The 288358-nt window shown below is 30.0% G+C and overlaps 21 protein-coding genes, 4 long non-coding RNA genes and 12 pseudogenes across 32 annotated transcripts; 19 read left to right on the top strand and 18 right to left on the bottom strand.

Annotated features, from left to right (window-relative positions):
* Positions 1-2240: 2240 nt before the first annotated feature.
* Positions 2241-4092, bottom strand: LOC149890371 (uncharacterized). Its single transcript, XR_016451464.1, has 3 exons — positions 3854-4092; positions 3135-3366; positions 2241-2399 (listed from the first exon to the last, which is right to left on the bottom strand). It is a non-coding gene; the product is annotated as an uncharacterized LOC149890371 (long non-coding RNA).
* Positions 4093-10890: 6798 nt separating this feature from the next.
* Positions 10891-13387, top strand: LOC149890370 (uncharacterized). 3 transcript variants are annotated; one of them, XM_090083901.1, is made up of 4 exons: positions 10891-11026; positions 11323-11442; positions 11859-11963; positions 12096-13387. In XM_090083901.1, the coding sequence occupies exons 2-4, from the start codon at positions 11408-11410 to the stop codon at positions 12328-12330; spliced, it is 375 nt and encodes a 124-aa protein (XP_089940027.1). In that variant the 5' UTR covers positions 10891-11026; positions 11323-11407; the 3' UTR covers positions 12331-13387. The 3 variants fall into 3 exon arrangements, 1 of the variants encoding a protein (XP_089940027.1); XR_016451463.1 differs by lacking the exons at positions 11323-11442; positions 11859-11963; positions 12096-13387 and adding exons at positions 11208-11220; positions 11443-11777 and having other exon boundaries at positions 10897-11026; XR_016451462.1 differs by lacking the exons at positions 11323-11442; positions 11859-11963; positions 12096-13387 and adding an exon at positions 11443-11777 and having other exon boundaries at positions 10897-11026.
* A 1411-nt stretch (positions 13388-14798) lies between these two features.
* On the bottom strand, positions 14799-22146 carry LOC149890369 (deubiquitinase DESI2-like). Of its 2 annotated transcripts, none has more exons than XM_090085082.1 (7): positions 22032-22146; positions 18694-18761; positions 18315-18387; positions 16775-16868; positions 16385-16492; positions 16263-16296; positions 14799-15014 (listed from the first exon to the last, which is right to left on the bottom strand). In XM_090085082.1, exons 2-7 carry the CDS (start codon positions 18730-18732, stop codon positions 14814-14816), a joined length of 549 nt encoding a protein of 182 aa, XP_089941208.1. In that variant the 5' UTR covers positions 18733-18761; positions 22032-22146; the 3' UTR covers positions 14799-14813. The 2 variants fall into 2 exon arrangements, with proteins under 2 accessions (XP_089941208.1, XP_089941209.1); XM_090085083.1 differs by having other exon boundaries at positions 21970-22093.
* Positions 22147-23042: 896 nt separating this feature from the next.
* LOC149890367 (small ribosomal subunit protein uS5m-like) lies at positions 23043-38630 on the bottom strand. 2 transcript variants are annotated; one of them, XM_090083894.1, is made up of 11 exons: positions 38367-38630; positions 30931-31002; positions 30602-30706; positions 27827-28018; positions 27555-27589; positions 27182-27269; positions 26189-26235; positions 25997-26054; positions 25530-25592; positions 25138-25274; positions 23043-23323 (listed from the first exon to the last, which is right to left on the bottom strand). In XM_090083894.1, the coding sequence occupies exons 4-11, from the start codon at positions 28005-28007 to the stop codon at positions 23102-23104; spliced, it is 831 nt and encodes a 276-aa protein (XP_089940020.1). In that variant the 5' UTR covers positions 28008-28018; positions 30602-30706; positions 30931-31002; positions 38367-38630; the 3' UTR covers positions 23043-23101. The 2 variants fall into 2 exon arrangements, with proteins under 2 accessions (XP_089940020.1, XP_089940019.1); XM_090083893.1 differs by lacking the exon at positions 38367-38630 and adding an exon at positions 31738-31880.
* On the bottom strand, positions 34992-37500 carry LOC149890368 (uncharacterized). The gene is made up of 2 exons (XM_090086371.1): positions 37120-37500; positions 34992-37017 (listed from the first exon to the last, which is right to left on the bottom strand). The coding sequence occupies exons 1-2, from the start codon at positions 37361-37363 to the stop codon at positions 35075-35077; spliced, it is 2187 nt and encodes a 728-aa protein (XP_089942497.1). The 5' UTR covers positions 37364-37500; the 3' UTR covers positions 34992-35074.
* A 25-nt stretch (positions 38631-38655) lies between the features above and the next one.
* On the top strand, positions 38656-46123 carry LOC149890366 (uncharacterized). The gene is made up of 2 exons (XM_090083895.1): positions 38656-40416; positions 45581-46123. The coding sequence occupies exon 1, from the start codon at positions 38918-38920 to the stop codon at positions 39740-39742; it is 825 nt and encodes a 274-aa protein (XP_089940021.1). The 5' UTR covers positions 38656-38917; the 3' UTR covers positions 39743-40416; positions 45581-46123.
* Positions 46124-49707: 3584 nt separating this feature from the next.
* LOC149890365 (uncharacterized) lies at positions 49708-50612 on the bottom strand (annotated as a pseudogene).
* Positions 50613-60859: 10247 nt separating this feature from the next.
* On the top strand, positions 60860-271839 carry LOC149890339 (uncharacterized). The gene is made up of 3 exons (XR_016451465.1): positions 60860-61304; positions 61492-61577; positions 271734-271839. It is a non-coding gene; the product is annotated as an uncharacterized LOC149890339 (long non-coding RNA).
* On the bottom strand, positions 65335-76492 carry LOC149890364 (uncharacterized). 2 transcript variants are annotated; one of them, XM_090083897.1, is made up of 3 exons: positions 76355-76492; positions 69601-69738; positions 65335-65558 (listed from the first exon to the last, which is right to left on the bottom strand). In XM_090083897.1, exons 2-3 carry the CDS (start codon positions 69692-69694, stop codon positions 65365-65367), a joined length of 288 nt encoding a protein of 95 aa, XP_089940023.1. In that variant the 5' UTR covers positions 69695-69738; positions 76355-76492; the 3' UTR covers positions 65335-65364. The 2 variants fall into 2 exon arrangements, with proteins under 2 accessions (XP_089940023.1, XP_089940022.1); XM_090083896.1 differs by lacking the exon at positions 76355-76492 and adding an exon at positions 71174-73121.
* On the top strand, positions 73835-74864 carry LOC145197132 (uncharacterized; annotated as a pseudogene).
* On the bottom strand, positions 83783-86071 carry LOC149890363 (uncharacterized). Its single transcript, XM_090084016.1, has 2 exons — positions 84895-86071; positions 83783-84024 (listed from the first exon to the last, which is right to left on the bottom strand). Exons 1-2 carry the CDS (start codon positions 86069-86071, stop codon positions 83783-83785), a joined length of 1419 nt encoding a protein of 472 aa, XP_089940142.1.
* On the bottom strand, positions 87284-88416 carry LOC149890362 (uncharacterized; annotated as a pseudogene). The gene is made up of 3 exons (XR_016451720.1): positions 88293-88416; positions 88073-88096; positions 87284-87786 (listed from the first exon to the last, which is right to left on the bottom strand). The product of XR_016451720.1 is annotated as an uncharacterized LOC149890362 (transcript).
* On the bottom strand, positions 88499-89598 carry LOC149890361 (uncharacterized). Its single transcript, XR_016451721.1, has 5 exons — positions 89499-89598; positions 89196-89219; positions 88956-88979; positions 88857-88880; positions 88499-88654 (listed from the first exon to the last, which is right to left on the bottom strand). It is a non-coding gene; the product is annotated as an uncharacterized LOC149890361 (long non-coding RNA).
* LOC149890360 (uncharacterized) lies at positions 100572-102838 on the top strand (annotated as a pseudogene).
* On the top strand, positions 104918-107302 carry LOC149890359 (uncharacterized; annotated as a pseudogene).
* LOC149890357 (uncharacterized) lies at positions 113351-117764 on the top strand (annotated as a pseudogene).
* Positions 115113-116399, top strand: LOC149890358 (uncharacterized). The gene has a single exon (XM_090083899.1). It carries the CDS (start codon positions 115344-115346, stop codon positions 116397-116399), a length of 1056 nt encoding a protein of 351 aa, XP_089940025.1. The 5' UTR covers positions 115113-115343.
* LOC149890356 (uncharacterized) lies at positions 142077-144632 on the bottom strand. The gene is made up of 2 exons (XM_090083900.1): positions 143894-144632; positions 142077-143718 (listed from the first exon to the last, which is right to left on the bottom strand). Exons 1-2 carry the CDS (start codon positions 144054-144056, stop codon positions 143261-143263), a joined length of 621 nt encoding a protein of 206 aa, XP_089940026.1. The 5' UTR covers positions 144057-144632; the 3' UTR covers positions 142077-143260.
* Positions 144713-147782, top strand: LOC149890355 (uncharacterized). The gene has a single exon (XM_090083898.1). The coding sequence runs from the start codon at positions 146980-146982 to the stop codon at positions 147709-147711; it is 732 nt and encodes a 243-aa protein (XP_089940024.1). The 5' UTR covers positions 144713-146979; the 3' UTR covers positions 147712-147782.
* On the top strand, positions 151134-161857 carry LOC149890353 (uncharacterized). Its single transcript, XM_090083891.1, has 3 exons — positions 151134-151710; positions 160666-161414; positions 161530-161857. The coding sequence occupies exons 1-3, from the start codon at positions 151230-151232 to the stop codon at positions 161701-161703; spliced, it is 1404 nt and encodes a 467-aa protein (XP_089940017.1). The 5' UTR covers positions 151134-151229; the 3' UTR covers positions 161704-161857.
* Positions 153944-157508, bottom strand: LOC149890354 (uncharacterized; annotated as a pseudogene). Its single transcript, XR_016451495.1, has 7 exons — positions 157277-157508; positions 156939-157118; positions 156598-156662; positions 156341-156435; positions 156138-156248; positions 155432-155478; positions 153944-154128 (listed from the first exon to the last, which is right to left on the bottom strand). The product of XR_016451495.1 is annotated as an uncharacterized LOC149890354 (transcript).
* On the bottom strand, positions 163323-165487 carry LOC149890352 (uncharacterized). Its single transcript, XM_090083892.1, has one exon. The coding sequence runs from the start codon at positions 164620-164622 to the stop codon at positions 163450-163452; it is 1173 nt and encodes a 390-aa protein (XP_089940018.1). The 5' UTR covers positions 164623-165487; the 3' UTR covers positions 163323-163449.
* Positions 176080-178525, top strand: LOC149890351 (uncharacterized). The gene is made up of 3 exons (XM_090084014.1): positions 176080-176947; positions 177141-177425; positions 177535-178525. The coding sequence occupies exons 1-3, from the start codon at positions 176376-176378 to the stop codon at positions 178523-178525; spliced, it is 1848 nt and encodes a 615-aa protein (XP_089940140.1). The 5' UTR covers positions 176080-176375.
* Positions 180113-180926, bottom strand: LOC149890350 (uncharacterized; annotated as a pseudogene).
* LOC149890349 (uncharacterized) lies at positions 185023-186419 on the bottom strand (annotated as a pseudogene).
* LOC149890348 (uncharacterized) lies at positions 192503-193561 on the bottom strand. Its single transcript, XM_090086339.1, has one exon. The coding sequence runs from the start codon at positions 193538-193540 to the stop codon at positions 192605-192607; it is 936 nt and encodes a 311-aa protein (XP_089942465.1). The 5' UTR covers positions 193541-193561; the 3' UTR covers positions 192503-192604.
* On the top strand, positions 196266-197952 carry LOC149890347 (uncharacterized). The gene is made up of 2 exons (XM_090083690.1): positions 196266-196399; positions 196499-197952. The coding sequence occupies exon 2, from the start codon at positions 197194-197196 to the stop codon at positions 197920-197922; it is 729 nt and encodes a 242-aa protein (XP_089939816.1). The 5' UTR covers positions 196266-196399; positions 196499-197193; the 3' UTR covers positions 197923-197952.
* LOC149890346 (uncharacterized) lies at positions 200892-204311 on the top strand. Its single transcript, XM_090084012.1, has 4 exons — positions 200892-201550; positions 201790-201979; positions 202462-202580; positions 204273-204311. Exons 1-4 carry the CDS (start codon positions 201359-201361, stop codon positions 204309-204311), a joined length of 540 nt encoding a protein of 179 aa, XP_089940138.1. The 5' UTR covers positions 200892-201358.
* On the bottom strand, positions 208028-208726 carry LOC149890345 (uncharacterized). Its single transcript, XR_016452213.1, has 2 exons — positions 208567-208726; positions 208028-208174 (listed from the first exon to the last, which is right to left on the bottom strand). It is a non-coding gene; the product is annotated as an uncharacterized LOC149890345 (long non-coding RNA).
* On the top strand, positions 210833-216256 carry LOC149890344 (uncharacterized; annotated as a pseudogene).
* On the top strand, positions 216280-219088 carry LOC149890343 (uncharacterized; annotated as a pseudogene).
* On the bottom strand, positions 228966-230020 carry LOC149890342 (male abnormal protein mab-31-like). Its single transcript, XM_090085825.1, has one exon. It carries the CDS (start codon positions 230018-230020, stop codon positions 229016-229018), a length of 1005 nt encoding a protein of 334 aa, XP_089941951.1. The 3' UTR covers positions 228966-229015.
* LOC149890341 (ATP-dependent DNA helicase PIF1-like) lies at positions 232061-233777 on the top strand. The gene is made up of 2 exons (XM_090085471.1): positions 232061-232886; positions 233087-233777. Exon 1 carries the CDS (start codon positions 232476-232478, stop codon positions 232866-232868), a length of 393 nt encoding a protein of 130 aa, XP_089941597.1. The 5' UTR covers positions 232061-232475; the 3' UTR covers positions 232869-232886; positions 233087-233777.
* On the top strand, positions 239366-242297 carry LOC149890340 (uncharacterized). Its single transcript, XM_090084005.1, has 3 exons — positions 239366-239926; positions 240182-240544; positions 242277-242297. The coding sequence occupies exons 1-3, from the start codon at positions 239366-239368 to the stop codon at positions 242295-242297; spliced, it is 945 nt and encodes a 314-aa protein (XP_089940131.1).
* LOC145186788 (uncharacterized) lies at positions 263923-265889 on the top strand. Its single transcript, XM_090083997.1, has 3 exons — positions 263923-264579; positions 264743-265153; positions 265350-265889. Exons 1-3 carry the CDS (start codon positions 263923-263925, stop codon positions 265887-265889), a joined length of 1608 nt encoding a protein of 535 aa, XP_089940123.1.
* A 6404-nt stretch (positions 271840-278243) lies between the features above and the next one.
* Positions 278244-279698, top strand: LOC149890338 (uncharacterized). Its single transcript, XM_090085254.1, has 2 exons — positions 278244-278813; positions 278973-279698. Exons 1-2 carry the CDS (start codon positions 278244-278246, stop codon positions 279696-279698), a joined length of 1296 nt encoding a protein of 431 aa, XP_089941380.1.
* Positions 279699-286003: 6305 nt separating this feature from the next.
* LOC149890337 (uncharacterized) lies at positions 286004-287203 on the bottom strand (annotated as a pseudogene).
* Positions 287204-288358: the final 1155 nt, after the last annotated feature.

The following is a 288358-nucleotide window of genomic DNA, read 5'->3' as shown; positions in this document are numbered from 1 at the left end:
ATTCAAATTTAATTTGAAATTAAAATGCTGCTGGATTAAGAAAACGTTTTACAGTTTTACAAGGCTTATTCGAAACATTATTTGGTGTTTTTCAAGTTTGTCTATTTTCAACAGAAAAAAAAAGTAGTGTTACTGTGTTATCTATATTATATAGGTATACTATATAGCATATAGCAGTCAGTCATGTTTTGGTTAAATGTGAAAATAACAAGTTGGTTTGTTTAGCTTACAAAATTAATTAATTCAAGTGTATTATTGCTATCGTCAAATAAAATATGTTAGATTTTAAAAATATGTTAGGACTACAAAATTATAGATGTTTTTAGATAAGTTGTGTTTGTATGTTAAACTATAATTTTTAAAGTTAAAAGTTACCTAAATGTGACTATAATTTAAATTCAAGTAATTAATATTGTCTATTACAAATGTGATAATTTATTATATTGGGTATACTGTAAAAGTAATAAAAGCCTGATATTCAGATCAATGTGCAAGTTAAGGATATGTTTATTTAAAACAGCAGTTTTTTGTTATTTTGTAATTATTCTTTTATAGAAAAAATACAGCTATTTTTGATTGTATCATAGTTATTACTATCATAGTAAGAAAATTACAACCCTTTTTTATATATCATTACATCCCAAAGTCTTGGATATGTAAAAATTATCAAATATAATTGGACCAAAATTGTTTGATCATCACTGCAGTTGAGGTGACATCTGATTAAACCAATGTTTAATGGTTTAGAGCTCAAATCCAACTGAACCTTAGGTTCAGTTTGATTTTGATCCTAATTATTGATAAACCAAGTTTAAGAAAAGTTGGAAACCATAATGTTTAATACTCATGCATGAGTTTTTAACTAGTTTGTGTTCAGTTAAGTGGCATCTCCAAAAAAGAATGGTTTTAAGTAGACAACAAAGAAAACTCCACATAGTTTGATTGCTTAATGAACAAAAATAGGTTAATAACAATAATTTTGTTAGTTACGATCTAGGTTACAATATATATATATATATATATATATATATATATATATATATATATATATATATATATATATATATATATATATATATATATATATTTATAAATGCGTGTGTGTATATATATATAAATTAGCAAAAATACTTATCTAATTTTTTCTTTGACAGCTTGTTTTACCATCAGTAGGTTCATCAGGAAGTCTGATGAACCTAGTGATGGTGAAAGATAAGTTTATAAATATATAAGGTTAATATATAACATGTTAACTAATGATTAATTTGTTAACCTTCCTGATTACTTATTGATGGTGAAACAAGTTGTGGAAGAAAAAATTAGATAAGTGTTTTTACTAATTTATTACTGCTCTGCTCTTTAAGACCATTGAGCACTCTATTTATAGAATACACTAACATAGCTTTATATATATATATATATATATATATATATATATATATATATATATATATATATATATATATATATATATATATATATATATATATATATATAAATTTTTGTTTCGCCGATATATTTTTGTTTACACTCGCATTCTATTAGGTATACTCCGGGATGGCTATTTGATGGTAGTTTTGTTTTGTTGCGCGAAGTTAGCAAAGATTTAAGATTTGCACTGGATTTAAAGACTGCCCTGTAACCTGCTTTCCTAAAGATTTTTCGAAGTTTTGGTGATAATATTGGGATCCACGGTAGTGATATAGTTGGCATAGTTGTTTCGTTACTATGCCAACTAAAAATTGCGCATTACGTATTTTGTCGCAATTTTTAACCGGCACCGGTTAAAAATTGCGACAAAATACGTAATGCGCAATTTTTCCGCATTTTGTCTCCAGTAATAAGTTCCGCATTTCATTTTTCACTGTCTGCATTTTGTCTCCAATAATAAGTTCCGCATTTGCACTGTTCCGCATTTTGTCTCCAATAATAAGTTCCGCATTTCATTTTTCACTGTCTACCTCGACAACAGGTAATCAACAGTGGGTAAGAAATTAAAAATATGAATTTGGGCACGAATAAATTTCTTACTTTTTTCAGACCAAACTCTATTTTCATATGAATTTCTCCACAAATATCAAATACCAAGTTAATCATTAAATATTATTTGCAAAAATAGAAACTATTAAGGTTAGTGTCACTAATAATGAAAGAAACTGCTTTGCCAATTACAAATACTTTTATCTAGATTTCTTAATATTTCAGTAGAACACACTGAATTTGAATATAAAAACTCAGAATTTAATTCTAGAATAGTTGTACTATATTCTATAGAACTATTTGAGTCTAATGTCAAAAACAATCTCATCCAGTGGTATTAGCTTTTGACTCCCCATACTACTTTTGTTAGAATCTGTCACCTTCTTTGTAGTCACTTGTTTGATGTTGTCCCAGAAGTCCTACATAGTTAAATAATACATTTTAAGTTTGTAACATTTTACAACATTGATTACATCCTATACTATGATATTGCATTGTTGCAGTATTTTGCACCGTCTAGGAACCATATACACCTTGGGCAATAGGTCACTTTTACTATATTAAAATATTGTCAGGTAACTAAAACTGATGCCTGGCATTTTTTATTTTAGTAAAAATGACACAAATTTTCCAACTTACAAAATGTGTAAATGGCATCTAGGGGTCAACATAGACAGGTGATACTAAACCAATACTTTTTATAAAGTAAGATTATCAAGGATATGATAACCACTGACTTTCTCTCTCCTACAAAACTTACACTAAATGATTAAAAAGAGAACTAAACTTTTCATGAGACAACAAATAAATTTGTTCGATTGGTCAGAGCAAGCTTGATTATCACTTTAATTTCTCCAAAAAAAATTTAAATAAATGGAATCGCATTGTTCAATTTTAGTTTGCTAGAACAACTTTTAGGATGTTTTTTGATGCTTTTTAAAGGTATTTATTGTTATTTATAGAGTAATAGAAGTGGCGAAGGCTTCCTTTTAAGGGTTTATAATAGGTTGCATTCAGGACCAATACATTTTGTCTGGTCAAAATGGATCCTGCTTCTAACAAACCAAACTAACATCTAATGTGAATAAAACTTGGTAATCTAATTTTAAACTAGGTTTAGAATACTTTGGGAAATGTAAGAAATTATTACATGCCTTAGGTAGTAGATGTTTGGAATGGGGAGTCCATTTGCAACTGCTTTAGAATAGATAGCCTCAGATGCCCATGTTTTTTTCAAGATTGGTAACCTTTGGTGTTTTTGAGCCATCTGTGACATTTCACCAAATCTTCTCATTAAAACATCTTTGAATTGTTTAATCCAGTCTGCCAAATTTTTGTGACAAACTCAATGACACTCGAGCTATGTAGGCGTCTTTTTTCTGTCCCCTTGGATAAAAAACATTAAAGCACATTAAATATAATGAACTATGTGTGAGAATAGTATTATGTATAGGGTCAACATAAACAGGCAACAATAACAATAAAGAACAACTTTGGTGTAATGTGATGAAAATTTTTTTAACATGACATAATAATTTCACTACTTTAAAATTACTGTTTAATTGTGGCTGTGTGCCTGTCTTTGTTATGCCTTAGAAAAAATTTTTTTTTTATTGGAAGTTCTATGACATAGAATTATTGCCTTTGTGGTATGTCTATAACATAGGAAAATTACAGTGAAAAAATTACTTACAACTATTTAATGGTTTTAATCGTTTAATAAAACATTGATTAGCTGGCCTTGTAAATTGATAAAGAACGTCTTAAAACTCCTAAAACATATGAACGTAGGACTGTGGTAGTTGCACAGAAAGATTTATAATTGGAGATAAGTATAATGTATATTTAAGATAAGGATATTGGGTTTACTTACATTTCTTTTTTGAAACTTGTTTTTCTTGTGGCATTTAGTTGAAAGTTTGCACAACTATCTATAATATAAACAGAACAAAATGGAAAAAAACAATGGATTAACTAGATAATATCTTTTTGGTTTTCATGAATCCGCTAATATTTTCGTCGGAAAGTTTTTACGATACGAAAAAAAATGTTTATAGTAGAGGCAATTAGGGATTATCGGGTTTACGCCAATTTTGTCGAATCCGATGAAATTCATCGGGTTTACGATTTTTTAAGTTCCGATCGGAATGAGTTTTATAGTAGTGACCCCAGGACTTAAACCAAACAAGTGCCGATCACAAGAGCTTACAATCCTAATCAATTTGTGAAACTTGGAGTTAATGGACGAAGGAGAATTATCCTTTTCAAAATGAGACAGGCAGTTCCCAAGATTATTGATGAGAGTGAAGAGATAAGAAATCCTCAACAGCTTAAGCGTCAACTCATTGTAGCTACTTATTTAAACCTATAAGAATGTCAGACAATTAACTATTTTCATTCAAGTGAGTGGTGTGCCCTTTAGCATCTCATATGGTCTAAAAATGACAACTCTCAGTAGCCACACAACTTATTTCAACGTTGATAAATGGTAGATTTTAGCTAAAATCTACCATTTGTCGACGTTGAAATGAGTTGTTGAAATAAACCCTATAGGGTTTCGACATTGTTTTAACGTTATTTCAACTTCGCATGCCTGCTGGGGCATTATTTGTAGAACTCAGTTTCATTTAAACAAACCTCCTTGCTACTGGTGCAAAATTGATTCTGACAATCTCTTTGCATTTGGAACTTCCAGAGTTTTGGCACAATCAAGGAAACGTTTGAAGCATTTGTTGCTGCTGGATCTTAATATACAAGTCGGCAAAAAAAGTCTGCAGTCCATAATATTTAAGTCTGCAAAAGAATTTTACAATGTCATTTATGCACTTTTGATCAACATGGATAACCCAATTATCATTTTCAAACTCATTTCACCAATGGAACTCCATCTTCTTAAGAAATGATAAATAAAGAAATAAACATAATTGCTAAAAACTGTTGTCAACAATGGTGTTTATTTATTAACTTTTTCTTTTCTCCCTCAGCTAAAATTCCAAAGATTTGCTCGACCCCCCAAAAATATAAAAACGGTTTTTGTAACTTATGAAGAACTTCTTTAACGGTTTTTAAACTTTAAAATTATTTTTCAAATATACACCAGACTTATAGATTGGAATGTAAAGATAAATATTCAATAAGTTAAAAAATGATTAATAATTAATTACTTATCAATTAGAAACTCTCAACTCGTTTAGTTGCAGAAAAAAACCGCAAAAGGTTTTTTTTTTTAAAAAATTAAAAGAAAAAGCTCTTCATGAAGCATTAAACAATTTACTATCGGCGGATTTTTAAAACATTTTAAAATCATGTTGATGGTATTTACGTTTACAGCAATCATTGGCAAGAATTTATAAAACAGTTTTATATTAAAATTTTCTTTTAAAAATGTTTATTTTTAGTGCTATAGATTTCTTGTTGCAATTTCTTAAAAGCAGAGTTTCTTTTTAGTGTCATCTTCTGGAGAATTATTGGCAAATCAAACTGAAGATTTTTTACAAATAAAAACTTGTGAAAAAAATACTAGTAAGATACAAAATGTATCTGCTCAAAATGCATCAATAATTGCGGTCATCTTTATTCCTGCTGTCATAATTGTCTTTGTCTTGTGTACATTTGTTCCCAGACTCCGAGAGAAATCAAAAAGCAAAAGAGAATTGTTAAACCCTTTAGTGAAAATATAAACGCAAGTATTGATGGTGGAAGTTTTAACCTCTAAAAAAAGAGACTCAAGAAGAATAATGAGGCTTTGCTGTTCATGGAGTACATTTCTCTAACTTAAAGCGAATTCAATGAACTGTTATGAACTTGTAAATGAGCTGTTAATGAATAAACAGAAAATTTTGAAAAAATTCATGTTTTTAATTTTTGGTGAATTGCAATTACGAATATCATACGTTTACCTTAAGAAAGGTTTTTGCAAAAATCTTTTAGTGGAACAATTTTTAAGGTTTTACTTTTTTTGAAAAAAAAAGTTTTAAGAAACTTTCGTCTTTGATTTTACTTAATGTTTTTCAAGGCTCAGTGGTCCACAACCAAGCAAACAATGTAAAAAATTAAATTTGATCTTAAAAATGTCCAAAAATAAAGTATGTGCTGTATATGAAATACGAATCAAAATTTGTTTGATGGTTAGATAAAAGTACCTTATAAATCAAGTAATTTACGTAGTAAAAAAAATCCATCTGAACATTTAAATATGCAGCTGACTCTATAAAAGCTCTATCAGCATTTGAAGACAACTCACATAAAAATATTTTGCTCAACTAAAAGTAAAAAAAGCAGGTAAAAAGAAAAACTTAAAACCATTAACACTCAGTACTGTAGTCCAGTTCCTATACAATATATTAAAGTAACAAAGAAAGTTGTTCAATCAATCAATATCAACATATTTCGTGTTAAGGATGTTACAAAAAACACAGGTCCTTGCAAATAGTAATTCACTAATAAAACGCAATGACCTAAATAACATAAGAAATAAACTAGTCACATAGTAAAAGCAGAACTTTACAAAAATTTATAAGTAAATAGTTATTATATATATACATATATATATATATATATATATATATATATATATATATATATATATATATATATATATATATATATATATATATATATATAGCATTGTAGAAATTATGTTAGTATTTCCAGTAAGAGTGCTCAATACAAAATCAGGGTCGCCTGATTTTTTGCTTTACATATCATTTCCTGCGAAAAGTAAAGTTTTCCTAGTATGGTAGATGATATTGATTGATTCATCAGGAATTATGGTGAACTTCTTAGCGTGTGTTAAAGAGTCATGAAGTAATTGTTTTGAAATAGAAGGGTAGAACTCGTTATTGTCGTATTGAATAAAAGTACATAATTTTTTCATGTATGGACTCGAACCACTCTATTACTTCTTTTGTATTATGCCATTGGTGTTCTCACGTTTTCTCACCTTTCTGACCTTTCTGACGTTACTATGGGAAGTTTTGACGGAGCCGAACTGTGCGAGTTAGTAGGCCTTTACATATTATATACTATTGCCAGTGAATACGGGCTCAACACCACAGGACTATATAGAGATGATGGTCTCTGCTGCTTCTATAATATCAGCGGCCCTCAGTCAGAAAAAATAAAGAAAAATTTTGTCAACATTTATAAAGATAAATTCAACCTTACTATTACTATTAAATCTAATTTAAAAATTGTAAACTTCCTCGACACCACACTTAATCTCCTTGATAGTACTTTTCAACCTTACTGAAAACAAGGAGATAACCCTACGTATATCAACGTCAACTCCAATCACCCACCTAATATCATCAAATCGATACTGAAAATGATTTCTAACTGCATCAGTAATATATCTTCAAATAAAGAGGTTTTTGATAGAGCCGCACCGTTTTATAACAACGCTCTCAATTCTTGTGGATTTAAAGGAAAAAATTTTTTCAATCAAAACACGCCAAAACGTGATGCAGGATCTCGAAAACGAAACGTTATTTGGTTTAACCCTCCGTTTTCACTGAACGTTAGAACAAACGTAGCAAAGATATTTTTGGGTTTAATTGATAAATGCTTTCCTAAAGACCATAAATTTCACAAACTTTTTAACCAGAACAACTTAAAAGTTAGTTACAGCTGCCTCCCAAATAATAAGAAAATTATTACTGCTCATAACAAAAGAATTCTATCTAGTTCTACTGACAATAATAGCCAATCATGCAATTGCCGACAAACCGCTGCATAACCACTAAATGGAAAATGCCTTAAGAAAAACCTTATTTATATTTGCAATGTAAAAACTCAGCAGCAAGAAAAGGGGCATTATTATATTGGGCTCACTGAAAAAACCTTTAAAGACAGATGGTATACTGAGAAAAAACCTTTAATGGTATCACTGAAAAAACCTTTAAAGACAGATGGTATAAGCATAGGAATTCTTTTCGTTATGAAAGTAAAGCAAACTCCACTGAACTTTCTAAATTTGTATGGGAGTGCAAAAGTAAAGGTTTAGAACCCATCCTTACGTGGAATATTCTCGATCAGGCAGAACCATTTAAACCTGGTGGTAATTACTGTAATTTGTGCTTGACCGAAAAGTACCACATTATTACTTCGTAACTAGACTTGCTCAATAACTTCAAAGTGCAGCCATGAAAATAAATTTGTAATAAAAAACTTTAATGCCATCATAGCAGACACTCCATAGCACTTTTTTGTATTTTTTTGTCGTTACGTTTTTTTACGGTTTATCACATCTGATGATCACTATTGCGTGAAACTTTAAGTAATGTAATGTAAACCAAGCTAATTATTTAGTTTATATAATAACAAAAATAATATATTCGCTCTACTTATTCTACGCTGTATTGAGCACTCTTACTGGAAATACTAACATAATTTCTACAATGCTATATATATAAATATAAATATAAATAAATATATATATATATATATATATATATATATATATATATATATATATATATATATATATATATATATATATATATATATATGCACACACGCATATACATATAAACAAATAAGAAATTATTTAAACATAAAGAAAACATTTATAGAGGTAAAAAATAAAATTAAGCGTAACTTTTTAGGTAGAGATGGAGTGATTTTAAGAACAGATTATTGGACCTAAGGATAAAATCTGTTTTTAGGATGTACGGAAAGGTGTTTCAAGAAAGGATACTTCACTTCCTTGTTCCTTCGTCCAAGTTTATAACATCTTCTTATGAAAAGTAATTTACGATCATTCATCATAGGTACAATTGTTATTATCATAAATTTGAATACACTATGCTTGGAGTTAAAGTGTCAACATTTATCCGAGTTTACAATATTTACGAACTAAATGCCAAGAATATGGGCGAGGTATCTTTTAGCAAACAGGCTTATCAGTTCTGAGTAGATCTGAGGATACAAGTTCTGCAATTTAGGTCGCAAAGCCTCGAGTACTTGTGTACAAGAGAAGTTTGGAATCAGATGATTTAAGGCTCTTTCATGCAAATAAAGATAAGAAGGATTTTACTTACAACTGGATTACTATCTAAGGAAGCACTGGAAAGAAGGAATAAGGAAGTGAAGAACTATCGTGATCTATTGTAATCATCTATCTTGATCATATACCGTAATTGTCGTCAAAAAGTTTTGTTATTGAAGATGTAATGAGGATTTGCTTCGTAGATCTCACCCATAAATAGCTTCCGAGATAATATGTTACGGTTTTATGGATGAATATATATATATATGTATATATATATTCATCTTTATCAATGAAAGTGATAGAAAAGTTTCAGGTAAGGCTGATTAAAGGAACTAGACAATAAAGATTTAAATATTATGGAGATAGGAATATCGCTTTCTAATAAACTTTTATTCTTCTAAAATTTCTTCTAATCTTTTTTTCTCGCTCTAATAAATCCATTTTTTTTTAACTCGCAAAGTGTGAAAAATATAAATTATTTCAAACAAAAGCATGAAGAAATAACAAATGGAAGAAAAAGGAAAAATCAAGAAATAATGTACTAGGGTCAATCAAAAAGTTCATGTAATCAATTTTTTTTATAACAAAGAATAAGCGCAGAACAATTAAATTAAGAGTGGATCATAAGTAGGCACCATGCTTCAAAATAATCTCGTTTAAATCTGTTTTCAGTTTTTCCAGTTGCCGTTGCATATGATCATGTGAATATGACCTTAAGTTTGTCTCCATGGCTTCTTGAACCTCTTCCTTTGTCTGAAAATCCAAATCCTTGCGATAAAATTCAAATGAAGAGAAAGCATATCTGTCCAACAAGTTAAAGTCGGGGCTATATGGAGGTTGAATGACACGGGTGACTTTTTTCTCAGCAAGAAAGTCTCTGACTGCAGCAGACACATGTGGCCTGGCATTATCGTGCTGAAGGAGCATTGTGCTCCATGTTACTCTTTTCATGCCTTTGTTGACAAAATTATAATGCATATTTGATAGGAAAAGCATGTAACACTTCTGAATTGACCGATTGTCCATTTGGAAGTACCTCAACATAGGCCTTGCCATCAAATGAGATAGCGCAAATTGCCATACTTTTTGCATCAAATTGTGATCTCCTGATACGTTTCGGAGCTTCTTCACGCTTTGAAATCCGCAATTACTGCGTTTGCATCCGATCGATCTGTGGTAAATCCACTTCTCATCCACAACAATTAGACGTCGTTCAACATTCAATTCAACTCGTAGGATGGTCAGAAATTTATGCGCAAATTCAACCGATTTTATTGATTTGCTTGGGTGAGGCCATATGGAATCCAATTAATCTTTTCATCAATTTTTCAGTGATTATTGAATAAACTGAACCAAAAGAAATGCTTACGACATCACAAATTTGCTCTATTGTTAAAAATTTGTCTTCATCAAGCAGTTGTTGAATGATCTCAATGTTGTCTATAGTTGTTGAGGTACTGGGTCTACCTGACCTCAATTCTTCTGAAAACTGACTATAATCACTTATGTTTGATGTAGAATACTTTTGATAGTACTTGTATACTGTTTGAATGGAAGTTACATCCTCACCCTAGGCAGTAGTTATAAACTTGTGAGCATCAGATGGAGACTTCTGATTACGACGGCAACTCTCAATTAACAATCTAATACCAACTTTGTGAATTTGCATTATAGCTTTAATTATTTAAATGATCTAAATTTAAAAATATCTATTTTATTAAGCATATATGTACATAAGTTAATGTTAAGAATATCTATAAAAAATTTTATTGGCAAGAATATTAAAACACGAATTATACGAACTTTTTGATTATCTATAATATAATTAGTACAGAAACGTTTAACGTTTAACGTTTAACGTCGTTTCGTCATTAGTTACTAGGCTTTGAATTAGTTACTAGGCTTTGAAAGAGCGCGTTCTTTAAATGCACGCGGCCATTGGAGAAAGATCTTCTGAGCGAGTTAAAACTTTTTTCCTTTTGGAATTTAATTATTAGTTTAGATATATTACATAAAGAATCATCTTAATCAATTATATATCATATTATAATTGAAGTAAGTATATGAAATAGTTATATATACATTTTTATCAGATAAAGTAGAAAGGATTAAAATTTTTATTAGATAAAGTAGAAAGGATTTAAAGTAGAAAGGATTTTAATTTTTTAAATCGTTTAGATTTTGTTTGTTTTAGTTTTTCTTTTAGCAGTTTTATTTTTATTATTTTATTTTTTAGAAAGAAAATAGGGGTATGGATGTTATTTAAAGTTGTACTAATGCTATTTCCATAAAAGGATTATTAATACTTTGAAATTTCTGTGATGCTATTAACTATTTTTGTTCTTTTTTAGAAAGTTTAGAAAAATAAATTAAACTTTTGTGCCAACACTGACATGGCATGTCACATGTTATTGTATGTAAAGGTTAAATTTTGTTATGAAGATTACAGTTCTTATGAGAAAAAAAAGAAGGTAAAGAGAATTGTTTGTAAATATATATTTTGTATCTTTTTAAATTTTCTTGCGACATTTTTAGAATTTTTGTTTGCACACGTTTATTGTTTGCTTATATGCTTTTTTGATATGTATGTGTGTGTGGTAATAAGTGCTTTATAGTTGTTTTATCAATGTGTTTTTATAATAATGTAAAGTGTTTTTTTTACTGTTTGTGTATGTGTTAATATGTGTTACATAATTGTTTTAAAAATGTGTTTAAATATGTATATAAGGTATTTATTTATTTTAGTATATATTTAACCTTACATACATATTTAAACACATTTATTGTGCTTATAGTTTGTACATATGTTTATGTTATGCTCTTTCTGTGTTTTTAAAGTGCTGTAACTTGGTAAACATCTACCTGAAAATCAATTATTGTATTTTAGAGAAGGAGTAGAACATATGGCTTTAGATCGTGCAGCTCAGCGTGATATGCACCTAATGGCATGGTTTAAGTTAAATACTGAAAATGAAAGAGCACATTGCTATTCGTATGTAGACATTCCTTATCACTTTATATTTGATGATAAACATTGTAAATGGAAGGTTAGATAAAGGGGTGGTAATAAGGTGATAGTAAGAATGTATAAAGTTAATCAAACTGGAGAATTGTTTTTTCTTAGACTGTTACTTTTACAAGCAAAAGGATCAACATCTCGGGAGGATGTGCATACTGTTGATGGTATTGTCCTTGAAACGTTTCGTGAAGCATGTGTTTTGAAAAGTCCGTTGCAAGATGACACTGAATGGCAGAATACTCTTTTTGAGGCGGTTTTAACACATATACCAAAGAAAATTAGACAGTTGTTTTCAATTATTTTGACCTTTTGTGAACCTGACAATCCTTTAGATCTCTAGAATACATACAAATTTTTTTTATGATGGAAGATTTCATTCACCACTCAGTCCCACTTATAATAGCTGAACAAGCTGCTCTTCATCAAATTGAAAAGATTATTAATCAAATGTGTTATATAAAACCATATTTGTTTATAGTTGTATATATGTTTAAATTATGTTGTTTCCATGCTTTCAAAGTGGTGTGATTTGGCATTATGTTGAGCAAGATTGATAACCTTGCCAGCCAAGCGATGTACTTATAGCAGAGTTGTGACTTGGCAGCATTTAGTGCCAGGCGGAGTTACTGCTTTGGAGCTAGGTTGTGTTGTCTAGCCTTTTTTAATTATTCTCAAAACACATAATAATGTCTGTTAATGTTTAGCGTAATATGTATGAGTGTATGCAACCTTGATCTTTAAATCTAGGGTGTTTTCATGTCCTAAATTTGAAGTAATTGAATAACTAATATTGAACATAAAAACAAATATACTTTTATGTAGTTAAATATTTAGTAAAAAGATAAATATATAGTTAACTTTAAATTGGTTTTCTAGGTTTGCCTTTCATATTTTAATTTGGTTTGTTATTTTCGCTGGATATTAGGATCAAGGGTGTAAATATTCTATTGCTATGTGTTATTGTTGTGATGTTTTGTGTTGATAGACTGCTTGGCTTACCTTCACGTTGGTGTCTATTGTTAAAAATGAATAATAGGTAGTTTCTTTATTGGAACTTACTGCTTTTATTTATTTACTAAAAGCCAACATTATGCTAAAAATGCAGTTTATATCTTAATTTGATTTTTTTTTTTTTTTTTTAATTTATTTTAGTATTGTCAATCCTTTGCACTTCGAAACAGATTTTATGTTTACATTTTCGATATATGTTTATATTAACTGCCATGTCAAAATAGGTTACTATAAATAGGTAAATCCATTTTCAGTTTTTATGTGGTTCTTTTTTTTTCTTTAAGATTTACGATTGACGCATTTATACAATTTATAAAAAGAAAACCTGATTACCTTTTATTGTAAATTTTTGTCAGTTAAAATGATATAAATATATGCAATTAGTTCAATTTTTTTTAAATTTTCTCTATTTTATGCCTAATATTTGTTGTACGTAACTTAGGGGATCTTTTTAAACGGGGGGGGGGTGAATATTGTAGTTTTGCGCATTTGTCAAATATCGAGTTACTTAAATTTTATAAGGTGTTTAACTAATTAATTAGCTTAATTTTGAGGAAAGATAAATTCTTATATATGTTAAATTCATAAATCATTGTTTCACATTTTATTATTCTGGTAAAAGGTCTTCATCAAAAACTTGATTACTCTTAATAAAAATAACTCTATTCTCCTGACCACCATTAAGGCCAAAACGGGGAAGGGAGGTCCTTTATTAGTGTCAAAACATTTAAGAGAAATAAATTTCGAGTAACAAAAGGAATTTTTAGTAAATTGTAGCAAATTACCGTTTATTAAAAACTGTTGAAACAAAGAGGCCATATATAAAAATGGTCAGATTTGTGTCATAATTAGTAATGGTCAAATGTTCAGTTATTTTTAATAAATTTATTTAGTTGTGTGCATTAAACGTTTTAAAGACAATTTCCTTTTTTAAAGAAACATGTATCAAGGGGATACCAAAAAATTAATAAGTCATTTATAATTAACGTTCGCTTTATACTATTATTAATTAAAGTTCATGTTATAAAAAATATAACAAAAATTTAGCTTTTTTCGTCAATTTAAAGCATGATGAAGTGTTATTATTTTCTGTCAGTAACTAAAAACGTATTGTTTTGAACTTAGTAAAGTCGAGGAAAATGGTTCTGCCTTACACTGATATGACATGTCAGTTTTAAATTTCTCAAATAATGTTAAATAATTGGTAAATTATTTTACCTCCGCATACTTTTTATTTTAATTTTACTGATGGTTTAATTTTTTAAATTTGAAGGCGTTTTTCTAAAAGGGTATTAGTAATGGTTTCGCAACTTTAAATTGTGGAAAACAGCCACCATAAATTAACAGACCGACCATAACCCGTATTACGGGTTGCTTATTGCTAGTACTAATAATTGCTATTCTTAGAAAAATATTGCAAATTTTAGAAGTCGTTCATTTGTCAGTTAAAGCTTCTTTTTTTTATATCTAAACATATTTACAACAAAACTCGAATGTATAAAATATATTCTAAAATTCATGGAATCCTTCTTTAATAGGTCCTTTAGAGGTGACAGCAAATTTCCATATAAAATGAAGTTAGAGACAAGAGTTTATATTCACAAAATCGTACCGTTAAATTGCCCTAGTCAAACTTTTCGCCACTTTTCGGTTGAAAAAATATAAAGTTTTAATAAAAATCTCTAAAATTTTTCATCACAAGAGTTATAAATATTTGAGTATTTGAAATAAAACTAAAGCTTAAAGCAAAAAATACAAAACATAAAGATTATTGAATTTTTTTTACGTTGCCAATATCTGTAGTAAATCGACTTAATCGGACCTCGGTCTGATATCGGTACTTCTTTGAGGGTAATCAATCTGCTCCCATTCTGTAAGATCAACGTTGCTATTAGAAAGAGCCCCATCCGGGGTAAGCCACTCTTTAGGAATACAGGAAACAAGGATAGGAAATCGGTGGCCAATAGAAGCCAACCTGTTAACCCAACTCGGAATTTCTTTTCCGCATAAATACTGTAAAGGCAAAAATTTTCACACGCAATTGCATTCAGCAAATGAAGTTTGTTAAACATAAATGATAAATATGAAATTCATTACATATATATTTGCTTATGGCAAACTTATGTATTAAAATAATCTATTTTGCATTCTTAACAACTGAGAATTTGTTTTATGGAACATAAATTTTGATTACTGATCAGTAAAGTTAACTATTTCAAGGCAACAAAAACATATAAAAGAACTTTTATCAAGTAGAATTTTATTAATTTATTTAATTTGTTTACATCTACAACAGTGGAATCAAAAAACTACAAATATTTCACTCCACTTGTGATCTCAAGGTACTCTACATACCTGGAGAATGTTTTTTTTAATTGGCATAGGCCTTTAGATTAGCCTTTGAATCTACTGCCAAATTTATTACTTTTCATTGTTGCTGAAAAGAAACTCAAACTCAAAAAAAACACATAAATTCGAAGAACAATCACTAGTGCTGAAAGATGCAAAACTCTTTGGCTAATCCTTTTGAAAGTTGTGTTGAATGAATGTTTTAACATCATCAATGCTTTTATCAATTACTGTTCTTCTTGTAGTAGTTGAGCTCTGACTAATGTATTCTGAACTGCCTGAATATGAGTATCAGGTGTTCTGTTGATGATCTGAGACATGGTAAAAGTGTTAAAGGAATATTTTTAGATTAAATTTTTTAAAAGTTTATGTGCCAAAACTGTGGGACAAATTGTTTTTGGACATATTGAGGGACCTATAAATATAGTTTGAGCTCAAATTTTTGTACCCTGAGGTCACTGAAACTTTTAAAGGGGTGAGAGTAGACCTTTTCAAAAAAAATTTATTTTATCCAGTTATGCTCCCTACTACAGACATCACATCATCATCATTTCACTTCAGATTTTTTACTGCTACAATTATCTTGTTGGAAATATTTATTTACAACATTTTAAAAACATTTAAGAAAAATGCTAAAAGATTAAATTGTTTCTTTAAAAAGAATTTATGACCTAAGCTTCATGGCAAGTAAACTACGAATTACTTTGAAAATAAAATTAAAAAAATACAAAATACATTTATTGGCATTTAAATGACACCATTTATAAAGCAAGTTTTAACAGAATATTTGCTTTAAGCATTTCGAAAATGAAGAACATTTAAAATGTAAAATATCACAACAAAAAATTACTGTTTGAAAATTTACAAATAAAACAATATTAAAAAGTATACATATTATTGTTTATTACAAACCTTTGTAAATTCATTTGTAAAATGGTTGCAATTTCTAAAAAATAATATTTTCTGCATTATTCCAAAAGGATTTTAAAGCAGAGAGAAAACAAAATAAAATTTAACATAATTAAAGTAGTTACTTTTTTACAAGATGATAAGAATTTCCAAAATAAGATTTCCCTAATGTCTCTATTATATCATTGACATCCCTTTCTGTGAAATCTGTTGTACCAATTGCAATTGTTTCCCTAAAGAATCAATAAACACCTTCAGAAAAGATTAAATTTCCATATTTACAAAGACTTAAAAACATTTTCTACATACTTAATTTTTTTACAAGAAAAAAAATATTTCTACAGCATTTTAACTTTAACTTAATACTTGTTATTTTCATTCATTAAATTATTTGGCATAATTATTTGGCATTAAATATTTGGCATAATTATAAGACAAATGCATTTGATTTTAAGCAACAAGCTTTTAAATTTCTTTTCAATAAACATTTTGACCAATTTCTTTGTGAAACGTACTTGAATGTAAATCCTTCTCCCAATTCAAATTCATCTTTTGGCTCCATTTCAAAAATTCCAGTAAACTCAAAAGGATGTCCTGCATAAGCATATTCTAAAAGGAATATTAATCTAATCAATAATTGTGCCAAATTGTTAATGATCAGTTTATTAAACCATTTTATAAATACAACTAAACTCCAATATGAAGATACCACTGTCAACAGTTTGATTAGAGCTATTTTCTAGTGAATAGGCAGCACTGTTAATGGTATAAGAAATTAAATGCAGAACAATGATATGAGGAAAAAAAAAAAAAGAGATGGAAGTAGTATTAGCGATGAGACAAAAGATTATTTTAAATATATCCTATAATAAAATTTCATCCTAATTTTCATATGCATTTAAAATCTGAACACTTGATTACAATAAAATATTGATAACGATTTCATGATAGCTTCAAGTTATCAAATTAACTAGGTTCTTTATCTCTTTCACTAGTACATATGTTTTATTTTTACTTATTATTTATTAAAAAGAGTTTATTCCGAAATGACTTGAAAATTAAAAGCATTTTTATTTCATTTTTTAAAACCATAAAACCAACTGGAAAAGTGCAACACAGCCTTGTTTTTGTTAAAAATTAAAATAACACTATTTGTATTGATAAAATGAGCTGCTTTCAAAAAATAAGTTAACCTTGTTGAAAAAATCTATGAAAAAAAAAAAATAAATAAAAAAAAAAAAAAAATCTAACATTAAATAAAATTCATTAAATATTTATTATAAGCAAAACCATTTAATAATAGATAAAAATTTCCAGTCTTGTTTTATTGGTAACTTAAATTAAAAAAAATATCTCTAATTTTACTTTTAAGAAATCTTTTTTTCTTCCTTTAAATTTAAATTTAAAGGAAGTAAAAAAGATTTCTTAAAAGTAGAATTAAAGATATCATTTAACAATATAACTTTCAGTTATACATAAGATTTAAATAACAAAAATACTAAACAGTTACCTCTAAATGTATATATTAATACCATTCACTGAATGGATAAACAAATATTCAGTGGATATATATTTTGATGTAGTTTTCACTAAGTCTATTTGACAGTTTTTGAAAACTTTAGAATTTATTTCAAAAAAATTTCAATTAACACATATTTTTGTAAAATCTAGTTTTGTTCAACTCATCAAAGTTTATACAGAGCATATCATTTTCACACACATCAGTTTATACATATTTTTTTGAATGTTTTGTTCAGTAAGAATCTGTTAAAAGTGGAAAGTATTTCCTGAAGATTCTACTGTACTTGCTTTTGTGAGATTTTTTTTTACTATTTGATCTAAAAAACTAATTTAAAAAACATGTTAGAATTGTAAATTAATGAGTTAAAAATAAATATTTAAAAAATGCAATATTTATATATAACAATCAATTCAAAACTACATAATTATTAGAACTTGTTTCAAATGTTACAAATAAAGCTCTAATTATAACTGTTTCTCAGCTGATGTCTATATATCGTTTGACCCTTTTATGAAATAAAACATTTAAGCTACCTTTGCCAAAAATTTCCACACCAGAATGATAAACTCCAAGGCCAAGAGAAGAAGTATACTCATTCAACCAATACTAAGATAAATTTTTGAAGTTGGATGATCAAAAGAATAATTTTAAAAAATTTGCACAAATGTAAATAAAAACTTAACTTTTTATCATGTCAAAGTCTTGAAAATTTCTTTAAAAAAATTATAAACAGTGTCAAATAGCATGGTCAAGAAGAGAGACTTATTACCTTATTTTACATTACTTACATAAACCAAAGTAAAATGTTAAACAAGTCAAGCTACATAAATAAATAAAAGGTAATCACACAAAAAAAAATTACAATATAAATGATTAAACTCTTTTAAATATTATCATATTAGAAAAACTTACCATATTATAAACATTTATAACAACAGGAGTTTGTGGCATTGCTAGGTTTTGCAAACATAACAAATTTCCTAAAAACGGACAGAATATAATGAATGTTATTCCAAAATCTAATTTAAATTTATTTAAAAAGAACCATATGAATAAAGAAAAGATCTTTTTTACTTAAAGCTTCAAAATAAAGGAAGAATGCAAAAAATATAAGTCTGCAATACTTCAACTTTTCATGAGGCACTATTCATGAAATATTCTCTATTTATCTTCACTATAAAAATAAAATTAATAAATTTAGCATAATTTCAGTTAAAAAGCAGAAAGTGACAGGTAGCTTACCTTTATACAACTTGTTTTTTAAAGAATACCTTCTACCTAAGCTGACTGAACAACTTGTTGTATTAAGATTGGCTGATTATAATATTTTTCACAATGGAAAAACTGAGTATCATGATAAAAAAAAAACATAAAAAAAAAAGTTTTTTAAAGGAACAATTTTTGTATTCTTTGATAATACTCATAATATAAACTTTCAATATGATAAACTCATAATATAAAACCTTTTTACTGGATTGATGTAATTCTGACAGAATGAGATAAAATTTCTGTAAATTTTACCATTCAAATATATTTTCCTATTTGTTTTACAATTTTAATCACTATAGATCCAAGACAATTTTCTGTTTCAAATTAAAAACAAATTCTGTTTTCTAAAAGATTTTTTTCTCTCAAGTTATACAATCTATGGAAATGACTAGATTTTAAATGATAATTGATTTCTTCTGACCATCCATGAGAAATGTTTACTATTGTAGTCAACAACACAATTTTGAAACTGTTTATTGTAGCTTGGATGCATTTGATTCTGTTTATATCTTCCCCAGTGATGTTGAAAGTTTGAAGAAAAATCTCAGTTGATTGATCATTGCAGAGTCCCAGCAAAGTTTTTATAATTCTGATGAATGCTTGACATGATAAAACACAGCACATTCTTTTGTAGTGAATGAAATGTTTAGAGAAAAACATGCATTCTTGAAATCGCAAATTTGTTGCTGTAAGATTTAACAAGGATATTTCCAAAGCAATTTGACACAACTTATCTGAATTTCCTGAATGTTACAATAAAACAACAAAACTTAGAAAACACCAGAATTCTCAGCCATTTGTTGAAGGAGAACCACAATTTGTAAAAGTTTATGACAGTTATTTCCTGCAAAGTAACCACCATAATATGGCTGCTCTTGAATGCAGAGCCTTTTGGATGCCTCTTTATGGCCAGATTGATTGAAGTTGCTGGAATTGACTTTTCCTAGTAGATAAAGCTCAATAGGAGGTATTTCATTATGTTCAATATTGATCTCAGGGTTTCCAACAAGTTTGAGTGAACAAGTTTTTCAAACTTTTTTACTTTTGACCCACAGAAGCAAGGTGATTGTGGTATTGATACAAAAAGGCTTGAAAGGCCCTTGATAAACCACTGTTCTGAAAAGAATCACAGCTGATATCACACCAGCAGCATGGATGCTTGCTTGAATGGGCTTGAATGCCACAACGAAGGTTTGCAACTTTGAAATCACATAAAATGGCAAAATAGACATTGCTAAAATCAATAAAACTAAGGATTTATTTTATGTTATTCTAAGAACCTGGAATATCTTCTCCAATGACAATCAGTAATGTCTTATTAAAATAATTAGGTGAGTAATCTTTAACTTCTCTGAATTGAGTTTAACTGTGCTTTGATGATAGGTCAATTATACCAGGACTCATTTTTAAAAAGTCTTCTTCACTGCCAAATCCCAACTTAATGAGATTTATTGAAAAGTATTTTCTGACCTTAAGAACTTCTTGAACAAGGCTTAAAGTAAGAAACTCTAAACTTTTATACAAAAATATATTTGATCAAACATAAATGTTTATGGTAAAAACATGTTTTTGTGAACTAAAAAATTAGAAATATTTGCAAAAACTTTCTTCACTCTTTACTTCAATTCTAAACCTTTTAATATTTGTCTTTGAAAAATTTGTAACTTAAGTTTGACTGTAATTTTTATAAATTTTTTACTTCAAAAGACTCCAAAAATAGTCAATTGGCCATATTTTTTGGAAGATAAACCAGATAATTGGGTAAAAATTGACATTTGATGTTTGAAGATTAAAGAGAATTTTGTCATAATGAACCAGGTCTAGTCAGAATATCTAGTGACTTTGTCTATGATATTGACATCTAAATGCAACCAAGATATTTTTTAAAAATTGCTCAAAGTAAGTTTTTTTTGATAAAACTAAAATCGAAAAATAAAACTTCTCTGATTCCTTGATATGAAATTGCTAATCAGAACAGTAATTTTGTCCTATAATTTTATTTACAAAACATTATCAACAGACTTCTACTGTTTGACCTTACTCTTTTTTCTCTACAGCTATCATCAAAGAATTTTTGGTTCTTTCGAAACACCTAACTATTGTGTACTTTTTAGTATATTGGATAAATATAGCTGGCTTATATTAAACTTTCTAGCTAACTTTATTTACAATCAACCATTTGATAACTGAATATTCTTTTGATACAGTTGATTTATTCAAAAGGTTTATGTGTTAAGGTCCAAAGTATTGCTTAAAGTTAAATCTAGATCACTTTATCAGCACTTTTAAAGATTAATACCTTACAGCAAATTTCTCATTTAATTGGATATTCTTCAAAGTCAAATTTATTATTAAATATATTACAGAAAAAACATTTAAATTCATACTAAATTACTTTTTATTTTATACTTAATAAAAAAAAAAGTTCAATAAAAAGTCAAGTATGCTTGATTATATAGTTAATATTAACTAAAGTTGCCAAAAAAGAGTTTTAAGAAAAACTTGGTCAGGAATATTTTTCTATACAAATATGCAAATAAAACTTTTTATCTGAATTGTAAAATTCGGGAAATATGGTCTCACTGTGCTCTTTAAACTATTTCACAGCTATCAAAACTCTAATTTAAAAACTCTATTTTTTTCTTTATGAAAATTAACATAACTTAATATAATAAAAAAACCTTTTTAATAAATATACGTGAATGTATATATATATATATATACATATATATATATATATATATATATATATATATATATATATATATATATATATATATATATATATATATATATACTGTTAAAAAAATAATAACAATGATAATTATGTATTCAAAAAACATGCCATAATATCATCATCATTTTAATTTAGGTAAAAAAAAAAAAAGCTAAGTTACATTTAGAATTTAAGTGTTATACCTATGGTAAAAGAAATATCCGTTTTATGAAACTCAAAAGCTTAAGAAAAGATTTTCTAATACCTTTATATTAGGTACGTAAGGTAACAACTGTTATCTTTCTCATGTTTGTTTACAAATAACGCGAAACAAGGGCTTTTATACACGGATAATTTTTACTCGTCAAAATACGGACCCACTTGTAAAATCGTGTTATGAGAAACGTTACCTTCGTTCACAGGGTTTCAGGTTGTTTAAGAGTTATTTGGTTGTCAATATATTTTATTCTATTTTTATATTGATTGACGGGTATTTATTCTATATTCATAATGATTGGCGGGTCACTAGCTATATCAGAATAGAGAGACATGGTCGACAAAAAGAAACGTTTTACAAAATACTGCCTAATTAGTGTTTTCATAGAATTTTTACATCAAAAATTAAATGTTTAATAAAGTTGTTGAGTTATAATTGCATAAACCATAGAAATAAACATTTTAAGACACTATTTTACTTCTGTTTTCATAGAAGTTTTTCATTAAAATATATATTTAAAATTTATTACACAGCTTTAGCGATGTAATAAACACTAAAGTAAATAAACTGGCTGTTACGATGCAGATGCATCCCCGTTGTCCAACTTGAAAGGCAAAAAAAATTTTTTTTTTAATTTGAGAGAAAAAAAATCTATTAAAAATATTTCACCAAGTTAATTGTAGCACTGTACCTTTCCAGTTAAGTACTGAATCGATATCATAAACCAAAAGACCGACCGAAAATAAAGAAGTCGGAATAACAAACCGAACCTAAGCTTAGAAATAATTTTAAAAACCTGGAATAACTTGATTATTAAGATTGAAGTAAATTTAACAAGATTAAATTGTTTTATTCTGAGAGAAATCGTGGCTGAAAACAAATCGGAAAAAATTTCTGTGTGAAGAAAAAATTGTCCACTACGTTATTAAGAACATTTATGCAAACTTTATTCATGATGACGGGTAGAAATTGGGTAGGCGATTGCTAGGAGAAGTTAGGTAGGCGATCTAATACTGATTTTTCTTAAAATTGTACATTTTTTTAAAAAAAAAACAACTGTAAAAACAAGATCGTTATTAAATTCAATTTTACTACTGGATTAAAAAATATAAAAATCCTCATGAACGACGAATTTGGTCAATTGTTTTGGGTCTATGACTATTCAAAAAAGGATCAAAGTATTTAGTAATGTCATTATCGCCTCCTTTCCGTTCCTCCTCTATACGCCGGAGAACAGATTTTTCAGAAGGTGTTGCAACAATGATGGGAATATTGCCTCTCTCAGGACGAAGTTCTACAACGCATTTCCCAGTTCTTTCAGCCAGTTCTTGGTGGGTTTCCTTAAAAATAAGTTGCAATTTCAGTAAAACTTTTACAGTTCTGGTTTTTTTTCTTCAAAATTGCTTGTAAATATTATTACTATTGCTTAAAAATGTTATTAACATTATACAGTGGTTTAAATAAAGGCGCATGAGGGTTTTTTAAATTTCTTCAAAGTAATAAAATACCATAGATAAAAAAGTAGAAAATTACAAGAGAAACTGATAAACTGATTTTGATTAATTTAACAACTTACATATACATAAAGTTTTAGCGAATGCATATTTAAAAAAACATTTGAAAAAATGTGAGAAAACTGGTCAACAGTGTTTTTAATTTATTTACACTTTTCAAAACAACTGCTCATTCATAAATACAGGGTGCGGCAGCGATTCGCGAACTCATTTTTGGCAAGGTTTTGTGATGTAAATAAAATACTTCCGCAATTTGTTTTTGTTGATTAATGTTCAATAACCGTCTTAGATTTTAACAAAATTGTGAATAAAAAACATTTTAGTTAAAAGTTTTACAATGGAAGCCAAAACAACCGAAGCTTTAAATTTGATTCACGCGGGTTTACCTGCACGTGAAGTGATTCGTGTTTCTGGAGTGTCTTAAACTACATTTTACAAAGTGAAAAAACGTGACAGAGCTGAGAAAGCCAAAATGCCATCTCCAGTGAACAAAAAAAAATTTATAAAAAGTTTACAGAAAAGCTTAAAAAGCATGTCGAAAAGAATCCTACTGTATCCATTAGAAAGACAGCAAAGTTGATCAATATTGATGAGAGGACAGTCAGAAGAACTCTTAAAACACTTGGAAAAGTCAGTGTGGCCCGACCTTCATGTCAACTTTTGACAGAAAGACTAAAAACTTAAAGATTGAAGCGATCAAAGAAACTTCTAAGTCAGCTGAAAAGCCATGCTTCGTCAACAGTTAATGTTTTCTCAGATAAAAAACATTTTAGCATTGACTGTGTGATAGATAGGTGTAATGGCAGATTCATTGTGCAGAAGAGTGACAAAGCACCACCTGTGTATCACACCAAGCACCCTCAGTCCATCATGATGCTAGGAATCATCGCTTCCAATGGAGAGAAATGTCCAGCAATCTATATCAAAGAGAAAGAAAAAGTTACCTCTAATGTGTATATTAGCTTATTAAAACGCTTTGTGATGCCATGGCCGAAGAAGACATTCCCAGAAAGCAATTACACTTTTCAACAGGACAATACACCTTGTCATAGGTCCAGAAAAAACTCAACAGTATCTTCAGGACAATATGACTAATTTCTGGCCCAAACACTTTTGGCCACCATCCAGCCCTGACCTGAATCCCCATGACTATAGTATATGGAGCGTAGTTGAGAGTAAGGCTTGCAAAAAGACCCACTCAAGTGTCAAGTCATTAAAGTCATCAATTACCCGTGCTATGAAATCAATTTGAAGGGAATATATAATAAGCACCTGCCAGTCCTTCCGCCCTAGGCTTGAGGCAGTGATCAAAAAAAAAGAAAACCTAATTGAATGTTAAGGTAGGAAAAGTATTTATCTTCAACTTTTCTCCTGTTAATATTCCGTGAATTTAGTTTTTTAGTGCTTTAAAAATTGATTTTGAAAAATGTTCTAAAAAGTTCGCGAATCGCTGCCGCACCCTGTATTTGTTAAATGCTAATTTGTTTATTTTCTATCAAAATTTGTATAAAAATTTAACAAGAATCTATTCATGCGTGCGGGGAGCGGATGTATTTATGAATGCATGTATGGTGATTTCTATATCTCATTGAAATTTTGCTGTCGGGAAAAGCAGTATCAGTAAAAAGAACTGAACTTACCTGCATAGCGAGCCCTTGAAAAGTTGCTTTAACGACGGTCAGAGGCGTCGTTCGTCCAACAATTTTGCAGCGAATGTTCTCAATTCCTGCTAACTCACATATCGCTCGAACTATTCTTTGACAACGTCGACCGTATCCTGAAATGCATTACATTTTGCATCTAATTGCCGCCGTAGAACGATGGCAACAAGTTTTTGTTTTATTTTTTGCATTAATGAACTGCAATTATGCAATCCAAGAATATTTTCCCCAGAAAAACTCTTATAGTAACTATCAATTCTTCTTTAGTCACATCCTCTTTAAGTTCCCAAAATAATTACATACATAATTTCTATATTTTGTGAACTTAACATATAAATTTCTTCAACAAGCAGCCGAATGTATGTATATACCTGGGACCTTCCTTTCAAACTTTATAGTGGTACTGTTCACCTTTGTTTCTAAGTTGTTATAGACTAAAAAGAAAGTCACAACATTGATAACCTAAAAAAATTTAAATAACATCGCTGCTTTTAACCTGACATAAAAACAGATCAATATCATCTTAATCATCATTAACTTAATAATAAAGATGGTTTGGTGTGGAATGTGTTTGTCCATTTAGATTTTAGATCGAAGGTTATTACTATTTGTAAGAAAAAAAAAAGAAAATAACTTGAAGATAATAAATAAAAATAGAGATTTGATAAAAGTTGGAAAATGACAATTAAGCAAGAGATCGGCAGTGATTTAAATATTCCAATTAAATAACTGTGATGGAGAAGCCTTTTGATTCAGTTTTCAGACTGATCTCTAAAGTATTTCACATAGTTAAACTCTTAACTATATAAAAAATGAGCAAATGTAGTGAATAACGTACTTGTTTTATCATCGTGGACGGGAACGTAATGAAGATAGTTTACAGCTTTGTTTTTTGCCTGAAAATCAACAAAATTAACAAAGTTGAAATTAAAAATTGTTTCAAAAAAAAGAAAACAAAGAAAACTCGTATTACCCACATCAAGGACATTTGTTGGTAAATATGAGGTTTTATGTAAACAAATTTGTAAACCTTTCGGATTGCTGATGCAGCAAACGATCCTTTCCCAATTGCCCAACCTAAATTAGCAATAAAGTAAATCGTTGAGGAAAAGTTTAAATCTTTGGCTACTGAGAAAGTCATATACAGAGAATACTACATAGAAATACTTCAGAGAAAGTGATACACTTTGAATTAGAATAGTTATTTAAAATGGCGTGCAGTTATATCAAATGTTATTTCTTGTGGAACAAAATGTAAACTATTTAAAATAAATATATTTATTGGTAAAGTAGTAATAAATTTTTTTAATAATTTAAATATTTTGAATGTTAATGTAAATTTACCTATTTTTCCAATTGAGAAAATAAATTAATATTTTTGATTTTGATTAAAACGAATGTTAAAAAACACAAGTTAAAGAGTAACTTATTTTTTAACTAAGTAAGAAGAAATCAATGGAATTCTAAAGTACTTTTCTGCAATTTGACACCTTAGAAAACACTTTTGGTGATTAAATAAAACTTATTTATTAGCAAGGGGAAACTCAATTTTCTAGCAAAATCTAGAAAATAAACACATACAAATAGTAGGAAATAAACACTTGCAAAAAAGAAACTTATTGTAATTATGGACCTTAAAATAACAACATTTGCAACCATTGAACAAGTTTTTGTTTAATGGGTTAAGTTTACAAATCATTTTAAAAGATTTGAGAAAAATATTATTTTTATGCATACTGCCTTTTAAATTTTAGCTACTTAGAACTTAAAAATTACTAAAAAGAAAACATTTTGTTTTACAACTCACTAAAAAATTTCAAACAAATTAATATTATGGCTATTATAAATACTTTTAGCAGTTAATCTTAATTAACTTATTAACAAAGTAAAAAAATACTAACTCCATCAAGTAATTGATGAGCTAATTTATTTATTTTTAGTGTAAAATATTTTTTATATTTTTAAAATAATATTTTTTTTGTTGTCTGACCATTTTGAACAATTTAAAGAACAATAAACCTACCAATTGCTCCTTTTCCATTGCCGACCACAACTATTGCACTTGTTCTCCTTCGTTTACCGTTTCCTCTGGTAACCGACACTTTTTTAACCTATAGAAAATTGCAGAAAAGATTTAACAATCATTATAGTAAAATAAATCATAAGATTAAAACTTAACTTATGAAGATTACAACATCAAGTAAATTGACATAAATCCATCTGAAAGACCATTAAATTTTAAAATTCTTGTAAGACTTGACAAAAAATACAGTTCTGAAGTATTCAAAACGCTGTTATCAATGCATACATTAAAACTCATAATTTTTTAAGTATTAATGACACAGAACTTTGCAAAGTACATCTGGTATGATTTTATAAGTTACTATTTTTCTTACCTCAATCACAATTGATTTGAAATCTTCTATAACCTCTATAATAAATCCAGAAATGATTTGTAAACCTCAAAGTGCAATCTCATTCTCAGTGAGTAATCAATAAATAAATTATAAGTTATTATATATTTGATTTATCATAGTGCTAAACCAAAACAGATTTTTTGAGAACCTAAATAAAGATTTTCTAAACGTGTTAGAGCAATTTAGTCCAAAAACCTTTAAAAAAAAGCCTGATTAAAAAAAAAAAAAATGCCTTAAAGGATGGAAATTACCTTTATTTGGAGACTCTGGTGAACCAGCATATCTTCCAGGCCATGATGTACCACTCCATCCTCGCAAGGCAGGATCTAACTTTGGTTGTCTATTTTTATCAGACTTTGCAAGAGGATTAGTTTTGGGTGATCTTTCTGCCTCTTTGATAGACAAAGGTGCATTAAAACCTGGAAACTGCATGTTAGCTTTGCCTGTGTTTACAAAAAAAGACAGAAAGTATTTATCATATATTTTTCAAATATTCATTAGATTCTCTGACAAAGTTACCTTAATAATAGTTATGTATCAACAGTACAAAATGAATGTGCTAAGATTAAAAGAAGGCTCTTATTCACTACTAGTTTTTTTCAAATGAATCATGATAAACAAAGTAAAAAGAGAATAAATTCAGGATTACTTTGATAAGAAATATTGTATAAGATTAAGAGCAATTTTATGATAAAGAAATTATAATACAGAAATGTTTTATACACAGAGATTCAATAATCTGACATCAAATTTATTTTGAAAATTAATTTTTTTTGACCATCACCTCTTTGGGTGCAGGATAAAAGTTAGAAAGATTAAACTGAGTTGTCTAATATTCATAAAGAATAATTCCAGTGTGACCAAATCAATTAGGTTTGGTGGATTGTCATAGAAATACATACATGTTCAATATTTCTTTAGTAATTCTTTATTTTTAAGAACAGTAGTGACATAAAAAGGTATGTTACTACTTTAAGATATTTTTGTTATCAATACTTGTCTTGACAGACTTTTCAAGTCCATCTAAGCCCGAGACTTTTCAGCATAATTTCAGCAATTCAATCAAAATAACAGTAACTTAGATATTCTGCTTCATCTATTAAATTAGGTCCTCTGCATAACAAATTTGATATATAAATAATTAATAAGGCATGCGATGAAATCAATGATGGTTTGAAAAAAAAAATCCTCCAAGGACAACATTCACCATGTGACTAATGAGACATTAATTGAATAATCAGCAGTTATTTAAACTTTTTTTTTTTTTTTTTAATTAGAAAAAAAACCAACAACAATCATGAAAACTTTCAAATTGCAAAAGAAAAGTGTTAATCTTTTGAAAATCACCATATTCTGATTGAAATCTTTAATTGCAATAATCAATTTTTCCTCTTCAGTTTAATTAAATTTTTCCTATTTACTTTAAAAGCAAACTTAGTAAAGTTTGCAGTTTAAAGACATTTAGGTAGCTGTAACTTATCTCTGTCCATTTACAGTCACTTATTGCTCAAGGTTCATTCCACTCCTCAAAGAAAGTAAAGAAAGTAATGAAAGTATGAAAATGGTGCTTGAGAGTTACAATTACACACCTGGCTAATGATAGGGTATTTTAAAATGGTTAGCTTTCTGATGGAAATGAAAGAGGGTTATGCATAACATCCTTGCTGTTTGTTTATGGGACAGTAAAGCATACACAGTGTATTAACAAAAACATTCATGGCCTAATAAGCAATTTTAAAAAAGTAAACCAGATATATAAAAGATTTACTGAAATGAGGATTTTTACATTTTTTAATCCAGTAGAAAAATTAAATTTAATCACCATCTTGTTTTTATAGTTGTTTTTTTTAAAAAATGTACAATTTAAGTAGAGTGAGTTAAAGATAAGAAATCAGGGATTTATAAACACTTTGTCTGTTATTTAAGGAATTTGGAGCGATTGCTAATTGTAAGTACAAGTATTTGGATATGTAGGATTCAACACTAACAAATAAAAACAACTTATGGATCATGCATCTTGTTGTTAAAACTAGAAACTTTTAAACAATTCCACACAGCTGGTTATCAATATGCCCTTTAAAGTACGAACTGGAGTGGAAGGAAGAAATCAAAATACCAAAGTTGAATAATAAAATAATAATTTGGTTTGATATGGTAGAAAGTATTGTTTAATGATGAATTGAAAATTGAAAGTTGTAGCCAGAATACTGAACCTAACTGCAAAAAACACCTGCTAAAAAATATAAAACTGATTGCATTGAAATGTTTCCTAACCAAAGAAGTAGACCATTGGCAAATCTACAAATGATTTACTTGAAAATAGTAATTTTTTGAGAAAATAAAATATTGGACATAAAGGTGAACAGTTTAGTGAAAAGTTATGAAGTTCAAAAAATGGCTACAACCATGCTTCATTGTAGTGATGACAGCCAAAAAAAGACACATTTCAAATCAGAAAAAGAATTTTCTGAAAATTAGTGAATGCCAGTTTTTTAATTGATAACTGTTATTTATAAAATTCAATTCACATAAGTTTGGGAGACCTCCTTTTTACCAATAGTACAACTTGACTTTTTAAAAAGCTATCTTAAAGACTTGTTTAAAATTGCAGGAAAAAAAAAGCATAGATTAAAAAAGCTTTAAAATGGATAAATAGAACTTAATTTTGAAACTTGAAAGTTGAATTTGTTTTAGAGTTGTACAAATTAAAAAAAAAACTGCTTTTAAGTTAAAGTTGAATAAAATTTAAAAAATTAACATTATGCAGATAGACTAAAAAAAGACAACATGCTAATATTTTAGATTTTTATACTTACAAATTTTAGCCATATAAAACCAACTAATTCAAGTATATTTAAAAGCATTGAGTAATTAATTAAACTGTCCATATAAAATCTTCTCAATATCCAATCTTCTCAATGCAAAAACCCTTTCAGCAACATGATGCAAATTAACACCACAAAAAGGTTAAAAATTTTTTTTTTTACCATTCTGCTGATCAAAAAAAAAAAGGTAAATTTTCATACCAAATTTTAAAAATTCTCCTTCAACTTGTTTTGCAGCAGTTCTTTTCTTACCACCTCGTTTACCTTTACCACTACTGACCGCTTGCCATAACTTATCATATTCTCCTAAACAAACAAAAAACATTACTTAAAAAAAAAATTAAACATAAAATGAAAATTGAAACAACAATAAAAACCTAAATGCAGCTTTTATTTGATTACTTGATAATTACTGGAAACCTTAAAAAACTATTTTGTTTTTATGGTTAATAGCATACTGCACTGACAAAACTGAAAAGCTGGTGTTCAAATTGAAATAAAAGTGATTAAAACCAAAAAAATATAGTTACCGATAACATAGCATCTTTTACTTAACCAAGTCAATGAGGATCTGCCTACATGATTGTTAAAATCTCCATATACTAAAGAGATAGATCAGCACATATAAGCTTTTAGTAACAAAACAAATATCTACTAGAAATCTAGGCCTCTGAAATTATTTGGTTAGTAAAAAACTGCTTAAAACATTATCATTGTTAACAGTGTTGATAATATATTAAGCAATCAAGAAGTTAATTAGTTCAAGGAAAAAGTGAAAGTTAAAAAGGATGTACAAACAAAACTTTTAAAAAGTTTTTTTACTATTTTTAAACCTGCCAGTCTTTGAGCAAGGAAGTTGACAAAGTTCTATGGGTAACTAGCAATGATCTTAAGTAGTATAGCTGATTTTTATATTCATTAACTTATAGGCAGCTTGTTATTTAATTTGTATTCTTAAAATCTATTAATAATAATATTCTTATATAATAATGTTCTTTTTTTTCCCCTCATACTAAAAGCTGCTGAAATCTCTTTTGAACTAAGCTAGCATATCTTATTAAAATATTAAAATACTTGATGTAAATATGATGCATCACATTTTAAATGATTTTGTTCTGATTGTTATAACATATAGGAACTCTTAATAAACCTTCGAGGCTAGAGTGAAAAGTATGACAAAAAAATATTTTCTTTTAATATTGTTAGACTGAAATCTAGAAAATGAGGTCTAGGAAGTCCTCAATTGAGGTACACTTTTTATTTTAAAAAATGTGAAATCTAAAGGGCTTTCCAATTGAGCAACTAATTATTAACAATTAAACTATGTATTTAATTACCTAAAAAATGATTTGAACAACACTTAGAATGCAGAGCAAGTCTTTGGATTAACAACTTTGAAATACCAGGGCAAATTCTAAAGCTCATCTTTACATACTACAATCTTGCTTATGTTAATTCTGCTAGAAAGTAATAGGTATATTGAAAGCATCAATATATGTAAACATAGGCGCCGAGTTCACAGGGGCAACAGGGACAGTGGACCCCCCAGATATTTATACAAGTAATATATTATCACGGATTATCATGAGGGCGAGAGTATCTATTCGCCCCTGTAATAATCCGTGATAATATATTATTAGTATAAATTTCTGGGGGGTCCACTACCCCTGTTGCCCCTGTGAACTCGGCGCCTATGTATGTAAATTATAGTAACATAAAATTTAATCATAAAATGTAATAACTTAAGAATAATTTGATATACACTCATATACATTCTGTGAGCACTAATAATTTGATACATCTATATTCATGCAGTGAACACTATGTTATAATGTGTACATTTCTAACTCCAGCACTATGTTCTCAAAAAAATATGTTTTCGCTAGCTTTTTGTTTAAAAACCAATTTTCCCATCTGATTATGAAAAACTATAACAAATCCAGCTAAACCTTGCCATCAGGAAACTATTTTACAACTTAAATTATGCTTACTTTAAGCAAAAAATCCTTATCTACCCAGCATAGCTAAATAGTAGTATGTCTTAATAGTGACAAAAATGGAATGATACAAAATTTATCTTCTGACTTTTCCAAAATTGTTTTATCTTCTGACTTTTCCTACTTTTCTAGCCTTTTTGGACACCATGCATAAAATGTCTAAACTAATCACATCCATACAACACTCACCCCCTAGAAATTTATAAACAAATTCATAAACAAAATACTCCTCTCATTGAAATGACAAGTGATTGCTTTGATAAGGTTAAAATAAGGATTGGGCTTCTTAAAAATGACAAAATTTAATGCACTTGAAAATATGATTAAACCAGCAAAATAACGAATAATAATAAAAAAAATGTATAGCAAGTTTAGAATTACCAGAAAAATATTTTATTCTCATGCTAATTGGCGGAATTTTTTTCTGGTCAACAAAATATTTTTTGATAAAAAATGTTTAGTTGATCAGAAAACACAGCTAATATTAAGCAATTATATTTTTTAAACAGAAATATTTTATTAGTGTAATTTGTACAATTATATTCTTATTTTCAAGTCCTATGTTTTAATCTTTTTCAAAGGCAAAAAATATCATAAAGATATGATAAAGATTCTTGTAGATTATTAAATCTTTAAATATTTTAATAAGATACTTTCAACATTTAAAAAAAAGAATAAGAAAAATTGGATTGGCTTTCATATAAACAAATATGTAATAAATTTTTTTAAAAAATTGCTTTACATATAAATATAAAATATATATATTTAAATCTATATACAAAAATACTATATATTTCTCTTTGATTCATATCAAAAATGTCATGTCATGCAAATATTATTAGACTTTATAACTTAACAGCATTTCATTTCAAGTACTGATAAGCCTTGAAATATTTTAGAAAACTGTTGTTTAAGGTGAAATGCAAATTTATCATTAATAGTGAAACTTTTGAGGGGTTTGCAGAAACAAAAACATTTTCTTGAATTTTGGCAAATAAAAAAAGAAAACGTTTTCAAAACTCGGTTTTAAGTATATAATTTAATCTTTGTCCATTTATTTATTTACTTTTGCGTAACTTTATTTCTAAACTAGAAGCTGATTAGCATCAAAATCAGAAACAGTTAAAAAAAAAAATAAAAAAATTTTAACATTTTAATAAATATTTTAAAAACAGAAATCCAGTGATATTGAGACCAATTTGTCATTTGAAGGCGGGCGTTACTTTAATTTGTAATTTGAAATATTAATCATTTAAAAAAAGAAATTGCGCTCACCACCTCAACTGAAGTTTATTCGTCATGTGAACGTGAGCCGAGTTTTCGACCATGTGCTAAACAATGATATATTATATAGGCCGTGGATAGAGTGCCGAAAGTCGGCACTCTATCCACGGCCTTTAAAATATATGAAATCGAAATTTGTTTTGACACGTGACTTTTTCAACCAATAAACGGGCTTCCGGCACTATAAGCAAATTTCGTTTAAGTGCCGACTTTCGGCACTCTATCCACGGCCTATTATATATTATAACCCACATCTATCAATCGATTTGCCGTCTACCATGCTAATTTTAATGCCAATGTAAATCTCCCAAACTTTAAGCTTTAAGTTGGATCAAACTTAAAGCATTGTTGGATCTTATTCTAAAATTTGCTTAAAGGGTCATGGTCATTCCATGCCAAGTGGTGCAAAGGTCCCTTATGGACCATCTCAGATTTTATTGAAATTTTTTGATTTTGTACATATATATGCTAAAAGCATGTTTTGAAAATTTTAGATCAATATCTAATATGGTTCTTGAGAAAACGCTATTTAAGTAGTGGGCTATTTTGCATAAAATTTCACTCTACAAGAAAAAAGGGTTTTTTCATCATTTTTAACAGCCAATAACTTTTGAACAAGTTAGTTTTATACTTCAATTATTATAAGATAGCAAGTGTGCTGTGGATACTTTGAAAAAAGAAAAAAATATTATTTCTGGCATCTTAACTTTTTCCATAATGGCGGGCTAAAGTTGATTTTTTTGTTTTAAGAATAAGTTTTTTTGTGATTTTAAAGACCTTAATCTTAAAAACTAGTTACAAAGTTAATACAAATCAAATTGCCTGCTGATCTACATGTGGTGGATAAACATTTTTAAAAAAATCAGTTGATTAAAGAGCTGCATTCAAAAGTTATAGGTCTCCAAAATGAGTCAGATCGAAATTTTCGTAAAATTGATCTGTGATGCAAAGCATCTGTTACCTAAGATGGCACTTTTTTTTTTTTATAAAATTTTTTATACGCATCAATTAAAGACTGTTAATAAAAACCAAAAAAATTAATGGGCGCTTATTTATAACCCCCAAAAGGTAGTCTCTAAAAGTCAGGTAAATTTTCCATAAAATTCTGAAATTGACATAATAAATAAATGCATTGAATTATATAATGTTATTTATTATGAAATATCAATTAAAAAATATCAATGCTTAAAGCCTTTTAATCCCTTTAGATAAAGAACTTTTAAATCCCAATAGATAAAGTCCCCTCCCCTCTGTCCCCTCCCCTCCCCTCTTTATAATACAATAATTTTTTTAATGAAAAACAAACAAAATGTTTTTAAGAAAATAAACAAAAATAATAAAATTTACAAAAAGTTAAATTTCTCAAATAATAAAATAATCTCATTGATTTCTTTTAAGTCAATACTATAAAATCTTCTGAATTCGAAATTCTGCAAGTAGAAAAATCCACATTAGTGCAAATAATATCAAATGAGACTCTTCTTATTTTTATTGAGGTAAGTGACATTGGGATAAAACTGTGGTGGTTTCGTGTCCCAGGTATTGTCGAACAAGAACGATATCTCTCTTCCAAATTGAAGTTTGTTGTATGTGTTTCTATTGAAACTTTGTCAACAAAAAAAAAAGATATTCCTTTGACGTGTTGAACACACCAGCTGTACATTTTGCTTGGTGTGTCAATAGGATCGTTTAGTGATTGTAGACTGGTTCGTGCAACAAGACGTTTCACTGTTCCACCAACACCATCACAAGGGCTTTTACCATGCGATGTTGCAAAAAAGTGCCACTCTGCAGTCATGTCAAAATCGTGTTTATGGTAGCATAAGTTGATAAGATTTTTGTAATTTTTATATTGTGATGCAGCTCCATCACTAAAATAGATAATGTGTTCAAATGTTTGTAATTGTTTAAGTTTATCAATAACATTACCGATAAAGCAATGAACAGCATCTGTTCTATGTTTCAGATGATCTGATATAACACAATAACTTTGACTATCAAGTTTTCCGTCTTTTATAAAATACGCAACAAAGGGGTGCACAGTTGCTTGGCTGTTATTCCAGTGAAAACCTTGCACTGCATCCTGTATTAGAAAACTATAGTTTTCTGCAAAGTCAAGAAGAACCAAAGCTTGATTTTCTTTTAAATTAGTTTTCAAATGTTGATGCACTCGTAAACTATCTAATTGTTCATAAACCTTTTCAATAAATTCATCTAAAGGTAGAGTTGCTGGTACTAAAGTACATTGGTAATTTGATTTTTGCCATTGATAAAAGTTAACTTCACTAATTTCTTTTTCTGTAAACAAAGTGTCAATGTAGTCTAACAAAACCTTTTTAGCAGGACATTTATCGCAGCTATACAGCATACAATCTCTATTTTCAATGCTACAAACCATTAATTTTAATAAGATTTTGTAATCAGAAATTCCAGGAATTTTCTGTACAAGGAGCTTTACATTTTGATGGTACTGGCAAACACAAACTGCATGCAGACCAGAAGCACCACCCACAGGAATGCACCACTTGGGCCTTAGCTCACAAAATTTTGAAAATCCAACTTTAAGATAATTATATTTCTTTTTAAACTCAATATGTAGCTCTTTCATATTGACTAGTAGAAGGCGCCTTTGGATATGTTGCTTTTTACTATCTACTTTAACTGAAACAAACTCTTTTTTTCCTGGACAAACCCTTGAATATTCATCGCATTCGTAGAAATGAACAACCTCTGTAATTACATCTTCGCTTAGTTTTCTACCCGATTTTGGAGAAGGTTTTGATAGTATTCCACTTTTTTTACTTAATTTTCTGGCTTGTACTACAGATCTTTTTGAAGTAAAAAAAAACTTCTGAGTTTTCTTTATTGACCAACTGTCTGGAGTGAGTGTAAGAAGTGTGATTTTTTCAGAATTTGACAATGTTTTTTCAAATTTTGACTTAATTTTAGTCATAATATTGTCTAAATCTGTGTTTGTTTTTTTCAAACATTTTTTTGAGGGTGATTCAATTTCACAAAGTGCAGCTATTTCTATACCTAGCACATTGGCAACAGCCTTTTGTGTATGAGCTCTTATGCTATCAATTTTACGCTTTCCATATGCAACTCTATCTTTTTTTGAAACAAGTTTTAGAGGTAAGCATCCAAAACTTGCAATACTTGAATTAAGATCTTCTTTTAATGTATGGTTGTCAACATAAATTTCTTTTTCTTGGAGTTCATTTTCTTTTGTATTATGTTTGCAATTCAGAACTTTTCTGCAACTAGTGCAAATTTTTTGACCAGGTATTAAACCAAAATCTTTGGCATATGAAAGACTGATAACTCTAAGAGAATCTAAAAAATAACGGAAATAATTATTAAATATTTTTTTTATTTATTTATTTAGTGTTATTAAGGTATTTTTATTAAATTAAGATATTAAATATTTAAACTTACTTTTCACATTTTTTGCGTGCTTGTTCAACGGATTACAACAATACCTGCGATGTTCATTCTCATACCTCGACAAGTAAACTTTCTCGTGATAGCTACAAATAAAATCTATGGGATTTATTTTGCTTCTCAAAGAAATAAGCTCTTGGTTTAGTTTAGACAGTTCTTGGTAGCGTTTACTTTTATTAGATAGATAGCACTGTTCATTTAATGCTTTACCAATACAGCAAGTAGAAAGCTCAGGCATATTACTTATTATTAATTAGTTCTAAAATACAACAATTTATTTGGTTTTATTAGTACTTTTTAGATTGACATACTAGTAATATAGAATTAAATGAAACAATAACTAAACTTTTAAAAAGTAATAATTTTTTATGGAAAATTTACCTGACTTTTAGAGACTACCTTTTGGGGGTAATAAATAAGCGCCCATTAATTTTTTTGGTTTTTATTAATTAACAGTCTTTAATTGATGCGTATAAAAAATTTTATAAAAAAAAAAAAGTGCCATCTTAGGTAACAGATGCTTTGCATCACAGATCAATTTTACGAAAATTTCGATCTGACTCATTTTGGAGACCTATAACTTTTGAATGCAGCTCTTTAATCAACTGATTTTTTTAAAAATGTTTATCCACCACATGTAGATCAGCAGGCAATTTGATTTGTATTAACTTTGTAACTAGTTTTTAAGATTAAGGTCTTTAAAATCACAAAAAAACTTATTCTTAAAACAAAAAAATCAACTTTAGCCCGCCATTATGGAAAAAGTTAAGATGCCAGAAATAATATTTTTTTCTTTTTTCAAAGTATCCACAGCACACTTGCTATCTTATAATAATTGAAGTATAAAACTAACTTGTTCAAAAGTTATTGGCTGTTAAAAATGATGAAAAAACCCTTTTTTCTTGTAGAGTGAAATTTTATGCAAAATAGCCCACTACTTAAATAGCGTTTTCTCAAGAACCATATTAGATATTGATCTAAAATTTTCAAAACATGCTTTTAGCATATATATGTACAAAATCAAAAAATTTCAATAAAATCTGAGATGGTCCATGAGGGACCTCATTAAAATTTGCACCACTTGGCATGGAATGACCCTTAAAGCTACTTTGAATAGTTTTAAGAATTTTTTTAACGTTAATTAGAGTATCTGGTCTTGCATTAAAAAAAAAAAACGTTACAAGCTGTATTCAGTCTTTGTTTTGTCAAAGAAACCAAAATGAACTAATATAATTGCTTACTTTTAGATTATCAGGATCAACAGATCTGCCAGCTAATTGATGTTTATAATTATGTTTCCCAGAACCATCTAGGATAAATTTATTCCTGATCAGCTTTTCTATATTACAAGAAAAGCTGATTTTTTCTATATTTCTATATTACTCTATCCACGGCCTATTATATATACTAGATGTCTAACTTGCGGGATATTATTAGAAGAAAAGTGAAGACGATTATTTTGTTTACAAATTGAATCCGCCATTTGTAATAAGGGCAAAAGCTATATCCGACGTGCGAAATAAAAGTAAAAAATGCATGTTTTTGCCCGAATTAGTAATGGCTTCCACGGCTTCACTTTTCGAATCGAAGTTAGAAATCTAGTATATATAATATATTATTGGTGCAGAATGGCACTTATAAGTGCCATTATAAGTGCAAACCAAGGACTACTATACGGCAGGACGCGCAAAGTCGATTTCCTGACTCCGCTAGCAAAGACCATTGTTTTTATCAAAGTTGCAGTGTTCTTTTACGTTCCAGTAATAATTTTTGAAAATCTTTTACTTTTATTATGGTGAAAAAATGTGGGGTTGTAAATTGTAAAGGGAATTATAATAAATTTAATAAGTGTCGTGTTTTTAAATTACCTAAAGATGAAGTTGAGAAACAGAAATGGATTAACGTGCTTCCTTCACGTAAAAATTTTATTATGGAGCCATCTGAATTCTTTATATGTGAAAAACATTGGCCTGAAAATACAGAAATGATAAAAGTGCCTGGTGGCTATACTCGACCAGCATGTGCACCAAGTATTTTTAATGTTCCTTTTTCTTGTTTACCAACACCAAAGCCTGTGCTTCGCCAATCTAAGCCTGAGGATCAGCAATTGAAGTATTTCATCAAAAAAGATAGAATAAATTCGTTTTCTGATTTTTATCCTGACACCGAATTGCACAAAAAGTATGAAAATATAGTAATATCTCAACAAGAGGATAAATTCTTATGCATTTTTATGTCAAAAGATTTCAAAGAGAGTTTTATGACATTTATTGTTTATGATAAGTGTACCTTGTGTTCACTGCTAACTTTTTCTGCTTTTAAACATGGAATTAATGTTTCATTAGGTAATATACTGAATCCAAACAATGGCTTAATCTTCTACTCACAATTTTTCGAAGCAATTAATTTAGTTCATAATTATAAACTCCATGTTAATGATGTTATTGAAAAGGTGTCAAATACTCTTTCAGAAAATGAACTTGAATTAGATTATGATATTAAGCAAAAGAAATTGAATTTCATTACAAGACAACTTAGACTCTTGCGTAACAAAAGTTTCTCTATAGCTGATTATTGCTTTGCAATCGAGTCTTTTTATAACTGCAAATACCATTAACTTCGTGATTTTTTAGTCCTTCCAAGTAAAAGAAAGCTGCAGTCTATAATTTCTTCCACTAACATTGATCAGGTTTTACAAAAAACATTTGAAAAAGTAAAGAATAATTACCAGAAAAATGTTATTTTGATAGTTGACAAGGTAAAGAATCCAAAGCAACCTCTATGCTATGTGTTATGATGAAATACTTACATGGCGGACCTAGTTTAATGATTTCTGTTACTCCTGTTCACAAACTAACATCATTGTATCAGTTCATTGGTGTGAAAGAAGCTGCTATTATAATTGATAAACACGGTGGAATAGTTTTAGGATCTGTAACTGATAATCATAAAATCAATCAGCAATACTGCAAAATATTTAACAGAGTTACTGACTATCAGGCCATTCATCCATTAGACGATCATCGCGTTTGGTTTCTTTTGTTTGACACAGTTCATCTACTTAAATGCTTACGAAATAACTGGATTTCTGAAAAGTGTCAAATGATATCTTTAGATAATAAAACCATAGCTTCATTTTCAGATGTGAAAGGTCTATATCAATATGAGAAAGAGAACATTTTAAAATCAGTTCCTTTATCCTATGCCGCTGTTTATCTTTCGAGACTTCAACTACAGAATGTGCAACATGTTTTTGACTCATTACCGTTTACTCAGAAATTTCATTAAAAGGTAGGTGATACAAATTAAGAGGTTTCACAAAAGTTTAAACGATTTTATTTAGGATCAATAATTTGCTAATTAATTGATAAATCCGCTGCGAAATTTTTTTTCGCAGCGAATTTATCAATTAATTAGCAAATAATTGAGTAGTTTTTCAATCAAAAAATTCATCACAACATCATCAGGCAGCTTTTAATTCATTAAAAATCAACTTAAAATATTGTGAATTTCAAATTAATTTCAATTGCGTGCAAATGGGTCGAAAATCAGTTTCTAGTGACATCAAATGGCAAGTTATTGGCATGGCGCGGACAAAAAATCACACAAACGTTCAAATAGGCAAAATACTTAACATTTCTGAATATTGCGTTAGAAAAACCATCAAAACCTGGGAACTTACCAAGGACGTCTCCGACATGCCGCGTACTGGGAGACCATCCAAACTCAGCAACCGTGACAAAAATGGTATATTCAGAATGAGCAGAGAAAACCCCAGACTCAGCTACAAAAAGCTAGCACAAATCTTCAATGAGTCAAAAAATCCAAAAGTTAGCAGAGAGCTCGTGAGACGAACATTGTCGGTCAAAGGTATTGGAGCGTACATAGCTGCTAAAAAACCTATTCTTTCAATCACGGATAAACGTAAACGACGAGTGTGGTCCAAAGAAAGGCTGGACTGTTCTGTAGAACAGTGGGCAAAAGTTATTTGGAGTGATGAAGCTAACTTTCAAGTTGTAAACCGCAAGGGAAGAATCTATGTCAAAAGATTTGCAACTGAGAAATATTCAGACAGGTTTTTGCAACATCGTCGACAAGGCGGTGGAGGTTCGGTTGGCATCTGGGGATGTTTTTCTCACAAAGGTATAGGCTTCTATGAGCTGTATGAAGGCCGAATTAATCAATACACCTACAAGAACACATTGGAAACGTGTTTAGTTCCATCAATCAGACACTTGTATGGGAGAAGCAAGCAATTCATCTTTCAACAAGACGGGGCTTCAGCTCATACAGCACACTCAACCAAAGAATATTTTTTGAAAAAAAAGTTCAATGTGATGCCCTGGTGCCCTAGATCACCAGATCTCAACCTAATCGAAAATATTTGGTCTCGGATCGACAATCAACTGACATACCATGAAATTCAATCAACTCAGCATTTAAAGCAACTTTTGAATGAGTACTGGCTGAAGGTACCTCGCGTGATGTGCATGAAATTAGTTGAATCAATGCATAAACGAGTTTACCTTTGCTATAAAAACAAAGGAGGACACTTCAAATATTAATTAGGCTTTTTTTTTTCATTTTTTGTTCGAATGTTGCAATTCGTTTAAACTTTTGTGCTTCTTATTTTTCCAATAAGATTTTTTGTAATAGCTTTTTTCTAACTAAATATTAAAATTTTTATAAAATGTTCATATTCATTTTAAAGCTAATTACTTTTTCTTTAATAAATAAAAAAATAAGTCGATATCATTTTACAGTTTTTCTTTATTAAACAAAAACCAAACATACTTGATAAAGATTCTGCAATCGTTTAAACTTTCGCGAATAGCTGTATTGAATGGCCTTCGCTAGCGGAGTCAGGAAATCGACTTTGCGCGTCCTGCTGCATATTAGTCCTTGGTGCAAACATTACAAATAATGTTTGCTGGTTATCTATGCAGAATTGAGTATAATGAAATTTTTTTTTTTACTTACCGTAAGTTGCCTTAGAGAATGAAAAATTGCCCTTTCTAATTAGATTAGATTTTGAAGAGATTTTGATAAGAATGCTGTGGCGGGCTACATCACAATCAAAGTATATATTCGAATAAAAGGATCCTTAATAGAAAGCTTCATAAGATTGCTCGGGTGATTTAAAGCCAGTCCACTGGTCTCAAAATATAACTTGATAGCGTATACGGGAAATTTTTTGAAGCCAGTTTTGGCCTCCCAAGATGGCGACGGAATTAACGAATGGTTATAATTAACGGAATTAACGAATGGTTTTAAGATAAAATATTTTTTAGGCATTAGTTTATCAGATAGGCACTACAAAATTATAAATGCTGCATGAACTATTAGCTGAGCGCTGCGATTACACACAACTCAGAGGTTCCTTCTAAAGTTATTGTATATATACATACATGTATATATATATATATATATATATATATATATATATATATATATATATATATATATATGTATATATATATATATACAGTACTGTGAATAAGTTTTAGCCCACCATAAGTTTATAATTATTTTTGATTTTATCGTAAAAATATAAAGGACTTATGAAGTAAAAAAAAAATCAACTAATTGCTTCGAGAACTGCCTCCTCACATATGTCCTGTAAATATTTTTTGGCCACTCGGGAACAATGTTTGGGATCATTGTCTTGCTGTAGAATGAAATTATTACCAATTAGTCTCATTCCAGATGGTATTGCATGATTTCTTAAAATTTTTTTATACTGTTCTCCTGTCAGTTTGCCATCAATTCTGATTATATTACCTACTCCAGATGATGAAAGACAACCCCAAACTAAAACAGAACCTCCCCCATGGTTGATTGTTGGATGTAGACAATCAGAGCAATAAGCCTCTCCTACCCTTCTTCTTACATACTGTCGTCTTCTGCTACCGAACAATTCGAAATTTGATTCACCTGTGTATAGTACACGGTTAAACATTCCTTGCTTCCAATTATTATGCTGTTTTGCATATTTAAGTCTTTTTTCTTTATTGCCTCGAAATAAAAGTAAAGGAAAGAATTTCGAACTGTAACACACCCAGCTTTTAGCAAATCTCATCAAATGCAAGATGAGGAAACATTTGTCCCAGTCGCAGTCTAAGTGTCTTGGGCTAGTTCACTGGAGGTTTTTTTCCAATTTTGAAGAGACACATTTTTAAAATACTTTATATATATATACATACATACACATATATATATATATATATATATATATATATATATATATATATATATATATATATATATATATATATATATATATATATATATATATATATATATATATATATATATATATATATATATATATATATATATATATATATATATATATATATATATATATATATATATATGAAGACTCCACGGGAAGAAACGGCAGGGTCACATTTTGAAAGTTTCGACTTTTTACACTTTCTAGCTTTACTAATCATAATAGCATATTTTATATTTGAATTCAAATCAAATAAACGATTTGATGCATATTTAAAGTTTTTCTAAATTTTCCTAAAACTTCGAAACTTATAAAGGTTTAAAAGTTTAATAATGATTTATCTCAAAATGAAAAAAAATGACCCTGCCGTTTCTTCCCGTGGAGTCTTCATATATATATATATATATATATATATATATATATATATATATATATATATATATATATATATATATATATATATATATATATATATATATATATACATAAATGTTTTTGATTAGCTTTTGAATATGATAAGTTTTGATAAATCCTAAGCTTTTTTCCAATTATTTTGGCAGTTTGTTCTTTACCCAGGTGATAAAACATATTTTTGCATAGTTTTCTGAAATAAGTTTAATCAGTGCAAACAAATGGTTTTCAGTTATAGCTGAGTCAAACATTTGAGAAGTTTTTTCATTAAATATTTTTGAGTAATCAACTGATCTCAAGACAGCACCTGAAATAGCATTTGAATTCCTATTTTATTTGGAAGGTAAGCAACTTTAAGCAAAATTAAGGCAAGCAACCTTTGGAAATATCTTTCAGTTTCTTCCTAAATAATAACAACACTTTTGGTTGGTTTAATTAAACCTCCTCTGTCTTTGACTTTTAAAAAACTGCTTTGTTCGAAATGATAAGAAAGTACTAATGCATTCCAACATTTAATGCAGATGGTTTATTGTAAATTTACGTATCAAACAAATTTTGATAAGATACATAATGTTGATGTTTGATATAATACAAAATATATATTATCAAAAAATTCCCTCAATTAGTCGTCTTAACAAGTCAAAAATAATTGACTCAATAATTGAGAGCTGGAATATTACAAAGAATAATATATAGGTAAAATAATATCTATTAAAAAATAATATTTTGCATTTAATATTTTTATTAAATATTATATCCATTAACTATAATTATGTATTAAATAATCCTAGAAGGAACTCCTGAGCTGTGTGTACTCACAGCACTCAGTTTATAGTTCATGCAGTATGAACATATCTGGTATCTTGCTACAAAAATTGAAAATGTAAAATTTGTCAAAATTGTAAGTAGACACCACTGCCGCTTACCATACAGTTATGTCATCTATCTTCTAGCACACTGCATTTGATAATTAAGAACTAAAAGGCACATAGATTATGCATAAATATTATATAATCGTAAATTACACTTAAAAAGTAAATCGAATATCTTGTAGCTTAGTATCTAAATAATTAATTTGTCTGATTTTTTTAGAAATCAATTCATTTCTTTAAAATTTTTTAAACTTTATTTGATAGTCTAGTTTTTCTTTCAAAACTCTATTTTCTTTCATATCTCTGTAAAAAGCCTTATAAAATGTACATCGATCACCAATTGCCGCCATCTTGGGAGGCCAATTTTGGCTTCAAATTTGTTTGAAAAAGACAATTGAATACGCTATCCAGCTATATTTTGAGATCAGTGGGCCAGTCCACTATGGTTTCTGAGACCCGAATTTTTGGCAAAAACCCATTTTTTTTAAGTTCTAAAAAAGATTTTTCTTATGTGGTACCTTAATGTAAACCCATCAAAGTGATAATAAACGTGTTCTATTTTTAAATTAATTGCCTAGTTTGTTTTTAATATGCACTCAAGTTGAGGGTATATTTAATCTCAGCTTAGTTTGCAGTGAGTTAGCGTAAAGTGAGCCGTTAATTTAATAATACATAACTTTTGAAATAATTAATATTTTTGATTGCTGTAAAGAAAATTATTTTTATACAGGTATGCACTTTTTAAAATTATTTAATTACAAGCGCGTGTATAGAATTTTTTCTTCCTTGACATTTTTTAAAACTTTGATTTGACTTCTCCGTATTTCTCTAAAAATATTTTTACACGATTGAATTTTGGTAATGTTCAGGAATATATTCCAATTTTTAAAACTTGCCCCTAATTGCCCTAATTAAAAATATATCTGTTTTTTTGCAGTGATGCTCCGTTTCAAATACGAGGACTTGTTTAATATATGGCTGGAAAAGAAAGATGTAAATGAGAAAAAGTCAAATGCTTTTGAGCACATCATTTAAATAGTTGGAAATGATGAAACAGTAGTTATTAGCAATAATATTCAAAAGAAAAAATGTCATTTGTGCAATTCTTTTGAACGAAAATGGTCAGATTGTCAAAGAACAATATGCCGATATAAAAGTAAAAATTCGGATTGGTTGAAAAGAGAAATTATATTTACTGATGATGCTTTTCCATCAACATCTTCAAGTCAATCAATTGCATCAACATCTTTTGGACGACCAAGGTTATCATATACCGAAAAATTGGATCGGGCCAGGAGATTGGAAGCATCAGAGGTATGCCGGGATAATTTGCACGAAACATCTTTTATATTACAAGCATCAGGTATGGTTGTACGTCAGCAAAAGAAACGTGATTTAGCATTGGTTCTAAAAGAATTGAACACAAGTCCATCTCGGCCAACTATAATTAAAAAAAGTATATTTTCACCAAAAAAAGAAACAGTAAGTAATACAGCCGAAGAAACATTAGAATTAGTTTTGGATTCTAATTTAAGTAAACAACAATATCAAAACATTAGACAAGGAGCTGTTATCAAAAATTGTAAAATGTATCCAGGTTACAAAGAGATTTGGAAATGTAAATCAGCATGTAGACCAAATGGTTTATCAATTTCCAATATCATTGCACAAGTACCATTAAAGAATTTGTTAGAGCATACAGTGAAACGTACTGTACAATTACAAAAAGAAGTGATTTTTCAGCACATTGAATCCATTAATACTAACGAAATTATAGCCGAGATGATATTTAGTAAAGGTTTTGATGGCAGTTCCGGTCATTCTGCCTAAAAACAAAAATTTAGATTTAACTATATTGGATGATGAAATATAGTTAAAATTTAACTGATTTTTTAAATATCATTTCATTTAATATCATTTTTTACAATAGATATAAATAAAATATATCTATATATTAAATATATATTTAATACATATATGTTAAATATATATATATATATTTAATACATATGTATAAAATATATATATTTAATATATAGATATATTTTATTTATATCTATTGAAATATATATATATATATATATATATATATATATATATATATATATATATATATATATATATATATATATATATATATATATATATATATATATATATTAATCATATAAAATTTAGTTATGAAATATTTAAAACATATTGCCAATCGTGAGAAATAAAAATTATTCACTAATTTGTCTTTAAATTGAAGTTATAATTTATGCCAAAAAATTGCGTCTCAGAAACCATAGTGCAGTCTGAGAAAATTTCTTATTTTTTTTGTGTTATTTTTGCTTAAACGCGTGTGAGGTTTTTTCACCTCGCGGGATTGGACGTCCAACATGGTGGTTTAAGCTTGGTTTCCAATAGTTATAGGAATGTTGTACAACAGTTGCACAACAACTTTGTTTTATAATGGAAACATTTTCTAGTGTAAGTTGCACAACTTAACGTCGCACAGGGGGACGAAATCCCGATTTCGTGGCCAAAATTCCCAAATTACCTACACGAGGGTTTTCGAGTTCGCTGATTACGAATCTGAGGTCAGATTTAAAAAATTCAAAATTGAGGCTCCAATATGGCGGCCAAAACTGTTCATACGTTGAAAATATGAAATCTAATGTAGTTTGGTTTTCGAGGTCATTGCTTATGATTCAGGAGTTAAAATAGAGCAAAAACATTGTAAAATTATTTCCAAAATTACGCTATTGATAAAAAAACAGAAATTTGTAATTTTAGTTTTATTTTTTATTTTTTAATTAATAAAAGATGAAGTCATATATATGTAAAAAAATTGTTTATTTAATCCTAGTTACAAAAACACGTATGTCATATTCATTAATGTTTGAATCATTCGATTCGGAATCTGATGTTGAACCACTTGTATTTAAATCGGAATCGTTCCTTGTCTCTTGTCTGGTGACTTCAGGTTGTTTTAACAATTGTAAAGTTTCTTGATGTAGAGATTTTGCCGGTCTCTGGGGCAACTTCCTGATGCTCGAGAGGGGTTGTTAAGGTGACATCTTTAACAACTTGAGCAAAATGTACTTGACAAGAAATCCTTTAACTCATTTGAGCAGCATATGCCAATTTTTCTGTAGAAAAAGTAGAACGTAGTTCTTGAGTCTTTCGCCTCTTTGATCTATCACTAGATGAAGCAAAGGATTGCGAAGGTCGCCCACATGTTCCTTTTTTTTTATCATTCATCACAATCTTCTAATTTGTTGTGCATCCAGTATTGGATAATTTTGAAAATTGTACGGTGCCCTTCAATCATTCTCCATTTTTTTTCAAAAAAAAAATCTTCCCATCTTCCTGCTGCTCTCCATCTCGATCAAAAATTTGCAAATAACCGTGATAATGACATTTCATCCTCGCCTACTTGTATCACATGTTCCGTTTTTTTGAAAATTGCATCTGTCAAAACATCAATGATGAATTAATATTCATTTTTTAAACTGTCTTTCACCTTAAAGAATATATCTTTTCTTGACAATTCCATATTTGAAGATTTGGAAGATTTGGAAGACTCATAAAACGGAACGAGAAGTAACTTGTAAAGCATTTATTTAAGATAATAAATTATTGTATTAAAATGCAATTAATGCCATTAAATAATGTTAATTCACTAATTTCCATGACCATTTTCAGACATTAATCTATGTTAATAGAATAATGTCGCACCACGCATTCCTCCATAAAAACTAGTCTCACTATTAAAATGGCACTCAATGGCAGCCAGTTTTTTTATATGTTATATTTAACACTATACACCATCAATTCCTTGTCGAAAGAAGGTGGATACCCGCGGTTAAATTTTTAAAACGACATTAGAAAATCGATTTCAGATAAAAAATTTACAGTTTTTTATGTTTACTTGTCGCGCGATTTAAATATTAAAAAAATTACAATTAGCAATAACTGTGCATAACGAAATATTCTACATGCCTCCAGAAAGTGATTCCATTTTGCCGAATTCCAATTGAAATAGTTTCTTCAGTTTAACAGCACTTTAAAACAGGCAAGAATTTTTCGACGTGTCCACTAGTTTAGTGCGTACCGAACGGAGGCTAAATGTCAACTGATGTCCAGGCCAGCCTAGAGCAGGTATTTACCTGCCCTGTTCGGAATTTTGTTCTAGGTTTATCTGTAAACAAGATCTGAACGTAAAAAGACGAAAATATAAAACTCAAAAATTTGACTTTCGGCCACGAAATCGGGATTTCGTCCCACTGGGCGTCGGTTGCACAACAAATTTTATGTTGTACAACTGCGGTTATGAATTTTGAAAAAAATCTATAGCTTGGTTTCCAATAGTTGTAGAAATGTCGTACAAAAATCGTGCAACGTTCGTTTGATTTGTTGTGCGGTAAATTGTTGTGCAACGCAATATTTCCATTAGATTGAATTAGCGCAAAAATCTTTAAAAAAAACAGTATAAACTAACAAAAAATGGCCGTCATAAAAAAAAGTCTCACTCTAAATTATCGACTTTTTCTTAAACTTTTAATTTTAAGACGCCGAAAAAGCGTAAAGAAAAAAAAGCACATGTTTTGGGTCAGAGAACTATCTGAACATCGCGTTTAGTTATTTGGTGCAAGAAATGATGCTATTTGATAGGGAACTTAATCATCGATAATTAAGAATGTCTCCTGACAGACTTGAACACCTTTTCTCATTAATCGGATCTTCATTAACGAAAAAATATTGTCCCAGTGTCTCTATGTCCATCGCAAAGATTAATTATTACAATTCGATACCTGGCTACAAGAGAATCACAACAAACTCAGTCCTTTTATTTTCGAGTTGGGAGAGCTACAGTTTGTAATATAATCGAAGAAACTTGTTGTGCTATATATATGGGAAGTTCTCAAAAAAACATTTCCAAGAGCCCCAAATGACATAAAAGAATGGCAAAACATCATTAAAGAGTTTAATCAGAATTGGAACTTTCCACAATGCATAGGAGCTATTGATAGAAAACATGTACGCATTTAGGCCTCCTGCAAAATCAGGTTCTTCTTTTTACAACTACAAAGGATTTTACAGAATGTGTAGTTTTTCACATCAGTTGGTTTAACAAAATAATAATCTAGAATGTAATATTTACATTTTTTATTCACATTAATAGGTTAAACAGAGAGACTTGATTGTTTCATTTTTATCTGAAAGCTCTAATTTGAGAAGAAGTGCTTGTATTTGAACTTTAGCCGAGGCTTTGGAATAGTTGTTTATTCGCTTTAGCTGTGGAATTAATGGTTTCATAAATAATCTTCATCCTGCTCTTCTTCAGTCGGATTTTCAATATTGGAGCAAATCATTTCTAATGTTTTCACTAAATTTTTGTCGTATAAATCATCAGAATCTAATACTTTTCTTTTTTTTTTAGTTATGTTATCGGCATGAATTGTCAAATCACTTGACTCTTCTTGCACACAAGAATTAACATAATCGTTTTTTTCAGCCACATCTTAGGATAAATGATTATTTAGCTCCTTGTTCAATGGATGATGAATATTTTCAACTTGCTCACAAACCACCTCAATGTTTTCCTCAAAATTCGTTGTTTCTAATTTAGAATCATAAGGTGAACAAATAATCGATGCTGTTTTACGATGTTCTATAAAAGTATTTAGCCAATCGAGCTGAAGAAACTGAGGTGGAACTGAATTCCTTCCAGAACCTGATGGGATATTTCATTTTGTTTTTAGACACTTTTCATAACTACTTCGAATGCTTTTATACTTTTCTTCCGCTTGATTAGCAGAGAAGTTTGACAGACAACCAATTTCTTCCCATGCATTTTTCTTTTTCCATTTGTCTTTAAATTCCTTATCAAACTTATCAAACAAAACTGGAAACTTTTGAACTTTGTTCATAAAATCTGCATTAGAGATTTTTTCTAACACACAAGATGGAGCCGTCGCCATGCTTTGTAAATTATGGTGTTGTGAATAACGTCTTCAAAATGCAATTTGCGTGTGTGTAGGTGTTAATGTATGTAGGTGCTAATGTGTGTAGGTATTGATGCATGTATGGTCTTAATGTATTCAATGTGTTAAAATAAGGCGGTTGTACTACTGTGTAAAAGGAGAGTGGAGGTCATAAAGAAAGTAATAACTCATTAGTGTCTAACGGGAGGTTAAAATAACTCCTCACAATGGCGATATTTTGTAAACTTTATTGTTGTATGACAGTTATTGTGTGGTTTCCATTAAAGAAATAATCTGCGCGTTTTGTACAAAAAGCAAAATACTGTTGCAGAAATAAGCTTGGTTTTCAATAGTTGTAGGAATGTCCTACAAGTTGCAGTTGTCCTACAACTTTGTTTTATAATGGAAACATTTTCTAGTGTAAGTTGCACAACTTAACGTTGGTGGTACAACAAATTTTATGTTGTACAACTGCGGTTGTGAGTTTTGAAAAAAATCTATTCAAAACAATACTTTAGGTATGGTATGTGCCATCAAAGCTATCATTTAAATAATTTTAAAAAGAGAGTAGAAGTGGGACTAAAATGAAACTTAGCTGTTTTTCAGGCGAAGTTTAACCTGTGCTTACATTATAGTCTATATTCTAAAGTTTTAAATTTTTTAGTGACTATCTTGATTTTTTTTTTTGAAAATATAAAAGTTTGTGAATCATTTAAAGCAAAAATCAAAAACCGGTTACTTTTTTTTGTGATAATATAATGCTTTTAAAGATGGTAAGCTTTCTTTTTATTTGAAACGTTAAAAATACTGACAGAAATATTACATAGGCTTTAATACTGCCATTTATTTTCTTTATATCATTATTCAGTATTTTATCGGATTATTTTTAGTATCTACAATTTTTCATTTTCTCGGCTGAGCTTTTTTTTGGTATTTTTTTACAGTTGGGTAGTTTTTTATAAAATGCTCATTCATTATGCTTTTTAATATACATAGCCCTTTCATATGACAGAAGGTACTCTTCATGCGGTTGATTTCAACATGAATACTTTCTCCACCTTGCTCTCCATAAGTACTTAGTCCTACTCCCCATTTTCTAAGGAAAGGTAATGCATGGTACTCCAGCATAAGAAGCTTGGATGTGGTTGAAGCGTCTGGCCAGTTGCACCAGTTTTTCCATAAATTACACACAAGAATTCATAATCACTGAATACAAATACGATATTTGTATTTGGTTCTGAATTTTACTTGACAACATCATCACACATTCCTATTGTTATCACTTAGGATTGTATCTTTTTCTTTTGCGTAAAGAGTGGGTTACAAATATAAGAAATAAGAGTTTCTAAATAAACACGAGAAATCAGAGGAAGCACCTGACTCCACCTTCATTAAAAGTCCCCATACTTTATATACTCGCCAACAGTTTAACACCAACGATATAACGTTTGAAAAATAGTTTAATTTATCAATACTGAGTATTCGTTTTAGTTATTACTTTTCATTACCGACAGCATAATTGAGTCTTGACTCTCATAAGTATAAGAAATAAGAGTTTTTAAATAAGCACGAGAAATAAGAGTTTCTAGATGAGCACGAGATTGAAACTAGATTGAAAGGTGTGGTGAATATCAAGCTTAATCATATGAAAATCACACTGTCATTAAATATTCTTGTTTTTTCAAAATTTTAAGACTACACTTCCAAAAGATTTTCTATCCCTTCCATTGAGTTTTAAATCTAAACCTTCAATCTTAACCAGGTCTCCCATAAATTTTATTAAACAGATTGATCTATCAAATTTGTCACAACCGAAAAATTGATTGCTTTGCGATAAAGTCCAAATCCATAAATTGCCAATTTTTCATTGCTTTGCAGTTAAAACACCGAAATGCTGTCTTTGTAAGTATTTCTTTTTTTTTTTTTTTTTTTATAGCAATAGCAATCTTTATGGACTCCAATGAATCTAGACATTTCTTTAAGTCTTTATTTCTTTTATTTCATAACGTTTTCATAACGTTTTCAAAAGTTCATTAATTTTCAATTTTTTTTTACTTTAATTCGCGTGTATGTAATAAGCCCACTGTTGTATTTATTTAAACAGTCAAATGTCATATAAAATAGGCTATTTATTTGAAAATATTAAATAGCGTTCGGATTTTTGAGCAAGAAAATAGGATGGCACAGTACTAGGGCATACGGATCTGGCAAAATAATTAGAATCCGGATCCGGATCCTACCCGGATTTTTAAGATTTGGACCCGGATCCGAATCTGGATCCAATTTTAACTTAAAAACAAACAAAAAAACTACTTTACACAAGAAATTTTTATATTTAAAATATATATAACCACAGCTAACTTTGTGAAATAAATTCTTTGTAGCATTTCATATCAACAAACTTATTCTAGTTTTAATTTTCATCACATTTATTATTTTTATAGTAACTTTTTAAAAAGTATAAGGTATCAATAGTATTATCATTTAAGCTACACCTAAGTTTGGTTACAAACAATCCGCATCTACTAAAAGCTCGTTCACTCTCAACAGATGTTGGTTGGAAAATTCTTTATAGAGAGATTTTATACTGATGAAGGTCTCATTATTTAATTCTTGTTTTAGCTCAGCACTTTGTACAGCTTTTTCTAGCTGTGTTTTCATATCAAAATTTTCTTTTACTTTGATTTCAAAATCATAGTCAGTATTTTCTTCACAATCTTCTTTGATTGCGTAAGGTAAAAGCCTTAGTATAGAAAACTAGGGTTGTTTAAACATTCCATGAGGTGAATCAAATTAGGGTTTCTAATGCTTAAAACTCTTTTTTTAAAAGCATCCTATAAGTTTTTGCTTATGTCAGATTCATATGATTGTAGTTGACTTAAAAAAAAACAAAAAACTTTTTCAGCTGTAAGCAAATTTGAGTCTCGACGGCAAAGTGCTTCGGCTCCTAATTTTATAGGCTTTAAAGCCTTAACTAAATCTTGATTAAAAATTGATTTGAATCTTGAATTAAAATTGATTTGAATCTTGATTAAAAATTGATTTGAAATATTATTATGCTTCAAAGTGCAACAGTTTCAAACTACGTGTAGGCTATAATGGTATCCAACATCAACATAATAAAAAGTATTCGATGCTTCTTCGTAGAGCGCAATGCGCTCTACGTAGCCATAAGCTGCTCAGAGCGCAATATTGTACACGGGATAGGGATAGTGATAGGGATAGGGATAGCGATAGGGATAGGGATAGGGATAGCAAGGTTGTTCAAACTCTGTAAATAAGCGACAGGTTATTGTGCGCAAGCGCAGTTGGATTATGAAAATTTTAGAACTTTCAAAATGGCTACGGACCTTCGTTACAGAATGAATTTTTACTTAGCGACCAATTTTTCATTACTTATCACGTTTTTTAAAATCGTCTACGTTGATAACCAGCTTTTAGACTGTTAGTAATGTCTCGGTAGCTTAATTTTATTAAGAAGTAAATAAAATGAAAGGGGAATATTATTTTATGATTGAAGAGGATCTACCTAAAAAAACTTTTTCTTTGATTTGTTTACAATCTTGGAAGTCTTTTTACATTTTTTTTGAGCGATAAAACTTAAAAGTTTTTCTACTTTTACTTATATGAATCTTTTAACTTTTTATTTCTTATAAAAAATCTTAGCACTCAAATTTTTTTCTTGTTCAAAATTTACATCTAACCATTGTCCTAAATTGATAACATTTTATTTATATCGTTTGTGAAATAAAAATTGTCCTTATGTAAAAAACTTGACTAAATGTTTTAAATAATTTTAAATAAAATCTTTTACTTTATATGAAGTTTTTTATTGATTTATTAGCTTAATTTACTTCATGAATATAAACACTACATAATACATGTGGTTAAGTTTGATGGTTATTCACAAGAACTATCAAAACGTTATGATACCATAAATGATATGATCAAAAGAATGAAATCAACAACACTTCTTTTAAATATCAACTGGAAAACTCATTGTGATGAATGCTATTGTTATCAGCAGTTAGAAAAACTCAGTAAAAGTTTAAATGTTACTAAATCACTAAAACAAAAATAAAACGCTGATTGGTCGCCCTGGTATTGGTAAAAAAGTGCGGTCCTCTTCCATGATTGCTACCAGTAAAAAAAGCATTGTGACAGCACATAACTTGGAAATAGATATTGAAGAACTCAAAAAAGAAATCAATCCTCATTTACAGCTTTACCAGCGTAATTTTTGTGATAAAATACCAAAATAACCAGCAACTCTAAAAAAATGTGAACACTTATTTTGTTTTTTCTGTCTTGTGGAAAGTATAAAGGCTAACCAACTCAATGAAAAATTATGTCCAAAATATAAACAGTTTATTTTACTTGAAGATTTAATTTTCAGTATTAAAACAAATTCTCTTTTAATTATGTTGACTATTGCATGTATATGTAAAAAAAAGTTTAATTCAATCAAAGAATATGATTTAGACATCAATAATAAGTGCATCTATCTTGATAAATCGTTAGTATTACCACAATCAGCCCCATTGTTATCATCATCAATATTCTAATTTGCATCTAATTTGGTTTCATCTTCATCATCATCATCATCATCATCATCATCATCATCATCATCATCATCATCATCATCATCATCATCATCATCATCATCATCATCATCATCATCATCATCATCATCATCATCATCATCATCATCATCGTCATCATCATCATCATCATCATTTATTCATCAACAACGTTTCTAATTTTAACTAAGGCTTTTAATAAGCATTTATTATCAATAAAACAGCTGTATTATCTAATTAGATGTAGTTATATTCTCAATAACTGTCTCTACATTACCAAACTAGAAAACAAGATTGCTGTGGCAAAGGTGTAACTATGACGAGGGAAACACACCCACATAGCCTTGTCAAAACCAATGCATGAAAAAAAAAGTTTTTTGTTGCAGTTTGATATTATTTATCTTCTCATTGCCATTAATGTTAGTATATATTTTGATGAATCGGTAATTTGTTTGCTTAAGCAGAGGCTTAAACAAACCAATAGCAGGAAACTCCCTACTCTTCCAGGTTTTTTTGCAATCTGCCCTTCCTTTTGCTTCATATTATTGAACAACTTCTATGTATTGATGCAATGTTTCATCAGCTGTTTGGCAACTTTTCACCGGTCCACTATATATATATATATATATATATATATATATATATATATATATATATATATATATATATATATATATATATATATATATATATATATATATATATATATATATATATATATATATATATATATATATCTGTGGGTGTTTGTATGTTTATTTACAAGAAGAAAAAATTGAGTGCTAAGATCTGATAAAAGTGTTAAATACTATAAAAACTCATCTGAATTAAAAAAAAAAAGTTATTTAATTTCTACGCTCAGAAAATTAGTTAATATGTTTTTAAAAGTGTAAACAAATCAGCATATTCAAGAATGTTAATTTACTTAGAAAAGCGCAACTTTAAACTTTTTGATATAAACTTTATGTTATTTGAATCATTTTCTTATGCAACTGAGATATACTTATTATGATTTTAGTTTTAGAAAGAGTTTAAAATGTTGATTTAAATGGAAACATTTATAAATAATCAGTCAACTAAATAAAAAAATTCGTTGCTACGGACCGTAGCCATTATTAAAATTTGACTTTTTTAAAGTTACTACTGCGCTTGCGTATAATAACTTGTCACCTCTGAACGACCATGATAGGGATAGGGATAGGGATAAAATCAACAAGAATTTAAAAAAAAAAAAAAAACTTAGCGCATGCGTACGAAGTATGTAAGTCCGAGTAGCATATGGCTGCATAGAGCGCATTGCGCTTCAAGTAGCAACGGCCAAAAGTTTTATGTAAAAAAACAAACGGAAACCGATTTTCCGAGCCAAATAGATCCGGATCCCGATCTCAAATTATTGGTACGGGTACCCGGGTATTCGGTTCTGGATCTTGGATCCGACTAAGCCCTACACAGTACACTGTCTATAGAATTTTGAGTTCTTCCACATATTTTACTTCATATAAAAGTTATTCTGAGATATTTATAATTTTCCTTTCGATTCTGCAAAATATACTGTGGTGAGTAATGGACTTTTATATTGATTGTTTAGAGCTCAAAAGTCATCACCAATGTCTAATAAAAATTGCACGGTTTATGGTTATGTTAAAGTAACACAAAAGTTATTTTGCGTTACTTTAACAAAAAAAATTAGTAATGACTTTGTAGTTCTGAACAACTAACCAAAGAAAACATGTTCACACGCGATCGGTAGCTCTGCCTTTTTTGTGATTACTATCTTAATAGAAGGCTAAATCTAAGCAGTGTCGAATTTACCTAAAAGTCAACGTTTCTCGGCGTTACCTCCAGTTTGTACATTTTGGACTTTTGACTTTATAAGTTAACACGTTCGCTGCTGAGCTATTTTAAACTATGCGTTATTTCTTTGCCGAGCCATAATGTCTACAATTATTAATTTTTGCTGAGGTTGTTTTACGTGGTTTCATTCTCATTGCCAAGGCTAGATATCAACATTTCAATAAAAAAAATATTTTTAATCTGAAATAATTCTATAGTATTTTTTATAGTATTTTTTATCACTGACAAAAAAAAAGCACTATGAGTATACTCGTAGTTTGGCAATGGTGAAGAAATTTTTTTCTCCAGTGCCGAAGTACTCTTAACACCGTAATGAGTATAACATCTTTCGTTTCTTAATTACATCTTCCATGTTCTAAATTACATATTGCGACTTTTAAACTGCATTTTGTATTTCTCAATTACATCTTACGATTCTTAATTACAACTTTCAAGTTCTCACTTACATCTTGAAAAGGTGTAGTAATGTAGCTTATTTTATGCATTATTATTATAAATAGTGTTTCAATTTTTTTGCACATGCACATTGACAGTTATCATGAGTAAAAAAAGTAATTTATATTTTGTTTTCTTAATTCTAAATTTTTGTGTTTTTTAGACTAGAAGCTAAAATATATTTGATAACTACATCATACTGTATGTTATCAAAAATGTGAAAAAAAATTTGAAGTACACAATAAGATGTTTTTTAATACATTAAAAAACATTTTAGTGTGCACTTTGAATTTTTTACACAGTATACTAATAATGTGTTTTATAGATGAGTGATTTCTTTTTTACAAATAGATAATTTATAAATTTATCTCCAATTAGCTCAACACAGATATTCCACAATTGGATCAGCACATATGATTATGGAAGATTGTGAGGATAGTGAAGATAATGATATTGAAGATTCGGATTCATTTTTCGCTTATACTATTAAGTCTTTGAGCTTGACTGCATTAGAGTCAGGTTCTGAAGATAATGACGCTGAAGAAATTATTAACAATCAGAACACAGACTATCATCTAGCAGCCACTGCAGAAGATTTTTTAATGCCGCCGAAAAGAGCTAGAACAATGGGTGGTCCATCTGGAAATTCAAACCAATGGAAAGATGAGCCGAATATTGTAAAACAAATTCAATTTACTGCGGATCCTGGTTTGAAGATAAACATGGAGAGCAAGAAGCCATTAGATTTCTTTAGACTATTTGTTACAGAAGAGCTTATAAACACTATGGTAGTTGAAACTAATCGCTACGTAACGCAAGAAATAAATTCTCAGAAGAAGCTCACGTCTTAAAGATTGGAAACCAATAAATTCAGAAGACATGCGGCAGTTCCTTGGAGTTCTTCTTCATATGGGGTGTGTCAAAATGCCATCTTTAGAACAGTATTGGTCTAAGATCAGTCTCTATAGATGTCCCTTATTTTCTAGAATAATGTCATGAAATAAATTCCAACTAATATTACGGTTTTGGCATTTTATTAACAATGAAGATTCGGGTAGTGGACTCTTGTGTAAAGCTATTGGACTTCTCAATCACTTAAGTAATGCAATAGATAACATCTACTGTTCTAATAAAAATTTATTAATCGATGAGTCAATGAATCTTTGGAAGGGACGTCTTGTATTCAGGCAGTATGTGAAAAATAAAAGACATAAAAATGGTATCAAGTTCTGAGCTTTGCGAATCAGAAGTAAAAATCTATATTATTTAAAGCATAAGTTATAAATTCTTTAAAAATTAAAACATAAATTATTTAAAGCATAAGTTATAAATTCTTTAAAAATTAAAGCTAAAATTTTAAATAATTTTTACTTTTAGAAAAATCAAAAACTTTCTCCCAACTTTTAAATTTGGAGATAGAACAAAATAATTCTAACCTCGCGAAATACACAACAAAATAATACACAAATACACAACAAAATAAAATGCTGTGTAAAGAACTTAAAATGTTACTAGCAACTAAGATCAGAGAAAACAAAGATTTTTTTCTTAGGAAGCTTAGTACGTTTTAATCAGCAAACTATTTAAATAAAATATGCATAATTACATTATATTTTATATATATATGTGAGTGTATATATATATATATATATATATATATATATATATATATATATATATATATATATATATATATATATACAAAATATATAATGTATTGTTATAGTATAATAATACAAATACTCTTGTTCGTTTGAGAGTGCTCGATACTATTGAATAATATTATACTATATATAATAATATATATATATATATATATATATATATATATATATATATATATATATATATATATATATATATTTATTTATACTAATAAATAAATAAATAAATATATATATATATATATATATATATATATATATATATATATATATATATATACATATATAGATATATATATATATATACATACATATATATATATATATATATATATATATATATATATATATATATATATATATATATATATATATATATATATATATATATATATATATATATATATATATATATATATATATTACATACACTCTAAAAACAATCCGTTAGAAAAAGTGACGAATTGCGTGTCTCCGTTAAACTAACGAAGTAATTCGTTTCCAAAAACAACAAAATTCACGGAATAAAGTTAACTAATTTTGTTGTCTTCGAAATTCCATTAATTCAACGGTAAAATAATAAAATCCGTTGAAAAAATTTTATTGTTTAAATGGTTTCCGAAAGAAATTATGAAGTGCTTCCTCTATAGATTATATTTTTCATCATTACATATCTCATTTTCGAAATTTACATGGATTGACTTCGAGAGGTTCAGAAGTCAAATGCACTTTTGATAAATGCAATAGAATTTTCATTAGTTTCATAAAGTTAAGAAGACATTATGAAACCCAGCATTCAACAATTATTCCCGATGAGATTAAGCTGCAAGTTCAACTACCACTAGTTAGTCTCATTTTTTTTTGTTCAAGTGTATGTATGTATGTATGTATGTATGTATGTATGTATGTATGTATGTATGTATGTATGTATGTATGTATGTATGTATGTATGTATGTATGTATGTATGTATGTATGTATGTATGTATGTATGTATGTATGTATGTATGTATGTATGTATGTATGTATGTATGTATGTATGTATGTATGTATGTATGTATGTATGTATGTATGTATGTATGTATGTATGTATGTATGTATGTATGTATGTATGTATGTATGTATGTATGTATGTATGTATGTATGTATGTATGTATGTATGTATGTATGTATGTATGTATGTATGTATGTATGTATGTATGTATGTATGTATGTATGTATGTATGTATGTATGTATGTATGTATGTATGTATGTATGTATGTATGTATGTATGTATGTATGTATGTATGTATGTATGTATGTATGTATGTATGTATGTATGTATGTATGTATGTATGTATGTATGTATGTATGTATGTATGTATGTATGTATGTATGTATGTATGTATGTATGTATGTATGTATGTATGTATGTATGTATGTATGTATGTATGTATGTATGTATGTATGTATGTATGTATGTATGTATGTATGTATGTATGTATGTATGTATGTATGTATGTATGTATGTATGTATGTATGTATGTATGTATGTATGTATGTATGTATGTATGTATGTATGTATGTATATGTATGTATGTGTGTCTATATATATATATATATATATATATATATATATATATATATATATATATATATATATATATATATATATATATATACTCATGTTCAAGTATTACAGTTATCTGTTCCTTGTTATTGTTTTTTTTTTAAAATAAATTTGTCAGTTACATCAGAAAAATTATGTAAAAAATGAGTTGTTAACAATATTTTTTGTTTACAGGATCTTTAAATCACATTTACATCGTAGATAAAAGGTTTGTTGCAATAAGTTTAATTTGCCAGCTTTTTTGTAGTTACACAGTTTTAGTATAAACTAAATGGTTAGTTACACTATTATCTTTATAAGGCTTGTTTATATCCTTATAATTTGACATTTTAGACACATGGTATGCAATATCATGCTGTAAGTTTAAATTAGTTGTAAAATTAAAAATAAGAATTTGATTTGCATTTCTTTTGATGGGGATATTTATTTAGGTTATGTACAACTAAGTTTATGTGTGCCTTGTTTATATTCGTTTAGAATTTACTACTTAGACACGAGGAATGTGGTATCAAATTGAAATTCTGATATTGTTATTTGCATCTCTTTTGGTGAGCTTATTTATTCTTTTTTTAATTTATTGTTATTTAAGTTGGAGACCTTTTTTTTAATTTGTTCCTGACAGGTTTTGAAGTATGTGGAAATTATAGAACCTTTCAGTTATCAGATAAGATTATCTTTTGTTACACATTTTTATTAAAGATATTATTTAGTTGTTGCATTGAACTTTATCTTTAGAAAATGGTATCGGAAATAAATAAAATAAAAAAATTTCTATTATCAATTTATAAATCAGGAATTAGCAATAGCAATATTTCTTAAAGGTAATTTGTAAAATTTTATTTTCATATCATACTATTTATATAATTTAGGTTCCATATTTTCTGTTTTGTATTTTGTTATATTTACCTTTAGGAATTGATAACACGTTGCTGGAATTGAAGCATAAAACATGTACTAAGAACAGCAGCATTAAAACCTAAAACCTAGTTTGTTAACAATTAGTTTAGTTTAAACATCTATTGTGTATATGGGTGTGTGTGTTTTATACAGATGTTTTATAACCTCAAATATAATGACTATTAAAAATATATTTAAAAACTATTTTGATTGTAATTAAAAGTTTTTGCACTGAATTACATTATTACGAATATTTGATTAGTTTTCAATGTCCAGTTAAAGAGTTTTTGAAGCTTGCTAACAAATTGAGCACTATATTTCTCCCAACCATGGTAGTTTGTATAATTAGTACTGCTTGTATCAGATGGGTGGTAATTACTACATTTATAATGGTAAGAACTAATGTGTATTAAGAATATCATAATAAAATAATCCATATATTAAAAAATGTAAGGATTATTTTATTATCAAATTACAATACTATGTGGCCTAATTCATCTTTAATTATAATGGAGTGATTTTAACTGATTATTCCCTACAATAACGTTATTTTAACTGAATAAAAACAGCGGATAATTTGATGCATTGACGTAATAACTCCTTTATTTAAAAGGATTGTTTTATCGGTAAAATATCAACGGACTTCAATCCGTTAAAACTTTAATCCGTTAGCTTAACGGAAAAGCCGTTGGTGCAATAGCGACGGATTGATCCGTTACCTAATTCGTTGTATACAACGGATTTTTTTTTAGAGTGTATATATATAAAATTGATATACAGTATTGGACAAAACATTTGCAACCAACATCGAACAATGCTAAAAAGTGTTCCTAATTTTACATGTCTTAAAAACGAAACGAACTATACTACCACAGCAAACAGTTCAGGAGTCTGGAGTCATAGCATGCCATGACATGAGCAATCAGTTGATAGGTGAGAGCACACAGGCAGAATTTCGTTGACAAGTGCCATTTTGCGGCGGACAAAACAAGTGCAACTTTTTTGGTTTGTTTCATTTTCTTAAGTCTGGTCCGTGTCAACGTCAAGGTAGTTTTTTAATAATTAAAGGAAGTATCCAGAAGTTTGCAGAAGCATGCAGAAGCTTCCAGAAGTTTCCAGAAGAAGTATCTGGAAGCATCCAGTAGCATCCAGAAATATTCAGAAACATTCAGAAGCATCCAGACGCATCAAGAAGCTTCCAGAAGCATCGAAAAGAAGCAGCTAGAATCTTCCAGAACAGGTTCACACAGGTTCCTTTTACTATATAAGAGACATGTAAATCGACATGTAATTCAGTCAGTATATGGAAGTCAATCAGTCAGTATTATCAAGACAGTTTATCGAAGTGAGTTTTATCAAAGTGTTTTATCGAAGAACATCAATACAAGAAGTGAAATACAACAAGTGTTTCATTACATCAATACAGTCCACATCCAACCAAGACGTTGTGTTCCACAGAGCATTATTGTATCATCACAAGGTAAATGTAACACGGTAAGCTTAAGAAGCGTGATTATTTATTTTTATTATTTTTATGACTTCAAGTGCAAAAATGGCTCCCGACAGTCTTGGAATGGAACTAAGAAAGAAAATTATTGGCGATTACGTAAGTAGAATGTCACAAAAATGTATTTGTGATAAATATCGCGTGAAAAAATGGGCCGTATCAAGACAATGTTCCAAATATCAATCTACGAGGAAGTTGGCAGCAGATAACAAAGGTGGAAGACCGCGTTCCACCACTTCTAGAGAGGATTCTATGATCGTCAGATCCGTCAAAAAGGATCCCTGGATATCATCAGTCGAGATACAAAAGCAATTAGAGTTGCCTGTATCGGACCGAACAATCAGACGACGTGCTGTTGAAGCCGGATTGTTTTCTCGACGCCCTGCAAAGAAACCGCTGATTTCACTAAAAAACCAGAAGAAAAGACTCCTGTTTGCTACATCTCATATTGAATGGAATGTGCAGAAATGGCGAACTGTCCTTTTCAGTGATGAATCGAAGTTCGACATCATTGGGAGCGATGGCATTTGCCGTGTACGTCGACCGGCCGGAAAACGCCTCGATTTACGTTACTGCCATAAGACCGTGAAGCATGGTGGAGGCAGTGTAATGGTCTGGGGGTGTTTTTCTGCTAACGGTCTAGGTCCAATACATCGAAACGATGGAATAATGGACCGTTTCATGTATAAAAATATCCTGAAAGATGTTATGTTACCTCATGCTGAATGGAATATGCCAATAAAATGGGTTTTTCAGCAAGACAACGATCCGAAACACACAGCAAAAGTAGTCAAGCAGTGGTTTCAAGACAACCACCTATCAGAGATGGATTTGCCGCCTCAATCTCCGTATCTCAACCCTATCGAGAACCTGTGGGAGATCGTCAACCGCAGAATTAATCGTGAAGGTGTTCGTAATAAGGATCAACTGTTTGAACAAATCCAAAAGGCCTGGGCAGTGATTCCACAAAGTTTCATTGATCACCTGATTGGATCTATGCCTCGAAGATGCAAGGCTGTGACAACAAAGGATTCGCCACGAAACATTGATCGACAACAAAGGATTCGCCACGAAACATTGATAGCGAAATACAGCTTGGTCAACATTTTGTAGAGTTGCACTTGTTTTGTCCAGAAGGAAATCAACTTTTGATTAATTTACTAATACTTTTGATTAATTTATTAATTTTCGTGTACAAATAATGAACTTTGTGATGAATAAAACTTGAAGAACTTTATCTCTAAACAGTTACATAGTTATTTCTGTAAATTAAAAAAATGCAGCACTTTTATATAAAGAAACTAAATTAGCATTATTTGGTTGCAAATGTTTTGTCCAATACTGTATATATATATATATATATATATATATATATATATATATATATATATATATATATATATATATATATATATATATATATATATATATACACATATATATATATTTATATATTTAAAGGTGCTGCAGGAAGACAACTCACAGAATTAGATAATATTGTTTTAGACATTGTTGACAGGAAGTCAATGAATGTATCTGGAATCAATGTTCCTGATTATAAAAATGTAAATCTTTTTGTACAACAGATGTTTGTACTTCGAAATTTAAGTCTTCATCCAAAAAAATTAATTATTCTTGTTATTAATTACGTATTACGGATAAAAAAAGTGCGTGAATTTTAGTGACGTACACGTTTTATGCTTTATAGCAATGGCCTAAAAAAATGCAAACAGCGATAAATTCTTTGAGTTTACGGATTTTTTTACGTAAAAATAATTTACTTAAAAATTGCGTTTTTACGAAAGATTTTTTTTCGCGAAAAAAAACTTCGAATTGTTTATAGCATTGGCCCCTGACGACGTGATGCTAGAATTTCAAAATTTCTGATGATGCGTTTCATAGTGACTCAAAACAACAAAAAAAAATGGCAATAAACCCCTCACAACTTTTTTGTATTTTATATATAGCGCCCTACTTTTAATGATATTAAATTACAATGATTGTATATTAAAAAAAAAAAAGAAAGCTTTTTCATAAAACTTATTTTTTATATTCTATAGTTAAAAGAAACTAAAAAGTTTTTAAAAAGTTAAAAATTTTGATATTATTTTCAAAGAAATCTGAAAAATGAGAGATTTTTATTTCGTTAAAATGGAGACTTTTTAATTTACTTATTTTCTTTCATGATACAAACGAAAATTGTACTAAACCTTACCTATTAGAATTCCTGCTAATTGTGCCGTTGTACCATCGCCAATAATTGTATGTCCTTTTAAGATTATAGTATTTTCATCATTTAAAAGATGATGCATACTCTTGTTTAAATGTCGATGGAAATTCCCATTGGATTGAGAATCAATCATTAAAAATACAATATCCAATCCTAAACCTTTAACATCTAAAAAAAGTAAAAAGTTTTAATGTTCATTAAGTTAATAATTTTGGCTTCGTTTCGAGAACATTTTGAAACGTCGCTTACTAATTATGCTAAACTATCAACGTACGTTGATTGAATAAATTAAAAGTTTCATATTCAAAACAAAAGTCCAATATTGGAAATTTCACTTCCATGCCATTGAAATGAAAAAATGATTTCCGAGAAAATTTAAAAATAGTTAAAATATATTAGTTTGTGATGAGGTTGAAGTTTAAAATTTTGAACAAATCTCATCCATGCACAGTGGTCAATTTTGGTCAAAAATGTAGAAAAACTCAAAGACGGTTTAAAAACACAATAACGTTGTAAATAACAATAAAAACACTTTTTATTTGCAGAAAAAGAAAATAAAACTTGAAATTCAAATTTTATTTTAGGCTTTTGTTTTAATATTTGATACTTTAATGTCCAACTCATCACTTTCTGTTTCAATCTCTAATGGAGAAGTTGTCGGAGAGAATCTCTAGTAGAGAAATTGTTGGTATTTTCAAGATGGAAATTTCCTTTAGACAGAGAATTTCACGATTATTCCTTTTTTGATGTTGTTTTTTTTTTGGTATAAATCTTCAAAGATGACTGGGGTCACTGAAGGTCATAAGTCTATGAAAGGGATCAAACATGCTATTTAACTACGAAGATATTTGTGAGTGAAACATTCGTCTCAAAACTTTGTTGTTTCCTTTTTCATCCTCATGATCAGTAAAGACAAATTTGAAATGGTCTCACTCACATGCTCTAAGATTTCTCGTAGAGTAGGAGTTGATATCATTATTACAATTTTCCACCATAATTTTTGAAAAAATAGTTTATTTTTTCACAAAATTATCGTTTTTTTTTTTCTTTGATGAAAGCGCCAAATAGCGATCGCCGATTACAGTATACAGTATACTAAATATACGGTATACTAAATTTCTCATTTTTTAGGAATTTATTGCAAATTTATTGCAATTTTTTAGGAATTTATTGCAAATATTGCGATAAACAACTTACAGCACGCTTCACATTGAGATGGGTGCAGCATTTAAGGGGATAAAGTTATGTTGGGCTTCAAAAATAAAAAAGAGAATTTCAGAGTGTTCTAGTTGAAACAAATAGAAATGATAACATGACCTCATATGATAAATCATATGCAAGAATATTTTATCATACAGGAGCGTCTTTTGCATTAGCTGATTCCTTTGCTTGGAAGTAACAAAATTTTAGATTTATATATAAATTTCCATCTAGTAAATGCATTAGTGGGCGTTTTTACAATGATGCATTAAATGATGAAAAACGTAAAATAAAAGAATATATTGATAGTTTTTACCAAGTGTCTTCGTAGAGCGCAATGTGCTCTACATAGCCATAAGCTACTCAGAGAGCAATATTGTACACGCATGCGCATTTACTTTATTATAACAGTACGATTTATATTTCACAATAAAGCTGGTTAGATAGGGATTTAGGGTTAGGGTAAGGGTAAGGGTTTGGGTTAGGGATAGGGATAGGGATAGGGATAGGGATAGGGATAGGGATAGGGATAGGGATAGGGATAGGGATAGGGATAGGGATAGGGATAGGGATAGGGATAGGGATAGGGATAGGGATAGGGATAGGGATAGGGATAGGGATAGGGATAGGGATAGGGATAGGGATAGGGATAGGGATAGGGATAGGGTTAACATCAACAAGATTTTTTTTTTAAAAAAAAAAAGTTTAGCGCATGCGTACAAAGTATTGCGCTCCAAGTAGCATATGGCTGCATAGAGCGCATTGTGCTTCAAGTAGCAACGGTCTAGTTTTTAATATGTAAGTATAGTGACTGATGGATTTTCAAACTTTAATATGAATCATTAATTATTCAATTTATGTTGAAAATAGGACCATGAAACCAATCGCTTACAAAAGTGAGCCTACTGGTCAAGAGCATAGAGTTTATACATTTTTGTACATTCAAAGTGGAGAAACAAACTTGTAAAAGATAATACAAATGGCTTAGTTCTCATGTAATTTTAAAAAATCTTATTAAGTTGCATCATAAAGTAAATTTTACTAACATTTGATTGAGTTTTTTGATTCTATTACATAACACAAATAAATGAAATAATACACAAATTTTTTCAATTAAAATCAAAGGGTGTAAATGAAATAAATGTGAAATAATTAAATTATGTCTTTTTTTTGTGTTTAATGAATTTTTAAAAGTGTTTGTATTTTGTTTACAACATGTTTAACACGTGGTGGTTGCAAAAAAAAACCATTTAGTTTTCCCATTTAAAGTTTTAAAAATGACAAAAGAAAAAATGTTTTTGGAGAAAAAGTCCTTTTAGAAGCTACAACTCAATAGAAAAAGAGTTTCAAACCTCTTCTTAAACTGTTCCTCCCTACACCGTTAGTCGTGTTATTCAACCTTCCTCTCAAACAGCATCTTTTCCGCAACAAACAAATCAATAAATCATAATTATTTTCTTTCCTAACAAAAACCTTTTTTTTGCAAATTTTGTCGTTCATTTTTACCGTATACTTTTCCTAAAATATCCTTCAAAAACCGTCATTAACAATTGCAAACACATATTTACAATTCTCTGGTTTTCGCTGGTAAAAAACTCTTCAAACTATCAAATCAGTTACGTAATTAAATATTCTAGCACTTTCTGCATCGAAATTACAATATCCATCAAACGCAAATCTTTTAGTGGGAAAAAAGAGGGTCTTCAAGATAAAAAACTGGTTAAAACACTTGTTAATAGATTCAAGATTTACCATGTTCTCTCATTTAGAGAACGCACAAATAACATACTAATATTTTCTTAGTTTTGTAGCAAAAATTCAAAATAAATGGGGTTTTTATTCTTTCAAATTGCTAAAGGTGCCAACCTGTTCTGAAACATAAGACAAAAAGTGCAAGAACCCGCTGTAGAACGTTGTAAAGACAATTTTATTTCTAAGAATTTCTTGTCTGATTGAAGACGATGAAACTTAAATCGAATATAATCACCAACAATTTCCTGGGGCTGCCGATTACATTTTTTGAGAATTTTTTGGAGAAGCAGTTAAGAAATTTGAATGCGCAAACCATAAGAAATTTGCTAAAATAGCCTTGATTTAGTAAGCTATTTACAGATCAAGCAAAAAAACAGTACCTTATATTAGTGACCTCACACTTACAAGTTAAAGAGTATTTACAAAAACGTCTAATACATCATTAAATCACATGATAATGGACTTGTGTTCTGATCTGACTTGACTTAGTGATTATAAAAAACTGGTTATGGAATGGTATGAACAAAATGATGTGAACTTTGTGCCTAAAATGCCTTTCACATTATATTTACACGCTTATATATATATATATATATATATATATATATATACACAAAAACTTAATTTTAAAATAAATGAAAATTTTAAAAATAAAAATTGTCTTTAATATTTATTCATTTTTCATTGATATTCGATTGCCCTCAAGAAACCTTTGTTTTTATTGAAATCTATGGAGGATTGTATTTATTAAGTTTTTTTTTTCCGTTTCGTTCCTATTTTTTTCGATAAAAAGTTAAATTTTAAAACTTACATTTCTCGAAATTCGTCGAACTAAACGATTTCTTTCGAAAACAACCAAAAGATTTCGAGAAAAAAATTTTTCTAATTCCACTTTTCGATAAACTAACTTCGAGAACGGGAAAAAATTTTTTCTCGTTTCCAAACTTTTCGAAATTTATCGCAAAATTGTAAACCGAATTATTTTTTTGTTTTTTAATAAATATACAATATAAAGTAAAAAGCAATTCTTTAAAGTTTTCTCTTAAAATTAACTCTAATCAATAATGATAAACAGTAGTCCTGATAAAATAAAAAAAGTTTCGAGTAATGACCATTAGTTATTTTTTTATGATTATTTTTTTGGCTTTCTGATTATAAAGGGGTTTTGATTGAACATAATCTCATACAAGAAATAAAATGTTAAAAACTTTACTCACTCATGTTGTTACTATGTATGAACAAATAAACGTTCACTCACCTTTTCTCCTTTTTGCAGTTTTCCTAAAAAATTCTTCGGAACGTTTGCTTACATGAGCATGAAACTCGACGTGATCAGATCCGTTGATGAGCATTTCGACTCGAATGTAATCTTCATTTAACTTAACCTCAAAGATGTCTGTCATAAAAAAAAAAATTCTCAACTATAAAATTAAAAAATAGATGGATGTAAAGGGACAGTAACCATGACAGAACAACTGTGAAATTTCAAATATAGTTTTTCAACCATCCTTTTCAGCAAATAAAACAAAAGTTGATAAAAGTTATTTTCTACAAATATGTTTTTTTTTTTTAACAAACTTATATTATTTAAGCCCACACATTAAGAACTAAATTCTCAGACGATTTACAGCTTCTGAGTTATCTCTTATCAGGCTCCAGCAAAAATCTGCAATTATATGTGAGTCCCATCGGCCTTGATACCGTTCTTTAATTGTTTAAATATCTTGATAAAAACGCTCCACTTGTTCCTCGTTCACATCCCCAAGTTTGTTCGGAAAACTTTCCCTTAGCTCTGTAAATACAAGCTCATTTTTAGCATTTCCACAATCTTTTTATATCTGTCTGCTTTCTTACTCTCTAGAAAGTTCTGTACCACATTACAAAATGCAGTCTAAGTTATTTTTTCTGTTTCATTCATTAATGCGATAAAGTTTTGATCTCTCATAAATGTTCTTATTTGAGGTCCATCAAATATTCCAGCCCTTTCTTTCTCTTTAATAAGACCAGGAAAAGTTAATTATATATAACTGAAGAATTATCCCCTGCGGTCAAGAGATTTTAAAAACTGCTTCATCCATCTAAGTTTTATGTGCTAGGGAGGAAAGGCAAAGTTTTTCCTATCCACTAGAGGTTCTTTGATGACATTTTTATCGCTAGATGTCGAATTCTGTTGCTTAGGCCCTTAATTTTTCACCCAACACTTTGCTATTTCTATACTGAAAACAAGAGTTATTTGAGGTCCTAATAGTGATAAGAACGGATATGTAACGGATATGCGGACACATGCGAACTGCGGAAATCAATGCTTTATCCTATCGAGGAAATAGGTTCTCTTTTAATTCCATTAAAGTTGTTATTGAGGTACGCAATTTATACTAGTCCACAAATCTTTTACTTATTCTATTGCGTAAAAAAGAGATGTGATAGAGAAAACGTAAGCTCAGATTTAAATTTAGCATCCTCAAAATCCTTTAAAACTGTTCTTAAAGTCCATGCTAGAGAAAAAAATATTTTTTTTGTATACCTGCGTTATCAAAGAACATCAAAGTGTCATTAAAAATATGTTAAAACTTTGCTTGTTAAACTCAAATCGAGTAAAGGTAAATCTAAAAGCCAAAAGATTTTTTAATGTTAAAAAGTAGGCTTCCAGTTTTATTATTTGACATTTTATGTATACAAGAAAATAAGTATTAACTAACAGGCTTTTCATTAATAGTGAATTAAACGCTTGATTAATACAATATTTGACTGCAACTTAATTCTCACTACAGATAAGTTTACTTGCAAACTTAAAAATTTAGAGGAGTTAAATTTTTTAAATTACAATATACCTGTATCATTGCGCTTTAATAAAATAGGATCTGAAAAGTTTACACCAAAATCTTTGTTAATATGCCTGTTGTTTGGATTGTGTCTGTAGATGTAATAGACTTTAACGCCAGTCACGTTATCATATTTAGATGGCTGCATAACATACCGTCCGTCTTTCGTTATTCTGCCATATTGTTTAATAGTACATTTCATAGAGCGACTCTTCATAAAATGCATAATATCAGAGCTAAATGGGTTAAGGGATGGTATAACACAGGCTATTTGTTTGTTGTTACTGTTTGAATTCTTCGTACTAAAATATTGCATTGCAAGTTCCTCAAGAGAACCAATCAAGTTGCTGTACTTTATATTATAGACAAGACTTTTATTTATAAAAATAGTTGAAGTTAAAACCACAACTGTTATTATAAAGGTCAATAATCTGATTTTTTTTATTCCTTGTGTCATTCTTGAAGGTTTTTGTATGTTGAAACTAAAAAAATAAATAGGTAAAAATCTACCATAGATATTTAGAATTTATTTTGAAGTTTACACTTTATGATAAATTTAGATTTAACAGAGAGCCTTCTATAGTGATAGACGCCTGACAACACGCACCTGAGCGTTTTAGTTGAAGGCTGAGAGTAAAAATTAAATTCAACTTTATGCATCCATATGACGTGCAAAAAGCAGTTTCTTTTCCTTAATATTATGTTAGCTGAATGTGAAAGGATTTTAATTACTTATTTTGTGTAATCATCGCACCAATACACTTGAGATTTCAAAATTTTAACATGCAATACGAAAATGAAAATATTAATAAAGCAATAAATAGATTTCTGTGATGCAGCTATAAAATTGAGGTTAAAATATAATAATGACCATTAATCAACTGGATGTTTAAAAATATTAACAAACATGTAAAACACCGTGTCCTTTCTAACTTTTATCAAAAAATAAATATAGAAGAAAACACACGAAGTCTATTAAAAGATATTATTCATAAATTGTAAATAATTTAGCAGCTAAATAGATCAACTCTTTGAAATTTTTTTTTTTTTTTGATTGGAAAATACCTATTTTTAGGGCTTTTCTTCCCTGGAAGTCGTTATCCTTGTTTTGCCATATTTAGTGAGAATTAGCAGAGTGAATTTTCTGATTTTTTTCAAAGATTAGCGCTACTGCAGTTTCTCCCCCCCCCCCTTTTTTTTTTTTATGATTATGATAGAGAATTTTATGCTGATTCAGAAAAATATAAAAATATAGACCTGAAAATCAACGGAAAGTGCTCTTATTCGGAATCAAAGTTGTAAAAAATCCCACTAAAAACCCCACTGATCTCTACAATAACTGGTAGCGCAACTCCGAGCAAAACTTCAAATTTGGCGCCGAAATTGCCATATTGGAAAGCCCCAAAAATTTAAATCCCATGAGCTTTATGTTCTGTTTTTCGACTAATCGCTTTAAATACACAGTATCAGTTTTCAGCGTTCTGGGGCTTTCCAATAAGGCAATTTTGGGGTGAATTTTTATATTATAGATGCGTTATCCAGTCATTATAGAGATCAGTGAAAACCCTTAATATTCGCCATTTCGAAAATAATAAGTGAATGATCCTTTTACTGACAAAAGCAATACATTAATAGCATGGTTTTTACGTTAAAAAAGTCGTTAAAGAATGTTTATTTTGCGCAATTTTTTGTTGCAATGAAAATAGCCGTTTTTTGATTTGTTAGAGAATAAACTATATTGCAAGTAAGGTACTTTTGTAATAAATTTTAAAAAAGAATTCAACAGTTTTGTTTCCTAAAAGAAGAATTTTTGAAACTTAGTTCATAGTTGTTTTATCACGTAAAATTTAGAAAATGTAACCTTCAAACCGTTTTTTTTTATAAAAAAAACCAGCGTACAATACAATAATAATTATTCATCAATTTTTCTACATTCTCACATTCTACGTTCAACCTTTATTTGAAATCTTCCATTAATTTCATTTTGTTATAACACTTTCGTTGTATTACTTTAAAATATTAATGGAAAGGCTGATGGAAACCAGGTCTGTTTATCGCGCAATGAAACGGTAATTAATTTTCGTTAAATATGAAAGCGTTTTGAAAAAAAAAGGCGAATATTAGGGTTTTTCATGGAATTTTTTAACAATTTTGACTTCGAATTAGAGCACTTTCCGTTGATTTTTAGGTCTATGTTTTTATATTTTTCTGAATCAGCATAAAATTCTCTATCATAATCAATCATAAAAAAAAAAAAAAAAGGAGGGGGTGGGGGTGGGAGAAACTGCTGTAGCGCCGGAACATAATTGTATTTCTATGGTTGAAAAGTTTCTGAAAGTTCTAAATTTTTTTCTTATCATATCAGGAATCAGCGTAGTATGATAAATAAGGAGGCTTGCTAACTAAGTCTAACAAAAAATAGCATTTTAGCTTGTAAAGTCCCTTTAAAACTACACAATTTCCCCCTTAAATACTACATTATATTAGGTAAAGTATGCCTCCACAAGCTTACTTAAAATAGCCAAGAATGTAGAGAATGTTTATACTGATCCGCTTTAACTAAAAAATGGTAAAATGGCTATAACTGGTACCTTTCTATTCATTTTGTGCTCATAATCTCTAATCAAGTATGTATATTCTATATTTTTAGTGTTTAAATAAAATAATAGTATGGGAAAATCACAGTTTAATTTTAAGATTTCTGCTGGTAGAAAAAGAAATAGAACAAAAAAAAAGCCAGAAACTCAAGCTGAAGCAGCAGTTTACAGAAAGGACATAAGAGCTAAAGAAAATAAAATATCAGAGGCAGTAGGTTGGCGCACAGAAAATAAAAAACAAGGACAGGCAGCATTAAAAACAGGAAAGTTTCCTTTAATCAAAGATCGTGGTACAATAGACAGAAGATTAGATGGCAAAGTTAAGAATGTAAAAAAGGAACATTTTAGAGTGTTACATCCAGATGAAGAGAAGGAAATAATTTGTTTTATCAGAAACAAAAACAGAGCCCGCCAGGGTCTCTCTAAGAAAGAAGTTTCTGAAATTATTTTGGATGTGTTAAAAATCAGAGATTATTTGAACAAAAATGGAAAAGGTGGAAAAAAGTTTTTAAAACTATCAGCAAGTTCAAAAACAGCCCTACCAAATGGAAGTTAAGTTAGTTTTTTTTTTTTTAAATTAATTTATCAACATCCCAACAGGTACAAGGGCACAATAGTTATTAAATAAATGTAAAAAACTGAATCTTATTATCCAAACTATTTAGACTTGGGAAATCTTTTTGGAGAAGATGGCATGCTGAACATGATGATATTGTCATTAAGAGGCAAGGCCGAGTTAAAATGAACAGAGCCCTAAGTTGTACTAGGGAAATGGCTACAGCTCATCTAGGTACACATTTTTTATCCCATATTGTTTTTTAGTTTAGTCTAAATATAAAAAGATCTATTTTCAATTTCATTCTCAAGTGTTCAACTTGGTTTTTATTCTTGAACAACTTTCTTATCCCAGATGCCTTAGCTGATGAAATGATTGCTTGTAGTATAATGAAGAACTATAAAAAACAAAAAATGGTGTATGGGTTGGTGATATTCCAAAGTCACCCAAACAAAAGGAAGCTATGATTCAGCTGAATATTGAAAATCAATATATGAAATGTCACAATCATTCATTGAGGAATCATATGAGAAAATCCTTAATTTAGCAGAAGTGCCTGGTTTACTTTCAGTAAACCAGGTTAAACCCAAGGAGATTAATCAAACAAATACAACAAGGGTCACTAATTAGCATGGATCTATGGAGGTTCAAGATGTGCTTTCAAAAGTGGTTTCTCTTGAACGAGAAACACAGAAAAAAAAATCATGATTCAGAAGAGAAAAAGAAACACAAGCTCCAAGAAAAAGAACTGTTTTGTCGTTGCAAACTGCAATGCTCTTGTGTAGAAGAATGTCTTGCAAAATTTTTAAAAGAGTGTTTGCAATGTCCTTCCATTTTTAAATCTGTATGTTCTAAAATGGCTTGTCAAATTGATAACAAAAAGCCAACAATGATACTTCCTGCATCAGCATCATCCTCTGATTCTTTAAAAAAAACACTATATTTTGGTTCTGATTCAAATATTTTAAATCTTAATGACTCAGAGATGTTTTTTTTAGATGAAATAATTGTTTATTGCATGTCTCTTTTTCAGAATATTTTATGGTATTCATATTTTTTTTGTCATTTTATGTTATTAAAAAAATATTTATTACTGTTATTAAAGCTGTACTTAAATCTATAATTTTTTTTTATTAAACTGTATTAAATCTATACTTTTCTTATCATTTTTCATATTTCCTATTATTCAAAATATAAATTGTTGTTGTATTAAAAGCTTGATTTCCTATTTTAAAACTATTGACCCCTTAAAAACTTCACCCATAGCACTGCGATAAAATGCAAAATAAATATCTTTAAGAGTTTGTAAATTAGTAAATATTACCTTGGTTGATTAGAACAAGTCTAACATTATCTAGAAATACGATAATTACAAACTTAAAATTAAATTATTAAACAGTAGGAGTTCATAATGCATAAATTAAACCATTTTTAACACTAAAAATTTGATTTTTATTCTCTTTTTGAGGCTTTTAAAATTGTAAAAGAGGTATATTTTTAATTAATTTGTCCGCGTTTAATTATATATTACGATGCTAAACTTAATGTTTAGATATCTAAAATTGCCACAAAAATCCACTGTAATATTTACACGACATGTAATGATAAAATCGATAAAAAACCCACTAAACAACTGAAATCTTTAATACGACCTCTATGTCCCTAGATTATTGTAATTATATTTATATGCTGCTTTTTATGTATTAATAAGTTTTTTTCTTGTTATTGCTTTTTCTTTTTTGTTTTTTTTTTATTGCATCGGTTTGCAATAAACCTGCGCTCTGCAACATTTCGCTTTACATGAAATACATGGAATTCATATCAGTGATGTGCGTGAGGAGCAAGTTTTTAAAAGTTTAGTGCAGCACTTTAATGACAAATAAAAGTTATATAGAAATCCAAAAGTAATTCAAGTACAAATAATTGCTCATATTAAATAACGACTAATTCTACCAACGGCCAAACTAATTTTAAATTTTAGCAGGGCAAAATTTAATTTACTTACCTTTTTCTAAATTTACCTTTCTATTTACTTACCTTTCAAGACTCGTCTTAAATAACACGAGTAAAACTAAGTGTCTTTAAAATTTCTACTTGTAAACAGGATACTTAAGTCAGGATTCAGTTGCATGTTTTCATTGCTAATCATTATAGGAGGCCTTAATCCAGTTATAATATATTTGAAAGGGGTGTTTAAATACAAAAGTAATGCAGAATTTAGGCATGTCACGAAATTAGAACGAGATTCGACATGCCTTAATCCTCGTGATTCTACTTTGGAAACGCAATAGCATAAAAAGTATTAAAAATAATTTTTGTGCGCTATAAGTTTATTCAAAAGTTTAACTATTAATACGTCACACAATAAGTCACTAAGTGACAAAAACTTAATTTTTTTCGATTAACAAAAAAACAAACTAATATTGTTTGAACAAAAATCAGACTTCAGAAATGTTTCGTATTCCTAAATTGATAGTCTCTCATCATTTCAATTAACTTTAATTCGAGAAAAATGTCTTTACCAAAAAATAAACATTGAATTGGTTCATCATGAAAATAACGACACTGAATAATTACGAAAAAAGTTTGATTTTGACACTTTGTTTTTTAAATAAATTTTTATAAACATTTAACCTAGAAAAAAGCAAATTAAAAACTCATTAAATATACATAAAAGCAGAAAAAAAGAAAACAAGAAGTTTCAAAAATCTTATAAGAAGTCAATAAAAGTAGCAGAAAGAATCCAAGTTATTAAAACAAAATTAGCATATTCTCCCCCAAAATTATTATTTGTATTTTTTTCAGTTAAAAGGCACCGATGATTTTTTAAGCCCCGTTTACATCTGCCTGTACTATACTACTTACAGATGGAAAGTCAGGTTTCTATGGCATCGGAACTTTTGAAAATGCATTGAAAAGTTAATAGGCCTGATTAGAAACTTTTGATCTTGTAGTTTATTACAAGTACCCTATATGTATCTGCATAAGAATTAACACAGGTATTAAAAATCTTTCTTTTTGACTTGTTCGTAATCTTCAAATGTCCACTTCTACTAAAATTATTCTTTCTTTTTGTAAATAAATTTTCGTCAGTTTCAAAAATGCTGCCTGACCTACAAACCTGTTTGAATTTCAAAAAAAAAATGTAAAAACTTGATAAAAATTCAACAAATCAACAATGTGTACTGTTAATGTTCAGTTCCAGCATGTAGCTTTCATATGATAAGCCTCGACAAGTACCAACAACTCGACACCGTATTTGGGCTCCCGTAACTATATGAATCAGATTATTGAAAATTATGCTTATAATTGAAAATAAAAAGTGCAAGAAACTTTTTTTTGAATGAAGAAAATAACTATTTTAAAGGATACAGATGGAAGACATTATTAAACATCGTGGAAGATGTGTCCATTAGGTTTAACAAGCATAACGTCTTCTGCATGCATTAAACACGGAAGTCCAAATTCTCTGACCATTTTACATCAGGCTGACAGTTAAGAGAGGGGTCGAAAACTAATATTGCGTCTATATTTTTTTATCAAATACAAAATTATACAAAAAGAAGGATTTCATTTGTCAGCTGAATTCTACCAATGCTTAACATAAAGTTATTAGAACTTTTATCGCTTTTCAACTTCAGTGGACAACTTCAAACATAGAGTTTTGATTAAATTCATTCAAAAAAAAGCAATATAAAATTTATTATTTTTTTATTTATAAAATGCAATCTACAATTCATTCTTTTTTTATTTATTATTTACTAAACTTTTACGGTGAATATTCTCAAATAGTTCTATTTAAAGCTGTAATTCTTTTGCTAAAGCAACATCTGCTAAACCTTAATAACCCTAAGCTTGAATCCCTAAGCTTGCTAAGTCATATAGCAAAGTGTTAACAACAATTTCCGGTTTCAGAAATCTTGTTGATTGTTTTGATGCTCCAATGGAAAGTTGTGTTAGTTTAATACAAATTTAAAACATGGATTAAAATAATCAAAAATTTTTTTATTGATAAGTTATTCATTTAAAAATCAAATGAACATTAAATGCGGAGACAATTTTGATTGAACTTAAAATTGAAATAAAAGATTAGCAAAAAAGGATTAGAAAAAGTTAAAATCAGAAAGTTCATTCATTTTATCTCAACTCGGACAATAATCGACATTCTTAAAGATATGATAAGGTTTAAAATTGTCTTCATAGATGCCGATGAAAATCAAAAGAATAAGTGCAAAAGTTAATTAAAAAGCGGAAACAGAACAAAAAAGAGCCGCTTGGATGCAGCTGAAAAACCCTAACTCAAAAACAAATCCTTTGACAGCAACAAAGAATCATACGGAAATAAGTCAATATTAAAACGAACATTGACGCTAGGCCAAAACGAAGAGGATCGGGCAAGAAATACACGGAGATAAGTCAATATTAAAACGAATATTGACACTAGGATAGAATCAAGAGAATCAGGGAAGAAATACATTGAGATAAGTCAATACTACTAGGAATTGCCGGTTCTGCGCCATTTTCATTTTTCACCATTATCCGACCACGAATATTTTTATTCTGATTATGGAAGCATTTTTTTTTTTTTTAAAGATTGCATTTTAAAAAATTGAGTTTTAAATATTTTTTAGTTTGTAATGTCCGTAAGAGAGAGTGTGTGAATTCCGTCGTGAAGGATGAATCTTTTATCGTCGTCGGCGTTGTATTCTTCGTCTTCTTTTCGTTTTTGGAGCAAGCTTTTATACATTTCTCTTTCTCTCCATTTCAGTTCTCTTAAAAAAATCTCAGGAGATTTTTCTAGGATTCTTAAAAAATTCGAAGGGTTTTCCGTGGATCCAAAGGATCTTAAAGAATCTAAAAGCTTACCTTCTTTACTGCGAAAGACATAAATTTCCATTCTTCCTGTTTCATTGTCAAATTTTTCAATGGAGAATATTTCTCGACAAGAGCTCATTTTTATTTTAGCAAGAAAAAAAATGTGCGTGCATTTTTACTCGTGCGCGATGAAGGCGTATTTTGTGTGCATTTTCACGCGTAAAACGAGCCTTCTGCCGGTGGAAAGGCTGGGCATGGAGTCCGCTTCTCCAAAATTTCTGTAAAAGGAGATGGTGGTGGTGGAGCCGATAGAAGCACCGGATTGGTACAGCAGTCCAGTCGACTTGTTGTTGAATGAGAATATGTTTGAACCGTTCCATGAGGACAAGTAAAAATCTTCCAATCCAGACGAGCAGAAGATGCACTTGCTGTCGTTATCGTATCCAACAAAGTGAGTGTAATTGCTTGCATTATAGGGTGTCCAAGGACTTAGTACAGAACCATTACCAGGAGGTAAATTTCCATCGTACATTCTGACTCTAGATTCCCACCAGTTTCCAGATCCACCAATGATGTGTGCTCTAATATATTTTAGAAAAACGCCATTTCCTTTTCCTGCAGAGTTTAGCAATACATATTCCGTTAGTCGTGTTAAAATATGTGAACGTCCTTGATTAAAGCTTGCAAAATGCTAAGAAGGTGGGATTGTGGTAAACGTGGATATGAAAGGTTGAATCCAGTAGGTAATTGCAGAAGCATTCTTGTTGTACAATTGTATGGCTAAACTTGATCTAAACGGCATATCGAGTGTAAGATATATTCTGATAAAAACATTTCAAGGGACGTTTGTTCCAGTTCCATTGATGGCTAACCATAATCTTCTTAGAACTCAAGGACCGTCAGAGTAAGTGAAAACTGTAACTGCATCAGGTAATCCTCCTGCCACAATTTGAGACTTTTGCCCTAAGGATGAAAAGCTTGAATTTGGAACGAGTCCAAAAAAGTTGGATTTTTGTGATGAAACATCCACGTAACTTTTTGTTGCAGCATCTCGCAAGTTTGTCGGATCAAGCAAATTGATCAACTTGTGCGAATTCAAATCCAAATCGGACGTGATGCTGCCTATTCCTTAAGATGCTTGAGTGTCCACGTAATTATTTGTGGCAGAGTCTGATGATAATGTGTGCTCGGCGAGATTTGTGAGTTGGTGTGACGTCATGTTAATTTCTGAGTAAATAATACTCGAGTACGCCACTCGAGTGTTCACGTAATTTTTTGTGGCGGCGTTGTGTAGAGTGGTTGGCTCAAAGTTGTTAAGGAACTTGTGGGAATTTAAATCCAAGTCTTCCGTGATCGTGCTTGACCCTTCTGTTTTTATGCGCATGCTTGAGCTTACGTCAATATAGTTTTTTGTGGCGGCATCGTGCAAGCCTGAAGGTTCGTTCACTTTGATCAATTTGTGAAAGTTTAAATCGAGGTCTGCCGTTCCCACTCCAGTTCCGCCTGACGAATGAGTGTCTACGTAGCTTTTAGTGGCAGCGTCATACAAGTTTGTCGGCCTGCCAAATTTATTATTTTGTGAGAGTTGAAATCCAGGACCTACGTGATCGTGCTGGATCCTTTTGTCCTTAAAAAAGTGTTGTTGGTTAGGTCTTGAGAATCATAAAAATATCTTCCCAATTCTGTTATGCCGAATTTGTCAATCATTTTTTATATATGCGCATTTTTTTAAAAATCTTTTGGATCTTAAAAAAAAATTTCCCTCATCATATTTTTTCAAGACGTAGAGGCACAAGTGACCGCAATAAGATGTGTCACCAAATTGAACTCTTTCACCAAAATGAACTTTTCTGTTAAAGACTGGACTTTTTAAGTAGTTTACGAGCTCAACGAGAGGTAGTTGGGCGTGAGAGTCAAAGCTGTATTTTTTATCACTGTCTTTGTACACACAGACCCAATAAAACCTATTTGTGCTCGAGTCTCCCGTGTTGACAATCCCGCATTCTTTTTTCCTTGTCTTTTTTGGCAATTCGTCTGTGACAAAAACCCCTCTAAAGTTGTTTATTTTTAGCTTTTTTGTCCCCTTTATCAAATGAAAGTTTGTAAGAGGCTCGTTCGGCAAGACAATTCCTTCGACATTGATCATATTTTTATTGACCATTGGTTTTATTTCTTTCTTTATTAATTTTATTTCTTTCTTCAATAATTTTATTTATTCTTCTACTTTCTTCTTTGATTTTATATACTTTTTTGCGAGCATACTCAAATACTTCATCTTTATCTTTTATAAGACCGCTTTTTTCAAGTTTAATAGAGTAACACTTTATTTCTAAATCTAAGCGACCATTTTCATAATAATGATCAATTGAGAAGCTAAAGCTAGTAGGCCAGAAATCATTTTTTTTAAAGATGTTTTATTGGTATTTGTAACTTTCGTAATTGGGTGTATTCTTATATTCTTCATCGTATTTATCAGTTTTAAGGTATTCTTCAATGAAATTTCAGTTAGAATCATCATCCTAACATGATCATTTTTATTATTTTCCATTCCCTTTTTTATATAAGAAGAAAACTTTTTTTAATTCGCTTGCGAATACCTGAAAATCCTTTTCTTTCTTTCTTCGATTTCTTTTTTCGAGCACTCTGTTTAAATGATCATATCATCATCAGATTCTATTTCTCTTAAATCTAAATCTTCGCCCATGATGCTACGAAAAGAAGGTGTATTTTTTGTGATTGTGACTTCGGGAAGTTTTACTTGTATGGATTCATTCTGCGCGCCGATAAAAACACCTTCAATTTTTAGAGAGGCGATTGTGAAGTACTTTTTTCGAATTAGAGCATGAAGGTTAACCGTTAAACGGTTAATAGGTTAACCTTAAACTTTAAAATTAACCTTAAAATTTTAAAGGTTAACCTTAACCCTTAAAATTAACCTTAAAATTTTAAAGGTTAACCTTAACCCTTAAAAACAACCTTATAATTTTAAAGGTTAACCTTAACCCTTAAAATTAACCTTGAATTTTTAAAGGTTAACCTTAACCCTTAAAATTAACCTTAAAGTTTTAGAGGTTAACCTTAACCTTTAAAATTAACCTTAGAAAATTAACCGAAGTATTCGGTTAACCATACAAAATAACTTTTTGTACGGTTAACCGAATATGAATTTTTTTTAAAGTGTATAAACTAGAAACAGTGTTGCAGTTTAAAGACGACAAAGTCTCATGCAGAGGTGGTGTTTAACCCCCCCCCCTCCCCCTTTTTTTTTAACTTGGCATCTATCTAGAAGAGAGAAGTTAAATGAATTTAATTTAATTTAATTATCTGTAAGAGAGAGTTTTTCTCTTTTCACTTTTACAATCAGTGCTTGTTTACTAATTGTGTTGAAAAGTTCTACATATATATATATTCAACTTCAACAAACTTCAAATTCAAATTGATCAAGTAAGAAATTTATTTATTTATTTAATTTTTTATTTATAATCACATTATGTTTGAGGGTATATTTAAGTGCGTCACCTTAAAACAGTAATTTCTAAAACATCTTTTTCAACTAAGCACTGAATTTCTTTCCAAATGATCGCTATGTTTTTTATCAATAAATTAAAATATTATTTGCGAGTACGAAAATCTTTCTTTTTGGCATTTTGGAAATTTTGTATTTTCATTTTTTTATGTGACCCTAGCAAAAAATTACTAATTAAGAATCATCAAATAAATATAGAAGAGAAACATTTCGATAACAATTTTTCATTAACTAATAAATATGTTTTTTTAAAACAGCAACTAAAGAACCGAAATGATTGATTTAGAAAATATACCATATATTTCAGAGATCCAAAAGTATTTTGGTTACTTATAATATTCTTGATTATTTGCAATAGCTATTTGTTAACATGTAACAGTTTTATGAATTTTTAAAAATATAGAGCTGAAATATTTTTATACAGAATATAAAATTTTTAAACTGTGTCAACAGTTTCACGAAACTACAAATAGGGAATTTACAACCTAGTCCGCCCCCCCCCCACTCCTCCCCCCTCCCGTCAAACAGATAATCTTTTTTACTTGCAAATATTATTTAATTGCTTTCTAGTTATTAATTTCTTTTATTACTTTCAGTTTCATCATCATCAATCATCATGCCAAAAAAATCAATGATTTGGGACTTTTTTACAAAAACTGATGATTCTCATGCTAAGTGTAATGAGTGTGGCGCAATCCTTGTTTCAAAGAATGGCTCAAAAAAACAATAAGTATTTTGAAATAAAAAATGTAATTAAGTTTTTTCTTTGCTTTTAGTGAATGTTTTAATTTTTCAATACCATTAATGAATAAAATTAAATCATTTTTAACAATAGACACCACGTGAAGGTAAGCCAAAGCCGTCTATCAAGAAAAATTTGCAAGCCATAAAACTTGCTGTACCATATTTGCAAGCTACAAAACTTGTGATACTCATTTTGCAAGCCATAAAACTTGCTATACCATAATTGCAAGCTACAAAACTTGCGGTACCCATTTTGCAAGCCATAAAACTTGCTGTACCATATTTGCAAGTTACAAAACTTGCGGTACCCATTTTGCATACCATAATTAATAATAAGCCATACATTTTTATGAAATGCATATAAGTTAATTTTATTTAAATCAAGAAAATGTTAATTCTCCAGTTATAACATCAGCAACAAGCTGGATTTTTTTCATCTTATAATCAACAGCTTCAATATCAGTTTCATCTTGCTTCCAGTAAGAAATAGTGTAAATTATATCCTGTTGTCTCTTGTTTACTTTTTCTACTCTTCCATCATAAATAACTGTTTTTGAATCATTAGCAACATACCATTCATGAAAAAATTTTCTTCCGACAATTCTTTCAGACATAACATCATCTAAATCATCAAGTTGTTTGACAGATAAGTGTTTATACAAATTTATAATTTCGCTTGTAGTTAATACACGCAGCTCATGCTCCAAATTCCTTTTTTGTTTTTCATCCATTTTTTGTCGTTTAGATGCTTCTCTATCAGCAATCTTTGCTCGAATTTCACAGTGTAATAGTCGAGTTCTAATTCTATTTTTACGCGCCATGCAAATAGACCACTTAACTACTTTTTCTCTAGACAACTCCTCAAGATTATCAAGGTAATCTATAGTTCTATTCTTTTTGGATCTTAATTTGCTAGATATGTAACTAATTGTTGCATTAGGGCATCGTCCTTTGAAATCTCTAAACATACCAATTAACTCTTCACTATCAACATTGTGAAGCCTTGCACTAGCTGTCTCCTTCTTAAGTTCTTCTGTAATAGTATGGGAGAAATATCTCTTATATTAACGTGTCAAAACATCCTTTACTGCATTAAGACAAGCAGAAGTCATTTCAAGAACTTGGTCATCAATGCAGTGGCGTATCTAGGGTAAAGCAGGCAGGGCACGTGCCATGGGCGCCAGCCTGAAAGGGGCGCAAAAGAGGCTTGGTTGCGATACAATAAGCGAGATTTATATAAAATAAATTAAGAAATAATATATCATATAAAATAAATATATTATATAAAATAAAGTTTGTGTCATCATTTATTAAAAAATTTTAATTAAGCACTTTATGTGGGGGAAGAGGGGCGCGAGATCGGTGTTTGCCCCAGGCGCTATTTACCCTAGGTACGCCACTGCATCAATGGGGACTAAGGTTGAAATAGGTTTCAAAACATGCGGGTCAAGCATTGTCCCAAAATAATCCATCTTTCTACAAAATAATGTACCTGGATCTGATATGCAACAAGTAATTTCCTTCAAAACATTTTCTACCACTTGGATTCCAGTGACATGATCACAACTTGCATTACCAGCTGATACATAAAACTTAGTCATCCAGGGTCCACTGAGAAGTTTACTAAACAGCGCAAGCACTCCCATTTGTTTTATAGCAGTTGTGTTACAAAATGCTTCTCGCAGAATCGGTTGTAAACTGAAACATTTTACTGTTCCAGTGGTCAGATAATGTAGAAAATCAGCATAGTGTTTCATAAAAATGAAACAAGTATGAAAAAGAATGTGCAAACGGTTTCCACGATACCGTGGAATAATACCTCGAGGTAGTTTTTTATTGTCTAAAAAATTTACAAAACCTTGTGGATCACCTTTGCCATCCTTAAACCTCATTTTGTTAATTGCTAACACAATTTTGACTGCCATACAATCATTTCCAAACAATTTGCAACGTTCAAGTTCTAGAGATTTCAAAACTTCACAATATGAAATGGCAATTGTGTCTAGAGGGTGCCAATGGCAGTTGAGCTCATTTAAATTCTTCCCCCATGTTTTAAAAACTTTGGTAATAGTAAGATGGTTAACTGAGACTCTGTCAGACATTGTGTTGGAAATATTTGATATAATTGAACTACGACATTCATTAAAGGGATGCGAGTGAAAATCTGAAAAAATAAAAGCTAAATGATCAACTGCTCCACATATATGGCTTTCATAATCAACAGCTGTTCCACAAGGTAACTGGTCCAGAGCAATAACATGACAGTTGTTTTCAGATGTGAGATAAACAGTGTTGATATGAACACCCTCTTGTGTTGTTGCATCAAATCCAAGAGTAAGATGAGAATTACTCATAGCCCATTCTGCTGCTTGCAGTTCTGCTATACTGCCAAGCTCACGAGCCATTTGCTCAATAGTTGAACGATGAGGAATATCAGTAAAGTTAATTCCCAAATATTGCCCAACTTTTGCAATTAGAAATGGAATATTACCTGTTGGAACAATTGCTAATAACATGCCATAAATTATCATTTTCATTTGTAATGGGTAACTTTTATTATCTTCTGACATATATTCTGACATATCGTTTTCTGACATATCGTTTTCTAATTGAGCGATAACCTTTTTGCTTGCCTTACTATCAGTATTATGTTTTAGTTTTATCTGCATTAAGTTTTGTGTTTCTTTTACTTGTGATGCCTTTTATTTTGCTTTAAGATTGTGAATTAACCTACTGTAATGATAAGTTTTAATTTGTTTTTTTAGTTCCCTAACTTCCATCCTCAAAGCTTTAATAATATCTTCTTTTCTTTTGATGCTTTGCCTGAATACTTTTAACTTATATGGCATGCTATTATATTTTGAATTAACTTTTGTTATTTTTCTCCTGTGTTCTCTAGTCGAGCTCGCTAACTGAGAAGATAAATATGATAACCTTTTAAGGAGTTTTCCTTTCTTAGGGGTTACTTCTTCTCTGGATGTAAGCTTTCTTGTTTCATTTAAATCTAAGGATTTTACAGACAAGGGTTAACTGTTGACTAGAGGTAAAATTGAAATATCTTCATGAAGTGACAGAGCAGAAGACCCTGAAACAGTTGTCGATGAAGTACTCTGATTAGGATGTATTTCCTGGCTCATTGGCACGCTCTGTGGATAATAAGTAATAGTTTGATTACAAAAATCATCAAACTTTGAACAATCCCTTGCATAATTGCAAGTAAATTTTTTGGCAACGTTAAGAACATTATAGAGTTGACGTTTACTAATAACTCATTAAATAACTCATTCACTTGTTTAAGAGTTTTACTAACTGACTCACCGTTATTAGTAAATGACAAGATTACATGTCCATTTTTACAGTGTGTAAATATTTCATTGTGCAAATTGAAGTTTCCAGCTAAATAGTATTTCACTGCATCTGCAAACACATATCCACTATTTTTTGGACCCATAATTCCTTTAAAAGAGTAAAATTGAAAAGTTGATATATTTTAATTTTAATTAAATTTCATAAAAAGTAATGCACTAATATATTATAAATTGTTAACAATTGATAATACAACATAAAAATAAAATTTTTTAAAAGAATTTACTTATAAAATATTATACATACCTAATACAAAGAAGTACTTGTTCAACTATGGTCCGACTAATACTTAAATTTGAATAATGCAAATCACTTTTTTAGGAACTATGAATATAAACCCAACTATTTTAAGAAAAATTTTTTTTTACAAAAGCCAAATAAACATTTTTAATCAACTAAAATAAGAAAACTAAAAAAGTACGCAAAAGACTATACACATTTAATAACACTTAACATTTGAAATGGCATTCATAAATTAAAACTTGTATCTAATATAGGCTATAAAGTTCTTATTTGCATTTGAAAATGCTAATTATTGATGAGTACCACAAATTTATTTTATCTCAAACAATATTGAAAATATGGAAAATATTTATTGCAACTACTACACTTGTTAATTGTTAAAATTCTTTTTTATAATTATTTTGGCAAAAAACTTAGGTGAAAATAAAAAAATATCAAGAATAATTTAATGTAAAAATTGGGACAATAAGAAATACAAATTAACTAATATTGTATATTATTGAAGATAAAGGAATGGTGGCACCATGTTAACTTTTTAATTCTTTATATTGAAGTTAACATAATGGCTGCCACCATTCCGCCTATGTCGACCTCTTCTGCCTCTTTCTGCATTACCTCTGCTGCTGTCCCCAGCACTCCTGTTTGGGGGGATGATAAGGCCATCTAAAAAGAGGATCATCTTTGCCCCCAAACCGGATCCAACGTAAATATGATTTGTTGCTGGTGGGTCCAGGATGCTGGGTCCTGTAAACTCTGTAGGCTTCATATGTAAGCTCTAAATGCAAATAAATAATAATTATATTAGTAACAACTGGCATTATGTAACACTTAATACAAATTTTTTACTTGTTAAAGTTTATCTAAATGTATAAAATTATTGACTAAAATCACTGAAAGGTAAACAAATTTTTAATAAGAGTAAAAATTTTAATACTGCTAGTGATTTTCCTTTTATGAGAATTCAAATGAGAGCACAATATAAATGTAATAAACAGTGTATATTAATAGGAATAATAAAAATTTGATAACCATTCAGATACATTTTTAATACATAAATTTACCAGCAGAAGGTTGAGCAGGTGGAACTAAAGCCATAAAAAGTTGTCATTTAAAGATATTGCAATTGCTGAGAAATGTGCACACATATTAAAAAGTAATAGTTTTTTGACATACCAGTTGTTGCAAATGAACATGAAACTAAGATTAAAAAGTTGCAATAAGAAAAATTGCAATTGATAAAAAATGCATGCACAATTAGAAGGTAAAATTTTTAAAACTCACCAATCGTAGAATATGTACACGGTCCTAAGGTTAAAAAGTTGTAATAAAAAATTAATACAGCAAATGATGAATAATGGATACGCATATTAACAAATAATATTATTTAGACATACCACTTGATGTAGAGGACGATGAAGCTAAGGTAAAAAAAAGTTTAAAAAAGAAAAATATAGCAATTGATAAAAAAGGCATACACAAATAGAAAGTAAAAGTTTTAAAACTTACCAATCGTACTAGATGAAGATGGTCCTAAGGTTAAAAAGTTGTAATAAAAAATTAATATAGCAAATGATGACAAATGGATACACATATTAAAAAGTAATATTATTTAGACATACCACTTGATGCAGAGGACAACGAAACTAAGGTAAAAAAGTTGTAATAAAAAACAAATATTGCAATTGATGAAAAATGATTACAGATATTAGAAAGTAAAGTATTTAAAATATACCAATAGTAGCAGATGAGGATGTTCCTGAGGTTAATAAGTTTTAATAGAAAATAAATATTGCAATTGTTGAGAAATACATACACATATTAAAAGGTAATAGTTTTTTAACTTACCACTTGTTGTAGTTAAAGTTGGAACTAAGGTTAAAAGATTGTTATAAAAAATAAATATTGTATTTGATAAGAAATGCATAACAGATTTTTAGAACTTACCAACTGTAACAGATGAAGATGGTTCTAAAGTTAAAAAAGGTGTAAGACTCCGCATAAAAAAAAAAAAGAAGAAGTTTAGCATTAAACATATTCACAGAATAAAAATTACTGGTTTTCAAAATCACTAACTATAGCAAGTAATGAAAGGAGAACTAAACAAAATATGAGTTAAACCTAGACACACATGTTTAAACGTTTGTTATTATGATTCATAACAAAAGTTATAATATACAAACTTACCAATGGTAGACCTTGTCGATTCAACTAAAGGTAACAAAAAAATTGTACAATAAAAAATAACACCTTGTAATTGTCAATAGTAAGTTCAAAAAATAACAACTAAAAAATTAAAATATAAAGATTATATGTATATAAACAATAAGCTAACATTCAGAATGGGTATATACTTATGTAAACAATAAACATATATAAATTAATGTACATCAATAAAAAGGTATAGACAATATTAATTATATCTTATATTTAAAAAAAACCCTTAGAAACATTGAGTTAATGGAAAAATGTTATGGGAACTATACCAACAAAATCTCAAGAAATCGTTAATAATAGTGCTATAATCTAAACAAGAAGCAAATATTAGACATGTTTGTATAATTATTTAATTAATATTTAAAGGATGAAGTAGTATACAACAGAAAAATGATAAAAGAAGATGAATGTAATTTTTATATCATTTTTCTACTAAACACTAAAAAATATGTTTGTTAAGAATAAATCAATATAAATTTGATTTGTAGACTTCTATAGAAATTAGAAGGAAAGAAGCAAATTATACATCTCATAAAATAATTTATTCTTAACAAAGTATTTGTTATTACACAAATAGGTTTTTAAAATTTTTTGTGTAATAACAAATACTTTGTTAAGAATAAATTATTTTATGAGAAGTATAATTTGCTTCTTTTCACAGATTAATAATTTGCTATCATTTCACAGATTCATTAAAACATCATATAAGTATAAATAAAATTTTTATACTTATATGATATTTTAATGAATCTGTGAAATGATACTTTTATCTATCAATAAAATCAAAGCAGTTTTAATCTAATATTATTAGATTTATGTATTACTAATACATTTTTAATAATCCGTATTTAATAATACAGTTTTAATCTAATAATATTAGATTAAAACTGCTTTGATTTTTAATTATTTAACTATTTTTAAAACAATAACATAAATTTAAAAACCATATTTTTTTTGTTTATCTTAGTAAGATAATCTTAAGTATAAAGACTTTATACTTAAGATTATCTTATTAAGATAAACAAAAAAAATAAGGTTTTTACATTTATGTTATTGTTTTAAAAATAGTTAGCAATAATATAATTATGAAAAAAAAAATTGCTTACTATCTGGTAAAGAATCTATATATTTTTGAATCTCTTTATTTTCCATTTTTACTGTTATCTAATAACAAAAATAATAAGAAAAAAAAAAAAGTTTTTCTAAGAACTGGCCCCCCTATCCACCCCCGTATTTTTATAGTTCGCTGTTACCGAAAAAAATTCATAAAAACAGAAATAAGGTACCAAAAGTGCTGTTCTTAGTTATATATCTGCTCCCATTTTTTTTTGGCTGAAATATGGCAGGCAAAAAGAAAATACATTTAGAAAATAGAATTAATAATAAAAAAAGCGGGCTTAACATTTCTTCAATACGAAATTAATGTGAGAACATCGACTAAATTTTCATGAAAAATTGTAAGCAAAAAAATTCATAAAAAAGTTAAGCAACCATATTTTAAAAAAATATAAGAATCAAGCTTGACCTTTCTTCTTTCAAAAAATCTTCTATGTTTATATGTGTTTCTATAAAGAAATACCTCAAAAAACGTTTGCCTAAGGCTACATAAAAAATGTGGTATTTATAGAATAACACATAGTAAATTATCTGCTCCCATTTTTTTTTTTGTTGAAAATTGGCATGTGCTTAGAAAATGCATGTAGAAAGTTAAATCAATAATAAAAAAGCGGGCTCGACATTTCTTCTACTATAAATTAATGTGAGAACATATAGTATATATAATGTGACATATAGCAATAACACATAGTATATATAATGTGAGAACATATAGTATATATAATGTGAGAAGTAATTGGGAAAGAATGTGAACTGATGTCGCTCATAAACTTTTTTACAAAATTGTCTTTTTAGTTTGCCATACCCTTAAGTTTTTTTAATGTTTAACCTTACCCCTGTTTATTCTATACTTACCCCACTTAAATTTTCATTTACCCATTTACAGTACTGGTGCGCTGGGCAAAATTTTGAATGACGATGAATTTTTCTTTTCCCTACAGTCAATGGTTAACTTCGGCTTCGTATCAACTTTATTGCTACAGCCACGTTGAGACAGAATAGGTAAAAATTTGTAAAGTTAGACAAATTAAATGTATGATAATAACAAATAACAGTAACATCGCTACTTTCTTGCTGTTTTATTAGTACCTGCTGTTGTTCGTACATACATACATACATACATACATACATACATACATACATACATACATACATACATACATACATACATACATACATACATACATACATACATACATACATACATACATACATACATACATACATACATACATACATACATACATACATACATACATACATACATACATACATACATACATACATACATACATACATACATACATACATACATACATACATACATACATACATACATACATACATACATACATACATACATACATACATACATACATACATACATACATACATACATACATACATACATACATACATACATACATACATACATTTTTTGGTTTAACATTTTTCTCTCTTAACATCTAGTAATAACAGTTATTTTAGAAAAATCCTAACAAACCTTTTGAGGTTTTTCTGCGTTTTGCTAGCTTTATTTTAAAAAGTTACTCTTACATTTCAAAAGCATTTGTTAGTTCGCATGTCCAGGTTCCATTACGAAAACGTCTTGCTTTTGCTGCGAATAGTTCTAAGTTTTTTAACGTGTTATACAAATAATCGCTTTATCACCTTGATTGAGCCCATCTTCTTAAAAATAAGTTTAAAACGTAAAAAAAATGTTGAAACAGGTAATTAGTTTATAGGAATCTGTAATCGTTTTCAAGTACATTAAAAGCGTCACAAGAAAGAACATATTTGATCAATTTAATGGCAGAAAATTTTTATTTTGATGTTTTTATATCTTTGAAAGCGTTTCACTGCTAAAACTTTTAATGTATTTATCAAAAAGGTTAATTAGGGAGTACACAGTTCTATTATCAAGTTTAAATAAACTAACAAAACTAAGCGTTTCAGAAATAAATTCACTAATAGAACTGTGTTTATATAAATTGTACTTTTTACGGAATGAAGAAATTCACGAACTTGTAGATTCAGGTCCAATAGGACTTTCACTCATGGTAGTACTTGCGGAAGGTTTTCTGCAATTTTTTGAAAATAAAGCAATCAACATTGCGCTTCATTCTAATCCACCGTTAGAAATAAAATCGTTTTTCAGGTACGTAGATGATAGCCCCGCAAGATTTACAAATAAAGATAATGCCGCAAGATTTACAAATTTTGATAAAAGACGCAAGATTTACAAATAAAGATAAAACGGATTTTCAACAAATATTAAACAGTCAACATCATGCCATCAAATACACAATTGAATTGGAAGATGAAAACAAAAAATTAAATTTTTTAGACATCCAAATAACAAATAATCAAAAAGGTAAATATGATTTTAACATACATCGAGAAAAAGCAATAACAAATATTCAGGTTAAGCCCAATTCAAACCACGATCAAAAAATCTTGGAAGGAATATTTAAAGGATTTATTCATACAGCTTTATCAATTTGCTCTGAAATGCTGTTGAATAAAGAAATCGATTTCCTAATAAATGTGTTTGCTGAAAATGGATACAAAAAGAAGAAATTACAAGACCTTGCAAATATTGCTATAAAAAAACGACACTCAAAAAATGAAATAGTTTTATCTAACAACGAAGCAACTATGCCAACTATATCACTACCGTGGATCCCAATATTATGACTAAAACTTCGAACAATCTTTAGAAAAGCAGGTTACAGGGCAGTCTTTAAATCCAGTGCAAATCTTAGATCTTTGCTAACTTCGCGCAACAAAACAAAACTAGCATCAAATAGCCATCCCGGAGTATACCTAATAGAATGCAAGTGTAAACAAAAATACATCGGCGAAACAAAAATGAAAATAGCAGCAAGAACAGAGCAACACCAAAAAAATGTTCTTGAAGAAAAATTAGAACAATCTGCAATTGGCCATCATAAAATTAAATGTTCATGTAATATAAAATGGGATCATGTAAAGACGCTAAAAGTAGAACCCAAAAAATTTGAAAGAATAGTTCGAGAGGCAATCGAAACTCAGTTCAACAAATGCGGACCTAAAAATGGAGGTATGAATTTAGATGACGGTCAATATGTAAAAACGCAATTCTGGACGCCATACTTTTTATACCTACGAAATATTAAAGAAGCCCAGCTAAAGCGAAGTTTAAAGAAGCCATTAAATGTTTGTTTGTAATTTAATTTAACAAATATATGTAATTAAAGCTGAAGATGCTAGTATCAATAATATAGCGAAAATTTCTTAGATAAAATAAAAAATTAGTATTGATAGAATTTGTATTTATTGAAGTTCATATATTAAATTTATTCAACTCTCATACAAGATGTCGTCATTTAAAATATATATATATATATATATATATATATATATATATATATATATATATATATATATATATATATATATATATATATATATATATATATATATATATATATATATATATATATATATATATATATATATATATATATATATATACTGATTGGTTATGTATTATATCAAAATAATACAAAGCTCTTGTGCGTAAAAGAGTGCTCAATATTATAATAATAGAGCAATATATATATATCTGTTATTTAAATGGAGAAAAACAACATTTTAATAGTACTTAAAGTTTCGTCAAAACGAAACTTTAAGTACTTTTAAAATGTTGTTTTTCTCCATTTAAATAACAGATATATATATATATATATATATATATATATATATATATATATATATATATATATATATATATATATATTCACGCAACAAAAAGAGAGAGGCAATATAATAAACCTTAGATTAAACTTTACTTACAAAAGGAAACTTGGGAAACATAGGAAATGAGAATATTATTATTTACTTTGATAATATAAAGTAGTGATTTATCTAAAATAAGATTTGATACAAGATATATCCAAGACTGGAAACTTTTATGAAGTTATGCATCTTTTCTTATAATACTTAGTTGTATAGTAAAACTGTGAGAAGTAACGAATGATTTCTCTAACAAGTGCATTCGAATTCAGACAGTTGCAGTTAATAATGTATTAGTTGAATTCAAAGTTAATAAATAAGAAACCAAATAATCTTTATTTCATATCATCTGAAATTGACCCTTTAGAGCTTAACTTTAAAAAAAATTATGATCAACTGTGTAATACATGTTTTGGGGTGCAAAATACAAAAACATAACTTTTTTTGAACTTTTTTTTTGAGAATGAACTTTTTATAATTGAAGCATATCTGCTACAATGGGCTTTTAAGGGAAAAAAAGGTTTTAAATGTTTTTATGTCTCTATTAGTATTGCCAGTTCTTATAAATAAAAATCCTTGAAACAGTTTCGTTCTCATTGTATACAAAGCCAAGCATTACATATTTGGCATTGAATGTATGAAAATCCTGCAGGACATTTTTTACATCGCTACCTTTTTTCAGGGTATGCTGGTAGATGGTTTACTCCGTCTTGTCTTACGTCTTGCGTTGGGTTGCTTTGAACCACAGATCTTTTAGCCTTTGGTGATATCATAACTTCAAGAGATGGTCTGCCAACCTTACATTTCTCTGTCTTTATTAGACTTGTTGCAACCTCTGCTTGAAACTTTTTCAGGGGCACATGTTTTGTTTATGGTTTTGTTAACTTTAAATCTCTACGGTATAGAAACCATGAATTTACTAGTGCAATCGCTATTGTATGCGCCCAAATGTAGATATACCAACGATGACACTTAAGATTTGCTTTGTAAAACGAGTACATCAAGCTTATCGATTTCACCAATATACTTGTTGTATGTTTTAGTTTTATGTTTTAATAATATAGGGTTGATTAACATTTATATACTTTTTATACTTTCAGTCATATCGTTTAACAGTATGAACTGGTTCAATTCCAACATATTAAGATACTTAAGTAACAGCTTTGTTATGATACCAGCGAACCTAAAACAAATTTGAATATGCGTCAGTGTTATAATCACAGCTTCCACTGGCATCTTTACGTAAATCCTTTTCACATAGTAAAGGTCAATAAGTCAAATGGTTTGTACGAATTGTGCCTACAAACGAAATTGATCGTTCTTTGACCATATCCAACAGAGTTAGCGATGTGAAAAAATTACATGCAAATACTTTAAAGTTATGACCAGATGTTAAGCTGGATGACATATTAAGGGCTATCGATGCACCGACTCCATATGTTGATGCTTTACTCGATTCGGTTTCTTTACCCTGGTAAACATCAAAATCATAAAGAATTCCACTAGATCTACTTCTACCCCAAATTTTGAATCCCCATTTGATTGGTTTGTTTGGTAGGTATTGTATTATTAGAGAGCTTCTTTTAAAAGCTATTATGATTTGATCCACACTGTAAAATTCTTTTGGTGATACCTTCAAAAAATTTGTGCGCAGTCCTGTAATCCAAAGGCGCAACTTCCGCTCAAAATGTGGTCATTATCCTTAGTTTCCTGTGTTACATTTATATTATCAACAAAATGTAAACTACGCAAAATAGACCAGAAACGATTTTGTGACAAAATTGAGCTAACGCCATCATAGCTCATGCATGCTTCCCAATATGGTCTAAACGATGGCTTCTTAACAAGCCCCATCCGTAAATAGACTCCAATAAATTTTTCAATCTCTTTTGGTGTTAAATTATTATTTGAACCAGTTGATTGAGTGCTGTATAGATTGCTTAGCTCTGTTACTGTCTTAAGAAGCTCACCCGTGACAAACATTTTGAAGAACTGATAAGTAGTCCTGTCATTTGGTATGGGTTGCGGTGATAGCTCCTGAAATTTTGTATCACCAACATGTATGTCAACCTTTTTCCAAAGTCGTTTTACTGGTTTGTTCTTATTTACCATATTAGACAAAGGCTGGTCATCATCACTTCTATCATTATTATCATGAGGGATATTTTCTTCTACACAATTTATATTCAGGTGCCGAACAGGTCCTTCATCACAAAAATCATTATTATCTACAATCTTATTGATATTCTCAGGCTCGTAATCTGAATCTGAGTCATTCAAGTCACCAAAGTCACTACCTCCATCAAGAATATAAGCAAGAGCATCTTCTATGTTATAATTTTTGTTTTTATACATCTAAAATTAATTATAAGTTAAATAGAATTAATATGAATAAAATATCCCATTGCAGCATATCTGCTGCATAAAACCTAAACATGCTATTTCATGCATTTAAAATTATAATAACTATAACAAATACTTGCAAGAACTTCTTTAAACTTCTTTATATAAGAAGAAATATTAAATTCGTATCTTAACTGTTATAAAATTATATAAAAGAAACTAATTTGGAGCCACATTATAGACAATATTGTCATTCTTTCAAAATAAGATTTGAGTGTTGGTGTTTGTCTTGAAAACACAAGCTTACAATATCCAGATAAATTACGTAACGAAACTGTTGTTGAAAACATGCCACAATGGGCTTTTTTAACATGAATAGATAAGCCTTACTCAAATGCCAGGTTAATAAATATTTATTGCAGATCTGCTGCACGGGGCTCTTAAAGGGTTAAAAACAGAAAGGATTGATCAAATTGTTGCCGATTTTATACAAACATGCAAAGCTTATTTTTATTTTTATAGAACTTAAATTTAAGTAATCATTTAAATAATATAGGACTTTTAACATATAATTCCAGCCGGCATAGTGCGTGTCAAATAACACCACTCGTTCTCAACACGTGTTTAAAACTTAAAATCACACCGGCAGTTCTCAACACGTGTTAAATACAATGTTTAACCAAATTTTACCTTTTGCAAGGAGTTGTCTTATATAAGAAAAAGAATCTGTAAAAGATCTTCTGTACGTATTTTAAACATGTTCTGCGTATTCCTCATACAAAATACGCAGTAATAAAACCCTCTTAAATTAGATGATTAAATTTTGTGTCACTTAGTTATTTTTCTTGTTTTATTTGTTTAATTATGTAACGTGTGTTCATTTGTATTGTAATTTTGTTAATATAATAAGGTTTATTTGTATGTAATTTTTTTTTTTTTATGTAATACGTATTTTGAAGCAAATGTTTATCTTATGAAATAGTAAGTATATTTATATAAAAGTATGAAGCGGTTGAAATGCTCAAAATCTAAAAAAGATTATATGAAAAGATGGAGAGCTGCCAATTCAGTTCAGTTAGCTAAAGAAGAAGGTCAATTACGTCAGCAGAAAATCAGTGTTTTCTAAATAATAGTTGCAATTCTGATGAGGAACCACCAATTACATCTGATAAACCATTTGCTTCAGTAAAAAATGATCATATGAATAATATTGAATATGATTAATCCACTTGGGAAAATGTTGAAAATCAGGAATTTTTAGAAATTAAAATATCCACCAATGCAAAAATCAAAGAGTATTGCAATCGAATTCATAAACTAATGAATTTGTTGAAGGCTTGACATATTGGGCTGTAAACTGTAATTTGCCGAGAGAACAGTTCTGTAATCTGTTAAAATTGCTCAGAAATAGTGACAGATTTTTTGGTAATATACCAAAAGATCCACGCGCTTTTCTGTCTACTCCTCGTCGGGTTGATATTGTTGAAAAATATAGTGGTCAATATATTTATTTTGGTTTGGAAAGTGGTATTTGTGAGTCATTAAATCAATTAATATCAAATATTGATGAATGAGTTTAAATAGATTTAAATGTTGATGGTTTGCCTTTGTATAAGTCGTCTAATTTACAATTCTGGGCTATACTTTGCAGAGTTGTTAAGTCTTTTCAGCAACCTTTTGTAGTTGCTATCTGCTGTGGTATATGTAAACCAAGTAGTGTTGATGAGTTTTTAGGTGATTTTGTGTTTGATGCAAAAAATTTACTTAAACATTGACTTAATGTTGACGGAAAACATGTAAATATTAAAATCCGTGCTTTTATTTGTGATGCTCCTGCAAGGGCATTTATCAAATGTATTGCAGGACATACGTCTCAGTACGGTTGTGAGTGTTGCACAAGTGTTGGAATTGTATACCACCATCGAATTGTTCTTATAAAATTGGTCACCTTCGAACAGATGCACAATTTCGAGCAGGAAGTTATCCACTGCACAAAAAATCTAATAGCCCTTTACCTCAAGTACATAATCTTGATATTATTAAGCATTTTATTTTAGACATAACGCATCTTGGCTTTTAGGTGTATGCAGAAGGTTTATGCATTACATAAAGGCAGGACCTCGAAATGTTCGTATAAGTTTTGGAAATCTTGAACTTATTTCTAGGAATTTAATAGAAATAACAAAAAGTACTCCTTCAGAGTTTGGAAGACGCACCCGAAGTTTAATACATTTAGAAAGGTGGAAGGCTACAGAACTTCGTCAATTACTGTTATATACTGGCATTGTTACATTCAGGGATACACTGTCTTCTGAACTGTGTGAATTTTTTTCTGCTTTTTCCAGAGCTTTAATGATACTACATGTAAAAATGATTTAAAAAGAATTCGTCTTTTGGACTTTGCGAATGAGCTTTTGCAAGCTTTTGTTCCAAATTGTAAATTGCTTTTGGAAAATCATTTGTTACTTATAATGTACACAATCTTCTTCATTTAGTGAATGATGTTAAATACTATGGTTGTTCGCTATCAAATCTTTCATGCTTTCCATTTGAATATTATCTTCAACAACTGAAAAGCTGTGTACAAAGTTCTAAGAATAAAGTTCTTAGCTTCTGCTATAAAAAGCATTCAAGAAAGATTCCAAGTCAGGCCGAAAATGTTGAAAAAAAAATCTTCGCATGAAATTGTCTGAGACAAAAAGAGATAGCATTTTTTTAAGCAATGCAGGTACATACTGTAAAGTTATTGGGATAGACAACAGTGCTGATGAAAAAGTTGTATTATGAAAATACATACATTCAAAACACTTGCAACCTTTTTTCTCCGTACCTCTTGATAGCAGGGAGCTTAGAATACTTGTTTGTACTGATCTTAATAGCGTATTATGGAAAATTATAACATTTTACATGTGCGATGGGAAGCAGAAACTTTATGCTATGAAACATTCAAATTGCCTAATTTTTTTTCCTGTTAATAATAAGCCTAATTAATATTTCTGTCCTCTGTTTTACAAGTTTATTCTGTGTATGGACATTAGGACTTTTTGATTAGTTTTATTGTTTGACCTCACATAACATTAAAAAATTGTCTTTTTATTTGGTATTAACTTATTTATATATAATGTTCAGTGAAATTAGATGTGAGCCTATGATCATGTACTTTGATACAATTTTTAAGTAAAAATATAAATGTTGTTTCAGAAATAACATTTATATTTTTCTATAATAATATTTACAAAGATATAAAAGATTATAAAATAAATACTAATGAAATTAAAAGTTATAATAATAAAATTCAATTTTATTTTCGAAGTGTTTTACTCAGTTTATTATTTAAAGTAAACTTTTATTAAAAATTTAGTCAAAAAAGTTGTTATTTAAAAAAATTTTGTACTTAGTTAATTAAAAAATGACAGGGCATAAATTCAATGTTGCTGTTTGGGAAGAAGGACGAAACATTGTTGAAGACATAATTCCACGTCGTTGGATCGACTTTGAAAACGACCTTATTCATTTTCGAAGAAATCCTATTAATTCAGTGCTATCAATGATCAAATTGCGCACATAGCCTACTAAATCTTGGTTTTCGTTCCCGTAATAAAAATAAAGCGTTCAAATAGTTTGTAATTTTTTATTTTCTTTAAGATTAATAAACAGTAAAATTCTTTTACTGTTTATTTGTCTATTGCTTAGTTCAAATAAGAAATTAGTAATTTTTTAATTTAGATTCATGTGACGATCTCGTTCTTGAGCTAAAAATTGGAATACTAAGTACAGATCATGATAAAAAACCATCTCAATTTTCAAGACAGAAAAAGAAAACCCAAAATGATGGTTTTGTTTGTAAGTTTTAAAATTTCAACTTGCAAGTTAGTTTTTACCATCAACTTGTTTCTCCGCGCAGCAGCCTTGTTTGTTAAGTTATCTGTTTCAGAGTTAAAGAGTTGAGAGAGGAATGTAACCATAATTAAGAAGGGAAACTGTGCAAAAATTGATAATATATATATAGAAATTTTATCAGCTTTTCAGCAGTGATATTGTCAATTTCATGTGACAATAAATTAAAGTTAGTTGATCAAATTTTTATATTTATTAAATTGTAGTGATGAAATGGAAGAGCATGTAACAACTAAGAAAAATTACAATAAAAAACAAAAAATGACAGTATTTACTATTGAGAATACCTGTGGTATCTTCGATTTTCAATTTTTTTTCTGGTTATGTGACATCATGTGTTCTTTTTTTTGTTTAGTCAGTTCATTTATCTTATTTTTTTAGTTGATGAGTTAAATACCCCAGTATCGAACGGTATCTTGGGGATAGAAAGCAATCAGAAGGTAATACTATAATGATCAATGATTGGGAGAAATTGGACTTTACTGTTGGTAAGACTTTAAAATTGACAATATTCATATGTATGATGAGTAGATTCAGTTTTTATGCTAGTAGAATAATTTTGTGGTAATAGAGGATAATAAAAATAAAATTCTACTTTATAAAGATTTATTTTTAACACACTTTTTATTACATAGACAAGAATTTATAGATACAAATGTAATTTTTTTATTGTTCATTTTTATCTAAACCGTTACTAAACCGAAGGATATTCTTTTTTGGATCTTATTTAGTTATATCAATTATAATTCTTCTAACTTTTGCTTTTTATAAACAAATGTTGGTATCCAAAAGCTTACATAAAATAGTTGCTTTTATTTTTTCAATGATTTAGAAAGTGAAGCTGTAACATCCACATTATTGCCAATATCATCAAATTTAAAAGAGAAAGATGGAACAGGTTGATTTAAATAAATTTTAATCACATGTAGTAGTACTTCTAAAATCCTAGTAATCCAAAATATTTATTGTGATCATCCAGTCAAATACAGCATAATATATCTTCATGTGTTTTAGTAAAATTTTATTAAAGATATATATATATATATATATATATATATATATATATATATATATATATATATATATATATATATATGTACAATTATTTGAACTTGTATACCTTTGTTTCAGATCAAGAGCAAGCTAAAATGCTAACATCTCTTCCTGCTACCTTTGTTCCAGATTTAAAGCATGATAAAATGCTATCATCTCTTCCTGCTTCCAGTGGAATAGACACAATCTATGAGAAAGATATTGGTTACAATGAACAATACTTTGAATCAGGTTTCTTTTATTTTTTTTTCTTTTGGGAGGCTAGAGAAATGCTTGCCCTTAACTAATTTTTATTTTGTGAATTGACCCTTGACATTGTCATATATTGTTGGATTTTTTACGATGTGTAGATTTAAGTTTGGCCTTATTTAATGTATCATACGATGAAGATACTGTTTAATAATAAACTATATATATTTTTGTGACAATAACATAAAAATGTTATAATTAAGTAAAGTTAAAACAAAAATATTCCCATGAGCATTTGCGAAATTTAAAGGTTTTTCCTGCTAAAACAGGAAAATTTTTTGCCAGCACAAAATCTGATCAATATTTTTGAGTTTGGTTAAACTCTATAATCAGTTTGCTTATACAGTTTCTATTTACAAATAATATATTTATAGCTAAATTATATTTATTATATTAAAAATTATTTCAAAAGATACTTTTGATATTGATATATTAATAAAAATGATTATATAAAATTGAAATATATTTATAAAACTCTATAAATAGTTTTTACTATATTCTTTGTTTTTTAATAGTTACAGAAAATGCAAAATCGCATTCAACTATGTATAATAGAAGAGCTCCGCGAGTAAACAGTGAAAACACCATATAACCATTGGAGGTGGCCGAGTTTCAACGAAAAGGGATGTTGTCTTTGTCACATATCAACCACCGATTAGTTTTATTGGAGAAAAAATCAGTCGGTTGGCCGAAATTTTAACAAGCAACGCGGACAACGATGACAGTAGTTTCTTTGACCGAATTTGCAACTCAAAAGACCTTGTTCCTTTTGAAGCTAAATTAAAAGCAGACGTTGAACTTCAACGAAAACTAAAATTATCGTTTGATGCTTTGGCTCTCTCAGCAGACAATTAAAAGGAGCACATTGCATCTATCTTTGACATGTTAATGACTAATGAAGTCCAGAATAAAGTCAATCTTATGTACGCCAATAATGTTCCTGGAAAAAACTATACTGATCACGTTGCATTAATCGAGTTTACTAATAATCATGTTGAAGTCTTTAACACAAAAGTGGAAATCGTGTTTAGAGACATACCTCAAAACTAAAATGAGTGAGCGCTTAAAGCAATCACGTAAAAGAGTCGTAGTTGAACAGCGGCATCGCCTATCATTTGAAGACAAACTTAATAAAACTAAGGATTAGTTTTTAACAGTATATTACCCTGTACTGACTTGTTGACTAATTCTATTACTCAATTCATACGTGTTTTTTTTGTCAGTTATATTAAAAAAGCGTGTTTTACCTAAATTCTATAAGTTTGGTGCAATACTATTACACTCTAAAAGTTTTCAATATTTTAAAAGTTTCAATACTATAAAACATTTATATAAATGAAATCTTAATAAACGCTCTGTTGCATAGATATGTAAGCCATATGGTTATAGTCATATGACCATATGGCTATATGAAATATGACTATATGACTATTCATGTCATATAGTCATATGTCAAATATAACCATATGGTTTTATTTGGCATATGTATGCCATAGTTATTTGAGTTAAAAGAACTCGTATCGAACACGTGTTGCTAATGAAATACACTACGGACTAGGAACGAAACTAATTACGTGATTTTTACGTGTAAAACGCAACGTCTTAAACACGTGAAGGCGGGTAACAGGCGACCGTACTCATCACGTTACGAACAAGAGTTCCAAACACATGTTGGGAACTATATGTGCCGGCTGTGATCGAACGTTATAATTATGTTTAAAATGTTAAAGTTTTAGTTTGTTTACTGCGAAATTAAAATAAGACTTCGGGAACTAAATTTTTTCTACAGGCTTGTTCATTTTTGAATAGATGAAACTTACATAAATAAAACTAACGATAATACTTTAAACCCTCTTTTGGAGTAAAATAACTTTAGTTTTTAGTAAAACAAAAAAAATTTTATTTTCTTACATCTTATATATTAAACATGTGCTTAAAAAAAAGACTATTCAGGTGACCATTTCATTTTTCAAGAACGACATTTTAGAAATTGTGAATATGTTTTTTTTTTTTGGGTAGTATCATTACTGGGCAACCTATTTGACACCTGTTTGTGTCGGGCCTGAACAAGACTAAAATATCTGGTTTAAAACAGCAAATTCGGTTTGAAAGAAAGAAAAAGAGATATTTTGGATATAGGAAATATTATACAGAGTACAAATGTTTTGACAAGAGAAATCAAATTTTTAAAAGTGCATAACCAATTATTTGGGTATTTCAGAGATTAACACAACAATTTAGTTAACTTAATCACAAGCATTGTGTAACATGAACTTGGTTTTATTTTTCTTAACGCTTTGTGTAACCATTTATAGAGTTTATCCATCTATTAATTATTATTATAAATAACAAGCTTAACAGGAATTTAATCAATATTTCAAAACGATACAAACTATATGTGTTATACATCATGCTAAATAAAGAAAAGAAGCTCATAACAAAATTTCACTTTAGTACTATTTGTAAATGTTCACTTTAATCAACAGCGAGCAGGTAAATATACATACAAATGATAATGATGCTTTCTTAGCATAAATAGGTGAAAGGAAGGCTACCTGATGTTGCTCGCTTGACAGACCTAATCGAGCTTGTGAATAATTATCATCTGCAAATGAGGTTTTAAAAAACACATGGTATGGTAGTCCATCAGCAAATTGCATTTGGCAATCAGAAAATGATTTTTTACGGTTTACTTCGTGAATAGCTCTTTCTAGTCCAAGTGGGCTAAATATTTCTCTAGCAGAGAGAAAGTTTTTAATATGTCCATGAATGTTTTCACATTCTTGAATGCTGGAGTGCCCTGGTTTGCAGTGTTTCTGCTAAATCATTTTCATTTTAATAACTGTTTAATTAGCTCACCCAAAGCTGCTGGCACGAAACTACTGCGGTTAGTGGTATACATGAATAAAAACAATGTATGAACTAACCTATATCAAGTTCATCCGTGATTTTCCAAAGCAAACACTTTGCAGTACTGGATATATATTTTCTCCCATGGCCAGCCATGGTTTAATGCCAAATGATGCAATAATCCTTCCTGTTATTCGAATAATGACCAGCTGAATTATTGTTATGTAAAAATTATGTTATTAGGTGACTTAACTTACTTTAGTGTTTGTAGTTTTGTAATACTTATTATTTCATCACATTCATATTGAAATATTGATCACATATTTTAAATTATGTTTGCAAATTAATATTTAATTTCTCAAGTTGAGTTTAATTTGGTTTCATTTAATTTTAGCTTGTTGCTGAAAATGAGTGAAAAGATAAGTTCTTCAAATTTTCCTTTGACACGTAATCGAACTGCAATATAGTTGATTGGTCAACCTGATAAGAACCTACCAAACAATGTCCTTCCAACGATGGTTGATGTGTTAAGGAAGTTTTTCCACTATCACAAAGCATTGAAACAAACAGTTCCAGCCAGTGCAAAAGCAACATCTAATGGTTTAGCTCACATCTGGAAAAAAGCCAGAATTCCAATGACTTACCAGCCTCATATTGTATCAAAAGTGAAAGCATGTGTTGATGAGTATAATTTAATAAAAAAGAATAAAGGAAGAGCTTGTAAGTCACAGATTGCTAGAGAGAAAGATTTTAGTATCAAATTAGATTTACTGTTTGACATTTCACACAAGGATGCAAACAAGCTAATTAAAATTGATGAAGATAAAATATTTCTGGAAGACCAAAAGAATGCTCTTATGATGAAGATGGCTGGAGAAGATGTAAAATTATCTCGACAAGAAAAGCGAACAGCAGAGCCTCAACAAGCAGAAACAAAAAGAAAGCAGAATGAGCAAGAGAGAAGACAAAAAGCAAATGCTGTCCTTACCCCTAGCTGTAGCCACTTTAGTCTTGATTGTGATAGTGATAGCAAAGCAACAGAAGTCAGTAACATTCCTGATGACAATGATGATTATGAAATAGAAATTCCGATTTATTACAAAAAACTAGTTGCCCAATCAACTGACTGTGAACAAAGTCCTTAAAATAAAAAGCCACATATTCTCAATGAAATTTTGTCTTCTCCAGATGTATCATCCACACTTGATCGAATCAATTTATCTGACCAAAAATTCACTATATTGGCAGCTGCAATTGCTAGAGCAAGTGGAGAGGACCTCCAAAGTACACCATTATCAAGATCAACAGTCCGCTGCAAACGCATCATGCACCGTTCATCAACTGAAAATCATATTCGACAGAAATTTATGTCAAGTGAAAAACAACATATGGTCGTCCACTGGGATGGTAAGATGATGAGACACAGCACCAACTATGAAAATCAAAAGTCCAATGTTGATAGAATTGCTATAGATGTGACTGGTTGTAATGTGGAGAAAATACTGGGTATTGTAAAGATATCATCTGGCACTGGATTGGCACAAGCAAAAGCAACCTTCCAGTTACTGATCGTATGGAATGTTGCAAATTATATTGTCGGTATGTGTTTTGACACAACAGCGTCAATTACGGGTTACAAAAATGGTGCATGCATCTTGCTAGAGAAGTTGATGGAGAAAAATCTTCTCTACTTTGCTTGCCGTCACCATATGCATGAAGTAATTATTGGGGAAATATACTCAGTTTTGCTTGGACCCAGCAGTGGGCCCAACATAGCTCTATTTGAACGATTTCAGAAGTGTTGGCCAAGCATAAATCAAGCCAATTATGCTCCATTAGATGACGCCCATCTTGCTGAACCACAGCTTCAGCAACTTAGATCAGAGGCTGGCTGATTTCTGCAGCCTTTCTTATCAGATGACTCTTCGTACTTACCAAGAGAAGACTACAAAGAGATGATCGAGCTGTGCCTTTTAATTTTGGGTTTTCCGTTATCAGACTATGCCACCAAGAAGTTTCGCTTTCGCATGCCGGGAGCTTATCACATGGCTAGATGGATGGCTAAAGTCATCTATTGTATGAAGATATACCTCTTAAGAAATGAATTCAAGCTGACTATGAAAGAACAGATCAACTTGTGCGAATTTTGTATCGTTGCTGCTCATATCTATGTACCAGCATGGATTGCCTGTCCAATTGCAAGTGATGCTCCAGCAAATGACCAGATGCTCTTCACAAGAATTAAACGATATTCTGAGATTAACAAGGTCATTTCAAATGCTGCTATGAAGACGCTTCAAAATCACACTTGGTACCTTGGGTCAGAAATGATTCCACTTTCATTATTTTCTGACAGGGTTTGTGACAGAAAAAAAGTTGATTGTTGAAGCTATGATTCAAAGTGGAGCTGATTGGAGTGTCAGGGGTATAAAGTGTCCAGCAGCAGAATTAAACAAGTTGGAAAAGATGCAACTTCATGAGCTTGTTACATCATCATCAACTGCTGCTTTGCAGTCACTTGGTCTCGATGTAACCATTTTATCTGGAACCAATCCAAAGACCTGGGAGGAAATTGCTGAATTTCGTTATACTAAAGCAATTGTTAAATCTGTAAAAGTTATCAATGACACTGCTGAGCGTTCTGTTGCTCTTATGAGCATATTCAATCAATCCATCACAAAAACTGAATCTGAAATGCAGAAACTAATACAAGTTGTTGAGGACAACAGAAAACGCATTCCAGATGCCGCAAAAGCATCTTGATGACATATGCCACTGTTGCTACAGACTAAACATTTGATCTTGTAAATAGTGCAACATTTGAATATTATTTGCATTATTTAAGGAATTTTTTGAAAATGATTAATTGTATATCATAGCTATAAATCAAGTTTTTTTTTTCAGCCTAAAAAACAAGCAAAGCATTTTATTGTCGAAAAGAAAGATCAAGAAGGATTTTTAAAATTAAAGATCAATATATATGATCAAAGTAATATCTTTAGATTTCTTATGATTTTTTATAATAAATGTTTCCTGTCAAAGTTTATACCATTTAGTTCCAATGTTGGCTAATTAGGTGTAACCTGAAGTGCAGAAGTTAAGAATTATAGTATTTGTGTATATTCTATAAGTGCTATAAGATGACAAATCATTTTGTCATCTCAAGGCACTTTCAAAAAATAAGTGTTTTAAGGTGACAACGATTTGTCACCTTAAGGCATTTATTTTTTAAACTTGAGCCAAGTTGTCTTAACATGGAGTAGATAAGATATAAATGATGCTGCTTCAAGAATAAAAAAAAAATATCCAACAACGTTTTCTTAATGTCTAGTTAAAATGATGTGTCCCCATTAGGGACTTTTTTCTACAGCTATTACTATGCTGTGATAATATGCATTTAGATAAGATCTAAATTAATTTTGCGTTAAGAAGAAAATTCATATTTATAATTATATACTTTCATAAATCTTCAAACTGATATTCCCACATGTTCCCTGAAATATCTTTAGTCAAAATGATAATACGTATACTCTTTACAAACAGTCATAATATGCAATAGAAAAGATATAAAATAGTATTTCCTTTAGGAAAAAATTTTTGTTCATAGTTACTTCATAAACCTGCAAATTGATGTTCCAATATGTTCCCTTTACTATTTCTAGTCAAAGTAGTGTTGCCTTAAGGAACATATTTTGCAACTTTGACTACATTTTCATAAATATGCCATAGATAAGATATGAAATGTTACCTTAAGCAACAAAATATTTTTTATTGTTAGATATCTTTGTAGACCATTGAATTAAAATTTGAGTATATTCCCCTATATATCTAAACAAAACAATGTGTTTCACCCAGTGCTGGGAGTATTTTAAATACTATTTTAAATACTTTCACTGTGTTTGTACTTGTATTTTAAATACTTTTGTTGGAACTATTTAGTATTTGTACTTAAAGTACTTTTTATTTGTATTTTGTATTTTATACTGATTGAAAATAGTTAATGGAAATATTTATAATTGAAATACTGCTGAAAGCATTTACAATGCACAATGTCCACTTTGTCGCTGCTTATTCTAAAGTGTCACTTAGCCACTATTTATTCTGAATTATTTCTTGTTTTACTTATCTACCTTGGTTTCATTATGGTAATTATTAAATTATATCGCGGGAATTATTTTAAGTTAAAGATGCATCTTTAATTTAAAGTAATTCCCATCGATGGCTGCGGTTAACAGCGAAAATAAAAAGACTTTTGAATCAGTTAATGAAAATCAAGAAAGTAATGAAATTTTACCACCCATTGTAGATGGTAAGTTTTTCAAAATTATAGTCAGATCAAAAAAAAGTAGTAAAATATCAGCAATATGCTTATTATGTGTACGTAACTTAAAGCAATTATCGGGTACTCTGGCATCAACATCAAACTTTGTTAAGCATTTGAAGGTTTTTTTCAGTTTGATATTAGTTAAATTTGTTTTATCTTTTTTGAACAGTATGCAATTGATTATTAACAAGCAATTATTTAATTTTGCTGTATAAATTAATAATAATCGAAGTTTACAATACTTACTCAGTTACAGCAAAGTAAAAACTTAACTTTTAAAGGGTTTCATGTTTACTGTATAGAATTTGCACAAGAATCGCTTTGAAGACTTAATGATATATGTAATGCATTGAGTGTGTCAAAATTTAAAAAAGCAAGAAATAGAAAGCCTGCAAGAATATCTTATGGTAATGAAACCTGTAGCTGCAGCTTGGATACTTTACAAGGAGATAATGTGTATTATGGTCATATGTTTCCACATTTGCATAGCTTACAAGTGAAATTGGAAGCGTTTCAAAATTGTTAGTTAAAGTATGCTAAATTCTTTGCTGCAATAATGTTAGCACAATAAAAACTCGTTTTGAAAAGTAGTTGAGATTTGATGTAAGTAATTCATGCAGGATTGTTGCAGCAGTTTCTCACCCACTGTTTAAGTTACGGTGGGTGCCAACTAATGAACAAGCTATCTGCAGAGAAATATTTGAAAATGCCATACTTGCTTCTAGTAAGCCGTCGACAGCGACCAATCTCAATGTGACCACTGACAGCATAACCGAAAATTTTGTTGTATATAATGATGACACTCCAAGTGCTGGTGCAACAAATGGTGCTTATCAAGAGTGCATGTTGTATTTGAATAATAAAGATACAAGTTTGAATGCTCTGAATAATTATAAGACTGTACGGTCACTGTTTGTCAAATTCAACACCACTGTACCATCGTCGGCTTCAGTTGAACGACTGTTTAGCACAGCGGAACAAATACAAACGCCTAGGCGTAACTGTCTAAGTGATAAAATGTTCGAAAAACTGCTGCTGCTAAAAACAAATGTTTATGATTGAATGAATAATATTTTGATACAAATGTAGTACAATGACTAAAAATTACTTTTGAGCAATGACAAAAACAAATTTTGAAAATTGCTATAGTTGTAAATTTTTGTAAATTATTTTGTATATAGTATTTTAAATACTTTTTTAAAAGTATTTTAACTTTAAATACTTTTGAAGTATTTGTATTTGTATTTAAAATACTTTTTTGTTCCATTATTTATATTTGTAATTTAAATACTTTTATAAAGTATTTTACCCAGCACTGGTTTCACCTTTAGGTATTTATTTTTGAACCCTGTATTTTTAATATGTATTGTTTTGGATATAAAATGTGATTAAGTGATTTGATATTTCACTTTAAGTTGAGATTTTTTCATTAAAAAAGTTTATTTGAGAAACACTTAACTACATTTTCTCATAAAAAAAGTTATCTTTAAAATCATGCATTCTTTTAAATTCTTTAGGATTTAAATAGGATAGGATTTGGAATATTTGCATCAGCTGAGTTTGAGAAAGGTGACTTTCTTTTAGAATACAGAGGTAATTAGATTTCTATTTTGCTAGTCTAGTAAATTAATGCTTAAAGGGGTTTATAAACCTCTAATTCAAAAAAAAGATTTAATTGTTTGTATCTTTGTTATGTTGTCATTCACTACCACATTACTTACAAATCTTGACTTACTTTTGTTAAAGATTTTATCAATATAAATTCCTTTTGTTGAATAGATGAAAGTATTTCTGACATTGAAGCAGAATTAAGATACCAACAGTATGAAAAATATGAATTGGGTTGTTTTAACTATGATTAGGAACAGGCAAAAAACACGGTAAAAAAGTGCGAAAAACACGGCCTACTTTTATAGAAATCGTAAAAAACACGGTAAAAACACGGAAAAAACACGGCATCAAAATGCCACATTTTTATTCAAAGTGAAATAACTTCAATAAGCAAAAACTGTGTTTTAACTAAGATTTTATGACCGTTTGTTCAACTTTGTTGCTGAAGTCTCTAAATTATTTACTTAGCTCTTAGCTTACTGAATTAAAAACATTACACGACAAATAAACACAGTGGGGGAGTATCCCTTGGAGATTTCTCAAAGTCTTCGTCATGTAACTGGCATTGTCTGTAAAAAATGCACTGACTTTATTGAAGTTAACGTTGAACTTGTTCAGGGTCTTAATAATTGCCTGACTGACTGTCGTTGCATTAACGTTTTCTAAGTAGACCAGATTAACTATTACCGCCTTCATCTGCGTTTCATCAGAACTTGTTACTGGTAGTATAAACAGTATATATAGAACGAAACAATCTTGGGAATCGCTGGCCACATCACGGGCTTTCAATTCATCATGAGTAACATCAAAAACTTTCGGTAGATAATCGCGCCGTAGGTGACTTGCATATGGTAATGCCCCAAGGTTCTTCACATTCGTCTGTAAATATTTCTTTAGCTTAGGATGATCAAGTTAGTTTAGCGGTATGTTAGCTGCAGTAAATGCCTCCACTAATTCAAACTGAGCAAGATTTCGTGCATTACGTGACTCAGATACCGCCTTAAATGCAACTTGTGCAAAAGAGACGGCCATCGTCGGCGTGCAAAGTTCCCTTGGGATACTGTTTTGCGCGCTCGGCACAAGAAACATTCACGGCGTTCTTCAACATAATTAAATGTAAGATGTTTATTGATTGACACGCAACTTGTTTACGAAAAAATGGTTATTACTAACCGGAAATGACAGGTGAATTGACGTCAAGCAATTACCACTAACAACAAGTAAGAAAGAGGATAGAGCGAGTTAATTTAAAAAAAAGCAGAAAATCACGGTAAACCTGACAAAAACACGGATTTCTCAGAAAACACGGAAAACACGGCAAATGACGAAAAACACGGAAAACACGGCTTCCGTGTTTTCGTGTTTTTCGCCTGTCCCTAACTATGATGGATAAAGAACATTAATGGTAAATCCATTTGTTAAGCATTAAATGAAAACCATTTTCTTTTTTAAAATGTTCTATAACTTCTTTATAACTGATTCAACTTAGTATTATTAAATGTATACAGGCATCTGAAATTCATTTTTGTGCACCATTTTACACTTTTAAAATCTTTTTACATAGTTTTTGTGTTTCTTATTTATGGAAATAAGAATTTTACTAGGCCTTTAAGATAGTACTTTCTTTTTTGTGTGTGCATGACTTTTAGGATTGATGCCAAACGCAAATTATCTTGGGTGTATAGTAAATGACTCACCATCTATCCATACTAATGCAAAAAATGAAAAGACAGTTTCTAAAGAGACCCACCTTTGTCTTTTTGCTACAAAGATTATTAACATAGAGACTGAGATCAGGTATATGTTTTAAATCCTTTTTGTTAAATTCAAAAGTAAGCAAAAGTTTACTTTGATAAAGACATAAATTTAAAAATTGTGTTTTCAGATATGAGTATGGTGATTCAACAAAAAAAAATACCTTGGTAAAACATATTTTGTTTTTATTTAACTTTTTACAAATTCCATAACTGTAACATTTTCCATGTTAAATCATCCTTCATTAAATTTTGTGAAAGTTTCCTAAATTATCTTTTTGTGTTTAACTTTAATGTCTAACAATTACTCAATGAAAACTAAATTATTAAGTCAGTGCAGTAAGTTAGTTCAGAAATCTGCTGAATGGCTTTATAAAATGCGTCATCTTAGAAGTAATCTAACATTTCAATTAGACTGTATGCACTTAAGTTGTAACTTTAAAATTTTGCAGAATAAGTCCACTGAGCAATCTAGTAACCAATAATCAAATTTTGTTTTTGTTTAGGAATAATACAGAAAAAAAAAGAATTAGTACAGAAGTATGATAAAAGAAATAGTACAGTAGTTTAATAAAAATGTTTAGAAATTGTGCAGAAGTTAAGAATAATACAGAAACTTTATGTGATGCTCCTGTCTTTAATGGCGAAGGCTCAGACAAAGAATATAATTATCATTCAACTGTCAATGTCATTCTCATGTCCTCTAATATTAAAGATGACAAGCTTGAAGTTGAAAATGTATATCTAAGCTTATCACCTGTTGCAAACACAAAAAATATGGCTTTCTAACGAGGCTTAATAAGATTGTTCTTTCCTACCACTGGAAGCTTGGGATCTGACTCAAAAGAAAATCCTAATTATCTATTAATTAATTTTAGACATGAATGGTGCTCATTCTTCATATATAGAAATACAGCTTCTGTGCCACAAAAACCTCAGAATGAAGAATATTCTGATGATGGTTTTAATGATGCAGCAATAGAAAATCTGATTGATGGTTCACTTAATGATTTTGGCATTATGTCAGAAAGCCATTAAGACATCATTGAAACAGATTATGAAATTTAAAGGCACATTTCTAGTTCAGTTGATTTTAGAATTGGCGGTTTAGTGTCAGATGAAAATATAGTCATCCATGAAAGTAAACAAAATATAAAAAGCCTTCACGGCTTTGCTTGTTCTTCAAAGTTCTTCAGACTCGATTGAAGCGTCACATACTTTCAAAGCATTCTACAGAAGCTTCTGTAACACCTCTGCTAAGTATGAATGTTAAAGATCAGAATAGGAAAATAGATCTGTTCAGAAAGAGGCTGTTAGTAATCATAATATGCCACTTGTAAAATCATGTAAAACATGCTTTATCAGAGAAAGAAAGTCAACCAGTCAAGATGAAGAGCTACCTCTCATGTGTTCTGGTTGGAAGGGATTCTATTCAAAAAATATAAAGCACGGCACCAAATTGTGTGTCAAGAAGCAAATCTTTTGCTGCTAATGGTTTCTATAACTTTAACCGAACATATCGAGAAGTATCCAAGTGATTTCATAAATCTTCTCTGTACATTGCAGCTAGATGATATTGGGAATTACATTATATCTGATGAAATAATTTTAATGATTGGTGCTAGATCTTATAGTGCACTTAAAAGGAAGAAAGATAAAGTATCAGAGACCAGAAGATTAGTGCGTGGACGTATGCGACTAACAGCAAGATTATACATTTCTTTTTGAAGCATCTTCAACAAACAGACAGAGGTTAAGTTAACTAATAATTTAAATAATGCAGGTGGCATGTATTGTAGAGACGTAATCACACTAGCAGGAGAAGCAATCAATTCTATATCAGAAAAACTAATCGAAGATTCCGACCATTTTTTAGAAAAGGCACAAAAAAATGGTAGATCAGCATGCTAAAGTTACTGAAATTAACAGCAAAATTTTTTATTGGTTATTTTTTGGTAGAAAATGAGAATTTGAGATCTTAAAGAGTGGTGGATTTCTTAAAAGTATTAAAGTTGTATGAAGATGGTTTGTTTAGTGATGCCTATTACAATCTGAATTATCGTAAAATTACTAACCTGCGTAAGCCAATAAATCTGCTAAATAAGAGAGATGTTCAGTTACTAATTGAGGAATCTCATAAAATCATGAACTTAATTAAGTGTAATTCCACATAAAATCACCAAATCCGTTGAATCATGTGTCTTCCTTTTGTGTTATATTTTGACACCATTGTTCCTAATTATTCCTAGTTATTGCATGCAAAATTGCAGATAAAAATTTTTAGCGGTTGACAAGTTACTGCAATTTTAATATTAACCTGGGTCCCCAAAATGACCTGGTTTTCATAACATTCTGAAAAAACATTTTTCTTAAAAAGATAAGAAATAAAAATGGCAAAAATATGAAAATAAACATGTAATGTTTTTTTGATGCTGAATTCAATAAATGTACTTTAAATGCTCAACTATAAAAGGAACATGCTTAAAAGTTAATAAAAAGACTAGATTCTATAAACCAACTTTGGGGGCCAATATCTCAACACACCCGCATCAATTTTTTTTTTTTCTGTTAACATTTTCAGCTGCTTGTAATCTTACAAGGCACAAAAAATCTAACTAAAAAAACAAGTCAAACATATGGAAATATAATTTTATAGATACATCAATTTTTCAATAAACTATTTTAAAAAACTTGCAAATAGATTTCTGTATAATATTATATTTAGTTTATAGACTCGTTAAAAAAAAAGCGATTTCGTTATATTTAAGGATATGATAACTTAGTTATTTGATCTTAACAACTGAAAAAAACATCCTGTTTTGTTTTTATATAAAAACTGAGTAAGTGTGATATTGATGTGCATTTGTTTTTAAATTTTTCACAATTACTGATAATTTAACTTTAGGTAATTGTCCTGTTAAAGAACCCTTCACCAAATACCTTTATAAGATATTTAGTGAATACGAAGATGATTTTGAGATACACTACAAGCAATCGCAAACTATTGATCGTGCAACACTATTGAGTTTAACACCAAATGTTCCAACGTTTGTTGAACTATTAGTATTTTGCTTTGAAAAGCTACAAGCTCATTCTTTTATTGCTCACTCTCAATCACAGTACCTTAACCAGCTAAAACAAAATATGGATCAATCAAACATTATCACTACTGGCAAATTTGCTGAAAATTATGCTTTTGTAGTCCAAGATGAAATACAAAGCTATCATTGGAATACCCAACACTGTTCTTTACATCCATTAGTGATATACAATAAAGATGAAAAAGGTGTACAAAAATATATTTCTAACTGTTTTATATCAGACGACATTACACATGATGTAACTTATGTGTACAAAATATTCCAACTAATCATACCGATATTAAAAATAAAATTTTCCAATCTGTCCAAATTACATTTATTCACTGATGGTTGCGCAGGACAGTACAAAATTTGTAAAAGCTTTTACAATCTATTCCAACTAGAAAACAAGTTTGGCCTTAAAGTTGAATGGAACGTTTTTGCCACATCCCACAGAAAGTCACTATGCGATGGGATTGGCGGTACTGTAAAAAGGTTAACAGCACAAGAAAGTTTAAAACGACCGTACAGAAACCAAGTTCTCACATCAGATGCTATGTATGAATTTAGTATTGAGAAAAGCAAAGTTGTTAACTTCATTTACAGAAAGCGATTGGACTTACAATTGCAACGTGAAGAGCAAAAAGAAAGTTACACTGGTGTAACAACTCTACCTGGTACTCGAAGCTTTCATCAATTTATACATCTTGGAGATAACAGGGTTTGGGTAAAGAGTTGTAGTACGGACACTAATTATACAATAATCCACAATCTGAAAAAGAAACAAAATACATTTCAACTTGATACTGTCACTTTAGTTTGTTATGTTGCTTTAGTCTGTGATGATAAGTGGTGGATCGGCATTGCAACTGAAACCAACCTAGAAGAAGTTAATGCTAAAGTTAAGTTTCTTCACCCAAATGGTCTATCAATCTGTTTTAACTGGCCTGAAATTGACGACTATTGTTGTATTCCCAAAACCAAAATATTGAAAAAACTATCTGTTCCACAAGCTTGCTCTAGTTCTGGAAGAAATTATGTGTTTGAAAATGCTGAAATAGAAAAAGTACAACTAAAATGGGAACAATATTGTAAACTAATGCAAACACAATCAAAATAACTTACATCTTTAATACCTTTAAAAATCTTGTATATTTAAGTAACTTTTTAAATTAAAATTAACTTTATTTTATTTACAAATACTTTTTTGAAATTTCTTGAAAAAGTAATTCATCTTTGAAATTAAAGTTTCATATGTTTCAGTTGTTTTTCCAGTTAGATTTTTTATTCCTAGTAAGATTATAAGCAGCTGAAAATGTTAACAGCAAAAAATTTGACGGGGGTGTATAGAAACTATTTCATTATTTTTATTTTTTAAGCATGTTCGTTTTATATTTGAGCATTTTAAGTACATTTATTGAATTCAGCATCAAAAAAACATTATATATGCTTGTTTTCATACTTTTGCCATTTTTATTTCTTATCTGTTTAAGAAAAATGTTTTTTCAGAATATTATGAAAACCGGGTCATTTTGGGAACCCAGGTTAATATTAAAATTGCAGTAACTTGTCAACCCCTCAACATTTTTAGCTGAAACTTTATGGGTTAACTTTTCTTTTTAAGATGCAACAGCGAAAGCAATTTCTAAAATCTTTGAGGACACATGGTTCAAAGTTTTCTAAAGTTTTGGTGAATTGTAGCGGAATTACCCTTGACAATTATAGACATCCATTGAATCCATGTACTAATTTCAGGTCAGCTACTGCTACATGTTTTACTATATTTAGTGCTAGGCGTAGTGGTGAACCAGTTCCACTCCTGTTATATCAATGGAATGAGGTATTAAATGGAGAAAGGGTTGATAAACAAGACCTACCAGTTAAATTCAATTCAGAACAAATGTTTATTACATATCAAACATGGGAAGATGGTGAACACCTTGCTCCTGTTCTTTTTCCACCAGAATACATCAAAATAATGCACTACCTAACAAATAGAGAGTTAAGAAGAAATGCTGGAGTTCCTGATGAAAGTCATTAGAGTTTTGTAAGTACCCAAAACAGCTTGAGTCACTTGCGTGGCTCAAGCTGTTTTATACTAATATGCTTAGATAAAAGAGGTGCCATAAATCCCACTCTGAAACGCCATCTTATCGCAACAATTTTGGCAAAATTGGAATTATCTGGAATAGAGAAAACCTTAATCTTTAACCTCTTTTGGCATTCAGAGAGTATTAATCAGAATGTTTACCAAGCTACTATAAGTTTGTTAGAAATAAAAACAACAGGCCGAATGCTAATGAATATTCATGAAGCAGGCAAAGTTGACCATAATAAATCATTAGGCTCTAGCTCATCTTCTTCAGGAGAATTAAAGAATAAATACATTGTAGAAGAACTTTTAATACCAGTGAAAGGTCAGCATTTGCCTTTGTTTGTAGTTAATATCAAAAGCATACAATATAAATTATGTGCATCTAATTAAAGCTTATTGCAGTTTCTTAGGTTGTAACACAATTCGCTCAGAAGATAAGTTGCTTGAATAATGTTGTTCAACGCATTTAAGAGACATTTAATATTTTTAACTCTTTCTTCTCAACAAACCGCTATTAATAAAAATTGTTTGCTATATATATACATATATATATATATATATATATATATATATATATATATATATATATATATATATATATATATATATATATATATATATATATATATATATATATATATATATATATATATATATATATACATATGTATATCTTCTTACAATTCAACTTGCGACTTTTTTCGATAATTAATAGTTTTTTTACAAAAAAAAACCTTCTCATAATCATCAAGAAAAAACAACGTATGGCATTTGTCAATAATTAGCAAGAATGACGCACATTAAAACCACTACATCTCCCTCAGCTCAACAAGAGCTTATACGTAATCATGTTGGATAATCTTGATAAGCGCTGTCCATACTATTATCAGCACTGTCATCTTTCGAAGAATTTGTTTGAACATTTGGAGTTCAATTGACGATGTGTTCTAAGTTCGTTTCGGGAGGTTTCAATAGTTTCAAATCGTAATCAACGTCAGCTGTTATATTTCCTTCTTTTTTGTCTACACGACGATGCTGCAGATGAGGAAAATGTCGTGGTAACGTATGTCCGTTGACTTCAACGTCAGCTGTTAATCCATTGTGCAGTGCCACTATACTTCCTTTCAAGACATTTACTGAGTTTCAAGGATGGAAAGTTGGCGATAAAGTGTAGGTAAAACCCAACCATATTACGCCATGTACACAATCGTTGTGTACATAGCGTCATATGGTTGGGTTTCACCCACACTTTATCGCCAACTTTCCATCCTTGAAACTCAGTAAATGTCTTCTGTTTTGATTCGACTTTTTCGATTCCAGGAATTCGAACGCGTTTGCAATGTTGATAAAAAATTTCAAAAGGTGTGCTGTGTTTTGATGGAACGTTATTGATGAGGAATACAGAAAGGGATATACCACATTTTACTTTTGCATTTGTTCTTCTTACAATCCGGTGAACTCTTTCAACGATTCTAGTTCCCGATGGTTTCTCAACAGCCCGATAGATAAGTCTTATTTCCCATTTCGACGCCATAGTTTGCATAGTCTGAGATCTAAATGACTTAGAATTATCTAGAAGAACTTCAATAGGAGGTTCAAGTGATGACCATATTGTTTCTAAAGATTGAACAACCATTGCTGCACTTTCGTCGCTTTACGGTGTCCATAACGTATATCTGCTTGGGCCACAGTTGATACAGATAAGATATAGCACCGAACAGGCACGCATACATAACTCTTGGAAACTCCCATGTGTGCTATTAAATGAATTTTTTGAATCTGCTGATCATCGTACTTATAAATGACATCACATTCTTGGGTTGCAACTTTGTTTTTTATCCATTTTGCTGGCACTTGTGATACATCTGCACAATTTTTTGTCATTGGTACCCATTTAACATTTACATTTGTGGGATAATCCTCGACTAGTTTTCCAAATATTTGAAGCTTTTGTCGAACTAACATTTCGCACTGCCCAGCACATTTTACAGGTTTGTCAAGAGTCAATTCAGAATTTAACCAACTGAATACACTATGAGAATCAGTTTTAATAAAAACATCACTCGGGTTCCATTTCAATGGCTATTTAAACCTTCAATACATGCATTCAATTCAGCTACGTTGATATGCATCGCATTGGACTTTGGTCGGAGCAACGTCGCATCTTCTATTTTTTTGTTACCTAGCATTATCACAACTCCTTTTGCCAGTGAACTTGCATCACACCATACAGTTAAATATGCATTTGATTTACCATTCCATACACCTTTCGCCGGATCGCATTTTACAACTTTATCTACAACTTCCTGCATCATTTTAATAACATTCTTATCCATAATAGGTTTATTCCAGTCTAAATTGTATGTATATTTCTTTATGTAACTGCATGCGAGCCTCAACCACCCAAGAACTGGTAGATTGACAACCAGATTACCACAAAATAAGAATATATCCCTCTTGGTAAGCACAGTTTTAACAATGGGAATCTCAAGTCCTCTCTTCCAAAACACTTCCTTTGTTAATGGATTTACTGCGACTTTTCGCAGTAAATCCATTAACAAAGGAAGTGGGTTTTCGCCAAAGTGTTCAGATGTTTCTTCGTAAAGACCCCATTTTTTCATATGAGCCACAAGCTTTCTTCCATTTTCATTAGTTGCTAGGGTGTCATCAATATATCCTCTAATTGATTTTGTAAGTGTAAAATCTTGTTGGAGAACATATAGCAATATTGAGCTCATCATCACTGGTGCTAGATTCAATTCAAAGTAAGTGCATATCGCTGATTTTTGTAAATGACAGTTTGGTAAGGCCAAGGTCACATGAATTTGTAGATATGCTTGTTTTAGATCCACCACCGAGTCATTGCTATTTTTACTCATCAGCCTCCAATCCCTCATTGCATCTTTGATGACATCTGCATCCGTTACATACGTGTTAAGCTCGAGATAAACAAGCACTTATCTTCTTTATATTATCTTGAATAACGCACATAGGCAAAATCTTGGACATTCTCAATCCCGGGATTTCGGGATTGAGATATTTATCCCCGGGAAATCCAGAGAAATCCCGGGATTAATTAGGAATCAGAAAAAATTATTGGCAGTGAAGCATGTAAAGAACAAATTTTTAAGTACTCATTAAAAACTAAAAAATGAATAATTTATTAATAATACAACTATTTTATCAATAAATTAATCATTTTTCATTTTTTAGTTAACTAAAATAGTTCATTTACTAATTAACTTAAATAATTTAAATTAGAAAGCAATGGATTAAAAAGATAACACAATATAAGTAAAAGTAATATGAATATACATGAGTATACATGAATTATATTTATTCATTTCGTCGTTTAACCGCGTTCGATTTTTTGAGTATAAAAATCCAACCGCTTAGAATGTTAGTTCGGACTCCACATTTGTTGGCTGTATAGATAGTATATAATCAACTGCTTTTTGAAGATGATTATCTCTTGTGGCGCCACTTTCAAAAAACGATATTTCTCTTTCAATTTTAGAAGTTATACTTTCTACCCTTATAGGTAGTGTTTGTGTTGCTGCTTATCCTTTTTCCATAACTTCATTTAATTCTTCACTAGCAGTTTTGATTTTATTTTCACACTTCTTGCTTGATAAAGTCTTGCTCATTTGAGCATTTCTATCACTATTCATGTCTGCTGATGTAATTTTATCTGCCGAGCTTGGATGCTTTATTAGGTTTATTATAATCTTTCTATTTTGGGCATTTGTATTTGGTATAAAAACATCTGGGATTTTCGATGAAGTAACCTGACCATTATGAAGATAATAAACTGTGCTACTTAATGGTGTTCTCCTTTCTTTAATTCAGTGACTCAAAGCGGCACACAATTGTTGTCCAACTTCGGATTGTTGTTGTTTTATTTTGGTCAACATAAACTCTAATTCAATATCAGCTGTAATTAAAGTTGCGTCTCGTCGACAAAGTGCTCCCACAGTTGCTTTAACGTCAAAAGTACCACTAATTCTGATATGGTTCAATATTCGTTTTTGTCTTAACTAAATTATCAAAATTGGAATCCAAATATAAATCTAGAAATCCCTTTTTAACACAATAATTTAACTTTTCAAATCTTTCAATCATAAGCAACAAACTGCTCCATCGGGTTTTGCAATCCATGATTAAATAAATTGCCTTTCCAAACTCAATTATTACGTTCTTTTGTAAATAATTTTCATTTTTTGTTGGGAATCTTTTAAACATTTTTACAATTTTCCTGACTTTGGTTATAATAGGTCCTATAACTTGATGTTTAATTGAAACCTCGAATGTTTCATTATTTAACAATTAATCGTTCGAATCTCGAGTACAATCTTCCATAAACATGTTCGGTTTTATAATCATCATCTTTGTCTTCATCATCATTGTTATCTAAATTTTCAAAAAAAGTGTTATCACCTTCTAAATTTTCATCAACTTCCATGTGACTTACATCTTTTTTGTAAAGAACTGTTATAACTGCCAGTTGTAGAGCGTGGGCAAAGCATAAAAGTTTCTTCATAAACCTTGCACCATCAGTCGTAATACTAATGATATCATCCTCAAGATTTATTTTAAAGTTGTGAAGTCTTTCTTTTAGAAGTGAAACGCACTTTTCTGCTGGCATAGACCCTAAAATGCGAATCAAACCTAAGTTCCAATAGCTTTTCAACTCATGTACATTTACATTCATATATCTGCAATTTCCAAAAGAACTCCACTCATCAACTGTTAAGGAGAATTTTAAGCCTCTTGATATTTGATTAATTATTTCCTTTATAACTTACTTTTTATTCTGCTCGTAGAAGTCTAATACCATTTTTCTGATAGTATTACGTGATTTTGGGACATTTTTATATTCTCGTGCAACTAACCCGACTCGTATATCATTGGAATTACAAATTGTACTAAATGATATACCATCTTTTGCTGCCATACGTGCTAACACTTCAGATAGATTTTCCTCTTTTTTGAATATTGTTAAAAAATACTTCGTGATTTTCGGTTTTTTTATTTTGAGGTTCTTCTTCAAAACCTTTTGAATTTGAAGCTCTCGTGGATAAAATTGGTACTTGCGATTGCAAGTTTACTTTAAGTTTATGTTTAGACAGTAAATGGGAATGTAGACCTTTTGTTAAACACCAGCAATTTTCAATAATTTTTTGCATCCACTAACTTTGCGCATGGCTGTTTCATGTGTTCCTCTTAAGAAATATCTCTATATCAGATGTGCTATTGAATTCAGTGTAGTTCGTCATGATATTTACTTAAGTTAATTTTTTTTAAAAGTTCTTAAGTTCTTAAATTATTTTAACTTACGTTTCTTTATCAGATCTATAATTCTAACTGAATTTGTTACTGTGAAAATGAATACCACTTTGAATAACTGCAAAAGATGCTTATTTACTTAAAAAACCTTTTGTATTTTGAAAACTCATTAATTTAAACCGTTGTTGAAAAATTTTTGAGAGCCGAGCATAGATTTCGTCGTATAAGAGTTGTAGGGTTCTATCTAATTTTTGTTGTTGTGAGAACGTAACTTACAATTTTTGTTTGTTAATATGTTTTTGTTCATGTCATTTTTTATAATTTCAATTATAACTCTTTTTATATTTATGTTTTATAGTTAAACCAATAATACTATTTATAAGTATTTTAAACTTTTTGCTTTTTATTATTATAAATTTTTAATTAAATGTTTTATTTATAAAATCTTATAATATGAAAAAAGCAGATAGAACTCTTTAATTCTGCGACGATTAGGAACTAAAATGAAGCCGAAAATTCGAAATTAAATTAAATCATTTCAAAGAGAATAAACAGCTATGAAACAAGTATTATATCAAAGATTATATTTACTAGACACTTTATAATGTACAAATAAGTTAACAACTTAATCCCCATTTATCTCTATTTTTCTTTTATTACATTCCCAAAATCCCGGGAAATTTTTGTGAAAAATCTCGGGATTACGGGATCAAAAATTTGTACGGAATACCGGGATTGCCATCCCGAAACGCACATTAACCGTAGAAGACCTTTAGCTTTTCCCATAACATCGTCGTCATATATAATCAGTATACCTTCTTTAATCCATTGATTTATTTCGTTGTTGAAAGCCTCACAATGTTGGTCACACACCTTACACTGACTTGTTCTGTTTTTCATTTTAGGTTCATTCTCCCACTCCCAACTAGTAATCCATTTTTTGCCATCAAAATAAGCTTTACTTGTTCCCATTTCCATTGTCGCAACACGATGTGTCAATGACAGCTTAATCACAGAATTATAAAACTTCAATTTTCAAGTGCCATTTTTTAGTCCATCACACGTCTTTATTAGATATATGCCCATAATCATGTCGTATTTGTTTACAACTTCATCCACACTTAAAACCAACGTATCCACCAAGCACCCGTTCTTTGGGTGATGTATTCTAGCGCTAAATTCTTCATATCAAATTATTCCGCCTAATGTTGCAACATCTGCTTCACGAATTACTTTATAGTCAGAGCAAGCAGTATCCACAAGTGCTATAGCTTTTCTTCCGTTTATTATCAAGTGGATAGTAGGTAGTATTGTTTCGGGACGAGTTCTTGTTGAAATACCTAATGCGAACTCGTTCCATTCAAGTTTTCCTAGTTTTGTAGACGCTTGTGGCAGTCTTTCGCAGCATGTTTATGCGAGCACCATAAAGAGGTACATTCACATACAAAGTGATCTAATGACTTACAGTTGTAAAATTGCTTTCCTTTCTTTCTTCGCGTATAACTTGTCATTTCAGTCCCAGTTGTCCGGTAAGTTGCGTTTACTTTTTAACTTACAGATAAGCATGCTGCAGCTGATCTGGTTAGCGCAACCACAGATGGAGTCTTGACACATTCGTCAAAGCTCAACGCATCTTCTCCCCGAAGAATAGCTCGTAGAATAGCACTATCATTAATTCCAATAATATTTTGGTCACGAACTCGGCTGTCTCTCTCTGAGAGCACGAACTTGCATATTGAGCTTCTCAAATCACTCGATGCGCGAACGTCTGTATAGATTCTTCTTTGCCACGATAAGTTTTACCAATTTCATACCGTGAGATAAATGATGATTTTCTTAATTCCAGCGTCTCCAATTTCGTCACCAGATCTTTGTTCGAAACGTTCTCAGGAACATCTGAAGCTGTCAATTCTTCCATTGTCTTGCAAGTCTTTAGCGGTAGAGCAACAACCAAGTACGCTACATGTTGTTCTGAGGTTATATTGTTTACTAAGAAGAAAGAGCTCATCTGTCGAATAAATCGCTTTGGCTGTCCATCTTCATATATCGGAAATAATACACATGCCCGGTTAGCTTGTTGTTCAACGCATTTAAGAGCCATTTTATGTTTTTAATTCTTTCTTCTCAACAAACTGCTTTTAATAAAAATTGTTCGATATATATATATATATATATATATATATATATATATATATATATATATATATATATATATATATATATATATATATATATATATATATTCTTACAATCCAACTTGCGACTCTTGTCAATAATTAATTATCTTTTTACAAAAAAAAAAAGTTCTCATAATCATCAAGAAAAAACAAATTGTGACATTTGTCAATAATTAGCAAGAATGACATACATTAAAACCACAATAAATAATCTTCTTTGTAATAGACATTATGAAGAGAGAAAAAAATGATTGCCATAAAACATAGAAATTATTTTTACCATAGTTAAGGAAGAATAATCTCATTAGTTCTCTTGAAAAAGTTTTAATGTTCAGAAAAGAAATTCCTGAAAACTCAGCCTGCTATTTGTTTGTATTTGCTTGCTCCCTTACTTTAACTGCTCTAAACAGGCTTTAAAAAGTACTATCTATTTTATAGCAGTTGTGACAGAGAGAAAAGTGTATCCAAAAAGAACACTTAAAGGTAAGAAAACTTGAAAAATGAGCATGTGTCTTTGCAACAAATTGTCTACCATTTTTCTGATTTCGATAAAAAGTAAACTTTTTTAGAAAAATCTTGCATGTCTAGATCACAAATTTTTCATAGAGCAATTAAACTAATTTGAGTGAAAAAAACTTTCTTTTTGAAGCTAAAGATGCATTCTGATAAGTCAATTTTCAGATGTTATGCATCATGTTTAAATTTTCCTTAAAATTTCATTCAAAGTCCATAAACTTACATTCAAAACTTCTCATTAAAAGTGTTTTTAGAACATTCTGCAAGGCAACAAGAAGTTATTGCTCATTGAGCCTAGATTAATTGAAGATCAACCTTATCTTCCCATAGTTTTATCTTTAAAATGATTATATTACTTAGTTTTAAAATTAGTTTAAAAAAAATGTTGTAATTTATTAAAAATAACATTTTTAAAATTTATTTGTAGGAAAATGTAAAACTAATAGTGAAAGTGTTCTTGTGTTTTTGCGTCTTTGAAATTATTCGACTGTCGATTAAATCGATTAATGTCTTTTTCAAAATCGAAAATATAAAATCAATTTAGTTTATTAATGTTGCTTGACAGTTTATTTGTTTGAATAAAGAAACAAAATAAAACGGATATTACTATCACCAAGAAAAGAAGAAAAAAAAAAAAACACGGATGGGCATTTTATATAACTTTTTCATACAATTAAAACAAAAAAATTAACAAAAAACTTACTTAACAAAAAGCAGTGGCGTATATAAGTGGGGGCAGATGGGGTGGCTAAAGATTTTTTGTGAAGGCAGATTTATAAAACTTTTTCGATTCCTTAACAGCGTATCATAACACATTACTTAACATTTTGTTGTAAAAAGCATCAACTAATAACTATAATAAGAAAAAGGAAACATTAATGGAGTAGTGCTACATACAGTAAGCTAAGAGTTAAATTTATGTGATACAGCAAATTAAATTCAGATATTTTGGTTGAATTTAAAATATCGCTTTGAATGATATTCTTACGCTTGGTTCAATCTTTACAAATGATTTATCTTTACAAGATAAACTTCTTATAAAGATATCTCTTTACTAATTGGTCAGCCTCACAACAATATTAAATATTTATAAAACTAAATCAAGTGAAAAAATAGAAATAAAGATGCCAGGATGATTTCCATTTCGGTTTTCTACTAAATCGACTTTTAGTCAATTAGTAGGAAACCCAAAGTCGATTAAATCGACAATTCGATATTTTAAAGTCGACTAATTTTGACTTTCCACTAGTCAACTTTTAGTCGAATTAGTCGAAGTCGATAACAACACTAAAATTTCCACAAACAACGTAAGTTATGTATTATGCTTCATTGAATTTTTTAAAATTATGTATACTTCCAGAAATATTTTTATTTTCTAATCTAAGTGTTTGAAGCCAGTTTTAAGAAAAAAACATGCTGCATTTAAAAGGGATTTTTTTCGAAATACTAATTAAAAGCAATTCAGTAATTAAAAAGTGGGATGCTAATTTTTTCTTGTAGCAAATCAATATAAAGCATGTATTGATAATGTTAATGATAAGTCATAAACCTGAAAAAAGTAAAAAAAATTTTTTTTTGTCTTTTTCCTATTATATACTAATTTTTCTGTTTATTAGTTGAAAATAATGAAATTTCTGAGAACAGTGATGAACCTGGTGAATTAGGATCACAACAACAATCATGTCAGTTACCCAAAGGTCTGCTGCCTTTGTTATTATAAGGTTTAAAATTTTTTATTTGCATTTGAAATATTAAATGTAACTAACTGAAACTAGAAAGAATTTATTAACTGTCAGTGTTTATTTGAGTCCAAGGTAATTTAGACAGTGATGCAAGTCATGTTCATCAGCCTCTTTGTTACATTTAACTGCAAGGCCATCAAAAATGAAGGCTTAAGTCTACCCAGTATGAATATGTTTTTCTAAGTTCAAAAATAAATTGACCAGCCTAACTTTCTTAGGTGGTTTTAAGATTTTTTCTTCAAACCATAATATGCTTCAGATTCGCCAAAGTCAAATAAATGTAAAAACTTACTTAACAGACATTTAAATCCATAAATGTTGCTTTATACTAAACATTTTAATATGTTTAAAAAAATACATGGTTTACCTATGGGCAATCAATTCAATCCTGGATATTTTGAGCTTATATTACTGTAGTTGATTATTGTAGGTGACTCACCCAAAAATCATTAGTATCAAGAAACTGGAGTTGATTATTGCATGGCCGCAGGCTGAATGAAACATTGAAATAAAGATAAAGGTCATCTTCCTAAGATATCAGATTTATGAAAATCTTATAAAATAGAGTTCAATGTTCAAACCAAAGTGCAAACTTCTAAGCAGGAATAGTATAGGTGAGAAAAATTGGATTTTCCAAACGTTTTATCTTAATACTTACACCATAATCTATTTACAAAAATCGGTTGAAAAGAAATGTAAATATAAATTATGGGATGAGACAAGCAAGATTGTATTTGAAAAAGAATCATGGTTACCCAGGTAATTCAGCTATTTTTACTTTTGGCTGTTTTCTCCTGCTATCCTCAGATGTGATTTTACTTTATTTGTAAAACATGGTAAACATTTAAAACAGTTCCTTGCATTTATTTCTAAAAGTTAAAACAATGAAAGCATTTTGCAAGGATATACTTTAGTGTTCTAAAAACAGTATATAGTGTATAACAAAGTATATAACGCATTTTAGATGGATCTGTTTTAAATAGTTCCTAACCTTTTTTTAAAAAGTAAAATGCTAAAATTTAACATACAATAGTTAGCTTTATCGGCTGAAAATGTGGGCCATAATATTCTCCCATTTATTTCAGGGCAAAAAGAAATAGAGAAATTTTCGGAGAAACTTCATTCGGAGCCCGTGCATGTTAGAACACTCGTTGGTTGAGACAGAAGAAAGTATTTTTAGAACTTAGAATTGACAAATGCTCATAGACAGTTTTTTTTTACTACTTTCGTACTATTTTCAAATTTATGTGCATTGATTTACATATAAATATGGATGGTTTAACACTCTTAAAATCTTCTTGAATTCAGTTTTCAATTTTGGCTGATATTGGAATATTTTGGTTGTCTTGACGTTTTTATAATTTCTTTGCTTTCTGGCAAGAGTTAACCAGATAGTGAGCATGAGTTTCTTAGTGAATTCCAAACAGAACTTAGCTGGAACAGTTATTATAAATGAAAAAACGTTTTTCTCTTTCTTTGAAGAATATTTTTTGCTAATTCCTTGCCGAAGTGCATCAGAACCCGCACAGGTTACAAATTCTAGAAAATAAGTTAAGATTGTTGGCACATATGTTCTACATAGAGTTGTATTTAATTTTACAGATTTAAGAGATCCTCGAACAACAACATGCTTTAACGAATTTGCATATGCAGGTTCACTTGTAAGATCGAACCTTCACTATGTAGAATATACATGGCCTTGTACACTTGCATGAACATATTGAAAATAAAGGTGAAGTTTTAGCCTAAATCAATTGTTTTTCACTCTAGCTGAGACAACTTCGCTAAGTGGGTGGATACGACTGGAAGGACTGCACCAAAAACATCATGAAACGTTCTGACCAATTAGGTAATGGCTAGTTTGAACATGCATAGCCTTTTTAAAGGAATAAGTAGAAAAACTAACTTTGAGGATACGAAAATCTACCGCCTTATTTAAACGCTGTACTCCACTCCAAATTTCCGAAAATAGCGGAAACTGAGTTTTACAAGCAAATTCAAAACATACTAAGAAATGCTCCAGCATGCAAGAATGTTTAACTAAAAGAATTACATATTTAAGTAAATATTTAAGTTTAATTAGTTTTTAATGGTATTGTACCTTCTAACGAGTGGTTACTAAAAATCCGGACTGACTTTTAAGTGTCACAAGCTAAACTTTTTTTTTTCATGCTTACATTCGTTTTAAAGCACATTTCATTCCCTTTTTTATTCTTAATTTTTTAAAATTTTTCACATCATTCTTTTTCTTAATTTTTTAATAATGATCTAAAAGCAAGTTTATTTACTTGTTTTTAGATCGTTATTAAAAAAATAAGAAAAAAATGATGTCCAAGCAAGAAGAGGTAACTAAACGGATTTACAAGTTCTACTTGAATAATAAATCACAAGATAAAAAGTTCACCGTAGATCACTTCAATGCTGAACAAATTCCAAGAAGCACTGTCTATAATGTAATCAAACGTTCTGAGAATAGTTCTGTACACAAGAGTGCAACAAGGTGGTCTTGTGGCCGAAATCATGACCCCCAAGGTCAGCATTTGTCTGAAAACCATGTTTGACCACAGTGACTGGGTTTCTATGTGGCAAGCCGGTTAAAAAATTAAGATGCAGTCATTCACTTATCATTAAAACTCTTGCTAAGTACACTAACGTTAAACATAATATACCTGACCGAATAGAGGGGCAGAAAAAGCGAACCAATCCCGGATTGATCGCCATTTTCGTGATTTTCAAGGAAGTCAGTCATCGATAAAAACGAGTCTCATTTTACCCTGTCGCACTCGACGATCAACGAAACGGCGCCTACTGCTCCAGTGACAGAGGCAAGACTTCACCGAGCGTTAAATATTGCAAAATGCTCAAGTACGAACCCAAGGTGATCATCTGGCTGCCCGCTTCTGAAAATGGTATTTCCGAGTCATTTTTCGTCCTCAGCGGCCTTGCAGTCAACAAAGCCATTTACAAAGAGGATTGCATCAAAAAGAGATTCGTGCCGTTCATCAACGCTCATCATACCAATGGCGTCATCAAATTACGTCAATATCGTTACCGATGGCTACGAGTCCCAAGACATAAATTTTGTCAAGAAAGTTGACAATCCGCCAGCTGCGCCTAAGTATCGGCAAATCGAAGACTTATGGGATATTATGAAAGCCAAAGTGTATGAATGTAACTGGCAAGCAAAAGACATTTTTAAGACAAACTTAATTGGAATTAATAAAGGACTAAAAACTCTATTTAATACTTTTATTTAATCTCCAGCTTAAAAACCAAGGGAGTAATTTCCCTTGAAAGTCAGTCCGCTTTTTTAATAACCACCCGTTAATATGTGTATTAGATGTTTTTAAAGTATTTACTTTTTATCTTTACAATGTCGTATATTAAAAGATTTGATCTAAAGACGTCATTTCCCTTCCTCATTCAACGAAGCAATAACAATACTTGATCAAAAGTTTCAAAAACGGTCCACGGTTATTATAGCGCTTCACAAACTTCGATTGCTTAAACAACACGAGGGCGAATCAGTCGAAAACTTTACGTGCAACCTAAAGCAGTTTGCCAGAAAGTGTCCTACACAATCTCTCACCGCTGATCAATATAGAAACCTATTAATTTGTGATACTTTTATTGCAGGAATTTACTCACCATTTATTCGACAGCGACTACTAGAATCTACAGAAGATAATCTAGATGTACTTTATAAAACAGCACTTACTATGGAACTGGCAGCCGTAGATGCTCTCCATTTAACAACTACGACGGCTTCCACCGTATTACCAAATTTTGTTGGTACGAAAAATCAAGCAATTATCAAACCTTGTTTTTGGTGCGGTGGTAAGTTACACCTAAAAGCAAAATGCCCAGCACGTAACTCTACCTGTACAAACTGTCAAAGAAAATTCAACGGGTCAACCGTCTGTATATCAAAAACAAAAAAAAGTTACGCTAAAACAGTTGCAATTAACGAAAAATGCACAGACGACGAGGATGAGAGTGCATTCCTATATTCGGCCATAGCCGCAATTAACTCACCAAGTAGATTAATCGACGTCACCATAAACAAAAATAAGACTCAAGCATTATTGGATACCGGGTCAGAAAAATCATTCATTACCTCCGAACTTCTTACGCAATAGAATCTTGTCTACGACACTTGGTGTTATTCAGAGAAGCAACTGGCAGATCACTCTACTCTAAAAGTAAAAGGAATTTTTCGAGGTTCATTACTAATGGTTTGCGAAAAACTAAAAGCACAGTTTCTTGTCGTTGACAACTTGGTGGCGCCTGTAATTATCGGAACGGACGTTTTGTCACAAAATTCTTCCGTAACTATCACCTTTAAAGGAAATAAAGAACCACCCAAATTTTCTCTTGCTAAAAACAGCATGAAATGTAACACCTATGCATTTATAACTGGAGTAGATATCAATAACACTTGGCCTATCTCAAAGAAATCACGACGGAGTTAAAATTATCCCATTTTTAACTGAAGAAATCAACCGCATGCTCAAACAAGATATTATTCAGGTAAGCCGCAACCCATGGCGTGCTCAATGCTTTCTGGTATCTTCAGGGCACAAAAATCGCTTATTAATTAATTATTCAAATATAATCAACTTACACACGCTATTAGATTCATACCCAACACCACGAATTGACGACATGTTACGTAAAATAGCACCCAATAAAGTTTTTTTAGTACAATTGACCTCAAATCCGCATTCCATCAGGTAAAAATACGACCAGAAGACTATAAACTAACTGCATTTGAAGCTAATGGTTGACTTTACGAGTTCAAAAGACTACCTTTTGATTGCACTAATGCTGTGCCAATTTTTTAACGAGTAATGAACGAATTTATCCAGACCAAAGAGCTGGAAAACACCTATGCTTACCTTGACAATTTGATTATTAGGGGAAAAGACGACCATGAGCATGACATTAACCTAAAGAGGTTCCTAAACGCAGCTAAAGATGTCAATATAGAGATAAACATGGGAAAAAAGTTATTTAAAAAAAAACTCAAATAGAATTTTTAGGCCATGTTAAACAAGAACTAAATAGAATGATTGGATTTTTTCCATATCACGCCAAATGGATTCAAAACTGCACTGAACTAACTCTGCCACTTATTGAAGCAAGGAAAGGTTTTTCATCCTGGGGCCTAACCACACATGCCAAAGTAGCCATCAAAACGCTTAAAAATAAACTAGTTAAAGCATGCCTGGCCTCCCCTGACTTTAAACTTCCGCTAGTTATAGAAACAGACACTTCCGACAAAGCCCTTGGAGGAACATTACTACAGCGAGGCAGGCCTGTGGCTTTCTTTTCCAGGATACTAACGAATGCTGAAAAGAAGCATGCGATTGTTGAGAAAGAAGCTGCAGCTATAGTGGAATGTTGGAGAAAATGGAAACATCTAATCAACTCGGTTCCACTTGTTAACATCGTCACAGGCCAAAGATCAATATCGGTTATTTTTAATAAACAGAGGTCAACGAAAATCAAAAACGATAAAGTTACTCGCTGGTGCTGAGAATTGGCTGACTTCAACTATACAATCTCATATAGACCGGGCCACGAAAATACTGCTGCTGACGCCCTCTACCGATGTTGTTCATTACAAAGTACCTCAAGAGCATTACACTATATCCACTCCCAATTATGTCACCCGGGAGTTAAATGAATGCTGCATTCTTGCAAAAGCCGAAACTTACCTTACTCGGCAACAGAAATTAAGCAACTAACTAAGAACTGTACCACGTGCAATGAAATTAGACCACTTTTCTACAAGCCTTCAACAGGTCGTCTTATTCAGTCAAATAGACCGTGGGAACGTTTACCCATGGACTTTGTTGGTCCCCTACAATCCACTGCAGCAAATAAAGACATGCTTGTGGTAGTTGATGAATAATCACGATACCTATTTGCTTTTCCGTGGTACAATACAACTGTAATACGTCATCTCCTCAGCCTATTCTCATTATTTGGTTCATCATCTTCAATACACACACACAGCTTCAAAAATTCCTTGAAAGAAATGGTGTCATTAAAGCCAGAACCACTCCCATTAAAGCCAGAACTACTCCCATTAAAGCCAGAACTACTCCCACTACTCCTTATTTTTCACTCGTCAGATTTCAAAGTGGACACAGTATCGACCGGAGATCTTGCTCCACTTCAGGAGAATGACTCATCGGCAAAATCTAGTATTTATGCAGAACCGGTCCAACAACAATCCTGTTAATGGTGTGAAGACTAAATATCTATTGATACTGATACCTACAATCAGGAAAATCAAGGGCGGCAAACATCAACCGAAGCCAGTGAAATAGTTTTAACCCCACATAATGATCTTGAAAACTCTTCAATGGATGGCACCACAAATATCAATGCACCAGAAATAGGCACACCCGACCAGTTTGTTTTTCAAACCCCTGCTACCGTAGAAACACAGAACAGAACATTTTCAAGATTCGGACGTGATATTAAAAAACCAAAATTCCTAAACGATAACATTACTCATTAATTCAAAATTCTCATAATAAAAAAAAAACAAAAAAAAAAACAATGCAATTTAATAAAGTAAAAAATAACAAAAATCAAAATTGCTGATGCATTAAATTTTACCAACTATTTTGCAAACTACATGAATATCAACCTTTTTTTAACCTCTTAAGTGGCTATGACAGATATATACGTCATCAACATATGCATTACAAAACGCCGAAGACGAATATATTTGCATAAAATTAAATTGTTTATACCACTATGTGTAAAACGAATAAGTTCGCTTTCTTATAATAAACGTATAAATATATGTTTTTAGGAGTTCGCGTATCATTCGTTGCGTTTAAATGGCACGGACTGGTCATAAATACTTACATTTAATAAATATGATTCAACAATATACAATTTTATTTTTTTATAACACAATGCCCAAGACCTATATATATATATATATATATATATATATAATTCCACGCAAGTGACGGTCGTAACATTTGATGCTTTTTTAGACATTAAAAATTTACCAAGAATGGTATTTACATGAAAATTTCCAGAAATGTTAAATACTATTATATAATTTAGTATGCAAAAGTTAAATCATTCAAGTGTTCAACTTATTTGATAAATCAACTTAATGCAGCGTGACGGTCGTAACGCTTACTTTTTGACAAATCTAAACAAATAAACTTTGTCAATCTTTATGCAGCCATCTACTCAGTGAAAGAAAAAATCCTTTGCTGTGTTCTTTAACTACACATTGAACTTACTATATGATGAGTTTCATAGATTTTGCTTGAAGTTTTCCGGGAATTTTATTAAGTTTTTTGTCGTGACGGTCGTAACTGTGACGGTCGTAACGAAAAAGCCAAAAATGAAAAACAACAAATAACGCAATGAATGACATAGTAAAAGCTAAATGATTATAAAAACCAATTAAATTATGTTAAAAAATATGATTTTTATAACATTATCAAGGTTATCCATGATGTTTCTTCAATACTGGAATCGTTTTATTTGGAGTAGGCAACAAACGCTTAATGCTATTTATGCTCCCTGTTTTTTTTGTTTTATTAACTCTATTTAATACAACTCAATGCCTAGGAGTATGTACTTTCATATGCCTCGCAAATGTTTTAAGGAGCCGGGAATCCAATATAGGAAAAAAATATCTTAAAATAGTAAATTTTTTTTACTAATATATAAGTTTTAAAATTGTTCCGCAACCCCATCACAAAATATTAGAGAATTTTGAAACCAAAAACTTTCCATTTTTTACTTGCCAGAAATGCATTTTGGTAATATTTGTAACGACTTTCACTTCTTCTATTTTATCAGGGCCCAGCTTAGATTAATATCATCTGTGTTGATAAAATCTAACATACGTTTTGCACCCATTTGATGCTAAGAGAAAGTCTTTAGCGCTTAAGACGACCACTTCACGAGATTTTACGCTGTTCCAAACAAATTGGTTTAATGACCCTCCTACTCCATCAACTACTCCTTTACCGTGAGAGGTAGCAAAAAAGTTCCATTCTATACTTTGAAAATGATATATAACAGAGCAATGTTGTATGAATTTGGCCATCTACCTATTTTTGAATTGAGTGCATGGACCATCACTCCATAATATAACTTTTTATATAATGTTTCATAATTATCGTCGGATTTGTTTCATAATTATCGTCGGATATTATTACAACTGATTTTGGCTCTAATTGGTAACAATAAATTACAACTGTAAATTAGGTAATAGTTGACTGCGACCAATAAGCAGCTTAAACAGCATCCTGATAACCGCATGTATAGTTTTGTGAATAATCAAAGTGTATCAAAATTTGGTCTGGTTCGAGATTTTCTTTTTGACTGCAATATTGCTCAGACTGGTGCTTTTTAGTGAGATGATGCTCAGTAAACTCTAGTAAATTGTCGCGGAAATGTTTAAAAATACCTTTTATGCTTTTTTTAATGTTGACTGAGTACACAGCGATGATCTTCTTTAATCCATCAACTATAGGTGATTAAGGTATCCATGTCTCCGTTTTCGGGCAAAGAAACTTTCAATAGTTTACCATCATAGTTTCATTAGTTACTTAAAGTTTCAAAAAAAACTTTAACAAGTTTAGTAATAGGATGAATAAACAAACTTCAAATTAAACAATAAACAAAACTGGTTTATATTATAACTTGGTTTAAATGATGTAAATCGTTTGAAATGAATTAAACCATTCGCGCTTAAAGTTTTTTTTTTAAAGTAAAGAAGCCGTGATGGGAAAACCAGCATACCGTGATGGTCGTAACGTACTTAGTTACATGTTGAAATGGGGATCTAAAGCACTTTAATGTTTTTTTTTTGAAACGATGATAAAGTATGTATAAGTATCTTTATTTTTATCGTGGTTGCAGTTTTAAAAAGTTTGATACGAAGCATAGAAAAAACTTTTCGACTTTTTTTTGTGACGGTCGTAACGTCTTGTTTTCATTAATATGCTCTTCTTATAGACCTAGTTAGAGTTCGTTTTTATAAAGAATATTATGCATAATGTTTAATTTTGCCTTTTAGTCAAACTTAGAAGTAATAGTTATTTAAAAAAACAACACTGAATCTTTTTTCAACGCCTCACAACATGGCTATATGTAAACGTCAAAAAAATCTCATATAACCCTTACAACTTTAAAAGTATGTTATAGTATGATAAAATGATTTTTTTAATAAATTTTTTTCTTAAAAGTATTTTTAAATAGCTGGAAAATAAATTTAATGCGGTTATTATATGTCGCCGTGAAATTTTTTTTTTTTTTTTCCTCTTTTACGTGGAATTGCCCATATATATATATATATATATATATATATATATATATATATATATATATATATATATATATATATATATATATATATATATATATATATATATATATATATATATCTTTGGGATTGCGTTATAAAAAAATAAAATTGTATATTGTTGAATCATATTTATTAATCCGCTAGCTTATATGCTAGCGGATTAATAAAAACTGTATATATAAATAGAAATAGAAACTGCATGGTAGCATAACTACATTCAACTTGTATGTAAAACAAAGCAAAATATTATGTTAAGTATTATTAAATAACGTTTCAATAATAATTTTGCAGATTATGATATTATAACCTGCAATTTAATTAGATTATGACATAACCTGCAAAATAATTTTTAGATAAGAGTCATGACACATTCTTTATACACTGCGACCATTTTCTGTAGGCGCATGTGGATTATATCTTAAAAACGTACTTACTTTATTTTTATAGTGTATTTCAATAAATTATAAATAAAGCTTAAAAAAATAATGAAAATTATACAAAAAAAATATCAAATTTGATATGAGGTCATTCATAAATGAATTAAATTCAAAAGATAGCTATTTTCTATAGACGCAGTTCACATTTTTTAACAGAACTATCAAAAAAAATTTTTTATCACATTTTTAAAACTCGATTGGACCTCCTTTGCGCTCAATTTTTTTGATTGACTCGTTTTGGCATACTTCCCACTAAGTTTTCCAGCACTTACGGCTTCATATCCTCCCAGCATTCTGATACCGCTACTTTTAGCTCTGCCACAAAGTTATATTGCTTCTGATCAGCATAGATACGTCTTACAATAAATACCCAGATATTTTTATCAGAATTCAAATCTGGACTGATCGCAGGCCACCACATCACAGTTGGCCAGAATCCCATATTTTTGGAAAAATGTCATAAGTATTGTTCCATTCATTCATAGGCCTTAAAATGTAGTATATTAGGTAATTGGATGATTATAATTTGAATGCTCATGTAGTTTAAGGCCAGTCTCCGTAAATTTTGGGTTTGCTTCGTTTATCTGAGGGTGACGTAAAATTGTGCCGTTCAGACCCCGCGGGATTTTTCTAAACGTTTATAAAAAAGCGGTGACTAAATAAGTCCGACAAGAAAGTTTTCTAATTTTTTGAGTATATGTCATGAGTTCATAACATGTTATGAATTAGTATATAATATAATGATTTATAACAAACCACATTTGTTATTCAAATTTTGAATACTTATTATTTACAATATATTTTTTAAATTGGATGTAAATTGTGTTAGTGTATTTTACAAAATCAGTGCTCAATGTTCAGAACAGAACATAGAAAATAGAAAGTGCTCAATGTTCTTAAAGAACAAGAAAATAGAAAGACTTCTTGACGATTCTGAAAAAAGAGAAACTGGCAGCGAAAATATATATATATATATATATATATATATATATATATATATATATATATATAATATCTATACAAACAAAAAATTAATAAATCAATTGACTGGATGATTATTGAAATGAACAAAAAATTATGATAAATTGAATAATGATAATCAATACAAATCAAATTCTATTTAAAAAATATTTTTTACTAGAATTTAAACTATTACTTCAACATTTTCACAAAGGATGTTTTCAAAAACAAACGCAAAGGTTTTTCCAATTCATTTTGATGTATATAAACATTCGACAATTACCATGATCTTTAAACTTATATAGCTGCTTTTAATAAATTTATGTAAATTACTTGTTAGTTCAACTAATGACCATGCATTTCTTGTAATTGAATTATAATGTATTTCGAATAATTATAATTTTACTACAAAGGAATTAAATAAATCGATTTCTATTTCTTCCAAACAAATACTTTAAATTATATATATATATATATATATATATATATATATATATATATATATATATATATATATATAATGACCACACGCTCTATTTTGTTTATTACGAATAACTTCCACCGACAGAAACCATTCTGTTTATGCGGTCATCAAAAAGCCTCTCAAAACAAAATCGCTAAGTATTACCGAGTTCTCGACACTTCATTGTACGTCGTTGAAAGAAATTATTAAATGTCGGATTTTCTACCCTCCCTTCTGAATCAAAGTATAAAATAACAATATAATTCAATATCGATGTCTTTTAGCTTGTAGAGTTCTAGAAATGTTGTGCATAACAATTTAAACCCTTATTTTTTGAAGCATTTATCTTTAAGTTTAAGGACAATATGCGTCATCCACCATATTTTTGTCAATAATATTTTTTTCAACTAAGCCCAACTTTGGCTAAGTATTATTCAGCTTCGACAACAAATTTTTAAAAACAGTTTTTTTTAAAAAGAAGTTATAGAAGGTAGGACGAACCGCCATAAAAATTTGGACTGGCCTTAAACACGGCGATCTTCTATTTGACCAAGGACGTATTAATAGATGGACGTTCAACGCATTGTTATAGATCAAAGGTGCCGCCAATTAGCCAAAAACTATGCGTGTTACCGTCAATTTTCTAAATTCATGATACAGATACTCCGACTTCTACCCGTCAAATTTCCGTCAAAAACCTCCCTCAGTAAACCCATTATAATTATGCATTTACTGAAGCTTATGGTTATAAAAGACAAAAAAATTAATCAAGAATAGTTCACAAATATGAAAAAGGTTGATTTGAGCTATGAACTTTGCTTAATAAAAATTTAGCTGTGTTTAAACTTTGACGTCTAAAACTAGGCTTTTGCAAAAAGGCTATGTTTGGTTTACTAGAATGGATAGAGCAAAGTGAAACAAATTTTCCTTATTAAATTGAAGCTGCTATGATATAGTTTAAAGGTCGAAAAAGATATTTTTAGTGTTCTTTTCACCCCACTCTCAGATTATGCTTCCCACTTTAAGGTTCAAATCAGAGAGTATTTCTTATTTTTGTCGGAAATGTCGAACTTATTTGCCTCGCTTTTTTTTTTCTCTTGAATTTGTGATTATTTTTTTTTCGTGAACGACCTAGTTAAAAAATTTCTTACTTTCGATACCTAAATTGCATTTTGTCTAAAGGTATTATAACTAAAAGCATCTTAAAGTTCATAAAATACTATTCGTTTCAGGAGTTGGAAAGATATATAAAGTATGTATTTTTAATGAGCATTTTTGTTTAAGCATTTTTAAACTGTCATGTAGAGCTACTTTAATTATAATGATCTTATTTTTTTAATTATTACTGTTGTTACTAATAGTAATAACAGAAATAATAAAAATGATAAGACCATACTTTTAGTTGCATATTCTTGAGCCTTCTACAAGTGATGCATAGCCTTATTTCTAACCTTTTCTAAATATTATATCAAAAGAAGTAATCTTATATTCATATTTATTATCTCATTACAGGATAAATAACGAGTCTTCATGAGGAATATTTAAAACATATATGTAGAAAGTCACTATCAAATAAAACCTTTTGTTATCTATAAACAAGCAATTCTTAGCTTTTACAAGCTGGATACAACCTCAGACTATCAAATAGTTCATCCTGATATTTATGCAAATCATGTTATATGGTCTTATACAGGTTAGATTTAAAATCAAAAAAAGACTTTGAAGTTGAGAGGAATGATAAATTCTTCACTTTTTCTGAACACACAAAAACCTGTTATGTATGTAACACACTCACAAGAGTTGGAAGAAATAAAAAAGTACATGCGATAAGTATTTATCAACAGTTAAAAGCATTTGCATCAAAACATGGTTTTGACTGTTACAATGAAAATTATAAAAACTATTTTGTAATAGGTAAAATCAATAGTTATCGCCAATCAAATAGCATGTGGAGACTAAATGTTTTAAATCGTGAAGTGCCATTATCCATTAATATTAACAAATCTCTTCCAGATCAACTAAATCTTCAATCTGCTAATATTATATTCTCCAACATTTCATGCATAAACATCTGTAAATGTAATAATGACTTCCAGTATCTTTTTTTGTAATCAGAAATAAATTTTCTGATTTTAAAAATTTCTGAAGCACATCAAATGAGGATGTTGGAATAATTGAAACGAGAGAAAGCAAAACAGTTGAAAACTTTAAAGTTACTAGACATAAAGGTTGTTCATTAATATGTTTAGAAGTCTGTTGTGATTTAAGTACCATCTACCATACTAACTTGGCTGTAATGGAACCCAGGTTAAAGAGAAATGTCAATCATCTATTACCTTTAACTAGCCATTTTTTAACTGTGTATATTTTCTTACACCAGTATATGTAAAGTTCAATAGTACATTACAAAATGGAAGTTATATAGTACATTACTATATGGAAGTTCAATAGTACATTACAAAAATTTACAGTTTTGAATAATTTCTAAAATCAAAATTAAGAGTTATTACAATATTTTCATAATCTGGGAGTATTTGCAAATATAAATTAGCACCCGTTTAGGCGTTAAGCTCCACAACATGTGAGTATAAGCACACCTTTAGTGGCAATGTAACATTTCTTTTCATGCTTTTTAAAATTCAATTCTCTAAGATATTTATTGTAACATTTCAGACAGGTAAATTTAGTTATTAGGCGTTCTTCTGTTTTTTTCAGCATTTTGGTTTCTTCTGCAATCAGCTTCTCTGTAGGAATTGCTGGTGGTATGAGCTCTAATTCAAAATCCTCTGATAACAATTCCGCTAACTCTTCAAGATCTATCTCAATAAAATCATCCACAACTAATTCAATTTGGTTATCAATACTTTCAAGCAAAAAAGAATAATCTTGATTAATAGCAAAGTTTTCTGTCATACTCATTTTATGTATCGATGCTCATTAAAATACTTTTAAAAATATTTTATATTGGATAGTCAAGACCATCTTTTTCCGATGTCGAAAAAGATAAAAATACTCCCCGGTTTCGCAACTATCACCTATTGTTTCGCTATTGTTATGTAAACAATACCGTAACACGCATATCTTTTTTACAAAACAATGCGTTGAACGTCCATCTATTAATACGTCCTTGATTTGACTTGTAAAGTAAATATTTCGAGATCGTCTGTGTTTTATCATTCGGTCTTATTTTTATAAGATTTTTCATTCCGTAATTTCAAGGCATTTCATAAACAGGCCGCGACAGCTCATTTTCCGTAAAATTGGCGAAGGCCGACTTTTTTACGGTTAAAATTATTTTTTATCCTTGCTTTTGCAAACAAGTTTCAGAATCAAATAAAGAGCTTTAGAAGGACAAAAAAAAGTTTTCATTAAATTTTGGTAGAAAATATTGTGGGAATTTTTTTTATGTTTATAAATAAGTTAATTACAATAAAAATTTAAAGAGTTTAGCTAAAAATGACTAAATCTCATTTTCATAAACTATATGTTTATTTTAGCTGTTTAACACTTGTGATACAAATAATAATTTTTTTGATAAAAACAAACAAATATGTTAACTTTATTTTATTAAAATTATTTTGACTTTTTTAATTCAAAGTATTTTATTTTGAAGTTGAACGTTTTGCTTGTTTTATTAAACATTCCTTCCCAAAATCTTCAGAGTGTTTTTTACAATAATTGTTTTAAAAATTGTTTGCCAAAATGCAGCAAACTTTTGTAACACTTTGAACAAGCAATTGAACTTTACTATTGCAGTTAATAAAAATGTAAATTAATCCTCTCTTGCACAGCAATGGTGAAACTTTATTCACAAGTGTCACTTCAAATATAAAAAAACAATAAATAACAATATAGACTAAATTGTCAGAAGGTTCTCTTGGTATTCCCCTGTTTGAAGAACTAATCAAGGTTCCATATTTTTGAAACAAATCAAAGGTGTCTGTTTCTTCTAAAATTGAATGTAATTCTGGAAGTTTGTAAACAATAAAACCTGCAATAAATAGAAGCCCTTGTTTGCATTCATTTGGCAACTGAACCTCACAATTTTCACATATTGACATATCAAACTCCACATCAAGTTCAAAGTTATCACAGTGGTGGTGAGCAGGAGGAAATAATGTAAAATCTGCTTGCTCATCTAGCAACTTTCCAGTTTTGTCGATTCTAAATTTTTGAATAACATTTTGCACAGTTATCAGATGTGTCACCTGACTCTTGCTGATATTTCCTAAACTGTTTTTCTAGTGCATCTGATTGCATATATCCTCGCAATACATAAGATACACCGCAATTCAAAAAATACTCGGCACAGCTTGCTAATCTTTTAGAAGTTTTTTGCAATAAGAAATATAGTTCTCTAAGAAATCTATTTGCCATTGACTGAAGTATTACTTTTATCATCATCACGCTACTTTTATCATCATCCGAACTCACGTTTTCCGTATCAAAAGTATACGCATTTTCTACTTGATTGTTTACATCATACATTTCAAGCTGTTCGTCCATCGATACATTTTCATTAGACTCGATATCGCTTTCATTGTAGTTATTGTAATAAATAAGATCCTCTTCGATATCTGATGTGCCATCTAATAAGCTCTGTGATGGTTTGGTTCACAACTTTATTCTATGATTTAAAACGAGATTTAAGTTATGACAAACGCATGAAAGCCGTAAAGCTATAGATCCCATCGCCTTTTTAATGTCTTCAGCGTTGTCTGTTGTTATTGAAATAACTTTAGTATCAATTTCAAGTTTAGTAATTTCTTTTTGCACGAATACTGTAAGTCTACTACATAATTGTCTTCCGTAAAATCTACGAAAGCAAACTATATTTGATTTGTATTTAAATTTCTTTGTTAAATAATGCGCTATTATGCAAAGCCAATAGGATCCAACCCTATTTTTCCACAAATCGGTTGCTAGAGCAATATGGGTAACTGACTAAAGTGTAGTTCTAAGATTGTACTTGTATTGAGGGTATTGCTTTCTCAATCGCTTTGCTGTTGTCTTTCGATGAGGCGGTTTGTAAAGTGGGGCAAGAATGTTTAGAAGGCGTTGCATACCAGGTTTATGAAAATCGTTAAAAGGACGGTCATCTTGAATAATGCAATTTATTACGGCTTCATCTATTTCATCTTTGTTCTGCATCCCATTTAATTTATCTTGAACGAGTAATTTTTTTTGAGAATCGTAAATGTACTCAGATTTTTTATGAACATGGAAAATATGTTTTCGCAGATTTGGTTTAGGCCCACACACAAGGTTTCCATTCTCCGGGCACATCAAACAAGCATACTTATTTGTCTTGGCAACAAATGAAAATAGGGTCTTGATAGGCAATACTTTTATTTTACGGACTGATTTTATAACTTGATCATCGCCGGTATCAGAGTTCGAACCTACAGAACAAACAACAGTTTATAAAAATATATTTCAAGTATCAACGCAAATTAAAGACTGATACAAATACATGACTGTACAGCAAGTAATTATTCTGGGTCATTTAATTTCTTTGACTTTTCTGTTTTCATTCACAAGTTCATCTTAATATTTAAATAAAATTTACAAACATACCTGAATATGTAATATCGTCACCAGATAGAGATCTTGCTTCAACAGTTGGCGTGTTTGTTTCAGATAAAGACAAACATTTCTGGCGATGTATGTTGATAAAGTCTTGCGTTCCAAATAAAGGTCTTTTAGATAATTTTCTTTTTTTGTCTTTTTTTCCAGTCATTGTTGTCGAAAAAATAAAACAAAATTAATATGGTGCTTGCATTGTTTAAAAGAAGTCTCAGATTCAAATCGTAAATAAAGACCCTGATAGTAATTTAACTTAATTAGTTTCCTCAATCATTTTTATGTCTTTGAAGTCCCATACAGAAAAGTTGGATTTATGGAACATAAGGTAAGTAAACGATCGAAAACGAGTTTGTAACATAATTAAAGAAAAAGTAGAACATGTGAAAAAATTTTGATATTTGAAGTTCGCCTTAGGAATGATTTGAGAATAGTAACTTGAATCCAGTTATGTAACGTAACTTTAATAAAAATTGCTATAACTGTCGTAATTAAAAATTGATTTACCCACAAACGATTACAATTAGGAAAACGTCATGATCACACTGAATTAAGAACAAGTTATCTCAACTTAAAGAAATCTCTTCACAAAAGTTTCGGGTCATTTTGGAAGTGGTTTGAACAGAAATTTTGGCCGAAACCGAATAAGTAAAAAGTTGTCGAAGCAGATATTTTCTGCTCACTAAATTGGTTGTCAAAAAATTATTTTTTTCTACGCGCCAACAAAACATGATATATACATACATATACATATATATATATATATTTATATATATATATATATATTAGGTACGTAGAATTACGCGTTTTACGGAACCGATATTTGTGCTAAAATTCTGTGCCACGTTTTTTGTAGTTTGCTTTTCGCTATTGAGAGAGAAACATATCTTGAGGTTTTTTATTTAGAGTTATATATTAGTATAGATATTTTTCAAAAACTAGAGTAATTAAACTTTATAAATCTGTACCTTTTGATTACAATAAAAACTTTTTTAAGTAGATTTTTAAATGACAAAAACTTAGTTATACTTTGTGCATTCAGTAAATGTTGAAGATATGTTGTTTTTTTTTGCAATGCTATTCTCGATGTTAAGTTTACACAATTTCTTTGCACCTGCCAAATTTTATTGATTTATTTCATGCAGCACATACTCTGTGCAGCACTTTTGGTACTTAAATTTTGATTTTCCGCTTTTATTTTTAGACATGGGGAGGGGGAGGGGCGGATGAAAAGGAACTTCAATCTGCTTTTAAATTTATAATAATTGGTTCAGATTTAACTAAAAAGAAAAATGAATAAAAATGAAAAAATAAAAATTTTTGTGGTAATCAAAAGTTCTCCTCAATAATCCTCTTATGGCAATTAAAAGTTCTCCTAAATCAATTATTAAAATCATTTTAATAAATGATACTACCACTACTTTTTGTTGAATGGTAGTTTATTTGAATCATATTAAGTATGATTCAAATAAATGATTTAGCTAGTTTCAATTTTTATAAGTTTTTATGCTAAGTATTGAGACAGTTCAATTATAGAACTCTGATATTTTTAATTACAGTTCAACTGTAGATAAAGTTGTTAAAGTTTTTATCTTCAATTAAATTAACAAAGAAGTATAATTAACTTTATTATTTGCACAAGGTTTTTTTAACTTAATAAAAGTTAATATTACTACAAAAATATGACATAAGGCACTGCTAAAAAGGTCACATAAAGTTACAATGTTTATATTTTATTCAGTTATGACTTTGATTTCATTTATTTAAACTTGAAAAGTTTATTTGATTCATTTCTTCATAATTGCATTTAAAAAAAATTTTTTTTTTTCATTATATATTTTAGATAAAAATTGGTTTTAGTGAAATTGAAAACATTAGCATTGTACTTAGCATTGGTTGTATCTAAATTAGAAAATGATATGATCCAGATGGAGGAGGACAATATTGCACTTTCAGATACATCAGAAGACAATAAGACTCATGCATTACAAACAAGAATAATAATTTACAGCATGTTGTTGTCTAATGCTCTAACATGTAATATTCCATTCTTATTGCAGAAAATTGCACAATATTTAGGTGTTAAATTTTTACATATTCCTCAGCGTATTACAGTTGAGCAAATGGCTCGTGAACTATATAATAATAGGCCTATGCAACAACGCAAGAAGGTGTCCATATCAACAGCATCCACTTGACTTCAAAGAATAAATGTCAAGTCATTGCCCTTGACCAATTACCTGGAGGTACATCTGATGATTACCAAAATCACATATGTAATGCAGTGGATCATATGGCTTTAGTTTATTCAGATTATTTCTCACTTTCCTTTGACGAATGTCGTAAGTCTATTATTTCAAATATATCAAACACAATGACAGACAGAGTTGCAGTAAATCATCTTACCATTACCAAAGTTTGTGCAACCTGGGGTAAGAATTTAAATGAGCTGAACTGTCATTTGCACCCGCTTAACACAATAGCTATTTCATGTTGATCAGCATTACAGTCTTTGGAAAAGGAAAGTTGCCTATTATTTGGGCATGACTGTATGGCAGATAAAATTGTTTTGGCAATGAGATTTAAAAATGGCAAAGGTGATCCGGCAGGATTCGTAAATTTTTTAGACAATAACAAATTGCCACAAGGTACAATTCCAAGATATCGTGGCAATCGTCTTCATATACTCTTCCGTACTTATTTCATCTTTATGAAACACTAGAATGCTTTTAAGCAATTTCTGACCATTGGAACAGTAAAGTGTGGCACTTTACAAACAGTTCTGCGATCAGCATTTTGTAATACAACTGCCATGAAACAAAAGTGTGTGCTAGCAATATTTGGAAAACTTCTTTTCTGGACCCTGGATAAAAAAATTTTATGTATCAGCTGAAAAAGCAAGTTTTGATCATATTTCAGGTATCCAAGTAGTTAAAAATGTTTTGCAAACAATTAAAAATTGCAAATCTAATCCAGGTGCACTGATAAACAGTAAAAAGGATTTTTTCGAAAATCCCCTTAAATCAAATGTTTTAGAACCTGTCAAAAATTTATGCTCCATCGATGAGCAGGTTATCAACATGATTTTGGCTTGTCTTATTGCGGTGGAAGATGTTTTGAACCGTCAATATGAGCGATATTTCTCACTTTCTATTACAGAGACACTTAAAAAGGAGACAGCTAGTGCAAGGCTTCAAAGCATAGATAGTGAAGAGTTAATGGGTATGTTTAGTGAAGCTAAAGGAAGATCTCCAAATGCAACAGTTTGTTATATATCTTGCAAAATAAGATCAAAAAAGAATAGAACTATAGATTACCTAGATAGTTTTGACCAAATATCTAGGGAAATTATAGTTAAGTGGTCAATGAAAGCAGCTCGTAAAAAAAGAATAAACAATCGACTGAAACACACTGCATTACAAGCAGAGATTTCAAAAAGACAGACATGCAAAAGACAAAAAATGGATGAAAAAGAAAAAAGAAAGCTGGAGCGAGAGCTGCGTGTTCTATCTTTTAATGATATGAAAAATTTATATAAGCACTTATCTATTAAACAACTTGATGACTTGTATGATGTAATGTATGAAAGAATTGTTGGGAGAGAACTCTGTCATGAATGGTTTGATACAGAAAATAACAAATCTGTCATGTATGATGGGCGAGTAGAAAAAGTAAGTAAAAGAAAAGAAGACAGAATTTATACCATTTCTTACTGGGAAAAGGATGAATTTGATTCAGAAGCTGTTGACCATCTCTTAAAAAATATCCAGCTTGCTGCTGATGTTATTGCAGGAGAGTTGATTTTTTCATAATTTTGCTGTTTTATTATGTGATTTAATGTTATTTATGTAATAGTAGAAACCAATATTAATATTACTTATGTGATTTAAGTATTATAAATATATATATAAAAGAAAATAATATATATAAAATATATAAAAATTAATTACAGCAAGTGATGTGACTTGCAAAAAAAGTACAGCAAATGGTATGTTAACACCTTTACACCCACTGACACCCTTACACCCACCCTAAGTCTCATATTTGGCAGTGGTCTGGAAGCAAATAATAACTACTTCTAAAAAATAATATGAAAATCAACTATTTTACCAAAAAAAAACTTTTTATAAATAAAATTTGCATTTTTTTGGCGGTGAATGTGTTGGTTTGGTGCCCCCTCTAGCCCCCCATATACGCCCGGTGGCTAGAAACCAACATAAATTTGTAGCCTACTCTTATACCTAACTTTTGATACCAAGTTATAGGCGTTTAAAAAATAATTGACAAACTTTTATTAATATTAGTTAAGAAAAGTATTTTTTTGACCACAGTTTCTTCAACAAATCCATATATCAAAAAATCGGTGTTTAAAACGTCATAACTTTTTGTCAAATTGTTGGATTTTGATAATTTTTTCATTTTTAAAATACTGTAATAAAGCTCTTTCAAATGATATATAACAATCTAATATTTGATCAATTAAAAAATTTCATGTAGCATACCTATATATATATATATATATATATATATATGTATATATATACATATATATATATGTGTATATATATATGTATGTATGTATATATCATGTTTTGTTGGCGCGTAGAAAAAAAAAAATTTTTGACAACGAATTTAGTGAGCGGAAAATATCTGCTTCGACAACTTTTTACTTATTTGGTTTCGAATTTACATAAATTTACATAAAAAGTCTTCAACTTTATAATCGTAATTCCGTTACGGAAAGAGCACGAACGTTCAACGGCGTAACAGATTTAACAACTTCAATATCTTTTTACCTTTGAATATGATAAAAATGTTGAAGCGGTTTTTAATGACGATATTTGAGGGTATAAATGAACAAGAAAATTTGTAAAAGGAGATTTTTTGGATAGATAACTATTATGATTTTGTCGATATGATAATAGTTATCTCTCCAAAAAATTTATTTATGCGGCGAGAAAGCTAAAATGCTGGCCAGTTTTAATGGCCTTATTATAATCTGTTTTTATATGTCCTTACTATATTTTTTGTCCCTCCTTAATTTTTAAGTAATAAAAACATTTATACATAAAACCTTAAAAAAAACTACTTATAAATTTGCCTTTCAAAGAATCTCTTCTTCCTAAACGGGTGTCTCCCAGGGTAAATGCGTTTTCTCCTTACTACTATGTTTAGGCTAGTTCTAAATTGGTTTAAGAGAGAAACCCGAGAACCCCACCCAAATATCTCCCTGACAAAAAATTCCCCTGAAAAAAATCCCCCCTCCCCCAAAAATAAAAGAAAAAGAAAAAAAAAATCAAACTTTTGTTTAAATTAAAAGATTGCCTCCCCCAAGTCCTAACCGTCAGTTGTTGTGTGTACTATTTCGTGCATGTTCTCCCTAACAATCATTCGACGTATATGTACACTCCGCTGCACAAATTCCAAAAAAATTTAAAACAAATTTAAAAATTTACACATTAAAAGCGGTATCAGGAAAAAAGCTGATACAAAGATAAAATGACAGTAAAGCGTATCTAAGTATATAAAAAAAACTATTTAGGCATTTTTCCTGGGAGGTTTTTTCAGGAGGATATTTTTCTTGATACCGTCTGAATTCCATACGTTCCGTCATTGAAAATTTTCAAAAAGATAACTGTTCTAGCCTAAGACTAGTAAAATATTTCCATGTTGGCCAGGAATTGAACTTTTTTTTTAACCAGGGTCTAAAAATGGTTTCAAAGCAAATGCGAAGTTGTTCCGGCGCTAGGAATGGTTTTAATTGCCAACATAATCATGGATCGGAGTCGGTTATTGATATTTTAAAGGTGCACAGGGAAAAAAAAGTCTAAATCCGTTCAGACCAGTTGTTGCACCAAATTAAATTAACTATGATTTACTGCAAGTTTTGTTTCACTGCATTTCACTCTCTCATACAATATCCTTTCAGAGAAAATGTTGACCAAAAGTAAATTTACTTACTTTTTAAGTATAGATTACTTTTAATTGTAACTAAAAGTTATTTAAAATGTAAACTTAAGTAATCAAAAGTAATTTTATGTAATTTACTTTTAATAGCCATTTCATTTTAGTTATAAAATAACACATGTCAACTTAGGAAAACTAATTATATAAGTAAATTTTATTTACATTTGATTGCATGTAACTTTTTTATAATGTGTTTTAAAATGCTTTTTTTTTTTACAATTACTGTAATATAATTTTTTTAAAAATAAATTCTTTTTAAATGTAAAAGTAAGTTACAATTCGAAGTAAAACTATATTATGTAATGCAGTTTTAAAAAAGTAATTAACTTTTAAATGTAAAAGTAAATCACTTTTCCATGTAACTCAATTTTAAATGTAAATGTAAATTACTTTTTTATATAATCTACTTACATATAACTTACATTTGAAAGTAAATTCATCTTTCTTTACAAAATAAAAATTGTATTAGAAAAGTAAATTACTTTTAAAAGTAAATTTAAGTTTTTTTTGAACGCTTACAATTATATACGCAATTTACTTTTTCATAAAGGCTTACTTACTTGAGTAAGTAAAAAAAACGTAAGTAAAAGTGCCATCCTTAATTTTTACTATACCTTTTGTTTGATAGTTAACACCGTCCGTTTATTGAGGTCGAACTGAAAAAAAAAAGTTAACCAGTGATGCAGCAATCATCAATGATATTTTGATTATTAGCCAAATAATTCCATTACGTGTTATTGTAATGTTTGAAATAACCCGCTGAACATGAATTTATATTTGTATTGATGGATTGCTACGAAAGCTTATTGCTTAGAAGAATAGACAAAGAGCTCGGAATGCTTTTAAGGGACGCGTAATCAATAAAAAAAAGAAAGAAAAGATTATAAGCATTCATTAAAGCTTGAATAAAGTGTTGTTAGTTATTAATGGCAATTTCTTAGTCTTTAGATTAAAAAAAAAAAAGTAAAAAAAAAGAAAAATCGGAAAAAAACAAACAACTGAATTGATGCTCACGTACAAATAATAAATCCCAGCCTCAAACTGAAGAAAAAATATATAGAGAAGAAAATTTTAAAAACCTATGCAAGTTTTAGTCACTTCGAGAGTTTTTGAGTTTTATCGCAAGAATAGATTTCAATCAAAATATTAGATGTTTACAAAAGTAATTATAATCTTGATGCAGCTTCTAGTTGATTATTTAATGGCTTCAGGCCGAATTTTTTTCTTTATTGTTGATATTGCTATTGTTGCTATTATCTTAATTTATTTTGTCGTAAACAAAAGATCTAAAGCTTTTCTTTAAGATTAACTAAAAGTTATGAAAAAGTAATTCAGTTTGATCAAGCAAGACATATTTAGCTAAATGATTTTCAAAATGGTTTGGTGTTCTAAAAGTTTACAAACAGCGCTAATACTGTATATTGCTGCAATTTTTTTGTGTGTACTTTTGACGCTGTTTATATTTCACTCAAATGCACGTTTTCCCTCTCATTTGAAATACAAAAATGTATCACACAATAATTCAGAAGCTGATTGTCCGAGAAAAGAAACCCAATTCAACAAAACAGTCTTCAATATTTCATTGAACCCACCGGGTTCGAAAAGTTATGTGTTTATTCATACAGCTAATTATTGTAACAAGGTAAAAGTAGTTGGTGGAGACTTTTGGTGGGTAAAATTAATGGGGCCAGTATCTTTTAACGTACCTTTAATTGATAACAACAGTGGCATTTATAGTAGAGAATTTTGGCTGCCGATGGAAGGTAACTATACAATGAGTATAATGCTTGAATTTAGCAACTTCAACGGATTGAAGGATCCCCCAAAAAATTGGTTCAAGAAAGGTAAATGAGTTTGTATGTTTCTTTGTAAACTTGCTAATTTTCAAATGTGTCAGCCTCGGCAAGATATTGTACATTTTTATATTTTGTATTTCAAAGAACGCGAACTTCTGTTAATTTTGTAGCTATTTCAGGTATTTCAAAGTTTGCTAACAAATTTCACCGTTTTAATTTGAAAACTCAAGTTTTCGCGCAGCATAATTAACTAATTTTAGCTGGTCACTGATGATCTTTATTTACACGATTTCGAGTTTTCCAGATGTAAGTATTTTAGACTATTAAAATATGCTAAAATATATTACACATTTAAATTATATTTAAAAATCATTAAGTTCGTACAAAAAATAAAACTAAATAGAACTAAGGAGCTTGATAGTCAATTCAGTCTTGTAAAATAGTTCTTACAAGGGAACTCCATTACTAAAGATTAAATACGCTTGTAGTATTATTTATTTTTAAATAATGGGTTACTTTTTTCTTTATTAACATTTCTAAACTATTTAAGTAACTTTTCTATACTATTTAATATACCCTTGTTGAATATTTAAGAAGTTAACATATATATATATATATATATATATATATATATATATATATATATATATATATATATATATATATATATATATATTTATTTATTTGTATAAAATGAATAAAAACACCTTTTTATGGAACTCTGAGTTTCATGCCTTACGGCAATCATCAGCCATAGTGTATATCGTTATTTAAAAACCGTTTAAAAATTACAAATTAAAATCACGGTAGAACGAGTTCTGACGTTACTAAACCGAAACAAAACAAAAAGACGTCAAATGTTTTAGTCCCTGGTGTCGAATAAGGATAGCAAAAATTTCTTTGCATGCCGGCACTTTGATATTATTTCATATCTTTTGTTAAGTAAGTTTTCTCCTTTGTATGATAATATATGAAATTTTTCGCGGAGACAAAGGTTACAAACTTTTGCTGCTTGATTGTAGGGTTTGCATTGTGCTACAATCTTCCATGTAATCACCGGCTTCAGATTTTTAGATTTTAGCATCCATATTTCTTTGGAAAGTTCGGTGTCATTTTTATATTTTAGGGCGTTGAAAGATTTAAGATGGTTGGCATATCTAAGTTTAAATGTAGTTTCGCTTATACCGAAATAAACTTTGTCTTTGAATTGAGGATCCCCAGAACTTACAGTGGCTTGGTATACGACATTGCTAGAAAGGCATTGGTTGTTTAACGGACAATTTTTTTTGTCTATGCAGTTGCATTCTTTTGTTGTTTTATATTTATCGCTTTGAAGAATTTTGTTATTATGTGCATTTATTAAAGAATTGATATTGGGCATGCAACTATAACTAACTTTAATATAGTTTCGATTAAAAATTTTATGAAGCCTGTGTCCTATTGGAAAGTGTTTGTCAATTAAAGCTAAGAAGCGCTTTCCAATATTAGTTTCAACATTTTTGCTATACGGTGGGTTATACCATATAATTTTACGTTTGCGATGTTTACTTTGATGCTTGTCTATTTGTGGTTGGTAGGTGAGTTTTGAATTGTATCCTGATTTCCGTAAAGCCTCTTCATAAGGAAGAATAGAGTTATTGAACACAGTTTCATTTATTGCCATAGTTGATAATCTTGACTCAATAGTGCGAGGGATTTCTTTTATTATATTAGGTGGATGGTTTGAATCAGAATGAACATACGAAAGTTGGTTATTAGGTTTACAATATGGTTGATAAGAACTGTCGATCAGGTTCAATGTTACATCCAGATAATTGACAATTTTAATATTAGATTGAATGGAGATATTTAGGTTGTTATCTTTAAAAATATGCGTAAAATGCTTTTTAATTTTCTCCATTTGTTGGCCGCTTTTTATATATATATTTTTGTATATATATATATATATATATATATATATATATATATATATATATATATATATATATATATATATATATATATATATTTCTATTCTTTGTTTCTTTAAACTCTTTTCTTATTGTCTCAGCAACATCCACTAATACTGCATGAGCTGAGGCAATAAGAAAAGAGTAAAGAAACAAAGAATAGAAAAATCATGTTCAATGACATTCAGAAAACGTAATTTTTCTAGTAGCTGCTTCTTCAACTTCTTCTTCCTCTTCAACTTCCTCTTCCCAAGAGAAAGTTTTTTAGAAGGTTTGAGTGAATGAACTTTTACAGGAAACACTTCAACTTCACAAAAAATACTGTTGAACACTTATCTTATTGACTCTAGCATATATTCTTTCTTTATATTATCTTCAATCTTCATATTGTCCACTTCTGATTCTTCACCTAATGCTAATTTATACCTGCATTGTGAACAAAGCGTTTCATCTGGTACAAAGAATTTGCCATTACTGCATAGTGACTGCTGTATCAAGTTGGTTTCACAATGACTGACTGTAAAATAAAATGAACCCGTAATATCAATAAAAAAAAACGTTTAAAAAAGACATCTAAAGCTGAAAGGTTGTTTAATGCCTAATTGTTAAAATTTCAGAGGTCAGATATAATATGCTGTAATTGCAAATTTGAGAAACAAAAAGAACTGCGTTAATTACTTTTCGAAGCTTTTTTTTTAGCATTTAATGGATCGCAGCCACTGATCTCAAAATAAAACTGGATAGCGTATACAAAAAAATTTTTTGAAGCCAGTTTTGGCCTCCCAAGATGGTGGCGGAATTAAGGAATGGTGATATGAAAATTAAGAAACTAATGATAATCAAGTTTTATATCTTAAGCTCAAATATTGATAAATATACAGTTTTCTAATAAAAATCTAGTTTTTTTGTTTAACATAAGATTTTTTTCATAAAAATAACGGAATATTACATATTTACATAAATTTCAAATATAAATATTTTTTTATTTAAGAAAACATATTCTTACTATAAGTTGCTCTATGTTAACTTTCTGTTTTTCGTTTTTTAGAATAAATATAATAAAATAAAAATTCTCAGTAAAACTAAGTACAAATTTTAATTTTAATTTGCTTAAATTTAGTTTGTTTAATAAAAGTAAAGAAAAAGTATTTGTTTGTTTAGTAGAAATCTCAAGTTTCAAATAGTTAGCATTTGTTATATAATTTATGTACCTTTTAGTTCTTAACTACCCAATGCTGTGTGCTAGAAGGTTAATAACACAACAGCATGGTAGGCAGCTGATTTTATTTTTAAGATAAAATGTTTTTTAGGCATTAGTTCATCAGGTAGGCACTACAAAATTATAAATGCTTCATGAACTATTAGCTGAGCACTGTGATTACACACAACTCAGAGGTTCCTTTTAGAGTTATTATATATATATATATATATATATCATATCATAAAAATATTTTTGATTGGTTTTTGAATAGGATAAGTTTTGTTAATTGCTTCCTAAGCTTTTTTCCAGTTATTTTGGCAGTTTGTTTTTTACCCAGGTGATAAAGATATATTTTTGCATAGTTTTTTGAAATAAGTTTAATCTGTGCAAATAAATGGTTATCAGTTATAGCTGAGTCAAACATATGAGAAGTTTGTTCATTGAATATTTTTGAGTAAGCAACTGATCTCAAAACAGCTCTAGAAATGGCATTTTGAATTCCTTTTTCATTTGGAAGGTTGCCATTTATTGAGGCAAGCAAACTTTGAACACTATATCCATTAATTACATATATGTATTAAATAATCCTAGAAGGAACCCCTGAGTTGTGTATACTCACAGCACTCAGCTAATAGTTCATGCAGCATGTAGATATCTAGTATCTTGCTACAAAAATTAAAAATATAAAATTTGTCAAAATTGTAAGTAGACACCCCTGCCGCTTTCCATACAGTCACGTTATCACCCTTCTAGCACACTGCATTGGGTAACTAAGAACTAAAAGGTACATAAATTATGCATAAATATAATTTAATCGTAAATTGCACTTAAAAGGTATATCGAATATTTTGTACCTTAGTATCAATGTAATTACTGTCCCAGTCGGCAAACAGCGTTGAAATAACGTTGAATTAACGTTGAAACCTAACGTTGAATTTACGTTTAAGCAACGTTTAGAATGAAAGTTTTTTTCAACGTTGATTTATCAACGTTAAATCAACGTTCGGTTCAAACGTTAAATCAACGTTTAATCGACGCAAAATACGTTATAAGAACGTTGAATTTACGTTGAAACAACGTTTAGAATGACAACTTTTTTCAACGTTGATTTATCAACGTTAAATCAATCTTCAATAGACTCAATTAATTGTGTCTATTGGACTATCAATGTATATTAAGCGTATAAAATATACTCAGTCTACAGTTAGACTATTTTTAGTTAAGTTTAGTTAGACATATATTAGTAAAGAAAAAGATAACATTTGTTTATGATATTTATATATTTAAATATTACATATATTTACATATATTTGAATAAAATCAACACAAATTTCTTTTCTTTACTGCCACCTTTTCTAAATGAGCGTATTTTAGGAAGTCAGACAATATTCCATCAATCAAAGTTTCTGTCGCTCCATCATATATAATAGTAAAAGCTGTAAAAAAAAAGAAAATATAAAGTAAAAATCAAAAAAGGAAGATTTTAAATAATGAATGGAAAAGTTTCACATAATTTATAAAGATATACCTTTAACAATGCCATATAAATTAGTGTTCTTAAAACATATTTTTCCATCTTTGCCTTTCATATTCATTGAGGCCATAAAATTGTTTGAAAATATTCTAAATTTTTAAAAGATAATGTAACTGTGAAATGATTATAAATAAATAATAATTTTTCAAATATTTAAATTGAATTTAATATGAAATTTTTTCTAAAATTATTAAACAAATAAGTTTTGTAAAAAGTAATTATAAATGTGATAAGAGCTATCAGTTAATTACCTCAGCATAATTTTGTGTATTCTATCTTTTGAAGATGTTCCTTCAATTAATCGTAGCTGATTTACCTACAAAAAACATAAAGTAAATCTAACATTATGGTTTGGGTCAAATATGATATCAAAACATTGAACTATTTCAGATCTCTAAGACAAATTTTAATAAAGTGATCCAGGATTTTTCTAGGACAAATTCCAAGTTCCAAGTATTTTCCAAGACAATTTTTTTCTATATAATTCAAGAATTTTTTAATGTTTTTAAGGGCTGTTGTCCATCTTTTTTTAACTAAAGGGTAATGTTCAATAACTAAATAACTATTTAATAAAGTACTTGTTATAACTCACCCATGATGAGCGCACTTTTTCATCATCTAATGCTTTATCCACTTCAGTGAACTCCACTTCTGATAAAATAACCCTTATTTGGCTTACAAATTCACTATTAGAAGCAGACTCAGTCACTGTTTTGATTTCGCATCTCATTTCTTACATTGGTAAGTAGATACAACACTTTCTTTTGAAACTCTACAAATTTTGTTAAGTTTTACAAAATAATTTTAGTATTTGCATAGTAAAGAAATTTTTCAGTTTTTAAAACTTTTAAATCTTATATGAATTTTATATTTCTACAAAAAAAAAAAAAATTTTAATAAAAATTTACTTTAAAATATAAAATATCATACTGCCTTCAGACATTGGAAACTTATCAACTTTATCTAATTTCTGTAGTTTATTTCTATTTTTCTTAACTTCATTGTGTGGTAAATTGTTTTTAACTAATTTCTTTATACAAATTGAACTTAAAACACATAGATTAAAAAAGCTTTGTCAACACTTTGTAACACTATCAGTTGAATATTACACTTTATATTATAATTGTATCTTTTTTTTTTTAAAATAACACAATTTTATTTTAAATTAATTAAATAAATTTAATGAGACAATAACCTTTATCTTAAAAAGAAGAATTGATATCTTCTTGGAAAAACTTTTGGCAAGGTGAGTTTAGGTTCTTTCCATACGCATCAACTTTTGACTCTAAAATTATAAATTGAAAGTAAAATTAAGTTACACAAACCATTAAAATATATATTTCATAAATACAACGACATGATAACATGTCATTGTATATATGAAATCATATATACAATGTATATATGTTTTTTTAATAAACTTATTATATATATATGTATGTATGTATGTATGTATGTATGTATGTATGTATGTATGTATGTATGTATGTATGCATGGATGGATGGATGGATGCATGCATGTATGTATGTATGTATGTATGTATGTATGTATGTATGTATGTATGTATGTATGTATGTATGTATGTATGTATGTATGTATGTATGTATGTATGTATGTATGTATGATAATTCCAGCATATAAACTAATGCCTACTTGGAGAATAACCAGGAAATTCTCTTTGTTTATATTTTCTTTGTTTATATTTTCGAAGAAAATCAACATCCTCATTGTCACTTTTTTCTTCTGTGGTTGTGAACTCAAAATTTTCACAATCCTGTTTGCTTTCTGTGGAAATGAAAAAGTTATAACAGCTCTTTCTCTTAGCCCATTAATTTTAAAAAAATAACTTTAAGAAATAGATGTAATACCAGAAGAGAATTTAACTTTTATTATTGGAAACTTTTCCGATTCCGTGTCATACTTAAAGATTATTAACCGATTTAGTGTCATACTAAAAGATTATTTCAATTACTTTTTGGCCTTTACTTATTTTACTTTAAACACCAACACAACGCATAGTTATTTAAAAACGGAGTTTTTTTGTCAACGTTGAAATAACGTTGAAAAAACGTTTACTGAGCAACGTTTAAATAGTAACGTTATTTTAACGTTGAGATTTGGTTAACCAACGTTGAAACAACGCTTCAACCAAATATCAACGTTGAAACAACGTGAAGATGCCGGCTGGGGTAGTTGTCTGATTTTTTTAGAAATCATTTTATTTCTTTAAAGTCATTAAAACTTTATTTCATTGTCTAGTTTTTCTTTCAAAACTCTATTTATTTTCTTTAATATTTCTGTAAAAAGCCTTTTAAAATGTACATTGATCACCGCTAAGAGCTCCGATCGCCGCCATCTTGGGAGGCCAATTTTGGCTTCAATTTTTATTGGAAAAGGCAATTGAATACGCTATACAGTTATATTTTGAGATCAGTGATCGCAGCATTGTGTTACTTTAGTTGCATAGCGCTTCAAATGAATATGTTTATAATGGAGATAAGCTGATAATTTGAAATTATTTATAAATAGTCCAGTCCTCCACATTAATATTTCTCTATTATCATCAGGAAGGTATTCAAAATATTCAATTTCAAGAAAGGGTATGACTGTTGTCAGATGTCTTTCACTTCCTCATTGAATTCAAATTGAGCACTGTTGATGGTTTGTCATGATTGAGAAAATTAAGATGCATATAGGACTTAGTATTTATTTAATCTAAAACTAAAACAACTTTTAGGCTAAATATATCACAACTGATTTCACAAAACTATATTTAGAAAACTAACAACATCTTGATAAAAACAAAACCTGCTTTTAAACTTGTAACAATCTGCAACTTTGTATTGGGTTATCTTCTCTTTATGTTTAGATTTACTACCCTAAAAAACTGTCAGATACCAATTTTCAGCCAATATCTCCCGGTATAACTTGAATTATTCAGGAAAAGGTACACACCAATCCATCTTTTATATAAGATTCAACAATCTCAAAAATGGTTAAGTACCAAATTTGAGTTCTTTTCATCCACTAGAACTTGAATTATTCAAAAAAAAAGGTGATGGTTTAAAATCCGTCTAACAGACGTGGACAAAAAATATGGCATTTTAGACTATATTTCAAAACATCGTATTTTTTGAACCATTTGGAGTTGGGAGTTAAAATTTTTTGTTTTTTCATGTTTCATTAACAGGTACCTCTGGATAAAATTTAATGAAAATCAGAGGGGGTGGGTGGAATGGCAATTCAACTTTTACTGGAAATACCCTGAGGTATTTACGGGGAATGGTAGCTTTATACAGATGACAAATGTCTGAGATGTAGTGTTAGTAACAAAATTTAAAGAGTCTCGAAGCAGCTTTTACTCTTCATTATTGATGTTTGTTCTCAAATACAAACCGCCCACAAGGTTAAAATCATTTGGTTAATTAAGCGTTGTGAAAAATGATGATATTGGCATGAGTCACATAATATTTTGTCTTACGTCATTCTTAAGGACATCAGATTTATAGAATGAGGGGAATTAAATTTTGCAAATGAGAAAAACTTGAACATAATCATTTTTACAAAAGTCCTCTGTGTTTTCCATATTGCTTGCGCAATACAGGTAGCATGGAATTAACTATTGAAATTAGGTTCAGCTTAAAAACGTCTCTTAATCTTTTAAGATTAAAAAAAAATACATTAAAACTCAATGAAACTTAGTGAAGCTATCAAGAAGCTTCTCTTTTGACACTCAAAAGAGAAGCTTCTTGATAGCTTGTAGTTTTACACAATAAGCATAGAGATGAAATTAGACATCTTTTCAATAAAAAAAAAACATCTTCCTCATTTATTTATACCGTATCAACGAAAGCCCTCAATTATTACCATGAAAATTCTCTTAAAAGCATACTTACAAACATTACTGGTTAAAACTACTAATTATGTTAAGGAAAAAACTGAAAACTTCATCGATTTTTCTAGCCCTTTTGAGGATTGTTTCAAAGATATACAAATACATACCTTAAATTCTTTATAATACATCTTGTAAGAATAAAATTAAAAGTTTACTTAAACTTGATTAAAGCTTGAAAAAAAGGCTGACTGTGAATAAAAATACAGAAACTAATAAACAAAAGGATAAAAACAAGTTTACTAGTCACCAAATTAAAAAGAAAATGAGAAAAATCTTTACAAGCAAAATAGGCGCTACAATCCAATTTATCTTGCCACTTAACACAATAGTCTAAGATTTTTCTTTAAAAAATCTAGGAAAATTATTGAATTAGGTGAAATCAAGCCGATCTCTTATTAATTCTTCATTTAAATCTATGTTTAGGTGATTATCAAGGAAGAAGGCAGGATGAGAGGTATTTCAGTAAAGAATATGACTATATTTTGGAGTTTAAAATATTTCACTTTGACGTTAAAACAGGGGTATTTCAACCCAAAGATGCTTTTGAACAATTGCAGAGTTGGCATTTTCAACCATTTTGTATCGTAAATCAAGCGCATGGCTATTGGATAAAAAATAAATATGTAACAGTAACAGCAGACACTGAAAACTTTTTAAAACAAAAGTTAGTCCTCAAACATCTTTTAAGTTCTAAACGAAACGCAACAGTGAAACCAACTTTTTGGTTTTATGGGGATTCGATGACTTTGCGATTTTCCCAGCCTATGAGTTCAACTCAGCTGTGTTCAGATTTTATTTGCGAGTTGACTTACACATGGACATACCCTTTGAAAAACAATTATGGCGATCCAAAGTCTCCACAATTTGATGATAAAGATTTTAACCAAACTGAGTTTCTTGATTACATTAAAGATGTCATTTTAAAACCCTCAATGAGAAATAACGATAGTGTATTGCTTATTAACTTTGGGCTACACATACTAAAAAATATTAATATGAGTCAAGCAGAAGAGCTAATGGATGCGTTCATTACTATAATATGTGAGATGAAAGCGAGTCTTTTATCAAAAGGATTTCCTAAGATTATTTGGAAAACTACGACTCCAGCATACATAGAAAAGTTTTTTCTTGGAAATGAAAGAAACAATTTAGAACGATATCTTATAAAGCAGGTTAGGAGTTTTTAAGTGTTTCCTTGGATACGAAAAGCTTAACAAATTAGTTTATTTGCGGCAATCGTGACCTACCTTAAATAGAGAACAATTTAAGTATACTTTTATTTTATAGAGGGCAATACAATGGAACTCTTACTGCGTAAAGAAAATGTGCGAAAACAACTTTCCTGTTCTGGATGTCTACTGGATGGCTGCATCTTATCCTAACGGACCTGATGATTCAGTGCATTATCCCAATCATGTGTTTTTTAGCGCTGCAGACTTTTTACTTGACGTTTTTACTTAACTTTCAGCGCAGGTGATTATATATAGCGTGTGCATAAATCATATCTACTATTTTTTAAATGGATAATTTATAACATTCATAATTCATATGCATAATTTATTTTAAGCACAATACCATGTAACACTTACTTTGTTTATTTGTAGTTTTGACTTAATACCGATAGTTTTTTATTTATCCTGTCTTTCATTTTCTAATTATAAAGGCAAGCTTTGTCTGCGATAGTATGCTGGCTAAATCTGTTCTAATACTAGGAGAATAATATGCAGTATTTTAATAGATTAAACATACATTTTCATATATTAAAAGGTATTTAGGAAGTGCAATATTGGTTATAACATATAGACGCAGTATTATTTTGCACTGTAAATGCTTTCATAACACTTTTCTTAAGAGTTTTACAGAAAGTTACGGAAAATATACACAACCTAGAAAATCTGATTAGATTTTCAAGAGTATTTTTAATTTATTACTAGAGACCATTATTAATCTTCCTTCATAGCTGGATTTTATTGTTTTTGATATCTTTTTGCCTAAAAACCCTTAAAAATCAACTCCAAAGCTATCTCTGGCAAAACTTTATTTTTTCCTCTAAAATCAAAGGGGGGCAATTAACTTTCTTGTGATGGTAGTCATCAGCTCTGCGATTCCATAAGCAAAAAAAAACATGAATACTTATTGCATCTCCAGTGCGAACCAAGTAAAATGACGAACTTGAAATTACCGCAAATATCCCAGTTGAATACAGTATGAATTATTTTGTTAAGAAGCTCTTAAATATTATCATAGTTTCCTTTACTCTGTGCGTAGTGTGCAAAATGCAAATTTCGATATTTCAATTTTGAAGCTTTGCGAAGCAGTTCTCGGAAAGTAAGTTTCCTCTATATCCTAGCTAATGCTGTTTGCTGAATCTTTAGATCACATAACAGTTCCATTTTCACGCCTTCACATTTCTGTACTTTGTCAATTCTATGATAAGTGTTTTTCTCACTGACCCAGATAACACATGGACGTCGGCTCGATGTCTTGCCGAAATGTTTTATATCAGCTTTAGATCGGCATTGTTTTACTTGATCGGCCCGATGTCGGTCCCACAGTGGTCCAAATGGTGGACAAAATGAAAGAATCTATATTTCTGGACTAAAATTTTTTTATGATTTTTTGAAACTACAATAAAATTCGACTTAAATGGAAAAGACTAGAGGTGATTATCATGCCTGGTTAAGAAATGACAACCTTTCAAAGTTTTAAAAAACATGTAAAAAAAACGTTCACACCGCAGAGTTAGATTTTTCACATACATTTTCTAATTTTAATTATATGCAGCAGATTTATAAACAAAAATTTAAAAAAATATTTCATTTCTCACGAAATTGAATGAACAAAATAAAAGTATTAACTCCTTTTTTTTTTTTTAACGTTATTAATAAAAAAATTTCATTTCTTTTAAAAAAATTTAATGCAAAAGTCAGTTTCTGCAAAAAAAAATCTCTTAAATTTTGTATACTTCCTCAAATATCTCAAAAACCGGAAATTTGGTAATACTAAACCATATATTATTTAGAAACTTCATGCTGTTGCCATTGTTTTGGTATGCCACATATATTTACCAAACTCCCGGTTTTTAAGTTATTTGTGGTTATAAAAACTATGTTTAATTGTTTCTTTAAGCATAATGCACAAGTTATTTTATCTAAACTTTTAAAAAGACTAAAAAAATAGCAAACGCTCAAGTTTAATTTTTTTATTTTACATAAACAAAGTATTAACAATGTCATTTTCATGTACTTTGAAACATGTTTTTTTACTATGCCCTATCTCACTACACAATTTGCATTGTAATCGACCTTTGTTCCTTTGCTCGGTAACTAAAGGGTCAGAGCCCACCCAGAGTCTTTTAAAACAATCTTCCAAGTTCTGCAACTGATTTGTTTTTCTTGATAGTTTTTCTCTAAATATTCTAAGTTGTTTGTTGTTGGCCTCCATGCCTTCCTCGCTCCATGATTTAAGTCCTGTATCATTATTTAACTCAATAAGCTCCCAAGTATGTCCTAATAACTTATGAATAGTCGGTGTCAAACTAACCCAGGGCATTTCTTGTCGAAGAAGAATGTTTGTCTCCTTACATATATCTCTATATTTTTTTATGTTAATTTTCTGACTAGATGACATAGCACGAATAATATTAGACAACAAGAAACCGTACTGCTCTGTTAACATTCTGGCATGTTTATTTGAAATGTAGTCAGTAATCAGTTTTCTATTTTTCTCATTATAAAGAAGATTTCTAGCAACGTTGCCAGTTGTAGTACTACCCCCTTGACCTGATGAATCTGCAAAATCCCACTTGATACCTGTTTTTTTTCCAATTAACTCCTGTATATTTTTTTTCTCTATTTCAAGGAAGTGCGTAGTACTGGCTGTCTTAGACTCTGTCCATGCGTGAACTCCTGCAGATAAATGAACCACAACTTTCATAAAGTGGTCAAATCCACGGAGTAATGCATGGAGTACTTGTACAGACCTTACGTTAGATCCAGCTATTGGACTTGCTGTTTGTCCATGGCGAACATCATAATCCTTTGACTTTTTAGTTAAAGAGCCGTCTTCTTGAACTAAATCCAAAAATATCTGCTCCATGGTTTCGATGTCTCTATTTATAACGAATCCCTGTTCAATTGTACATATATCTTCACATTGTTCCTTAGATAAATCACAAAGATCACAGTAAGCACCTCCAAGGCCCTGAAATATATTTGATGCTTTTCTGTCAAAACTGTCTGCAACAATGTTTACTTTAATATTCAAATATTGTCCGTTGAAGATAATAATGAAACCTTCCTCCTTCATTGTTTTTATATCCGCATTAAAAACGGTTAAAGATTGTGCATTCTCACGTGATTCTTTTCCCATTTGAAGCATAAGAGGCCTCTGTGAAAAATCTGAGTTTGGAGATATTTGTTCCCATATTAAGTTGTTTCCATCTGCATTAGAGTTTAAAAGTAAAAGTAAAAAACTTCTTGTTCTGTATAGAGAACCATATTGAACGGAGAAATTACCAGAAACAAAGTAATATACTTTTACTAAATTGTTTTTATCGTGTTCAGTGTTTAATGTTTGTTCTTATTCTGAATTGAATAATTTTATTTTAAAAAGCTTTAACCCATTTGGCGACGAAAATGTGGTTAAACAGTTTTTATTGTTAATTGTTATATATGGCTTTTAATGTTAATTTTTGAGGGTTTTAATTCAATATAAACTATTGCTAGAATTCGTAAATAGGAAGTTTTAATTCAGTGATGAATGTCATTACCTAATTCCTGTGTTTAATGCAAGCTATAGCTTGCATGAATAGTTGTAGTTATAACTACGCAACATAAATAAAATACTATACAATATTTTTATTTTGTAAATACAAATCATTATTTATGGTTTACAAAATTACATAATTAAAAAGTTTGATTCGGCGTAAAAATTTAGGCTGCATACACAGTAATCGCAGGGGTTGGAAAATGGTTTTCGCCGCTCCTTTATGAAAAATACAAGCAAGTAAAGGAAGGAGGTAGTGCTGTTAGGAAATTTAAAAACTAGAAAGAAGAATTTTTTTTTTTTTTTTTAACACCCATAAAAAAGTGACGCCCTGGGCGGATCAGCACCCCATTTTTTGCACGATTGCTACCCTGATGTTAACACATAGGCCGCAACTTTATAATATAAATCTGAGGCAATTTTGACCTGCCTTCAAATAGTTATATAAATTTGTCCGCAAAACAGCCCAAACGGACCACTGTGGGTCCGACAAATATGATAAATTAACTTATGCTCCGTTGGAAAACATAATCGACTTGATTTCTGCGAACACAACATAAAATGACTTGTACTGTGAATGTTTACAATGCGCAGGCATAATGATACTAAGCGTGCGCAAATTAACGCATTACTTAAGTAATGTGTCAACATGCGAAAATTGTCTTAGAGTTTTCATTATTAGCATTTTGAAATTTTCAGCAGAAGAAAACTTTAGACTTGAGTAGATTTAGTATTTGAGACATGAATTCTCTATCAAAGTTTATCTTTATAACAAATTCTTAGGCAAGTTTTTTTAACTGTTAAATTTATTTTGCAGACTTAATTTTTAATACCAAAAATGAAATAAAACTGGTACTAGAAAGTTACAAACCGTGTATATATATATATATATATATATATATATATATATATATATATATATATATATATATATATATATATATATATATATATATATATATATATATATAGGGGAAAGTGTTGTACCTTTGACCACGTTGTACCTTTCGTCACTCTGTCCTGTTGGCCGACTATTATCATTTTGCAAAAACGTGAAGTGCCATTTGAAACATTAGTCCAAGACGACTCTTTTTATCTTAAAATATCATGGTTGTGGAAGATTGTGTTGATCCACAAGAATTATTAGTTTTAGTTCTTAAAAAGTAAATATTTATGTTTATCTTATTTTGCCAACAAAACTGTCATAAATGGTTGTTTGGTTAATGTATGATATTACTTACATTAACCAACATCTTTTTTTTATTATGGAAAAGTTTAAGTAATTATTTCTAACCCTAAATAGCTTTGAGATGATAATTGTTGAAGAAACCCAACTCGTGTACCTAGAGTAGGACGTTGTTCCTTTGACTAGAGTAGGACGTTGTTCCTTTGACAGGTTCGTTCTGTGCTTTAATTTTTTGCGAACTTTAAGAAGACACTTTTATGAAATTTTTCATCAAATTTATCAGACAGCTGTGCTCTTGCATGTAAAAATCAGCGAAAAGCGTACTGTTACTTTCTTGCTGGTATTTTGAAAGTTTTAAATATAATATAAGTGATACAATAATATTAACAAATTATATTTTTATGTATTTCTATATCTTATGCATTGTGTTTTATTTAATTTATTGATAAATAAGAGTAAATTTTACACTTGACACACTTTTGTTCTTCAACAAAAAATGAGTCTAAGTAAAGCAGCAAGACATTGCAACATTAAAAAATCAACTTTGATATTTTAATGTTGCAATGCTAAAGCAGTTTAAAAAATCTAGAAGAACCCAGTATTCGTATTCACATAAGAAACCAAAAAAAATATTCTCAACAAAAGAAGAATTAATTTTGGTAAAAAACTTGGCAGATGCAGTAAATATACATTATGGGCTTACATTAAAGCAAATCAGATTCTTTGCATATGAGTATTCTTTAGCAAACCGTAAAAAAATTGAAACTTCATGGATAAAGAATAAATGTGCTGGTGAACAATGGCTACGAGATTTTCGGAAAAGATACCATGATAAGTTATCCCTACGTAAACCACAGCCAACAAATGTTGGTAGATCTTCTGCATTCAATAAAAAAACTGTAAGAATTGTGTTTAAAAATTATAAAAATGTTTTAGAAGGTTATCATTTTGAGCCATCAAACATTTGGAATTGTGATGAAACTAGAATTACCACAGTTCATGTTCCACCAAAAATCCTAGCCGCAAAGGGCAAAAAGCAAACAGGAAGTATGACTAGTGCAGAAAGAGGCAGTAATGTAAAAATGATTGCAGCCATTAAAGCTACTGGAAGTAGCATTCCACCATTACTTGTATTTCCGCGTGCAAAATTTAAGGACTACATGTTGAATGGTGCTCCTCCTGGAATTGTAGGAGCAGCTAATAAGTCTGGATGGTCAAATGAAGTCATTTTTCTGCAATTTCTTGAGCATTTTATCAATATTATACGACCTTCGGTAGAAAAGCCAGTTCTTTTATTAATTGATAACCATGAAAGTCATCTTAACATTTCTATTATTGAATTAGCTAAAAGATCGGGCATAGTTTTAATGACATTTCATCCTCACACAACCCACAAAATGCAACCTCTTGATCGTGGTGTTTTTAGTCCATTTAAAATATTTTATAATAATGTCATGAATAACTGGATGATATTACCAGGAAATGCTGGTAAACCAGTTACAATTTATTATATATCTTACCTCGTTGGTCAAGCTTATCCTTATGCTTTGTTACCGAATAATATTGTTAACAGTTTTAAATGTACTGGGTTTTTTCCCTTTAATGAAAATATTTTTACTGAAATTGACTTCTTAGCTGCAACTGTTACTGATAGGCCAATAGTGGATACTGAAACTTGCATTTCTAATGATAGCAATGAGGTTGAAACCACTCCTGACAATTTACCATCAACATTGGAAATTGTTTCACCTGAAATAATACGACCTCACCCAAAAGCCAAATTAAGAAAGGCAGCTATTTCAAAAAGGCGTAAGGGAAAACCACCCATTTTAACTGATACACCTGAAATGAAAGTTATTTTACATTCAAAATCTAACAATGAACAATTTCAAAAACCTTTTTCAAGACAAATAAAATCCACAGCAAAACAGATTATTTTTAATCAACATTCTGACACAAGTTTAAATAATGAAAGTTTTGATGAAATTGATTTTGGAATAAATATACTTGACAATGAATCAGAAAATAGTGATATTGTTTCAGGAAATTTCTTACCTGTCAAGTTAAGTGAAAAGAAATACTCTAGACATTATGTGGGAGAAGTTATTGAAGTTGTTGGTTTAGTTTACAAAGTTAAGTATCTTAAGAAATTAGGAGACAATAAATTTATACGAAAAGATGACAATATTTATGATGTAGAACTTAAAGATATTATAATGAAAGTTCCACCACTAAGTGTTGGTCATGGATAATCTAGACGCCAGTATCTTATGTTTGATGTTGATCTGACATCTTTTACTGTACAGTAATGTTATTTAATATAATATAATTTAATTTTGTATTTTTCATTGTCTGCATTAAAAGATTTCCTCTAAAAAGCATTATGGTCAAATCTAAATGAATCTGATAACTAAAAATAGTTTTGGTTGGGTTTTAAGAGGTTTCTAAGTTAAAAACCTATTAAGGGAATATTAACCTACTTAGGGCCAGATTTTTTGTATGATCATATCATACAAATTACTTCCTATTGATATCGACATAATTACTTAAAATATAAAACTCCGCCAAGTAAAAGGGTTTTAAAATCGGTAAGCTTAGGTACAATGAGTTCATTTCTAATTGTACCGAGGCCACCAGCTAGTATAGCAAGTAGTAGAAAATTATTTTTGCTCTTAAATTAACTAAAAGATAGTAACAACTTAATAAAAAACATATTGTTCAATTCAATCATATTTGAAGTTTCCAATCTTAACCCTAACCGTTCCATGTAAATAGCATCCAACTGAAAAAAATGTGATTAAATCAAAATAGTACTGGTAATTGATGTAATTTTCTTTTATTTACTACAAAAAAACAAATCATAAGGATTATGACCGTAGATGTTACTTTAAAACACGGCCCTAAGCACAAGGACAATGAGATACAAAAGAAGATCTATCAAAACATCCAAACTAATGGAGACTTATGTAATGCTGTAATTAGTGGTTTTTTTTAAAAACAAAATTAATAAATTGAATTACAACAAAACGTTTTACTTGGGATTGTAATAAAAAAGTGATAAGAAACAAAATTTTACTTTAGACCATCAAAAAATGTTATTTGCTGCGGCAATGTCTTTAATTTCTTACAAAATAGTTTTATATAAGTTTTTATTGACATGTGGTTGGCCAGAAATTTCTTTATAACATATAGCAAATCTGTAATATGTCATGATTACTTATTAAAAGTCCAAATAATTCATGAGAACTTATTAATAACATTACGGTCAAAGGAACAACACACCTCGGTCAAAGGTACAACGTACATGTTGTACCATTGATCATTTTGAGTACTAAAAATGATACTTTTTGGTTGAATGAGAAAAAAGTCAAAAGTATAATTTTTGCGCAAAATATAAGAGAATAACATAAACTTTGAATGGTATAAATTGATTCAACAGTCAAGAAAAAAAATGCCCGGAAACAAAAAGTGGTCAGAGGTACAACAGGTTCCCCTATATATATATATATATATATATATATATATATATATATATATATATATATATATATATATATATATATATATATATATATATATATATATATATATATATTCCATGACTGAAGAAGCCACATTAATTTACAATTATATTTTCGTTTATAAAATTTGGTTAAACTACTTTTCTTTATTAAATTAATTTAAATATAGATTTAATTTTAAACTGATAAAATTATTAAATATATTCAGAATATAGACTAGAAAAAGACAGACTATTTTGATTGAGGAATGTATAGATAAGTTTTATATTTTATGATGAAATTGAAAGTTTGAGAAGTGCAATTGTTATTTGAGTGTATAAAAAAGTACGTAACTATTTTTAGGTTAAAGAAAACTATAAAAGAAGTAAATATTATGGAAAAGGTAATTAAAACTTACTTTAGAGAGTTGCACCACTGACTTGTGATCTTTTCAGATATAAGAACTTTTACATCACAGCTTTATAAACCTTATTATAAAAATACAATGGTAACAACATGGTAACAAAAATACAATGGTAACACAGTCCTGAGGTTTTCACTTTCACAATATTTTTTGATTTAAGGGTTAAATTTTACAGACTTTATTTATGGTCATTTGACTCCAGTTTGTGTTTTAATCAGTATTGCTATAAAAAGTAATAGAATAATTGAAAGTTAAAAATTTCCTCATTATAAATTGTAATGTAGAGGCATATACAATTCCATATGCTGATTTATGCCAGGTAAATTTTTTAAGTAATTTTTTAAATGAAATTAGTATTGATATAATATATGTCGATCGCGTTGGAATTACAAAAGTTTACAGTATATTTATACATTATACAGATTCTGTGCGTGCAAATCCCATGTCAAAGGAAGCTAAAAACGTTAAAATTTAGTCAGCAAAAAAAACATGGCTGAGTGTTTCATCTGACGGAGATTGAGGTCGGAAAAGGCGAGAGGAGATCAAGAAAGAGTTGCCTGGGATAAATGCGGAAGATTTTTTTAGCAATACTTATAAAGCTCTAATAAAATACCCATTTTTTGTGTTTGCGGTGTTATTTTTGCTTAGTCTTCAAGGAATGTAATGCTTGCAATACCTACAACAAATGAAGCAAAAAATGCATAGCACGAAGTATCTAAAAATAGCACAATTTGATATATTTTTAGATTTATATATCAACTTCTACTATTTTTAGATATTTTGTTTGAATGTATTTTTACTAACTTTTGAATTAAATATAAATATAAGTGTGTGCTTTTACAATAATTTTGTATTTAGTTCTTTTAACGAAGGAATTAATATCACAGAAATCTTTTTAAAGTTAGTGATCACTTAAATGATATAATATAGCTGTGTTAATGAAACGAGCAAATGCAACCCGTAATACGGGTTATGGTCGGTCTGTTAATTTAAAGTGACTGTTTTCCACAATTTCAAGTTGCGAAACCTTAACTAATAGCCTTTTAGAAAAAAGCTTTCATATTGAAAAAATGAAACCATCTATAAAATTAAAATAAAAAGTATGCGGAGGTAAAATATTTTACCAATTATTTAACATTATTTATGTAATTTACAACTGACATAGGTCATATCAGAGTAAAGCAGAACCGTTTTCCTCGGCATTACAAAGTTCAAAACAATACGCTTTTAGTTACTGACACAAAATAATAACACTTCATCATGCTTTAAATAGACAAAAAGTAAAGCTAAATTCTTGTTACTTTTTTTAATAACAAAAACTTTAACTAATAAGATTAATATAAAGCGAACGTTAATAATACATGAGTTAATAATTTTTTGGTATGCCCTTGATACATGTTTCTTTAAAAAAGGAAATTGTCTTTAAAACGTTAAATGCACACAACTAAATAAATTAATTAAAAATAATTGAATACTTGACCATCACTATATGTCACTTATCTGACCATTTTTTTATATGACCTCTTTGTTTCAATAGTTTTAAATAAATGGTAATTTGCTACCATTTACTAAAAATTCCTTTTGTTACTCGAAATTTAACTCTCTTAAATATTTTGACACTAATAAAGGACCTCCCCCGTTTTTATCTTCATGGTGGTCAGGAGAATAAAGTTATTTTTATTAAGAGTAATCAAGATTTTAATGAAGACCTTTTACCAGAATAATAAAATGTAAAACGATGACTTCATGTATAATAATTTTTTCTTTCCTCAAAAGTGTTACAAATACAAGCTTAGCTAATTAACTAGTTAAACACCTTATAAAATTTAAGTAACTTGATATTTGACAAATGCGCGAAACTACAATATTCACCCCCTGTTTAAAAAGATCCACTAAGTTACATACAACAAATTATTAGGCGTAAAATAGAGAAAATTTAAAAAGAAATTGAACTAATTACATATATTTATACCGCTTTAAATGACAAAAATTTACATTTAAAGGTAATCAGGTTTCTTTTTATAAATCGTATAAATGTGTCAATCGTAAATCTTAAAGAAAAAAAAAATGCAATTATGACACCATAATTGCAACAACAACAAAAAAAGACACCACATAAAAACTGAAAATCGATTTACCTATTTACAGTAACCTACTTTGACATGGCAGTTAATATAAACATTTATCAAAAACGTAACTATAAAATCTATTTCAAAGTTTAAATCCAATTAAGATACAAATTGCATTTTTAGCATAATGTTGTCTTGGCTTTTAGTAAATAAAAAAAAAGTTCATATAATGAAACTCCCTATTAATCATTTTTAACAATAGTCACCAACGTGAAGGTATCAATTGTTAAAAATGAATATCAACACAAAACATCACAACAATAACACATAACAATAGAATATTTACACACTTGATCCTATAATCCACCAAAAAGAACAAAGCAAATTAAAATATGAAAGGCAAAATAAGAAAACCAATTAAAAGTTAACTATATTTATCTTTTTACTAAACATATGAATACATAAGAGTGTATTTGTGTTTATATTCAATATTAAATACTCAATTACTTCAAAATTAGGACATTAAAACACCCTAGATTTAAAGATCAAGGTTGCATACTCTCTCATACACATTACGCTAAACATTAACAGACATTATTGTGTTTCCAGAATATTTAAAAAAGGCTAGACAATACAACTTAACTCTAAAGTAGTAACACCAACATAATCCCAAGTCACATCACCTTGAAAACATGGACACAACATAATTTAAACATATCTACAACTATTAACATATATGGCTTTATATAACACACATAAACACATTTTATAACAATATTAAACGACAGATACATTTATCTAAAACTATGAAAAAAAATGTTAAAATAATAAATAAAGTTATAAATACAAAATGTGCTCAAAACCTACAAACAGTTAACTTTCAAAATGAAAATCTAAAGACTATAAATTCAGAACATTAGAAAATATGATATTATTTGTGTAACACTTTTTACCTACCATACCTTGAATGAGATGTTTATCAATTTTGAAAAACAAAAAGTTAAATGCTCCAGTACTTGAACATGCAAAATATAGTTGACCAAGAGAAAAACACAGTTTTTAGAGATATACCCTGACTCTATCAAACGTTTGACCGTGACTTTTATTAATTGTCATTAAATAAGCCAATCTGACAGGAAACTGACAACGTTTCAAAACAAAAGGTAAATTAAAATCTGATGGAGCCAACTGATTTTGAGGAAAAAAAACCTGTTTACCACCAGAAACACCTGTCAAAACCTCTGCATAAATATAATTGTTTTGAAGAGCACAAACTTTCATTTGAGTATAATTGCATAACCCAGCTTTCAGTTTTGTATTTCTAAGTAGCATAATTACACAACCAAATTTCAATATTAAGCAATGAGGTGGCATACCTGAAGGAGTTAAGCTGTACAAAAACTCAACAGAAAAGTTATTTTGTTCATTAAGGTCTTCAGTATGATTTTGATCAGCACTTAAATAAATTTTGACCTCACCTGATAGACATTCAAGCACTTCTTCATTGATTGATTATGAATTAAGATTAGTTAGTGTTAAAATCACGTGTTAAGAATAATCATTTTGATCAACAACTTCAAAAATCTTTTCAACAATCGATTCATTTTCTCTAATAACGCACTGACTTGGTATTTCAATGCATCCTTTAAAAGGATCCTCCTCTTTGACTGGTATTGTTCCATTCCCAAGTTTTAGTAGCCATTGGAAAAGTTAACCTTCCCCATCTTGTACTCTCATATTTTCAGTTAAACCAAACTTCTACACTTATTGCCAATGCAAAGAGCATTTTATACACGATTCTACTATCTCAGCTGGTTGTCCTCTTTTCACAACATTTAAGGCATGTTTAGGCATCATGGATGTTTCATCAAGCAAAAACAAACTATCTTGTCTTAAAAAATGCCTGTATATAGAGTTAGGAGTTATATTACATGTGCTATTATCCAATATTGGAACAGGAAGTTTGAATAAGCCATGCAATGTAGATCCATTTGTAAGAAGAATTGCTGCTATGCCAGTCCATGCAGCTGCAGCAGATTAAAAACCCCTACTAATTGTTTCAGCGATCAAATAATTATAAGTTAAGATTTTTCCACTACCAACTAGTCCATCCATAAAAAAACAATCTAGAATGTTGATTTTCTACACTTGGTTGCTCATTCAGTGCAGCAAGGATAGCATTACATACATTTAATTGATTGACATTAAGCAACAGTTACAGTACATTTAATTGATTGACATTAAGCAACAATTCTCCAGATGGATTACATTTATACATTCTTACTCTCATTTTATTATCACCCCTTTGTCTAAACTTCCACTTGCTATGTTTATCATTAAATACAAAGTGATAAGGAATGTCTACATACAAAGAGCAATGTGCTCTTTCATTTTCAGTATTTAACTTAAACCATGCCATTAGGTGCGTATCATGTTGAGCTGCACCATCTAAAGCCATTTGTTCTGCTCCTTTTCTAAAATACAATAATTGATTTTCAGGTAGTTGTTTACCAAGTTACAGCACTTGGAAAACACAGAAATAACATAATATAAACATATGTACCAACTATAGACACAACAAATGTGTTTAAATATGTATATAAGGTTTAATATACACCTTACATACATATTTAAACACATTTTTAAAACAATTATATAACACATATTAACACATACACAAACAATAAAAAAACACTTTACATTATTATAAAAACACCATGATGAAACAACTATAAAGCACTTATTACCACATGCACATACATATCAAAGAAGCATATATGCAAACAATAGACGCGTGCAAACAATATACATGTGCAAATGAAAATTTTAAAAATGATGCAAGAAAATTTAAAAAGATTCAAAGTAAACAAAATATATATTTACAAACAATACTCTTTACCTTCTTTTTTTTTTCATAAGAACTGTAATCCTCATAACAAAATTTAACCTTTACATGCAATAACATGTGACATGCCATGTCAGTGTTGGCACAAAAGTTTAATTTATTTTTCTAAATTTTCTAAAAAAGAACGAAAATAGTTAATAGCATCACAGAAGTTTCATAGCAGTAATAACCATTTTATGGAAATAGCATTAGTATAACTTTAAATAACATCCATACCCCTATTTTCCTTCTAAATTATAAAATAATAAAAATGAAACTGCTAAAAGAAAAACTAAGACAAACAAAACATAAACGATTTAAAAAATCAAAATCCTTTCTACTTTATATCCTTTCTACTTAATCTAATAAAAATTTAAATCCTTTCTACTTAATCTAATAAAAATTTAAATCCTTTCTACTTTATCTAATAAAAATTTAAATCCTTTCTACTTTATCTAATAAAAATGTATATATAACTATTTCATATACTTATAATATGATCTTAACGATGATTATTTATCTTAAAATGATTCTTTATGTAATATATCTAAAGTAATAGTTAAATTCCAGAACGAAAAAAGTTTTAACTCGCTGAAAAGTTCTTCCTCCAATGACCGCGTGCATTTACAGAATTGCTCTCTCAAAACCTAGTAACTAAATTAGGAGCGCCGCACTTCCCTTGATTAACGATCGTATATTGCATTGTTTATTAGGGTGTCCCAAAAACACACTTTTTTTAAAATTTCAATGTGCTCTCAACTGATCCCCATTCTATAGGTCCTAAATAGCTAACAAAATCTTTTTTTTAATTTTTTAATGACTAGAAGTGATAGATGTAAATTCTGAGTTTTACGGTTTTGTACACTTATGTGTATTTACTAAAAAACAGCGCTATCTCGTATTTCAATACGTTTTAATACGATGTAATAATTAGTACACAAATAATTCCCATAGAATATTATTAAAGAATAGGATCATTCCCTATGAACATTGTTAGAGATTGATATTTTTCCCTCTGGACAATATTATTAGTTCGTATAATTCCCCATGGATTGGTTCACAAATAACTCCATTTAGAAATTTTTTTTGAAGGAAAAAATTTCTAAATGCAATTATTTGTGCACGAAGGAATTCTAATTTGTGCACGAAGAAATTCTCGTGTAAACGGTTATAAAAGCCGTAACGGTAAACTTAGATAAAATATTATACGAGAGGGAATAACGACTTCATAGATTTTTGATGCAAGTGTAACATTTAGTATAAATTTAGTTAAAAAACTGATTATTTCGAAATTCATATAAAAATGGGTAGAACAGCTAAAAAAAAGAAGATGATAGGACAGAATAAGATAAAACGGAAAAATACAGAAAGGTTGAGGTATATTTACCTATTGAAGTACCCACTGAGGGAGTTACCTCAGAGACAGCTTCCATCTAATGGTGATATTCTTAGATACTATCAATTTATCCTTCGCGAGTCACAAGTTAAATACAAACCCACTTCTACTAATGTTGGTTGCAAATTGAAATCGAAATCCAAGGATCTTGTTTGTGAAAATGGTGTTTGTACAGATCCTGATAGTTCTTGCTTGGTATCTAGGATTAAAAAAATTTGGGATAATGCTGGGTTTGGCAAGAAATTTGTGATTTGTGGGTACAATATAAAGTCTAAAATCATTAAACTTAATTTAAAATACAAGAAATTGATTAAATTATCTTCTCTAAACTGGAACAGCAGTCTTGATAAGCAATCAAAGTTAGAGAAAGATTTTCTCACAGAATCCTATCAGCTTTTTGACATCTCGACTAAGAATTTTAAAAAAGATATTCTTGCTGATAGATTGAGAACAGATGATGCCAAGCTGGAAGATATAAAGTAAGTTGATTAAATAACACTTTTTTTAGTAGTGAGATTTTTTTTCCAATTAAAAGTAACTTAAGTAATAGCATATTATTTCCTTTAAAATATTTACGTTTAACTCTTTACATTGTTTGGTCATCTTCCAAGAAAAACTAGAACAATTATTAATTTATTTATAAATGGCTTAATAGATTTAAATATTTCTTAGTTTTTATGAAGACCAGAAGTTACATAGGAAAGGATATATGGAAACAAAAGTCAATGAAGACTACAGTAGAAGAGTACTGGATGCAAACAGGAGAAAGAACAAGCTAGATAAGTTGAGAGAGAAAGAATTAGAGAGACAGAAAAACTTAAAAGATATCAATGATGTTTTGTTGTCACATGACTCCATAACAGAAGAGATTCAACTCAGCAGTGAGGAAGAAAAGTCAAACGAGGACTGTGAAATCAGCGAGGAAGATGATTTCCTGGGTAACGGTCGGAAAGGCAGGTATAGTATTATTTTAATAACATAGTTGTAATTTTTACAAGCTAAAGCTGTTTTATTGAAAAGTATATAATTATAAATAGGTAGAAAAATATTATAAAATGATACCTAGGTACAATTCTGGAGATACGATAAATCTAGCAGTGAATGTTGAAAAGCTCATTGAATGTACTGCTGTTCCAGCAACAAGGTTCAATATTGGTGTACGACCTCATCTGGCAATTTTAAGTGAAGTATTTAAAGCTGGAGGTATAGAAATTAATGATATACCGCTTTCAAGAGCCTTCTTCCTTGGAGTGGAAGTACAAGATTTTAAGTTCCATCAACCTGGCGCCTGCCATGAGGCAAGGTTTTTAGCAGATGCGATCTACATCCTGACTCTTTATATGACTAAAGATATCAGTAATATCTTGACAGAAAAAGAAGTGCTGCAGTTGAAGGATGCAAGTTTGTTCATTGCAATTTGCTATGTTCCATGGTTTTTAAAAAGTTTTTTAGGATTTCTGGCTTCCTACAATGATTTGAAAGCTATCCAGACAGCCTATGCAGTGAGAAAAGTTAGTAAGAATATTGGAAATGCTTTGCTTCTCAGCATGGGACGCCATATGTGGTACTTAACTCCGCAACTCTGTGTTTTGTCCTTTGGGGATAAAGAAGTTCCTTCTGAAACAAAGCTAAGAATGCTGTTAGCTCTGATTGAGTTTGAAGAGCCAAATGAATTTCAGCGTTGTAAACCATCAAATGTACAAATTGGAGAGACCACAGAGCTACCTGAGTTGATTTCCGAGCAAAGCTATCTTCTCTTCAAACATTTTAAAATATCAAGAGCAAGTATAAAAGAATGGCTTAATAATAGTCTTAATACTATAGATGTTTTTAACCATCCTCAGTTGCTAGATTTTATTGCATGGATTAAAAACATATCTGTTGTAAATGATGGCGCAGAAAGAAACATTAAGCTCATTAAAGATTTTCTTTCAGCTACTAGAGATGAAGATCACCTTCAAAATGTACTTTTTGTAGTTAAAAAGTCTAGAAAAAACTTGACTAAGACTATGACTAAAAAGGAGCTTGGGAACTGTTCAAAAAGTTGTATTTTTTGAGAAATGTTTCACCGCAATAAAATCTTAAATTTGCTAATAAATATTAGTTTTCATGTACTTAAATAGTAGAAAACAATTGGAAATGATTTATACGCATCTAATTGTTTTGTTTTAATTTTCTAAAATGTGTTTTCTATTAATGTTAAGCTAGCTTAACATTAAAACAGTAAAACTCAAATTTTAAATCTAGCACTTTCTGTCAAAATAAAGCCGTCAAATTTTTTTTAGTACTTATTTAGGTCACATAGAATGGGAATCAGTAGAGAGCTTTTTTTTTTTTTTTTTGGGACACCCTAATGTTTATAGATTGTGATATAAATGTTACAATAAGTTTGTATTTTGATATATGGCGCGCACCCCACACGGTGCCCCCTGTATAAGTAATGTTATCTGTTAATGTAATAGTATTTCTAAGAGTTATTTTAATTAAAAAAAATTTTAAAAAAGCAGCTTAATCTATAAATTTTCTGCTGATAAAAATTTTCATATGAGTGTAGAAAGTTTAAAGTCTATTACACTTGATAAACCTAGGAATCTATTTCTAATCTGAAAAACGAGTTAAGGGTTTGAAATTTAACGAGTTCAAGATTTTGATCTAAATATGATCTTAAACCTTCCATAACGTTACAATTAAAAACCAGCATTATCCAAATTAAACCGTCCAAACACACTTACATGAGATAATGTGTAAGCGATTAAAACATGTAGAAGATTACAATTACGTGGAAACAAAATGAGAAATGTAAAAAAAAAGACATGATAACATTAAACTGTTAAAAATTTATTTTCCAAAATAAGTTTACATTCAACTTTGTATTGTTTTTAAACTTGTGTCCTTTTAAATATACCTCTCCTAGATTGTCGGTTGTTTGCCTTCTCAAATAAACACCAGGGATTGAGGTTTACCTATCAAATATACTTTTAACATAAGCGATGGAATCTTTTTCTTTAACTACTCCTAGCCATAAGAGCTTAAGTTGTCGTACCTAAAACTCAAAAAAAAAAAAAAAAAAAAAAAAGAAGAAAGTTTTCATTATAACTATAATCAGAATTATTTACCAGATAATTATAATAAATTGACAGATGAAAAAAACAAAAAGACAATTATGTTTATATTTAAAAAAGTACTTGTAACCTGAAATGTAACCAGGCAATCTAAAGTGAAATATAAGAAAAATAATATAAGAAAACTATTTTTAACTTTTTTATCTTTATAATTTATATTTATTAATTATAACTTTTACTTAATAGTTAGAGTGATGATACAACTAGAAAATAATTAAATTATCGTAATAAATCTAATTTAAAAAACTCTACAATAAACTCTAATATAAAATTGAGTAAACTCTAGTCTAGTTCCATCTTTACTACTTATAACTCTAGTTCTAACTCTAATTTATTACTACTACTTGTAACTCTACTTGTTGTATCTCTACTAATAACTCTAATCTAAAACCGAATCAATCAAAGACACTTAAAATTAGTTTATGTTTAAAATAAGTTTTTGTTAAGAAAATATTTTAATATATTTAACAAAAAGATTTCAACCCATTATGCTCACAAAACAAAAATTAATAAATCAAATATCTAACTTTTATTAAGGTTTTTAAAATAATTATTATTGCAGTGACAGAAATTATCACATTGAAATGATAATGAGCATACTTTTTTACCATATGATAAAGAAATATAAGGAAATATCTCCGTTTTTTTTCTCTCAATACACTGCAGGAAATGAGACCTCATACTAATTTTATCCCAGATAATTAAACTAGATAATCAAAACCATTGCATAAAGCAGTAGTATTTGCAATAGCATAAAGCCCACAATCATTTCCATTGTCTTGCTTTTGACATCTTATGACCTCCACATTCAAAGAAGAAATACATTCATTTATTAACAACGATCGTGCAACCCTGTGTACCAGTAATGGAACAGTGCTTTTATTAAATCTAGTAAACAGTGAATCATAATACTGAACAGAATTAGAACCATTTTCAGATGTTAAATTACTTATTAGAACCCAATGCGAATTTCTAACATTAAGTATCTGAACAAACTTTCCAGAAATAGTTTAACCACCACAATTTTTTGAATTAAAAATCCAATAACTTTGAAATCCACCTACTTCAGGAAGCTGATGTGAAAGAAAGCTTTGTGCAATATCAATTAAAGTATCATCAAGCCAACAAGATAGATGATTTAAAACATCTATGCACAGCTTGACTGACTGTGCTGATAATGTTGAATAAAAATTATTATCTACAGAAATTGCAGGACAAATCAATCTTTTGGATTTAGATACACTTGCGTCAGTTAGAGAAGTTGGATGCTTTCTCTTGCTGGATTTTTTTAAAATTATTTTTAAATCATCTTTTTCAATTAATGGTTTAGTCATTTTAAGACAATAATCATGCTTTTTTAAAATCAATTGGGTGGACAATGCTTTTTTTCTGATAAATAAGGCTTTACACATAATACAATTTACCATCTAAAGTATGTAGAAATTTAGATTTAATTCAATGATAATAATTATTTATTCTACAAAGTGTAATGTAATGTTTACATACCACATAGTTTGAATTTTTTGCATACTTTAAAAAAGATTTAAGCTCTGATTTGTAATATTTCATCCTTACATCAGAGAGACTATTGTTTAACATCTTCAACAGAATAGTTATGAACAGGCATTTTTCAAATTAAATTCTTGACTTGTAAATTAGAAATTTAAGTAAATTTGAAGATTTACCTAACGGAACAAGGCTACTTATTTAACGATAGATTTCACCTACCTAATGGCAATGATATATTATATATACTAGATGTCTAACTTGCGGGATTTTATTGGACAAAAAGTGAAGCCGCTTTTTTTGTTTATAAACTGAATCCGCCATTTGTAATAAGGGCAAAAACTGTACGTTTTTGCCCGAATTAGAAATGGCTCCCACGGCTTCACATTTCGGATCGAAGTTAGACATCTGGTATATATAATATATCATTGCCTAATGGAAACTTAACATCATATCTGCGGATGCTTATCGCATGCGCAGAGCTATCTGTCTACTTTTTTCAATGATATATTATATATACTAGATTTCGAACTTCGATCCGAAAAGTGAAGCCGTGGAAGCCATTACTAATTCGGGCAAAAACATGCATTTTTTACTTTTATTTCGCACGTCGGATATAGCTTTTGCCCTTATTACAAATGGCGGATTCAGTTTGTAAACAAAATAAGCGGCTTCACTTTTCTTCTAATAATATCCCGCAAGTTAGACATCTAGTACAGGGATGGCCAATATGTGGCTCGCGAGCCGCATGCGGCTCTTGGAATTTCATTTCGACTCTTTTTGTATTAACTTTACTTAATCGCAAAACTTATTTTTTTGAAATGGACAAAGTAAATACTAACAATAATCCACTTTGCTACAACAGTAAGAAAAGAAAAATTGATGACGAGAAAAGAATATTTAATGAAGATTGGACAGAAAAATTTGCATTTATTGAAAAAGAAAATAAACCGATATGTTTAATTTGTAATAAAGGACTTGCTCACAACAAGTCAGGGAATATTAAACGCCACTATGAAACTAAACATATAAATTTTTCCAAGGAATATCCATTAAATTCAGATTACAGGAAAAATAAAATTGAATTACTCAAAACAATAATTAACAATCAAATGAATGCTTCATCTTTCAGTAAAGAATCAACTATTTCTACAGAAGCAAGTTTAGTTATAGCATGGAACATTGCAAGAGTAAAACATTCTTACTCTGATGGAGAATTTGTAAAGCAAAATATTTCAGATGTCCTCTTAGTTTTAGATCCTAAAAATAGCAAAATCCAAAGGTTAATTTCACAGATTCCTATTTCTCGACATTCAATTGAAAGAAGAATATCTGAGATAAGTGCTGATATTGAGCAGCAATTGTTGAATGACTTAAAAAACTGTGAAGCATTTAGTTTAGCTCTGGATGAATCAACAGATGTTCAAGATAAATCTCAAATGGCAGTATTTGTTAGGTATGTAACATCAGATGTAATTGTGAAAGAAGAATTACTAGATTTGGTTGAGCTAAAAGATACAACTTGTGGAGTTGATGTAAAGGAAGCTCTTGAAACAGTTCTACTTAAAGCCAATGCACCTATCAACAAACTTGTTAGTGTTGCTACAGATGGTGCACCAGCAATGGTTGGCAAACATATTGGACTTATTGGTTTATTAAAAAGTGATCCTAAGTATCCAGAGTTCATTCCAGTTAATTGTTTGATTCATCGAGAACATTTAGTAGCAAAACATTTTAATTTTTCAATCGTTCTAAAGTCAGTGACAGAAATTGTAAATTACATTCGATCAAATGCTAAAAATCATAGACAGTTTAAAAACTTTATTGATGAATTGGATCTTGCTGACAAACCAAATGACCTATCATTTTACTGTGCTGTACGGTGGCTTTCAAGTAGTGATGCTTTATATAAGTTCGTAGAATTATTAGAACCAATTAAATCTTTTTTGATTGAAAAGAAAAAGACTTGAAATTCTTGATGATATGAACTTTTTGCAAGATCTTTTGTTTTTGACTGATATAATGCAACATTTACAAAGTCTGAATTTATCTCTTCAGGGAAAAGAAAAAATTATATCTGATCTTGCTCAGACTATTTTTAGTTTTCAAAAAAAAATTACCCTTTTTCAAAGAGATCTTACTTTAAAAACCTTTAACCATTTTCCTCAAATGAAGATGACTATTTCTAATCCTTCAATTCAGTATGATGACCATAAGATTGAATCATACAGGGAAAAATTACAGAATTTACTAGAAGACTTTCAAAGAATGTTTATAGATTTGCATGCACTTAAATCATCTTTAGGATTTATAATAAATCCTTTTTTAATTGATATTATTAGTGATGGTTGTCCAATTCCATCAAACATAGTTGAAGAAGTATCTCAATTTGAAACAGAACTATTAGATCTCCAAGAAGATCAAAATCTTCTGATGCTGCATAAAACACTAACTTTATTGGAATTTTAAAAGATAGTGCCTGAGGTTAAGTATCCCCTACTGAAAAAGATTAGCATAAAATTTATTTCAATTTTTGGTTCAACATACACATGTGAATCTTTATTTTCCATTATGAAATTTGTCAAATCAAAGTATCGTGCAAATCTAACCACTGAGCATTTGTCAGAATTACTTAGAACAGCAACTACAAGCTTGAAGCCAGATTTTAAGAGACTTACCAGTAAAGTTCAGAATCTTAGTGCCTGATTGGAAAATTCATAACTTTGTAATTTTGTTACTTTTTAAAAAACTTATGACATGAATATGCTTCTTAAAACAATTCTATAACTAGTTTTTCTTGTGTGAGAGTAAAAGGGAATCATATTTTTATTTAACTTGATTGAAATGAGTTTTTCGATACACTCAAGATAATTTGAAATTCTAAACAAGCTTACATTTAAAGTAAAGTTTTTGACTTTGAAAAAAATTTTTTTTAATTTAGACATAAAAACTAGTTGTAAACATAAAATTTGTACACAAAAAGTTTTTTAGAAAAAGTTCTTTAGAAAGATTTATTTCTTTTCATAAAAATTTAAGTTTAACATTATGGAGTATTTTACAGCACTTTCTTGCCACCAGTTTCTAATTTTTTTGTAAGGCAAAATATCTTTAAAAAAAGAATGCAGAAAAATTTTCTTAACGAATTATTTAATGCGGCTCCTCGGTTCACACAAGTACTTGAATGCGGCTATCATGCCAAAAAGTCTGGCCATCCCTGATCTAGTATAGAGCAAAGTGCCCAATTAATGGCCATAAATTTCTTATTGATAGCCGTGAAGAATGCCTTAATCTAACGGAGCTTTTTTTTTTTTTTCTGTTACATTGGTGACAAACGGCCTTACCTAAAAAAAGTCCTAGTTAGTACTAAAATATGCTTCATTCAGAGAAAAATGTATTTAAACAGAGATTTCATTTTCGTACCAATTAATGGCCGGGTAGACCAAATAGTAGCCAGCAAATTGAGAAATGGTACCTATTATGAGCCACTTACATAACCTATAACTGACATATCTAAGAATGCTTATATATCAAAAAGTATTATTTTATCAAATGATTATAGCCTAATAATGAACTAGGAACTACTAGATACTAAGAAAAAAAATTTTTAGTAAAAAGAGTATAGTAAAATATACTCAGTTTTGCTAAAAATTTTTTTTTTCTTGGTTTATAGCAGTACTTTAACGGAGTGTTTATTTGTTATTCAAATCGAGATAGTGTATCAAATATGAAATAAAAAAATCAGTTGAGGAATTTTTTAATTGCTATTAATCTCTTGAACTAAATTAGCTTTTTTAGATAATTTTTGTGTCTCTTTGTTCTGTTGTTCTTTTTCTTTTTTCTTTTTAATCTTTTTTCTTCAGTTGCTTTGACTTTATTATTTTTCTTTTCCTCATTATTCAATTTCAATTGCATAGCTTCTTATGAAGTTAATACAAAATATTTTTGAACCTTTCTTCGATTCTCTTTTGACTTGATAGTATATATCTTTGGGAAGGCAAAATATCATTGTCACTATCATTAACAGAATCTTTTGTACAAGACTGAATTGGTGTCAGAATAGGCTGAGCAATAGCTTCATTTGGCATCTGATTATAATGAGAGGGGAATTCATTGGTCAAATAACAAGGCTGGCCTGTGATTTCATTTGGCATAGAACTTGACAGAACAATGGTTTTGTTTAGAATTGGAATAGGAAGATCTGTGTTTTCATTTGACACTGGAATATCTATGTCAAAAACATCCTTTATGCATGAACTCTTTTTCAGTTTGAATTCTTTATATACTTTATACAAAGAATCTGGAATGTCATAACTATTCTGGATACAGAAGTTGAAAGTTGTAAACTGCTCATGTGTTAAATAAGTATCCCAAACCAAAAAAGTAGTATTATTGTAAAGATTTACCAAATAAGTGTTATATGTTTTTTTATATTCAGACGTATTTTCAGATTTATTTGTGCTTGATTCTATTTCAAAATCAACTCCCACTTCTATCAAATTTTCTGATGCTGTTATTCTAGTGTCAGTTTTGATGGGTTGCAAACTTGATTCGAGCAGATGATTTTCATCAAGCAGTTGTTGTATGGAATAGACAGAATTAGGCAAGTAAGCTGTGCTTGGAATAGCAGATGGATTGTATGGATATATGCCACACGATTGAAACCCTGAAATAATGTTATCAGCTGTGAGGGCTTGGTCCCAGGCTTTCTTGAAAAGACCACAAAAATTAGGCTTGTCAACAGTAACTCCAGGATATTCATTTATCAATTCATGACAGATTTGATTGTAATATGTTTTAAGAGGACCAAATACTGTTCGATCTTGAGGCTGGAGCCAATGTGAACAATGTGCTGGCATTTCCACAATATGAATATTATTTTCAATTGCAACAGACAATAATTCAACTGAGTTATGAGAATCGTGACCAACTATGAGAACTTGTGGCCTATCTCTGCCTATGTTAGGCAAGAAAGTATTGGTGAGCCAATGATAAGCAATCCCTTGCTTTGTCCAACCTGTTTCACTAAAACTCCAATTTGAGCCTGAAGGTGCATCTGTAGTATTAAAAGATTGAAGAGAACTAATCGTTTTACCTTTTGCTATTAAATGTGGAGGCACTAAATCACCTGCAGCATTTATAGCAGCAATAATGGTTATGGTTTCACATTTTCCTGTTGTACGAGATTGAAGGTGTTTTGTACCTCTTTTTGCAATTATTTTTGGAGGTTTTAAGTCCATCTGTAACCCGGACTCATCCTATTCCAAATCAAAGATGGCTTTAAAAGTGCATGAGTCTCCTGCAAAACTTCATGAAGTGAATAGAAATATTGTTGAAGGTTAAATTAAAAATAAATTGTACCATTATAGTTCGTTGAAGTTAATTAACATAAGGAAAAAATATGATTTTTCGTTATCTCAAAGGTAAAATGAAAGTTAAATTCTTGGCAAATACTACAAGTGCCGAAATACTATAAAGCTTACAAGTATGCTAGAAGTTATAGAAAGCATATTTAAACTGTTTGGATTACACGAGTTCAATCAACTTCTACTCGATTATGTGGTAAATTGATGATTATGAAAAGGGCTTTAATATATGCAATTGTGCGATTTGTCTGTGACTTTATTTAAAGATTGTAAGAAGAAGGATAGCGAACTATTCAATTTGGTTAAGTTATTTTTTATATACAACAATAATTTTTTTCTTTTTTTTTTGTTGCAATTTGACAGTTTTAACTTAATGCATTGGTTTATTTTCAAAAATTTGAAATTTTTAATAGTATAAATAAATTTTAATAATTTGTCCGGTGGAGGTTGAGATTGTTGTCGACTTAATTATTATCAAGTCTTGAAAAATATTTTGCTGACCAAGACAATTCCGTGAAATGATCTGGTCTCTAAATTATCCCATAAGTTGAATTTAAATAATAGAAGTTTTTGAAGAAGTTATTTATGCCTGGAAATTAATTATAAATATATCATTTTCAGTGTTAATGCCAAATAGTTTGTGTAGAATCTTTTACATGAAAAAATATAGACCTAGACTATTTTTATCTCTCTAAAATCACGATCGCTTGTCCAGATTAGATTATGGTTTTTTTTTTTAAAGAAATTAACCTCATAGTTTAATAATAGTCTGATCTATATATTTTCAAACTGAAAATACGTAGAACAGATTATATTATTAAACGGGTTTTTCTCCTTCGCCAATAGAACCCGTTTTTATCGGTGAAGGAGAGTGTCTATTCAGTTGACTTGCTATAGTCAAGATATCGCTAAGGTCTGCAATGCAAGTACTTGCAAAGTACTAAGTTAATTAGGGTTCTAGTTCCTAATTTTATGCGAGTTCGTATGTTGTTTTAAACAAAGCTCAAAAGAGTTAACTTAATTTAGAAATAAGCTGTCCAAATTAGGCACTAGCGTCAATGATTTAACACTACAGAAAAGACAGCGATTTTGTTATTAATTACAGCATCGCGATTACCTTACTAAATATTGCATTCGAAACTAAGCGCCCCCTGATTATAACTTATATATTAAAAACTTACCGCATTACAGAGAATAATCGAAATCCGAGGGCCAGTCTAAATGAACTGCCGATGCTTTAGGACAATTAAAAAATCTGAATACTTAAGCCGTGAGGATTGGTCATTAAATAGTTTTACCGTTTGGAGCTTTAAATTCACTTGTCCCACCACATCAGAATGGCAATAAAACTATGTGCGATAATAAAGATTACTTACAGTCTGATTTGTCGGATATAATATTGATTCATCGGACGGTGAATATAATAATGGTTGTCATTCATCGGACGGTGAATATAATAATGATCGTCAGGAATATATATATTTTTGCATTACATCAACAGCTCCATTTTAGTTAATGAAATTAGTAATATTTTTTTTTTACCACAAATTTTTATAATAAGTATTTATTTTTATTACGTATTTTTTAATACTATAATTCCCTTAAGCTTAAAAAAAATCAACTAATGCATAACTAATCAATGATTGACAAAAATATTATTGATTGCATTGTACGAAAAATTTTTTGTCCTAGCTTGGTGTAGGCAACTTACTGTGCGCCCTATTATAAGTTTGTTATCTGAAGCTTTCATTTGCAAAAACTTTTAACAAATTTACATGCCGACAAAATGGATATCTCTTGCAGGTATAGCCCAATAGAATAATATTATATTTGTCACCGTCACCTTGAAACAGCCCTAATTATAAAAATAAATAGGGTGAGAATATATTCTCAATTTGAAATGTAAAATAAATTCTATGACATATTTTTAACAATCTGTGGTTATGAAAATAACCGTCTTTTGGAAGCAGTTCTCATCATCACTAACAGAGATTCTTCACTTTATACCATTGTATCAAAACTCACCACTTTTATTTCTGAAATAAAATTAAAAAATTCAAATTATATAATATTAATAATGTTCAAATTTATAAATACAACAAGAAAAGTGGGTGAGTGAGGATTCATTTCCAACCCCAATTTGGTTAAACTGTAATTTAACAATTTTTTTTGTTTGTTTTTGGTCAAAAATCAAATAATTGTTCTCAAAATTATGCTTTGTAAGCGCCCATTTTTTGCCATTCTGACCAAAAAAATTAAAAAAAAAAATTAAAAACTACCAAGCAAGAGTATATATATATATATATATATATATATATATATATATATATATATATATATATATATATATATATATATATATATATATATATATATATGAGAGAGATTAAAATATGCATATCATATTAAAATACACATAAAAACATACTTTGCAAATGTAGCTTAATCCAAAAAACAGTCCAAACCATAATAAAATGTCAGATGATTTTTAGCATGAATTCTTTTAACTGGCATCGACCACCTGCAAGATGTGAAAGTGGAAAAGATTGCATTACATTTTTTTTCAAGCACAAAAGAACATGACGTCTAAATTGTTTTTGATTGAACCAAATATTTTCAACAAGGTTTTTATTGTTTGATAAAATAAATTCAATGAAGGCCAGTGAAAACAAACCGCAAAATAATATCTTTTTATTTTAATCAAATTTATTAAAAAATTCAATAAAAACTTAATTATGAACTTACATGGGTGCTTGAACGGCTACGTTCAAAAAATTAGTCAAATTACTTTTAAAAAAAGTCAGAGCTAGCGGAATGCTATCAAAATAAGACACTTTGTAAACTATCCTATCTAAAACACTTTGTTAACTATGAAAAATAAGTTAAATATTTATAAATATATTTATTTAAATCTATTCAATTTTTTTTTATTATTGTAAGATTGATTAAGGTAAATAAACAAATTATTACTTGTTCTTGTTTACAACTTTGGTTATTGTAAGTGTAATAAGCATGCACGGACGGCCATTTTTATTCAATTGCATTAAATTTTGTGTTGATACGCAAATTACGGCAAACGAAAAACTTGACCTGATTCTGAGCCATGGGATCGTTTGCCAACCATATATAATATATCATTGACTTTTTTAACGGGCTACCTTATTTAACGTGACACCGGCGACCAATGTAACCCCGGTTGACGGTACCATTTTGAATACTTTTTTAACCGGCAAACTTTTTTAACGCCTTACGGCGCACTATGCATCGCTTAGCGGAAATAGGATTTTGTTCATAATTTTTAGTGATTTTTCATATTTAAACTTTTTAAGTTTTTTTTTTTTGCATTCAGTTTTTAATTCTCTATAAAAAAAAAAAATTTTAGTTTTTTTAAACTTTTGACATCTGAAGGGTTTTTTTAAGGTTTTAAAAAACTCGCTTTTTTGTTAAAATCCTTTCAAAGTATATGATAAGAGTTAAATTTCTATATTATTTTTATGCGAAATCAAAATAACAATGTATTTAATTGAATGCAAAACAAGAAATGGAAAAAAAAGGTTTTTCAATAGCATTTTTTTGCTGATTTTTTGTTTTCTTAAACATTGATTGATTTAAGCATGTGGTCACAGAGGTCGCCTCGTTTTTTTTGAATAAAATATAGCTACTGCGAATCGACTTTACTGCCACGGAAAAAAATTGAGGCGACCTCTGTGACCTCATGCTTAAAAATCAGTTTTACTTCTGTGAGTTTTCTTCAAATACCGACTAAATTCTGTGAGGTAAATTAAAATTCCGTAGTTCAAAAACATACGGTAAGTTTTTATTTGATTCAGTTTTACCTTGCGATGGTTTTTTTAAATTATCAAAATGGCTACATTCACTCTTCGTCAACTTTTAACACATACATTTTCAGAGCAGGTGAAAAATTCAGAAACTGAAGTAAAATGTAGTCTCTTCAATATGATCAAACATTCAGTTTCTAGAAAGTTTGAGTATCTTTTAGAGGATGAAGATAATTCTATTAAAGTTTTAGCACAGGAGGAACGTGATAACATATATATTATTTGCAAAGTCGGTGGTGATGTTCAGAGTGACCAATCTTAGTTTCAGAATGCAGAAACTATGAAGAGAGGTGTGGATGAATACAATGTGAATATTTAAGTGTTTGTACTGTTGGAGAGTCGAAGTAGAAAAAAGATACTATGGAAAAATTGTAATCCAAATAGTCCAGATGCAACCCATCATCTTATGTTTTGTTTTTCCATAAAGACTGCTAGTTTTATTCAAGAGAAGTTTGAACATTTACAAAATAAAATTTTGTCTTTAGAGAATATTAAGTTTACACTTCATGACAATACTTTTGTTATAAATTCAAGTTTGTCAACTATTTATACCACAATGAATAAAACACTTAATGCTGTAGTATCAAAAATGCTTTTAAAAAATATAGCATCTCAGTGCTGTCATGTATGCCAAGCAAGTCCTAAGGAGTCTAATTTGGAAATCATTTGGAATAAATATAAAAATGTAGACAAGAATATATTGAAATTTGGAATTTGTAGTCTTCATTTGTGGTTATGCAGCATGGAGTGGGTTTTTTTAATATTGCTTGCAAACTTCCAGCAGTGAAAAAAGGAAGAAAAATTCCAGCAAAAAATAGCCAAGAATTTATTGAAAACAAAAAAAATTCCAGCACTTATTCAAAATACAATTAAAAATAAGGGTATCTTTTGTCAGGAAGGGAAGTGTTACATCAACACTGGAAATGTTAAAAATAAAAATTCTTTAATAATCCATCTGTGACTGGAAGAATTTTAAATTTGAATATCACTATGATCAAACTATTTAGGGACTTGCTCATTGATATGAATAGTACAACCGCAAGAGTGAAACTTTTCAAGCAGAAATCTGAATGTCTGTTTGGTCTCATTTCTGATGATCAGTTTTTAAAAACCACTCGAATGTCACAGTCTTTGCATAGAATTGTTGTTCATGGTGTTTCTTTTATTAAATATTTTAAGTATTCAAATGTTAATACTAAAACGAATATTGACACTAGATTAAAACTAAGAGAATAAGACTAGAAATGCCGTTATGAGAATCTTGATATAATCAGGGTTTTTTAATTTTAAAACGAGAATTGACACATGTTTAGAACTAAGATCTTTAAGCTAGAGTTGAACTATGCAATAACTTATTCTCAGTAGAAATGTCAATATTAAAGCGATTATTAACTTATGGCTAGAACATAGAGAATAAGGCTAGAAATACGTTATGGAGAATCTAAATTTTTGGATCAGAAACTTCAGTTTTAAAAGAAAATTGGATCAGAAACTTCAGTTTTAAAGGAAATAAAAGCGTTAGGTATAACATTGATGAATATGATGTATTTGGTAATTTTGACTTAGGAAGGGCTGTTTAACGACCGTGGGCGTGTGCGGCGTTGAGCATAGAAACTTTTTCAATTACATGATTCTTTAATTTCTTCGTCTGCGTGAGTCTTTGGTTCACTCTGGACATCTGTCCGAAAACAATTTTACTAATTCCATTCTTAGGGCTTATGCTATTTCTTCCCTGAGGCGTTCACTGCTCAGTCTTGACCAAGCAACGCAAATCTATTTCCAAGTAAGAGAAAATTGATTACATGGAAATAGGAGTAAACACATAAATAACGCGTTTTCTGTAAAGTAAATCAATATGAATATCTGAAACTTCTAAGAAACATAACTTTCCTCTTTTAGAGCAATATATGAGGTGCGCTCTATAAAATAATATACTTTTATAAAAATTCAAAGTGAGTATAATGAACTTTATGTATGCACTAAGAAAATTATAATTTATGCAAAATATTTAATGAATGTAGCATATATGTATACCTCACTTCATATATTCGAAATTATACATATATGAAATTGTTAAACATTATATATATATATATATATATATATATATATATATATATATATGTATATATATATATATATATATATATATATATATATATATATATATATGAGAAAGAAAGAAATAGAGAGAGGTAGGGGGTGTTGACAAAAGTTACAATAAAAAGTTTTTATGGTGGTGGGTGCGAACGCACTCTTCGTCACTTCGCCACAATAAAGTTATCCTGTAAATAAAAGAGCACGATTCAATAAATAGGAGACCCACCATGGATAAAATAAGTTGATTTAAACTTTTCCGCCATTTCAGTGACATTATATTTGGTGTGCCAATAGTTTTGAACAAACTCAGTAAAATGAAACTGATGTAAAATATGTCTTGTAACTTCATAATTATTCTTATCCATCATAAACTCAAAAAAGTCAGTGTCATACGCATTTTTGCTGTCACCATTTGTTTTAACTACGTACGGCCGTAGTATCTCAAAATAAAAGGAAACTAAATCTTTATTGCCAATATTATAAATTGCATTTCCATTGATATGTACATAGTTTGGGTAGTAAGGATCATTTTTTGCGAACTTGTTAATATCACCTCGGAATACGCTTCCTTTAATCCAAAAATAACCAGTACCAATTTCCTGAAAAATTGAATTTAGCCAATTGGACCGAATTGGTCGTACATCAGGCTCCATGTAAAACACAAAAGAAGTATTTTTGAACCTTTCATATGATTTGTTCAGCATTGATTCAAACATGAGTCGAGAACCAATAACATGCTTGTCTTCACCTTGTGAGTTGTATTTATACAATGTTGTAGACACATTAAAAAAACAATTTATATGTCGTGGTAAATTAGTAAACAATTCAGTGAGATTTGATTTAAAGTAACCAACATAAAATACAAGTTCTACTTTTATTTGTGTATCATTATTTTCACAGGGTTTAAATTTGTTCCAAGTTTTTAAATTTTCCAAAACGTTATTTAACTGGTTAATATGAAAAGGCATTACAATCTTCAAATGATTATAATTTGGTTGAGTTGCTACAATGGAAACATTAGAAATTGTATCAACTTTAATAAATCTTGTTTTCATAGGTATCCAATAAAAATTATTAAAAAATATGCATAGAAACGAAAGCAGCATTAAAATGAAGCCATATTTGAAATGACTTAAAAACATCTTTAGCTGTTTGTATAAAAATCTAAAAAAAAAATATTCAAGTTTAGAAATAACGCAAATATTTATTCACAAAATTAATGATTGATGACAGCAATGCTTGCATAAATGATTTTTGCATCAAACTTGATGACTGATATCGTCTCAACGAATACATGACTCTTCTTCGGAAGCCAGCATTTGGAGACAGAATGGATTTTCATATATAGATTTTACAAAAATCTATATATGAAAATCCATTTGTGTATAAAACACCTTCATGACCAGATAAGTGCACGGCTCTTATCTTATATTCAAAATTGAAAGCATAGAAAGGGAAATAAACTCTCATATTAAGATTGATATTAACCGAACAGGTTTAACACACAGACATATATAAAATTTCATATATGTCTGTGTGTGTGTGAACACACACACACACACACACACACACACACACACACACACACACACACACACACACACACACACACACACACACACACACACACACACACACACACACATATATATATATATATATATATATATATATACACACACACACACACATATATATATATATATATATATATATATATTGAGCAGTAGCATATAAATTACCTTTAAAGTTCACAAACCTACTTTTGCTTTCTCCATTCATAACAAATTTTCTTTTATTGGTTAACATAAATTTACAAATATATTTATGTATATAACTTAGTATTCTTAAACGTCTTTATAACAAGTATTTGAAGTAAATGGAAAAAAGTCGATATGAATATAAGAATTATGAGAGAAGTATTTAAACTTTTATTAAATCCCTTAACGCTATGTTAATTTTATTATAGCTGGTTTCATGCAATATCAGCAAAAATGTAATTCCAGAACAATGATATCGGCATTCAGATGCTTTAAAATCAAATGGCAAATAATTCGTAAGGTAAATTTAATCCTAGTTAAGATCTTGGAAAGACTAATCAAGTGACTCTTGTCTAGATAAAGTAAATATTCTCCATGTCAAAATTATTTATCCATTCTGTTTATCTTAAAAAAAATATCTAAATGCCAATGGTATACCTAAGTTAGGGTCGTATATATATCTGAGTTCAGACAAAATATTTTTTAAATACATTTTATCACCGTCTTTTTTTTTTTGATTTTTAAGTCGTACTGCTTCTAATGCATCATTTACAGAAAAATGTTTTTTTTATTGTAAACTTAAACCATTTGAAAAACAGGATATAAGACTAAATCCGTTTTTTGTTACAATTTCAATAGCATTACAGGTGACTTTGACTTTTGAAAAAACTCAGTAAAATTTCTGTTTTTTCAACCTTAAAAATATTATAGTTTCAAGTTTTTCAATATCACTTTAAAATTATTAGATAAAGCTGTAAATACAAGTATTTTATGGGTATTTATAGATTTTCTATTTATGAAGTGATACATGTTGTACCGATTAAATATGTAACATGTGTCATTTTGTAACCAAAACCCCAAAAACAATGACAAATTGAACTGCCACAAACATTTTTATTTGTATAGAATAGAAGATATTTTAGTTCCGCTATAAGTAACAAATAAAATAAGTTTGTTAAAAATAACATGTTTTTGAAGAAAAGGCTTTGAAAAAGCGCGTTCTCTAAATGCACGCGGCCATAGGAGAAAGATCTTTTAAGCGAGTTGAATCTTTTTTCCTTTTGGAATTTAATTATTAGTTTAGATATATTACATAAAGAATCATATTAAGATAAATGATAATCGTTAAGATCATATTATAATTGAAGTAAGTATATAAAATAGTTATATATACATTTTTATTAGATAAAGAAGAAAGGATTTCAATTTTTATCAGAAAAAATAGAAAGGATTTTAATCTTTTAAATCGTTTGTATTTTGTTTGTTTTAGCTTTTCTTTTAGCAGTTTTATTTTTGATATTTTATTTTTTAGAAGGAAAAAAAAGGGTATGGATGTTATTTAAAATTATACTAATGCTATTTCCATAAAATGGTTATTACTACTTTGAAATTATTACTACTTTGAAATTTCTGTGATGCTATTAACTATTATTGTTCATTTTTAGAAAATTTAGAAAATAAATTAAAATTTTGTGCCAACACTGACACGGCATGTCACATGTTATAGCATGTAAAGGTTAAATTTTGTTGTGAGGATTATAGTTCTTATGAAAAAAAAAAAAAAAAAGAAGGTGAAGAGTATTGTTTGTAAATATATATTTTGTATCTTTTTAAATTTTCTGGCATCATTTTTAAAATTTTTATTTGCACACTTATAGCTGTTTTATCAATGTGTTTTTATAATAATGTAAAGTGTTTTTTTATTGTTTGTGTATGTGTTGATATGTGTTATATAATTGTTTTAAAAATGTGTTTAAATATGTATATGAGGTATATATATTTAACCTTATATACATATTTAAACACATTTATTGTGTTTATAGTTGGTACATATGTTTATATTATGTTATTTCCGTGTTTTCAAAGTGCTGTGACTTGGTTAACATATAGAGCAAGATTTGTTAACTTTGCCAGCCAAGTGATGTACTTTTAACAGAGGGTTACACGATATTTTTTAGTGTCAAACTGTTACTGCTTTAGGTCTTGCTGTTTTCAAGCCTTTATTTTTAAAGATTATTCTAAAAATACATGATATTGTATTTTAATAACATTTTGCTTAATGTTGTTACTTATGTTTTGTTTTATATGAATGTTATCTTACTTTAGATATATTATAAACATATTATATTAACTTAAGGAGTGTGCTATTGTTGTTGCTCTGGTGTTTTTTTGTTATCTTTTGAGATAATAGACATTTGGCTTATCTTCATGTTTGTGTCTGTTATTAAAATTGTTAAATAGGTAATTTTGTTAAAAATCACTGCTTTTAATCATTTATAACTGTATATATTTTGCTATATATACAGTTTGTTTTATATCAATTTGATTTTTTGTTTTTAGCGCTGTTTACTACATGATTTTGCTATAAGTATTTTGGAATCATAATGTTCCAGCATAAATTGCTATAATTGCTATCAGTCTCCCTTCACATAATGAAGTTGCAGTTGTATTTGTTGGTAAACTACCTGTTTCTAGGGAAGATGTTATTTACCCAAGAGGTCATCCTCTTAAAACTCTATCAAGTATGTCTGGCAACTTAGATCCTATGGTTTATCCTCTATTTTTTCCAAACGGTGATGCTGGTTGACATAATCAATTGGTTCACAACCCTGAACGTGCTATATTGGTTAGAAATCATGTTACATTTTCTCTGTATTACAATATAAACTTTCAGTTAGACAATTTTTTTCTTCACTCTTTTATGGCAAAAAACTGTTTCAGCAATATGCTATTGATGTGTATGTTAAAATCAAAGGCCAGCGCTTTGCTTTTATCAGAAATAACCAAAACAAACTGAGAAGCAACCAGTATAATGTCTTACATTAGCATGTAAAGAAATAAATGCAATTGATAGGTTGTTAAAAGATATTTGCAACATCAACTTTCCGTTCTGAGGAAAAATCATTCTTTTTGGTGGTGACTTAACGCAAATTCTGCCTGTTGTGAAAAGAGGACAACCAGCTGAGATAGTAGAATCGTGTATAAAATGTTCTTTGCATTGGCAATTAGTACAGAAGTTTGCATGAACTGAAAATATGAGAGTACAAGATGGGGAAGGTGAATTCTCCCAATGGCTACTAAAATTTGGGAATGGAACAATACCTGTCAAAGAGGAGGATCCTTATAAAAGATGCATTAAAATACCAAATCAGTGCATTATTAGAGAAAATGAATCGATTGTTGAAAAGATTTTCGGAGATGTTGATCAAAATGATAATTCTAAATGCGTGATTTTAACACCAACTAATGTTGATTCATCAATCAATGAAGAAGTGCTTGAATGTCTGCCAGGTGAGGTCAAAATTTATTTAAGTGCTGATCAAATTGATACTGATGACCTTAATGAAAGAAATGACTTTTCTGTTGAGTGTTTGAACAGCTTAACTCCTTCAGGTATGCCACCTCATTGTTTAAAATTGAAAATTGTTTGTGTAATAATGGTACTTAGAAATTTAGATCTCAAACCTGGGTTATGCAATGGTACTCGAATGAAAGTTTGTGCTCTTCAAAATAATTATATTGATGCAGAGGATTTGACAGGTGTTTCTGGTGGTAAACGAGTTTTCGTTCCTCAAATAAATTTGGCTCCATTAGGTTCTAATATACCTTTTGTTCTGAAACATCATGAGTTTCCTGTCAGATTGGCTTATTCAATGACAATTGATAAAAGTCAAACATTTAATAGAGTTGGGGTATATCTCAAAAAAACCAAGTTTCTCTCATGGTCAACAATATGTTGCATGTTCAAGAATGAGAGCATTTAATAGTTTGTTTTTCAAAATTAATAAACATCTTATTCAAGGTGTGGTAGGTGAAAAGTGTTACACAAATAATGTTATATTTTCTAATGTTCTTAATTTATAGTCTTAAGATTTTTATTTTGAAAGTTAACTGTTTGTAAGTTGTGAGCACATTTTGTTTGTATAAATTTGTTTATTATTTTAATATATATATATAAATTTTTTATAGTTTTTGATAACTATATTTGTCATTTAATATTGTTATAAAATGTGTTTATATGTGTTATATAAAACCATATTTGTTTATAGTTGTATATATGTTTAAATTATATTGTTTCCATGTTTTCAAAGTGGTGTGACTTGGGATTATGTTGAGCATGATTGATAACCTTTCCAGCCAAGCGATGTATTAATAGGAGAGGTGTGACTTGGCAGCATTTAGTGCCAGGCAGTGTTACTGCTTTAGATCTAGGTTGTGTTGTGTGGCCTTTTTAATTATTCTGGAAACACATAATGTCTGTTAATGTTTAGCGTAATGTGTATGAGAGAGTATGCAACCTTGATCTTTAAATCTAGGGTGTTTTAATGCCCTAAGTTTGAAGTAATTGAATAACAAATATTGAATATAAAAACAAATATACTTTATGTATTTATATGTTTAGTAAAAAAATAAATATAGTTACTTTAAATTGGTTTTCTAATTTTGCCTTTCATACAGCGGAGAAAATAGAATTAGCCTCACCATGTGCTGATCCAATATTTTGTAAATCTGTAAACAAGTTTGTGCGGTACAACTTTTGTATCCACACACATATAATTACTGTTACAAACAACAATTTTTTAGATTATAATATAGCATAATTAAATTGCGGAACATTTGATAAAACCATAAAATGTATAATATTTGATATTTGCGGTAACAAATAGAATTAGCCTCATCAATAATTATTTTCAGTTTACTTGTATATTTTGATCTGGTGATACGCATTTGTGAGTTAGTTTTTTATTATTATTTGTAAGTTAAACAAAGACTGTGAAATCAGTGCTCATAAAGTTTTTAACATTTGGTTTTTGATACCTTTATTTGAAATGGGACGTGGTAAGCGTTTAACGAATGAAGAATTAGCAGTAATCAAAGCATACAAAGATACAGGCTTATCTAATCAGGAAATTGCAAAGAAAATTAAAAGATCTCCAAAAGTGGTTAACAATTACTTCAAGATTGGCGTTAATTATGGAGCCTATAAGGGAAGTGGTGGCAAACGTAAAATTGATAATCGTACTAAACGAGTTATTGTACGTCGTGCTGCTGCTCAGCACATGACTGCATCTCAAATTCGTGCTGATTTACAATTACCTCTATCTGTTCAACGTGTGAGACAAATCTTACGTGAAGATCCAAACACAGTTTGGAAAAAGCGTAAACCAAAACCAAAAATTTGCGAAAGAACACATGTCTTGGCAAGAAGAGTGGCATCAAGTTCTCTTTAGTGATGAAAAAAAGTTCAATCTAGATGGTCCTGATGGCTATCAATATTACTGGCACGATCTTCGAAAAGAGAAAGAAACTCGGATGAGTCGTAACTTTGGGGGTGGAAATGTTATGGTTTGGGGGGCTTTTTCGTTTGCTGGAAAACTTCCACTGGCATGGATTTCAACAAAAATGAATTCACAGGACTACATTGACTTATTAGAAATAAGTTTACTTGAACATGGTGAGGAATTGATGGGTGAAACTTTCACTTTCCAACAAGATAATGCTACTATCCATAATTCAAAGCTTACAAAAGCTTGGTTTAGAGAAAAAAATATTCACGTAATGGAATGGCCCGCACGTAGTCCAGACCTTAACCCAATTGAAAATCTATGGGGAATACTTTCTAGAAAGGTTTATGAAAATGGTAAGCAATTTGAATGCACCTTGGAGCTGAAAACTCGTATCAGAGAAGCTTGGAATGAAATATCTATAGAAACTATCCAAAATCTTGTGACTAGTATGTCAAACCGCATATTTGAAGTCATTAAAAATTCAGGAAGCTATACTAAATACTAAATGAGCGAAAAAACAAAATATTTTCTTTTTTTTTTGTATATAACGCTAATGAGGCTAATTCTATTTTCTCCACAAATTGAATATTTTTAATTTTTTTTTCCATTTGGAATTAATTAAACATACCAATTTATAAACTTTTTAGTTGTAGTAGAAGTAACAAGAAATAAAGTAGATTTCATAATTGTTTACCTGCAATTTTTGTTAAATTAGAACAAAAAATAAAGGTGAGGCTAATTCTATTTTCTCCGCTATATTTTAATTTGGTTTGTTATTTTCGCAGGATTTTAGGATCAAGAGTGTAAATATTCTATTGTTATGTGTTATTGTTGTGATATTTTGTGTTCAAATTCATTTTTAACAATAAACACCTTCATGTTGGTGTCTATTGTTAAAAATGAATAATAGGTAGTTTCATTATTGAAACTTACTGCTTTTATTTATTTACTTAAAGCCAAGACAAAATTATGCTAAAAATGCAATTTATATCTTAATTTGATTTATATATATATATATATATATATATATATATATATATATATATATATATATATATATATATATATATATATATATATATATATATATATATATATATATATATATATATATTGGTATTGTTAATCCTTTTGTACTTCGAAGTAGATTTTATAGTTGGTATATGCAATTGCATATACAATATGGCATATACATTTCATGTTAAGCATATATGACATTTATATTATTTTATATATATATGTGTGTGTGTGTGTGTGTGTGTGTGTGTGTGTGTGTGTGTGTGTGTGTGTGTGTATGTGTGTGTGTATATATATACATATTCATATAATGCATATAATTATAGAATTTTATTAAAAGGGACATCAACTTCTAAAAACTATGAGAAAACTGTTCAAAATTTTGGGGATCAGGAAAGTAAGGTTTTGGATAAACTATTTGTTTTTTTGTTTTTTGTTTGTTTTACTACTTGTTATACATTTTATATGTGTTAAGCATACATACATTGATTATGATGCTGACATGTATTGACAAAAGAAAACTATTTATATTTTTTCTAAAAAAAAAATTGTGTTTTAATTAAAGTCAAAAATGGATGAAGGCTTTAAAAAAATACATATTTCATGTTACAAAAATACACATTTCTACTTTGTTATACAGATAAAGGTTTTAAATAAAGCTCTTTCCCATGACTTTAATAACACAACACAAAAAAGTGCTAGAATACCATTTTTACAGCAATCAATTTACCTAAAGGGATAAATAACATGAATATTTAAAACTTTAACTCCAAATACTTGAGTTCCATAACACCTTCATCCATGTATGTCTTCAACTTAATAACTAGATTGTGTTTTTGAAACCAGTTTTCCAATAAGATTCAAATGCAATTATATATTATTTGATAATTTAAGTATGTTTATAGAGAAGTTAGCAGCTTTGGAGTTAAGATTAACAGAACTGGAGCAAAAAAATAAGTTTTTAGAAGTTGAAAGTTTTTTGGATAATGAAGACATTGTTGTTCCCCCTGGCCTTCCAATTGAAAGTAAGGAAGATTTGGAGAGGATTAACCTTATGCTACAGATGAAATCTGAGCTGGCTCTCTATGTAATTTGAAATTATTTTCTATATTATAATGTTTGTAGCAGTCTACAGGTTGAGTTTAAACTAGTAATTATTATTTTATAAGATCAAAGATAAGTTTTTTTATAAGTCTTATAATTTTAATTTATGAAAGGTAATTTAATAATACCTTAGTTTTATTATTCCGCATTACATTTTCATTTACCTTTGAAAAAATAATTTAAATAAAAAAAGTTGTAATATGTAGCATTATTTGCTTTTAGGTTGAATATCTGCGTTCTATTGGCGGTAAAGTTGAACGTCCAAAATACATACAACGTGTGTTGGGAGCCATGTTTTCTAAAAATTTTAGCATTTTATGTAATCTAAACGGATCTTCAAGTAAGATGATAGCTACTGGAATGGGCAAGATTAAGTTGCGATGTTATCATTTTGTGTTAAAGTGCTTACTATGTAAGTATTACTAGTTATGTAAATTTTTAGTCTTTTAAAGTCAACTGTATTATTATATTTACAAAAGTATGTTTACAACACAAAGAAAGAATGTAATATGTTAGTACTTATGACTTATGACAATTACCAGTGTTGTCATTAGTTGTGAATTTGTAAGATATTATATTCTCCCTTGGTGACTTGATTTTATCAATGTCGTATTTTATTCTTAACTAGAGATGTTAATTGCTAATGTAAACCATGATTTATTAGTATTCAACTATATGATTCTTAAAGAGCATATAGAAGTTTTTCTTGAACCTATAAGCTAATTGCTCTCGGTTATCATATGCACCTATTTTTAAAACTGCTAACCAGTTAATGTAATTCTTGATTTGCAAAGTTTAAATTAAGAACTTAAAAATAACTTAAAAATAATTTATATTTAAACAGAAAATAAATTGAGTTTTTAACTTTATTTTCATGTATTCTTTTTGCAACAGTAAGAATTCAGTATCTTAATTCCAAGGATAAAGATATTAACCCGATCGTTTCAAGATGGTTTCAGGGCGCAATTGATCAAGGAGATGGGCGAATAAATAGACAGACGAAAAGCAAGGTTGTAAAAAATCAGTTGCAGTCAATGAAAAGAATATTTAGTTATTATTTTCTTTTGCAAGTTTATGAAAGTTTATTTATCTTAATTTTATTTATAATTCTAATTTTTCTTAATTATTATTGATAATTATCTAATTAATCGCCACGTTTTTAAATACTAGCGTTTTAAAATATTGTTTTTAATTAAAGCTGCCAATACTAATTTCAAACCTTTAATAATATTAACTCCGATAATGAAATATTTTTAGTTCTTTATTTGTAAATATTTTCTTTAATGTTCTGGAAATAAAAGTGTAATGATAAAAAATTCGTTCTTTTTTTTGTATTCAACTAAGTTATCTATAAATAATAAAATATTTTGTGTGAACAGTAGTACTGTTTGGTAAAATCTGATATACAAACAATCACTATTAAATAGAAAATTAAATATTAAAAAGCAGTTATACTTTGTTATTAAGCAATATTCAAAACATGATTTATATCTTTTGCACTTTCAGTTTAAGCGCAAAAGCGAATTTAAAAAATCGCGAAAAAAAATCATAGTTGGGCCGGTAATGGTACCAACTGTTAGCCAACTGTTTCATTATTGTTGGGCCATTTAAGGCAACCAACTGTTTAAAAACAGTTGGCTAAGTGTTGGTAAAAGCGTTACGTTTTTTTCACGGTACCAACTAAATAGCCGACTGTTGGCCCAACTGTAGCTAATAGTTGGTTATTAGGATCGGGCCAACTACTTACCAACTGTTCGATGTTTACTGGGAACTCTCTCCAAAATTGCGAAAAAGTTAGATTTTTTTTTAAATGTGCCAACAAAATTCCTATATTTTTTTTCATCAAAGAAGCCTAACAATGTTTTAAGGTCAGTCTAACAGCCTTTTCAGTGATCGGTGCATTACATACCTCATATTTTGACGATAGATGCCACTCAAAAACCGTAAAAAGATGTCAACCAGACTAATGGCGCCACCCATGTAAAAATAATTTTTATTCTTTAGAATTTTCACAAAATGATTTTCAATTGTCTTTGAATCATAAATGTATTACATAGTGTTGAAAAAGGTAAAAACTTCATATTTTTAAAACATTAAGTGTAAGTCAAGGTTTGAAATGTGTTGTTAATAAAGATTATTACAAATATTTATCATAACACTATTAAAATCTAATGTACTTGAAAAGCCTTGAAAATAGTTTAAACTTATTTTCAAAATTTGATACCTTAATTTTCAAACTTAATAACTTTTGCATCAAACTTCATCAAACTTTCGGAGATTTTCATTTTTGAAGTCGTAATAAATGGCACCCTGGCATTGCTTGCCTAATGCACATGCGCCGTGGCAGTAAATAGTAGCTAGTCTTAAAGCCAACTTTGTTTTTGATGTGACGAATACCAAAAATGTTTCTCAAATCATGATAGGTCCTTCTTACTTTGCATATTTAAACAATTTAGTTTATGTTACACAGCATAAAAGTCCTAATAAAAAATTTAGCTTTGGTAATTTTCTTCGCGCAAAAATTGGCGAACTGTGCTCTACAAATTTATTTTTCTTAGTTTTGCTCTCAACTGACGTTTAAATGCTCAAAACCGTTATAACACATTTTAGGAAATTGCATTAGTTATTACAAAGCAGAAATTTTATGATAGAAAAAGAAAAAAGAATGATTAAACATTAAGTTTTATTTTATATCTTTTATTAAGTCCATTCAATACTGTTTTTCTGATCGATCTAATATGTAGTTAATTAGTTAGTATGTTTAGTATTTCAAAATCACTACAAGCTTGCATATAGGCCATATAACAACAGGTTATAACTTTACACATATTTTATTTTTACGACACTAACTTTTCACAAAAATTACTGTTAAAAATTGCGGTGTTCCATTACTTTTGGTCAAAAAGATCTGTCAACTATTTGGGGAGCACTTGCTTTAGGATTTACTAATGATGGACAAAAAGTTGGAGACCTCTACAAATGCACTTTGCTGCTACTCCATGGTATCTTATCACACCTACAATGCACAAAGTCTTTTTTGTTGTCATTGACATTACCCGCCTTAAAAAACATAAGGGCAAACCCTTCAGGGACTCGTATGAAAATAACCGCGCCAATATCAGGGTCCCTTAAGGGCTAACCCTAAAGCAGCCAAAAAAAAAACACGCTTTACTAATCCTGTACTACCAAAAAGCAACCCGTAATACGGGTTATGGTCGGTCTTTTGCTTAATTTATAGTGGTTGTTTTCCACAATTTAAAGTTGCGTAACATTAACTATACCCTTTCAGAAAAACGCCTTCAAATTGAAGAAATTAAGCCATCTGTTAAATTAAAATAAAAAGTAAGCGGAGGTAAAATAATTAATTTACCAATTATTTAACATTGAGTAATTTACAACTGACATAGGTCATATCAGTGTAGGGCAGAATCATTTTCCTCGACATTACTAAGTTCAACACAATGCGTTTTTAGTTACTGATACAAAATAATAACACTTCATCATGCATTATATTGACGAAAAAGTAAAGCTAAATTCTTGTTATATTTTTTATAACGTGAACTCTAATTAATAAGATTAATATTAAGCGAACGTAAATTATACATGAGGTATTAATTTTTTGGTATCCCCTTGCTACATGTTTCTTTAAAAAAGGAAATAGTCTTTAAAACGTTAAATGCACACAACTAAATAAATTTATTAAAAATAACTAAGCAATTGAATACAAATACGTTTCAAACAACAACAAAAAAATTTACAATCAAACATGTGTATAATAAATTTTAAAAAATATTTAAACTTTAATCTTTTATTTGGCATTAATGCGTCATATTAAAAACCTAAAATAAAAATTTAAACAGATAAGTAGACAAAAAAAATATAAAAAAACAAACAAAAAAAAAGCTGGAAAACAATTTACCTGCTTTTCGGTAACCTGTTGTCATACTTAAACTGTCATGATGCAGTTTGTCGGTGTTGTTTTATGACGTTATTTCATGTTGGCTTTTAGTAAACTTTAATTTAAAAGACATTACAATAGATTTGAAATATTTTAATTAAAAAGCAAAATAACAAATGCTTAAAGAAGCCAAACTATAAACATTAAAGATAAAAAAATCAAATTGAGATATGAATGAATTGCATTTATATAGCTAAACATATTGTCTTGGCTCACAGAAAATTTTAAAAGCAGTGAGTTCAATAAATTAAACTACCAATTAATTATTTTTAACAATAGAATGTAGCGTCATATTATGATGATTGGGTAATGAATCAATTTAACTATATTTAATTTTAATTGGTGAAAAACAAATAAAGTTTTAGTCAAAAAAGACAAAAGCAAACCAAATATATAACATAATATTATGAAAAAAAAAACAAAAAACAAAAAACATTACAATATTAAAAAAAGTTATAAATATCTTCACTGAAAGAAGACATTGGCAACCTTTTGGTTGCTGTTTTCGGTGTCTCCAAACACCCTGGTATGGATGAGCCCTCAATTTGAAGGATGGCTCATCCATACCGCCATTACTACACTGCCTATTGAAGGACCTCTTCGAGAGAGGCCCTGGGTGTTGGAAGCGATAATTTCGGTATCGATCAAATGTTCACAGCTCTAAAATTACAGATAGAAGGATATAATAAAGATATAAAATATTTGCAATTTTATTTAATCAAAACATAAAGCATAACCTCACCATTTTTACAGGATGATAAGGATGCTAAAAATATTGTAAAAAAAAAGAGAGTAAATTAAAATGGGTTAAACTTGTGAAATATTGAATTTTAATAAAAATATGAGTAAAATGCGAACAGATTTTAAATATGTCATATTTATATTAAATAATTCTTTCACCTATTGCGTATATTTCTCCATAAAAAACATAAAATTTAAAACACAGCCCTAGCAGTTATACTTTTACCAGACACTAAAAACAAAAATTATACCTCAGAATAATTGGTAAAATAATATTTACATGTAAATATATATATAACTATAGTTTTTTTACTTATTCCCCTCATTTCCTCCATAAAGTTGTCTAAAGTGAGAAAAAAGATAACTGAAGCTAAAACTAAACCAAACCAAAACTATAAACTAAACTTTAAATCTTAATATCTGTACCTCAGAAGACAAAGGTCGGTTTTTCCAGTTTTTTGTAAAAATTATTTATGTATGAGACCTTTTCAGTTTTTTCAGAACCTACAGAGGTATAAAGACTGTTGTCCTACAACAACGTAAAACAAAGTTAGGTCAATATAAAGGGTCCGGTGTCCTCACAACATTTCCCAAGTCAAAGCTCTCTGAAAAAAATGGAAACAACATAATATAAACATATGTACCAACAATAAACACAATAAATGTGTTTAAATATGTATATAAGGTTAAAGCGTGTTGCTAAAGTGGCGGTAAATACCGCCGCATTAAACTTCAAAATTTGCTACAGTGGCGGTAAAATTTATGACGTAAAATACCGCCACTTAAGTTGATATTTTGCTAAAGTGGCGGTAAAATCTAAGTAAAAAATTACCGCCAACTAAAGTTGATATTTTACTAGCGGTAAATACCACCAGTAAATTATTTATTTTGCTAACAGAACCGTTATACTGAACTTAAAATATTGAGTGTCAGTAAAATCCAAGTATAAAAATGACGGAAATAAAAATTATAATTCAATTTAATCTATTTATAAAATTTTTTGACTTTATGAAATGTAAGATAACAAAAGTTGATTTTAATTCTTTGTTAAATTAAACTTTAAAATTTTAAAAATATATTTAATAAATATCTGCGATATCTAGATCGCATATAGGTGACCAACGTGAGTCGTCCAGTCATGTAGACCTGGGACATGTGATAATAAGAACATATTGTAGATGATGTCCCCAGCTAGCACACATACGTAAATAAAACGTTAAAACAATGTTGCGAGTTAACGTTGGCAAAATGTCGGTTGCCAACGTTGTTTTTATATCATTTTGGTTACAAAAGCGACGTCGCCAACAACAACAAACCAACGTTGGTGCAACGTTGTATTTTTGATGGCGAAGTGTAATATTTCACGTTGGTGCAATGTTATATTTTACGTTGATTCAACGTTATATTTTATGTTAACACAACGTTTTATCAACATAAAATAAAAAGGGCCGAATTTTGTCTTTTAAATAGATTCTTAATTCTTAAATAGATACTTATAAAACATTTGTCGAACTTAAAGACCTTCGAACAATGGCAAATTTTCTAACAAGAATACAAAAAGAACCCAGAATTTAACATGGTATAGATTATATTATTCAAAAGAATTTTGAATAATATAATCTATACCATGTTAAATTCTGGTTTAATTATTGTTTAAAACTGCAGCCATGTGTGCTTGTTCAATTTTGATTACGCTTAATATGAAATTTTTCAGCCAATTTTTTTTTTCCTTTTTCTTTGAACTTTTCCCATTCTTTTTTTGTTTCTTCTCTCATTTAAAGCAAACTTTGGATTATTATTGTCTGTAGAAATTTTAAAACAGGTTTTACCTGTTTACTTAGCTGTTTTTACTCTTCTTTATAGAGGATGTTATACTACTTTAATGACACCACACAATATAAACCTTACCTATTTAAAACAAAAAATTTGACTGTAATATGTACAGGTGCATGTATGGTTATTGTGCATGGTTAATGGAACCCTTTTTATTACATTACCATTTATTTCTAGATACCCTAATCAACAATGACTCGTTTTATGGAGAGGGGGCCTACTGCTAAGTTTTAATTCTAGCCAGCCAAGTGGTGTTACTATAACCCAAATAACAAAATTAATTATCCATCAATAGTATTAGTTTATTAACTACATTCTTAATCAGTATCATGGCAGCAATATCATCGGGAAACACGTAGAAATATTGCATACAAAATTTAGTTAGTCACAGTAAAATAACAAAATTATTTTCTAAAGATTCGTCAATAGTACCCCACTTCGCCTTACATAAAATGTGACACACTCACTTTCTTGTTATATGACGAAACTGTCACATTATTCCTTTGGCGCAAAGGATGCCAATGATCTTTTGAAAATTGGGTAATGAATGCTTGAGCTTCAGTTGCTGTTTGAAACGATTGGCCTTTATATGAGTCCATTTTTTAAAAAAGGTTGAGTTAAGTTTCACTGAGCCTTGTCTCGTTTAAAATCGCTTGCCTCATCTTAGAAAATTACCGCCACTCTAGCAAATTTCCCAGCTTAAGGTGGTGGTATTTACCACCGCAATAGATTTACTCAAGGTTAAATATATCTTATTAGGTACGTAGAATTACGCGTTTTACGGAGCCGATATTTGTGCTAAAATTCTGTGCCACGCAATGATATATTAAAAATAACTAGATGTCTAACTTCCGCGTATTTTTTGAAGCAAAAATCGGCCATTATGGGGGGCAAATTTAACAAATCATAAGCTTCGTATTTGTTTTGTTTTGATAAATAGTGTAAAGATTTTGCCCCCCATAATGGCCGATTTTTGCTTCTTTTTTTCTCATTAGTAGGAGAGAATTGCGAGTTGACCCGGACAAAAATAGCATAAAGCTAAAATTTTGCACAGAGGAAGTAGACAGTCTCTGGATGAGCGTAAAAAAAAGCCCCGTTGATTGCGCTACGGGAACATCCCTTTTGGGGCAATTTGGGGCAAAAAGTAGGCTAATTTTGACAACACCAAAATATGATTAATTATACATCGTTGAATCGAGAAATTTATGCTGATCAATATTTTTATAAGAACTATGACTTGAAAACAATTATTTTTTAAGTTATTTACGTTTGAAAAGTGTTAAAAGTGAATGCCGCGCAAAACTTCATTCAATTTTTTGTTTTCAAAAGAAAATTTTTACTGCGAAAAACTTAATCATTTCTTTTGTTTTCATAACAAAAGTTTTCAACTAAACATCTTGTATGAGTGGATAATTAAGTTTTACTCCGAAAAAAGGTTGCGTTTTATTATATTGAAACTATTTATGGAAAAGTAAAACTTACAAGTTAAACGTGTAGTAAAAGTTTTTAAATTTGAAAAAAAAAAAGAATGCTGTTTGTTTATTGTGCAAGCTTGGGTTTGACAAAGAAAGTTATGTCAAAGTATATGGAAAAGGTCTCAAAACATTGATTCGATTAAGCGAAGAACGGAGTATGAATGAACTATGCAGGTTAAAATTTGTTTAAATTTACAATCTTATAAAAAAGATTTTTCGCGCAGCTTGTTAAATTAATTAATTAAGTTAAATTAATAGTTCATTAATTTTTCGAATCATTTCAAATTAGGGGCTGCCCATTATTTACGTCAACAAAATAGGGAGGAAGTGGGTCTGAACTTTTTTGACAATTGTGACACTGGGGAGGGGGAGGTCAAGTAAAGTTGACATCAACAATGTTTTGTTTTTGTTTTTTTTTTCAATTTTATTACTCAAACAACATAAAATTAGGTTAAGTTTTAATTCTAAACTCAGTTGTAACGTAGCTATAATTTGAGAAAGATTTTTGCATATTTTTAGTTTTCTTAGAGACCAGTTCCGACAGAACACACATAATAGTACAACAGTACTAGTCCATCATAGCTGTAGAAGAAAGTTTGTGGATAGTCGTAAAGATCAATCATTATCTGTTCCAAGAAAGAAACTACGATCCTCATTTGAAGAGGTATTTGATTGGAAATCAAAATGTTTTCTTTGTACTAAAAAGGTAGATCACAAACATTCCCTGATTTCTAAAGTTGAGACCATACCATTGATTAAAAAAATGATTGAATGTTCATTGAATCGAGAGGATGATTGGGGAAATGCTGTACATTCTCGTTTGATGTCTTGTTATGATCTTGTAGCGGAAGAAGCTATTTATCATATTTCGTGTATGAATAATTTCAGGCTTAAAACTAAAAGCGACAACCAACGTGGACGCCCATTAGATCTCATTATGTTTGAAAATTTTGAGTAACTCTGTTTCTGGTTAGAAGAAGAAACTGACTGCGAACTCTATATTCTTTCAGATGTGCACATTAAAATGAAAGAACTTAGTAATGGTTACCCGTGTTACTCGACGAAATCTTTAAAACGAAAATTGCTTGAACATTATCGTGATCATATTTTTTTTGGAGAACTCTCTGGTCAATCTAATTTAGTTTGTTTCAGAGATATGGCTTCTTTTGTTATATCGAAATTTCAAAAGAAGAAAGATCACACTAAAAATGATATTATTTCTGCCGCTGCAAGTATAATTGAAAGCGAAATCAGAGAAATGAATGTCGATAAATCTGTATATCCGTCACTAAAGGATATGGGTGATATTGAATATGGACTCAAATGGGTTCCAAAGAGTTTACAGCTACTTCTAAGCCATTTAATTTCAGTTAAGCTTCGACAAATTAGTTTAGGACAATGCATTGCTCAAGCTTCGCGACCAAGATCTATGATAGTACCAATTCCATTTGGAATTGGAGTAGATATCGATAAATCTTTTGGAACAAAATGGCTTGTGGATCACCTTAACAAATTTGGATTTTCAATTTCCTCCGATGAAGTTAAGTTGTTCAAGTTATCTGCTGCAGTTAGTAGAGTAAATGTCGCGCAAGAACAAGAGCCGAAATTCCTACATTGGGTCGCTGATAATGTAGATCACAACATTCGAACATTGACCGGAAAAGGAACGTTTCACGGAATGGGTTTAATATCAATATGTTCGTCTTCTAAATGCAATTATGAAAGCATAACACGTTTGAAACACAAGTCTATTAAAAATTTATCTGATATGTCTTTAAAAATAACGCCTTATCACAGATCAAGCTATCAGGGTTTATTAAATGTAAGTTTTAAACCAATAAAAGATATTGTATCTGAAGTATTCCGTGCGCCCGAAATGAATCTTGATCTTATTTGGCATGTGGCATGGTTTTTTAGTTCAAAAATAATCCTCGCCCAAACTGGTCAGGTTATATGATGCATACTACATCACAATCAAAAACAGTTTATGAAAAAGCATCCATAAAATTTTTACCTATTATTGACTTAAATTCTTCAGATGAAACATGCATATACTACACTATTGTTCATTATTGATGAATCCAATAAATATAAAATAGTTACTCCCTGCGTTACGTTTGATCAGCCATTATGGCAGAAAGCGTTTGGTGTTATAAAAGACTCGGAGGGTTTCACACAATGATGAGCTTTCTCGGAAGCATTGGAAAACTAATGGCAGGGACAGGCCTGGAAGAAGTTTTAGAACAAGTTTACTCTGAAGATACAGTAAAACAAGGAAAAGCTGTTGCAAGAGCATTAAGAGGTCACATGTTGGTCCAGAGTGCATTGATGAGTCATATTATAGATATTTTAGTTGACGAATCAAAACTAGATATATACGGACTTGAATGCACTTATAAAATCGCAATGCAAAATGGTATGAATGAGGAAGAGTTAATCAGACTTGGTAATACAGATGCTTTCAAAAATATTGAATGTGCCATATTAACCTATACGGAAAAGAAGTCATATGAATCACGCACTGCAAAACTTTGGATCTTGTACATATACTGTATTAGTATCATAAAGGAATTTTTAGTTGCAGAAAGAACTTGTAACTGGTACTTGCATCTTCAAACAATCTCAAAAATGCTAAACTTATTTGCCGCATCAGGGCATTCAAACTATGCCAAGTGCTCCAGGTTATATTTGCAAGAAATGCAATACCTTTCAGAAACGAATCCATGGTTACATCAACAATTTTTAGATGGTCGTCACGCAGTGCGCCGATCTGAAAGGTATTGGGCTGGCCTATCTTCTGATCTTGTAATAGAGCAGACCCTGATGCGGTCTTTAAAATGCAATGGTGGTTTGACTAGAGGTAGAGGATTTGATGAAAATGTACGCAACCTATGGACAACGAGCATCTGTTATTCTGCAAGCGTTCATGAAACAATGCATAAATTATCTGGATTTGACATCGGAGTTACGGAAAGCAATAAAGAAATGGGTATTAAAAGATTGGTATGTGATTATGAACATTGTGAATTGTTTTATGACTGGTTTTCTGTAAGAAATCCATTCAATACTGTCGATAGAAATCTATATTCATTATCTACGGGTCTTGTGTCAGTCAATGGTGAAGATCTTGTCAATTGTGACGAGGCTGAGAACATAGGTGTTCGTCTACAAACATTTCTAAACGGCCTTAAGTTCAATGAAGCAAAGTTTAAAAAGAAGAATACATTTTTTTCTTTAGATGTTTTGACCAATAGCGTAAAACTAGACAAACAAACTGATTGTTGTGTCGACCCAACACTCCTTTTTAATAGACTTGCAGCAATTGCAGAAAGAGAGGATGACGTTGAACTATATTTTGATTATGAGCTTACTCATCTCCCACAATCATTATTTAAAAATAACCTAATGCTGAAAGCAAACAAATCATCTTTGCGCAAAGTGATTCTTCCTGACGACGAAATTAAAGCAAGCACAAATGTCATTTTGTGGAAATATGTCCTTGATGGAGGTTCCTTACTCCACAGAGTTCTTTGGAACAAAGGTATGAGGTTTGTAGAAATTGTTGAGACCTAGATCAGCTATATAAGAAAAAATTATGCCACCACTTATATTATATTTGATGGTTATGATAAGAAATCTTCAATTAAATCTAATGAACACATCAGAAGAAAATGCAAAGGTTCTTCCCAAAATCTTGTTATAAGAGAAAATAATCAGGTTCCGTACTCACAAGAGCGTTTTCTATCGAATTCACACAACAAGGCACAATTAATTTTACTTTTGTCAGATTACCTTAAACGAGATGGATATGAAGTATATATTTGCAAAGGGGATGCTGACACGAAAATTGTCTCTAAATCGTTGGAAGTTGCAAAGGAAATTTCACCACGCGTTGTTGTTGTTGATGATACTGATATAGCAGTTATGCTAATGTATCGTTGGAAAGATGAATTAAATGAGATTTTTTTTTATCAAGAAAGAAAGAAAAAACTCTAGAGTATTAAAGACGCTCAATCTCGAGTAATGGATTTTAAAGAACATCTGTTATTTGTTCACGCATGGTCAGGATGTGACTCGACATCTTCAATACTGGGAAAAGGAAAACCTATTTTTTTAAAATTACTGCAAAAATCCAATAATATACAATTAGTATTTGAAATTATTTCGGATTACTGGGCAACCAAAAAAGAAGTTGGAGAATCTGCAGTAAGGGCTTTCATTGAACTTTTTGGTGGAAATGCAGAATCTTCGTTAAGGAAAATGCGGTTGGTATATGAAAGTTTAGTTATAACTTTGTGGATTTAAGTCACTCATTTAGATTTAGAAAGTGTCATATTTTCATAGTATTTTTCTTAGGTATTTAAAATATAAACAAATGGTTTGTGAAGGAATTATTAAGCCAGAAAAGTTACCACCCACAGACCGTGCTGCTTATTTTCATGGTCTTAGAGTTCACCTACAAGTTGTTGAATGGAAAATGCTAGATGAATCTTTCAACTTGGATCCTAAAGAATGGGGATGGAAGTTAGATAATGGTTGTCTTCTTCCAAGACCAACAGACAAAGATGTGGCACCACCCAATATATTAAAAGTGATTCGCTGCGATTGTAAAACTTCGTCAAGAAATATGTGCGGAATTAATATGTGTTCTTGCAGGAAAAACGGATTAAAATGCATGATTGCATGCGGTGGCTGTCATGGGCAAGACTGTAGTAATAAAACGGTAAATTTTATTTTTTAAATATACACATAATCTTCTTTAAATATTTTTGTTTTTTTTGGAATACAAATATTTTGCATTTTGAGGATTTTGAAATTGAAGAAGATTCAAGTGATGAAATTGAAAACGAGAGAAATTTATTTGATGATTTGTTTTGAGAAAAGTAAGATATCGGACATCTAATTTTAAAGAAATTTGCATTCAAGTCTTAAAGTTATTTTAAAAGATTATATTATTTACTAATTTTTCCTATTTAAAATTGCGCACAGAAAAAAGTTATATTATTGTGTTTTGAAAACAAAAAATATAACATTTTAACAATTTTTACACTTTTCAAACGTAAATAACTTTAAAAATATTTTTTTTCAAGTAATAGTTCTTATATAAATATTGATCAGCATAAAATTTTCGATTCAACGATATAAGGTTTATGGTATTTTGGTGCTGTCGAAATTGCCCCTTTTTTGTACCCCAAATTGCCCCAAAAGGGATGTTCCCGTAGCGCAATCAACGAGGCTTTTTTTTACGCTCATCCAGACACTGTCCACTTTCTCTCTGCAAAATTTCAGCTTTATACTATTTTTGTCCGGGTTCGACCCTATTTTTCGCTAATTCTCTCCTACTATATGCCGATTTACGGCAGTTAGACATCTAGTTTTTCTTAATATATCATTGGTGCCACGCTTTTTGAAATTTGCTTTTCGCTATTGAGGGAGAAACGTATTTTGAGGTCTTTTATTTAGAGTTATATATTAGTATAGATATTTTTTAAAAACTAGAGTAATTAAACTTTATAAATCTGTACCTTATGATTACAATAAAAACTTTTTTAAGTAGATTTTTAAATGACAAAAACTTAGTTATACTTTGTGCATTCAGTAAATGTTGAAGACATGCTTGTTTTTTTTGCAATACTATTCTCGATGCTAAGTTTACACAATTTCTTTGCACCTGCCAAAATTTATTGATTTATTTCATGCAGCACATTCTCTATTTTGTGAAGCACTTTTGGTACTTAAATTTTGATTTTCCGCTTTTATTTTTAAACACGGGGAGGGGGAGGGGCGGATGAAGAGGAACTTCAATCTGCTTTTAAATTTATAATAATTGGTTCAGATTTAACTAAAAAGAAAAATGAATAAAAATGAAAAAATAAAAATTTTTGTGGTAATCAAAAGTTCTCCTCAACAATCCTCTTATGGCAATTAAAAGTTCTCCTAAATCAATTATTAAAATCATTTTAATAAATGATACTACCACTACTTTTTGTTGAATGGTAGTTTATTTGAATCATATTAAGTATGATTCAAATAAATGATTTAGCTAGTTTCAATTTTTATAAGTTTTTATGCTAAGTATTGAGACAGTTCAATTATAGAACTCTGATATTTTTAATTACAGTTCAACTGTAGATAAAGTTCTTAATGTTTTTATCTTCAATTAAATTAATAAATAAGTATAATTAACTTTATTATTTGCACAAGGTTTTTTTTAACTTAATAAAAGTTAATATTACTACAAAAATATGACTGAAGGCACTGTTAAAAAGGTTACAAAAAGTTACAATGTTTATTTTTTATTTAGTTATGACTTTGATTTCATTTATTTAAACTTGAAAAGTTTATTTGATTCATTTCTTCATAATTGCATTAAAAAAAAAATTTTTTTTTCATTATATATTTTCATTTATTTTTTAATTTGCTATTAATTTATAATTTTTCAATTAAAACAGTTAATTTGCAATTTTAAATAGTTCTTTAACCAATTTTTGTTTAACTTTTTTTTTAATATGCAGTTAATAAGATTAAAATTGGTTTTAGTGAAATTGAAAACATTAGCATTGTACTTAGCATTGGTTGAAGAAGGTATTTATGCTATTGTTTGCACTTACTTTTTTTAATCTATTTATATTTTCTTATTCTAGTGTTTCTCCTATTGCATAGTATTTACCCAATTGACTAAGATGGTATAATTTTAAAGATAATATGGGCCCAAAAAGAAATTTTCATATATTTTGTGGCAAGTTTAAAAAGTTTTTGTTTGCTAACTTCACATTACCTTGCAAAACAAACAATCAGTGTAGGGAGGGCATATACTTTTTTGTTACACTTTAAACAGTGAGTTGTTTATTGAAACTGTCAAACAAGTCAAAGAGTATTTTGGCTTCAGCTTTAGCAAAAATGATATTCAGACCCTTGTTAATAAAGCAAAGAAATGGGTTTACAACTTTAAAAGAGACTCTAAACATTTTATTGCATTTTGTAATGAGACCTATGCATTCCAAATACCACCATTAACCAATTCATTGCAAGCTAATTCTAGTAGCATAAACCTTGAATCAACTTCTTCAGTTGTGTCATCATTGGAAAACATTACTATGTTATCTTTAATAAATAGTGAATCTTTATGTTCACAAGGTCAAATTATAAATTTACAAAGTACAGTTACAAGGCACAGTTCAAGAGAAGAATTAACTCCAAAGAAAATAAAATTAAAGAATAGGTTGTCTTATTTGTCTTCAAAGTTAGCTAGCTCTTCTAAAGAATACCATAATAAGATAGCTTCATTAAAAGCTAAAATAAAGAGCACACCATATCAATTGAAAGTTTTAACGCAAAGTGTCAAAAGAAAAGAAGATATTATAAAAGCTTTAAGAGCAGAAGTTAGAGACTTAAAACAAAAGTTACAAACATATTATTACAGTAGACGTATTCGCAACCTTATAATTACAAGAAAGGCAAAAAAAAGTTAAAGAAAAAGAAAAGTTAAGACAAATGAATCTCAAACATAATAATGTCATAAGGGAAAACAAAATGGCATTATCTAAATTAGAAAATGATATGATCCAGATGGAGGAGGACAATATTGCACTTTCAGATACATCAGAAGACAATAAGGCTCATGCATTACAAACAAGAATGATAATTTACAGCATGTTGTTGTCTAATGTCCCAACATGTAATATTCCATTCTTATTGCAGAAAATTGCACAATATTTAGGTGTTAAATTTTTACATATTCCTCAGCGTATTACAGTTGAGCAAATGGCTCGTGAACTAGGCAGTATATCTGAATTGCAAGCAGCAGAATGGGCTTTCAATAATAATAATCTAACTCTTGGGTTTGATGCAACAACGCAAGAGGGTGTCCATATCAACAGCATCCACTTGAGTTCAAAGAATAAATGTCAAGTTATTGCCCTTGACCAATTACCTGGAGGAACATCTGATGATTACCAAAATCACATATGTAATGCAGTGGATCATATGGCTTTAGTTTATTCAGATTATTTCTCACTTTCCTTTGATGAATGTCGTAAGTCTATTATTTCAAATATATCAAACACAATGACAGACAGAGTTGCAGCAAATCATCTTACCATTACCAAAGTTTGTGCAACCTGGGGTAAAAATTTAAATGAGCTGAACTGTCATTTGCACCCACTTGATACAATAGCTATTTCATATCGATCAGCATTACAGTCTTTGGAAAAGGAAAGTTGCCTATTATTTGGACACGACTGTATGGTAGTTAAAATTGTTTTGGCAATAAACAAAATGAGATTTAAAGATGGCAAAGGTGATCCGGCAGGATTCGTAAATTTTTTAGACAATAACAAATTGCCACAAGGTACAATTCCAAGATATCGTGGCAATCGTCTTCATATACTCTTCCGTACTTGTTTCATCTTTATGAAACACTAGAATGCTTTTAAGCAATTTCTAACCATTGGAACAGTAAAGTGTGGTACTTTACAAACAGTTCTGCAATCAGCATTTTGTAATACAACTGTCATAAAACAAATGTGTGTGCTAGCAATATTTGGAAAACTTCTTACTGGACCCTGGATAAAAAAATTTTTATGTATCAGCTGAAAAAGCAAGTTTTGATCATATTGCAGGTATCCAAGTAGTTAAAAATGTTTTGCAAACAATTAAAAATTGCAAATCTAATCCAGGTGCACTGATAAACAGTAAAAAGGATTTTTTCGAAAATCCCCCTAAATCAAATGTTTTAGAACCTGTCAAAAATTTATGCTCCATCGATGAGCAGGTTATCAACATGATTTTGGCTTGTCTTATTGCGGTGGAAGATGTTTTGAACCGTCAATATGAGCGATATTTCTCACTTTCTATTACAGAGACACTTAAAAAGGAGACAGCTAGTGCAAGGCTTCAAAACATAGATTGTGAAGAGTTAATGGGTATGTTTAGTGAAGCTAAAGGAAGATCTCCAAATGCAACAGTTTGTTATATATCTTGCAAAATAAGATCAAAAAAGAATAGAACTATAGATTACCTAGATAGTTTTGACCAAATATCTAGGGAAATTATAGTTAAGTGGTCAATGAAAGCAGCTCGTAAAAAAAGAATAAACAATCGACTGAAACACACTGCATTACAAGCAGAGATTTCAAAAAGACAGACATGCAAAAGACAAAAAATGGATGAAAAAGAAAAAAGAAAGCTGGAGCGAGAGCTGCGTGTTCTATCTTTTAATGATATGAAAAATTTATATAAGCACTTATCTATTAAACAACTTGATGACTTGTATAACGTAATCTATAAAAGAATTGTTGGGAGAGAACTCTGTCATGAATGATTTGATACAGAAAATAACAAATCTGTCATGTATGATGGGCGAGTAGAAAAAGTAAGTAAGAGAAAAGAAGACAGAATTTATAATATTTCTTACTGGAAAAAGGATGAATCTGATTCAGAAGCTGTTGACCATCTCATAAAAAAAATCCAGCTTGCTGCTGATGTCATTGCAGGAGAGTTGATTTTTTCATAATTTTGGTTTAATGTTATTTATGTAATAGTAGAAACCAATATTAATATTACTTATGTGATTTAAGTATTATAAATATATATATAAAAGAAAATAAAATATATAAATTATATAAAAATTAATTACAAGAAAAGTACACCAAGTGTTGTGATTTGCAAAAAAAAGTATAGCAAGTGTTGTGACTTGCAAAAAAAAGTACAGCAAGTGTTGTGACTTGCAAAAAAGTACAGCAAGTGTTGTGACTTGCATAAAAGTACAGCAAGTGTTGTGACTTGCATAAAAGTACAGCAAGTGTTGTGACTTGCATAAAAGTACAGCAAGTGGTGTGACTTGCAAAAAAAGTATCGCTAGTGGTGTGACTTGCAATTTTTTTGATAGACGGCTCTGGCTTACGTTCTCGTCGTGTCTATCGTTAAAAATGATTTTTATTTTGTTTCATTGATTGATTTCTTCATTGATGGAATTTAGAATTTTAATCATTTACTAAAAGCCAAAACAAAAATTAATAATTAGTTTAGTTCAAAATAATTTAATATAAAAATATTATTTTTAGATTGGGAAGGGGGATTTAAATGCTATTTTTACAGAGAGAATGGATCCTCTGATGCATCTTGTAATTTTGTTAATGTTATTTTATTTTATTTTAAATAAAAGTAATTTAAATCTTTTTCTAAATTGCATATAAAAATTCGATTTTATTTTTAGGTTGGAGGGACGTGGTGGTACACACCCCGTATTTCACTGAATCAATTTGTGTATCGCTAGTAGTAGTAAAATAAAGTTTTTGCATTTGATATTAATTTTTTTTTTTAATAAAGAAAAAAAATGTTATAGAAAAGATTTTTTCATTTTAGGGTGTGTTAACACCTTTACACACACTGATACCCTTACACCCACCCTAAGTCTCATATTTTGCGGTGGTCTGGAAGCAAATAATAACTACTTCTAAAAAATAATATGAAAATCAACTATTTTACCAAAAAAAAAACTTTTTTATAAATAAAATTTGCATTTATTGGTGGTGTAGGTGTTGGTTTGGTACCCCCTCTAGCCTCCCATATACGCCCGGTGGCTAGAAACCAGCATGAATTTGTAGTCTACTCTTATTCCTAACTTTTGATACCAAGTTATAGGCGTTTAAAAAATAATTGACAAATTTATATTAATTTTAGTTAAAAAAAGTATTTTTTTGACCGGCCTAGTCACCAGTATCAAATTTCGAAAGAAGAAATTTATTTCTATGCCTGCATTTTGAAACCAATTCGTTCTTCTTATTCAATAAGGTACCTTCATTAAACATAATAATCATGTACTTCTCATGCAGGCATAGCATGCAACATTTTGTGGCCGGGTTGTACGGTTTGCAATGTTTGATTATCTTTCACTTAACAATAGGTGTGAAATTTTCTTCTTTTATTTTCCATATTTCTTTCGATAGTTCTGTGTCGTTCTTGTATTTTTCAATGTTAAAGGATTTTAGTTTGAAAGGTGTTTCGCTGATGCCGTAATATTTTTTTTCTTTCATTACTGGGTTGCTGGAGGAGATGGTGGCTTGGTAGACTATGTTTTTTGTTAGGGAATTTCGATGTAAAGGACACTTAGTTTTATCGATGCAATTACAAGTTTTTTTCTCTAATGTTGGGGTTTTTTTGCAGCTGGTTTTTTGCAGAATGCTTTGGTTGTAGGAATTTATGATGTCTTTTATGTTCGACATGCAGCTGTAGCTCACTTTAATGTAAATTCTATTGAAAATCTTATGGAGTTTGTGGTTTACTGGGAAATGTTTGTCGACCAGGTTTAAAAACCGCTTTCCTATATTTGTGCAAACATTTTTGCTGTAAGGAGGATTGAACCAGATAATTCTTCGCTTACGACTTTTGTTGTTGACAGGTTGTAAATTGGGGATTTATTTAAGCTTTTGATCGTAATCTGCTTTTTTTAAGGCTTCCTCGTACACATAAGAAGAATTTCTGAAGATTTGTTCGCTAGATGAATTGGCAGACAATCGTAACTCGATGGAATGCGGGATCTGCTTTAAAATGTTAGGAGGATGGTTAGATTCAGCATGAATATAGCTTAAAACATTTTCAGGTTCACTATAAGGCCGGAAAGAGCAGTCATTGAGGTTTAAAGTGACGACAAGATAAATGACTATTTTCAAATTACATTGGATGGAAATAAGTAAGCCATTGTCTTTGAAGATTTGAACAAAGTGCTTTTTTATTCTTTTCATTTGTGTGCCGCTGGTGTTTCTAAATATAGCTAAACCATCGTCTCGATATAGACCAAAATTAGCTTTGTTACAATGTTTCGATAGTTGGAAACTTTCTTTCTTTTCTTTTCTTTTCTTTTCTTTCTTTTCTTTTCTTTTCTTTCTTTCTTTTCTTTTCTTTATTTCTCTATTGGTTTCTTTCATTTCTTTACTTCTCTATTGCTTTCTTTCTTTATTTCCTTTCTTTCTTTCTTTATATCTTTTCCTTCTCTTTTTCCTAATATGACGTCAGAGAACACGATACAATTTTTGCAATTTGTAACGGTTTTTATAGATTTTTGATTTGTATTTCATGGCTGATGATTGCCGCTAGGCATGAAACTTTAAGTACCATACATAGTTGTTGTTTCTTCGATATATTATATATATATATATATATATATATATATATATATATATATATATATATATATATATATATATATATATATTAGTAAAAAACACTTATGTATCTTCAACAAAATGTTTCTCCTTATATATATATATATATATATATATATATATATATATATATATATATGTACGGCCTCATTAAAGCTTAAGCTTATATATATATATATATATATATATATATATATATATATATATATATATATATATATATATATTAGTAAAAAACACTTATGTATCTTCAACAAAATGTTTCTCCTTATATATATATATATATATATATATATATATATATATATATATATATGTACGGCCTCATTAAAGCTTAAGCTTATATATATATATATATATATATATATATATATATATATATATATATATATATATATTAGTAAAAAACACTTATGTATCTTCAACAAAATGTTTCTCCTTATATATATATATATATATATATATATATATATATATATATATATATATATGTACGGCCTCATTAAAGCTTAAGCTTATATATATATATATATATATATATATATATATATATATATATATATATATATATATATATATATTAGTAAAAAACACTTATGTATCTTCAACAAAATGTTTCTCCTTTGACAGGTTCATCAGGAAGTTTCCTGAACAGCTTGTTGAAGATATATAAATGTTTTTTAGTATTTTATTTTATTACTGCTCTGTTCTTTAAGAAGATTGAGCACCCTATTCGTAAAATATACTAACATAATCTCTCTTTCTCTATGTATATATATATATATATATATATATATATATATATATATATATATATATATATATATATAATATATACATAAATGTATCTGTAAAAAATAGATTATTTATGATAGTCATATAACTTTGTGTTAGATTAACATTTTATAAATTCATTCATTCTGTTTTTAGTATTCGTTCTACAAAACACGTTGAAGAATTTGAAAGATAATCTTTAAAAATGTTTAGATCGAAGACGAGCTCTTACAAGATCTGGAGCTGGAGCAATTTCCTTACCAAAGTGTAAATACTTTGATCAGATAGTTTTCCTTCATGAAAAATGTTCCAACAAACCAACTGACAGTAATTTAAAATTGACTACTGAGTTGACAAATCCTATAAACCTGACTGAGAGTAATATTAGTTTTACTGCAGAACTGACAACCCCGCCTACTATTTCTCATCCTTTTATACCTTCAGATGATTCAAGCGAGAAATTTATAGATATACGTGTAAATAAGAAGCAAAAATCAGTTATAGAAAAATCGGATAACCTTTTTTTAGAGCAAATGAAAGGTCTTGACATTCACGTAGTTGATTCTTTGGAAGAAAATAATAAAACAATCTGTGAAATGTCTTCTTTTTGTAATAGTCTTGTTGTAATAGTGTTGCAAGGATTACCAATAAAAAAGGCAAGATTAGCCAAGTTAAAAATAAATCAACTTTTATTTTGTTAGTTTATTTTGGAGTTGAATATGAAGACATTTAGAAGTTGTATTTTACTAGTTGTATTTATTTTTCTCTTAAAGATAAAAAACAAAAAAGTAATTATTATTAACTAATATATTATGCTTTTATATATAATATAATGTATAATAAGTTTAATTTTATTTTAGTCGCCTTACGATATTTAATTGCCAATCTACTGCACCTTCTTGATTAAAAAATTCTTTAAAGGAGTCCCATATTTTTTTTGCAGTGTCAGAGTGGTTATTTGATGTACTATTTATAACTAAACCATTTACACTTGGTGCCTCTTTTCTCCAATCACCAAGTTGAGTTCCATTCGATCCATCCTGATCGACATAGTTTGAAGGGCAGTAGTCAATATTGTTATTTATATTTTTAGTCATTAGAAACTTATGTAAAGCAACTACAGCCTTTGTCATTGCAATAACATTTTCAACATTAGCTACAATTGGTTTTTGAAAAACACGAAATCTACACTGCAATACCAAAGGCATTTTCAACAACTCTTCGTGCTCTAAGTCTATAGTTGAAAACAAGTTTATCAGTTAAAAGATTTTTAAAAGCATAGGGTTTCATCATGTGTCTTTTTAACCCAAATGCATCATCTGCAACGAAAACATAGGGCAAATTTTTTTTAGAATTATTAGATATTTTTGAATCTTTTGGAATTTTTAAAATGTTGTTCTCTATGGCAAATCCTAATTGACTATTGTTGTAAACACGTCAATCACTTTGTCTGCCACTATCACCAATATCTAACAAAATAAAACGGTACTTCACATCAGAGACGGCCATCAATACTATACTATGTGTCTTTTTATTGTTAAAATAGCTTTACCCTGATCGATTTGGAGCAAACATTTGAACATGCTTACCATCAGTGGCACCAACACAATGTGGAAAGTCCCATCTTGTTTCAAATTCCTGTGCAATTTTTTCCCACTCAGTTTCAGAATTAGGCGCTTTTACGTATTCTCGTAATAAATTGTTCCAAGTAGCACTACAAGTTTCATAAACTATTCTACCAACAGTGGTTGGTGACACTCGATAATTAGCCGCTATTATAGTGTGTGCATCCCCAGTTGCCAAATACCTTACTGTTATCGCAAGTCTTTCTTGTGCACAAATAGGTTTACGCATTTTCGTATTAGCTTTTTTTATATCAAGAGCCACAATTTGTAAAAGTTTTTCAAAAGTTGAAGGGGACATTCGAAAATATTTTAAAAAAATCTCATGATCATAAAGTGTCAAATCAATAAAAAGAGTCTGATATTCCCCCGTTAACTTTCTTTCGTTTTAAATCTTTCTTATCCAAAAACGTCTTTTTTTCTTTTTTCTTTTTTCTCTTTGCCATATATAAATATTCATGTATAACTTTCTGACAAGAAGTAAAAACCTTAACTTTTCCATCTTCTTTTTTATTAGGGTAAACTGACCTATATATATATATATATATATATATTATATATATATATATATATATATATATATATATATATATATATATATATATATATATATATATATATATATATATATATATATATATGGCCACATCGTTCTTATTATTTAAAAATAAAAATTCATTTAGTGTTACATGAATAAATAAATTTAAACATAAATAGGAATATTTAGGGATGGATATAATTCAGAAAAATTTTTAATAAAATCAAACTGATATGTGTTTAAGCATCAGTTTTTCTGATGCTAGCTAAAAGACTTATTTCTGGCCGCTGAGACTTAATTCAGGCTGCTTCTTACCTAATTCTGGCCATCGGCTAGATTTAGGCATAATTTCTTTTCTAAATTACATGTTTTTAAACAGAAAAAAATTCAATTGAAAGAAGACACATTACATAAGCAGGAAACTGGAACACCAAAGTTCAAGTTAAAATAAAAACAACATAATAAAAACAAAAGAATAATATATTGTTCATTTTTTTTTTTTTCCTACAGTTTGGAAGTTTTATGTTTTTTTTCCTCCTGTTTTTTTCTCTTTAACATAACATTTTCTTCTCTTTTTTTTTTCATTGATTAATTTTTTTTGAAAAATTAAAGGGTGGTTAAATTTTAAGGGCCGATGTTGAATGTGAACCAAACCTAAACGTAAATTATTTTTCTGTATTTAATGTGTCATTTCTCAATTTCAGACTGACTCAATTTGAACCATGGAAAGTTAAACAATCGAGCAACGCGTTAAAGTTATTCAGGCCTATTATGAAAATGGGCGTTCAAATCAAAATGCATATCCAATGCACCCACAAAGACTGACTGTTTGGTGTGGTTTATGGGCTGGCGGCATCATCGGACCATATTTTTTTAAAATGATGCCGGTCTGGCAGTTACTGTGAATGGTGTTCGCTATCGTGAGATGATAACGAACTTTTTATGGCCCGAATTGGACCATATGGATGTGGAGGATATGTGGTTTCAACAGGATGGTGCCACTTGCCACACAGCTAACGAAACAAAGGCTCTTTTGCGCGAAAAATTCAATGGCCGTGTTATCTCACATGGTGGCGATGTCAATTGGCCGCCAAGATCATGTGATTTGACACCGTTGGACTTCTTTCTTTGAGGGTATTTAAAAGAAAAGGTGTACGTTGATAAGCCAGCAACAATTCAAGAGCTAAAGAATGAGATAATTTGGCACATTAACGGCATAGAACCTCAATTATGTCTCAGCGTCATCGAAAATTTGCACCATTGGATGAAAGTGTGCCGCCGAGGTCGCGGTGCCCATTTGACCGATATTTTATTCCATACATAATTGAATCATACCATATTATCATAATAAAAAGATGTTACAATAAATTCCTTAATAATTTGTGTTTTATTCAATTTTAACATCGGCTTTTAAAATTTAACCACCCTTTACTTTGGTTTCAATGCAGTTTTGGTTTTTTTAATGATTTGAGTGGGATATGTTAAAACATCAGAATCTGGATCTCCTGGAAAGGATTGATTTTTAAATGGAAAATTTTGATAAACACTTGAAGCTGTTATTTCTATTTCGTTCATGGGAACTTTCTGAGTTTTAATATTTTCTATTACTATATTTTTTACTGGGGATGGATTAGGAATAGCGTATGTATGGTCAAAATTTAATATTAAAGAATGCGTTTTTGCTAAAGATGTAGAAACAGAAAACTCAACATCTTCTTCAATTGATTGATTCAATTGATCAACATAGCATTCTGCTGTTTCACAATAGTCATTAGATACTTGAGGTAGGTTGCCTAAATTTTTCAACAGATTCTCATTATTTTGATAACTGGGTTCTATGTATAAAGAATTAGGCATGTAAGCTTCAGGTGGAATTATATTTGGATTATATGGATAAATTCCACAAGCTCGAAAACCAGATATAATATTATTTGGGGTAACAGATTCGTTCCAAGCCTGCTTCATCAATCCACAAAAACTTACTCTTGTCCCAGGAAAATTACTAATTAAATTTTCACATGCTTTTCTGTAAGCTTTCTTGAGTGGACCAAATACTGATCGATCAAAAGGCTGAAGCCAGTTAGAAATGTGAGCTAGCAATTCAAAAATATGTATTTTGTTTGCCACATCTAATAACTCTTCGAAGTTGTGTGAGTCATGGCCATCTAAAATAAGTAACTGAGGTCTGTCAGAACCAATTTTTGGAAGAAATGATTTGTTAAACCAGAGAAATACAATTCCCTGCTTAGTCCATCCACTATCAGAAACACTCCATGTGTTTCCTTCTGGTGCATTTTCAATTTGAAAGCTGTTGAGTGACCTATTTGTTTTTCCTTTTACTATAAAATGAAAATAATGCATTGACACATGCTATAACAGTGATTGTTTCCTGATTACCTAATGTACGACTATGTAGGTACTTTACTCCTTTTTTAGCAATTATTTTCCCAGGGCAATAATCAAACTGGATTCCAGTCTCATCCATATTCCATATATTCTGTGGTTTACTAATTAAATTATTTTCCATTAATACACTTTTAAGAATAGAAAAGTTTGTTGAAACTTTACAAGCATTCATACACTGATGTCTAACAGTAGCTGTAACTTCTGGTTGACGTAAAGCTATCTGTTTGTGCCTTTTGCACATCCCACGCCACCATTTTTCAGAAGGTGTTCCATTTTTGAATGATTTATTATGCTTTGCAGCAAAGTTTTCAGCATATTTGAGAAACTGAGATCAGCCAAATCCTATTCCTAATGCTGCACGATTGCATGCAAAATCAACTATTTTGTTTTCTTCTTCATCATTTAGAAGGGTGGGATGACCAGGCTTGGCTCCCAATTTTGTTTTTCCAGAAAGTCTAACCTGCAGAGAACATCTTGGAACACCAAAACCTTTACATGCTGCACGCTGTGAAGATCCATTTTTTACAGCTTTAGTAGCTGATATCATAGCTGCATCACTCCATAAACAGTGTTTTTCACGTTTACTTCTGAACAATTCTTCATTTTTTTTAGAATCTTGTAAATTTTTTCTTATTTTAACTTTCTTAATTTTTTACATTCTAATAAGAAATTTCAGAGTTCTATAAAAAACATAAATATTAAACTATAAGATAGTTATTAATATTTAACAAATGTTCTTGCATAAAAGTGAACATAGCCATAATATATGTAAATGCGTATCTATAACATTCGTTATTATACAACAAATTTAAAATATCATTATGCAAAAAAGTATTTAATAAAGACCATGGTCATGTATCAAGGCCAATATATAGAATTTTATTTATAATATGGTATTTGTAACGTAATGTTATAAAAATATGTCATAAATTAAATTAATCTACTTAAAATAAAATTTATCTTAATATAATTAGTACAGAAATGCTTAATGTTCAACGTCGTTTCGTCATTAGTTCCTAGGCTTTGAATTAGTTACTAGGCTTTGTAAGAGCGCGTTCTTTAAATGCACGCGGCCATTGGAGAAAGATCTTTTGAGCGAGTTAAAACTTTTTTCCTTTTGGAATTTAATTATTAGTTTAGATATATTACATAAAGAATCATCTTAATCAATTATATATCATATTATAATTGAAGTAAGTATATGAAATAGTTATATATACATTTTTATCAGATAAAGTAGAAAGGATTAAAATTTTTATTAGATAAAGTAGAAAGGATTTAAAGTAGAAAGGATTTTAGTTTTTTAAATCGTTTAGATTTTGTTTGTTTTAGTTTTTCTTTTAGCAGTTTTATTTTTATTATTTTATTTTTTAGAAAGAAAATAGGGGTATGGATGTTATTTAAAGTTATACTAATCCTATTTCCATAAAAGGGTTATTAATACTTTGAAATTTCTGTGATGCTATTTACTATTTTTTTTCTTCTTTAGAAAATTTAGAAAAATAAATTAAACTTTTGTGCCAACACTACCAACGCATGTCAGGTAAAACTGCAGTTAAGCGGCGTAAAATAATTTAATATTTTTGCTTTTAGCGCTCTCGCTCGCAGAGGCTAAAAGTTCTTAAATAATTATAAAAACCAAAGTAGATAAATTTCAAAGTAGTTATTTTTTAAATACCTTTTTTTTAAATATTTTTGTTTTTTGTTTTTATTGTTGATATTTAATTATTTTATCATTTATATTGTTAATATTTACTTATTACATAATTAAATATGTAAAGAAATTTAAACTTTTATATTTTATGATTGTATAATTTTAGTTTGTTTTAGACAAACTTCTTATTAGAAATATAGAATATAGGATACTACAATTATTGTTCTTGCTAATATATTTTTAAAAAATATGTGGCTATGAAAATAGCCGTTTTATTTATCAATTACAGAGGATACTGACGAGACACACAAGATAGAAATGCCGAAAATATAGGAATATCTTTAAATGTTTGACGCCAGATAAATTCATGAAGATGTGATGTAAACAAGTCTTCACGCGTACCAAACTGCTGTCGAAGTTTACGCTTGACACGCATCCAAAGGTTTTCGACGTTTTGTGTATGAACATCGCTATCAAGGGGATTAACAAAATTGCGTTCATGCACGACAACTGAATGAGAATATATCCCATCTTGGAGGTTATCTAAACCAGCATAAGAAGCCCAGCCATCGGAAACGATATGACTTCCTGGCAAAATAAACCTTTCTATAAGGTTTTTGAGAGTTTGTGCATTCCGATCTGGAACTTCAACTAAGAAGCACTTGCGTGACTCTCTCTCGATTCCACCAAATACCCAATGACTTGGGCGCCACTGCCCCCGATGATATTTACGGTGAAAGAATTTAGATTCGTCAATTTCGACTACAATTGGTGTCCCGTCAGCATTAATACCCCCTATAATTGTTGGATTTGTTTCCAGGTAAACTTCGCAGACATCTCGGCAAAAGTTTCCCCAATCACCTAATGTATGGCTAGCGTCATTCATACAGGCTTCATGTTGTATATCGCTCTGTGACATATTGCGACTCCAGCCATAAATATAACAAATCAACTTTTGAAGTGTCAACCTACTTTGACTGAAGAAGGATCCCTCTCTTACACTTCGCCGCTGTTTGCAACCTTTACAATACCACCGGTAACCATCTGTGGCATCTTGATATGCGTTTAGCCCAAACTGACGTTGGCACGTATCACAGTACATACTATTTTTTATCAATCTGCGCTTTGCTAACCACTGTAAAGCAGATAATGGGTGTTTAAAAGAGTAACCAAGCTCCATTAAACACCAATTTTCTTGCAACACACGTGGTTCAGCCAGGATTTCATCTTCAGCAACAATAGTTGTTGGAGCACTTGGTCTCCCACGACCAACACGTTGCATAGCCATCTAAACGAAGATTTACCATGTTAACTAAGAATAACTATTTACTTAATATAAACGATTTATTCAGTGCAGAATCAATTAATAAAATTAATTTTTGTATATATAAATATAATACGAATATAATATATAAGTAATAGAAATGAGAAAATAAGAAAATTTAACAGTGACTATTACTTTTACTTATCTTTTGTATGAGGCTTTTCTTTTCTTTTCTTTTCTTTTTATACATTTCGAATTTTTCCATATTTCGAATGTGGTTTTCTTTCACGTTTCGTAAAGTTACTTTCAGATAAATTTTTTTCATTTTCACCATCGCAGAGTTTAATCAAGCGAAAATTTAAAATTATTTTACGCCGCTTAACTGCAGTTTTACCCGCATGTCACATGTTAATGTATGCAAAGGTTAAATTTTGTTATGAGGATTACAGTTCTTATGAAAAAAAAAAGAAAAGAAGAAGGTAAAGAGTATTGTTTGTTAATATATATTTTGTTTACTTTGAATCTTTTTAAATTTTCTTGCATCATTTTTAAAATTTTTGTTTGCACACATTTATTGTTTGCATATATGCTTTTTTGATATGCATGTGTATGTGGTAATAAGTGCTTCATAGTTGTTTTATCAATGTGTTTTTGTAATAATGTAAAGTGTTTTTTTATTGTTTGTGTATGTGTTAATATGTGTTATATAATTGTTTTAAAAATGTATTTAAATATGTATATAAAGTGTATATTTAACCTTATATACTTATTTAAACACATTTATTGTGTTTATAGTTGGTACATATGTTTATATTATGTTGTTTCCATGTTTTTAAAGTACTGTAACTTGGTAAACATCTACCTGAAAATAAATTATTGTATTTTAGAGAAGGAGCAGAACAAATGGCTTAAGATCTTGCAACTCAACGTGATATGCACCTAACGGCATGGTTTAAGTTAAATACTGAAAATGAAAGAGCACATTGCTATTCTTATGTAGACATTCCTTATCACTTTGTATTTGATGATAAACATTGTAAATGGAAGGTTAGACAAAGGGGTGGTAATAAGGTGATAGTAAGAATGGATAAAGTTAATCCAACTGGAGAATTGTTTTTTCTTAAACTGTTACTTTTGCAAGCAAAAGGAGCAACGTCTTGGGAGGATGTGCGTACTGTTAATGGTATTGACCTTGAAATGTTTCGTGAAGCATGTGTTTTGAAAGGTTTGTTGTAAGATGACACTGAATGGCAGAATACTCTTTCTGAGGTGGTTTTAACACGTATGCCAAAGCAAATTAGACAGTTGTTTTCAATTATTTTCACCTTTTGTGAATCTGACAATCCTTTACATCTCTGGAATACATGCAAAGCTTTTATGATGAAAGATTTCATTCACCCCTCAATCCCACTTCTAATAGCTGAGCAAGCTACTCTTGATCAAATTGAAAAGATTATTAATGAAAGTGGTAAAATGCTGGCTGATTACAATCTGCCTGTTATTGATGAGGTTATAGGCTTAAATCTAGAAAATTTTGATGAAAATAATCATCAACTATATTGTTAGGATTCAAAAAGCATATGATTATATAGTATCTACATGGCCAACAAGTGTGATATCGAACGAGCATTTGTTAGCGGCTGGGTTTTTATGCTCAAAAAAATCGAACGCGATTAAACGACGAAATGATTGACGCTTTCAAAAACAAATATAATTCATGTGTAGTCATGTATATTCAAATTATTTTTAATTATAATTTTTGTTTATATTGTGTTACCTTTTTAATATATTGTCTTATAAAATTCTGAAGTTAATTCTGATGACACACAATCTAATGAAACTCTGTAACTTCGTTTTTTATCAGTCTCTGTTTGTTAGTAACTTTCTGCAGCGCAAGAATTGTAAACACAACGTTTTTTCGCCATTTTTGTAACACACTAAAAGGCGGCTGCTTAGGTAATTTAAAGGGAAACACGGCACTGGAAGTTGCTCATTGAACAGAATTCTTAGTAACCAAGAATTATCTTCGCTAAGATTTTTAATCATCATTTTCAATCCATTGTGTGTAAAATGTTCTTTGCATTTGCAATGGGTGCAGAAGTTTGCATTAATTGAAAATATGAGAGTACAAGATGGGGAAGGTGAATTTTCCTAATGGCTACTAAAACTTGGGAATGGAACAATACCTGTCAAAGAGGAGGATCCTTTTAAAGGATGCATTGAAATACCAAATCAGTGCATTATTAGTGAAAATGAATCGATTGTTGAAAAGATTTTATGGAGATGCTGATCAAAATGATTATTCTAAACGCGTGATTTTAACACCAACTAATGTTGATTCATTATCAATGAAGAAGTGCTTGAATGTCTGCCGGGTGAGGTAAAAATTTATTTAAGTGTTGATCAAATTGATACTGATGACCTTAATGAAAGAAATAATTTTCCTGTTGAGTTTTTGAACAGCTTAACTCCTTCAGGTATGCTCCCTCATTGCTTAAAATTGAAAATTGGTTGTGTAATTATGCTACTTAAAAATTTAGATCTCAAAGCTGGGTTATGCTATGGTACTCGAATGAAAGTTTGTGCTCTTCAAAATAATTATATTGATGCAGAGGTTTTGACAGGTGTTTCTGGTGGTAAACGGGTTTTTGATCCTCAAATTCAGTTGGCTCCATCAGATTCTAATTTACCTTTTGTTCTGAAACGTTGTCAGTTTCCTGTCAGATTGGCTTATTCAATGACAATTAATAAAAGTCAAGGTCAAACATTGGATAGAGTTGGGGTATATCTCAAAAAACCGTGTTTCTCTCATGGTCAACTATATGTTACATGTTCAAGAACTAGAGCATTTTATTTTTGTTTTTCAAAATAGATAAATATCTCATTCAAGGTATGGTAGTTGAAAAATGTTACACAAATAATGTTATATTTTTTTTAATATTTTAATTTTTTTTTTCATAGTTTTTGATAAATATACCTGTCATTTAATATGTTTATATGTGTTATAATATGTTTATATGTGTTATATGAAACCATATTTGTTTATAGCTGTATATATGTTTAAATTATGTTGTTTCCATGTTTTCAAAGTGGTGTGAGTTGGCATTACATTGAGCAAGATTGATAACCTTGCCAGCCAAGCGGTGTACATATAGCAGAGGTGTGACTTGGCAACATTTAGTGCCAGGCGGTGTTACTGCTTTAGAGCTAGGTGTTGTCTAGCCTTTTAAAATTATTCTGTAAATACATAATAATGTCTGTAAATGTTTAGGGTAATGTGTATAAGAGAGTATGCAATCTTGATCTTTAAATCTAGGGTGTTTTAATGTCCTAAATTTGAAGTAATTGAATAACTAATATTGAACATAAAAACAAATATTCTTTTATGTAGTTATATGTTTAGTAAAAAGATAAATATATAGTTAACTTTAAATTGGTTTTCTAATTTTGCCTTTCATATTTTAATTTGGTTTGTTATTTTCGCTGGATTTTAGGATCAAGGGTGTAAATATTCTATTGTTATGTGTTATTGCTGTGATGTTTTGTGTTGATAGACTGCTTGGCTTACCTTCACGTTGGTGTCTATTGTTAAAAATGAATAATAGGTAGTTTCATTATTGGAACTTACTGCTTTTATTTATTTACTAAAAGCCAAGACAACATGCTAAAAATGCAGTTTATATCTTAATTTGATTATTTTTTTTATATATATTAGTATTGTTAATCCTTTTGCACTTCGAAACAGATTTTATAGATACATTTTCGAAATATGTTTATAATAACTGCCATGTCAAAATAGGTTACTATAAATAGGTTACTATAAATAGGTAAATCGATTTTCAGTTTTTATGTGGTTTTTATTAAAGATTTACGGTTGACGCATTTATACGATTTATAAAAAAAAACCTTTTATTGTAAATTACCTTTTATTGTAAATTTTTGTCAGTTAAAATGATATAAATATATGCAATTAGTTCAATTTTTTTAAAATTTTCTCTATTTTATGCCTAATAATTTGTTGTACGTAACTTAGGGGGGATCTTTTTAAACGGGGGGTGAAGATTTTAGTTTTGCGCATTTGTCAAATATCGAGTTACTTAAATTTTGTAAGGTGTTTAACTAATTAATTAGCTTAGTTTGCATTTGCAACACTTTTGAGGAAAGAAAAAATTCTTATTTATGTTAAATTCTTAAATATATTAAAAAGAAAAAGTTCTTATACATGTAAATCATTGTTTTACATTTTATTGTTCTGGTAAAAGGTCTCCATCAAAAACTTGATTACTCTTAATATGAATAACTCTATTCTCCTGACCACCATTTTGGCAAAAACGGGGAGGGAGGTCCTTTACTAAAAACTGTTGAAACAAAGAGGGCATATATAAAAATGGTCAGATTAGTGCCATATATAGTAATGGTCAAATGATCAGTTATTTTTAATAAATTTATTTAGTTGTGTGTATTTAACGTTCTAAAGTCTATTTCCTTTTTTTTTTGAAGAAACATGTATCAAGGGGATACCAAATAATTATTAACTCATGTATAATTTACATTCGCTTTATAATCTTATTAATTAAAGTTCATGTTATAAAAAATATTACAAGAATTTAACTTTACTTTTTCGTCAATTAAAAGCATGACGAAGTGATATTATTTTGTGTCAGTACCTAAAAACGTACTGTTTTGAACTTAGCAATGCCTAGGAAAATGATTCTGCCTTACACTGATATGACCTATGTCAGTTGTAAATTACTCAATGTTAATTAATTGGTAAATTATTTTACCTCCGCATTTTTTTTTTTTAAATTTTACAGATGGTTTAATTTTTTCAATTTGAAGGCGTTTTTCTAATTGGGTATTAGTTAAGGTTTCGCAACCTTTAATTGTGGAAAACAGCCACACTAAATAACAGACCGACCATAACCCGTATTACGGGTTGCTTTTTGCTAGTAGTTATAAATAATACTATGTTTATAAAGAATACAAAGTTAAGTTTGGATTACTTTTAAACATTACATAGGCTATATACATAATACAATGCAATATATATACATTTATGTCTATACAAAGTCAGACTTGTAAAATTGACTTGAGCGAATGCGTAAACGAGACTTGAAAATTTCAAGTTCGCGCTTGAGAAACACTGATCTCAAAATATAACTGGATAGCGTATTCAATTGTCTTTTTCAAAGAAATTTGGAGCCAAAATTGGCCTCCCAAGATGGCGGCGACCGGAGCTCTTAGCGGTGAATCAATGTGTATTTTAAAAGGCTTTTTACAGAAATATTAAAGAAAATAAATAGAGTTTTGAAAGAAAAACTAGACTATAAAATAAAGTTTTTAAAACTTTAAAGAAATAAAATGATTTCTAAAAAAATCAGATAAAGTAATTATTTAGATACTAAGGTACAAAATATTCGATATACTTTTAAGTGCAATTTACGATTAAATAATATTTATGCATAATCTGTGTACCTTTTAGTTCATAGTTACCCAATGCAGTGTGCTAGAAGGTTGATAACATAACTGTATGGTAAGCGGCAGTTAAGGACTGAAGTTCCCAAAAAACGGTTCTTCGGTTCTTCGGTTCTTCGGTATTTTTCGGGGAATCGAAAGGAATCGAAGGTTTCGGTTCTTTATCGAATAGGAATCGAAAAGAACCGAAGTTATCGGTTCCTTATAAAAAAAGGAATCGCAAAGAACCGAAGTTATCAGTTCTTTATCAGAATAGGAATCGAAAAGAACCGTAAATTGATTACTCACCTTTTTTTTAATAATATACTTCCGTTATAATCAATATTTACGATTCTTTTCAATATTTTCAATTATTTCGGTAATTTCGATTCTTTGTAATAAAAACGGTAAATTTCAATTATTAATTAAAAAATCGCTTTTATTGTAAAGAATCGTTTTTATTACAATTACGTTTTCATAATGGCGTGCGAAATTAAATTCAAATTCATTCAAATTTAATTTCCCGCCCCTAAGGGATTCCCCTTTACCAGTATAAATAGTGTGGTTTTGTGAAAATCTAATCAGTTACAATTTATTGTTTCACAAACAACTCTTACAAACAACAACAACATTACAATTTACAACAATGTCTCAAGTTAATGATGCAATTTGGAATTACTTTACCAAACTACCAGAAGTGACAGTGAATTCTGTCACCAAAAAGAAAACTTATAAATCAAGTTGTAATCAATGTCAAGCAGTGTTAACTTGCTGCCATGGAAGTACATCAGGAATGAGTAAACATTTAGGGTAAGTAATGTTTTTTCAATTTTTTCGGTAATTTCGATTCTTTTTAATATTTTCAGAATTTTTGCAATTTAAGTTAATATTAAGTAAAGATTTACTTTATAAAAAAATTAAAAAATAACAATAGTTCTGAATAATTAAATAAACATAAGCACTGATTATTGTTTATTATACAGTAACAGCTAACAGTAATACTGTTTGTTACACTTAATTTAATATAGCTCCATCTATAGGAGTTATTTCAATTTTTTCGATTCTTTTCAATATTTTCAATTATTTCAGTAATTTCGATTCCTATCCCTATAATTATTTAATTTAAATCTTTTTTTATACAGATCTCAGCATCCCATTCAAGCCAAAGCTTATCTTAAGGCAAAGAATGACAAGGTAGTGCAACTGGCTGCTGACAGGGAGGAAGTTGAAAAGGAGCTTGATAGATCTTCAAGTTTGAGAGGTTTCTTTCCAGCCACAACCACTAGTAAAAAAAGGGTGGATAATCTTAGTAAAAAGTCTCCACCATCTAGTCAGCAAGGTGGTCATGAAAAACTTCAAGTAACTCTGGATGAGTATGTTAAGGTGAGAAAAATATTGTAATTTTTTAGTAGCTTAAATAATCGTTTTTATAACATTCTACCGTTTTTATTTGTAAATATTCGAATCAAAATCAAGCCCAAATTGGTAAATTGAGAAAAAATATTTCTTCAAAAAAAACTCGGATCTTTTGGGCGCCGTTTGGGCCATGCAGAAAAGACTTTTTTTCTCAATTTACCAATTCGGGCTTGATTTTGATGAAACTAATGTTAGAAATCTATTTTTATATTCAATTAGAAACTTTTGAGCCCTTTTCCAAATTTATAATATACTTTAAAGTTTAATAACTTTGTAAATTAATAAAAAGTTAAATTTCCACACTAGACAACAATTTAATGATTCCAAATTAATGTCCTTTTTGCTCTAAACTCAATATTAACAAAGTTATTGAGGTTTAAAGTTTTTGATTTGACCTGTCACCTAACAAGTGCATGTAGATTTAGTAAACACGTGTTTTTCAAACGTTTCAAAACTTTAAAGGCTTTTAACTTTAAACTTCTTTGTTTTAATAGATAGAGTGATTAGCACTGTCTCTAGAAACTGCAACAACTTACCCATATATATTAGGTTGTCAGGTCTTGTTTAACGTAATTTCGATTCCTTGCGGTAATTTCGATAATTTCGATTCCTTTCGATATTTTACATTTTTTTTATTATTTCAGATAACTAAATGGGATTCACAAAGCAGCTGTCAGCTTGATTTTGATACAGTTCTCACTCTGGCCTGCATCATGTCAAATCTTCCTTTCAATATTGTGGAAACTCCAGGAATGAAGTTGCTCTTGAACTATTTGGCACCAAAAGCAATCATAAAAACACCAAAAACACTTGCCACAACAAAGCTTGACATGATTCATCATAATGTTGAAAAGGCAATAACCAATCAACTTGAGGAAGAAGTACCAGAATGTGAAAGTGTAGCTTTTACATCAGATGGTTGGACTGCAAAAAATGATGATCCTTTTGAATCTCTCACACTCCATTACATCAACAGTGATTTTGAGTTGAATTGCCAGGCTCATTGAAATAGGAAAACAGGTCCTTTACTTGCCAAAGGATTAGACACTATGATTTCAAAATATGAAGTCTTGGCAAGGCCTGACCTAGAAAGAACATGTATGACTGATGGTGCAGCTGTCAGTTTATCAACTTTATTGGACAAGCAATTGGTGTGCGTTGATCACATGTTGAACAATTGTTTGAAAGACACATTAGAAAATGGTGAGGTTAAGGTAATTGTTGATAAGTGCAAGAGACTTGCTCAAAGGACACATCAAAGCACTAAGGATTGGTATGAAATCAAACAAGAATGTGAATCTCTAGGGTGTAATCCAATCAAGCTAATCCAACCAGTGCAAACAAGATGGAATTCAAATGCAATGCTGTTCAAGTCAGTGTTAAGAAATGAGCAAGGTTTGAAGTCTGTCAGAGATAACAGCCTGAATGCAAACTTGACAATACTTATACCAAGTGATGAAGATTTTCAAGTAATTGCAGAACTTCATCCTTTCTTGGCAAAATGTCAAGAATACTCAGAGATTTGGTCCTCAGATAAAACACCTACAGTTCACAAGATCCAACAACACCTCTTTTCATTGATTACTATGTGCCATAGGACAGTTACACAAAATACTTCAGGTAAAAAATATTTTTTTGTGATTCTTTCGATTCTTACTAATAATTTCGATAATTATCAACAAATTTCGATTCTTTCGATTCTTTCGATTCTTTCGAATAATTATCAGCAAATTATGCAATTTAGATTATTTATATATTTTTTTGTTTTCCAGGTTCAAGAATTGCTAAAGATGCAATGACCAGGTTTATAGAATACTTGGAAACTAGGATTCCAGATAAAGGCACTGAAGTTAATGACTTTAATCTTGCAAGTGTGTTTGATCCATTTTATAGAGGTTATTCTATCACATTAATCAAGGGCAACAAAGATCATTTAGATGGAATAACAGACCAACTGGTAGACAATCATCCAACTACCAGAGAATACAATGAGGCTTATGAGGCTTCATTACCTTCTGCACAGCCAAACTTAGATGAAGATATGGATGATTTTGAGAGAATGGCCATGGAAAATGATGGAAATGATGCACCAACTTTGGCAGGACCATCAGAGCCTCCTCTAAAAGTAGATATTCATTTTTATTAATAATAATAAAGTTCCTTTTGATTGACCTTCCACCATTCCAAAACCTTCACATCCTTAGCTGGCTTTTGCATAGATAAGTACCTCCTAAATTCCATCTAAAAAAAAAATTTGAATTTGAATTTACCGCAAAGAATCGAAAAAATATTTATAAGTATCGAATTAGATTCTTATACGAATACGAAGTTTTACAACTTAATGTCAAATTTTTACAAATATTTTTTATTTTCAATCAAAGTTTTCTAAGTGTTTACGATTTCATGCGAAGTTTTCTGCGAAATTTTATTTCAGTTTTTGTTTCAGTACCCTACAGAAAGATCACTGCTCCTTGTGCAACCAGATGGAACTCTGTCCAGATGATACTCCTAGACATCAACCATCTTCAAAGTGTGCTGTGTGCTCTCCGGGCTGACAAAAAGGAATGGACCACACCCATTCATACGGATGAACAATTTGAGCTGGTTGCAACCATTCTGCCACTCCTGACCACATGCCGAGTCATCTCTGAGTCAATGTCGAGTGATAAGAAAATTACAATAGATAGAGCACTGACAGCCATTGTTCATCTTGTGGATAGGTGTGCTTCTCTGAGGGTCAAAGAAATAAGAAAGAACAGTGTCACTGGAGTAGGTCCTTTCAAGGTTGAGCTCATTGTAGAACTTGAGAAACGATTCCCAAGAGTAGTATGTGATATCATGCCTTATGCTGTAGGCTGCTTATCGCACCCCTTCTTGAAAGGCCAACAACTGCACGCTTATGGTGTCAGGGATGAGATTTTTGACAAGTTGAAAACCAGTCATCCTACAACAGCAGACTGGATGTCAAACCAGCAAGGTACAATCAATGTCTCAGATGAGATCACCGATGAGTTTCTTGAAGATGATGGTGAGACTGAATTCTGGAAGGCAGCAGCAAAGGTAATAGCTATTAAGTATAATATAAAATAAATTTCTTTAAAAATAGTTTAATATACATCTACTAATCTTAATGCAATCGAACAAACAAAGTCATAAAAATTTTAATTTGAGGATACGATGCCATACGGGGGAGAGGGGGGCGGTTCAAAGTTAAACGAACTTTTTAAAAATTATTTGAATTTAAACAATTTTAGATTAAAGAAAGCGAAGTTATACAAAGTTTACTAAACGTTTAACTTCTTTCCTTTCTTTTAGACTGTGTCCAGCAAATTCAGGCAGACAAATGCTACAGCTGAGGGTCCTCCGATTTCCGTTGAGTGGTCAAAATTCAGAGAAACAACTGTGATAGATTCGAAGGTTAATGTCCTTGACTGGTGGAGGACACATCGCAAAGAGATGCCCATCTTGGCAGGACTTGCACGGGACTATTATTGCCTGCCAGCCTCGAGTGCCTCAAGTGAGCGGGCCTTTAGTGAAACTGGACAGGTGGTCCACGAAAAGAGATGCAGGTTGTCTCCAAAAACCACTGAGAAGTTGGTCTTCATCATCGAGAACTTTGATCTCTTAAACTCCTCTGTACCAATTTGGGAATATCACTCCATGGAAGAGCAAATGGCAGCAAGATCTGCTCCAGACAGAAATAAAAATGATGATGATGATGATGATGATGACGATGATGATGATGATGATGATGATGATGATGATGATGATGATGATGATGATGATGATGATGATGATGATGACGATGATGATGATGATAATAATAAAAAAATGTAAACTCCAGTATTGTTGAACTGGAAAGTTGAGACAGACATCATTTAGGCTCCCAAGGCCAGGAACTTGCACAAAAAAATGAGAATGAAAGACTGGAAGCGGACAACTAAATATTCTTTACTAGGGAAGCATGCTTTACTAGGGAAGCATGTTTAAGAAATTGGATTTATGAAATCTAGAATGATTATTAAATGAAAGGGTTTTAGCATATCTTTTGTATATTCTGTATTTCTGTAATGTTACTGTAGTGTATACTTCAAATTTTTATTATTAAGAAATAGAAGGGCAGAGATTGCTAGCATACACCAAATCAGTTATCACTTCACTTTACTTTACACCGATGTCTTTGAACCTGAACATAGTTAGCTTCTCATCGATTGTGATTTTTTCCAAATCTAAGGGATAGAGTAGGAGTCTAGGAGAATAGAAGGGAAGAGCATAACAGTACTAGTACAGTCACATACAAGTTCAGCTTAAAATATGGCTTATCAGTTCACTTCACTTTAAAATTTTTGCTAATAGAGCCTAAAGTTGAAGTCATTAAACTTGAACTTGAAGTCATTGAGCTTAAAACCTGAACGAAGTCACGCGACGTTCGTTTGTTTACTTTTTGTATGCAATCGTTTCGTTTACTTAAACAATTTCGAAGACAGTTAAACTTTTGGAAGTGAATTTGAAAGCCGTTAGAAATTTTAAACAGTTTTAAAACACGCCATTTTCGAATTTACACAACTTTTTACGATTTTGAAAACCGCGAAAAAATCTTTTATTTGAACTAATACGATTTTGAAAACCGTCAAATTAAATTTTATACAACTTTTTACGGTTTTGAAAACCGCGAAAATATATTTTATTCGAAGTAATACGATTTTGAAAACCGTTTAAATAAATTTCATAAACTTTTAACGATTTTGAAACACGTTCACGCACGACTTTTTGCGACGTCGAAGCTTCGACTTCGACTTCGAAACACATCGACCTCGATTGTTTTATCTCTAACTTTAAGTCGTCTTATTTAAAAAGTCCTAAAGTTTCCTTATCTAAGACATCTTAAAGTTGTCTTAAACTGGTCTCAAATGAAACACTTCAAGTCGTCTTCACTAAAACGTCCTAAAGTTGACTTATTTCAGACGTCTTAAAGATGGCTTAAACTGGCCTCAAATGAAACACAGTAAGTTGTCTTATTTAAAACGTCTTCAAGATTTCTTATATAACACGTATTAATGACGGCTTAAAAAGACGTGTATATATATATATATATATATATATATATATATATATATATATATATATATATATATATCTGTTATTTAAATGGAGATTTAAATCTCCATTTAAATAACAGATATATATATATTGCTCTATTATTATAATATTGAGCACTCTTTTACGCACAAGAGCTTTGTATTATTTTGATATAATACATAACCAATCAGTATATATATATATATATATATATATATATATATATATATATATATATATATATATATATATATATATATATATATATATATATATAACCTTCCATTCTCCTTCCAATACAATATAAATATATATTTTTATATTGTGTTAGAAAGAGACTGGAAGGTGGTGACTGAATATAGGAAGGTGTGAAAAATATGAACTATCAAAATGCAATAAATGAAAAAAAAAGACATGATTTACTATAGAAATATTTCACAGCATCCACAAAAAAGAGTACATGATTATATTTTTAATATGATTTTCGTAATGTTGGTGCGTTTTTAACATGCTCTGAATAAATTTATGGACAGTCTTCTCCAATTCTTTTGGATATGTCGCTCGAACAGTCGCTAAAAAGAGAAAATTAATAAAAAATAATAGGTCAAGAAAATCATTGTTTTTTTGGAAAGCAGCATTCGAACACACTTACCAATTACACATTTGTAAAGGTGGGTTTCTTTAAAACTTCTCTTTCCGCCTCTCTGTAGATCCACGTTGAAATTAATCATTAGTGAACAATCTAATTTCTAAATTCGATTAGTTTCTCAGAAATCTGTAAAATATGTGCTTGTAATAACCTAGCCATAGAGCCTTAACGAAATAATTCAAAATATTTTTGAATTATTAGTTGGTTTTTGAATTATTAGTTGATCTTTTGCATATTGTCGAGGCAGAAATCCGGAAAAACACATTTAAAACCAGCAGCTATAAGAGGAGATATTTTTCTGATGTTGCTCATACGACTGGCAGCTAAAATCGTAGTCTGTCCGCTTGCAAAATATTTGTTCTTCATTAAACACTACCCTTCCTTCTCAAGAACCTTTGATAATGCCTCTTTCACAAGAATAATATCCAGTATGAGCGCAACAATCCATTTTAAAAATGATCTTCCTGGGGCATCACAGAAAAAAGCTCTAACTTTAACAGTGTGTACAACTGATTTTATTGTCAGATAAAATTGTCCGCATAACTTTATAAACCATACAATTCTTGTCATTCTTCCGCAATTGGAATTAAAGACGTAATTAAAGAACAGATTTTATCATTTTTTCAAGATAAACATTTGTAAATTAGGACACGTTTTTTCGTGTAAACAAAGTCTGTCAATGATAAAATAGACCTGTAAAAACAATTTTAAAATGACTAAAAAAAAGTATAGCAAAACATAAAAAAGCTTAAATATAATTTTTTGTCAAGATCTGGTTTCATTCAACTCCTTGGTCCTTCGTTCACCACCCTTAAATTTATGTATTTTTTTAAAATTTATTTCCATATGACGCCATTTTTTGCGTCGACTACTCTATAAGCTCCCCAATATATATTCCACTGTGAGTTGTTTATTGGTAGGTGCATTTTCTAATGGGTATTTTTTAACTTACTTGATAATGCAAAATCTTTTAAAAAGTTATTCAAATTTATAATTATCTTGCAAAATGCGCCAGATATTTCATGTTTTCGTTTTTCATATTTCATATATTATTTCATTTATTATAAAAAGCACATAATAACCCATTAGTTTTTGTCAAATAAAATTTAGTTTATATATAGCTGGTAAATCATGTTATGTTTAACGCTGGTAAATCATGTTATGGTTATTAAAACACCAGTCAAAGTACCCATTTAAGCAACAGCTTTAGGATTTCTGTAGCTTTCTCGCAGCGAAAACAGTATAAATCTTACTTTTTATTTTCTTAAAATACTCTTCCGAACAAAAGTTTTGCATTCAGTTTATATTTTCTAAATACCTCTAACACGTTCAAAAAAAAGAATGTTCAAGTTTTTTTTAAAATATTTCTAGGAATCTTTGTCAATATCCACACTCTAAAAACAATCCGTTAGAAAAAGTAACGGATTGCGTGTCACCGTTAAATTAACGAAGAAGTTCGTTTCCAAAAACAACAAAATTTATAAGTGAAGTTAAAAAAAAAAAAAAAAAATCTACTGCATTTATCAAAAGTGCATTTGACTTCAGAACATATCGAAGTCAATCCATGTAAATTTCGAAAATGAGAAAAAAAGATATGTAATGATGAAAAATATAATCTACAGCACTTCATAATTTCTTTCGGAAACCATTTTAAAAAAATTTTTTTTTTTCAACGCGTTTTATTATTTCCTCCGTTAAATTTATGGAATTTCGAAGACTAAGGGTGGAATGCAAAAACCGAACTTGAGTCAAGTTCGACTTGAAATCTCAAGTTCGACTTTGTCAAGTCAGACTTGAAAAATTGACTTGAGCGAATGCGTAAACAAGACTTGAAAATTTCAAGTACGCGCTTGAGAAAGTCGAACTTGAAAAATAGTCGAGGCGTTGAATTCTGGGCGCTTATCGGAAAATGCACTTCGCAACCAATAGGGGCAATGGATTTTTTTTACTGTAAAAACCTTTTACTGAAACAAATTCGTGTAATGATATTTGTATAATATACGATCAATATATAAGTTATATGACAATATAAATTACAATTTAACTACAGGTATTAGTTTAGTTAATCATGACACTTTTACAACTTTAAAGCAGTGAAAAGGAAAAGATAACAAATAAATGTGTTATTATAATCTGTTTTTTTTTTTATTGCCTATTCTGTTTCCTTTTATCAAAATGAAAAATTTGTCGTAAATATTTATGATCGGAACTGCTCATCATGTAAAAGAACAAAAATTTCAAAATGCATATCCACTATAGACTTTTTGCTTACTTTGTAAATATTTGTAAAATGAATTCTAAAAGACGAATTTTCAGTCAGCAAGAAAAATCACTTTTGATCAATATAATCAAAGACTACAAAGACATCGAAGAAAAGAAAACGGATAATGTCTCCCTTAAAAAAAAAAATCTTTGTGGGAAGAAATAACGCAATTATTCAACAGCCAAGGCATCGGAGCTAAAAGAGATCAAAAAGAACTAAAGAAATGCTGGATGAACTCAAAGCAAAAAGCAAAACAATTCGTTGATTTGTAAGTACCAAATAAAGAAAAAAAACAAAGATTATTTTTATAGGCAAACACCCAGTAAACATAAGACATGTTTTAGACATCTAAAAGAAGTCTTGTGTACATTTAGCAAACGTTATTTATACCGAAAAATGTTATTAAAATATGAATTGTGGGACAATGATTTTCTTGTCCAAACTGTATGGTTACCAGTAAAGTTTATACAGTGCTGGACTTCTCTCTGTCAGACTTTTACAACATGTTTTCTTGTCGATATTACTTTAAAGTTAATAATATGGGGTTTTTCTAACCAATTCTTTGGATTTTAGTGAAAGAAAAGAGCTAAACAAAACTGGCGGAGGTCCTAGTCAAACTCCTGTTCCGTCACAGGAAATTGAAAGCGTTCTGCAGATATTACCACCAAAGTCATTGAATCCTATTTTGACACCATTTGGGGATGTTGCTATACTGCAATGTAATTTTATTTTATTTTTTAATTTTATTTCTTTTTAATACTATATATTTATTTATTTTTTTAATTTCATATTTTATTTTTTAATTTCATCTTTTTTCTTAAATTTTAATGAAAATTAAGGTTTTTTACAAATACTGACAAAACTAATTATTTTAAACAAACTTGGTTTTCTCAATTCTAAAACTATATATATATATATATATATATATATATATATATATATATATATATATATATATATATATATATATATATATATATATATATATATATATATATATATAGACATATACATATATATATATATATATACACATTTTTCATCATTTAAATATATTATTTATATATATAGGTATTCCGAACGATTCGATGGAGATCACATATGGAGACAGGACTTCTGATACTATTGGGCCAATCATAGAAACAGAAAAGAAAACTTTTACTGAGCCTTTGATAGCATCTGGTTCATTAACACATGAAAAAGAACAATACTCAACATTAAAAAAGATGTCTCTCTCTAAAAAAATTGAAAAAAAGCAATATAATGAAATTCATGAACTTGATAAAGAACTAATGCAAAAACAAATAGAAATAGCTAACATAAAAGTAAACTTACTCCAGCAAAAGCAACAATACAAACAAAAAGAACATGAAATTAAAATGGAAATTTACCAAAAAAAATTGTCACAGTTATAAGTATTAAAAAAAACACAACAGAATTATTCTAATTGAGGAAAATTATTTTCAAACGACATCAGATCTGGTGTTTTTTATTTTATGTTTTAATTTATTAATTTATTTCTTAGTGAAATTGTTTTTTGATATATAGTACTAATTTGAAATGTATTTTTTTTTTTGAAATAATATGCAGTGTAAACATTTGTAAATATAACTTTTATCTATAATCAGACACACAAAAATGATTTTTTAAAAAAATTGATCCACAATTTGATTTCTTTTTGCTTCTCCATAAATATCTCTTGTAAATGCTTCAGCGCCATCTTCTTGATTGCTATTTTGTATTTCATTGTCTTCCCAATGATCATTTTCTAGAAGGCAATGTTGTGAAGCACAAAACAGGATACAATTATGGCTATGGAATTTTGTAATTTAGTTCGTTAGAGAATGTTAAGACAAGGAAATTGTTTTTTTAATATACCAAAACAACATTCAACTGCCATACGTGTACTTCTCAAACTGTAATTGTATTGGATTTCATTTTCATTTTTTGGGTTTGAAAAAGGTGTCATTAAATATTGTTTACAAGGATAGCCAGAATCACCTATAGCATGAACATGTTGGCGAGCTTCTAAAACTTCTTTAATAGCTGAGTTGGAAAAAACTCGTGAATCATGAACACTTCCAGGCCATTGAACACAAGCAGATAAAATTTCTTTTGAAGGACCTGCAATGACCTGGCAATTCAAAGAAAAAAACCCCTTTCTGTTTCGATATATTTCTGGGTTTTCTCCACCAGGGTTTATTATAGGAATATGTGTTCCATCAATTGCTCCTATACATCCTGGGAATCTTTGAATTTGGTAGAATCTAAACAATGGTTGACAAATATAAATACTTTCGTTATCAAAGAAAATTTTAAAGTTTGTATGAAATAGCAAAATGCAAATATCCATGAAAACTTACAATCACCTTTGCTGAATTATCAAAGAATCAGCTTCTGTTGGAAACTTTATGTACTGATATCTTTTGTTGGCAATTTGAATTGAAATGTTTTTAACTACTCGACAAACAGTTGACTGATTAACTTTCAGCTCCTCCAAATCTCCTATTACTCTCTAAAAGAGTGTACTCAATTAGATTAAATCATGCAAATTTAAATATGAAGTACTTTATTTATTGTTACTTGAGTATATGATTATTTTATTTGTTGTTACAAAATTGTGTTATTTAAAAACATAATACAAAATCTACAATAAGAATACAATAAGAATACAATACAATAAAAAGGTACCATTGTCTAATACTATTTCTTGAATATCTACTCACTTGGAATGAACCAGTAGCATAAAACCGAAATGCAATAGCCAGTTGTTGTACAGATGAAAGAGGGCATCCTCAATTGTTAATATTGTTGTTAACAATGTCATTAGCTAATATTAAAAAGGTTTCTGTTGAAAATCTGTAGCGCCTTTTAAATTCTATATTGTTGTAAACTTCTGATTGACAGAGCCAATCCTTAAGAAGTTTACAACAATATAGAATTTAAAAATTTTAAGACATATTTCTTCTTCTTCTTCTTTTTCTTCTTCTTCTTTTTCTAAAATTCAGCTCATACCGATTAAACGTTTTAAAACAAGTTTTTTTAAATACTTCATATTATTGTAGCTACTTCTCATGAACTCTCTTTTACTCCTTTTACACGTATCACTTCTTTGTATAACTGCAACTGTTTATTACTAAATGGAATTTACTTTTATACTGTATCACAAAAACGTGCCTTAATCAACAGCTTTTATTATGCTAGGAAGTTCGACATTTCAAAAAGCTAATAAACATTTCTAATGGCATCAAAATATGACATGTTGGATCATTACATACGAGTTACAGGATGTTTTAAAAGACGCACGTTTTCACAATGTTGGTATTCAGTTTTCTGTAATGAATTCATTGACAAATATACTTTCACAATCTAACCTTCTAAATTAATTACGTCAATATGCCCAAGTAACTACTTTTGCTTGTTAAAAACTCATTTTCATATTTGCAAAGGTTGTAATAAGTTATATAGTAATAGTAAAGTTTTGTTACGCATCAGCAAAATGATAATGGCGGTCTGTTTTTTTTTCAAGTTTGGTTTCAAGATTGGTCTAGAGCAGAATTGAAAAAATGACATGAAAGTTCAAAAATTCTCGTTTTTCAAGTCTGACTTCAGTTCAAGTTCGCTTCTTGCATTCCGTTCAAGTCAGGCTTGAGATTTGAAGTCTGACTTGAAATTTCAAGTCCGCTTCTAGAACTTGAACTGAAGTCAGACTTGAAAAACGAGAACTTTTGAACAATGATATATTATATATACTAGATGTCTAAGTGTGGAATGCAAGAACCGAACGTGAGTCAAGTTCGACTTGAAATCTCAAGTTTGACTTTGTCAAGTCAGACTTGAAAAATTGACTTGAGCGAATGCGTAAACGATACTTGAAAATTTCAAGTTCGTGCTTGAGAAAGTCGAACTTGAAAAATAGTCGAGGCGTTAAATTTAGGGCGTTTATCGTAAAATGCACTTCGCAACCAATAACGGTAATGAATTTTTTTTTAGGGGAAAGACCTTTAATTGAAACAAATTCCGTGTAATGATATTTGTATAATATACGATTAAATAAAAAGTTAATAACAGTAAAAAAAAAGATCTTGCTATGTGTTTTTCATCAGAAAAATAAATTCATTTTGGCACTTTCAGTTCCAAATCATAAGTTGTAGGTAAACAACGGTTGGTCATATGTACCACTTAAGTGATCAAGCCAATGTCTCTTGATTTCTCCATTTTTAACAGATTCCATTTGAATTAAAATACATGAAAATGTTCTAGAAAATACAGAACCTTATTTTGACGCTTTTTTAGGGTGATGCTATACTACAATGTATTTTTATTTATCTTTTTACTAATACTTTAATGAAATAATGGGTTTTTTTTAAAAATACTGAGAACATTACTTTAAACAAAATTAGTTTCCTCAATACTAATACTACATAATACTATGTGTGTATAATATAAATATATAAATATATATATATATATATATATATATATATATATATATATATATATATATATATATATATATATATATATATATATATATATATATATATATATATATATATATACCTACACATATATATACTATTTACATATGTAAGTATACCATTTACATATGTAAGTCAATAAAGATCACATATGGAGACAGGTCTTCTGAAATTATTGAGCCACTTATAGAAACAGAAAAGAAAACTTTTAAAAACCATTGATAGCATCTTGCTCATTAACACATGAAAAAGAACAAAGTTTGACATTAAACAAAAATCTCTTAATAAAAAAAAAAATACAAAAAAGCAATATAATGAAATTCATGATCTTGATAAAGAACTAATGCAAAAACAAATAGAAATAGATGATATAAAAAAAAAACTCTCTCCAGAAAAAGCAACAATACAAACACAACTTTGTGAAAATTTTCAGTTAAAACTTTCATAAAGTTTTAAAAAAGCAACACAACAGAATTATTCTATGTAAGGATTATTTTTTTCAAACAATATTAGATCCAAATTGTTTTTGGAATGTTTTAATTTATCACTTTATTTTTTAGTGAAATTGTTTTTTTCGTATATAATATTATTTTGAAATATAAAATGTAATTCTTTTGAAATATAATGTAGCATAAATATTTGAAAACAATGTTTTTGTTATTAGACCCTTTATTTATTATCAGACACAAATTTTTTTTTTAAAAATAAAGTCTGAAATTTGACTTTTGCTTTGTTTCTGCAAAAATATCTTTAGTGAATGCTTTAGCACCATATTCTTCATTGCTATTTTGTATTTCATTGCCTCCACAATAATCATTTTGTAGAAGGGCAATGTCGTGAAGCACAAAACAGGATATTATTATAGCTATGGAATTTTGCAGTTTTGTTCCTAAGGGAATGTTAAGACATGGGTATTGTTTTTTTTTGATATACCAAAACAATATTCAACAACAACATTCAACATGCGTGTACTTCTCAAGCTGTAATTGTATCTGATTTCATTTTCATTTTTGGGTTAGTAAAAGGTTTCATTAAATATTGTTTATAAGGATAGCCAGAACCACCTGAAACATGAACATGTTGGCGAGCTTCTAAAACTTGTTTAATAGCTGAGTAAGCAAAAAAAAAAAGAATCCTAAACACTTCCAGGCCTTTGAACAAAAGCAGATAAAATTTCATTTGAAGCACCTGCAATGACCTGGCAATTCAAAAAAAAATCCCTTTTTGTTTCGATAAATTTCTGCGCTTTCTCCACAAGGAATTATTGTAGGAATATGTGTTCATTAATTGTTTCTATACAACCTGGGAATCCTTGAATTTGGTAAAATCTAAATAATGATTGATAAATATAAATATTTTCTTTATCTAAGAAAAGTTTGAAGTTTGTATGAAATTGCAAAATCAGATATCCATGAAAACTTATTATCACTTTTGCTGAAGTATCAAAGAATCAGCTTCTGTTGGGAACTTTATGTACTGATATCTTTTGTTAGCCATTTGAATTGAAATGTTCTAAACCACTGGACAAACATTTGACTTTCAGCTCTTGCAAATCTCCTATTATTCTCTAAAAGAGTTTATTTATTGTTACTTGAGTATATTATCATTTGTTGGTCTAAAATGATGTTATTTAAAAACGTAATGTAAAATCTACAATAACAAGGTGCCATTTTCTGATACCGTTTCCTGAATATCTACTCAGTTGGAATGAACCAGTAGCATAAAACTGAAATGCAACAGCCAGTTGTTGTACAGTTAAAAGAGGCCACCTTCGATTATTAACATTGTTGTTAATAATGTAATTAGCTAATATTAAAAAGGTTTTTTTGAAAAATCTGTAGTACCTTTTAAATAATATATCGTGGTAAACTTCTAAAGGATTAGCTCTGTCAATAATAAACCTTGGTATGTGACTTGGCATTTTTTTTCTTCTTCTTCTAAAATTCAGCTCATACCGATTCATTTTTGAACATTTAAAAAAAAGTTTTTTTTAATACTTCTTATTATTGTAACTACTTCTCATGAACTCCCTTTTACTCCTTTTACACGTATCACTTCTTTGTATAACTGCAACTGTTTATTACTAAATGGAATTTACTTTTATACTGTATCACAAAAACGTGCCTTAATCAACAGCCTTTTATAATGCTAGAATGTTCGACATTTCAAAAAGCTAATAAACATTTCTAATGGCATCAAAATATGACATGTTGAATCATTACATACGAGTTACAGGATGTTTTAAAAGACACACGTTTTCACAATGTTGGTATTCAGTTTTCTGTAATGAATTGATTGACAAATATACTTTCACAATGTAACCTTCTAAATTAATTTGGTCAATATGCCCAAGTAACTACTTTTGCTTGTTAAAAACTCATTTTCATATTTGCAAAGGTTGTAATAAGTTATATAGTAATAGTAAAGTTTTGTTACGCATCAGCAAAATGATAATGGCGGTCTGTTTTTTTTTTCAAGTTTGGTTTCAAGATTGGTCTAGAGCAGAATTGAAAAAATGACATGAAAGTTCAAAAATTCTCGTTTTTCAAGTCTGACTTCAGTTCAAGTTCGCTTCTTGCATTCCGTTCAAGTCAGGCTTGAGATTTGAAGTCTGACTTGAAATTTCAAGTCCGCTTCTAGAACTTGAACTGAAGTCAGACTTGAAAAACGAGAACTTTTGAACAATGATATATTATATATACTAGATGTCTAAGTGTGGAATGCAAGAACCGAACGTGAGTCAAGTTCGACTTGAAATCTCAAGTTTGACTTTGTCAAGTCAGACTTGAAAAATTGACTTGAGCGAATGCGTAAACGATACTTGAAAATTTCAAGTTCGTGCTTGAGAAAGTCGAACTTGAAAAATAGTCGAGGCGTTAAATTTAGGGCGTTTATCGTAAAATGCACTTCGCAACCAATAACGGTAATGAATTTTTTTTTAGGGGAAAGACCTTTAATTGAAACAAATTCCGTGTAATGATATTTGTATAATATACGATTAAATAAAAAGTTAATAACAGTAAAAAAAAAGATCTTGCTATGTGTTTTTCATCAGAAAAATAAATTCATTTTGGCACTTTCAGTTCCAAATCATAAGTTGTAGGTAAACAACGGTTGGTCATATGTACCACTTAAGTGATCAAGCCAATGTCTCTTGATTTCTCCATTTTTAACAGATTCCATTTGAATTAAAATACATGAAAATGTTCTAGAAAATACAGAACCTTATTTTGACGCTTTTTTAGGGTGATGCTATACTACAATGTATTTTTATTTATCTTTTTACTAATACTTTAATGAAATAATGGGTTTTTTTTAAAAATACTGAGAACATTACTTTAAACAAAATTAGTTTCCTCAATACTAATACTACATAATACTATGTGTGTATAATATAAATATATAAATATATATATATATATATATATATATATATATATATATATATATATATATATATATATATATATATATATATATATATATATATATATATATATATATATATATACCTACACATATATATACTATTTACATATGTAAGTATACCATTTACATATGTAAGTCAATAAAGATCACATATGGAGACAGGTCTTCTGAAATTATTGAGCCACTTATAGAAACAGAAAAGAAAACTTTTAAAAACCATTGATAGCATCTTGCTCATTAACACATGAAAAAGAACAAAGTTTGACATTAAACAAAAATCTCTTAATAAAAAAAAAAATACAAAAAAGCAATATAATGAAATTCATGATCTTGATAAAGAACTAATGCAAAAACAAATAGAAATAGATGATATAAAAAAAAAACTCTCTCCAGAAAAAGCAACAATACAAACACAACTTTGTGAAAATTTTCAGTTAAAACTTTCATAAAGTTTTAAAAAAGCAACACAACAGAATTATTCTATGTAAGGATTATTTTTTTCAAACAATATTAGATCCAAATTGTTTTTGGAATGTTTTAATTTATCACTTTATTTTTTAGTGAAATTGTTTTTTTCGTATATAATATTATTTTGAAATATAAAATGTAATTCTTTTGAAATATAATGTAGCATAAATATTTGAAAACAATGTTTTTGTTATTAGACCCTTTATTTATTATCAGACACAAATTTTTTTTTTAAAAATAAAGTCTGAAATTTGACTTTTGCTTTGTTTCTGCAAAAATATCTTTAGTGAATGCTTTAGCACCATATTCTTCATTGCTATTTTGTATTTCATTGCCTCCACAATAATCATTTTGTAGAAGGGCAATGTCGTGAAGCACAAAACAGGATATTATTATAGCTATGGAATTTTGCAGTTTTGTTCCTAAGGGAATGTTAAGACATGGGTATTGTTTTTTTTTGATATACCAAAACAATATTCAACAACAACATTCAACATGCGTGTACTTCTCAAGCTGTAATTGTATCTGATTTCATTTTCATTTTTGGGTTAGTAAAAGGTTTCATTAAATATTGTTTATAAGGATAGCCAGAACCACCTGAAACATGAACATGTTGGCGAGCTTCTAAAACTTGTTTAATAGCTGAGTAAGCAAAAAAAAAAAGAATCCTAAACACTTCCAGGCCTTTGAACAAAAGCAGATAAAATTTCATTTGAAGCACCTGCAATGACCTGGCAATTCAAAAAAAAATCCCTTTTTGTTTCGATAAATTTCTGCGCTTTCTCCACAAGGAATTATTGTAGGAATATGTGTTCATTAATTGTTTCTATACAACCTGGGAATCCTTGAATTTGGTAAAATCTAAATAATGATTGATAAATATAAATATTTTCTTTATCTAAGAAAAGTTTGAAGTTTGTATGAAATTGCAAAATCAGATATCCATGAAAACTTATTATCACTTTTGCTGAAGTATCAAAGAATCAGCTTCTGTTGGGAACTTTATGTACTGATATCTTTTGTTAGCCATTTGAATTGAAATGTTCTAAACCACTGGACAAACATTTGACTTTCAGCTCTTGCAAATCTCCTATTATTCTCTAAAAGAGTTTATTTATTGTTACTTGAGTATATTATCATTTGTTGGTCTAAAATGATGTTATTTAAAAACGTAATGTAAAATCTACAATAACAAGGTGCCATTTTCTGATACCGTTTCCTGAATATCTACTCAGTTGGAATGAACCAGTAGCATAAAACTGAAATGCAACAGCCAGTTGTTGTACAGTTAAAAGAGGCCACCTTCGATTATTAACATTGTTGTTAATAATGTAATTAGCTAATATTAAAAAGGTTTTTTTGAAAAATCTGTAGTACCTTTTAAATAATATATCGTGGTAAACTTCTAAAGGATTAGCTCTGTCAATAATAAACCTTGGTATGTGACTTGGCATTTTTTTTCTTCTTCTTCTAAAATTCAGCTCATACCGATTCATTTTTGAACATTTAAAAAAAAGTTTTTTTTAATACTTCTTATTATTGTAACTACTTCTCATGAACTCCCTTTTACTCCTTTTACACGTATCACTTCTTTGTATAACTGCAACTGTTTATTACTAAATGGAATTTACTTTTATACTGTATCACAAAAACGTGCCTTAATCAACAGCCTTTTATAATGCTAGAATGTTCGACATTTCAAAAAGCTAATAAACATTTCTAATGGCATCAAAATATGACATGTTGAATCATTACATACGAGTTACAGGATGTTTTAAAAGACACACGTTTTCACAATGTTGGTATTCAGTTTTCTGTAATGAATTGATTGACAAATATACTTTCACAATGTAACCTTCTAAATTAATTTGGTCAATATGCCCAAGTAACTACTTTTGCTTGTTAAAAACTCATTTTCATATTTGCAAAGGTTGTAATAAGTTATATAGTAATAGTAAAGTTTTGTTACGCATCAGCAAAATGATAATGGCGGTCTGTTTTTTTTTTCAAGTTTGGTTTCAAGATCGGTCTGGAGCAGACTTGAAAAAATGACTTGAAAATCCAAAAACAATGATATATTATATATACTAGATGTCTAACTTCGATTCGAAATGTGAAGTCGTGGGAGCCATTTCTAATTCGGGCAAAAAAGTTCATTTTTAACTTTTATTTCGCACGTCGGATATAGTTTTTGCCCTTATTACAAATGGAGGATATAGTTTTTGTCCTTATTACAAATGGCGGATATAGTTTTTGCCCTTATTACAAATGGCGGATTCAATTTGTAAACAAAAAAAAGCGGCTTCACTTTTTGTCAAATAAAATCCCGCAAGTTAAGGTGGAATGCAAGAACCGAACTTCAAATTTGAATTCGAACTTCAAACCTTATGTGCGACTTGAGCGAATGCATAAATCGAACTTTAACTCAAGTCAGACTTGAAAACCGCTAAAAATTGACCGTTTTCAAGTCTAACTTCAAACCAGACTTGAGAGAGCAAAAATTCCATCCGAATGCAAGAAGCGGACTTGAAATTTCAAGTCAGACTTCAAATCTCAAGTCTTACTTGAACGGAATGCAAAAAGCGAACTTGAACTGAAATCAGACTTGAAAAACGAAAATTTTTGAATTTTCAAGTCATTTTTTCAAGTCTGCTCTAGACCAATCTTGAAACCAAACTTGAAAAAAAAAACAGACCGCCATTATCATTTTGCTGATGCGTAACAAAACTTTACTATTACTATATAACTTATTACAACCTTTGCAAATATGAAAATGAGTTTTTAACAAGCAAAAGTAGTTACTTGGGCATATTGACGTAATTAATTTAGAAGGTTACATTGTGAAAGTAAATTTGTCAATCAATTCATTACAGAAAACTGAATACCAACATTGTGAAAACGTGCGTCTTTTAAAACATCCTGTAACTCGTATGTAATGATTCAACATGTCATATTTTGATGCCATTAGAAACGTTTATTAGCTTTTTGAAATGTCGAACATCCTTGCATTATAAAAGGCTGTTGATTAAGGCACGATTTGGGATACAGTATAAAAGTAAATTCCATTTATTTATAAACAGTTGCAGTTATACAAAGAAGTGATACGTGTAAAAGGAGTAAAAGGGAGTTCATGAGAAGTAGTTACAATAATATGAAGTATTTAAAAAAACTTGTTTTAAAACGTTTAACCGGTATGAGCTGAATTTTAGAAAAAGAAGAAGAAAAAGAAGAAGAAGAAATAAGCCAAATCACATACTTAGGTTTATTATTGACAGAGCCAATCCTTTAGAAGTTTACAACAATATAGAATTTAAAAGGCGATACAGATTTTCCACAGAAACCTTTTTAATATTAGCTAATGACTATACTAACAATATAGTAAACAATTGAGGGTGCCCAATTTCATCTGTACAACAACTGGCTATTACATTTCAGTTTTTTGCTACTTGTTCATTCCAACTGAGTAGATATTTAAGAAATGGCATCTGACGATTCTGCCTTCTTATTGTAGATTTTATGTTATGTTTTTAAATAACATCATTTTATACCAACAAATGATAATATACTCAAGTAACAATAAATAAACTCTTTTAGAGAAAAATAGGAGATTTGGAGGAGCTGAAAGTTAATCAGTCAACTGTTTGTCGAGTGGTTAAGAACATTTCAATTCAAATGGCTAACAAAAGATACCAGTACATAAAGTTTCCAACAGAAGCTGATTCTTTGATAATTCAGCAAAAGTGATTATAAGTTTTCATGGATATTTCATGATTTTGTAGTTTCATACAAACTTCGAACTTTTCTTAGGTAAAGAAAATATTTACATTTATCAACCATTATTTAGATTTTACCAAATTCAAGGATTCCCAGGATGTATAGAAGCAATTGGTGGAACACATATTCCTATGATAATTCCTTGTGGAGAAAGCGCAGAAATATATCAAAACAAAAAGGGATTTTTTTCTTTGAAATGCCAGGTAATTGCAGGCAGTGGCGTATCCAGGGAAGGGCAGGCAGGGCATGTGCCATGGGCGCCAACCTGAAAGGGGCGCAAAAGAGGCTTGGTTGCGATACAATAAGCGAGAATTATATAAAATAAATTAATAAATAATATATTATATAAAATATGTTAAGTTTTGAATTATTTCTCAGTGTTAGATCTATTATGCTTTTCTACTGTTCTGCAAAATATTATATTTCTAAAAAATGTGCTAAAAAGTGCAGTTACAAATATGTCAAGGAAATTGACTATTATTAATAAAAATTGAAGAAAAAAAAATAAGATCGATAAAAAAAAGGGGGGGGGGGTTAAAAAAAAAGGTATATTTAGTCCATATTTTAGTCAAGATATCATTGTTTTGCTGCTGACAAATTATGCTGACTCAGCATCAAAAAATGCAAACTTCATTTTTCTTTTAAAAAGTTAAAGTTTTAACATAATTTCCTTATATAAAAAACAAAAAACAAGTTTTTAACATTTATAAAAAAACATTTATAAAAAAAAAAAGTTAGATTTAAAGGGGGTGAGCCACCTTAAATAAATCAAAACTGAAATATACACTGGCGCCTGGTAATGCCTGCATGGGCGCCTTCTGAATCACTGGATTCGTCTTCTACAAATATATTTTATAATATTTTGTTGAGAAATATTATGGTAATTAAAAAATATATTGCTTTTGTCAATTATATATAGTAAATTCTTAATAATTTAAAAAATAATTAGCTGAGAACCATGAATCGTTCTTTTGAGAAAAAGAAGGAAGGTGGGGCTGCAGGTCGAAAACGGCGTTCATTAGAGGCAAAAGAAAAAGAAAAAAGCAGCAAAGTTTTTAAGACGTTTTTTCAAAAATCGAGCACAAGCACGACTAATCTAGAAAATTCTGCAAGCGCAAGCCTCAAGAATTAGAAGATACTGGGTCAAGTTCAAGCAAGAAAGAATTAGCTGCGGCATCTATTGATGGCGATGCAGAGAATTTTAGTTATAATTACAAAATCGTTGCTACTTCTGAAGAAACAGAAGTTGGGCCTGAGTTTGACAAAGAAAAGAAGATTGATGAAGTTGAAGATAAAGACATGATATCCGAAAATGTCCAAATTATTAAAAATTCCATACCTAAAAGTATTGTAGAACACGACATCGGATTTCTTATGTTTAGTGAAGAAACAGGAAAAGCAATCATAACTGATCCATTGAGAATTGAAATTATTAAACATGGTTTTAAAAAATTTCCAAAACATTGAAGGTCCTTTTCTGCCGACTAACAATCGTTCTATGAACAAAAGTTGGTTCTTTAAAAAATTAGGAAATGGTCACGGTGAGCAAGTGATGCGTTCATGGTTGGTTTACTCGCCTTCCAAAAAATCTGCCTTTTGTTTTTCCTGTCTTCTTTTTTTAAAATGCGAAAACCAATCTAGATCGGAACAAGAAAGCGGATTTAATAATTGGAAAGCACCTGAGAGAACGAATGTACATGAAAATTCAGAAAACTACAGACAATGCTTTACCTAATGGAAAGAACTAGAAAGAAATTTATTTTACAATAGAGGAATAATTGATGCAGAACTTCAACAACAAATTCAAAGAGAAAATCAAAAGTGGTGTGATATTTTGAAAAGGCTGTTGCACTGCATCAAATACCTTGCAATGCAAAATTTAGCTATGCTAGGACACCGAGAATCACTTCAATCAAATGCTAACTCAGGAAATTTACTTGGTTTACTGAAACTAGTTTCTAATTTTGATACTGTTATTAAAGATCATTTAAAATTTCCGTAGAGCCATCCTGGATCCACTACATATCTTTCACCCAACATTCAGAACGAGTTTATTCACATTATAGCATCCACTGTTCATGCTAACTTGCTTGAAAAGATACATGAAGCAAAGTATTATTGGCTAATATTTGAATCAACTCCAGATTTATCCTATCGCGAACAAATGTCTGAGGTAGTTAGGTATGTCGAGATCGATTTCGAGAAAAAACAGTAGATATAAAAGAATCTTTCCTTGGCTTTATCCAACTCAGTGATAAGGATGCAACTAGCTTAGCCCAAACAATATTGGAGTAATTAGAAAAAGACGATATGAATGTAGAAAATTGCAGGTCACAATGCTATGACAATGCTGCTGTTGTGGCTGGCCACAAGAGTGGTGTGCATTAAATAATAAAGGAAAAAAACAACCTTACCATATTTGTCAATTGTGACAATCATAGTCTTAATTTGGTAGGCGTACATGCGGCTAAAGAAAAAGTAATGATGGTTACTTTTTTTGGAACCATCAATACGCTTTACGTTTTTTTCTCAAGATCAACTCAACAATGACAAAAACTTAAAGATGCTGTGCCTGTTACTTCGAAGTCCGATTCCGATACCAGGAGGAGCGCCAACACAGAATCAGTAAAACCTGTACACACCTACATTGATGAAATAGTGGAAGTTCTTCAGAACTTAATGGTGGACGAAAGCGCGTCAAATGAAACGAAAAGCGATGCAAAGCAGCTTTATAATAGAATTTTAACATATGACTTTCTCACATTGCTAGGGTTTTGGAACAAGATTCTTAGCCGAATTGACCGTGTTCAAAAGAGGTTGCAGGACCCTAAAATGAACTTTCATAATGCAGCTTTAGATTTGAAATCGCTCCAAGATTATTTCCAAAGTGAGAGAGAAGTCTTAGTTAATGACTCAATAAAAGAAGGAGTTCAAATTTACAACGAATGGGGTATTGAATTTGAAAGACGTCAAAGAAGAAAAAAAGAATGGATGGCGAAATGTCTAGAGATGTTGGGTTAACAGCAAAAGAAGAAATGGAAAGGGTAATAAAAGGGACTGTCGACCGTCTTTTCAATGAATTACAGACAAGAAGCGTTCAATTAATGGAAATTGATGAAAAATTTGGATTTCTTCTTGATGTGGAAGGGTTGTGCTTCAATACGGAAAACAATCACTTAAAAGATCAATGTAAAAAATTTGGCGAAGTCTACAGTTCTGATATGGATGGACGAGAACTGTACGAAGAAATTTTGGACTGTAGAATGCTGCTTACTAGCCGTAAGGAAAAAATATCAAGTCCCGAGCAACTACTTATGTTTATAGTTGAATATGGAGACGAAAACGTTTTCCCTAATATGCATATAGCATTGCAAATATTGCTAACAATAGCTGTGTCTGTAGCTAGTTGTGAAAGATCATTCAGTAAACTTAAACTAATTAACTCTTACTTGAGAGCTTCGATGGGTCTAAAGCCGTCTCTGTGTTCTCGCTTTACTAAGCATAGAGCGAGAAATTACCAAAGAAATTGATTTTGACAATGTTATTAAGAAATTTGCAGCAATTAAAGCTAGAAAAATAAGTTTGTAATAAATGTTGCATAAACAAATTGTTTATTTAAAATGAATAATAAAGTTTTAATAAAAGTTTGTCATCATTTACTAAAAAATTGTAATTAAGCACTTTATGTGTGGGAGGAGGGGCGCAAGATTGGTGATTGCCCCAGGCGCTATTTACCCTAGGTACGCCACTGTATATATATATATTATAATAGTAATAATAATAATAACTTTATCCAATTACAATTCTTGTGGTTCAATTTTACTCAAATTGAAATTTAATACTTGTCGAGATACAATCCATTTAAATGGTTTTTGAAAATACTCTATTGATTAGCAGTATGCAGAAGTCATTTATCAGAAAAATCGTACGGCAACCGGATAAAGCTTTTAAAAAAACCGTAAATAAAAGACGTCTAACAGATGTCTAACAGATGTCTTTTCAAAAAATCTAAAAAAACGTATAAGTTTTTGTGTATTAAAGACGTGTTATAAACGTCTTTAAGATTGCGTCTTTATGTAGACCCGTTTTAAACATCTTTAGACTTCTAGAATGCGTCTTGTGTTTACTGGGATACGGCCAACCGTTGTTTACCAGCAACTTAGGATTTGGAACTGAAAGTGCCAAAATGAATTTATTTTTGTAATTAAAAGTACATAGCAAGACCGTTTTTTTTTTACTGTTATTAACTTTTTATTAAATCGTATATTATACAAATATCTTTACACGAATTCGTTTCAGTAAAAGGTTTTTCCCGTAAAAAAAAAGCATTATCGCTATTGGTTGCGAAGTGCATTTTACGATAAGCGCCCTGAATTCAACGCCTCAACTATTTTTCAAGTTTGACTTTCTCAAGCACGAACTTGAAATTTTCAAATCTCGTTTACGCATTCGCTCAAGTCAATTTTTCAAGTCTGACTTGACAAAGTCAAACTTGAGATTTCAAGTCGAACTTGACTCACGTTCGGTTCTTGCATTCCACACTTAGACATCTAGTATATATAATATATCACTGTTCAAAAGTTCTCGTTTTTCAAGTCTGACTTCAATTCAAGTTCGCTTTTTGCATTCCGTTCAAGTCAGGCTTGAGATTTGAAGTCTGACTTGAAATTTCAAGTCCGCTTCTTGCATTCGGATGGAATTTTTGCTCTCACAAGTCTGGTTTGAAGTCTGACTTGAAAACTTTCTTTTTTTAGCGGTTTTCAAGTCTGACTTGAGTTAAAGTTCGCTTTGTGCATTCGCTCAAGTCGCACTTAAGGTTTGAAGTTCGACTTCAAATTTGAAGTTCGGTTCTTTCATTCCACCCTTAGTCTTCGAAATTCCATAAATTTAACGGAGGAAATAATAAAACGCGTTGAAAAAAAAAATTTTTTTTAAAATGGTTTCCGAAAGAAATTATGAAGTGCTGTAGATTATATTTTTCATCATTACATATCTTTTTTTCTCATTTTCGAAATTTACATGGATTGACTTCGATATGTTCTGAAGTCAAATGCACTTTTGATAAATGCAGTAAAGTTTTCATTAGTTTCATAAAGTTTAGAAAACATTATGAAACCCAGCATTCAACAATAATTCCTGATGAGATCAAGCTGCAAGTTCAACTGCCACTAGTTAGTTTCATTTTATTTTGTTCAAGTGTATGTATGTATGTATGTATGTATGTATGTATGTATGTATGTATGTATGTATGTATGTATGTATGTATGTATGTATGTATGTATGTATGTATGTATGTATGTATGTATGTATGTATGTATGTATGTATGTATGTATGTATGTATGTATGTATGTATGTATGTATGTATGTATGTATGTATGTATGTATGTATGTATGTATGTATGTATGTATGTATGTATGTATGTATGTATGTATGTATGTATGTATGTTATGTATGTATGTATGTATGTGTGTATGTATGTGTGCATGTGTGCATGTGTACATGTGTGTATGTGTGTCTGTGTGTCTGTGTGTCTGTGTGTCTGTATGTATATTTTTATGTCTGTATGTCTGTGTGTGTGTGTGTGCGTGTGTGTGTGTATATATATATATATATATATATATATATATATATATATATATATATATATATATATATATATATATATATATATATATATATAACAGACAACTAAACATGAAATAAATTCCATTACATATCAGTGCATCCTTTCTTGGAACACCCTTCCGTACACCCTAAAAACAGATTTTATCCTTAGATCCAAGAATCTGTGCTTAAAGTCGCTCCACCATTTTTACCTAAAAAGTTACGCTTAATTTTATTCTTTACCTCTATAACTTTTTTTTTTATGTTTATGTGCATTTTATAATTTCTTATTTGTGCATATGTGTATATATGTATGTATATGTGAACAGGCTTGCAGAGCCGGAGCCAGAGCCGGAGTCGGGAGCCGAGGATCCGATAGTTTTTACAGGAGCCGGAGCTGGAGCCGGAGCCGATAAAAACTAGTAGATCCCGGCTCTCAAAAAATTTTTTTTTTTCATTTCAAAATTATTCAATGACCCAAAAATAATCTTGTATTTTTCTTTTCTTCTCCTGTATTATTTATACTGTAGAATCTCTCTAATTCGAATTTTATGGGGAAAAATTAAAGTTCGAATTAGACAGATTTTCGAATAATAGAAAGTTGGTTTTTCTTAAACGCATTTCATGGTGACTTTGCATTTAATCGAATTACGGAGGTTTTCGAATTAAGGAAATTCGAATTAGAGAGATTGAACTGTATAAAGTTGAATGTATATTTGGAATTTTTCCGCAATTTCTGTTATTTGTAAATTGCAACTATGAGTGATAACGTAGAAGGCGAGAGGTTATATGATGAACTGAAATGGTTTGCTTATCGCGAAGAGGATGACGTGTTTTTTTGTCAAGTTGATATTAGTGTAGGGGAGGAAGTCGGCAAACTTTGCGGTGCAACATTCAAAATGCAGTACGAGGGAAAAGACAAACGGAAAAAAAAACCCACCGCCAACATGAAACGCCATTTTGTTAATAAACATTCGACACTTTTGACAAAAATTGTTCAGGCAAGAGAACAGAAACTGAAGAAAGAGAAGGCCGAAAAGGAAAAGAAACGCACCTCATCCGTTTTTGGAGGAAATCAGGGTTCGACTAGTGAGACGAGAAAAGTACAAGCACCCATCGATCGCTTTCTCAACAAAGTTACCATCACAATTTCAAAAGAGGACTTCAAGAAAGGCATGAACATGACGATTCTTCAAAACGGCGTCCCTTTTAACGTATTCAGCAGTGAAGGAATCAAGATTTTGACTGGCGATTTGGCAAAACATTTTGGCTAGAAAGTCAACCGGGATTCTGCTCGAAGTCAAATGATGGCTTTGGCTCAACAAAAGCGGGCTGAGTTAAAAACCAATCTACAGGGAAAGCTGGTTTTTTTGAAAGTTGACGGAGCTTCAAGACATAATCGAAGCTTTCTTGGCGTAAATGTGCAGTTCTTCATGAATAGCGAAATCACTCTCAAAACTTTGGCAGCAGTTGAGAATCATGCTAGACACAAGGCAAAAGAAATTCAAGAATCTCTTGAAGTCGTGCTGGAATCGTATGGCATCAGGAAAGAAAATGTCCTCGGAATTACGACTAATAACGGATCGAATATGGTGAAAATGGTTGGAGACTTTGGAAAGACAGATGAAGAAGGTGACGTCACTGACGAGTCTGCTGAAGAACTTGCTGGCGTTGAAATCGAAGAAGAACTTGAGGTTGAAGTTGAAGGTGATCTACCGGATGCTTATATCACTAACGACGACGACGACGTGTTTGAACAGCAGAGGCTTTACTTCAACGAAATATCGAAAAACATGAACACCGTTAATCTGCAACGTTGTGGTGCTCACACCTTGCAGCTGGCTGTTAAAGACGGGTTGGAAAAACGAGGCATTACGTCTCTGGTTGGCAAAGCTCGAGATGTAGCAAAAGCTTGTCGAACGTCGAAAGCAAATGAATTTTGCAAACAACACAAAACTAAAAAGGTGCATACAATATAATCGCAAATTGTAATAAATAAAAATGTTTAAATGAATATTACTAAGAATCTGAACTTGAGTTTGAATTTAACATTTGTCAATTATGCGTTTTCAAATGTTGAAAACATTCAAATTTAAAAAAAATTACTCAAATTTCTCAAATTTACAGGTTGCAATAATGGACAATGCAACCAGATGGTCCAGTACATTCAACATGCTCAACCGACTTCTTGAGATGCGTGATGTCCTGAATGCACTGGAAGCGGAATTTAAAACCCGTGACTTTACGCTTCTAAATTACGAGTGGAAGCAAATAGAGAAACTTGCAAAAATCCTCGAGAAACCGGCAGTCGCAACTCAACAATTCCAGAGTCAGGATCTCACGCCTGGGAACTTTATTTGTATTTGGGAAATTCTGAAGGAGGAGCTAGTCTCTGGTGAATTCAAGACGTCTGATTTTGGGAAGAGTATCAGGGATTCAATGGTGCATCGGGAATCACTTTTGTTCGATAATCCCTTTTTTTGTGCTGCTGTCTTTGTAGATGTGCAATATCAATGCTTTCTTGGAGAAGAGCAACAGGTTTTTATCTTAGTTTTCAATCTATCTTTTTTTTAAACGAAAATTGGAATTTGAAGTTACGTACTTTTAATGAAATTCAAAATACTGTGTCATTTAACTTTACTTTTTGACATTCAACTTTCCTCACTGCAAGAATAAGATAGATTATAATTTGTTTAAAATTTAAAAACATTTAAAATACTTTACAATATTTCAGTTGATTGCTGAAGACACTCTGTGGAAGATCCAGAAAAAGCTCAATGAACAAAAGAAGTTTAAAATCGAGGGAAGTGGAATTGGTTGTTATGGAAATGACTCTAGCGAGAGTACTGGAAGCGGTTCGGAAAATGAAGAGGAATCCGAGGAAATGAGTCCCAGAAAAAGGATGCGAATTCGAATGGAACGTGCTCGGAAGCAAAAAAGCGTACAGTGCAGACAAGACGTTGTTTGTCATAAACGATTGGAGGAAAAAGAATTCCGAGAGGCTATTCAAAGTTTGCCAAAGCTTGCTCAACAGATCATGAAGAAAAAGGATGATGGAAATTCGAAGTGCGAAACTGTTTTGAACGGAATAAACCTGTTTCCCGAGTTGATCCAGAAAGCAAGCCAGATTGCTACTGCTCTTCCTATGACGCAAGTCAGCGTGGAGCGGGTGTTTTCTGAGCTAAAATTTCTGACTTCAGACCAAAGAAGTCATATGGAATCGGATTTGATTGATAGCATGGTTTTTCTTCGAATGAATAAAGAGTACATTTGACTTTTGAATGTGTATTGACAGAGAAAAAAAATGAGAAAACGTTTTGAATTTGGAATTTGATGTTAAAAAAGTTTGTTGAAAAAATTTTGTAGAAATGACCAGGCAAAGGCATAAATTTGCAAGTACGAAATGAAAGGGACTAATTTTTCAAAAAAATTTAATAGTTTATTTTTCATTCATTAAAAAATTTATGAATAGACTGCAAGCTATACTTTTAAATCTTATTCTTCTATTGACGTTATGAGGAGCCGGAGCTTGAGCCGGAGCCGGAGCCGGAGCCGAGTTTTTGCTGGGAGCCGGAGCCAGAGCGGAGCCGTGAAAAAAATTGGGCGGCTCCGCAAGCCTGTATGTGAATACATTATAATAACTATTTGACTTATATTTTAACTCTTTTAAAAGTCTGTTTTGTAAGTGTTATTTATAAGTTTTTGTAAAGTTCTACTTTTACTATGTGACTAGTTTATTTCTTATGTTTTTTTCTTGTCTTTTCTTTATATTATTTAGGTCATTGCGATTTATTAGTGAATTACTATTTACAATGACCTGTGTTTTTTGTAACACCCTTAACAGGAAATATATTGATTGATATTGTTTTTGATATTGATATTGATTCATTGATTGATTGATATATATATATATATATATATATATATATATATATATATATATATATATATATATATATATATATATATATATATATATATATTGTAATTATAGCGTTACTTATGAATAATTGTGTGCGTAAAAGATATGTCATTATAGCGTTACTTGTAAATAATTGTATGTGTGAAAAGATGTGTGAATGCCTTATAGCATTACTTGTAAATAATTGTATTTGTGAAAAGATATGTGTGAATGCCTAGGGAATGCCTACTTGTAAATAATTGTATGTGTGAAAAGATATGTGTGAATACCTAGGGAATTAACTTGTATATAAATTGTGTTGAATTTTACAAAGATACATCGGCGTTTACGCACAACTAAAAAACGATCTTTTTTATGCGAAACTACAAGCTATTTCGGCGAAATGGCGACTAAACTTGATTTAAAGTTAATTCCAGAGTTTAGTGGAAACGATCAACAGTCAGTTGCGGAGTGGCTGGAAAAGGTTGATTTGGTATGTAAAGTAATTGGTGTAACCGATCTGGCACGTGTGGTTCCTCTCCGTCTCACTGATGGTGCATTCGTAGTGTATCAACAGTTGACAGGGACTGATAAAGAAAATTTTAAGAGAATAAAGGAGGCTTTGCTTGAAGCTTTTGCCGTTGATGGATTCACAGCCTATGATCAGTTTGTCACGAGAAAGCTGAAACATGGAGAAGCAGTTGATGTTTATTTGGCAGAACTACGAAGATTGTCTACCCTAATTGGTGGGCTACCAGACGAAGCCATCGCGTGTGCCTTTGTTGCTGGGCTCCCCGAGGAAGTTCGACGAATGCTGAGATCGAGTTCTCGTATGGACGATCTTACAACTGTTCAAATACTTGCGCGAGCAAGGACTCTGACGATCGAGGAACGGAACAACGGGATGGTGGAAAAATTTGCTGTAGCTGCAATGAAAAGTAGTGATCCGAGGTTGCTAGAAGATAAAACACAATCAGTGTGCTATGAATGCAAACTTCCCAATCACTTTGCGAGAGATTGTCATTTAAGAAGACATAATTATCGAAACAAGTCAAGTAGAAGACGGGAGTCAAGCGATGTGCTGTGTTACTCGTGTCAAGAGTATGGACACATATCAAGAATATGTCCAAAAAACGGAGTGAGGGAGAAGACGTCTGCGCCAGTTCTCTCCCTAAACAATCAATAATGGCGTTACCTACCATGCTTTTGGATATTAACGGTGTATTTCAGGATGTGCTAATTGACTCAGGGTGTACCTGCTGCATCATCTATAAAAAATGTGCGACAAAAATAACGAAGAAAGAAGTTAGCGTGGTAACTGTAAATGGACAACAACAGCAGTGCGAAGGTGTTAGCCAAACTCGAATCACCGCGCCAAATGGAAATACAGTGTGTGTGGAAGCACTTGTGGTCAATTTCAAACCGCTGCGTTTTTGTTTCATAATGGGTATGAATGGAATAGTGGCACTTGGTGGAGTATCGATTTCTGCAACGCGGGATGTTTGTTTTATGAAAAAAGAAGCATGTTTACTTGGTTTAAAAAGCGATTTGTCAATAGATGTTCATGATATGAATATAACAGCTCAGGATTTCACAGCTTCATTTGAAAAGAAAAATATAGAATGGATAATTGCGTGGAAATGGAATACCAAACCTGAAAATCTGGTGAATAGAATTGCTGAATATACCATCCCCATCGGCATAAAACACGATTACGAAAAAGAAATTGAAGGGTGGATAGAGAAAAAATGGCTGCAAAAGTACGAAGCGAAAAAACACGGTCCAGTAAAAGGTTTGGTTCCACTTATGGCAGTGGTGCAGCAAAACAAAGGGAAAGTGCGACCAGTGTTAGACTTCAGGGAGCTGAACACGTTTATTGAACCATTTACGGCGAACACGGATGCATGTGCTGACAAACTTCGAGACTGGAGACGGCTTGGAGAAAATATTTCAATTATTGATTTATCATCGGCCTACAGTTCGCAGTGTACTTGATCATTTGGATATGTATGGACTACATTGTAAGCCGGCGGTTCGTGTGTCCGAAGGGGCGAGAGTTCTAGGATTACAAGTTGGAATTGAAAATAAGAAGTTATTTTGGAAGAGAGACAACGATTTTGGTGAAATTCCAAGTTCTCTAACGAGGCGAAAAATCTTCTCTTTATGTGGAAAAATGACAGGGAATCTTCCAGTTTGTGGTTGGTTGCGTGTAGCTTCGTCATTTGTTAAAAGGACGGCAAACGCCCTAACAAAAACATGGGATGAGAAGATACAATGCGATTTTGTTGAAAAAATGGTGAACGGTATGGTAAAAAGAACACGTAACGACGATCCTGCCAAAGGAGTTTGGAATGTTTATGGCAACGAGGCAACAGTGTGGGTGGATGCTAGTTCACTAGCGCTAGGTGTGAGTATCGAAGTTGATGGCAATATAATCGAAGACGCTTGTTGGTTAAGAAAAGATGATACAACACATATAAACATGTCTGAACTCGATGCAGTAATCAAAGGACTAAACATGGGTCTCAATTGGAAGATGAATGTCTTGCATATTTGCACTGATTCGAAAGCAGTATTACATTGGGTCACCGATGCACTGACTGGAAAATCTAGATTGAAGACAAAGGCTTCAAACGAAATGCTGATTAGAAGACGGCTTCAGACCATTACGAATATTGTGGAGGAATACAAACTCAGAGTGGATATTAAACTAGTGCCCTCGGAGTCTAACTTAGCCGATGTACTTACTCGAGTGCCTGGAAGTTGGTTGAAAATGATCGATAAGCCCACTGAACTTGCTTCAGGTGGAACGATTAGTGCTTCTCTATCTCCCAAAGAAATAAACCATGTTCATAAGTCCACGGGACATTATGGTGTGAAGAGAACATTGTATTTTGTTCGTAGAATTGACCCATCAGTAAGCTGGGAAGAAGTCAGGCAAGTGGTTGAAAAATGTGTAGCCTGTCAATCAATTGATCCAAGTCTGATATAGTGGCCGAAAGGGAAGATCGAAGTAAAAGGGACATGGCAACGGCTTAATATGGATATAACTCATTATGAGGGGCAACATTTTCTTACCCTGATTGACTGTGGGCCTTCACGATATGCAATATGGCGCCATCTTAAAGACCAAACTAGTGCATGTGTCATTCAGGAATTAAACGAAATCTTTCTTGAACGAGGCGGTCCAAACGAAATTCTGACGGATAATGATACAGCATTTCGAACCACATTATTTTCGCAATTTATGAACAAATGGAACGTTAAACTTCGCTTCAGGTGCGCTTACGTTCCTTCAGGGAATGGAATTGCAGAACGGTGCCATCGAACAGTGAAAAGAACGGCGAAGAGAGTTCCGTGCAGCATACCCGAGGCAGTTTATTGGTATAACGTCAGCCCAAAAGACTGTTGTAAGTCATCTACAGCACCCGCAAATAAATTATACCATTACGAAATTAGAGTTAGAGGAATTGACGACGATAAAAACGCATATGAACCTCATGAGAAGATCACCAACAAGTTTAAACTCGGCGATGAAGTATGGGTAAAGCCCCCGGACAACCGATGTGACTCTCAATACAAAATTGGGAGAATTACAGGAATCATTTCGGAGCAAACGGTAGAAGTGGACAAAGTATCCCGGCACATACGCGACCTAAGACCCGTCAGAGTTGATAACAAGTCGAATGAGGATCTAGAAGATGATGAAGAACTGTGCGTTGTGTTACCTGAAGACGAGACAAACCAGACGTATATATATATATATATATATATATATATATATATATATATATATATATATATATATATATATATATATATATATATATATATATATACATATATATATATCGTTTGATGTAGTGTTGTATTGAAATAATACAATGCTCTTGTTCGTTGAAAAGTGCTCGATGTTTAGGAAATTTATTTTGATTATATATAAATTTCAAAACAGAGCGATTTATAATTATAATTAAAAACGATAAAGAAAAACTTTTATTATGGAACTTTAAGTTTCATGCCTAACGGCAATCATATATGGCTGATGATTGCCGTTTGGCATGAAACTTAAAGTTCCATAATAAAAGTTTTTCTTTATCGTTTTTAATTATAATTATATATATATATATATATATATATATATCTGTGTGTGTGTGTATTAATTTTTAAAAATAAAAAGATATTCTTTTCATAAATTATTTTTAAAATCTTATTTGTTAAAGTTTTCTTTGTCAGCATATTGTGGTACTTTACATAAAAAATAATAAAGTTTTGAATTGTTTTTTCTATAATCAAATAAAAATAAAAAATATATATAGATGTGTTATAATTTTTAATATTTGTGTTATTATCTTATATGTTTTTAGCTTTAATATGAAGTTTAAGCAAGTTAAGGACTTACATGGACATTAGCTTACAATGGTTTAATCATGTTCAAGTATTAAATGATTGTAAAAAATGAGTTGTTAACAATATTTTTTGTGTACAGGATCTTTAAATCACATTTACATCGTACATAAAAGATTTATTGCAATAAGTTTAATTTGCAAGTTTTTTTATGGTTACACAGTTTTAGTATAAACTAAATGGTTAGTTACACAATTATCTTTACATGGCTTGTTTATATTCTTATTATTTGCTATTTTGCAATATCTAACTGTAAGTTTTAATTAGTTATAAAATTAAAAATTTTAGACTTTGATTTGCATTTATTTTGGTGGGGATATTTATTTAGGTTAGGTACAACTAAGTTTATGTATGCCTTGTTTATATTTGTTTAGAATTTACTTCATTAGACACGAGGCATGTGGTATGAAATTGAAATTCTGGTATTGTTATTTTCATTTCTTTTGGTGTGCTGATTTATTCTTGTTTTGATTTATTGTTATTTAAGTAAGAAACCTTTTTTTTATTTTGTTCCAGACAGGTTTTGAAGTATATGGAAATTACAGAACCTTTCAGTTATCAGATAAGATTATTTTTTGTTACACATTTTTATTAAAGATATTATTTAGTTGTTGCATTGAACTTTATCTTTAGAAAATGGTATCAGAAATTAATAAAATAAAAATTTCTATTATCAATTTATAAATAAAGAATTAGCAATAACAATATTTATTAAAGGTAATTAGTAAAATTTTATTTTCATTTCATACTATTTATATCATTTAGGTTCCATATTTTCTTTATTGTATTTTATGTTATATTTACCTTAAGGAATTGACAACACGTTGCTGGAATTGAAGCGTGAAACATGTACTAAGAGCAGCAGCGTTAAAACCTAAAACCTAGTTTGTTAGCAATTTTTTTAATTTAAACATCTATTATGTATATGGGTGTGTGTGTGTGTGTTTTATACAGATGTTTTATAACCTCAAATATAATGACTATTAAAAATACATTTACAAACTATTTTGATTGTAATTAAAAGTTTGTGTACTGAATTACATTATCACAAATATTTGATTATTTTTCAATGTCCAGTTAAAGAGTTTTTGAAGCTTGCTAACAAATTGAGCACTATATTTCTTCCAACAATAGTAGTTTGTATTATTTTGTACTGCTTGTATCAGATGGGTAGTAATTATTACATTTATAATGGGAAGAATCAATGTGTATTAAGAATATTATAATGAAATAATCCATATGTAAAAAAATGTAAATATTATTTTATTATCAAATTACAATACTATGTGGCTTAATTTACCTTTAACTATAACGGAGTGGTTTTGATGATAATTTGATGCACTAACGTAATAACCTCTTTATTTAAAAGGATTGTTTTTTCGCAAAAATATCAACGGACTTCAATCCGTTAAAACTTTAATCCGTTAACTTAACGGAAAAGCCGTTGGTGCAATAGCGACGGATTGATGTGTTACCCAATTCGTTCTAAACAACGGATTTTTTTTAGAGTGCAGATTACATAACTTCTGCGTTCAATTTAAGTTTGCATGTACTAATACCATTAGCTGTATATGTGTTTTGTATGTATTTTATTACAAATTTATTCTAGCTTTAAATAAAAAAAAGTAATTAAAATTCAACGATTTAAAATTCAAATAAACAAATCTAAACAAGAGCTTCTCCGTGAACGTGTGGATGGATTTTACATGTACAAAAAGCAAAATGGTAAAAATTGCACTTATTGTCATTTTAAAGCAGAAAAAATACCAAGAGCAACCATATACCGTATAATTGAACGCGCAGAAAATGGAATCAGAACTCAAAGAGATTTAGGAAGTGGTCGAGTTTTAAAAAAATTGACGAAAAAAACATAACCAAACTACTAGAAATGGGTAGTTCTGGGACAAAACCATTTTCAATCGCCGTTATGAAATTTTTTGTATAATCGCGGGTTGAAAATTTTATGGGACAAAAATGATTTTTTTCATGATCGTTTTGAATTTTTTGATAATCGCGGGTGTGAAAATTTTTTCTGGGATAAAAATTCCCGACGACGACGAGAAAAAATTTTATTTTTTCATGACGTGATAAAACGCGTAATGAAAAAAACTTTAATTTTTGTAAAGGTGTTTAAATCTTGCCCGAAAAATTTCTTTTTTTCTTTGTTCTTGTTCTTGTTTTTGTTTTTGTTTGAGAATTGATTTGTACATTTTAATTTCATTCCATCCTACTCCTTTGCTAATTAAATATTCAATTTGGTCAAGTGTTTTTATACTTCTAATTTTTCCGTCCTCATTTCGCAACATTCTAGTTTTTTCGATCATTTTATTATGCCAAGAAAATTATTTAACTCAAGAATATTTTTTTACAAAGGATTCTTTAGAATGTGGAGTTTTGTCCAAGAAGCAATCAAGATAGGATAGGTACATATTTTCCATCTCTTTTGAAGTAAAATCCATCTTTGAGTGAGCTTACTGTGACCCAAGGTGTTAAAAACAGTCCGTCTCCTTTGTATGTGGCAATTTTCATTCCTTTTCCATTGCTTTTGAGGTAAGCAATACCATTTCCAACAATTTTTTCTATCAAGGTGGGTGCAAGAGCTCCCAATAAAGGTAAAAGAAAAGGAAGAAATCCTCCTTCTGCTTTTATTCCATTTCCTACAATTTTGTCGATCATATTGGAACCAAGAGAAGAGGCAACCCCGCCCATAGCGGCCTTAGCAAAAACTGGGGCGGCTTTAGCTGCAACCCTTCCCAATAAAGGAAAAGGAGCACCAAGAAATCCTCCTTTTACTTTTGCGTTGTGTATCAATTGAGTTTTGCACATTTTTATGATGACTCCAACTCCTCGATTGAGAGCGTCCACAATTTTTCGATGTTGGCTTTCTGTTAAAAGTAAAACGTCGTTTCCGTGTAAACTATCTTTTGAAATACGGATGCTCGCGGGTTTTCCTTCAATGATTGATTTTTTCATTTTATCGATCTGTCCCTGAGACACATTTAATTTTACCCTGATATATTTGCTCATTTTTTTAAATGACGAAAAAAACATTTATTTCACTTCTCGAATGTGATAACGGATCGTGATGCCCTCTCCGCGAAAGTCGATTAAATTTCCGTTTTGATCGATGATGCGAGTGATCATCGTTGAAATTTCTGGGACTTTGACAGGGAGGTAAACCAAATGGGTGGGTCTTTTGATGATTTTTAAACCAGGACCCACAGCGAGGTAAAAGGAGTAAATGCAATTTAATTGCGAGCCATTGATGTATGCCGATCCGATAACGTTGTTGATGATTCTGATCGTGTTGACGTTCGTAATTCTGACAATGTCGTCGGACTCGTATTCGGAATTGGAGTCTAATTGTCTTTTTGTGAAACCTAAAAGCGAGGCGATGCTGTTTTCCACGTTCAAATCCATCAAATAATTCGATCCAAGTTTGATGGTTGATTTTAAAGTGTTTGAATTGGATCCAATTTGGATGTTTTCGGGGGAGTAGCTGATTTTATTTGCGGCAACGTAGCTTGCGCTTTGAGACGCGTAATTTTTGATTGTGTTTGAGACGGTTTTTTGTAAATAATTGTTGATGTCGATAATGTCGTACCCTCCGTCTGGACGACGTTTTCCCAATTGCCTCCATTGTTCATGCTGTACCGAAATGAATTGTTTTTGCTGGTGATGTTTGGAAAGCTGTTGTACGTCTCAAGACCGAGAATAGCCATCTCATAATTTCTCCCTTTTTCAAAAACGATTTTGTCCAAAAATTCTGTTATTATTATGTTGGATGTTCCATCCACATCGATGATTATGCCTGACATTTTTTAAATGGACGAAATTTTTTTTAAATGGATTCTTTTGGTAAACAAAACATTTCAAGTCCGATTCGATATTTTTCCTCGTATTTTTTTGACGATAAATTTATAACAGCAAATCCGTGAGGTTCAGACCAGCAATTCTTGCAAAAATCTTTGAATTCTTTTTTTTTCATGTCGCTCGAAACGTGATCTCGATAAATATGGTTAATATTATTACCATCTTGAGGAAAGAGGCAAATAGAGTTGGCATTTTCTCGTATGGTGTGTCTTGGGAGCATAAAATAATTTTGAGCAAGGTAAAAGCAGTCGACGTTGGAGTGTCTTCCTCTGATGTAATATTTTTCACACTTATTTTGCTTGGTCAATTGCAAATCGTCAAAGATTATTAAATTGTTTTTTGTTGAATCGAAATCTTCAGGTTCAGGCACATCGTCAGCCGTTTCAAAAAATTGACACTCCATGTCCTCGGAATAATATTTTGAAAGGTCATCAATGACGCATTCAGGATTTAAATTTAATTTTTCAATTTCTTTTTGTACCTTGAACAAATCGAGAGTAATATTTTTTGGTAAATTTTTTTCGAACGAACTTTTCAGTATTTTGTACTCGGGTTGGAAAAGAGATTTTCCAAAAACTTAAAAATGGTTGTAATCTAACCATCCAGGTTTTAACAGCAAATTTAGAAGGAGCGTTGTTTTTCCACAACCTGTTTTTCCAACGATGATTCCTCGAATGCTTCTTGGTAAAAGCTCGTTGTTGTTCCTTTTGTTTTTTCCAATATTCCACGACAAATCGGTTACTTCTATTTTTTTTTAATTTAAAAATATTTATTTAAAATAAAAAAAATGTACTGCGTCAAATGTAAAAGGAAAACAGAAACGATTCATTTGAGAAACGAAATCTCAAAAAACAACAGAAAAATGCTAAAAGGGACTTGCGACTCTTGCGGAACGACCAAATGCAAGTTTGCTTCTTCGGCGACAAAAGGGACAAAATTTGTTAAATCGATCAACAATTTTTCTTCGGAGGCAAAAGTGGGAGACTTGGTTGAAACGACCAACAATTTTTTTATATGCTTGAAGGACTTGATTAACAAATTTTTATTAGGCTTGGATGATTTGTATTCCAAATTTTCTTTAGAGACAAAAAGAGATTTGGTGGACTCGATCAACAATTTTTCAAAAAATATAAAGGTTCCGGGGGCAAAATATCCAGGAGAAATGCACCTTCCAGGAACGAATTTTGCAGGACCTGGCACAGACTTGGAAAAAAGACTCGATTCAAACGATATGCCAAAAGAGGATAGCGAACCGGTAGACGGAATAGACTTTACAGCGTACCTTCATGATTTAGCTTATAAATATTTCAAAGATAAGTATAGAAGAAATTTAGCAGATCAAATGATGATTGAACAAATGAATTCGATTCCTAACCCAACTCAAAAAGAAATAAATGAAAGAAGGATTATTACACCCATCCTAAAAGCCAAAGTTAGATTCGGACTGGGTGTCTCTTCAAAAAAAAAAAAATTTTTTTCAAGTTTAAAATGGACGGATCAGCTTGCAGAGGAGCTTCACAAACCGGTCATTCGTCATTTTAAAAAAAGAAAAGTGTTTGTGAACGACATTGATGAAATATGGGCTGTCGATTTGGTTGACATGCAATCGTTTTCAAAATTTAACATGGGAGTAAAATATTTGCTCATGGTAATCGACGTGTTTTCAAAGTATGGGTGGATCGTTCCGTTGAAAAGCAAAACGGGTCTTGAAGTGGCTGAAGCGTTGAAAAAGAATTTTGGTGAAAGAAAATGTGTAAAAATGTGGGTGGACAAAGGAAAAGAATTTTATAACAAGCACGTGAAAGCGTTGGGTGTTGAATTATATTCCTGAAAACGAGGAAAAAAGCTGTGTCGTCGAGCGATGGAACAGAACAATGAAAGAAAAAATGTTTAAATATTTTTCAGCCAACAGTACCAATAAATAAATTGACGTTTTGGATGAAATGGTAAAAAATTACAACAGCACAAAACACTCGTCCATAAAAATGACTCCAATTGAAGCAAGCGATGAAAAGAATAAAAATATGGTCTGGATGAACCTGAATGGAAAGATGCAAAAAGAAAGACCAGAACCGAAATTTTTAATGGGAGACAAAGTGAGGATAACAAAAAAGAAGATTAATTTTGAAAAAGGGTATACGAGGAGGTTTTTACCGTGTCAAAAATTCAGCGAACGGATCCACCCACGAATAAAATCGCTGACGCCAACGGTGAAGACATTCAAGGCACTTTCTACGAACAGGAAATGCAAAAAGCGCATCAAGAAATATTTAGAATTGAAAAAATAATTCGCAGAACAAAAAGCAACTCACTGGTCAAATGGAAAGGATATCCAGACTCGTTTAACTTATGGGTGGATAATAAAGAATTGATCCGTTTGAAAAAAATGATATAAAAAAATTTTCTTTTCTTTTTAAAATGATGAATTTTGTTACGATTGAAAATTTTGACGAGAGCAAATTATCGGTTGGAGAAATTTATTCCGCAACCAAACCAATTCAGTACCAAAAGATTCCGCTTTTTTATGAGTACCCCTCTGGAAAAGGTCCTTTTATTTTAAGAACCCCCGTTTTGTTTTCTCTGGGTTTGTTTGAAAATTGCAGTTTTGGAGCGAACGAACTGGAGGGATATTCCATGTCCTTTCTCGGTTTCAACGAAAAAAACGGAATGAACAAAAAGAAAAAAAGTTTATCGAGGCGACTGAAAAAATATCAAAATTTCTTCGTGAGAAAGTCAAGAAAATGATTACCACTTTGAAAAAAGGAGGAAGAACGAAAAAAATAACGACGGAGGATTTGTCCATTTTTAAAAACAAATTCGATAATCCAAACGCAGCGCCCATTTTTTTCGGAAAATTGTTTACAAAGAAAAGCGAAAAAAACATTGAAGTTTCTTCTTTGTTTTTCAAAAAGAAAAAGAAAGAGTTTGTGAAAGTGAATCCTTTGGAATATGTTCGACAAAAGTGCTACGCCGTCGGTTCTTTGAAAATTGAAGGTGTTTTTGTCGGGGCGCAGATCGAGTCCATTCAGGTTAGAATTCCCGAAGTGGTCATTGCAAAAAATGAACCTTCAGTTCAAAGCATCATGGGTGACAGTTTGGATTTGGGAGAAATGGAGTCTGACGAATAAATGTAAAAGCACGAAGAAAAAAATTAAAATAAAATGAGTTAAAAAAATTTTCTTTTCATATAAAAAATGCATAGAATTCCCGAAGCGGCCATTGCAAAAAATGAGCAAAATGAAAAAAAAAAGCACGCTGTTGCACTCGGCATCTCAAAACGGTAATTTTGCTGTAGTCAAATTTTTGTATCTAAAAGGAGCCAATGTCAACGCAAAAAATGATTACAATATAACGCCGTTGCATTTTGGATCTCAAAACGGTAATCTTAAAGTGGTCAAATTTTTGTTGCAAAATGGAGCCGATGTTAACGCACGTGATGATGACAACATGACGCCGTTGCATTTTGCATCTCAAAACGGTAATGTTAAAGTTGTCAAATTTTTGTTGCAAAATGGAGCCAAGGCCAACGCAAAAAATGATTACAATTGGACGCCGTTGCACTTGGCATCTCGAAACGGTCATGTTAAAATGGTTAAATCTTTTTTGCAAAATGGAGCCGAGGTCAACGCGCAAAACGAAAAAAAATTCACTTCTCTTCACGCGGCGTCTGAAAGAGGTCATTTTAAAATTGTCCAATTTCTTTTGCAAAACGGAGCTGATTTTAACGCGCAAAATAAATACAATTGGACACCGTTGCACTTGGCATCGTTTAACGGTCACATCGATGTCATTCAATTCTTGTTGCAAAAGGGAGCCGAGGTCAACGCGCAAAATGAAGACAATCGGACGCCTCTTCACTATGCGTCTCAATACGGTCATGTTAAAATTGTTAAATTTTTGTTGCAAAATGGAGCCGAGGTCAACGCGCTAGATAAATACAGTAATATACCGTTGCAGTTTGCTAAATCAAACGGTAGTGTTAAAGTGGTCGAACTTTTGTTGCAAAACGGAGCCGATGTAAACGCGTAAGGTGACTTGGATTTGGGAGAGTCTAAATCTGACGATGTGAAAACACGAAAAAAAATTGAAAATAAAATGATATAAAAAGTTTTCTTTTCATATAAAAAAATGCATGAGTATAGAATTCCCGAAGAGGTTATTGCAAAAAATGATTAGACACCGTTGCATTTGGCGTCAAAAAAAGGTCACAATGACGTTGTAGACTCGCCTTTACAAAACGGAGCCGACGTCAACTCAAAAAATGATTACAATGATACACCGTTGCATTTGGTATCAAAAAAAGGTTTTTCAAAAGTCGTTGAATTTTTGTTGCAAAACGGAGCCGACGTCAACGCAAAAAATGATTACAATTGGACACCGTTGCACTTAGCATCTCCAAAAGGTCACATTGACGTTGTCGAATTATTGTTGCAAAAAGGAGCTGAGGTCAACGCAAAAAATGATTACAATGATACACCGTTGCATTCAGCATCTCGAAACTATCACATTGATATTGTAGAATTGCTGTTGCAAAACGGAGCCTATGCAAACGCGAAAAATAAATACAATTGGACACCGTTACACGTTGCAACAGAAAGCGAGAAACTCAAAATTGTTCAATCGCTGTTGCAAAATGGAGTCGATGTGAACGCGCTAAATGAAAAAAAGTGGTCGCCGCTGCATTGGGCATCTCGAAATGGTCACGTTGGTATAGCCAAATTGTTGTTGCAGGAAGGAGCCGATGTCAACGCAAAAAATGAAGACAATAGAACGCCGTTGCACTTGGCATCTGAAATAGATAATGTTAAAATTGTTGAATTTTTGTTGCAAAACGGAGTTGATACCAACGCGTTAGATAAATACAATAACACGCCGTTCCAGTTGGCAAAAAAAAAACGGTAGTGTTAAAGTGGCCGAATTTTTGTTGCGAAATGGATCTTAGATCAAAGGAGTCATGGATAACGAAGAAATGTGAAAACACGAAAAAAAATTGAAAATGAAATGATTTAAAACATTTTCTTTTCATATCAAAAAATGCATGCCCCTCACAAGTTTTTTAAAAATGTTGCCTCAGCAGAAAAACACATTGCTTCGAATTTGGAAATTTCGAAGTTGTATTTGGGACATATGGATGAGAGAATAAAAGAGTTGGAAAGAATCAAAGAGTTGGAAAGATTCAAAGATTTGGAAAATTTAGTGGAAAGAATCAAAGAGTTGGAAAATTTGGCGGAAATAATCAAAAACTTGCAAAAAAAAACATCGCAAAATATTATTGTGGTAAAAAAAAATTTGGATCATCCAAATTGTTTTAACATAAACGGTCATCATGAGATTTTTGCTCAGAAAGACATTAAATTTGCTGCTCTTTCTCACACGCCAATATCGTTGTCCGTTGGATTGAATTTTGAAAAAGGAATTGTTGTTGTCACTTTGATGAACAAAATCAGCGACCAATTAAACTTTTACAAAAACGATGCTATTTTTTCAGAATCTGTGGACGACGTCACTTTGGATGTAAGCAACAACAGTACCAATTACGTTATAGTCAAAAAAGGCGAAAAGCTTTGCAAAATAAATCACATCGATTCGAATTAAAAAAATCTGTCTTTGTTAAAAAAATGGAGATAATAAAAAACACTGAAAAAATTTATCCAGTTCTTCCAACAGCACCATCCGATGGAGGACACGTTTACCGTCTTCAAAAAATAAGCGAGATCCAAAAAGAAATAGAGGATGAAAAAGTGAAAAGAATGGCTTTGAGCAAAAAGTACCGTCGAGTGGCAAAAATTATTCGTTTAGCTGACGATGGGTTGCAAACGTTGTGCATTGGTTTGGGAATTACAGGTATTGCACTTTTGTCAACCGTCGTTGCCACTCCAGTTTCGATTGCGTGGGAGGGTATTGCGGTTGGAATGGGGGCTTTGTCCATTTTCGGAAATCACCAAAACAAAAAAATGATGTTGAGGGCTGAAAAGCATGAAAAATTAAAAGTTCTTTCCGAGTCAAAATTGAATACGATTAGCGATCACATTTCAAAATCGCTCATGGACGGATTTTTGAGCGATTCCGAATACGAATTAATTTTCAGCGAGCTTCAAAAATTTAAAGCCATGACTGAAGAAATCCGAACAAAAACAGAAAGCAGCACTGATGAATTGGCTAAAGAGTCACTGATCCAAAAAGGAAGAGAAGAAGCCATTAAAGCATTTAACAACCTTTTTCAAAAAAATTAAAATTATTTTCACGGATTTGTAAGAGAAAAAACAAAAAACACAAACGAGTTTTCGTTTTTGTTTAAGTTTTTTTTTCTCAGTATTTTAAAAAATGGAATTCTTTAAAATACATTACCCAAAAAAGAGAGATGAGATTGTAAAAAATTATATGGCCAACGGGGAAAAAATTTACAATGAGAGCCTCAACGCGAACATTTCAGATGCAAATTATCAGACTGATTTGTCGAAGTTTTTTAAGCCGCTCATCAAAAGCAACGAAAAAGTGAAAAACGAGATAAAGAGCATCGCATACAAACAAAGAGGTTGGAAACAGTCCAATGGCTTTAACTTACCCAGAAAGCGAGACGCCTTCTGAAAGTTTAAAAGGTGCTGAAAAAACTTTTGGAAAAATGAATGTTGGAAATATAATATTGGAATATTTGTCAAAATACGCAGCCAAAAAAATTTCTGCAAACAGAAATTTTGGAGTTCACGCAAATGAACGCGGAAAAATGTTTATTGGAAACAAAGAAATTTTTATCGATGAAAACGACATCATTATTGATGGAGAAAAGTACAATGGGACGATAGGTTTTTGGGAGTTGATCACAAGATCCAGGCCTGATATAACAAAGGTAACAAACGAGGACTTGGAAAATTATGAAAAAATACTGGTCGAAACGCAGGCAATGGAGAGAGAAGGGAAACCAACCGTACCAAAAGCTTCGAGAAGCGAAAAGTGGGATAAGATTGTTTCAAATTTTTGGGAAAGAAATTACACAAAAACAAGGGGAATAAAAGGTCGTGGAGTGATCATTCTTCCGAGCGATCCGAATGCGCTTGTGCAAAGACTTGACTTGAGCATCGCAGCAGGACGTGCTGGAAATATCGCATCTAGAAACGAAGCTGTTGCCATTTGTGACGAGCTTTTGAGGCAGGAGAGAATCAACAAAGAGCAATACCTATCGATTCAAAAATACATTGAGTCGTGAAACACGATGGCGAATTAAAAAAATATTTTCTCATTTTAAAAATGCTCATTGTGAACAACAGAAGATATATAAAAAAGAACGTCGTCGGAGGTGGAGGAATCATGGTTTTGAAAAAAGCGGATGGAACTGCTTACACAGCAACAGACAACATTGCCCTGGTAAACAACGCCATTATGTATTTGTTCAGCGACGTCACTTACGACTTATCGGGGCAGCAAGTGGAGAGAGCCATGTACCCAGGTCAGGGAACAACCATGCTTAGATTATTGAAATATCCTTTCGGCTTTCAGATTACGGATGGTTTGAAACAAATGTCGTATAAAGACACATCAAACGTCATTGGAAACGCGGGGTTCACCGTCAGACGAGACCATTTGTTTGCAGACACCACGTGCATTGGAGCATTTTCTTTTAGGATGCCTTTAAAGCACATTTTTGCTTTTTGCGAAACTTACAGCAAAGTCGTTTATGGATTTAGGCATACATTAACCTTTACAAAAAAAGAATACAATGACGCTATTTACAGAGCTGGAACTGTTGCTGCAGGAATGATCGACATCAAAAAATTCCGACTTTTCATGCCTAGACTTGAGCTTGATGTTTTGAAAAAATCCAAGTTTTTGAATTTAATGACAAAGAAAATTTCCGTTCCAGTGGCTTAAAAAGCAAACAAAGTCGAAAGACAAGCCGTTCCCGCTGGTCTCACATAATTCACCTGGACTCTTGGAAGGATAACGGACTAAAGCGTTCCGAGATATATTGTGTTCGGCCTTCAAACAAACAAACCTTCCAGCCAAACCGCAAATCCAGCCATATTCGATCATTGCGATGTAAGCAATTACTTCGTCACCGTCAATGGGATAAAATATCCAAATTACAATTACGATTTGAATTTTGGAGAAAAGAAAATTGTTATGTCTTATTCCAATGCGTTCTTGTTTGACGAAAAATATTACGGCACAAATGAGCTTGTTTGCCAATCAGGTTTGTCTCTGCTTGAATATAAAAATTTGTATCCGTTGTTTTTTGTCGACATCAGCAAGCAAAAGGAAAGAGTTGTTTCTGAAACAGCCGAATTGGTTGTCAACCTAAAATTCCGAACGGCAGTACCCGACAGCACCGTTATTTTCGCATTGATCATTTCAGACAAATTGATTTGTCTGAAAAATAATGATAATTTTCTTGGCAATAAAAAAATGGAAAATAAAACTGTCAAAGAAAAAAAAGTCTCAATGACAACATTGAAAAGTCAGGCTAGAGACCGGGCGATAAAAGGTTTTTCAAAAATGACCAGGGAACAGCTCGTTGAGGCTATAAAAACAACAAGGCCTGTCATTGGTCCTCATCCTGTAGCACGCAGACGAACGACTGATACAAGACCGGTTCCTCGTCAAAAACCTATCATCGCTCCAAAACCAATAACAATTCCACCTAGACCAGTCCTACAGAAACCACCTATTGCTCCAAAACCTGTCCATTTGCAAAATCCTGTTTCTGCTCCAAAACCGACAGGTCGTGAAAGCTCGGTTCCAGCACCAAGAGCTGGCTGGTTTTCAAAAATTACAACGGCTATCTCCAACGGTTTAAACCAAATAAATTCTCTCGTTGATCCATAGGTTCTATAGAGCCGCACACAACGATTGCAATTTAAAATACAAAATTCCAAAAATCGTTCCTGTCGTTTTTCACAATTTGACGGGTTACGACAGCCATTTGTTTATCAAAAAATTGGGAGGAGAAATAACCTGCATTCCATGCAACGAGGAAAAATACATCAGCTTCTCGAAAAAAATCAAAGTGGGGGATTGGTAAAGACGGAAAAACAAAAGAAAAAAAACATTGGTAAAGACGGAAAAACAAAAGAAAAAAAAATTGAATTGAGGTTCATCGACAGTATAAAATTCCTTTCCTTCAGTTTGGATACTTCGTCTAAAAATTTAAAGCCGGTGTCGTACAAATTTATTTCCCCCATAAATTTATTTTCGTGGCGCAAGTTTCAGTTACTAAGGAAATAAAATTATGCGGCTTGCGCATAAAATTGTTTCCCGATATAAATTTATTTCCGTAGCGGAAAAAAATTTGCAGAAAAAAAAATAATTTTTTTTATTTATTTGCGAGGTAAAGAAGGTAATTTTATAGCAAAACTTTTTAACTCAATAGTAAACTAGTCACTCAAATATATAAGGAGATCTAAAGGGGGAGCGCAAAATACCTGAGCCCATAGATTTTTGGGGTTGATTTAGTTTAATTTTTTACTGGTATTTTAGTTTTTCCTATATTTTCTTAAATTTATTATACTAATACTGCCAAAAGAGCTCCTATTGGAATTACTTAGTCCGAGCGTCTGAATACTTTTAACCGTGCCTTTGAAATATTCTCATAATATTAACTTTAGCAGCTGTGAGCAACCTTTTACATGGATTATTAGTAAAAAAATCAATAACAATTTAAAAAATCTAAAATGTATTATCATATGACCAGATCGACAAAAAGACTAGTATTACAACCTAGCCAGCACGGGAACGTACAAAAAAACGTGTAACTAACGTTTTGGACGCGTTCTAAACGCATGCAAGTAAAGACGCTCAACGATATCCTCTTTGGGCGATTAAGTTCCATATGCGTATAAAGTTGATTCTAATATCCAAGCTGACATTTGGTCCCGAAAATACGTCTTTGAACGTTCAAAAGACGTTCAGAATTTCTTTTAAACGTTCAATAGATGTTTAATATGTTTTGAGCGTTGAATTTAGTAATCACAAATATTCTTGAGCTTTAACGTTCAAAAAACATAACAGTGACGTGAGTGAATACACAATTATAATACAAGAGCTTTTTTCCAAAAAATTTAAACTAAAAAAACATATTTTACATTACAAAATCTACAAAACTGACAGTATGAATTTCTTTTTCACTGTTGCCTTTTCTATCCATCTAAAAAAATAGAACAAAAAGTATTAAACGGGCGTGTCATTAAAATCTTCTTGGTCTGATGCCTGATTCATGAAATATGAATCAAGTAATTTACTTCGTTCACCTGCCATAAATATAAATCAATGTTCATATATTAACTTTGAAGAACGAAAAAATTATCTTCTTCTTATACGTGTTACAGGATATAAACCCTATCAAACATATTTCTTGACTCTAATTGTCATCGAATATGCTAATCCAGCAGGTAACTGAAAAAGTTTTAGTACAAAAGGTAAATTGAAATTTTTCACTAAAATTTTTCACTAACACTTTTTTTCCCATATGCTTAATAATGTTTTTAACAGAATTGTGGCTATGAAAAAAGCCTTTTTCGTGATGATTGTGCTGCCTAATCCAAACAAGACGCATCTTTTGTATTTACCATACAGAATTGACATCATAGATAGAAAATGTAGATTCTTCAAACAGGTTTAATCTTGTCTTCTGAAGGCATCAATATCCACAGAAGCAAAAGTCTAACTTTCAGCATGCTCTGATAAAACCTTGCAATAATAAACAAAATAAAATATATTTGGTATGCCCTATGGTAAAAATAAATCAAAATAACTTAATTCCTGATGCATAACACATTTTACCATTAAAACATTAATATAAGTCGATCCCTTAATGTTTGATTTGACAAATCCTCACATTAATACCTGAAATAAAATAAATATGATATATAAAAATGATAATGAAAAAGTATAGATCCATTCATGGACTAGGTATTAAGGGATGGCAGGTGCCATATATTCAGGTTACACTGATTTATTAAAATTACTTAACTTTAGCATCTTGTCTAATTAGTAGAAAACTAAAATAATCTGAAGCTATATTAAAAGTTAATTATCAAATAATACAAAACAGACATTTCCATGCGCTAATTTTTTAAGCATCTGCCACTGATTTACAAGAAACATGAAAATAATTTTTACAGCTATTAAACTGCATAACTTTTTAACCCATACTGAACTTCTAATCTTTTATTAGACAATCTACACAACAATCTACAATTATCAGACAATCCAAATTAACAAACATTAAAAATTGCAGAACTACTTTCACAATTATGAACTGTCTTTTCCAAATATGACCTTGGAAATGATGTAAAATACTTTGCTTTAAAGCAACTGTGCAAATGCTGGCGCATCGCAGATTGATTGTACGAAATGGATGCAACATTTTGTCCCATACAAATATCTACTGCAAATGTAATTGCAAACAAACCACAGTCAATTCCTCCAATTTGTTGCTGACATGGTTGGTATAGACACATAACTGTATTTTTAGAAGACGATATAGTTGAAGCAATTTGGTTTTGTACATGCAAAATTGGCATTTGTTTCTTCATTGAGTCATAAATTTTAATAACTCCATCACTGCAACCATGTGTGCTAACCAATAGCCAGTGAAGGGATCCGTCATGCAAAATTTGTAGCATCTCCTGTGACTGTTTGCTGAACATAAGATGTGTTCCTAATAAAGTGTCTTGCATACCTTGAATAGCAGGAAATTGATTTCTTAATATTGCTTGAGCAGCATTAATTTCAATATCTGTTAACATGTTTTGATTCAAAATACTCTCAAACACAGATAAACTAACTGTAGTGCTATTTTTTGGCAAATAAGAATGAATATGGTCAATATTTCTAATATCTGACTGATTTTGTAATGAGATTGTTTGACTAGATCTAGTCTTTTGGACAACATTTGTTTCTGGGTAACTACTAAATGACAAATCTAAATGAGTTGCTTTTAACAAATCTAAATGAGTTGAATATTAGTTTCTATGTCTTGACATGGATAATAAGGTTTAAACTGAGAAACATTTACTTTTGTCTTTAAAATTTCACCCTTAAGATTTTTTTAAAGTGCTTGCACTGCTTTTCTTGAGCAACTTTTATATTTTCTCTAACTTTTTTCTCTATAGCTTTACAATCATTAACTACCTTTTCTACTGCAAAGTCATATAATTTTTCAGAAAAACTACTAGTTAAACTATCATCAGTCTCATTCTGAACATTTATCACTTCAATACCTGGAGGGTGTCTTAAATACATAAGATAAAATGGAGTCATCTTTGTAGAATTCTGGCATGATATGTTCAGTCCATAAGCAATTGCAGATGTGTAACTAATATAAATCATCAAAAAAGAAAATAATAATAAATGAAATTGTACATTTTAGAGAAAATGAGTTAAAATTATAAAGACTATCAAACCTATCCCAGTCATTCATCTCATTATTAGTATACTTGCTTAAAGCACGCTTAAAAGTTTGAATTATGCGTTCATCTTGACCATTATTTTGAGGATGGTATGCTGATGTCACAGAATGTTTAATACCCATTAATTGAAAAATTTTATGATTAAGCTGTATAACAAAAAAATTAAAAATAATAAAAAAATTTAACTACCACAAAGAAGATAAAAGTTTTAGAAAACCTTTTAGCATTTACCTTATTTACAAATTCTCTTCCTTGATCAGTGATTACTTTTTTTGGTGGACCATACATATGAAAAGTGTTAACCGAAACAGTAGCTAAAGCAACAGCAGATTATTCAGGCAATGCCCTAGCAACAATCCATTTTGTAAATAAATCTGTTATTGTTAAAACATATTTATTGCCGTTTAATGTTTCTGTAAATGGACCAATTAGATCAAGTCCTAAAACTGCCCATCTTTCAGAAACCTAAATTGGGTGTAGTTGTGGTGCAATTGTTTTTATTTTTTCAAATGACTGACATCCCACTGAGAAAAATGAGCTCTTCAAAGAGCTCTTTTAACAGTAATTGCTATAAAAAGAGCTCTTTGAAGAGCTCATTTTTCTCAGTGGGATTGTTTACATGTCTTGATCTATAGATAATATAGACTATCTATTATTTAATTAGAAAAATATAATTTATACAACTTAAAGTGTATATTATTAATGTAGGTTACATGTTTATTTTCTTGATGTTATTAGAAAAATAAACAGGTAACCTACGTAAAAAACAAGTAATAAACATGTACTTAACCCATGCTTCCACATCAGATGTAATTGACATCCAATAGTATAAAGCTTTAATTTTAATTTGTGTTCTTACTATTCCTTGATAAGCCCCACCAGCATCATTATGGCATTCTTTGAGAGCCCTCCTTCTTTCTTCTTGACTATATAAGACAAGTCGTAGAGATTCATCTCTATTATAGTACAAAAGTCCATCTGAAAATTTAACCATTTTTTAAATATAATTCAAACATATAATAAAAGTTTTAACTTAAAACTGAATATTTTAAATTGAATGGAAAGTTCTCAAGTATTAAGTTATGAGTACTGACTTGCCTATTCCTATAAAATTCTTTGCAGCTAATCATAGCCCTCGTTTTTCACTGTTCAAAACAG

Source organism: Hydra viridissima, unplaced genomic scaffold (genome assembly GCF_058129835.1).
Source record: "Hydra viridissima isolate aposymbiotic clone 2 unplaced genomic scaffold, HvirCarnegie_v1 scaffold_4, whole genome shotgun sequence".
Taxonomy (NCBI): domain Eukaryota; kingdom Metazoa; phylum Cnidaria; class Hydrozoa; order Anthoathecata; family Hydridae; genus Hydra; species Hydra viridissima.
The sequence above is the reverse complement of the archived record's forward strand: the minus strand, read 5'-3'. Positions and strand labels throughout refer to the sequence as shown.

Bases quoted from the DNA above. Each gene is read 5' to 3' on its own strand.
- LOC149890370 (XM_090083901.1), top strand. From the start codon at position 11,408: ATGAAGATTACAGTTCTTATGAGAAAAAAAAGAAG. The intron at 11,443-11,858 runs GTAAAGAGAATT...ATTGTATTTTAG, and splicing joins CTTATGAGAAAAAAAAGAAG to AGAAGGAGTAGAACATATGG. The intron at 11,964-12,095 runs GTATGTAGACAT...GTTTTTTCTTAG, and splicing joins GAAAGAGCACATTGCTATTC to ACTGTTACTTTTACAAGCAA.
- LOC149890369 (XM_090085082.1), bottom strand. From the start codon at position 18,732: ATGCCACAAACTCCTGTTGTTATAAATGTTTATAATATG. The intron at 18,388-18,693 runs GTAAGTTTTTCT...AATTTATCTTAG, and splicing joins TTATAAATGTTTATAATATG to TATTGGTTGAATGAGTATAC. The intron at 15,015-16,262 runs GTTTGTAATAAA...TTGCCTTTACAG, and splicing joins TTACAAATGAATTTACAAAG to TATTTATGCGGAAAAGAAAT.
- LOC149890367 (XM_090083893.1), bottom strand. From the start codon at position 31,825: ATGAGCTTTAGAATTTGCCCTGGTATTTCAAAGTTGTTAATCCAAAGA. The intron at 30,707-30,930 runs GTAACTATATTT...TTGTTTGTTTAG, and splicing joins TAAAAGATGCTATGTTATCG to GAGAATATGATAAGTTATGG. The intron at 25,275-25,529 runs GTATATACATAC...AATGCATTTCAG, and splicing joins GTTTGAAAGGAAGGTCCCAG to GATACGGTCGACGTTGTCAA.
- LOC149890368 (XM_090086371.1), bottom strand. From the start codon at position 37,363: ATGCCTGAGCTTTCTACTTGCTGTATTGGTAAAGCATTAAATGAACAG. The intron at 37,018-37,119 runs GTAAGTTTAAAT...GTTATTTTTTAG, and splicing joins GCACGCAAAAAATGTGAAAA to ATTCTCTTAGAGTTATCAGT.
- LOC149890366 (XM_090083895.1), top strand. From the start codon at position 38,918: ATGGTGAAAAAATGTGGGGTTGTAAATTGTAAAGGGAATTATAATAAA.
- LOC149890364 (XM_090083896.1), bottom strand. From the start codon at position 71,621: ATGACACAAGGAATAAAAAAAATCAGATTATTGACCTTTATAATAACA. The intron at 69,739-71,173 runs GTATATTGTAAT...TTTTTATGACAG, and splicing joins ATTAAAGCGCAATGATACAG to ACATCTTTGAGGTTAAGTTA. The intron at 65,559-69,600 runs GTGAGTGAACGT...TACTTTTTTTAG, and splicing joins AACTGCAAAAAGGAGAAAAG to ATGTTAAAGGTTTAGGATTG.
- LOC149890363 (XM_090084016.1), bottom strand. From the start codon at position 86,071: ATGCAGATAAAACTAAAACATAATACTGATAGTAAGGCAAGCAAAAAG. The intron at 84,025-84,894 runs GTACATTATTTT...TTGATGATTTAG, and splicing joins TTGTTGCATATCAGATCCAG to ATGATGTTATGTCTGAAAGA.
- LOC149890358 (XM_090083899.1), top strand. From the start codon at position 115,344: ATGGATCAATCAAACATTATCACTACTGGCAAATTTGCTGAAAATTAT.
- LOC149890356 (XM_090083900.1), bottom strand. From the start codon at position 144,056: ATGACTGGAAAAAAAGACAAAAAAAGAAAATTATCTAAAAGACCTTTA. The intron at 143,719-143,893 runs GTATGTTTGTAA...TTTGTTCTGTAG, and splicing joins TGACGATATTACATATTCAG to GTTCGAACTCTGATACCGGC.
- LOC149890355 (XM_090083898.1), top strand. From the start codon at position 146,980: ATGATTTTGGCTTGTCTTATTGCGGTGGAAGATGTTTTGAACCGTCAA.
- LOC149890353 (XM_090083891.1), top strand. From the start codon at position 151,230: ATGATTTTCAAAATGGTTTGGTGTTCTAAAAGTTTACAAACAGCGCTA. The intron at 151,711-160,665 runs GTAAATGAGTTT...ATCTATGTTTAG, and splicing joins AAAAAATTGGTTCAAGAAAG to GTGATTATCAAGGAAGAAGG. The intron at 161,415-161,529 runs GTTAGGAGTTTT...TTTATTTTATAG, and splicing joins AACGATATCTTATAAAGCAG to AGGGCAATACAATGGAACTC.
- LOC149890352 (XM_090083892.1), bottom strand. From the start codon at position 164,622: ATGCTTCAAATGGGAAAAGAATCACGTGAGAATGCACAATCTTTAACC.
- LOC149890351 (XM_090084014.1), top strand. From the start codon at position 176,376: ATGGGTAGAACAGCTAAAAAAAAGAAGATGATAGGACAGAATAAGATA. The intron at 176,948-177,140 runs GTAAGTTGATTA...AATATTTCTTAG, and splicing joins GCCAAGCTGGAAGATATAAA to TTTTTATGAAGACCAGAAGT. The intron at 177,426-177,534 runs GTATAGTATTAT...AATGATACCTAG, and splicing joins GGTAACGGTCGGAAAGGCAG to GTACAATTCTGGAGATACGA.
- LOC149890348 (XM_090086339.1), bottom strand. From the start codon at position 193,540: ATGTTTTTAAGTCATTTCAAATATGGCTTCATTTTAATGCTGCTTTCG.
- LOC149890347 (XM_090083690.1), top strand. From the start codon at position 197,194: ATGAGAGTACAAGATGGGGAAGGTGAATTCTCCCAATGGCTACTAAAA.
- LOC149890346 (XM_090084012.1), top strand. From the start codon at position 201,359: ATGTTTATAGAGAAGTTAGCAGCTTTGGAGTTAAGATTAACAGAACTG. The intron at 201,980-202,461 runs GTAAGTATTACT...TTTTTGCAACAG, and splicing joins TGTGTTAAAGTGCTTACTAT to TAAGAATTCAGTATCTTAAT. The intron at 202,581-204,272 runs GTAAAAAATCAG...TCTTTTATTAAG, and splicing joins GACAGACGAAAAGCAAGGTT to TCCATTCAATACTGTTTTTC.
- LOC149890342 (XM_090085825.1), bottom strand. From the start codon at position 230,020: ATGGCTATGCAACGTGTTGGTCGTGGGAGACCAAGTGCTCCAACAACT.
- LOC149890341 (XM_090085471.1), top strand. From the start codon at position 232,476: ATGCTCCCTCATTGCTTAAAATTGAAAATTGGTTGTGTAATTATGCTA.
- LOC149890340 (XM_090084005.1), top strand. From the start codon at position 239,366: ATGATACTCCTAGACATCAACCATCTTCAAAGTGTGCTGTGTGCTCTC. The intron at 239,927-240,181 runs GTAATAGCTATT...CCTTTCTTTTAG, and splicing joins TCTGGAAGGCAGCAGCAAAG to ACTGTGTCCAGCAAATTCAG. The intron at 240,545-242,276 runs GCAAGATCTGCT...ATATTGTGTTAG, and splicing joins CCATGGAAGAGCAAATGGCA to AAAGAGACTGGAAGGTGGTG.
- LOC145186788 (XM_090083997.1), top strand. From the start codon at position 263,923: ATGGCTTTGGCTCAACAAAAGCGGGCTGAGTTAAAAACCAATCTACAG. The intron at 264,580-264,742 runs GTGCATACAATA...TCAAATTTACAG, and splicing joins AACAACACAAAACTAAAAAG to GTTGCAATAATGGACAATGC. The intron at 265,154-265,349 runs GTTTTTATCTTA...ACAATATTTCAG, and splicing joins TTCTTGGAGAAGAGCAACAG to TTGATTGCTGAAGACACTCT.
- LOC149890338 (XM_090085254.1), top strand. From the start codon at position 278,244: ATGACGCCGTTGCATTTTGCATCTCAAAACGGTAATGTTAAAGTTGTC. The intron at 278,814-278,972 runs GTAAACGCGTAA...AAAAATGATTAG, and splicing joins TGTTGCAAAACGGAGCCGAT to ACACCGTTGCATTTGGCGTC.